The sequence below is a fragment of the Peromyscus californicus genome, unplaced genomic scaffold (assembly GCF_007827085.1).
Source record: "Peromyscus californicus insignis strain IS unplaced genomic scaffold, ASM782708v3 Scaffold_23__1_contigs__length_62951481, whole genome shotgun sequence".
NCBI lineage: Eukaryota > Metazoa > Chordata > Mammalia > Rodentia > Cricetidae > Peromyscus > Peromyscus californicus.
In genome coordinates this window covers 60,926,456-61,170,973 of record NW_026294534.1, presented here as the reverse complement: position 1 = coordinate 61,170,973, position 244,518 = coordinate 60,926,456, and the positions used below count along the sequence as shown (strand labels likewise).

General features: G+C 60.7%; 18 protein-coding genes and 1 non-coding gene across 50 annotated transcripts in view; 7 read left to right on the top strand and 12 right to left on the bottom strand.

The window, feature by feature from the left end:
* Nucleotides 1–3,611: 3,611 nt before the first annotated feature.
* On the top strand, nucleotides 3,612–14,522 carry Pde4c (phosphodiesterase 4C). Its single transcript, XM_052752756.1, is given in 18 exon segments — nucleotides 3,612–5,110; nucleotides 5,113–5,155; nucleotides 6,869–6,893; nucleotides 6,895–6,987; nucleotides 6,990–7,045; nucleotides 7,286–7,322; nucleotides 7,397–7,456; nucleotides 7,768–7,935; nucleotides 8,905–8,998; nucleotides 9,156–9,222; nucleotides 9,224–9,299; nucleotides 9,403–9,486; nucleotides 9,797–9,961; nucleotides 10,041–10,140; nucleotides 10,348–10,502; nucleotides 10,981–11,103; nucleotides 11,229–11,414; nucleotides 11,855–14,522. Coding segments are annotated over 18 exon segments (1,845 nt in total). The 5' UTR covers nucleotides 3,612–5,028; the 3' UTR covers nucleotides 12,086–14,522.
* Nucleotides 14,523–17,246: 2,724 nt separating this feature from the next.
* Nucleotides 17,247–21,381, top strand: Rab3a (RAB3A, member RAS oncogene family). Of its 2 annotated transcripts, none has more exons than XM_052752603.1 (5): nucleotides 17,247–17,387; nucleotides 18,394–18,644; nucleotides 19,205–19,323; nucleotides 19,971–20,095; nucleotides 20,697–21,381. In XM_052752603.1, exons 2-5 carry the CDS (start codon nucleotides 18,417–18,419, stop codon nucleotides 20,885–20,887), a joined length of 663 nt encoding a protein of 220 aa, XP_052608563.1. In that variant the 5' UTR covers nucleotides 17,247–17,387; nucleotides 18,394–18,416; the 3' UTR covers nucleotides 20,888–21,381. The 2 variants fall into 2 exon arrangements, with proteins under 2 accessions (XP_052608563.1, XP_052608561.1); XM_052752601.1 differs by having other exon boundaries at nucleotides 17,253–17,387; nucleotides 18,417–18,644.
* Nucleotides 21,382–21,438: 57 nt separating this feature from the next.
* On the bottom strand, nucleotides 21,439–24,083 carry Mpv17l2 (MPV17 mitochondrial inner membrane protein like 2). The gene is made up of 5 exons (XM_052752600.1): nucleotides 23,861–24,083; nucleotides 23,463–23,633; nucleotides 22,208–22,284; nucleotides 21,983–22,111; nucleotides 21,439–21,880 (listed from the first exon to the last, which is right to left on the bottom strand). Exons 1-5 carry the CDS (start codon nucleotides 24,045–24,047, stop codon nucleotides 21,839–21,841), a joined length of 606 nt encoding a protein of 201 aa, XP_052608560.1. The 5' UTR covers nucleotides 24,048–24,083; the 3' UTR covers nucleotides 21,439–21,838.
* Nucleotides 24,084–25,063: 980 nt separating this feature from the next.
* Ifi30 (IFI30 lysosomal thiol reductase) lies at nucleotides 25,064–30,548 on the bottom strand. The gene is made up of 7 exons (XM_052752604.1): nucleotides 30,162–30,548; nucleotides 28,778–28,960; nucleotides 28,616–28,690; nucleotides 28,440–28,532; nucleotides 26,154–26,306; nucleotides 25,406–25,459; nucleotides 25,064–25,318 (listed from the first exon to the last, which is right to left on the bottom strand). The coding sequence occupies exons 1-7, from the start codon at nucleotides 30,285–30,287 to the stop codon at nucleotides 25,253–25,255; spliced, it is 750 nt and encodes a 249-aa protein (XP_052608564.1). The 5' UTR covers nucleotides 30,288–30,548; the 3' UTR covers nucleotides 25,064–25,252.
* Nucleotides 30,549–31,974: 1,426 nt separating this feature from the next.
* On the bottom strand, nucleotides 31,975–40,291 carry Pik3r2 (phosphoinositide-3-kinase regulatory subunit 2). Its single transcript, XM_052752605.1, has 16 exons — nucleotides 40,197–40,291; nucleotides 38,174–38,887; nucleotides 36,115–36,207; nucleotides 35,889–35,939; nucleotides 35,674–35,805; nucleotides 35,379–35,577; nucleotides 34,787–34,872; nucleotides 34,540–34,648; nucleotides 34,351–34,454; nucleotides 34,093–34,277; nucleotides 33,882–34,007; nucleotides 33,489–33,631; nucleotides 33,227–33,403; nucleotides 32,966–33,037; nucleotides 32,704–32,874; nucleotides 31,975–32,621 (listed from the first exon to the last, which is right to left on the bottom strand). Exons 2-16 carry the CDS (start codon nucleotides 38,493–38,495, stop codon nucleotides 32,417–32,419), a joined length of 2,175 nt encoding a protein of 724 aa, XP_052608565.1. The 5' UTR covers nucleotides 38,496–38,887; nucleotides 40,197–40,291; the 3' UTR covers nucleotides 31,975–32,416.
* LOC128119345 (uncharacterized) lies at nucleotides 39,167–41,438 on the top strand. The gene is made up of 3 exons (XM_052752755.1): nucleotides 39,167–39,194; nucleotides 40,113–40,875; nucleotides 41,001–41,438. The coding sequence occupies exons 1-3, from the start codon at nucleotides 39,167–39,169 to the stop codon at nucleotides 41,140–41,142; spliced, it is 933 nt and encodes a 310-aa protein (XP_052608715.1). The 3' UTR covers nucleotides 41,143–41,438.
* Nucleotides 41,439–41,929: 491 nt separating this feature from the next.
* On the bottom strand, nucleotides 41,930–68,943 carry Mast3 (microtubule associated serine/threonine kinase 3). Of its 11 annotated transcripts, none has more exons than XM_052752591.1 (28): nucleotides 68,868–68,943; nucleotides 64,037–64,068; nucleotides 52,886–52,974; nucleotides 52,748–52,820; nucleotides 52,597–52,617; nucleotides 52,305–52,383; nucleotides 52,031–52,188; nucleotides 51,887–51,962; nucleotides 50,957–51,166; nucleotides 50,670–50,771; nucleotides 50,465–50,597; nucleotides 50,105–50,163; nucleotides 49,637–49,722; nucleotides 49,351–49,559; nucleotides 48,968–49,106; nucleotides 47,957–48,089; nucleotides 47,708–47,873; nucleotides 47,485–47,586; nucleotides 47,118–47,240; nucleotides 46,526–46,638; nucleotides 46,222–46,358; nucleotides 45,697–45,938; nucleotides 45,295–45,510; nucleotides 44,909–45,135; nucleotides 44,635–44,757; nucleotides 44,411–44,547; nucleotides 44,143–44,324; nucleotides 41,930–43,625 (listed from the first exon to the last, which is right to left on the bottom strand). In XM_052752591.1, exons 1-28 carry the CDS (start codon nucleotides 68,904–68,906, stop codon nucleotides 43,102–43,104), a joined length of 3,930 nt encoding a protein of 1,309 aa, XP_052608551.1. In that variant the 5' UTR covers nucleotides 68,907–68,943; the 3' UTR covers nucleotides 41,930–43,101. The 11 variants fall into 11 exon arrangements, with proteins under 11 accessions (XP_052608551.1, XP_052608545.1, XP_052608546.1 ...); XM_052752585.1 differs by lacking the exon at nucleotides 68,868–68,943 and adding an exon at nucleotides 67,856–67,972; XM_052752586.1 differs by lacking the exon at nucleotides 68,868–68,943 and adding an exon at nucleotides 67,856–67,972 and having other exon boundaries at nucleotides 52,748–52,817.
* Nucleotides 59,255–84,134, top strand: Il12rb1 (interleukin 12 receptor subunit beta 1). Of its 6 annotated transcripts, XM_052752598.1 has the most exons (19): nucleotides 61,827–62,474; nucleotides 63,044–63,339; nucleotides 71,595–72,429; nucleotides 72,544–72,692; nucleotides 74,288–74,350; nucleotides 74,946–75,060; nucleotides 75,518–75,687; nucleotides 76,730–76,866; nucleotides 77,740–77,806; nucleotides 78,060–78,185; nucleotides 78,442–78,524; nucleotides 78,798–79,035; nucleotides 80,098–80,277; nucleotides 80,579–80,713; nucleotides 81,467–81,622; nucleotides 82,095–82,229; nucleotides 82,417–82,513; nucleotides 82,611–82,692; nucleotides 83,652–84,134. In XM_052752598.1, the coding sequence occupies exons 4-19, from the start codon at nucleotides 72,632–72,634 to the stop codon at nucleotides 83,847–83,849; spliced, it is 2,043 nt and encodes a 680-aa protein (XP_052608558.1). In that variant the 5' UTR covers nucleotides 61,827–62,474; nucleotides 63,044–63,339; nucleotides 71,595–72,429; nucleotides 72,544–72,631; the 3' UTR covers nucleotides 83,850–84,134. The 6 variants fall into 6 exon arrangements, with proteins under 6 accessions (XP_052608555.1, XP_052608559.1, XP_052608554.1 ...); XM_052752595.1 differs by lacking the exon at nucleotides 61,827–62,474 and adding an exon at nucleotides 59,255–60,253 and having other exon boundaries at nucleotides 78,442–79,035; XM_052752594.1 differs by having other exon boundaries at nucleotides 61,823–62,474; nucleotides 78,442–79,035.
* Nucleotides 84,135–95,404: 11,270 nt separating this feature from the next.
* Nucleotides 95,405–98,982, bottom strand: Arrdc2 (arrestin domain containing 2). The gene is made up of 8 exons (XM_052752578.1): nucleotides 98,582–98,982; nucleotides 98,410–98,476; nucleotides 98,169–98,316; nucleotides 97,633–97,735; nucleotides 97,299–97,555; nucleotides 97,048–97,213; nucleotides 96,421–96,578; nucleotides 95,405–96,124 (listed from the first exon to the last, which is right to left on the bottom strand). The coding sequence occupies exons 1-8, from the start codon at nucleotides 98,853–98,855 to the stop codon at nucleotides 96,071–96,073; spliced, it is 1,227 nt and encodes a 408-aa protein (XP_052608538.1). The 5' UTR covers nucleotides 98,856–98,982; the 3' UTR covers nucleotides 95,405–96,070.
* Nucleotides 98,983–100,995: 2,013 nt separating this feature from the next.
* Nucleotides 100,996–125,223, bottom strand: Kcnn1 (potassium calcium-activated channel subfamily N member 1). 6 transcript variants are annotated; one of them, XM_052752571.1, is made up of 11 exons: nucleotides 123,981–125,223; nucleotides 123,105–123,564; nucleotides 121,586–121,665; nucleotides 112,664–113,136; nucleotides 112,195–112,290; nucleotides 110,979–111,397; nucleotides 108,957–109,098; nucleotides 107,359–107,469; nucleotides 105,730–105,857; nucleotides 104,041–104,110; nucleotides 100,996–102,173 (listed from the first exon to the last, which is right to left on the bottom strand). In XM_052752571.1, the coding sequence occupies exons 4-11, from the start codon at nucleotides 113,054–113,056 to the stop codon at nucleotides 101,928–101,930; spliced, it is 1,605 nt and encodes a 534-aa protein (XP_052608531.1). In that variant the 5' UTR covers nucleotides 113,057–113,136; nucleotides 121,586–121,665; nucleotides 123,105–123,564; nucleotides 123,981–125,223; the 3' UTR covers nucleotides 100,996–101,927. The 6 variants fall into 6 exon arrangements, with proteins under 6 accessions (XP_052608531.1, XP_052608533.1, XP_052608532.1 ...); XM_052752573.1 differs by lacking the exon at nucleotides 123,105–123,564; XM_052752572.1 differs by lacking the exons at nucleotides 121,586–121,665; nucleotides 123,105–123,564; nucleotides 123,981–125,223 and adding an exon at nucleotides 118,876–118,975.
* A 3,467-nt stretch (nucleotides 125,224–128,690) lies between these two features.
* On the bottom strand, nucleotides 128,691–133,765 carry Ccdc124 (coiled-coil domain containing 124). 4 transcript variants are annotated; one of them, XM_052752580.1, is made up of 5 exons: nucleotides 133,652–133,765; nucleotides 130,467–130,636; nucleotides 129,422–129,596; nucleotides 129,229–129,343; nucleotides 128,691–129,128 (listed from the first exon to the last, which is right to left on the bottom strand). In XM_052752580.1, the coding sequence occupies exons 2-5, from the start codon at nucleotides 130,623–130,625 to the stop codon at nucleotides 128,924–128,926; spliced, it is 654 nt and encodes a 217-aa protein (XP_052608540.1). In that variant the 5' UTR covers nucleotides 130,626–130,636; nucleotides 133,652–133,765; the 3' UTR covers nucleotides 128,691–128,923. The 4 variants fall into 4 exon arrangements, with proteins under 4 accessions (XP_052608540.1, XP_052608541.1, XP_052608542.1 ...); XM_052752581.1 differs by lacking the exon at nucleotides 133,652–133,765 and adding an exon at nucleotides 133,373–133,469; XM_052752582.1 differs by lacking the exon at nucleotides 133,652–133,765 and adding an exon at nucleotides 132,705–132,948.
* Nucleotides 133,766–140,983: 7,218 nt separating this feature from the next.
* Slc5a5 (solute carrier family 5 member 5) lies at nucleotides 140,984–149,559 on the bottom strand. Its single transcript, XM_052752570.1, has 15 exons — nucleotides 148,989–149,559; nucleotides 148,329–148,394; nucleotides 148,174–148,225; nucleotides 148,002–148,069; nucleotides 147,144–147,298; nucleotides 146,750–146,890; nucleotides 146,542–146,671; nucleotides 145,641–145,729; nucleotides 145,332–145,444; nucleotides 145,192–145,262; nucleotides 144,804–144,890; nucleotides 144,529–144,710; nucleotides 143,105–143,229; nucleotides 142,048–142,163; nucleotides 140,984–141,207 (listed from the first exon to the last, which is right to left on the bottom strand). Exons 1-15 carry the CDS (start codon nucleotides 149,343–149,345, stop codon nucleotides 141,103–141,105), a joined length of 1,857 nt encoding a protein of 618 aa, XP_052608530.1. The 5' UTR covers nucleotides 149,346–149,559; the 3' UTR covers nucleotides 140,984–141,102.
* A 2,445-nt stretch (nucleotides 149,560–152,004) lies between these two features.
* Rpl18a (ribosomal protein L18a) lies at nucleotides 152,005–153,991 on the bottom strand. Its single transcript, XM_052752824.1, has 5 exons — nucleotides 153,858–153,991; nucleotides 152,758–152,937; nucleotides 152,545–152,674; nucleotides 152,227–152,336; nucleotides 152,005–152,136 (listed from the first exon to the last, which is right to left on the bottom strand). The coding sequence occupies exons 1-5, from the start codon at nucleotides 153,873–153,875 to the stop codon at nucleotides 152,044–152,046; spliced, it is 531 nt and encodes a 176-aa protein (XP_052608784.1). The 5' UTR covers nucleotides 153,876–153,991; the 3' UTR covers nucleotides 152,005–152,043.
* LOC128119530 (small nucleolar RNA SNORA68) lies at nucleotides 152,393–152,523 on the bottom strand. Its single transcript, XR_008221560.1, has one exon. It is a non-coding gene; the product is annotated as a small nucleolar RNA SNORA68 (small nucleolar RNA).
* Nucleotides 153,992–161,042: 7,051 nt separating the features above from the next.
* Nucleotides 161,043–170,496, top strand: Map1s (microtubule associated protein 1S). 2 transcript variants are annotated; one of them, XM_052752568.1, is made up of 7 exons: nucleotides 161,043–161,495; nucleotides 163,207–163,311; nucleotides 164,120–164,202; nucleotides 164,834–164,974; nucleotides 165,178–167,287; nucleotides 168,753–168,976; nucleotides 169,430–170,496. In XM_052752568.1, exons 1-7 carry the CDS (start codon nucleotides 161,372–161,374, stop codon nucleotides 169,583–169,585), a joined length of 2,943 nt encoding a protein of 980 aa, XP_052608528.1. In that variant the 5' UTR covers nucleotides 161,043–161,371; the 3' UTR covers nucleotides 169,586–170,496. The 2 variants fall into 2 exon arrangements, with proteins under 2 accessions (XP_052608528.1, XP_052608529.1); XM_052752569.1 differs by lacking the exon at nucleotides 161,043–161,495 and adding an exon at nucleotides 161,696–162,966.
* Nucleotides 170,497–176,148: 5,652 nt separating this feature from the next.
* Fcho1 (FCH and mu domain containing endocytic adaptor 1) lies at nucleotides 176,149–196,755 on the top strand. Of its 7 annotated transcripts, XR_008221495.1 has the most exons (31): nucleotides 178,576–178,649; nucleotides 180,171–180,210; nucleotides 180,736–180,809; nucleotides 181,807–182,021; nucleotides 182,734–183,217; nucleotides 183,743–183,834; nucleotides 184,722–184,796; nucleotides 184,907–185,048; nucleotides 186,165–186,317; nucleotides 186,480–186,584; nucleotides 188,453–188,551; nucleotides 188,626–188,722; nucleotides 189,255–189,299; nucleotides 189,411–189,483; nucleotides 189,885–189,909; nucleotides 190,132–190,189; nucleotides 190,630–190,808; nucleotides 190,898–190,922; nucleotides 191,184–191,235; nucleotides 191,556–191,659; nucleotides 191,821–192,063; nucleotides 192,482–192,591; nucleotides 192,690–192,777; nucleotides 192,881–192,989; nucleotides 193,902–194,057; nucleotides 194,251–194,383; nucleotides 194,590–194,789; nucleotides 194,973–195,028; nucleotides 195,212–195,376; nucleotides 195,708–196,183; nucleotides 196,471–196,755. XR_008221495.1 is itself a non-coding variant. In XM_052752562.1 (30 exons), exons 3-30 carry the CDS (start codon nucleotides 180,783–180,785, stop codon nucleotides 195,728–195,730), a joined length of 3,333 nt encoding a protein of 1,110 aa, XP_052608522.1. In that variant the 5' UTR covers nucleotides 176,149–176,218; nucleotides 180,171–180,210; nucleotides 180,736–180,782; the 3' UTR covers nucleotides 195,731–196,755. The 7 variants fall into 7 exon arrangements, 6 of the variants coding, with proteins under 6 accessions (XP_052608522.1, XP_052608523.1, XP_052608521.1 ...); XM_052752562.1 differs by lacking the exon at nucleotides 178,576–178,649 and adding an exon at nucleotides 176,149–176,218 and having other exon boundaries at nucleotides 195,708–196,755; XM_052752563.1 differs by having other exon boundaries at nucleotides 178,573–178,649; nucleotides 191,556–191,650; nucleotides 195,708–196,755.
* Nucleotides 196,756–228,123: 31,368 nt separating this feature from the next.
* Nucleotides 228,124–229,506, top strand: B3gnt3 (UDP-GlcNAc:betaGal beta-1,3-N-acetylglucosaminyltransferase 3). The gene is made up of 2 exons (XM_052752823.1): nucleotides 228,124–228,684; nucleotides 228,787–229,506. The coding sequence occupies exons 1-2, from the start codon at nucleotides 228,124–228,126 to the stop codon at nucleotides 229,336–229,338; spliced, it is 1,113 nt and encodes a 370-aa protein (XP_052608783.1). The 3' UTR covers nucleotides 229,339–229,506.
* Nucleotides 229,507–231,201: 1,695 nt separating this feature from the next.
* On the bottom strand, nucleotides 231,202–232,275 carry Insl3 (insulin like 3). The gene is made up of 2 exons (XM_052752754.1): nucleotides 232,077–232,275; nucleotides 231,202–231,407 (listed from the first exon to the last, which is right to left on the bottom strand). The coding sequence occupies exons 1-2, from the start codon at nucleotides 232,273–232,275 to the stop codon at nucleotides 231,202–231,204; spliced, it is 405 nt and encodes a 134-aa protein (XP_052608714.1).
* Nucleotides 232,276–232,918: 643 nt separating this feature from the next.
* Jak3 (Janus kinase 3) overlaps nucleotides 232,919–244,518 on the bottom strand; it is an 18,415-nt gene continuing 6,815 nt past the window's right edge. The window contains 19 exon segments of the mRNA XM_052752560.1: nucleotides 232,919–233,345; nucleotides 234,219–234,329; nucleotides 237,605–237,722; nucleotides 238,259–238,431; nucleotides 238,545–238,649; nucleotides 238,651–238,676; nucleotides 238,828–238,978; nucleotides 238,980–239,018; nucleotides 239,404–239,543; nucleotides 240,249–240,399; nucleotides 240,846–240,902; nucleotides 240,904–240,998; nucleotides 241,100–241,172; nucleotides 241,174–241,233; nucleotides 241,718–241,845; nucleotides 242,158–242,230; nucleotides 242,232–242,243; nucleotides 242,440–242,571; nucleotides 244,194–244,318. Coding sequence (XP_052608520.1) covers nucleotides 233,238–233,345; nucleotides 234,219–234,329; nucleotides 237,605–237,722; nucleotides 238,259–238,431; nucleotides 238,545–238,649; nucleotides 238,651–238,676; nucleotides 238,828–238,978; nucleotides 238,980–239,018; nucleotides 239,404–239,543; nucleotides 240,249–240,399; nucleotides 240,846–240,902; nucleotides 240,904–240,998; nucleotides 241,100–241,172; nucleotides 241,174–241,233; nucleotides 241,718–241,845; nucleotides 242,158–242,230; nucleotides 242,232–242,243; nucleotides 242,440–242,571; nucleotides 244,194–244,318 — 1,877 coding nt within the window. The 3' untranslated portion in view covers nucleotides 232,919–233,237.

The following is a 244,518-nucleotide window of genomic DNA, read 5'->3' as shown; positions in this document are numbered from 1 at the left end:
TGCTGGCGGCCCGGAGCTCACAGGCAAGGTGGGTCTTCACTCCAGCTCTTTAACCCCGAGGGGTGGGGACGCAATGAGGTCTTAGCACAGCAGCGATGCTCCAGAGAAGTGACTGGCTTCCCCTCTGTCCCCTGCTTTTATCTCTTGGGATCTCTGGCCTGTGACTTTGTGTGCACGTGTCTGGGCGGGGGGGTACTCTCAATTTCGCCGTGTCTCTGGGACCCCTCCTCTGCCGGCTGGGCCTAGACCTCGAGCCTGCATCTCTGAGCGTGCTGAAAAGCCTGCCGTGCGTGCGTGACTGGGAACCAGACCCTGAATCTAGGCTTCTCGCTCAAGTACCAGGGAGCGTCGGTGACCAGTGGGCACAGCCTCAGGTCTGAGTCTCGCGATCTTCCCCGCCTGGCTTCAGCACCGCAGAGAGGAGCTCCGTGGGGTGGACCCCGGCTCTGTGGCACAGCCCCTCCCGGGGCCGCGCATGGAGACCCCGGGTGTCAGCCGCGCAGGGGCTCCCCGGCCCCCGAAGCACCTGTGGGGGCAGCCACGGCGCCCCATCCGCATCCAGCGGCGCTTCCACTCGGACCCGGAGCCCAGCGAGCGGCCTGCGCTCGGGAAGTCCCGGCGTTCGTGGCCCGGACGGTAGGTGGTGGGGCGGGGCCTGGCTGAGAAGGCGGGGCATGGGCGGGGCCTGTTCGAGGAGACGACGTCTATCGAGGGGCCTGGCGAGGGGGCGAGACTTACCGGTGGGTATGGGTCGCCTTTTGCAGGAGGACGGGGAGCAGCCTAGCTGCCCACAGAAAGCAGGCGGAGGGGGTGGGTGGGGCCTGCCTGGAGTGGGCGTGGCCGGTGGTGGCGGGTCAAGGTGTCAGTTGGGGAGGGACACTTGGTGAGGGAAGGTGCTGGCCTTTAGGAAGGCAGGGTCGGTGGGGACCGGGAAGAGATGGGGCGGCGCATAAGTGGGCGTTGTCTGCAGAGGGCCGAGGGCTTGAGCAATGAGCGGGTGCAGGGAGGTCGGGTGCGGTGAAATCCTGATCTCTCCAGGGGTGCAGGGGGCGGGGCCTGAGGTTTGTGGGCGGGGTCTGAGGTGAGCGGAGCACAGAGTGTGGAGTGTCAGGGCTCCTCGGCCGGGGCAGGGAAGGGGGGGAGCGGGGACGTGACCTGGAGGTGGCGGAGCCACGTCTGGAGGGCTGTGCGGACCAGGTCTTCTGGGGCTGAGCACCCGGGTGCTGGGCTGGCGGGGTGCAGAGGAGTCGGGGCTGCTCCCGGGGCTACATCGGAGCCTTGGTATGAGGAGTGGCGCCTCGGAGGAAAAGCTGAGGACAGGTGAAGTGGCCTTGGTTTAGTGGATCTGGGCGACTCAGGGTTGCGTCTGTGGCACCTGCAGGTGCCAGCCTGCACAGTGCCCCACCGCAGGGTACAGCCCGCCGCCACTCTTCCGGTCATGTGTGTCTCTGCGGGTCCCCACTCCAGTGTGTCACACGCAGCTGTGTACGGGCTGAGTTTCCTTTTGGGTGGCCATGGGGTGTGTTGGCAGCTGGGTGGGACTGTCCTTGCCAGTCCTCCGCTGGGTTTCAGAGGGGAGGGCTGCTCTGGAGTGTTCGCAGGTGTTCAGGAGGCCTTAACAACCCCCTCCCAGCATCCAGGTGGCCCTTAGGATACTAAGGAAGGGCGGGACCCACAGCTATGGTGCTGGGAAGCAGTTCATCCACGGCCCGCCGCTTGCCCCGGTCCTTGAGGGCCAGAACACAGGTCTGTTCTTGCACTTAAGGACTGGGGAGCCGGGCGGTGGTGGCGCTCGCCTTTAATCCCAGCACTTGGGCCAGAGGCAGGTGCATCTCTGAGTTCGAGGTCAGCCTGGTCTACAGAGAGAGCTCCAGGACAGTCAGGGATACACAGAAACCCTGTTTTGAAAAACAAAACAAAACAAGAATATATTATAAACAAGAAAGGAGAGGAGCTGGGGCTGTGCCTGTGTGGGCACATCACTACCGTGCTCCCAGCCCTCAGTTCCACACACCGGTCCTCCCCGCACCCTGGGGCTGGAGGACCATCATGGCCATCCGCAGCTGCATAGCCAGTTTGAGGCCGGCTTGGGGGTGTGTGAAACCCTGTCTAAGAAGGAAGAAGGAAGGAGTGGGGCTCCCGAGCTCTCTAGAACAGGCACACGGGATAAGAGATGCAGAGACTCCACTGGGGTGAGGCAGTGTCCGTGGAGGACAGTGTGGTGGGGGTGGGGTCTCCAGCTGTGTCTGCAGGGCCAGGCACAGACACCTGGGAGCCACAGGAGTCCTTGGTGGGTCTGAGAAGAAGCCCTGGGACAGAACAAGCTCCCAGGGTGAAGTCCAGCCTAGGGGGTCTAGACCTCATTACTTCCCTCTCTGAGCACGGTTGTACTCATGAACCACCCAGCACCACAGCCTCAAACCCTGCTTCCAGCACCCTGGAGAGCCCCGGGCACAGATGGGTTCCCTCAGCCCAGAGGACCGGGTCTGCATTCCCAGGTGACCCAGTAGGGTCTGCCCCACCCTTTCTAATGACTCATGATTTTCCATTTTCAAGAAAGAACAAACACACTTCCTTTGGGCCTCTCTGGTGGGGGGAGGGGAGATCCCACATGGCTGGGCCGCTAATGTGCTTCACAGAGCCGCGTGGGAGGGGCGGGGCTCACCCCCGGGGAAGTCAAGGCTGGGGGATGGATGCTCTGGTTCCTAGTCTGAGCCTCCTCATCCAAGCAGTGGATGGCACGCATTTATGAAGCACCTACTGTTTACCAGGTGTGGATTGAGACCTACAAAGAGGGGCTCAGGTTGCTTGGGGCGAGTCCTAGGGTGGGAGTCAGGCAGGCCCAGCTGGAAGACGGTCAAGCCGGTTCACGGCCTGGGCGTGGCTGGGAGGGACCTGGCCCTGCCCTGGTCCGACTGCGGGCTGGATCCTGGAACAGTAGGTGGAGAGCCTGGAGCCCAGGCGGCTGGGGACCGGCAGAGGCAGGTTACATAGGTGTGAGTCCAAGCTGAGCTGGACGGAGAGCCATAGCAGGGCCTGGAGGAGGGCGGCTCCGCGCTGCGGCTTTCTGTCTCTGGGCGCTCCCGGAGGTCACACAGCAAGCAGTCCAGGCCAGGATGAGGCCGTCCAGTGTGGCCTAGCCTAGCGGGACTGTGGCCCTGGAAGCTCACGGGGGCCAGACTTTGAATGTCCGGTCCAGGTTTTGTGGCTTCTACTCTGTATTAAAAGCTACTAACAACACGTGACTGCTGGAGCCATTAATAAAACACAGATTTAACTCTGAATGAAGCCGTTATAGTACAGCCATTAATAAAATGTTAATGCTAGGCTGGTGCTGGGACTGCAGAGGGATGGATAATTAACGAATTAAGTGGAGAGGCTCAGACATGGGAGTTCACTGACCTGGGATCCTGTGAACTCACTCTGTCATGCAGCTGTGTGACCTCAGGCAAGTGGACCAACCTCTCTGTTCCTGCTAGCGTTTTCTTGCACTAGACAGATCTCATGGTTGTCTTCACTTTCTATTTTCCATGATTTCGAGGGTGGAACTAAATACCCCTGGGACCACAGTGATTTTCCCTCAGGCCTGGAGTGCTGTCAGGACTCCTGGACCCTGGCTGGACCTCTGCTCCCTGGGGAATGGCTATAGTTAGCTGCGGCCCAGCAGCCACAGATGGTATTTTCATCTCGGGCTCAGCGAAGTCTGTTCCAGCAGGTGTGAGATTGGGTTGGAGGGGCTTCCTGGCCGGTCCGAGCCTCCCCACCGTCTGCACAGAGGACGTAACCCCACCACAGCTGCACCGTCACTCAGGTCCCCACTGAAGCTCCACAGCCACGGATCCCCAGGGCGACTGGAGACCTGGTGTCGCCCTCCTGGGGACATGCAGGGAGGAGCTGGGCTGCAGGGGTGTGTGCTGTCTCCCCCCACCCCCCCCCCTGTACCGCCTCAGCCTGTCCAGTGGGCATTCTGGGTCTTTCCTTTTGCCTGTGACCTGTGAGCCTCAGTTTCCACTTTTGTCAAGTGTGACTAGATCCTTTGACTCCTGGAGACCTCACAGACCCTATCTCCCAAGCCGTGGGGCCCCGCTGGCGGGGTGGGGACAGCTGGAGCAGCCCAGCGGGAGGCTTTTGCAGGCCGGTGTTTGTGGGGGAGACGCAGCCTGGCTGTTGGAACGGTCCAGATGCAGGGCCTGGGGAATGTCAGCGCATGGGGTCATGCGGGGGACCTGGGGGCTGGAGCTGGGCTGCAGCGCGGCGCCCGAGCCCCGTGCCTTGCGTGGAGCCTCGGTTTCCCCTACCTGGCAAGGGTTTGTCGTCGCTGGCCCGATCTCGGTAGCGTCCTCACTGAGAGCGGATCGGAATCACCGTGGGCTGCCCCCACCTCAGGGACTCCTCTCCCTGTGGGGGACATCCATCCTTCCCCGACTCCCACATGCCTTTTTGTTTGGTTAGTTTTGGTTTTTTGAGACAGGGTTTTTCTCTATAGTTTTGGAGCCTCTCTGGATCTCGCTCTGTAGACCAGGCTGGCCTCGAACTCACAGAGATCCGCCTGGCTCTGCCTCCCGAGTGCTGGGACTAAAGGCGTGCGCCACCACCGCCCAGCCCACATGCCTCTTCTTGAGGGCACTTTGAAGTCGGGGTGTCCTTGGATTCCGCAGGTGCCCCAGAGATGGAATGGCAGGTGTGACCGAGGCAGTTCTCAGCCCAGACACCGGCACCAACCCTTAACCAGGGCTCGGGGCAAACATCTATCTTTCCAGCACTTGGGAGGCTGAAGCAGGAGGATTACCATGAGTTTGCAGTCAGCCTGGGCTACCTGAGGCCGTCTTAAAAGTAAATCAGCAAATAAATATATAATTAGAAATAGAGTTAGAGAACAGAGCGGTAGGTGTGCGGTGCCTCAGTTTCCCCCAGGCGCCAGGGCGGGAGAAGCCTAGCGATGGGCGGAGCCTGGCCCTCCTCTCCGACCTCGGCTCCGCCCCGGGGCGTCTAAAAGGCCCCGATTCGCGATCCGGCCTCAGCCCAGCCATGCAGGGCCCCGCGGCGCCCGGCTCCCCTCGGGGGTCCCCGCGCGGCTCCCCCGCGCTCTTCAGGAAGCGGCTGGTGAACAGGGCCTCCGCCTGCAGCGCCGCTTCACCGTGGCCCATCCGCTTTGGTGAGGCGAGCGGGGCCGGGCCAGGGAGCTGGGGGCGGGCGGGGGGCGGGCGGGGCCCCGTGCGCGGTGCAGCTCTGCGCGTCCCGTCCTGACCCGGCCAACCCAGGGCGCGCGCGGGCGGTGTGTGGTGGGCGCCCGACGGGGCTGTGCGGTCGGATGGGGCTTTCGGGGTTCGGAATCCCCGGCCTGCGCTTGGTGACCTCGTGGGCTGGGCCTTGACGCGGTCAGGGGGCCTTGTGGGCGCACTGTGGCGGGCCGCGGGCAGCACCGGAGACGGCCGGTCCTGCTCCGGACGGAGTGCCCCACCTGGAACCCAAGAGCGAGCCTGAAGACGACGGCAGGTCCTCAGCAGGTTGGACCTGGACGCGGAGTCCGAGTCCCTCTGTGGGCTCGGTGCCTCAGTTTACCCCGTCTGGCCCGCGCCGTTCCCACAGCCGGAACGCGGACCTCGCCCGCTGCTGTTCGCGTCATGGAACGGCCGCCTGACCCCGGCTAAGTTTAGAGCAGAGAGGAAAAGCAGCTTCCTGGACCCTCCGCGCCGAGGGCGGAATTCGAACCCAGCACCCTGCAGTTGCCCCCGCCTCAGTATTTCAGTCGTCTCAAGGGGCACGGCAAGGGGACCGCCACCCGCAGGCACTGGCATGGCGAGGTTTGGGGGTTCACGGGAACCCCCGGCGCCCCGGGGCCTGAGCACAGACGGCACGACGCCTGTCTGTAAGGTTGCCCGCAACCGGGCTGAGGCACGCACGAGCACGGCCGTCTGCCCCAGGGCCCGGACCCGGGCGCACGGTCACGGGACCGCGTCTCCTCCCTTTAGAAGTGTGTCTGCTCGCCGGGCTGGTGGTGGCGCACGCCTTTAATCCCAGCACTCGGGAGGCAGAGCCAGGCGGATCTCTGTGAGTTCGAGGGCCAGCCTGGGCTACCAAGTGAGTCCCAGGAAAGGCGCAAAGCTACACAGAGAAACCCTGTCTCGAAAAACCAAAAAAAAAAAAAAAAAAGAAAAAAAGAAAAGAAGCGTGTCTGCTCTGGGTGTGAGTGTTTCGGCTGCGCGTGTGCGAGCACGCGTGCGTGGGCCCCGGGGAGTGGAGTCACAGTTGCGCGCCCCTCGTGGGGGAGCGCACCCCAGTCCTGGGAGGAGCGGCCGGTGTTCTCAGCGGCGGAGCCGCGCCCCGAACCCTTACACGGACGCTGGCCGCGGTCAGCGCGGGGGCTCGCAGGAGCCGGCGCCGTGGGGGGCGGCGCCTGGGGGCGGGCTTTGTGTGGGGGGCGGGGCTTTGTGTGGGCGGGGCCTCGGGGTCGGACGCGGCTTTGTGTGGGGGCGGGGGCCTAGTGGGGCAGGCCCTCAGACTGGGGCTTTGTGGGGGGCGGGGGCTTTGTGGGGGCGGGGCCCCCTCGTGGGCGAGGCTTGTGGGGGGCGGGCCCTCATGGGCGAGGCTGTGTGGGGCGGGGCCTCGTGGGCGAGGCTTGTGGGGGCGGGGCCTCGTGGGCGAGGCTCTGTGTGGGGGGCGGGGCCTCGTGGGCGAGGCTCTGTGTGGGGCGGGGGCCTCGGACCGGGGCTTTGTGTGGGGCGGGCCCTTGTGGGCGGGGGCTTTGTGTGGGGCGGGGCCAGTCGTCCGGCTGTGCCAGGCCCCGCGGCGGTGGCCCGCTGTCACTGCAGACGCACCGGTGCCTCTGCCCCCTGACGCTGCTCGCCCCTCTGGTCCTGGCCCTCAGCTTTGACCTGGAGAATGGGTTCGCCGGGCGGCAGGGGCCCCCTGGACCCGCAGTCCGGCCGCGCCCTGCATCCCCCGGGCCCGCACGGCCAGCGGCGCGAGTCCTTCCTGTACCGCTCGGGCACAGCGACCACGAGCCGTCGCCCGTGTCCCGGACCTCCTCGGTGGCCAGCGAACTGTGAGCCCTTCCTCCTCTTCCGGAGCCGTAGCAAGCCCATGGTGCTGGGGACAGGTGGCCAATCAGTGAGCAGGAAGCCCGTCCTTTCGTCTGAGCTCCCCAGTGGCTGTGGTGAAAAGGGAAACAATTGCTTCTGTCCTGACTCAAGACCCCGCTGTCCCTTAGGACTCAGTTTCCCATTTAGACGAGGGAGGGCTCCCTGAGGCGGGCAGACGCCCTCAGTGGTGGCCTCCCCCGCAGACATGGAGAAGACCTGATCGTCACGCCCTTCGCCCAGGTGGGTGCCCCGCCGCCCGGACGCGGACGCGGAGGGAGCGGCCCCCGGTGACCGCTCCGGGCATCTCCCCGCAGGTCCTGGCCAGCCTCAGGGCCGTCCGCGGCAGCGTGGCCGCCCTCGCCCACGGCAGCGCCGCCAGGTACGGGAGGGAGGGCGGGCGGGGCGGGGAGGGGGAGGGCGGGCGGCCGGGGCGGGGGTCGGGCCGGGGCGGGGCGGGGAGGGCGGGGGAGGGCGGGGCGGGGCCGGGGAGGGCGGGGGAGGGGAGGGGCGGGCGGGCCCGGGGGCGGGGGGCGGGCCGGGGCGGGGCGGGGAGGGCGGGGCGGGGGGTCGGGGCGGGGCGGGGGGTCGGGCCGGGGAGGGCGGCCGGGCGGGGGCGGGGCGGGGTCGGTCCCCGCTGACGCCCCGCGCCCGCACGCGGCCGCTCCCTGGGGACCCCTCGGCGCAGCAGCCGGCCCGCCCGCACAGGTACGCGCCCCTGCCCGCCCCCCGCCGGCCCCCCCCTGACCCGCCCCCCTGCAGAGGTCACGGGGCGCAGCAGCTGGCGCAGGAGACACTGGAGGAGCTGGAGACTCTGCACGCTCGGCGCTCGGCGGGCGAGATGGCGTCCAACAAGGCGAGGACCCCGCTCCCCGCTCCCCTCCCTCCCCGCTCCCCCTCCTGCCCGCTTCCCCTCCTGCCCCGCTTCCCCTCCTGCCCGCTCCCCTCCTGCCCGCTCCCCCTCCTCCCCCTCCTCCCCGCCTCCCCGCTCCCCCCTCCTCGCCCGCTCCCCTCCTCCCCGCTCCCCTCCTCCCCGCTCCCCCCTCCTCCCCCGCTCCCCTCCTGCCCGCTCCCCTCCTCCCCGCTCTCCCTCCTCACCCTCCTCCCCGTCCTCACCCTCCTCCCCCGCTCCCCTCCTCCCCGCTCACCCTCCTCCCCGCCTCACCCTCCTCCCCGCCACCTCCTCCCCGCTCCCTCCACCCGATCCCTCCTCCCCCGCTCCCCTCCTCCCCCCTCCCTCCCCCTCCTCCCCGCTCTCCCTCCTCCCCCTCCTCCCCGCTCCCCCTCCTCCCCCTCCTCCCCTCCTCCCCCTCCTCCCCGCTCCCCTCCTCCCCCTCCTCCCCGCTCTCCCTCCTCCCCCCTCCTCCCCGCTCCCCCTCCTCCCCGCTCCCCTCCTCCCCGCTCTCCCTCCTCCCCCTCCTCCCCGCTCCCCCTCCTCCCCGCTCCCCTCCTCCCCGCTCCCCCTCCTCCCCGCTCCCCTCCTGCCGCTCCCCTCCTCCCCGCTCTCCCTCCTCACCGCTCCCCCTCCTCCCCCTCCTCCCCGCTCCCCTCCTCCCCGCTCCCCTCCTCCCCGCTCCCCGCCTCCTCCCCGCTCTCCCTCCTCACCCTCCTCCCCGCTCCCCCTCCTCCCCGCCCTCCCCCTCCTCCCCGCTCTCCCTCCTCACCCTCCTCCCCGCTCACCCTCCTCCCCCGCTCCCCCTCCTCCCCGCTCTCCCTCCTCCCCCTCCTCCCCGCATCTCCCTCCTCACCCTCCTCCCCGCTCCCCCTCCTCCCCGCTCTCCCTCCTCCCCCTCCTCCCCGCTCCCCCCTCCTCCCCGCCCCACAGTTCAAGCGCATGCTCAACCGCGAGCTGACCCATCTGTCGGAAACGGGCCGCTCGGGGAACCAGGTGTCCGAGGACATCGCGCAGACCTTCCTGGGTGAGCGGCTGGCGACCTCCGCGGTGGTGGGAGGACAGGCCCGCGTGGGGGAGTCGGGGTCCCCCCGGCCCTGCTGGCCGGGCCCCCGGGAGGGGAACCGCGGGCCGGGGTGCGCAGGCTCCCGCGGGTGGGCTGCAGTGCGAGCCCCGCCCCGCAGACCAGCCGGCCGAGGTGGAGCTGCCCCCGCCGCCCACGGAGGAGCACCCCGCGTCCCGGGCCAGCGCGCGCCCCCGCCAGCCTGCCCGCCGGCGCCGTGCCCCGCTTCGGGGTCCACACAGACCAGGAGGGGCAGCTGGCCAAGGTGGGTCTCCCCGAGCGGCGGGCCTCAGCAGCGGCGGGCCTCAGTTTTCCCTCGCGGCGCCGGCGGCCGCTGACGCTGGCTGCTCGCTTGCAGGAACTTGAAGGACAAGTGGGGCCTGGACGTGTTCCGAGTGGCCGCGCTGAGCGGGAGCCGGCCGCTCACAGCCGTGGTCTTCAGCGTCCTCCAGGTGCCTCCCCCTCCTCCCCGCGGTCGCGTCCCCTGAAACCGGGGTACAGACCGTTGCGAGCTGCCCGGTGGGTGCCGGGAACCGAACCCAGGCCCTCGGGCCGGGCAGTCAGGGCTCGTGGCCGCCGGCATCTCCCCAGCCCTCAAGGCCCAGCGCCTGTGCCCTTGAGAGGCCCGGATTGGGACAGCGGGTCCCCAACGGGGAGGCCACGGCACCGGGGCGTCCGGGGAGGGCCCTGGCGGACGGACAGGAGCTGGGTGAGGCGAGCTGGAGCAGAGCCGAGGCCTGAGCCGGGTCTGTGGCACGCCAGGAGCGCGCCCTGCTCCAGACGTTCCGGATCCCCGCGGACGCGCTGCGGGCGTACCTGCTGACGCTGGAGGGTCACTACCGCGCCGACGTGGCGTACCACAACAGTGTGCACGCCGCGGACGTGGTGCAGTCTGCGCATGTGCTGCTGGGCGCCCCCGCCCTGCAGGTGCCACGCCCAGCCGAGGGCCGTGGGCGGGCGCGGGGTGGAGTGGGCAGCCCGGGCCTGACGCGCAGGGCCCACCCAGGCCGTGTTCACAGACCTGGAAGTCTTGGCCGCTGTCTTTGCGTGCGCTATCCACGACGTGGACCACCCGGGGGTCTCCAATCAGTTTCTCATCAACACCCGTGAGTGAGGGGACCCTAGACCGCTGCCGGCGTGTCTCGAATCACCCTAGCGCGCAGACTCAGAGGCGCGCCCGGGGCGTGGATGCTTTCTGCATGAAGGGGCCTTAGAGCTTGGGCTTCGACGCATAGGTAGGAGTTGGCCAGTGACGCCCCCCTGCCCAGCTGTCTTTGGGAGGAGTGGGGTCGAGGCCCCGGCTGTCCCCACAGACTCGGAGCTGGCGCTGATGTACAATGACCTGTCGGTGTTGGAGAACCATCACCTCGCGGTGGGCTTCAAGCTCCTGCAGGCAGAAAACTGCGACTTCCTCCGGAACCTCAGCGCCAAGCAGAGACTGAGTCTGCGCAGGATGGTCATCGACATGGTGATGTCACGGCGGCGGGGCGGGGCCCCTTCACCCTGGCGGACGACCCTGCTGGCGGGGGGCCGGGTTCGGGCTCTCCTCTATTGGGCGCCCGTCGTGTACTTAGCCCGGGCCCTTTGGCTTTCCTCGGTTGTTATGTGTACTTGGGAACTCGCCGTCCCCTGCCTCCACGTCCGCGCCCCCAGGCGGGCGGCTCCAGCTGGCAGCTGTGCCAGGGCGAGGGGGCCCCCGGGCCCGATGGCTCCGGGGCGAGGTGTCCCCGGGCGGGGCGACACCCCCGCGTGCGTCCGTGGGCACACCCGGGTGGCCCCGGAGTGTCCGAGCTCCGGATTGGATCCTGCCTCGGCCCTAGCCTGCCTTGGCTCCCTGTGCTCGGCTGTGCCCCGGGCTTTGCCCTTTAGCCCTCCCTCCTCACGCTGGGGACACTGAGGCACAGGAGGTCTCAGAGTGCAGCATCCGCGACTCCGTGCCGCCCCAGGTGCTGGCCACAGACATGTCTAAACACATGAGCCTCCTGGCCGATCTCAAGACCATGGTGGAGACGAAGAGGGTGACCAGCCTCGGGGTCCTGCTGCTCGACAATTACTCTGACCGCATCCAGGTGCGCCGGCGGGCCCGGAGCCTCAGTTTCCCCACCTGGAGGATGAGGGGGCCCTGGGCACTGAGCTTTTTGGGGGTGTGGTGAGGTGTGGCCGGGCCCTCCTGAGGCCGCACCCCGCCCCGCAGGTCCTACAGAGCCTGGTGCACTGCGCTGACCTCAGCAACCCCACCAAGCCGCTGCCGCTCTACACCCGCCAGTGGACCGACCGCGTCATGGCCGAGTTCTTCCAGCAGGGTGACCGCGAGCGGGCGCTGGGCCTGGATATCAGCCCCATGTGTGACAAGCACACGGCCTCGGTGGAGAAATCCCAGGTGTGTGCCGGGGCCGCGCCCTGCTGGGCGTGGGAGGTGGGGACCCGTGTGACCCCGTGACTGCCCCTGCCGGGATGCCCCGGAACTCACTCTGTAGCCCAGGCTGGCCTCGAACTCACAGAGATCCGCCTGCCTCCGCCTCCCGAGTGCTGGGATAAGGGGTGCGCCACCACCGCCCTGCTAGTGCAGGTTCTTGATTTGTTGTTTTGAAGACGTCTCATTTTGTCTGAGGTCTGGTATAGAACTCACTGGCTTGAGATCAGCCTGCTTCCGTTTCCTGAATGTTGGACCAGGATGAGTTCTTTCAAGAGGGTTTTGAAGGTTGAATAGGAGTTGAGAAATGAGCATTCCAGGCGTAGGACACCATGCAGGTGACCTTGAGATTGGGCTGATTCTAGGCTTCACTGTGACTTACTTGCCCCTTCTGCGGTCACCCTAAGGTGGGATTCATTGACTACATCGCCCACCCACTGTGGGAAACGTGGGCCGACCTGGTGCACCCCGACGCTCAGGAGCTGCTGGATACCTTGGAAGACAACCGGGAGTGGTATCGGAGCAGAATACCCTGCAGCCCCACCCACACCGCGGCCCGCGAGCGCCCAGGCCCTGGCAGCTTCCAGTTCGACCTAACCCTGGAGGAGGCAGAGGAGAAGGAGGAGGACGGACAATGAAGGACAGGCTGGGCACTGGACATCCGGTCCTCAGAGTCACCCGGCGCCTGTCCGCCAGCACCAGCCCAGAGTGCAAGGGCTGCCTTACCCAACGACAAGATTTTGGGCCAGCCTCGCATGGACCGTGAAGTCACCGTCAGGCTCTGGGCACCTGGGCGCTGGTGACGCCTGGAGATTCCCGTGGTACCAGCTTCCCTTCCCACCCGTCAAGGTGGGCAGCCGAGGTTTACGCGTAGACAAGGCTTGGGAGCCTTGGAAGCCTGCGGCCGGGGTCCGCTCTGACCACAGCTTGGCTGGAAAGGCGGCTCCGCTCCTGCCCGCTCCCGGGCTGGGGCTCTCCGCCTTTCCTTCGTTCGTTCGGATTCTTTTCGATGGAAGATGGAAGCCCGGTTCCCACGCCCTGTGAGCAGAGATGTCCTGCCTTCAACCGTCCAGCCACAGACCTTTGCTGAGTCCCCAGGGAGAATCCCTTTTGTAAATAGAGGCAGGGACCCCCCCCCAGGTCTAGTGTCTCCTGACACCAGAGGCTGCAGGTGACCCTCCTAGAAGGCCCCACACGCCTCTGTCTCCCTGCCACCTGCTCACACGTTCACTAAACACGGCTGGCGGGACCCATGCAGAGTCTCCCTGTAGTAACCTGGAGATGCAGTGCCAGTCAGTCCTGCAGTACGGCTTCATGGATGAGATCAAACCAGTGTGTCGGGCCTCAGCAAACTCAGCTGTGGGCCCCCAGACTCAGGAGGAGGAGGGGGTGAGGGGCTATGCAGGCACCAGAGAGGCTGGGGCGTGGCTCAGGGGTGGAGCCCCCGCCTAGAATCCCCCAGTGAGGGGCTGGGGGTGTGGCTCAGGGGTGGAGCCCCGCCTAGAATCCCCAGTGAGGGGGCTGGGGGCGTGGCTCAGGGGTGGAGCCCCCGCCTAGAATCCCCCAGTGAGGGGCTGGGGGCGTGGCTCAGGGGTGGAGCCCTTGTCTAGAATCCCCAGTGAGGGGCTGGGGGCGTGGCTCAGGGTGGAGCCCCGCCTAGAATCCCCAGTGAGGGGCTGGGGGCGTGGTCAGGGTGGAGCCCCGCCTAGAATCCCCAGTGAGGGGCTGGGGGCGTGGCTCAGGGGTGGAGCCCTGCCTAGAATCCCCAGTGAGGGGCTGGGGGCGTGGCTCAGGGGTGGAGCTCCGCCTAGAATCCCCCAGTGAGGGGCTGGGGGCGTGGCTCAGGGGTGGAGCCCCGCCTAGAATCCCCAGTGAGGGGCTGGGGGCGTGGTCAGGGTGGAGCCCCGCCTAGAATCCCCCAGTGAGGGGCTGGGGGCGTGGCTCAGGGGTGGAGCCCCGCCTAGAATCCCCAGTGAGGGGCTGGGGGCGTGGCTCAGGGTGGAGCCCTGCCTAGAATCCCCCAGTGAAGGGCTGGGGGCGTGGTCAGGGTGGAGCCCCGCCTAGAATCCCCAGTGAGGGGCTGGGGGCGTGGCTCAGGGTGGAGCCCTGCCTAGAATCCCCCAGTGAAGGGCTGGGGGCGTGGTCAGGGTGGAGCCCCGCCTAGAATCCCCAGTGAGGGGCTGGGGGCGTGGTCAGGGTGGAGCCCCGCCTAGGATCCTCAGTGAGGGGCTGGGGGCGTGGCTCAGGGGTGGAGCCCTGCCTAGAATCCCCCAGTGAGAGGCTGGGGGCGTGGCTCAGGGGTGGAGCCCCGCCTAGAATCCCCAGTGAGGGGCTGGGGGCGTGGCTCAGGGGTGGAGCCCCGCCTAGAATCCCCAGTGAGGGGCTGGGGGCGTGGCTCAGGGGTGGAGCCCCGCCTAGAATCCCCAGTGTGGGGCTGGGGGGCGTGGCTCAGGGGTGGAGCTTTAGCATGTGGGAAGTCCTTAATTCCTTTTCCAGCACTGCAAAAATAGAATAGACCTTGTCAGGCCCATCATTCACTTGTGGGGAAACTGTGGCACAAGCCGTCCCTCGTGCCTTCTGAAAACTTCCACGCAGACAGTGGGCCCTGGGTTCTGGTGACCTCTGATACCAGATGACTGATCCCCTGTCCATCATTATCTTCTGGCTTTTTGAGACAAGTTCTGTTGCCTGTCACTGTGCAGCAGAGGGTCACACAGGACTGATTTCCTCGCCCCCACCTCCCAAGTGCTTGGCTGTGGTGACAGGCACGCGTCATAAGGCCTTTCCCCTCCCCTTTCCTGTTCCCTCTGGGTCTGTAACTCAGCAGAGCAGCGCAGGGTGGCAGGCGACTTCCTCTTTAAATATTATGGTTCCAGATATTTGTTCCCGGGAGGCACAAAAGCCGTCTGGGGTCACGCATGGAATGTTCCTTCTTCCTTCCAGATGTTTTAGGGACAACCTTAGAGATTTCCTGTTAAAAAAAGTAATATGTGCTCACTGCGGGAGAATTTGGAAGTCACACAAAAGTATAAAGAAAATAAACTACTGGGCCAGCAAGATGGCTCAGCAAGCCAAGGCGCTTGCCCCAAGCTTGACGACATGAGTTCACTCCCTGGGACTCTTGGAAGGAGAGAACCGACTCCCACGGGCTGTCCTCTGACCCCATCTCTCACACAAATAAATGAATATAACTTAAAAAATGTGACAGGCTGGGCAGTGGGGTGCACGTCTTTAATCCCAGCACCCTGGAGGCAGAGGCAGCAGAGCGAGTTCCAGGACAGCCAGGGCTACACAGAGAAACCCTGTCTCAAAAACAAAAAAGATGTGACAAATGCTCGTGCTGTTTCCCTCTGCCTGTCCTTTCATCCTCCCAGGCTTTACACACACGCACACACGCACACACGCACACACACACGCACACACACACGCACACACACACGCACACGCACACACGCACACTTAGTTTCTGAGACGGGGTCTCTGCGGAGTCCTGGCTGTCCTGGAGCTCACAACGTAACCTCCACCTCAGAGATCTGCCTCCCAAGCGCTGCTGGGGTTTAAGGTTTCTGCCACCATGCCTGCCTGTGTTGAATATATTTATATTCTGAGACAGTCTCACTCAGTGGTCCAGGGTGATGAACTCACGGTCCTCAGCCTACCAAGTGCGCAGATGGCGAACCGTGTCGCCTTCCCTCCGACTGAGCGACACCCGCTACTCGCCTCAGCCCCTATTTTTATTTTGAAATAAAAAGGCACCGGAGGCGGCCCACGGCTCCTCCCCAGAGTTTATCCCTTGGGAATAAATCCAAGCCGGGCTAGGGGCGCCTCAGGCTCCTTCCTGCACCCCTCTGTCCTCAGACGCGTTCCCGGTCCCCACCCTAGCCTCCGCGTGGGCGGGGCGCTCGCGACCGAACGCATTGATGGTCACTTCGTGTCTGTGGCTCTGCGTTCCCCTGCTCCCTGGTGCGGGTGGGGGAGCAGATAAACAAGCTTCCCGTGGCCCCGGAGCGGGCGCAGCATCGCAGGCTCCCCGCGGGGGCGGCCGAGCATCCAGGCGACAAGTTATTCTGGTCCCTCGGCGCCTCCGCAACCGGCGGTGTGGTCTATAAACGGGGCCAGTTCTGCCTCCTTGCGGGACGGAGGCCCAACGCGGAGGGACAGGTCACCCAGGCTGGGTCCGCTGCTTCTCCGCCCCAGATCCCACCTTGGCGGGAAGATGTGCAGGAGTGCGTTGTGTTAGATCAGAGTCCGGAAGTCTGCATTTCTGCGCACAGCTTCCGGGGACACAGGGTCGCCTGGGCCCCAGTGTCCACACCGTGAAGGGCGTGGGGCGGCCTCTCTGAACTGCCTTTGCTTCCTGGGTCTTTCATTGCAATTTTGGGACTCAGTGGTCAGGACTCAGTTTCTGAGCCCTAAATGCACAGAGAAGCCGGGGCACGCATCAGTCCCTTTTTTCTTTGCGCAGACCCACTCTTCCTTTGAGACAGGGTTTTATGTAGCCCAGGCTGGCCTCAAGACACTATGTAGCTGAGGATGACCTTGGAAATCTGTTCCTCCTGCCTCTGTCTTCCCAGTGTGAGACAACAGGCGGACACCACTCTGTCATGCTGCGCTAGGTCTCGAACCCAGGGCTTTATGCAGTTATGCAGGCTCCTCACCAAACTGAGAAAGATCCTAGGCCCATTAGAAAGACCTACGCCGGGCGGTGGCGGCACACACCTTTAATCCCAGCAAGCGGGAGGCAGAGGAGGCCAGCCTGGTCTACAGAGAGAGTTCCACAACAGCCAGAGCTACAGAGAGACCCTGTCTTGAAAATCCAGAGAGAGAGAGGGATTTTTTACGTGTATGGGTGTTTGGCTTGCATGTATGTGTGTGCACATATGCACACCTGAAACCGTCTCTCCAGCCCCCTCAGCCCTGTCTTTTTTTAAAATTTTTTTAATCTACAGAGGATCTTGTGTAGCCCAGGTTGGCCTGGAACTCATTATAACCGAGGATGACTGTAAATTCCTAATTCTCACTTCTGGACCTGCCAAGCAGGCATGTGACGGGAATCGCCACCAGCCCTTGTTTGGCGGCTTCCCTCTTGACCGCTATTCTTTATTACAACTGCGACCCTGAGGATGGGGGGGCCTCCAATGCAGAGGGCTCCTGCACACCGAAGTGGACAGACGTTTCTCACCCCTGTCCTCCACTCCCCCTGCTCTGTTTTGTTTTGTTTTCGAGACAAGGTCTGACTGTGAATCCCTGGCTGGCCGGGAACTCCAAAGGTTGGCCTGCCTCTGCCTTATGAGAACTGGGATTAAAATCCCTGTCTTTTCTTCTTCAATGGGTCTTTTGAGCCCTGAACTGTGGTAAGCGAGGTGCAGAAGTTCAAGGTCAGCCTCTGCTACTTGGCGATTTCGATGCCAGCCTGCTACACGAGACCCTTTCTCAAAACAAAACCAAGCTCCTCGGTGCCTCCTGGAAGGGGTCCCGCACGTTTCTAAAGAGTTGGGGGAGGGGGCTAGGGACAAGTTCGCGACCGGGGCTGGATCCCGGCCTCGGCCTCTCCGCCCTTCAAACACCTGGCGGTCACCATTGGGCCGCCCAAGACGTCAGAGAATGCTGATTGGATGTGGAGTCCGTCGCTCGAGGGCGGCCGTCAATAAGACCTTCCTGTCTCCTCAGAGCCCCGCCCCCAGCGGCTCACCATGCCCCGCCCCTCCCGGGCCGCGCTGGCCAGTGGGGCCCCGCGGCTGCCTGCTGGCCCCGCCTTCTGACGTCACGGCTCGTTTGCATAGACAGTGCCGCCCCTGGCTTTGCAGGACGTCAGCGAAGACTGCAGGGGCCTGAGCCTCCGCCGCCGCCTGCAGCCCCGCCGCCGCTCCTGGGGCCCGGTCGCCGGAGCAGTCGCCAGGGTCGCCGCCGTCAGCGTCGTCTCAGCTCGGAGCGGGCAAGGTGAGCGCTGCCCGGGGCCACACACCGCGGGCCCGCGTTTGATTGACAGCTGGGAAGAAGGGGGGCGCGCGGCTCGGGCGTGGTGGCTCTGGGTCTCCGTTCGGCATCCCGCACCCCGCAGTCTTCACCCTTTGCCCGGCACTGGGTCCCGGGCTCTGCGACAGAGGGGGAGGGGAAGGCCAGGCCTTGCGGGAGGCTGATGCGTGCGCGTGCTCGTGGGGTGAACACGCGTGTGCGCGCTCGCTGGTCATGGATAGGCTCGCGTGACCTCAGGACGCGCACCGTGCACGGTTGTGGAACCTTGTGCATGCATGGTGCGCGTGCGTGGTGTGCGTGGGTCCGAGTTCAAGTATGCGCTGACACGCGTGTGGAGCCATGCGCGTGTGCGGTATGTCCTCGTCAATGGCCAGGTGCACACGCATACACTGGCTGATGTAGGGGAGTCTGCGTGTGCAATCGTGCATGGGTGCAGGGAGCCGTGCACATGCATGGGCTTGCAAACGTCATGTGTTTGCTTTTTTCTCCTGCTAGCCCCACTCTTTCGCACGCAGGGCAGGAGTTTGGGTCAGCCTGCCTTGGATGCTTCATTGTGTGTGCATGCGCGCGAGCGATTTGTGCATGTCAGCCTGTGTTCACCCCGTCTCTGTCACGTGATACGGCTACCTCAGGGTCCCAGTTCTTCCAGGAGAGGAATAAGGATGAGGGAGGACTGGGGCTCCTCAGGTACTCATGCTGTGGTGCTCCCGCGTGAGTCTCTTTAGGGTAATGAAAGACTGATGGGAAGGTGGGGCCCGCCTCAGTGTCCTCTCAGGGTGCAGGGAGATTTGGGGTGCCAGGGACCTGCAGAGGTGTTCCCTTCACAGCCTCCTTGGAGTGTTGGGCCTGCCAAGGTCACAGCCCGGCCTGTGCTGTGGGGCCCATGTGACACTGGGGGTCCTGGTGGAAAGAGAGTGTCTGGCACCCTTGTGCATGCCCATCCCGTGCCGTGTCCTGCTGCACCCCTCAGGCCCTCTGCGCCCCGCCCTGCAGATGGCATCGGCCACAGACTCGCGCTATGGGCAGAAGGAGTCCTCCGACCAGAACTTCGACTATATGTTCAAGATCCTGATCATCGGGAACAGCAGCGTGGGTAAAACCTCCTTCCTCTTCCGCTACGCGGAAGACTCCTTCACGCCGGCCTTCGTCAGCACGGTCGGCATAGACTTCAAGGTCAAGACAATCTACCGCAACGACAAGAGGATCAAACTGCAGATCTGGGTGCGTGGGGCCAGGGTGGAAGTGCCCCGCCTGCAGCTGGCGGGCTCACACACCTGGGTGTTCTCAAGTCCTGCTCTGTGGTCCGGTGAGAGCAGGCAGCTGGGTAGTCGAGGATGCCCGAGAACTCCAGATCCTCCTGCTGCCACCTCCCCAGTGCCAGGAGGACGGGGCTTCACATCAAGGTTTAATTTTTTGACGTTTTTGACTATTTTGTTTCTTTGAGACAAGGTCTCTGTATCCCTGGAACTCACTCTGTAGACCAGGCTGGCCTCGAACTCAGAGATCCACCTGCCTCTGCCTCCCGGGTGCTGGGATCAAAGGCGTGCGCTGCCACTACCTGGCATGAGTGTTTTTTAACAGTGCCGTGAGTCCCCATTTCTGGCATAGGGTGTGGCACAGGGCATTGGGCAGCACCTGGCATGTTTGCTGAATGAATGAGAGATTTTACAGCGGCCCATCTGGGCACAAAGGCCACCCGCCCACTCTTCTCACCCACTGTCCCTGGACCTCAGAGGGGCTGCCGTGAGGTCCCTTCTGATCACCATCTCTTCTTTCCTCAGGACACAGCAGGGCAAGAGCGGTACCGCACCATCACCACAGCCTATTACCGGGGCGCCATGGGTTTCATCCTAATGTATGACATCACCAACGAGGAATCCTTCAATGCGGTGCAGGACTGGTGAGCAGCTCACTCAGAAAATCAAAGGATCTCAGATAGAACAGTGGAATAGGAGGTAGCTAGAGCAGTGGCTCAGTGGGTAGGGTGCTTGTGGCTCAGTGGGTAGGGTGCTTGTAGCTCAGTTGGTAGAGTACTCCTAGCTCAGTTGAGAGTGCCTGCCTGGCTTGGAGAAAGCCTTGAGTTCCATCCCCAGCACGTCTGAAAACAAAGAACAGGAGTCGGGTGGGACAAACCACAAGGGCTGTTCCCAAGGCTTGGGGTTGTGGAAGGAACACGGGGTGACCAATAAGCCAGACAAGGGCTCCCACTGATCTGTAGTATTTAAATGTTCTGTTCACCAGGGACGGGTAGGTGGGGTCTGTGGTCCCAGCTACTTGGGAAGCAGAGGCAGGAGCACTGAGCTCACTTGCCCCTGGCTGAGCACTTGGCTAGCATGTGTGAGAACCTGGATTCCAGTTGTCACGTCTCTGCATTTGAAGTAGAGCAGCAGGCATCATCCCAGCATGTGGGAGGCCGAGGCAGGGGGATGGAGAGGTCCAGGACAACCTGAGCTCAGGAGGAAAGCCTACCTCAGTCACCACGGGGCAAGGGACTTAGGGCAGGGCAGGCTCCTCTGGCTTCCCCTCAGCCCCCGGCTGCCCCCGCAGGTCGACTCAGATTAAAACGTACTCCTGGGACAACGCCCAGGTACTGCTGGTGGGGAACAAGTGTGACATGGAGGACGAGCGGGTGGTGTCGTCGGAACGTGGTCGGCAGCTCGCCGACCACCTGGGTGAGTACCCACAGGACTGCAGCCCTCAGGCTGGACTGGGACCCTGACCCCGACACCCACACACCCTGGAGATCGGGGCATGAGCGTGAACCCAGGTGGTTCACACTTGTGAAAACTAGCCACTCACTCCCCAGGAGGCTTTGGCAGTGGTTCTGATGGGCTGGTACTGGTGGGCCTCAGAAGAGTCTAAGTTTTTGGACTGGAAAGCGAAACCTGGGCAGAGGAGTGCATGCTGGAAGCCTCGCCACGCTTCCCGAGCAGGCACAGCATGCGGGTGTGGAAGGATGGTGTAGGCAGAGCAAAGTGCTCTAGGTGCAGACTAAGGGACAGCCAGCCTGTGCAGCTGTGACAGTGGCACCCGACTGCCCCCTAGAGGAAATGTGCCCCAGCTACCAAGGAACAGGGTCGTGGATGCTGAGGGAGACAGGTCTGAGGGCTGGAGGCCTCTGGGATGGGACTGTAGAGCCCAGCTGGGCGGCAGGTGGAAGGGAGGGGTGTCTGCAGGGTGGCCCATCTTCTCCAGAGGGCAGGGTCACAGCAGACTCACCCTCACACGGCCGCCCTTGGGCTTTGCTGTCACTTCTACATTCTCCCAATGCAGGGTTTGAGTTCTTTGAGGCTAGCGCCAAGGACAACATTAATGTCAAGCAGACCTTTGAACGTCTGGTGGATGTGATCTGTGAGAAGATGTCGGAGTCGCTGGATACTGCTGACCCCGCGGTCACAGGCGCCAAGCAGGGCCCGCAGCTCACCGACCAACAGGCACCTCCTCACCAGGATTGTGCCTGCTGAGCACCCCCACACCAGGGGCAAGTCCCCCATCCCATCACCCTATTTATTATCGTAGCTATTTATTTATTTATTGAGGATGCTCCCTGGGCGCGTCCCCACCCCCGCTCTGCTGTGGTGTGCTGTATAGCCCCTGCTCCCCACCCCTTAAGACACCCCCCTTTTTGGTTTCGTAAGCCACCCATCCACAGTTGTCGGTCATGAAGAGGGACCAGATATCACTGCAAAGCAGGCTGGTAGGCTCATGGGAGATGACGGGGCCTGCCAGCTCCGAGGCGGGGGGACTGCCATGTGGACCACTGGGTCGACAGGCTGGCATCCTGCTGGCCTGGGCCTTCTGCCCCGGGCTCCTTTATCTTTGGGATGGATAGGATGCGGGGAATATGTTCACTCTCACTCCTTGGGAAATCCCCAACTTGTTCTGACGTCATGAGTGTCCCCCACTCCCCTAGAAGTTATCAACACTACACACCGTTCAATAAAGCGAATGGACCTTGCTGAGTCTCTGCCGGCCCCGCCCCCACCCCACCCCACCCCACCCCTGGCAGTCAGCCTTGTGATTAAAGAGGATTTAATGACATTTCCACACGGCTGCCCAACCTCGCATGAAGTTTTTTGAGGCCAAACCAGACCCCATTCCAAGGCCGTAGGGCACATCTCTGCCTCTGTCACCTGGGGTCCAGGGAACCTCAGGGGACTGCTTGGGCCGCAATCGAGCCAGAGTCACAACTGCAGGCTGACGGGACTGCTTGGTCCGACTGAAAAACCTGGCGACTGACAGCCGGTGCTGGAGGCTGTTCCACGTGGGAACTGTCCACGTGGACTCCGAGGGGCGGCTGGTCCAGGTCAGTCAGCCTGGGCTTTGGACAGGCCCAGAGCTCTGGCCTGCCCCGGAACCTCCTAGGGGAGTGCGGCCATCCACCTACTCATCCACAGCGCTTCCAGCCTTCCAGCTCAGTCCGCTGCGCAGCCTGGAGTCGGAAGGGGTTCAGGGTCCTGTGTGCGGCAGGGGGCGGGTCACAGGTCATGGGTCACGGGTCACGGCGGGCACAGGGCGGAGCCCACCGCCCAGCCCTCCCGCCCAGGGGCTGAGCTCACCCAGTACTTCAGGTAGGAGAGATAGGTGTCCCAGCCCAGCGTCAGCCCGTTGATGTAGGTGACTCGGAAATGTGACGGGACGAACAGGAAGTTCACCAGCTGAGCAGCTGGCCAGACGCACCAGTCAGCCTGCGAAGGCAGGGCCCGTGAGAGCGGGCGGCGGGGAGGGCAGGGCTGGGGGGCCAAAGCCCTGGTGGTCTGGAAGGGAGAACTGGGGGGGCTCACCTTGTAGAAGTCCCAGAACTTGCTCCGCAGCTCCTGGCAGCTCTCCTCCAGCGTCTGGCCCTCCAGGCTGCCAAGGCCTGGGAAGACGACCAAGAGGTGAATGAATGTAAGGGCCGAGGCGGCTGCCGGGCAGCGACCCGGGCCAGGGCGGGTCAGGGGAAGAGTGTGACCGAGTTACGTGTGCTCCAGGAGGTCAGGGCCACTCTTCCCAGAGCCCCGGGGACCATCTCACACATCCCGCAGTCCTCGCCCCCCCAGGTACCCCTTCGCGCCTCCGCAACTCTACACCCAACTCCCCCACAGCCCCTCAGACGCTGTCCTTGCCACTCCAGCTCCGCAGCGGTTCCCCGGCCTCCTTACCCTGCAGAGGGTCTGTCCCACCCCCACGGGACCCTGTCCTGTCCCAGGGACACTCCCCAAGAGGTACACAAAAAATGCACACGGGCCGGGCAGTGGTGGCGCACACCTTTAATCCCAGCACTCGGGAGGCAGAGGCAGGCGGATCTCTGTGAGTTCGAGGCCAGCCTGGGCTACAGAATGAGTTCCAGGAAAGGCGCAAAGCTACACAGAGAAACCCTGTCTCGAAAAACCAAAAAAAAAAAAAAAAAAAAAAAAAAAAAAAAAAAAAAAAAATGCACACGGTTTGTGATGTCAGCCCTTGGGAGGCGGAGGACGATGGTCAAGTCTGAGGCCAGCCAGGGCGACACCGGGAAGGGCTCCCCGTGTAACAGCTCCCTTTAACTGTCACCCTGACTCGGCCTGGACTCAGACGAGCCGCTCGGGGACCATCTAAGGGGCGGCCTGTGGATGTCTGTCTAGACCTAACTAAGTTAACTGATGTGGGAAACCGAGGCGGGGGATCCTGGACTGGAGGAGCGGTGACGCTGAGCAGGCCTCCCTCACTCTGGCTGTGCCAAGTTCTTGCCCTGACCTCCCCACGGCTGTAGCTGAACTCTTCTGCCCCAGGCTCCTTCTGGTCAGGGTGTTTTAAAAAGCTGGGTGAGGTGACTTAGGCCTTTAATCCCAGCCAGCACTTGAGAGGCAGAGGCAGGTGCATCTCTGTGAGTTCGAGGTCAGCCTGGGCTACAGAGTGAGTTCCAGGACAGCCAGGGCGACACAGAGAAACCCTGTCTCGGAAAACTAAAGTAAATAAATAAACAGACGAAACAGAACGTTAAGAGACGCCCCGTCAGCCTTCCTCCGAGCCCCAGGCAGTCTACCCACCGCGAGCTCTGCGGGCCACCGGGCTTCTTACCCAGGAAGTACCAGACGCCCAGAATGGGAGACGCCACCACCTGATCCACCAGGACCTTCTTCATCACGCTCGGGAGGCTGCGCAGGCCGGCGGCGGGGACGAGGCGGTCCAGCCACAGGTACCAGAAGTGCAGGAAGGGGCCCATGCTGCAGCCCACCGCGAACATGCTGGCTGGGGGCGGAGAGAGTCAGCGCACGCCGGCCGGCTGGGCGGCGGGTCCGCGGGGCGGGCGGCGGGTCCCCGGGGCGGGCGGCGGGTCCGCGGGGCGGGCGGCGGGTCCGCGGGGCGGGCGGCGGGTCCCCGGGGCGGGCGGCGGGTCCCCGGGGCGGGCGGCGGGTCCCCGGGTCCCCGGGGCGGGCGGCGGGTCCCCGGGTCCCCGGCGGACCGGCCCCGCTCACCTGAGCGCCGCGCGCTGAAGCTCTGTCCCGGCCGCGCGCGCACCTCCCAGGCCTGCCGCGCGCCGTCGCCCGCGGCCATGAGCGTGCCGCAGCCCAGCGTGTTGGTGACGAGCAGCGCGCGGCCCCGGAACAGCGGCCGCCCGGCAGCCAGCGCCTTCCGAGCCCAGCGCCAGCCGCCGGAAGCCATGGCCGCGGCCCCGCCGAGCCCCGGCCGCCGACGCTCGGGAGCCTCCGCCGCTGGCTCCCGGCCACGCCCTCGGCGCGGGCCAATCATAGGCCTCGGCGCCCGCCCTGCGCGGCGCGGACCAATCGGAAACCAGAAGCCCCGCCTCTCGGGGGCATCAACCAATCGACAGAGAGCGCTGCGCTACGTCACCACGAACACGGAAGCCCTCGGCTTTACCGGTTCTCAGCGGACCAATAGACCGCAGCGTCCCGCCCCCCGAGCCGAACTGACCAATCGTGTGTCTTGCGCCTCCGGCCGCGCAGCTCGCTCCTTATCCACAAAGCCTCCCGGGACGGGGCGGGGCGAGGAGTGTCTGCACAGCTGCGAGCCTGACCTTGGCGCGCCCTCCCCCGTGTGCCGGCCCAGTACATGGACACCGCTCTGACAGCCGGTCCGAGCTGTTGGAGGCCGGTTTTCATGTAGCCCAGGCTGGCCATGAACTACGCCTGCCCCGATCGCCGGGCCACTTGCCTGGGTTGGAAGACTGCCCAGTTCACTAGGCAGTTCATGTATTCTCTGCACAGCAACTTTGTGTCGCTTCAGAAACAAAATCCTGACCTCCTTTATTCTTTGCTTTTAACCGCTCCACAGTCGTACTGTTCTCAGATGCTCAGGCTGGGATTCCAGCTCCCGATTATCCCGCCCGCCTGTACACAGTCGCCTTTCCTGGAACAGTGAACACACACACCCATGGGTTGAGAACCACTCGGCTGCACTGATATTTGAGGTGAAATGATCCCGAGTGTGGGTGGCATCATCCTGCTGGAGTTCTGTAAGAATTAGAAAGGGAGCCAGGCGGTGGTGGCACACACTTTTAATCCCAGCACTCGGGAGGCAGAGCCAGGCGGATCTCTGTGAGTTCGAGGCCAGCCTGGGCTACAGAACTAGTTCCAGGAAAGGCTCAAAGCTACACACATAAACCCTGTCTTGAAACAAAACAACAACAAAAAACAAACTATAACTCCAGGAAAAATGAATCACAGCAATCTAAATTATTTATTCAATGAATTTCAATTTAGCACCATTTGAAAACAAGGCAAGAGTCTTGAGTTTTGAGTCTGTTTTGTGAGACGTGTGCGTTCTCTCGTTGGTGGGTGGCATCTCTTGAGGGCTCTGCATCTGAAAAAGCTGAGAGCTGGCTCTTGTTTTTCCTGTGACAATGACCGTCACTTGTAGCAAACCTCCCTGGGAGGGTCGGCCATGGAGGGGCAGATGTCTGGCTTCTCCAGTCCCTGGAGGGGATGAAAGGCTAGGAGTCGGGACCCTTTGGGGAGACTGCAACCCCCCGGCTGAACCCCACAGATTTATACTAAGCTCACCTGGTACAACAGACAGACAGTGCTCAGGAGCTGGCTGGGGTCCTTCAGAGGTTTCTGTAAGCCACAGAAGATACAGTTAAGCACAGCTGGGGAGGATGCATGAGCCTGGGAACTCAGCACTCGAGTGCTGAGGCAGGAGGATTACTGTTTCAGGACAGTCTCAGCTGTGCTGAACTAGGAAAGGTAGTGATTGGTCACTGGTATCAGGGTATAAAAACCTTGTGTGTGGGCAGAGGCTAGAGCTCAATTGGGGTGTCTTTTTCTTTTTTGGAGTCTTTTTTTAATTAAACCATTATCTTCAGATTTATTTATCATCTTATTTCACGTGTAGGGAGGGATGTTTTGCCTGGAGGTGTCTGTGCAGTACTGATGGAGGCCACAAGAGGGCGCTAGATCCCCCGGAACTGGAGTTACAGAAGTGAGCCTTATGGTGCTGGGAATAAAACCAGCGTCCTCTCCAAGAGCAGCCCCTGCTCTTAACCACTGGGCTGTCTCTCCAGTCCCTCATGTGGTATCTTCCAGTCACTTTCCATCTTGATTTAAAAAAAAACATTTTTAATTGAGGAAGTCTGTATGTGAGTGCAGAAGCTGCTTGATGAACGTGCTGGGAACTGAACTTGGTTCCTCTGGAAGAGCAGCACTCCACGGGGAGCCCCACGCATCCCCTGTGCTGGGATTACACCACCTGCAGCCTGGGGATTTGAACTCAGAGCCTTGAGCTTGTGGGACACTTTACTGAGACTCTTACCTCATTGACCAGGACCCAGGGCACGTACTCATGGGGTGGCTGCAGGGCCTCTGTGAGCTGGGCATTGGCATGCATGAGCTGCGTGCCCCGCTCCCCGGTGGCACACTCCATGATGCTGTCTGGTGACACCTCCGGAGCGTACACCTGCAGGCACTGTGAGGGGGGAGGCTTTGCTCAGTTCCCCTGTTGCTGCGGGCCGCAGGACTATGTCATAAGAACTCAGCTGGTTATGGCAAAGTCACTGCCTGGAGGGATCAGGGAATTCCTCCAGAGGAAGCCAAATCCCAAGGAGCTTTTGGTGTTATTTGGTTTGTTATATATCAGCTGTATTCTGTTATGAAAATCATGTGTGCCTTCATAGTTTTCCCAATTGACTTTTCCCTAAGAAGGGCTGACAGTGTGGACTGATTACTCTCTGGACATACTCATTCAAGGTATTTGGAAAACAGCCTCAGGAAAGGCTTTCTCTGGAATCAGGTATCTCCCTTGGCCACTTACAAGGACTAACAGGAGACACCGCCCAGGTGGGCGCCCAACTTTCAAGGACTAGCAGTAATAACAGTCCACATGCTAGTCTCCTAATTCAAGGTAAATTCCACAAGGAGACACCGCCTAGGTCAGGTGGACGTTTAAGTAATAGTTTTACACAATTTAGCTCGGAGCCTCCTTTCTTACAGCCTTACTAACTTTAGAGACCTTTAACTCCTTACCTAACCACTTCTAGGAATATTTAGATAACCCTCTGCACTGACAGCTATGCTCAGCCCGAACCCCAGTTCAAATCTCCCTGTAATTATCGTCATTGGCTGCATGGCCAGGTCCATCCCCAGATGGAGGAAAGTACCTTATCAGAGATACCTCCGTACTTTCTAAGAACAGATAAGCATCCAGGCTACCAGTTTGAGAAGGCCTGGCAGATGTGCCAATTAAGCTTTACTTCCTCCTTTCCCAAACCTTACCTCTAGTTCCAGATCTCCCTTTAACTATCACCAGAGGCATCCAGCTGTACACAGGTTGCCTAGTGACTGAGCACTTTCCCCCACCCTGCAGAAAAACGGCAGATAGCTTGGACAGATAGGAGCCACAGGAAAAAAGAAGGCAGTTTTATTTTCTCACATTGACCTAGCGACTTATAGATTCTTAACATTTTCTATCAATCATGTTTAAGACTATAGTTGAGCACATGAGTCCTCTTCTTAGACACTACCCGAATTTAGCCTTTAGTTAATTCATTTCCCCATTGGTCACTTCCCTTTCGGGTTGACGGTTACTGCCTCCCTATGTGATTCTTATCACCACTCCGTTTGACCCTGGAAGCCTGGCTTTGCACTGCCAAGGGAATACTTGTAAGTGTATATATACCTGGACCTCCAGGGCACGGAGGGAAGGAGAAGAGAAAAGAGAATGGAAGAACTAGACGGGTAAGAACTTGAGAGGAACAAACTGAGATGGGGGAGAACTAGATTGAAGGGCTAGAAGAGAGGACTAGAGGAACGAGATGGAAGATGAGGAAGAGCCAGATGGGGAAGTACTAGCTGGGTAAGAACAAGATGAAAAGGACCTAGATGAGGCAGAATCAAGACGAGAGAATTAAGATAGAACTTAGAGGGAGCAGTAGATAAATATAGAGAGAAATCAGGCAAGAAAGGAGCTAGGCAGAGAACAGAACTGAAGCTGTGTATGAAGGATGTTATGCCAGAGGAATTAAAGCAAGTGGACTAAGAGCTCGGTGCGCTGAGATTCTGTTTCCCAAAAACAGTCCTCGCCATTAGTAGTTCTCTCTCCTGAGCCCCTGGGATGTTTACCATTAAGGCTGGTCCTGTTATCCCGCCAACAGTCCTAGCGGCCCCAGACAAGCAGTTTCCCCACCGCCCAGAGACGGTTGCACAGGCACTCGCGGTGGCCTGGGTGGGTTCCCGAAGCTGTTCCCTCCGCTGGAGACACCCTACCCACTCCTTCCCACCAACCGCACTGCTCGAAGCTCCAGGAGGCCGGGAAGCTTGGGCCCGTTTGGCCTGAAACACCTCTTTATTTCCCACAATGCCCTGGGAAGTAGGCGCTCATGGCTTCGGCTTCTCTGTTCTTGTTATCTGTGACTGCGTGGGGGAGGTCCCAGGTTCGGTTCACAGACCTAAGCTTGGTCTATTCAGAGATGGGAGCTCCCAGGGCCGGGGTGTGTGTGTACCTGGGGTAGAGGCCCCGCGGCTCGCCTCCCCCCACCCACCCCCTACCCCGGCTCGCCCCTTCCCCCCTGCCCTGCAGCACACCGCCCCCTCCACAGCTCACCGGCCCGAGTTTCTTCTCCATGTCCTCCATCTCCTCCACACAGACGATGGTCAGCAGGGCCGCTGCCTTTTCCAGCTTATCCAGCAGGCAGGCCTGCAGAGGTAGGCCAGGGTGGTCGGGGCAATGTGGCCCCCCGCCCCCCGTTCCCTCCGCGGCCTCACGGAGCGGCAGCTCACCTCCACCTTGTTCAGTCTGCACTCCAGCTCCCCGTGCTGACACGTGAACTCCCACGTGCCGCTGACATTTCTTTCCTGCAAGGCACCGACGGATCTCCGTGAGCTCAGACGTCTCCGCCCCGCGGCACCCCTCCTGCCTCAGTTTCCCCGCTTCCCGCGCACCTGCGCGTTCCCGTAGGGCACCAGGGTGACGTTCATGATTTCCATAACCATCAACCAGGTCGGGAACAGATCTCGGACCAGGAAGTAGCGACAAGCCCCGCACAAGGACTCATAATAGAGGCTGACATTGACTGGCGGTGCGGGGGGCGACGGGCGTGGCCCGAGCAGGCACAGATCGTGGGCCTGGGGGGGGGGGGGGAGAGGCCTCTGGTGAGGTGCAGCCCCCGGGCCCCGTCGCCCCCGCTGAGCCGCTTATGGTTTGTTCAGTCTCGTGGCACTGGACGAGACCAGGGCTGTCTTTGCGAAAGCTCGGCACGCGGTCTCCTGCTGCGCCACGCCCAGGGCCCCTCCGAGGCTTGCTGCAGTCTACATCGCATTCCGCAATCACAGTTCATCTGCAAACCGGAAACTGGCAGGCTCGCAAACAGTAAGCGTTCAGTAAATGCACAGTCCTGACTACATCGGCAAACGCTAAGACATGCATATTTCTAGCCGTGCTTGGTGGTGCACGCCCTTAGTCACAGCACTAGGGAGGCAGAGGCAGGAGTTTGAGGCCAGCCTGGGCTACATAATGAGTTGCAGGACAGCCAGGGCTACACTGTGAAACCGTGGCCCTCCAAAAAAAAACAAAAAGAAGAAGAAACCAAATCAAATCAATAACATAAGAGAAGGAAAGGAAAAGAAAAACAAGACATGCATATTTCTAGTGACTGCTCTCAGTCCTGTTTGGCGGCGCACACCCTGGAGCCAAGTGCATGCTCATTTATTTTCTTTTGTAATTTTGCGCACCAGAGCGGAGCCGAGGCCTTTCACCCACGCAGACTCTATTTATTCTTCCTCTCCAGTGACCCCCGGGAAACTTCACCCTGTCCGACGATCAACTAGACACAGGAGGTGCCTCATGCATGCAGACTTCCGGTTCCCGGGGAGGGCAGGAGGCGAACCGGAGTCTGAGCAAGGCGCTTGGCGCGTGGGGCATGTGTTTGCTCGTGTCAGAAGCACGCCGGCCCTCCCTTCCTCCGTTGGAACGCACACAGTAAGCGACAAGAATTGCGTGAGGGTGGAGACGGCCCGTGGCTCAACAGGTCTGCAGCAGAAACCACCCCCCTCCCGCCTCCCCCTCAGCTCTTGGCTCAGATGTATACCGTAGGTGGCTGATAAATGCTCGGGCAAGGCGGGAAGGGGTAGCTGCGTGTCTCACACCTGCGATGGGGAAGCGAAACGACTGGGACACGGCCAGTCCCGGGCGCGGGGTGGGGACTTCTCCGGGCGCGAGTCCCTTGGGGACCTTGGAGTTCCCCGAATGGGCTCGCGGAGAAGTCTGCGCGGGCGCCTGACGCGCGGCCTCCTGTCCGTCCGTCCGTCCGTCCGTCGCAGGACCTACCTTGCATGTGGCCGCAGCCTTGGAGGACGCTTGCAGTGGAGACGCCCTGGCTGCTCTGGGGGCCTCAAGTGGAAGCAGCAGCAACAGCAGAAAGGACAGCAGTGGCAGGAGCAGAGACCGGGGCATGACGGCGGAGGAAAGTCCGGCAGGACGGCTGGCGGGGCCTCGGAGGCGGGAGACTTTAAGCAGGCGGAGGCCCCGCCCCTGAGACCACGCCCCCAGGCCCCTTCGTCCCCAGGGCCTCTTTTCCTGCAGGCTCCACCCCCGCCAGGTGTCGCGCCCCAGATCACGAGGCCACTCGGTGCTGTCCAGCGTCCCCTCCTCCCGCGGGACACGGCCAGCATGTCCCGTCACGTGAGGCTTTGGATCGGGGACAGGAGGGTCTCCAGAGTGACCGACTCCTCAGGGACAGGAGGCAGTTCCAGCCCCCACCACCCCAGGCCAGGGCAAACCAGCCCCAGCACCCCCCAGCTCTGCTGACTCCGGCTAGACCGCAGCAGAGAAGCCAGCCAGCTCGGGCAGGGCAACTTCCCATCTCCACGGCCCGGGCTCGGGGTAGGAGACACAGCCCGAGTACTTTGCTCCAGTGACTGTGTGGGCCAGATCCCCGGCACTGCGGAGCCTCGCGGGAAAGGAGGGGCGGGGATGCGCCTGACTCTGCCTCGGTCCATCAGCCGCAGTTCCCCACCTGTCAAGTGGCCGCCAGTGCACATGGCTGGCCACAGAGGCACCAGGAAGGCCTGGAGCTCACCAGGTTGGGACCGGAGCCTCTGTAGGCACCACGTCAGGCAGGAGACATTCCGGCCTGGCTGGTCACTCAGCAGGCTGCTGGGAGCACGGCGAGTCCATGGGAGTCCCACAGCTCATGAATCGCTATTTGCTGAGGGGTCTGCTCTAACCAAGCCTGGGCCTTCCGGAACCTCACATAGCCTGGGCAGACTCCACCCCCAGCCACGCCCCAGCCCCTCACCGGGGACCCCAGGCAGGGCTCCACCGGAGCCACACTCTGAGCACAGGTAACATCTGTTTCGTCTTATGCAAGCTTGTGATTCTCCTGCCTCAGCTTCCCTGGCTCTGGCATCACAAGGTGGGGCTTCCCTTTAAGTCGCCCCAGGATGCGGCCTGGGACCATCTCGGGACCTTGAGGCAAAGGAACCCACAGGGGACTGGGTCAGAGATGGACTCTGTCCGTGCATTTGTCCTCCACGAGCCCAAAGGTGCTCTTGGACAGTCGCGTGACAGGCTGGGGCAAGCTGGGGTGGGGGAGCACACAGCAAGGACTCCTGGGCCTAAGTCGTGATGTGTTCCCACCCCAGGGTAGGGCTATTAGGGTTTTATTTTTTGCTAATGAGCACAGGCAAGCCCCGGGGACTTGTTCAGCAGGTGCGCAGGGCGTCAGAGCATGGGCATCAGACACCCTCCTGGATGGCCTGAAAGGTTGCTGACGCCTCTCTTCCCGACAAGGAAGTTGTGGATTGGGTCGTGTGGGCGGGTGTGACCGGCACAGCTGGTGCCTGCCTGAGCCGTCAAACCTCTGGGTGAGGCCAGCAGCCTGGGACGGGGCGCTCAAAGAGGGGCTGTTCTTGGGTCTGGGATCCCCAGACAGGCCAGGGGCTCTGAGTTGCAGTGCTATGCTGTGTGACCCTGGACGAGGTCTTGACCTCTCTGGTGTTGAGGGTTGAAATGGAGAGGAGGGCGCATTGAGTTGTTTGGGCATCAAAATGACAGGTGTGTACGGCGTGACCCCAGGCAGGGCCAGAGGCTGCAGCTCACAGCAGGGCCGAGGATCCCAGTCCCCAAAGACACTCAGCCGACAGGTACAATGTTTCATATTCGTATCAATAAACGTACCGTACAAAACCCGCTGCCCATCGGCCCTAGGCAGGTGTGGGGTCCAAGGGCAGTGACTCCCAGGGTCCTCGTCCCCAAGGGGAGGGGACTGCACAGTCCTGGGCAGGACCAGGCGGTGGCTGGGGTTCTGGTCTGCCTTCTGGAGAGGGGATCGGCACTGCAGGTAACCCCCTGCCGCTGGTTTCACTTCGACCTTTAGAGGGGAAGTTGGGGTCTGCGGGGCGGGTCCCGCCCGGCCCCGAGTGTCCAGGCTAAGTTCCTGGAAACAGCCCAGCGCAGTTCCTTCCTGCCCCGGCCCGGGGCTATGGCTTGGAAATCTGGGGCGCCCAGGCAGACGGCCGCGGCCTCTGTAAACACGGCAGGCCCGGCCGGGAGGGGCAGGGGTGTGGACAGGACAGAGGCGCTCAGCGGGCAGCGGGCGGGCCGGGCCCGGGGGCGCGCACGGGGTGCGCCAGGGTGACGGTGAGTGCGTCGTTGTGCTGCACGAGCGAGGCGTGCTGGTAGTGCAGCACCAGCTCCTTCAGGGACGCGTACAGGTTGTACGGCTCGGCGAAGCCGAAGCCCGTGGCCGTGCGGTAGATGACGCAGTGCTTGGTGTCGCCGTCCACCCTGCGGGTCCAGACCGCGGCTCAGCGGAGGCCGCGGGGCTCTCCGTCCCGCCTCCCCCCGCCTCCCCCCGCCGGGAACTCACACCACGGAGCAGGCGTAGCAGCCGCGCTGGCTGCTCTCCCGGATGAGGAAGGTCCCGTCCCGTTTGCCACTCAGCATCTCCTCCGCCTGCGTGCGGTTGATCTTGCCCACGTACCACGTGCGCTCCTCGTGGTGGGGCAGGGCGTCCTCGTCCTCCATCAGTGAATACTGGCTGTGGGGTGAGGCGGGGAGGGCCTGGTCACGCACCCACCCGCGCGCGCCCTCCCCTCCCAAGCCCCCGGCCGGCCGCAGGGCGCACTCACTCCTCGGTCTCGTTCTTGATTCCCAGCCACTCGTTGATCTTCCGCTGCCGGGCACCCTTCTGGGTGAGCCACCTGACAGGGGAGAAGTGGGTGAGCCTGTGCGCAGGGGAAACTGAGGGAGGCTGGAGTGGGTCGCATGCAGCATCTCCGGCCGCCGCAGGGGGCACCGGGCCCCGCGGCCTGGCCAGCACAGGCGGAGATCAGCAATGGTGCGCGCGGGCGCCCCCTGGTGCGCAGGGGCGGGAGCGCGCCGCCACTCACACGAGGTACTGGTCCCGGATCTTGCGCAGCTGCATGAGGTCGGGTTTGAGGCTGTTCATGCGCTTGTCGATCTCGCGGTTGTCCGAGGCCTGCGCCCGCAGGTCCTGCTCCAGCTTCGTGCGGCTCTCATGGATCTCCGCGATGCGAGACTTGAGCCGCTCAGAGTTCAGCAAGATCCTGCGGGAGGGGCGTGGTAAACGCCGGCTCTCTCCAAAGCCCATTCCCTTCCCACCAAGCTCCTTCCTCTCAGGAGCCCACGCACCTCTGCATCTCCTTCTCGTTGCCCTCTCGCCGGAAGCGCTCCAAATACTCCTTGCTGCACTTTTCCTGCGTCTGCCCCTGCTCTTCGAAGATCTTGATGGTCTCATTGAAGGCCTCTATGGCTGTGCGCTTCATCTGAAGCTCCTGGGGATGGGGTGATCTCAGTAACTCCCAGAACCCCCTGAAAGGCCCTCAGCAGTAGTCTGTCTCCCTCAGGGGACATCCTTCCGCTGGCTACCTGCCTTCAAAGCTCCCCTCTCCAAACCCATCCTTCCTTCAGGCCCTTGCTGGGAACTCTGAGCACCACTGGGAGGGAACAGTGTCTGGCACTGTCAGGAGGACTGCTCTGGGCCACCCCTGTGCACCTCAGGCCCCGTGTGCAGAGCCCAGGTACCTGGGAGGTCCGCGTGTACTCCTCGTATAGCTGGTCATACTCTCGGCTCTTGTCCTGGTACTGCTGGTGGTAAACTTTGAGCTGGGCGCCCACAGCCTCCACGCTGTCCTCCTTTACCACCTGGTCCTGGGACCCACGACACATCATCAGTGTTTTCACTCCAAACCCAGGCCCCGCCCAAAGCGCATGCTGCCCCCGGAGCAGAAGGCACCTGCTGGTACTTGGACACAGGGTAGAGCAGGCGCGTGTCCAGCTTGGCATTATACTGAGCCAGCGACTCATGGCGGTAGTGGGAGATGAGTTCTACCACGGAACAGAAGGTGAGGGGCTCGGAGAAGCCGTAGTGGCCGTCCTGGTGGAAGACTTTGATCAGCTTGTTGTTCCCCCCCGCCTTTCCTGTATTGGGGGGCGGGGTCAGCACTATAGAAGGCCCCAAATCCACAGCCCCCCGCCCTGCCTGGGCATCAGCCCCACCTGAGGGTGAGCGTGTACTCTCCTTGGATCTTGCTGGATGCATCTCGGACCAAGAAGGTCCCATCGGGTGTGTCCCGGAGCCTCTCATTCACCTCTTCCCTGAGGAACACGGGCAAGGAGCCACTGACCGGCCTGTCCACCCCCACCCCCACCCGCAGCCCACCTTCCACCGCAGAAAAACTACCTGGAGATGTCCCCCCAGTACCACTCTGCATCCTGAAGTGAGGGCGGGTTCCCTCCATTGGCCAGGGCTGTGGGGGCCGGCTTTGCCTTAGCGGGCTTGGGTGGAAGTGCTGGAAGACAGGAAAACACGCATGCATTACGCACCAAGTGCATACTGAACCTGCAGAAAACATGCAAGTACTAAGCACTAACTGAATAGGACAGACTGCCCACCCACGGGAACAGCGGTTGGGTGAGAGGGCCGTCACCTGGGGGGGCGGCATCCTGCTCATCCACGTGCTCCTGCAGCAGCCTCTCCAACAGCAGCACGGGGAAGTCGGGTCCAGGCTCACTCCTAGGGGAAAGTGGGGGCGTCAGGGTCTGGGAGTGACAGCTGTGTGCCATGTCCTCCACCCCACGTGTGCACAGACTTGGGGCAGCAGGCGCGGAGGGTAACAGTTGGCAGTGGGAAGACAGGTGTGGCGAGGCACGCGTAATCGGTGCTCCATACATGCTCACCGTGAGAAAAAACGAGGAAGCAACATGGCAGCGGAAGGGCGCAGGCTGGACTTGACGCTCTCTGCTTGCAGCCCCTTCACTCTAGCCCCCAGATACTGGAGGTCTGGTCCCTGCTTCCTCCCCAACCAGCAGGGTCCCACCCCACAGAGAAAGTACCTCCCAGCACCCCTTGTCTGGGACTACTCTGCCTACACAGAGGCCCCAGCCCCCCTTTGGCTCAGCCCCAGCCTTCTGTCCCTACAAAGGGGCTTTTCCCAGCCCTGCCCACCCAATGGAGCCACACCCACGCACCTTTGACCACACCCACCAAGCCCCTTGATGTCAAGGGTCCTGCCTACTCACCCATCAGCGTCACCCCCTGGCGGAGGTGTACGCAGCAGCAGTGGCCCGAAGGCACTGGCCAGCGAGTGGACAGCTGTGGCCTGTGCAGGCGCTCTGCGGGCCACACGGCCCAGGTGCTGCAGCAGGAACCGCAGTGTGAGCGCCTGGTGCAGTGGCAGCGTTGGGGGTTCCAGCACCGGTCCCACGGGTCCCGCAGCCTCTGCAGGCAGAGAGCCGGCCAGGGCCGGTCAGCCAGGCCAGTGACCACCCACCGCCCCACCGCCTGGTTCCCCTACTCATCCCTCCCAGGGTTTACCCCGCAGCGCCCGGTGCGCCTCTGCTGCAGCCTCAGGGGTCACCACGGCTGTAGGTAACGCCAGCAGGAAGCCCTTAACAGCATCGCACAGGGCGGTGTGGTCCCATTGCTCCACGTCACTCAGGGACCAGTCTGCAGGCAAGGACAAGACGTCATAGTCCAGCCTGGTGCACGTGCCCACCCTTCCCATCAGAGGAGAGCAAGCAGAAGCCGACCTGTCCGAGGTGCGGGCAGCTCGGGCCTACTGTAGCATTCACCGTCCAGCCCTGGGAGAGAGAGACCCTTGAGACTGACTAACCAAGTCACACGGGGCCCAGGCCACCTCCCCACTGGGTGTCACCCCTTCCCACAGCATCCAGGCTCAGCCTCCTCCCGTGCAGAGACCAGGATGGCCCTGGGTGGGCATGAGCTTCCACCCCAAGCAGTCAACCGGGACCTCACCTGCCTGCTCAATGACCTCCACCAGCTTCACCAGAATGGGCGGGGCAGGGTCAGGGGGGCAGAACTGCTCCGTCAACTCCGCCAGCGCGAGGCCTGGAAGGACGGGACAGGACGTGAGCCCCCATCCCCTCTATGCCTGCTGGACTCAGCGTGGGTGGCTGCAGGTGGCGGAGGCCTGGCTTGGGAACCTGGGGCCACAAGGAGGCTGAATTAGAGGGAAATGATTTCTCAGGTTACCACAAGGAATCGAGAAGACCAGCAACAGTGGCCCCCCAAGAGATGAGAGCGAGGCGTGGGAGGAGACCTGGAGCTCTCTAGTGCTCGGGTGGAAGGCAGGATGGCCGGTTCCAAACCAGCCTGGGCTACACACAACCTTTCTCCCAAACCAAGAAGGCGGCGTACAGGTTCTGTACTAGGCTGGAACGGCAGAGAACTAAAGCCAGCCTTTGCCACGACTTTCAACGCCTGCTCTCTGAGACCTTGTACGGTTGGACATGCGTGTGGTTTCACAGGGATTTTTTGTGACAGCCACCAAACTCCACTGTGGCCTGCTCTGCAACCCTGAGTGCAGGGCTAACCCTCTCTGGGTTTAAACTTTGGGGGAGGCAGCCAGATGGTACTATCTTTTTTGTTTTAGGTTTTATTTTTGAGACAGGGTCTCAATATACAGACCAGGTTGGCCTGAACTCAGATACGCCCACCCTGCCTCCTACAGTGCTGGGCATAAAGGCCTGGGCCGCCTCCTCTGACTTTCTTTTTTCCCCGTTTTAAAAGAGGGTCCTAATACGTAGCCCACACGGGCCTCAAACCCACAGCAATTCTCTTGCCTGGTCTCCCCAGTGCTGGGATAGCAAGCTCCCCAACCTGGCTTCCCACCCTCCCCCACCCCAACTAAGCTGGGCCCCAGCCCAGCCCCCTCCCAGGAGGGCCTGGCTCCCTGCACGGCCTTTTGTGCACAGGTGTCCCGCCCATCTGGGTTGGCTCTGGCCCTCGGCAGGGACGCCCTGGCACGCAGCAGAGGCAAGCCAGGGCCTGTGGGGCCTCTCTGAGTGGAGCTGGCCCAGCTGCATGGAAAATGAAAGAACAAACCCCCCAAACCAGCAGGCAGGAGGCGAGAGGAGGTGGACAGCACCCTGCCCGTGGGGGAGGAGGGGTACGGCGGCTCAGGACCCCAATGCCAACCGGGTAAAGGCCTCACCCCCTTTGAGAGATGCAGGGGAATGCTGAGCATTTCCAGGTGGTTCTTCAGGGCCTGGAGGTGGGACCTTTGCTGGTAGGGGAAACTGAGGCTGCGGAGAGCAGACCTCAGGCCTGAAGGTTTGAGGGTGAGGCGGGGCATGTGAGGTGGCTGGACGCTGGCCAGCCTGCGGAGGGAGGCGGCTGTTACTGGGGCAGCCACAGGCCCTGGCTGAGAGCCCGGATGGGCTGGGGCCCTGCGGCTCTCAGGGCCAGGCCTGGGCTCTGGGGACACCAGATGCTGCGTGGCCTGAGCCAACCTCCCAGGCCTCAGCTGCACTGCCGATCCACCCCAAGTGAGGGGCTCCTGCCATGCGGTTTGCATTGGACACAAGTTCTTCACAAGTAGCCCCAGGCCGCCCTGTAACCCTCCTGTCTCAGCCTCCCGAAGGCTGGGGTTACTGGCATGTGCCACCCTGTCTGGCAACAGGCTTGTAGGGTCCCTGCTTCCCAATGTGCTGCCTCTGAGGCTGAGTGAAAGCAGGTGAGAGGCTCCCATGAAGAGCACTGTCCGCAGCTGGCAGGAGGCCCGTGTCCACAGAACACACAAGCACTCTTCAAGTTCCCTTTTGCACTCCCTGCTGGCTGCCTCCGGAGCCTGCCTCAGGACCTTTGCACAAGCCGTGCACATTGCCCGAGGGCCTCCACCCTCAGCAACTCACCACACTTGTCACCAGGGTGACACATTCTCACTTCCTGAGCAAGGAGCCTGACCAGGACCTGTCCCCAGGGCTGAACTGACTGACAGCAGAGACCCTCTGCAAACAACCACACAGCCGGAAGGTCCGCAGGGACAGGTCCCTCTTCCAAGGTGTCTGCTCACCTGACTCGGAGGGCCCATCCACGGGCCTGGCAGGCAATGGACGGGGGCCTCGTGGGCGAGGTCCTGGTCGAGCCAGAGCTACGGGCCCTAGGAACTCCACATACGTTCCAGGGAAGTCCCCTCGCTGCCGGGTGCGCTCATTGAAGCCGGGCATCCAGCCCACGTTGTGTGGGCAGCGCTCCCCTCCGTCTGCCACGCCCAGTGCCTGCAGGGCCACCCGGCTCACCACCAGTAGGTCTCCAGGCAGCAGCTCCAGGTCCTCAGGCCGCTCCCGGCGGAATGGATACACAGCCCTGTACTGGAAGCCCTCAGCGCCCGCCATGGCTGGGTCTGGTGGGGTCTGGACAGTCACGTGGCTCCCGGGGGCTCCTGAGGCCCCATGAGCGGGGGCAGCCCGCCTGATAGACTTGCAGAGCTCTACTTCCAGAAGTCACAGGCGACCTCGGGGGCGCTCATGCCTTAGCTGGCCATCACTAAAAGCCACTTGTCACAGAGTCCACCATTTAGTCACCTGTGCGAGGCGGATGTCCCTGGTGTTTCCTTAAATCACTCAGCTTGTGTACCCCATCAGATGGCCAGGCTGCGGCAGGTAGATCACACTGTCATGAGCTGGGCCGTGGGTGCCCAAGCTTGCTGGCTCTTCAGGGTGTGCCTGACACCAGACGAGGAAACCCAGACCACAGGCTGCTACCATGCTCAGCCAGGGACGCCAGCCTAGAGGACATGGACAAGGCAGAGTGAGCCCTGCCAGAATCCCCCAGCAGCCTTGGGGCTGGTCCCTGCCCCATCTAAGAACCAGCTGCCCATATGCAGAGGGCACACTAACAGGCTTCCTTCAGGGTTGCTAGGAGCTAAATGCTTCCCTGTCCCCACCAGGGATGGGGAAACAGGTCTGGAGCGCTCTGGAGGACCCCACTGACTAGAAGGAAGCTAAGGTTCGACCACAGACACACCCAAGCTCAAGATCAAGGTAGGAACAAAGGCAGCGACCGCATGACCTATAAGACTCAGTGCAGGAATGGTGCCCTGGGGACTAATGGGGGAACTGGGGGGACCCCAAGGAGGGGTTGGGCCAGCTGAGCAGTGGACATGGCCTACAGGAGCTGAGGCCTGGGTGGGAATCCAAGGAAGCAGAAGCCTCGGCTCGCTGTAGGGGAGGGATTGCAGGGTGCAGGGGTGTCCCAGCTTGCCTTAGTCTGGGGCCCTCTGGTGATGTGAGAGAGAGGGGAGGTGTCAGGAAGAACCATGGGCACCTTAGTGCCACAGTAGGATGGGGGCAGGAGCTGGACACCACCAGGGCAGGTTGCAAGGTGGTGACGTTCTCCAGCTGTCCTAGCCTGGGTCCCCATTCCAGCCTGCAGTTCGGTCCTCTGTGCATCCTCCTGGGGGACAGAGCAGTACATGGACAGGCAGACTGGTCCTGGAAAAGGCCTGATGGTGGAAGTCGCCCGCCTAGGATGCACAGTGGCTTTCAGAAAAGCGCCATCCAATAGGCGCTTATCGTGCCAAGGGGAGGGTCTAGGCTTCATCCCCAAATCTCGGGACCAGGGGCAGGTGTCCTACTGGGGTTTGGGGCTTCATGGTCCCCGGTACCTGGCGTGATTCACCGTCTGGCCCCTTGTGGCCTGCATGCTGTAGGTAGGGAAACTGAGGACCGGAGGCCTCTCCTAAGGGAGCCTCCTGCCCGCCCCCGCGCCGTGCGCGTCTGCACACGCGGGAGGCGGGGTGTACCGCGGAACCCCCAATGCAAAAGGTGGGGCCCTGGAGACACGCACAGCCTCTGTGCTCACGCACAAGAACGGCTAGACCCTCGTGCACCCCGAAATCACCCCGGACACCGGAAGCGGCCGGACCCGGGTCGTGCCCCGAAGCTCCCCGCTCCCGGCCCCGGGGCGGGCGGGGACCTCCCGGCCTTGGAGACCCCGTCTCCGCTCCGCAGGCTACACCGCTCCGCGCTCGACTCGGAGACGGGTTCCGCGCGCCCCCCACGCTCCTCATGTCCCCGCCGCCGCCATCGACTCACCCAGTCGCGGGCGCCGTCGCCACCGCCGCCGCCGCCGCCGCCGCTGCCGCGGGATCCCTGCGTCAGCCGCCGTCGCCGCGGTTCCGAGCCGCCGGGCCCGCCCCCGGGCGGAAATAGCCGAACGCATTCGGGCCGGGAGGGCGGTCCTTCCCCCGCCCCACACCGAGCTGGAGCTCGGAGACCGAAGCGCGCGGGTTTGCGTCCGGAAACAGCCGAACGTACTCCCGCGGGAATGGTCGGCCGCCGTTTGCCACGAGACAGCCGAGGGTGGCCGGAAACAGCCGAGAGCAACCGAGTCGGGAGAGCGCTGGAGGGGCTGCTGGGCCGGCGGGGAGGGTCGAGAGGATACGGAAACAGTCGAACTGGACTCGGAGAGCGAGCGCCCGCGCCGAAGCTGGAGGGCCGGACCCCGCTGGCCTCCCATCCCGAAGAGCCGAACGGCACCGCGGGTTTGTTTTTACGAAGGTGTGAACCCGCGGCACCGAGGAGCGTGTCTGGGAAGAACCGAACGGTCTCCAATACAGGTCTTGGAGTTGACACTCGGCGGCCGCCGACAGCTTCCGGAACTTGCCGAAGCACGTCCGGTTAGGCGGCCGCAAGAGGCGAAGGCGCTCCCATGGCAACCCTCGGCGTCCGGAAACAGCCGAAGCGTCTCCGGCCCATCGCGTTCGAGAACGAGGTGAACCGAAGCCCGGAAGCACGATTGTTTCCGGAAATAGCGACAGGCGCTGGCAGTGGGTGTGGGGGCCACCGGAAATAGCCGAGCTTGTTCGGCTCATTTCGGAGGTCGTTATTGTTTTCTAGCTCAGCGCACAGACCTGGGTGGAAAACGGAGACGGAGCGGTTGCAGCCGAGGCAGAGGACCGGGCTCAGCTCCCCACCCAACGCGCTCCTCTGGTGTCTCTGGGCCCGGGACTTGCACTCAGGTGGTGCACATACACATTAAGTGTTCTTGAAGAGAAAATACAGGAAGATGAACTGACTTGTTAATTGAAGAGCTAAATGACTTTTTTTTGAGACAGTCTCTCACTGTGTAGACTATGCTGGAGTTAGAGGCAAGTGCTACCACACTCAGCTTTGTAGGGTTTTTTTTTTTATTTATGTTTTGTTTTTCGAGACAGAGTTTCTCTGTTGTAGCCCTGGCTGTCCTGTAGACCAACTTGATCTGTAGCCCAGGCTGGCCTCAAACTCACAGACATCCACCTGCCTCTGCCTCCCGAGTTAAAGGTGTGTGCCACCGCCCACCGCCGCCTGACTTTGTTTTTTTGTTTTGGTTTCTAGTTTGATTTTGTGCCTGGGTGTCTTGCTTGCATGTCTGTCTGCACCATGTGAGTACCTGGTGCCCGGGGAAGTCAGGAACTGGAGCTGCCATGTGGGTGATGGGAATCAACCAGGTCCTCTGGAAAAGCAGCTTTTGAGACAGTCTTCTTATGAGCCCAGGCTGCATGAGCTCATGACTCTCCTGCTTCAGCCACCCAGGGTTAGGATTACGGGTGTATGCAGTCATGCCTGGAAACACTTTATTTTGTTCAGTTTTATTTTAGAGATGTGATTTTTGCCCCATTGCTCTGCCTAGTATGGAACCCAGCCTTTTAGGTAGCTGGAATGCAGCCTGATTGAAGTGCTTAAGCAAGCTCCTTTACAGCCTGCAAAACCCACCTCAGACACTGAGCCCACAGTTGTCCCCTATCCCCTGCCAGCTCCCCAGCCACTCACAAATGTACACACCAGGATTGGATGTCAGCATGGGCTTTTATTCAGTGCCAGCTCCAGGATGGGCGGAGGGCTAGTCATGCACAGCCTTGGTGTCCCTCCAGCAGGCAGTGCTGGCTGGAGTCGGAGGGTGCAGAGCGGGTTCCAGCCTGGAATCCCCTCACCCGACGGGGTGGGCAGTGCTGCATCACTGGCAACCCTGCTAGGTGAACGCTGGATCACACGGCATCATGGGGGATAGCCTGGGCTCCCTCATGACCTGTCTTGACCCTGGACTCTCACTGGGCCGTGGTGGGACCGGCCTCTGGAGCTCATTTGCTTGGATCACACAAAGCGGGGGGATCCGGGAGTGCTCAAGTCACTGGGGTTAGTCTTGTAAACACAGCAGCCCAGGCACAGAATAGGCAAGACATTCCCCCAGAACCACACAGCAAAGCCGAAGTCAAGGAGATCGCATGGTCCTGGCTGGCCGTGGTGGGACTCTGCCCACATGGACGTGGTTTTGGGGTGTGGGCTGTCAGTGCCAGCCCTGCAGGGGACACTTCTCTCCCTGTAATGGTGCCCTCAGGGTTGTCGGCTACTTCCTGTACTGGGTCATGGGCTGTTCCACCCCAGTCTGGAGAACTCCTGTTCACCCAGCCCCTGGCTCCCACACTTCTCTAAGGCGAAGCACGCAGGACCAGAGGCCGAATGTAGGACCAGCCTGAGGAAGGCTGTTGACACAGGGTGCGCCCACCATTGAACTGGTTGCCCCCTCTCCCAGCCTCTCTGGTTCTGGGATCACAAGCATGCGCCAACACACCCAGCTCCCAAACTCTGTCCAAACAGAATTGTGTGCCCTGGTGTGTCTTGGGTTGGAAGTGGGAAGGGGACACACACAGTCCACACACATACGTGGAAAGGACGGAACAAACTAGAAAACACAAGTTGCCCAGAGAACAGGGTCTGAGGGCCAAGACAGACAGACAGACAGCCTCCTCCACCAGGGCGGCCAGCCTGGCTATTGCTTATAAAAAGTAATAAATTAGTCGTGAGGCCTTGCTATTTACAAGTCACAGGCACCCCCATCCCAGTGCTTCCTGGGTGGGGGAGCACCCTCTAGGCGTGTGTCCCAGGCTGATGGCCGAACCCCATCCAGATGTGACCTTGTGGAAATGACAGCTCCGTGAGGAACTGGGGCCAGGGATGGCAGTCAGTCCTTCGCGGCTGGCCCCGGGGTTCCAGGAGGGCCCTCTGCACCCTGCACAGCGATCTTGGGCACTGCCCGAGGCGGTCCAGGCTCCTCATCAAAGCTCACCTCCTGCACCGCCTCCTGCTTTTTGAAGGAGTCCCGGCGCTCAGAGAGGTGCAGCCTCCTCATGACAACCAGCTCGGCCTCCGCTCCCCGGCCACGCCGGCCTCCATCCCCATCCAGCCGCTCACTGGTGCCCAGGCCCAGCTTGTCGGCCGACTGGCCCCGGCGTAGCCTAGGGGACCGCGCGGGTATGGGGATGTGCCCCGGCAGGGGCGATGGCGAGCGTGGCGGGGGCGTGGGCACTGGGGGGCAGGCCAGCGGGGATGGTGGGATACTGCTGGTGGACTTGCGGCGGCCGCTCTTGTGACGAGGTGGCCCAAGCTTGGCCGCCAGGCCGTGCAGTGAGCTGGGACGGGTGTGGCCCGTGGCAGGGGAGGCAGGGCTGCTGGAGCTTGGGGAGACGCTGGGTGGGGACGCGGAGTCTGCGGACAACAGGGACTGGTTAGTGTCCCTCCTGGTGGTGGGGCCTGGACTGGCAACAGCCCATGCCCTCCACTGTTACCACCTACCCTTCATCCCCACAGGGAAGTGCCCTTGGCCTAGATCTAGTGAACTCCTACTCATCCATCAGAACCAGATGTCATTTACCCCCTCCTCCCAGAAGCCTTCCCTGCCTCCTCTTAACCCTGACCCTGTCCCTTCCTCAAAGCTGTGTCTGACCCTTAAACAGTGTGGACAGTCAACATGAGGCCAGTATGCCATCCCCTCAGCTCAAGCACACACCCGGGCTCCCTACTGACTCCTGTCACATACACCACACATGTTCATATTCCCATGCAGGCTCAGGAAGCCGAGGCTAGGCTGAGATCTGCCATGTAGACCTGGAACTCTTCATTTGTCTGCCTGTCCCCCTAAGTGCTGGGATGAAGGGCACCAGCTACCAGGCCACGGTTACCAGTCTGCTGTGTGAACCGCCACCCTGGCTGTGAGCGCACCCACCTGTGGGGGCGTCGGGCGCAGGGCTGCGGCAGGGCGTGGTGGGGCTGGGGGATAGGCTGTGAGTGGGTGATCCAGGGAGGCTCTCGCTGGAGGACAGGGAGTGGTGGAGGCCTGAGGAGAAGCTCCGGCTGGTGTGGAGCACAGAAGACGGCTTGGAGATCCTCTTGAACAGAGACTTCCGCCTGGGGACATGCGTGGAGACCGTGAGGGGGGCTGAGCCGGCGGGGGCCCCACTGCCCGCCGGGGCCTCGCTGCCCGCCCTGCTCACCGATCCTGGGTCTCCCGCCGGCGGCTGCGCTTGCTTCTGCGGGCCATGCGGCCCTTGGCCACGTTCTTCCGCGCGGGCCCCACCTTGATAGAGGTGTTCTCCAGAGCCGTGGTGCGCAAGGAGATCTTGTTACCGCTCTGCGGGAGGGACACCAGTCACCGAGAGCCGCCCTGAGACCCGGGTGCACAGTGCGGGCACGCTGCGGCCGGGTCCCCGGGTCGCACCTTCAGCAGCAGCTCCACCACATCCATGTGCACCAGGCCCAGGACCGACTCCCCGTTGATGTGCGTGATGAGGTCCCCGGCGCGCAGTCCCGCCTCCTGCGCAGGGCTCCCCTCCTCCACGCTCTGCGGGCACAGTCCTGCTGGTCAGAGGCCGAGCCTAGTGCTGCTAAGCCTCAGTTTCCCCTCGCTGTGGAGCAGGGCGGGGTCCCACGCCCGGACCAACCGTGGGGTCCTGGAGGGGTTTGTCAAGGATCAAGCCAGCGGGCGGACTCACCCAGACCACATGGTGCACCGTGTACACGTCGCTGTCGCCCATGTAGACTCGGATGGCGCGCAGGCTGAAGCCATACTTCTTGCCTGAGCTGTGGATAACGATGGGGGGCCGCAGGCTGCCACACACAGGAGATGGGTCCCGGCTGGGGGAGGAGTCTCGGGAGGAGGGGTTGGAGGACAGCGAGCGTGGCGACAGGGGACTCATGAGGGGACCCCCGCTGCCATCGTCTGTGGGGGGAGGACAGCAGGGACATTGCGCGTGGGTCTCTCTCCTTCTCCCACGGTGGCCGCGGGGCCCCACTCAGTGCACTAGGCCAGTTCCCGATCCATCTCCCCGCCCCACCCCGGCGGCAAAGCCAGCTGGAACAGCGTGGGACAGACTGTTACCTGCCGTGATGATGAGGGACAGGGCGGATACCGAGGCCGACTTGGGCACTCGGCCCCCGCCCCCGCCGCCAGGGCAGGCCCGGGGCTTCTCAGGCCCAGGGTCTCTTGGGCCTCCCAGGCGGCGACCTCTGCCAGCATCCAGGGGCCGAGGAGTCGAGTGCCGGGCGCCCGTACTGTTACTTCGAAGGCGAGCGTGGCTGAGGACAGCTGTGTCAGCTGAGGGACAAATGGGCGAGCTTGGCACCTCTCCACCTCACCCCCAACTGTATGAAGTTGGGCTGCGGGTTCTGGGGTGCAGGACCATCTTACTATAAAAGTCTGATTCTGGAGAAACCTCCATTCCTGTTTCAAAACCTATCTCGGACGGCCAACTCTGGAGAACTTTCCCTTAGGCCCACCTACCAGAGAGGATGCAAGGCTTGGGTGTCACTGGGGTGGTTGGGGGCGCAGGGTCAGGTTCCCCCAGGATGAAGACGGGCTTCTTGGGGTCAGCTGGCCCTGAACCTGCTCCCTCATCTTCAGAAGAGAAGGCAAATTTGGGCATCGTGTCCAAGCTGATGGTGCTTAGGAGAGACGGGCTGGGGCCCCGGTCAGGCAGAGAGGAGGAGGGTTGGCAGGAGGCTGCACCTGTCCAGGACCGCAGCCTGTGGGAGGGAGGAGCCATGCCACTCAGCCACATTCGGAGAACTATTTAACCCGAAAATCCCAGTTTCCAATTCCCACTCTCCAGAGACATTGTTTCTCTTGAGTCTGGAACTTGAAGGACCAACGGACTTGGCTGGCCAAGTCCATTCTGGACAGAAGGGGCCGTGGGAGCCACTGTGCCAGAGACCACTTACATTTCACTCTTTTCTACTCGGCCAATGGGAAGCTCCTTCAACATCAGATTGTGTAATCTGACTCTCCCTAACTCCTCGGCCCACCTACCGGAGGTCGGCGCTCAGCCGGCGGCCACGGTCCCCTGCCATGCTCCGCTCCCACCCTTCCTCTCGGTCCTCACTGAAGCTCCTTTCCGCAAAGGTGGGGGTGGGCTGAACGGCCAGGAACTCGGAACTGCTGTAAACCTGTGAGGTGTTTTTAGTGTCAGTAAGAGGACTGTGACACACGCCTGTCATCCCGGCACCAGGGAGGCTGCAGCGGGAGGGTGGACAGCGGAACAAGACCCTGTCTCAGAAACAAACCAAACACACGGGTCAACGGACTCAGGAGCGCAGGCTGCTGGCCAGCCCACCTTGCTGAAGCGGTGGGAACAGGAGGAAAACTGGGGAATCTCTGTAGAAGATTCCTCGTCATTGGTCTCGTCGTCGTCCTCAGAGCCCAAGTGGCGGTAACGTTCAGAGCGAGCTGCGGGGGTGAGGGAGCAGCTGGAGCAGCTGGGGACACCCTGAGGGGCCCAGGCCTGTGCCGTGACGCAGGGACAGGAGCAGATCCCACTGTGTCCCCAAAAGCTGTGTGGCCACAGCTAGGGAGGGCTTCGTGCATCTAAAATGAGGTGTCTCAACGCTGAGCTACATTCCCGTTTTACACAAGAGAAACAGGGAGGGCCCTGACAGGCAGTGAGTCCTGGGGTGGGGGGGTGAGGGGCCGGTCTGCATCCCGAGGGCCCCACTGGGGGGGTGTGAGGGGCCGGTCTGCATCCCGAGGGCCCCACTGGGGGGGTGTGAGGGGCCGGTCTGCATCCCGAGGGCCCCACTGGGGTGGGGGTGAGGCCGGTCTGCATCCCGAGGGCCCCACTGGGGGGGGGGGTGAGGGGCCGGTCTGCATCCCGAGGGCCCCACTGGGGTGGGGGTGAGGCCGGTCTGCATCCCGAGGGACCCACTTACTGTCAAAGTAGCTGGTGTCATCTTCAGCTTCGAGTTGTGGGACAAACTCCGCCTTGTGTCTGAGAAGCCCCGCCCAGTCCAGGGCCAAGAAGAAGGGGTGCTGCTTCACCTCGTGGGTGCCCCCTGTAGACATGCAGGCTGAGCCCTGTGTGACCCCCACTGGCTGCCTCCCTCTCCACCGGATGGGGCCAGAACAGACCCAGGAATGTGGTCAAGAAAGCAGTGAGCACCAGACCCAGCTACTGTCTTCAAAGTCTTAGACAGTTTCTAGTTAACTCCTACCTACTCTTCAAAACCCTACTCCAAGCTCCCTCCTCCACACAGCCTGGTTAACAGGGCCATGAGTGAAGCCACCCCACTGACTTACCAGTTCCCAGCCTGTCCATTGGGCTCTGGCGCAGAAGCCTAGTGATGAGATCCTGGGCATCAGCGGGAAGTGCCTCGTCTCCCTCTGGCCACATGATCTCATCTGAGAAGTGTGGGAAGAGGAACAGGATGCCCTTTCTAGCACCTTCCAACAAGTCCCTCCAAGTGCTTTAGCGCTGTGGCCAGCCCGCCTAGAAGTGTCACAGCCTTTGCGTAAGACGTACCACTGACCACCTGTCCGAACAGTTCCTCAGGCGTGTCCCCGAAAAACGGCACACAGCCCACCAGGAATTCATACAGGATGACACCCATGGCCCACCAGTCCACCGGCTTCCCATAGCCCTGGCGGAAGATCACCTCGGGAGCAATGTACTCGGGCGTCCCACACACCTGTACGGAACAGGGAAATGAGGTCGGCCTGGGGGAAACTGGCGAGGTAGGCTTTTCAGTCTTGCCCCTGGGTTGGATCGCACCTGCTTGTCCACAAACTCTCGGGCATCCTTCTCGATGTGACCCTCGTACAGGTTGGTGGCCATGCTCATGAGGCCGATCTTGGACAGGCCGAAGTCCGTCAGCTTGATGTGGCCAAGGGAGGTGATGAGCAGGCTGTGGGCAAGGCCAGGACACTCAGGCTGGAGGGGAGGCCGCAGCCCTGCATGGTGGCCAAGACTGAAGCCCCCACTGGACGTATTGCTCTTGTTTTGTTTTGAGACCAGTTCTCACTAGGTAGGTAGCCCATGTCGGCATGCATGTCCTTTTTTAAAAAAATCTTTTTTTCTCCCATGTGGCCCAGGGTGGCCTCAAACTCACTATAAGTAGTTCAGGCTAGCCTTAAACTCCTGAACCCCTGCCTCAGTCTTCTGGGTACAAGGATAACAGATGTGTGCCACCATGTCCTGCTATGACCTTATATTTCTATGCACCTTGTAAATACATCTATTGCTTAAAAATAAACCCCCCGAAGCTCACTTTCTGTATGCATAGCTTTTCATTCATGTGGCTCCTCCTGTATGTCTGGGCTATGTGAAAAAGCATGGATTTGTGACTACTGTGTATGTGCATTGTTTCAGCTGAGATAAACAGCAGGTGCCAAACATATCAGCTGAGCCGAGTGCAAATAGCACAAGGTTCTGAACGCTTCTGCCCACATCTCCATGTAGCAAATAGCTGAGACACCAGCAATTCCTGCTTCACATACAGATGGCACTAAACAAATGAGCGACCCTTACCCCTGCAGAGTAGGTGCTCAATGTGTGCATCTGCCCTGCCTTTTTGTCTGCAGGGTCTCTGTGATGCTAAAGCAGTTAAACTGGGATATTCAGGCAGCCCTTGAGGCCCCCCAGACCCTCCCCCGCCCCAACTCAGCTCAGAGCTCCACCCCGCCCCAGGCTGCTCAGAGCCCCGCCCCAGCAGCACCCAGCCCCGCCCCCCAGGCTGCTCAGAGCCCCGCCCCAGCAGCCCCCAGCCCGGCTCTGGCCGCTCACTTGTCAGGCTTGAGGTCGCGGTGCACGATACCGTAGTTGTGCAGATATTCCAGCGCCAGCACCGTCTCTGCGAAGTACATGCGCGCCATGTCCACAGGCAGCGGGCCCATGTTCTTCAGTAGTGTCGCACAGTCGCCTCCTGCACGGGGACGGGTCAGGCTTGGGCTCCGCCCAGCGAGGCTGAGCTCTAACATGGCCCTCTGCACACAGGGGGCGCCTACTGCTTGCGGGCTCTCCCCCTGGCCCAGCGGCCTTCTTACCCGCTGAGGCGCCCCTCCCGGCCTGGCCACCATCCTGAGCTCTCCAGGGACCACACTCCTTACTCTGAACCTCCAGCTGTGCCCGGGTGGGAATGTGGGGGGCATGGCAGCCTGGGGCCGCACCTTCCACATACTCCATGACCATGCAGAGGTGGCGGCGGGTCTCGAAGGAGCAGAACATGCCGACCACGAAGGGGTTCTCGGCGAAGGTGAGGATGTCGCGCTCCACGAACACCTGCTGGATCTGGTTGCGCAGGATCAGATTTTGTTTGTTGATCTTCTTGATGGCGAAGCGCTGCCGCGTTTCCCGGTGGCGCACCAGGTAGACGGCCCTGGGCACAGGAATGGAGAGCTGACGGGACCGGCCCCGGTACCGCGCCCAGGCCGCCCCAGCGGGACCGGGACTCACCCATAGGCTCCATTGCTGATAAGCTTGATGGTCTCAAAGTCGCTCTCACACGGCTTCCTCCGGGACGGACCGCCCAGGCCTTGGCTCTACACATAAGAGGGGGGCTCAGGGTCCCCCACTGCAAGGCTTTCCCAAGTCAAGCTGCCATCTCACTGGCCAGGCTACTTCCTCTCTGTCCAAGCTTGTCAACCAGTATGCAAGTTTCTTAGGGGTTTTGGGTTTTTTTTGGTGGTTGTTGTTGTTTTTAACAAAGCCTGCTTCCTGGTAAACTCCTATACATCCTTCAAGACCCACATTTCAGTGCCCTTTCCAGCTGAGCCCATGCGTGGGAGACCTCTATGAAGGGGCAGTCACACTGCAGCTACACCCCCAAAAATCACACCTGTTTAAGCATCTACTTCAGTACTTACCCCCTCTTCCAGCCACTCAGGAAAGGACAAAACATCCCTGCCTCAGCTTTTAACTCACCTCAGGGTGTCCAGGAGCTGGGGACTGGTCTTCATCTAGGTCATTCAGAGGCTGGATCTCTGTCAAACGAGGTTATATTTCTTTTTTCATTTTAAATGGGATTTCACTGTACAGTCCAATAGCAAGAACTAGAGTCTTCTAGAAAAGCCACGACTTGGGACCTTAGTGCTCCAGATGTCCCCAACTAGAGTAGACCCCAGTACTTCCCTGCGCCAGGGACTGACGGACAGCAGCTCTAGTGAGTCTCAGTGAGCGCTACCCCATGGTGGCGGGGAAGCAGAATGAGGCTGAGCGAGACCCGGAGGCACAGGGAGCCGTGGGTTCGAATCCAGATCCTGTGCTCTGGGCGCCGCCGCTCACCTTCCAGCGGGTCCTTGGCCAGGCCCAGCTGGCGGATGATGTAGCGCGGCAGATCAGTCTTCACGCCCTGGTCCTCGCGGGCCTGGCCCTCCGCAGCCTCCAGCAGGTGGTAGAACTCCTCAGGGTCGAACTCCTGCGCAGGAGAGGCCGTGAGCCCCCGACCTCGCCGGGCGCCCGAGCCCCAGGACCCCCGGGGGCGGCTCACCAGGCACTCGAGCAGCCGCGCGGGCCTCGAGATGATGATGAGCAGCTTGCGGACCAGCTGCACGATGAAGCCCACCTCGGCGCTGTCGGACCGCTCGTGAGCCTGCGGGCGGGCGGGGGCGGGGCACCGGTGAGCCCCGCCCACAGACGAGGCCCCGCCCACAAGCGGACGGAGCCCCGCCCACACCCATGGGGAGCCTCTGGGGCCCTGCAACTCCGCCCAAGAAGGCGTTACCCAAACACACCCACCCGTGGGCGTGGCCACCCGCCGGCCCCGCCCCCACGCACATCCTGCAGCAGCCGCTCCAGCTTGTCCTGCATCTCCAGGAAATAGCGGGAGGTGACCAGGGCCTCGCCCGACTTGGCTAGGCAGTCCCGTGCCAGCTCCACAATCTGGTGGTGGATGAAGCCCAGGACTCCGTCAGCCAGGGCCAGGCGGTCGCCGGGGGCGAATGCTGCCAGGAAGTCCTGCAGCCGGCCCTCCATCTGCGCAGTGGCCTGTGGGAGGGCGGGGGTGAGCGGCAGGGGCGGGCCGAGGGGAAGGACCGGAGGAGCGGGCCGCACGGGGGCGGGCCAGGCACCGGTGACACGGGTAAAAAGTGTGCCCATGCGGGGCTGGCGGGGCCCGGGTTGGGGGACCCACAGGAGAAGAGGCCTTGCCTCACCAGAGGGCGGGGCTCTGGTGACTGACGGGGGCGGGCCTGCCTGGGGGCGGGGCTCTGGTGACTGACAGGGGCGGGCCTGCCTCAGGGCGGGGCTCTGGTGACTGACAGAGGGCGGGGTTCTGGTGACTGACGGGGGCGGGCCTGCCTGGGGGCGGGGCTCTGGTGACTGACAGGGGCGGGCCTGGCCGGGGGCGGGGCTCTGGTGACTGACAGGGGCGGGCCTGGCCGGGGGCGGGGCTCTGGTGACTGACAGAGGGCGGGGTTCTGGTGACTGACGGGGGCGGGCCTGTCTCAGGGCGGGACTCTGGTGACTGACGGGGGCGGGGCTCTGGTGACTGACAGGGGTGGGCCTGGCCGGGGGCGGGCCTGGCCGGGGGCGGGGCTCTGGTGACTGACAGGGGCGGGCCTGGCCGGGGGCGGGGCTCTGGTGACTGACGGGGCGGGCCCGGCCGGGGGCGGGGCTCTGGTGACTGACGGGGGCGGGGCTCTGGTGACTGACGGGGCGGGCCCGGCCCGGCCCAGGCTGGCCGAGAGTGGCTGGCGTGCCGCACACCTTGGGGAAGCGCTCCCGGTACACGTGGTTCATCATCACAATCTCGTTGTCGAAGGTCCCCGACGTGCGTCCAGGGCTGAAACGCGACAGGTGGGTGAGGGGCGCCGAAGGCCGACAGGGTGCGGAGGTCCCGCCCAGGCCTACCTGAGGCTGCGCGAGCGGGGCCGCAGCCGCGGGGAGCGGCCGCCGTCCTCGTCCACCACGCTCTCGGAGCTGCGGAAGTGCTTGGACAGGAAGCGCAGCTCGTCCGCAGTGGGCTGGAAGGGAAGCTGGTGTAGACGTTCCCGGGAAGAGGAGCTTGACTGGTCAGGGAGAAGGCCGGGGTCACCGCGGACTGCGCACCCCGGCATCGCTCCCCGCCCAGGCCGCCGAGGGCCTCCCGGAGCCCCATCCACCCGCCCCGGGCAGCCGTCAGTACCGACACGGTGGAGCTGGGAGTGTTGGTCCCATAGCCGGAGGACGGGAGAGACGCAAGCGACCATCTTCTGCCGTCAGCCCTGGGGAGGGGCAGATGATCAGGGACCCGCAGGCAGCCGGCCCGGTGCGCGTGCCACACAGGCTTTGACCTGTCAGCTGTTTCGGGGGGTCACAGCCCCCGACAACCCAAGGGCACTGAAGGCCCTGGGCACACCATGTCAGGTCTTGGTTAGTGGGTGAGTGATTCTGAGTGCAGCCGCAGCCCCCGCTTCCTTCACGGGACTCCGAATTACCTGTCACCATGGGAGAGGTGGCTGTGCAGGGTGACGCGTTTACCAGGGACCACCAGAGCCAGGCAGGAAGGGGACAAGGGAGGGAAAATCAGTGAGGGCCAGCTCTGGCCCTGTGAGGGGCGCTAGCCCTGTATCGAGGCAGGACACCCACCTCCGGGCAAAGGGGAAGTTGAGGGCCGCTGCAGCAGAGAAGTTCCGAGGACTGTCCAAGGGGCTGTTACCTGCTGAGGACGGGGGTGAGTCAGGGTGGAGCTCGGACCCAGCCACCCGCCTGGATCTCCCCACTCACCGGTTGGGACAGAGAGTGGTGACAGCGGCCTGGAGATGGTGGGCGAGGGCGTCCCCACAACCAAGCTCTTTCGGTTACCGCTGCGGCAGCTGTGAGGGAAGGACAGGGTTAGATGGCGAGCTTGAGGGACCAGGGGACCATGCGCCCAGCATGGAGTGCACTCAGGCTGGCTGCAGGCCGCCTTAGACCAACCACTACCTCCTTCGGTTTAGCAGGAGGTTCTGAGACCCACTGGGGTTACCAAACATCTCTTTTGGTTTTTCTTTTTCTTTTTCTTTTTTTTCGAGACAGGGTTTCTCTGTGTAGTTTTGGAGTCTGTCCTGGATCTCACTCTGTAGCCCAGGCTGGCCTCGAACTCACAGAGATCCACCTGTCTCTGTCTCCCTAGTGCTGGGATTAAAGGTGTGTGCCACCACCACCTGGCTGGTTTTTTGTTTTTCAAAACGGAGTTTCTCTGTGTAGTCTTGGCTGTCCTGGATCTCGCTCTCTAGACCAGGTTGGCCTTGAACTCACAGAGATCCTCCTGCCTCTGCCTCCCAAGTGCAGAGATTAAAGGCGTGCGCCACCACCGCCCAGCTCAAACAGCTCTTCTTATTTTTGAGCCAGAGTCTCATATAGCACAGGCTGGCCTTGGGATTCTGGAGGGCGCTCTCAATGCCTGCTCTCCTGAGATGGCCTGTTTCAATCTTCCCTTCCCAGCCTCGATCCACTGAGAACACAGTTGGAGGAAGCCCGTCCAGCCTCATGGGGACACTGGCACATGACCAGGACACACTGACAGACTTTCCAGCCTTCCTCCTTCCCAGCCCCTGGCCCTTCACCTTACACCATGACCCCTGCCAGGCACACTGAAGTCAGCGGGGGAGACAGGTGATGGCCCTGAGCCCATGGCTGTGGGAAGCAGGTACTCCTGTCCCTGAAGCTGCTGCCCCCACCTTCCCAAGATCCCAAAGAGCTAACTACTTCCTGGTGTGGTGGCACACTCCTTTAATAACAAATCCTCTGTGCGTTGGAGGCCAGCCTGGGCTACATACAGACAACAAAAAGCTAGTCTGACCCAACGAAAATACCCAAAGTCAGCATGGTGACTCTGAGGTAGGACTGTCCATGTTCTAACTTCCCGCCCTTCCCTCCCCTGATCCCATGTCCCTTTTGGCCACTTGCCCTGAGCCCCTGCCCAGGCCTCTGGCCCCTTCTGCCCACTGGGCCGAGTCTCGCCTCCCCCTTGGCAGAGCTGAAGCCATTAGGTTCCTGCCCCCCTCCCGGCCCCTCCAGTCACCCAGCAACAGTGGCTCTGACAGACAAGGAGAGCGGCCCACACAGCCCCCGCCAACGCAGCTCTGCAGAAGTGTCAGGGAGGGAGCGACAGGCAGGGCCTGGAGGAGGCAGGGAGGCTTTGGGTGATGAGGGGCACAGCTTGCAGGCCAAAAAGGGAGGCATCACAGCCGCAAAGGGCACAGGCAGGAGAGCGGCCGGGAGCCAGGCTCAGCTCGGGGGCTGAAGCGGAGCCTCTGCCGCCCCATCCGGACACCCAGAAGGTCCACGAAACCAGCACACCCTGCGGAAATGGACTTGGGGGACGCAGGCTCAGAGCCTGGCTGCGGGAGGCCACGCCCCAGAGCCGCTGAGCCACAGGTGTGGAACGCAGTAGTAACCAGCCCCGGGTTCGGGGACTCTGCCTGCTCCCCACACAGGGAAGTCGGGGCTGCGGAGATCGAGAGTGGAGGAATTGCCCCCTAGGCTGAGGTGTGGGTGCAGAAGCGGAACCCAAAGGTCCCTGCAGGACTTCCTGCGCCCCCCCCTCTGCACACGACACACACACACAGGCAGCCACACCCTCTCCCTGCCCCCGGCTGCCCCCACGTCCTGCAACGGTGGCCAATGAGATTGGCTGGTTCCTCTCCCTCATGCTCACAGGCCAGGCCTTGAAAACAACCATATTGGACACCTCGGAGAACCTGGAACCATCCCACCTGAGCACACAGTAAACGCCGACTGCTTACACAGCTCCTTGTATGCAAGCTCTAATGGGCCTGTAAGCCATGCAGGGCACCATAGTACCTTGGGCACAAACGAAGCTTTGGATTCAGCACTCATGGTCCTTGCAACTCACACTGTGCCTATCTAGACAAACCTAAACCCCGAGAAACCCAAGCACAGAGAGGTTGGGGAACTCCCTGGGGTCACACAGCACGGTAGTACTACACTGTAACTTGAACCTGGGTCTAGTGGAGGCACCAGCTCTCACTCGGCCTTGCACCTTGCAGAGAAGGGCCTGGGCCGAGGAGAAGCCAGGCACGCCTTGGCTGCAGACCTACCACCCACTCGTCAGCCTGGGCCATGAGTATTTGCTTCTGCGCCAACGTTTCCGCTGAGCGCCCAGCACAGACCGCTTCATTCTTCCCACATTCCTCGCTTTGCGCAGCCCGAGTCCCAGGTTCGAATCCCGGGGGTCCCCAGCTCGACCCCGCATTCCAAGCCGCCCCTACCTTTTGGAACGCTGTAGCAGCGCACCCTTGGCCAAGCGGCTGCGGTGTCCGGGAGCCGCCACTGCCGTCCAGTAGCTGGGGTCCGACATGCTGCCTCCCCCCGCGCGCCGGGGCCCCGGCCGGACCGCCCGGATTCAGCCTGAGCCCCGTGGAGCGGCCCGGCGGCCGCGGGCTACCCGAGCGCGCCGGGCGGCAAGGAGGAAGCTCGGCGGGAGCCCCGCCCAGCCGAGGGGCGGAGCAAGGGGCGTGGCGTCGCTATGGAGGAGGGCGGCGGGGCGGGGCGTTGCCAGGGCCTGCCGCTAGGGAGCCTTCGTGACTATGGCTCTGCCGGAAGCGCTGAGAGAGAGCGCGGTTAGAACCCGCCTGGCGCCCGGCGTCGCGAGGGCCTTGACGGACGGCGCCGGGCGTTGCTAGGGCTCCGGAGCGAACGTGGACGTTGCTATGGACCCCAGCATCACAGGCAGGACTTTGCTAGGAGTCTGAGCGGAGGGGGCGTGGTTACCTGGCCGTTGCTAGGACTCTGCACAGCGAGGGCGGGGCGTTGCCATGGGCCTCAGCAACAGGCAGGCTGTTGCTAGGGCTGTAGCCACAGGGAGAGGGGCTCTAGGATGAGGGTGGGACGTTGCTATGGACCTCAGCAGCATGGGCAGGGCGTTGCTAGGGTTCTGAGCAGAATGGGCGGGGTTACCTGGCCGTTGCTAGGGCCCTGTGCAGTGAGGGCGGGGCGTCGCTAGGGCCTGGGCGGCGGGGTCGGGAGTTGGCCGCGCTGTCCCTGGGTATCAGCCTGCCCCGCGGGCGCTGCCCCTTCCTTCCCATCTGTAACCTGGCGCGGCGGCAACACAGGCCCCGCGTGCGCCGCCACAAAAGCCGTTTCCAAAGGCGATAAGCCGCACACACTTAGTTACCAAAGGAGTACGTCCTTCTCCCGCAGGTCCTAGGCAGCCAGTGGGGCTCATTCTGACCATAGGACATTCTATCCCTGCCTTGCTGGGATTTGAAGCCAAGGCCCCATACCCGGGACAAGAAAGCCAAGGAAACCGGGGCACAGGAGCCCAGCGTGTCCCCAGTCCATCCCTCTTCGCAAGGCACACCCAGACACTCCACTTCTGGTACCCCCCACCCGTGCTGGCTGGAGCACAAACCCACACCCACTCATTCATTCACTCGATAAACATTTACTGAACATCTTCAGTTTGCCTGCCTCTGGGACACCTAGGGGTGACCTGGGGGAGGGGTCTGTGGTCCTTGGTCTCAGATGGGAGAGAGAATAAACAGGAAACAATGAAGAAATCCAAAGAGTAATTTCAAAGAAAGAGGGGATGTAGCCCAGCTGGGAGAGTGCTTGCCTAGCATGAGGAGGCCCTGGGTTCCATCCCCAGCACCTTATCACTCTTGGGATTGGTGGCATACACCTGTCATGACAGGACATAAGAGGGAAGACCAGGAACTCAAGGCCTGACTGGATTATATTTCTCAAGAACTAGAACAGAAGGCAGACAGGCACATGATGACCTCTGTCCTGAGAAAGAGGAGAACGAGGATAAGGGGATCACAGACTGGGGTGCTGCTCACAGAGCTGTCCACACAGGCTGCATTAAGGATTCAGTTTTATTGAAAGAGCAACAGGGTGCTGTGGATGGTGCTTGAGATCCCCGTGTCTGTCCTGGAAAGCAAAGACCTTTAGAAGTTGGATGGAGGATGAGGACTCCAGCGAGAAGCTGGGTGCCTTCCAGGGACAAAAGCTGAGGACCACATCATGGCAGCCCTGGAGAGAAGTGGGTGGGCTAGAGCACATGTTGTGAGTCCCGAGGATGGGGCCTGTAGGGGCCAGATGTGACAAAGAGGATTACAATGTCTACTGTGACTCTGGGTGTCAGGTCTTAATCCCCTACAAAAGGCTCAGAGCCTCCTGACTCTGGGAGCCCAAATGGGGATGGCCCTGGGTTTCATAGGCCTCCCCTGCAGGAAGAGCCATCCACATACCCTTGTGCCTGGGGGCTCACCTCCACACACACCCCTGACCTTTGTCCCAAAGCCTTGCCCACTCCACGCCCCCACTGCCCTGGCAGCCCCATCTCCCAGCCCCCTGGCCTCAGTTTCCAGCTCTGGAGAACTTGACTATGCTAGTCCAGAGTGACTGCCTAGAGTGAGCTGAGCGGCTGAGTGCACATCTTGCTCACACTTGCTCCACAGCTCCCTACTACTTTTCCAGCAAGGCCCCAGCCCTGGAGGAAACATTCTTGGGGCAGGGTCCAATACCACCCGTGACCAGCTCTGGACCTTTGGCATTGCCTCTCTGCTGGGGCTGCAGCTTAAACGGCAAAAGCCTAGGTGTATCTTACTCTGACCAACCCATCCTGTCACCTCTTCCCACAGGCCACAGGGCACGGCCACTGTCCCCCAGCCCCATATTCTGGCTCCACAGGTAAATCTACTTTCCATCAGGGCTTGTCCTCCAAGGCCCTCGGGCAGTCTCTGTGTCCTAGAGGGCCAACTCGAGATGGCCTTCCACCCCGAAGGACAGCAGAGTTCCTCTGCCTGCTTCCCATTCATCCACACCAGAGCATCGTGTAAGCACCTGCTGCATACCTGCCGGAGCATACAGTGTGAGCAGAAAGATTCAGGCCAAGCCTTTGAGGGTCTCAAAGTTCTGAAGGAAACGAGCACTCAGAATCACACAGGAAGATGAGAGCACTCAGCAGGGCGCACTCCTTCCACCAACACTACTGAGGCTGAGGCAGGAGGATCACGGAAAGTCTGAGGCCAGGCTGGCTGGCCTACAACCTAAGCTGTCCAAAAATCTGCTCTCTCACCAGGCAGTGTTGGCACACACCTTTGATCTCAGCACTCGGGAGGCAGATGCAGGGAGATCTCCGAGCTCCAGGCCAGCCTGGGCTACAGAGTGAATTCCAGGACAGCCTGGGCTACACAGAGAAACCCTGTCTTGAGTTAAAAGTCTAAAAAACAAACAAACAAAGCAATAGACGAAACAAAACAAACCGTCTGTCTCAAAAAACCAAGGATCAGGGCTGGAGAGATGGCTCAGCGGTTAAGAGCATTGGCTGCTCTTCCAGAGGTCCTGCGTTCAATTCCCAGCAACCACATGGTGGCTCACAGCCATCTGTAATGAGATCTGGTGCCCTCTTCTGGGCTGCAGGCACACATGCAGACAGACTACTGTATACATAATAAATAAATCAATCTTAAAAAAAAAAAAAAAAAAAAAAACAAACCAAGGATCAGAGGTGTGGCTCAGGGGTGGAGCCCCGCCTAGGATCCCCCAGTGAGGGGCTGGGGGCGTGGCTCAGGGGTGGAACCCCGCCTAGAATCCCCCAGTGAGGGGCTGGGGGCGTGGTCAGGGTGGAGCCCCGCCTAGAATCCCCAGTGAGGGGCTGGGGGCGTGGCTCAGGGGTGGAGCCCCGCCTAGGATCCCCCAGTGAGGGGCTGGGGGCGTGGCTCAGGGGTGGAGCCCCGCCTAGGATCCCCCAGTGAGGGGCTGGGGGCGTGGCTCAGGGGTGGAGCCTCTGCCTAGAATCCCCAGTGAGGGGCTGGGGGCGTGGTCAGGGTGGAGCCCCGCCTAGAATCCCCAGTGAGGGGCTGGGGGCGTGGCTCAGGGGTGGAGCTCCTTCCTAGAATCCCCCAGTGAGGGGCTGGGGGCGTGGCTCAGGGTGGAGCCCCGCCTAGAATCCCCCAGTGAGGGGCTGGGGGCGTGGCTCAGGGGTGGAGCCCCTGCCTAGAATCCCCCAGTGAGGGGCTGGGGGCGTGGCTCAGGGTGGAGCCCCTGCCTAGAATCCCCAGTTAGGGGCTGGGGGCGTGGCTCAGGGGTGGAGCCCCTGCCTAGAATCCCCCAGTGAGGGGCTGGGGGCGTGGCTCAAGGGTGGAACCCCGCCTAGAATTCCCCAATGAGGGGCTGGGGGCGTGGCTCAGGGGTGGAGCCCCGCCTAGAATCCCCCAGTGAGGGGCTGGGGGCGTGGCTCAGGGGTGGAGCCCCGCCTAGAATCCCCAGTGAGGGGCTGGGGGCGTGGCTCAGGGTGGAGCTCTGCCTAGAATCCCCAATGAGGGGCTGGGGCGTGGTTCAGGGGTGGAGCCCCGCCTAGAATCCCCCAGTGAGGGGCTGGGGGCGTGGCTCAGGGGTGGAGCCCCGCCTAGAATCCCCAGTGAGGGGCTGGGGGCGTGGTCAGGGGTGGAGCCCCGCCTAGAATCCCCCAGTGAGGGGCTGGGGGCGTGGCTCAAGGGTTGAGCCCCGCCTAGAATCCCCAGTGAGGGGCTGGGGGCGTGGCTCAGGGGTGGAGCCCTGCCTAGAATCCCCCAGTGAGGGGCTAGGGGCGTGGCTCAGGGGTGGAGCCCCGCCTAGGATCCCCCAGTGAGGGGCTGGGGGCGTGGTCAGGGTGGAGCCCCTGCCTAGAATCCCCAGTGAGGGGCTGGGGGCGTGGCTGAAATGCAGATCCTTTGCCTAGCATCTAAAAAATCAAAAAACAAAAAGCCCAAGGAAATCAGCCCTGAGTGGTTTCAGTTGAGTGAGCTGGTGTATGGAAGGATAGAGCGCTCGTGCAAGCTTCCATTCTGCGGACTTGGTGAGGCCTTCAAACGTGAAAAGAAGGGAGCAGACTCTGAGCAGAGCAGTGGCAAGTGCGGAGATGGAGATGGAGAGGCGGGTGGGCTGCACAAGATCTGGGGCCTTAGGGGTTGTGGGACACAGGAGCATCTTCTTCCTACAGCACCTGGACCAGAGTGCCGCTAAACAAATCAGATCCATCCTGTTCCAGTGCAGGGGCGAGAAGCTGAGGCCTGTGTGGCCGCCGGCGCAGTGGTTCTGCTGCCCTCTGGTGGGGACTGCAACTACCTGGTTCCGCAACAGTGCCTCCTCCATTTCCTTCAGGTAAAACCTGTTCAGTCGCAGGCATCCCCAACCCAGGTCCCTCCCTCTGGTCTGCCCTCGCATGGGTTGGAGCCAAGGGCTCCGAGATGCATCTGTTCTCGCACTACCTCCCAGGGTGCTCCTGGGCCTCTTCACCTGCTCCTCAAGAAGTGTGGCGACAGCAGGTTCTGGCTATCACTGGGCAAACCCAGCCAGCTCCAGGCACTCCAGCTTTCCCCCAGACGTCCCAGTCCCCACAAGGCCTGTATTCCCCTCGAAAGGCGGGTTAAAGAAAAACCCCACCCTGCCCCAAGACCACCGCACACTCAGTCCTGGGGCTATTCTTCACCTAAATCCGCTCACATCTCCGGTCACCTCCCCAAGAGGTCAGCACTGAACATATTCATTAGTCATCCTGTTCCCCGGCCCCACCTCCTCCAGCCGACTGAGAACGCTCTGGGGTCTCACTTATTCTTGTTCTCCACTCTGGACTTTTTACCTGGAATGCTGGTAGGTGCCTAGAAAGTGTTTCCTGAGTGAATGAAGGGAATCATGGTCTAGAATTCAGTGTGGACCCCATGGTGCTATGTGTCTTCTCCATTTAAAATCCGTACAATGTGCGGCGCAGCTCATACATCCTAAGGTGTAAATGGCTCTCAGGTAAGTCAAGACTCTCGACTTTCCGACTTTCCGGGCGGTAAGCCTCTGAAAGCGGCCCAGCAGTCACCGAGGTGGTGCTGACTCTCAGGAGGGTGTGGTGGCCACGCTGGCCCCCGGACTTGTGGAATCACAACAGGCCTGCCTCTGAGGCTCAGTTTCCCCCGCTGGGAAACCCGGCCCGGGCAGAGCGGCCCTCGGGAAGCTGGCTGCTTTCGGACTAGCGCAGCCTGGTTGAGCTTGCGTGTGAGTTTCCGGCGGGTCCTCGAGGTCACAACCTGGCAGGGCCCTGGGAACCGGGCACCTGTCTCGGGAAGTCGTTGGGCTCAAGTTCTGGCGTCGCCTGGACACCTGCCCCGCGCCCAGCCTGCAGCTGGGAGCTCCCGCGGGTCGGGAGCCGAGAAGGGGGTGACGCCGAGGCCTGGGGCGGCCAGGGGGTGTGAAAGGCCCGAGCGGAGGGCGGGCGGGCGGGCGGCGCGTGCGGGGCGGCGCCACTCACCTCCAGGGCTGCAGGCCCAGCGACGGGCTGCACGGGCTGCACGGGCTGCCGGGGCTCAGCAGGCAGGGGCTCTGGCTGCTCGGCGACAGACTGCAAGACAGAGGCGGCGGTGACCCCGCGGCGACCTGGCGTGACCCCCGCGGGCTCCCGCGGGCCGCACCGCGGGGCTCGGGCCTCGGTACTCACTCGAGCGTCAGCGCGGGGATCAGCAATTTCTCCCTGCGGGACTTCATGGCGGCGCCGAGGGAACCGACGCCCGGTGGCACCGGGCGCGAGCAGAAGCGCTGGGACTATGGACAGAGGGACGCGCGCGCCGGAGGCTGGCGGGGGCGGGGCCACGGGGCGGGGCCGCAGGCGTGGGGGCGGGGCGGTGGGCGGGGCAGCAGGTGGACCGAGGGGCGGGACTAAAGGCCCGGGAGGGGCTACATGTGTGGGTGGGGCTATGGCTTGGGGGCGGGGTTGTGGGCAGGGCTATGGGTGCGGAGCCCGGCTTCTGGGGTCTGGGGCATGGGAGCGGGGCGGAGCTATGGGATGCGGGGCGGGGCTATGGGGTGCGGGGCGGAGCTATGGGGTGCGGGGCGGGGCTTCCGAGGAGAAAAGCGTACTCTAAAGAGGGCGGAGCCTAGCGTCGCCTAGCTGAGTACGGCTTGTGGCCGGTGGGGCGTGGCCTCACAGTGTGTTCGATGGGCGGGGCGCATGATCGCAGTTTGCAGGACTCGAGGCAGGGGCCTCAGAGTAGGCTCGGCCTCTGGACCGGCTCTTGGGACCCGGAAGAACTGTGTTGGGGGTGGGGACAGAGGCGGGGCCTCTCGCGGTGCGGCGGGGCTGAGCGCCAAGCGACGGAGCGCGTGCGCAGTCAGGCTAGCGCCCCGCTCGCTGTGGAGGCGGCTGCAGACTGGCCCTCCTGACCCGGGCCCTGGGACACTCAGCTCGCCCAGCCACGCGTCGGAAGGAAAGGCGACCGGGGCCCTGCGATCGCCGCTGCCCACACACCTGGTCCCTGCCAGCCCAGGGCCGAGCCACGCACAGCACGGGTGGCGGGGTTGGCAGCTTCCCGAGGGCTCTGGCCCTCACTTTACCCTCGAGGTCGGTGCACTGCGCTCCTCCGCCCCCGGTCCCTTACGGTGCGCTCAGGGCAAGGTCCGGCCCCACCCCATCCCAGCCACAGTGCGCATGACTGGGGGCCACAGAGACCCCACTTTCAGAACCCATGTCTCTTCTCTACCCCACCCAGCTCTTCCTCCACTGCCAGGTAACACCCTTTGCCACGCCGGTCCCTCTGGAACGCTATTGTCCCTACAGCGCCCCATCCCGCTGCTCGTCCTCTCCAAGATCAAACCTCACCTCCTCCAAGTGACCCCCAGAGCCTCTCTGTCTCTCTGTTTAATTTCCCCTGAACACACACATTTCACCGTTTGTGTCCCCATTAAGAACCGGAGAGCAGGCCGGGCGGTGGTGGCACAGGCCTTTTAATCCCAGCACTCAGGAGGCAGAGCCAGGCGGATCTCTGTGAGTTCGAGGCCAGCCTGGGCTACAGAGTGAGATCCAGGAAAGGCACCAAAACTACACAGAGAAACCCTGTCTCGAAAAACAAACAAACAAAAGAACCCGAGAGCCAGAGGGGCTGAATCGTCTCCTTCCCTGTTTCTCCACAGGGAGGGCCCAGCACAAGATAAAAAAACATGGAGCGCCTCAGTCCCCAACTGAGGCTCACGCAGCCTGTGAAGGTGGGGTATCCCGGGCTGTTTGCTCTCAGTGAACAGGAGGCGAGCCCCACCCCCCGGGCTTTGTTTATCCATCTGTAAATCCGGGACGCACAGAACAAAATGTTCTTTGAGCTCCGAATCTCCCCAGATGATGCCAGCCTCATGGATTCTGTTGGCGGGCGCCGAAAGGAAGCGAGTCCCTGTCACGGGTACGCAAGCCCACTCCAATGTACTCGGGTTAGAAGGTAATATTTCATAACTTTTCCTCCCTAGAGCTGAGGATCAAATCTTTTTCTTTCTGTACATTTATTTATTTAGTGAAAGGGAGTTCCTCTCTGCACACACCCGGAGGTCGGAGGACAACTTGTGGGGCCGCCTTGGGCGCCGAGAACAACGGCAGTTTCCTCCCGCACTGAGCAATCTCAAGAGCCTTTGGCTTTCGAATCTGCTACAGTGGAGTTAAACCCTGCAGACGGTGGCTTTTTCATTTTTATTTATTTTTTAAGGCAGGGTCTCATGTAGCTCAGGCTGGCTTGGAACTGTCAATTTTCCTTTCTCAGCCGCCAGGGTGCTGCTGGGATCACAGGCAGGTGCCACCAACTATGCTTGGGCCGGATCCCAAGCTAGGAACATTCTTTCAAAAGAAAAAAGGAGGGGACAGGCTCAGTGGTTAAAGTGATCGCTGTGCACGGTGGGGACCAGAGTTCGGTCCCTGGAACCCACGGGGCTGGCGGCCCACCTGTAGTCCCAGCCTGGGAAGGCGGACATCACAGATCGGGTTTGATTGAGAGACCCTGCCTCAAAGAGTCAGGTGGAGGACGGTTTTTGTTTGTTTGGTTTTAGTTTTGTGAGCACACACACACACACACACACACACACACACACACACGGCAAAAGAAAGGCAATGTTGTAGTTGTATTAATCATTGAATAAATTACTCACCCGCGCCCCCGGCGTGGAAGACTCAGCTCTTTCTGAAACGAGACAGAGAAAGTGGGGTCAGCCCGGGAAGTCTCCCACCCACTACACCCCACATCAGCCTCTCGTGGCCCAGCCATGTCAAGACCTGCTCACACCCGTCCCTTGCCTAGGGTGGCCTGCGGCTCTCACCTGAGTATTTCTGGCCCGCTCCCAAGCCGCCCGAAGCCCAGTGCTTGACCCTGCCAGCGGGGGCAGGCCAGCGGACTATTTAAAATACAAATGGGGTCAGCAAGACGACTCAGTGGGTAGGTGGTGCTTGCTGCCAAACCTGACCACCCGGGACCCACACAGTGGAAGGAGAGAACCGACCCCTGGAGGTTGTCCTCGTTCACAAGTGTTTGTGCGTGCACGTGCCCACACATGATGAATGAATGAATGTAATAAAAAGAATGAAAAGAGCTGAGCGGTGGTGGCGCACGCCTTTAATCCCAGCACTCGGGAGGCAGAGGCAGGTGGATCTCTGTGAGTTCGAGGCCAGCCTGATCTACAGAGTGAGTTCCAGGACAGCCAGGGCCACACAGAGAAAACCATGTCTCAAAAAAAACAAAAACAAAAAAAAAAACAACAACAAAGAAGAGTTCAAGGTCATCTACACAGCAAATTCAAGGAGACCAACCTAGACTCCGAGAGACATTTGTGTCATATGTGTTCATGCCTGATTCTTGCATTTGGGAGGATGAGGCAGGAGAACATAGAGTTCAAGACTGGCCAGGTGTGCCTTTAATCCCAGCACTCAGGAGGCAGAGGCAGGCGGATCCCTGAGTTCGAGGCCAGCCTGGGCTACAGAGCGAGTGCCAGGACAACCTGGGTGACACAGAGAAACCCTGTCTCGAAAAACAAACAAATTGGTTACACCAACCCTGGCTTCGGTCCTGTACACAACAAGGCGAAAGAGAACCCTGGCCTCGCGGTCCACTGGGACTGCAGAGTCCTTTTTGGGCACACACATATGGAAAATCTGTGGTGTGTGTGTGTGCGTGTGTGTGTGTGTGTGTGTGTGTGTGACGGACATGTGTGACAACTTGCAAGACTGGGTTTCCCTTTTTCACTGTGGATCCCAGGGAAGGAGACAGGCTGCCACCTTCGTGACAGGTGGTTTGACTGTAGCTGACCCCGGCTTTGTGTTGGAGACAGACCCTCTGTATGTAGCCCAGGGTGGCTTGGAACTCACTGTGATTCTCCTGCCTCAGCTTCTCAGCTGCTGCTAGGACAGACTTGTGCCACCACCTGCGTCAGGGAGGTTTTTTCAAATTTTGAGAAAGCTCTGTTAGAATCTCCTAACTCCCAGACCTGCGTGCGGCCTTGCGAAGGCTTTAGAGAAGCCATGCCTCGGTTTCCCCGGCTGTGAGGTGGCCTTGATATCAGGAAGGCTGCACTCCTAACCAGGGGACTCCCGCTGGTTCAGTCCAGCACCGGCCTAAGCAGAATCAACTGCACAGGTTGAGAAACTGAGGCACGGACGCAGAGCGGGAGAGCTGGGAAACGACTCTCCAGACACCCCAGCCCCACAGACCAACTCATGGGGCGGCCGCTCTGGGGACACGACTATTTTTACAGTGGTGGGCTCCGGGCTGCCCACGTCCCTGGGCGGGTGTTTGCCATGGCAACCAGTGACGTCACCGCCCCACAGCCAATTGGAGGGGGCGGAAACCGCCCGGCGCTGGACTCCGGGGCGGCCAGGGCTTGCCCGGTCTCCTGTCCCGTCCACTCACGGAGGAGTGTGTCCTACTCCGGCTCCCCCCAATACCACGCCGGAAACAGGGCTCGGGGGTCCAGCCTGGCACCCCAGTCGTGGCCGTCGTCTTCGGATCTGGGGAAGCTGCTGTGTGGCGTCCGTCAACCGCCCAGCCTCTCTGTGCCCGTTAACGCGCTTAGAAAACAGCGGGTCCCCCAGAACCCGGCGTCGGCATCTTCACCGCCCCCCAGGGTGGACTTGGCGGGGGGTGCCGGGCCGGAAAGCTCCCGGAAGTGGGCCCGCCGCGTCCCGCGCCATCTGCTTCCCGGCCCGCTCGCCAGCTGCTCCCGCGGCAGCTCCCACACGGACGCCCCGCTCCCGGCTGTTGTTTACTTGGGGCCTCCCTCCCAGCGCAGGCCGACGGCCTGGAACGCGCTATCCTCCTGCCTCAGCCTCCAGAGTGCTGGGACCGCGGCAGGTGTCGCCTTGGCCCTCTGACGGCTGCTTTTGTTGTTGAGACGGAATCCCTCTCTCGCAGTCCGGGCTGGCCTCGAACCCCTGAGGCTCCTGTCTCCACCTCCTGAATGCTAGGGTGGCACACTCAGTGTAAGCAGTGCTGGGGCCAAAGGGCTTCATGCGTGCTAGGCAAGCTCTCTACCCACTGAGCAACAAGCTCTCTACCCACTGAGCCACAAGCACTCCACCAACTGAGTAACAAGCACTCTACCCACTGAGCCACAAGCACTCTACCCACTGAGCCACAAGCACTCTACCCACTGAGCAACAAGCACTCTACCCACTGAGCTACAAGCACTCTACCCACTGAGCTACAAGCACTCTACCTACTGAGTCACAAGCACCCTACCAACTGAGCCACCGACTTGGTGTGCCCTTTAGCTGTTGTATTTCGTGGCTCCCCGAGGGCTGCAGTGCTGTCCCCCAAGTGTGGCCCAGCCTAGGGATCACACAGTGGAGGAGCCAGGGCCACGGTGGGCTGCCCATTTTATGACGGAGGAAACTGACCACGGGGGGCAGGGCGGCACCCGATTCCACCCTCGGGAGTTACCGGACTGGTGGCGATGTGTAGCCCCGGCAGGCCTCAGAACTCGACACTATCCTCCTGCCTCAGCTTCCCAGCTCCCGGGATGAGAGGCATGCACCATCGCCGTGAGCACAGGGCTATCCTGTGGCACGGGAGAGCATCGCCTGTCTTCCAGCCACCCCGGAGGCTGCGGCGGGCCAGCCTGGGCTCCGTCCCCAGCGCCATCAACCAGGCCTGGCGGTGCCCACTGGGGAGGTGGGAACAAGACGGTTAGGCGTCAGGGCCAGCCCTGGCTGCCAGAGGGCTTTCCTCCGGCACTTAGGAGCGGAGCCTTGGCCCTGCAGTCCCAAGCGCTGGACTGGCTGTGACGGGCAGCTGTGGCTCCAGAGGCCCGGGTTTCCGACTGCAGGCGCGCACCCCCTGCCTGTTTCCTGACTCACAGACGATGTTTACAAAGGTGGCCGCGAGCCCACTCTAGCCCAGGCTGTCCCTTGGGGTCCTGCAGCAGCTTTGTTGGTAGCATCCCACTCGGCCTGACTCCGGTGTCCTCGAAGTCCTCTGTCCCCGTCCCGGCACCTGCCGTGGCTCCACATTGTCTTGGCACCGAAGTTTAGCTTGTCTGTTCGTTTTTACCCTACACGTGTGTTTGTGTGTGCGCCGGCTGCCTCGGCGCATGCGTGGACATCGGAGGACACACTGGAGATTGTCCATTGTTCAATCTCCATGTCCATTCTGGGGACTGAACCCAGGTCTTCAGGCTTGGTCGCACGCGCCTTTACCCTGGGAGCCTTCTCGCCGCCCGCTCACCCCTATCCTTCGCGCCCAGCTCTGAGAAATGGGTTTTTCGGGATTGTTTGGCAGTTTGGTTTCCCAGGCTGTCCCTGAACCCCGGGACCCTGCTGGGATTGAAGGTGTGCGCCACCACGCCCGGCTGCAGACCTGCCAGCCGCCCTCCGGTCCTCCCTGCGCTCCCCTCCACCCCCTGACCCTGAGGAGCGCCATACAGCTCCGGGCCTCGGTTTTCCCGTGTGTAACGTGGGCCCTGTCATCCGAAAATATTTACCCCCCACGTGGAACAGGTCCCGCTTGTTGACGTCAGCCGCGCCCCCATTTGCTCACCCGGAGGCGGCGTCTCTATTTTAAGAGGCCGAGGGCGGGCTCGCATCTACCCGGGGCCCGGGCGACACCCGCCGCGCGCCAGCCCCGCCCCCACTCCGGCCTCCCCGGTCTCCGCTCCTGGGCTCCCGGGGGCCCGCCCCACTGCCCCGCTGCGCCGCTTTACTTAATCTTTACTTCCCCAAACTGCCCGCTCTGTGCCCGGCCCTCCCCGGCCCTCCCCGCCCTCCCCGCCCGGGGCTAGGGCAGCTGGGGCTCCGCACACAGCAGGCGCTCAATAGACGCAGGCGACCGGCGGCGCGCGGGTCCCCACCGCACACCCGTCGGCCGCGCAGCCGTGTGGTCCCGGCCGCAGAACCACCAGGCAAGCCTCCTGAGCTTTGCAGATGTTACAGATGGGGAAACTGAGGCCCAGGGAGGCCAGCGGCCTCGTCTCCCGGAGTCCCACACCGGAGCGCCCTGGACTTCCTTCTTACTTCCCGGGGGCGCGAACGCGGTAAACCGGGAAACGGGGCTCGGAGAAGCCACCGCACTCCCACCCTGCAGGTCCTTGTCAGACAGATCTGTGACCCGGAGAGACGGAATCCCAGCCAGGCAGCCTCGGGGGTGCGGGGCCTTCCCCAGCAGAGCCTCGGTTTCCACCTCTGTGGAAGGGGCCGGAGGCAGGGCGCTGGCTGCCAGCAGCGACCCTGGCCGGCGGCGGGCTCTGTCCACGCTGGAGCCCGGCGCCTCCGGCGGATGTGGTGTGGGGACCCTGGAGCTCCTTCTCCCCACGACAGAGGCCCAGCCTCAGTTTCCCCATCCGTCTAACGGAGACCCCTCCCTTCCCATCGCGCGCAAAACGCTCTGGGCAGCAGGTGGGCAGAGGCGCCGTCGGACGCTCCCGGCCTTCCCCGCTCCCTGCCTCAGTTTCCCCGCCCCGAAGGCACTGTCCGGCTTCCGCCCGCGCCCGGACTCACCTGGAGCCCGCGGCGCCGCAGGAGGCTCGGCTCGTCCATCGCGGAGTGTCCCGCGGCCGGCCCCGCCCCCGGCCCCGCCCCGACCTGGCCCCGCCCCAGCCCGCCGGCCCCGCCCCGGCCTGGCCCCGCCCCAGTCCGCAGGCCCCGCCCCGGACTGGCCCCGCCCCAGCCCGCCGGCCCCGGCCCCGCCCCCGAGCGTCATTGGCCCTGCGGGTCAGCTGACCCGGGCTGCCCCGCCCCCGGGCCCGCCCCACCCCAGCCCGCCGGCCCCGCCCCCGAGCGTCATTGGCCCTGCGGGTCAGCTGACCCGGGATGCCCCGCCCCCGGGCCCGGAGCTGGCGCCGCGGCTGGGCGGACCGCGAGGCCACGCCCCCGGCGTGAGGCTGCCGCCCGCCGCCGCCTCCGCGCGGCGACGCCCCACGACGCCGCCTTCAAGGAAAAGTTGGTTTTTAAACCTGTTTGTTTTTAGAATTTCCTGCACAGGGTCCCGGGTAGCCCAGGCTGGCTTCCCTGGGTAGCTGCCGGTGATCCCCCTGCCTCCGAAGCGCTGGGCTGGCAGGCGCTGGGCTCGAACCCGGGGCGCCGCATGCCCGGCCCGCGTGCGTCACCTCCCGGGCGCTCCCCCTCCTCCCAGCACCGGGGGTCATCTCCGGCTGCACAGGCCGGCCTGGGCTACCTGAGCCTGCCCCAAACCAACACGGCCCTCAGTGCGTTCGTCACCCCCACCCGCCACCGTCGGACCCGGCGGCCCCTCCCCTGGGGGCTGTCACTCCGTTTCACGCTTTTCAGACCCCACCTACCTCGTAGCGCTGTCGGGTGCGCCCTCCCTTTTGAGGGCTGAGTAGTATTCCGGGGCTGTGCTGCTCCCTGGCTTACCCCTCAGGGCCACTGGCCCCCGACAGCTCCCGGGGCCGCGACGGCTGTTGTGGCGAACGTGCTCCCTTCTCGGGTGCGCACCTGCGGGCGGGCTCCCCAGGGCCGTGTGGCCTCGCCAGGCGCCCGCCAAGCAGTGACTACGTCCGCGGGCCCCACGCAGGGCAGTCGGGCCGCTCGTGGACAGGGCCCGCGTCCCCAGGAGCGGGTCGCGGGTTCGAGGACAGCCCGAGCCGTGACACGGACGCCCCGGAGCGCCGTGGGCTGCGGGCGAGAGGACCCAGCGCCAGCACCGCCTCCCGGTGCGCACGCCTTTGACGGCCCTGTCGCAGAGGACGGCGGCCCGGCCCCCGCGAGCTCACCCCCCGCGAACTCCCCCCGGCCCCCGCGAGCTCCCCCCGGCCCCCGCGAGCTCCCCCCCGCCCCCCCCGGCCCCCGCGAGCTCCCCCCGGCCCCCGCGAACTCCCCCCGGCCCCCGCGAACTCCCCCCGGCCCCCGCGAGCTCCCCCCCGGCCCCCCCCGGCCCCCGCGAACTCCCCCCGGCCCCCGCGAGCTCCCCCCCGGCCCCCGCGAGCTCTCCCCCGGCCCCCCCCGGCCCCCGCGAGCTCCCCCCGGCCCCCGCGAGCTCCCCCCGGCCCCCGCGAACTCCCCCCGGCCCCCGCGAACTCCCCCCCGGCCCCCGCGAACTCCCCCCGGCCCCCGCGAGCTCCCCCCCCGGCCCCCGCGAGCTCCCCCCCGGCCCCCGCGAGCTTCCCCCCGGCCCCCGCGAACTCCCCCACCAGCCCCCGCGAACTGCCCCCCCGGCCCCCGCGAACTCCCCCCGCCCCCCCCCCCCCCCGGGACCGGGGCTCGGGCAGCGGTGTCACCGGCGCGGCCTGTCTCTTCCCGCTGGCCGCTCCCGGAAGTGGGGCGCCCGGGCGGTTAGTCCCGCTGGGGGGGGGGGAGACACACGCGGGGCCATGACCTCGCCCCGACCCCCCTCCTCACACCCTCCAGGCTCAGTGTGACCAGGCCCACGAGGCCGTGCACACCCAGCCCTCACCACGCAGCCTGGCCTGCCTTCCTATGCAGCTTGTTGGGGAAACTGAGGCAGGTGTGTGTGCGTGCGTGCGCGTGTGTGCCAGTGTGTGTGCGTGTGTGCTTACGTGCGCGTGTGCGTGCGTGTGACGGCAACGTTGGCGGACACGGGGAAGGCCAAAAGAGCCAAGGCTGGCCCCGCGGAGCTCCTTGAATCCACCTCCTTGCTTCCAGCTGGGCCTTCCGGACTCAGTTTCCCCGCTACGGCGTGGAGCCGCGGCAGCCTCCCCGAGTCAGGGCTGTGCTGGAACACCGGAGGGCGAAGCCCACGCTACAGTCTCCCTCGAGCTTCCTCCCTCCCTGGCAATCCTCCTGCCTCAGCCAGCCGAGCGTGCCCCTGCCCCCGCCCTCCCTCCCAGGCCGTTGGAGTCGGTCTGCTGGGGTCACAGGGCCCAGGCGGCCCCGCGCCAGGGCCGAGACACAGCTGCATTGTCCCGGAGGCTCTGACCTCAGCCTGCAGGACGCTTGACCCTGGGCCAACCGGCCAGCTGTGCTGGGGACGCAGCTCCTCCCCAAGGGGCCTCCCAAAGCACCATGAGCTCATCCACATGGCCTCAGTTTCCCCAAAAGATTATTATCTGTGTCCCTTGTCGGAGCCCTGGAAATCTGGAGACTTTTTAACTCTGTGTAGCCCAGGCTGTCCTGGAACTCAGAGATCTGCTGCCTCCGCCTCCCGAGGGCTGGGGCTAAAGGCGTGCGCCATGTGCCTGGCTCTGAGAACATCTCCAGAGAAAAGTCATGCCACTTAAAATTCTTTCTTTCTTTCCTTTGAGACAGTCTATAGAGAGCAGGATGCCCACAGATCCACGCCCAGGCTGCCCACAGATCCACAGCCAGGCTGCCCACAGATCCACGCCCAGGCTGCCCACAGATCCACGGCCAGGCTGCCCACAGATCCACACCCACGATGCCCACAGATCCACGGCCAGGATGCCCACAGATCCACGGCCAGGCTGCCCACAGATCCACGGCCAGGCTGCCCACAGATCCACACCCACGATGCCCACAGATCCACGGCCAGGATGCCCACAGATCCACGGCCAGGATGCCCACAGATCCACACCCACGATGCCCACAGATCCACGCCCACGATGCCCACAGATCCACGCCCAGGATGCCCACAGATCCACGCCCAGGATGCCCACAGATCCACACCCACGATGCCCACAGATCCACGGCCAGGATGCCCACAGATCCACGCCCAGGATGCCCACAGATCCACACCCAGGATGCCCACAGATCCACACCCAGGATGCCCACAGATCCACGCCCAGGCTGCCCACAGATCCACGGCCAGGATGCCCACAGATCCACGGCCAGGATACCCACAGATCCACGGCCAGGCTGCCCACAGATCCACGGCCAGGCTGCCCACAGATCCACACCCAGGATGCCCACAGATCCCCCGCCAGGCTGCCCACAGATCCACGCCCACGATGCCCACAGATCCACGGCCAGGATGCCCACAGATCCACGGCCAGCCCCTGTCTCAGCCTCCCAGGCACTGGGAAAAGGACTTTAAAATGTAACCCACAGGCTGGGCCTCAGTTTCTAGGCCTCTGCCTAGCTTGCAGGAAGGCCTGGGCTCCATGCCTAGCTCCCCATAAACCAGGTATGGGGGTAACACCTGGGGGGGGCGGGCGGTTGTCTTCCTGGCTTTCACTTTCCCTTTGACTGGCAGGGGAAACAGTGGGTTTTTCTTTCTTTTCTTTTCCCCCCTTCTCAGCGTCAGCGTGTTCCGGGGCGGGGACAGGGTGGCTGGCCCCTTTGGCAGTGCAGAAGCTCCTGGAGCCCCACGGCTCCCCGTGGACCTGATGGGGCTGCGGGGGACCAGCCTGCACATCCTCATCTTCCTCCCGCTTTGCCGGCTGAGTGGTGAGTCCTGCCTCCCCAGTGCTCTTCCCACATCTCCCGGGTAGGCAGGGGGTCTGAGGAGAGCTGCAGGCCCAGGTCCAGGGCGAGCGCCGTCTGTCAGACGGGGTCTCCTTGGCCATGGTCGCAGGGGGGGGTCTGACTGGTCTGATTTTTCTCCTCTGCTGAGGGGCCTGGCCGTTCCCATTTCCCATCTTTTTAAATAAGAACAGCTTAAGGCCTCGCAGGCAGGCACATGTGAGGTCGCATGCTCTACCCACAGCCCACGGCACACGCACAGCCCACAGCACGCGCACAGCCCACAGCACACCCACAGCACACAGCACACAGCACACGCACAGCCCACGGCACGCGCACAGCCCACAGCACACCCACAGCCCACAGCACACAGCACACGCACAGCCCACAGCACGCGCACAGCCCACGGCACGCGCACAGCCCACAGCACACCCACAGCCCACAGCACACAGCACACGCACAGCACACAGCACACGCACAGCCCACAGCACGCGCACAGCCCACAGCACGCGCACAGCCCACAGCACACAGCACACGCACAGCCCACAGCACACAGCACACGCACAGCCCACAGCACGCGCACAGCCCACAGCACGCGCACAGCCCACGGCACGCGCACAGCCCACGGCACGCGCACAGCCCACAGCCCACAGCACGCGCACAGCCCACAGCACGCGCACAGCCCACAGCACACACACTTACATGGGGTCTGTACAGGCAGGCTCTCAGGACACCTGTCATGGCTGCTGTGTGACTCTGGGCACATTCTATGCCTCTCTGTGCCTCTGCATTCCTTAGGCCAGAGATCTGCAGCTTGTTGGTCCTCCATTTCAGCTTGATGGAGGGAACAACGGGTGACGGTGGTCAGAACTTCACACCAAAGGGCCGCAGGCCTTCGGGGACCCCATGTGCTGAGACTCACAGCGAGAGGCAGGGACCCCAGATTCCTATGGGGACAGCATGGCCGGGAAGGATGGCTTCAGCTGCAGGGCTGGGGTCACCAGAGAGAACAGGACGGATGAGGAGCGTGCCCGTCACCTCAGAATGCAGGAGGCTCCCAGGGTGGGGCAGATCCTCGCCTGTCGTGTCCTACACTCTCACGCAGGGCAGACCCCGGGGCCCAAGCACCACAGTGAATCTGCTCACAGGGCAGCACCATCTCGGGGGGGGGGGGGACTGTCCCCAGTCCCCACTGCCAGCAGCCAGGTGCACTCACCGGGTGCCCCAACCTCCCCTGCCACCGGGTGCTCTAGGGCAGCACTGTCCCGTCTGTCCCCGTCCCATGCTGTGCGCCCTGGAGCCACAGGGACCCGAGGGGCTTAGAATCTGCGGTAGTGAGAGGGGTGAGGGCCGAGGAGCGGACAGACAGACGGCCCCACGGACGGGTGGATAGATGTGTGCTGGGTGGGTGGGGAGATGGAGGGCGGGGTGGGCTGGGGGGGTAAGGGTGCGTGGGGGTTGGCGAGTTGGGGGTCTGCGACTGGAAAGGAGGTAGGCAGGCTGCTGCCCACCCCGCGCCCTCCCCAGGCTCACACGTCCGGCTGTGCTGTGACACCCCGTCGTTTTCTCTTGTCTTTCAGCCTCCTGCAGAGCTGGCAGCTGCTGCTTTGAGAAGCTGCCGCTGCCCCCAGATGGAGCCTCAGGTCTGGCACAGCCCCGCCAGGCTGAGAGCCACACCAGGCTCTGCCCATCTTGTCCCCACGTGTATTTCCATGTCCTGCTGCCAGGCAGTCCCCAGGCCCCGCACAGCCGCCCCTGCCTGTCCCTTCCAGGCACTGCCCTGAGCACAGGTCCCCTCAACCCCTCTCCTTTGGGCCTGGCCACAGGGTTTAAGTCCCTGTTATTCACGTGGCCCAGCGTTTGGGAAATCACCTGCTATGCGTTCTCACTCTGTGGGACATTTTTATTTATTAACAAATTTCACAAAAGGAACCAAATAGAGACGCTCCAAATCCACTGCTTAAAAAAATTCCAGGGCGCCGGGTGGTGGTGGCGCACGCCTTTAATCCCAGCACTCGGGAGGCAGAGGCAGTCGGATCTCTGTGAGTTTGAGGCCAGCCTGGTCTACAGAGTGAGTTCCAGGAAAGCCGCAAAGCTACACAGAGAAACCCTGTCTCAGGAAAAAAAAAAAAAATCCAGGGCAAACAGGGAGGCAGGACGAGGGCAAGGGATGCTGGGCATGCGGGGTGCTGTCTGCTGGGAGAACCCCACTTCTCAGACTTCCATAATCTCTCTCAGGCTCCTTGTCAGGACCCAGGAACTTGAGCTGCTACAGGGTTTCCGGAGCCGAGTATGAATGCTCCTGGCAGTATGACGGCTCTGAGGACAATGTCACTCACTTCCTGAGGTGCTGGTGAGGACCCATCCCCCCAACCTCACATGTCCCCCAGATCCCCACAGCCAAGATCTGCATGTGAGCTCATGATTAACGTGATTCCTGCCAATCTTTGTCATGTAAGATGGTTAGAGAAACAGCGTGTCACTACAAGGGGTGGAGAGAGAGAGCATGTCACTACAAGGGGTGGAGAGAGAGCATGTTGTTTTCTAGTCTTTTTTTTTTCCCCTTTTGGTTTTTAGAGACAGGCTTTCTCTGTGTACCCCTGGCTGTCCTGGATCTCACTCTGTAGATCACGCTGGCCTGGAACTCACAGAGATCCACCTGCCTCTGCCTCCCGGGTGCTGAGATTAAGCAATGCCCGACTCATTTTCTGGTCTTTCTTCATTCTCACACTCCCTTTACGGTTCTCTTGCCATCCCCTCACCCCCACCCGCCCACCCACTCCTCTGACTCATCACTGACTCTCCTGCAGCTTTGGAAGTGGGCGATGCTGCTACTTCCCTGCAGGCCGGTCCAGGGCTGTGCAGTTCTCCGAGCAGGCTGGTGTCCCTGTGCTGTCCAATGTCACGTTCTGGGTGGAGTCTCGGCTCGGCAACCGGACCCTGAAGTCTCTGGCGATATCCCTGTACCTGTTCCACTGGAGTGAGCTCTCTGTCTTACCTGTCCCTCCGTCACCCCAGGTCTAGGACATAGCCCTGTGACACAAGGTGCTCCAGGCAGCACTGTGTCTTGCTGCGTGGGAATACCCCGGCGCTGGGCTCCTCTGCTCCCCACAGTCCTGTGAGCCCCCCTGGGAACCGTGTTTTCATGACTCAGCGTATCTCTGACAGAGTCCTGTACTGGGTGTTCGTGCGTGTGTGAGGATGTGGGTTGTGGGCAGGTTCAGGGACGGATGTGGGCAGGCTAGTGAGGGGGGACTGAGCACCCTTCCACTGGAGTGAACTCCCAGATGCAGACAATTAACCAGGGCAGAAAGAGGTTCACTTGTCAGTGGGAACATATTCCAGCAAGATGTTTGTTTCAGGGGGATGGATAAGGCTGAGGATGGGACCGGGATTTTCCTCATACTCTACCTGGAGCCACACCCCAGCCCCTCACTGGGGGATTTTAGGCAGGGCCTCCACCTCTTATCATGCCCCCAGTGTTTTGTTCTCTGAGGCTTATTTATTTATTTTTTACATGTGTGTATGTTTTGCCTGCATGTCTGGTGCCCAGCGAGGTCAGAAGAGGGTGCTGGATCCTCTGGAGCTGCAGTTACAGACAGTTGTGAGCTGCCATGTGGGTGCTGGGAACCGAAGCTGGGTTCTCCCAGGTGCTCTTAAGCTCCGAGTCATCTCTCCAGCCCCTTAATACAATACATAAGTCAGCAGGAAGACAAGAGCCTAGCATGCGCGGAGCCCTAAGATTTTGTCCCATCACCCCATAAATCAGTCATGGGGGTGCTCGCTTGTCACGCCTGCTCTTGGGAGGCAGGAGGATCATGAGCTCAAGGCCAGCCTCAGCTACAAGAGACCCTGACTGGATAAACAAAAACAAAAGCTGAGACAAGACCCCTGTCCCCTAACTCGGTACAGAATGCCGGCCTCAGCTAGGTGTGCAGGGTCCCTCAGCAGGGCACCGCCACGGCTGGTACCGGGCAAACTTTCTGATTTGCGCTCAAGTCAGGGGCATGTCTCCCCCCCAGCCAAGGTCAGCCCTCCCCTGGGAGACATCAAAGTGTCTCGTTCAGACGGCCAGTTACGCCTGGATTGGAATGTTTCCGATGAGGTCCAGGCTGAGGTGCAGTTCAGACGCCGGACGCCCACCACAAATTGGACATTGGTGAGTGTGTTGCCCAGGTCAAAGGTCACCTTAGCACCATCAATATCACCCAGCTGGGGTCTGCATCCCCAGAGCTGGTGGTTCTGCCTTCCCACTCCCTTCCAGTCCTGGGATCTGGCGGTGGCCTCCCTGCTGGAGCACCCCCCCCCCCACAGTCCTGGGATCTGGTGGTGGCCTCCCTGCTGGAGCACCCCCCCCCCCCACAGTCCTGGGATCTGGTGGTGGCCTCCCTGCTGGAGCATCCCCCCCACAGTCCTGGGATCTGGTGGTGGCCTCCCTGCTGGAGCACACCCCCCCCCACAGTCCTGGGATCTGGTGGTGGCCTCCCTGCTGGAGCACCCCCCCCACAGTCCTGGGATCTGGCGGTGGCCTCCCTGCTGGAGCACACCCCCCAGTCCTGGGATCTGGCGGTGGCCTCCCTGCTGGAGCACACCCCCCAGTCCTGGGATCTGGTGGTGGCCTCCCTGCTGGAGCACCCCCCCCACAGTCCTGGGATCTGACGGTGGCCTCCCTGCTGGAGCACACCCCCCAGTCCTGGGATCTGGTGGTGGCCTCCCTGCTGGAGCACACCCCCCAGTCCTGGGATCTGGCGGTGGCCTCCCTGCTGGAGCACACCCCCCACAGTCCTCAGATCTGGTGGTGGCCTCCCTGCTGGAGCACACCCCCCCAGTCCTGGGATCTGGTGGTGGCCTCCCTGCTGGAGCACCCCCCCCCAGTCCTGGGATCTGGTGGTGGCCTCCCTGCTGGAGCACCCCCCACACACACACAGTCCTCAGATCTGATGGTGGCCTCCCTGCTGGAGCACCCCTCCCCAGCTCATTTCTGGGTCACAAAGTTAAAACCAGTCATACACCCAATCTCTTTCTCTTTTAGGGTGACTGTGGACCCCAGAATAACTCTGGCTTAGGTGTGATTGAGGACATTCATGGCAGCAGTTCTGGTAAGCATTAATGAATCTCCTACTGTATGCAGGGCTCATAGCCTGCCCTGTGGCTCATTGTGGGTTTATTCCTATTCTGTAATCCACAGAGTGAGGTGTAAAAGAACCAGGGTCGTGGTGGGGGTGGGGGTGGGGGTGGGGGCAGGGCTCCAGCAAAGGAGCAGAGGCGGCCAGAGGGGCCGGGGACAGTGGAGCACGCAGTTGGTCAGCCCCAGTTTGCCCACGCTGTGACCCATACCCTGCCTCTCCCCAGAGTCCTGCCTCTGCCCTTCGGAGAGCATGGCCCAGGAATTCCAGATACGGCGGCGGCAGCGGCTCTCCTCGGGGGCCCCTGGGGGTCCCTGGAGCAGCTGGAGCAGCTCTGTGTGTGTTCCACCTGGTGAGAGGCCCTGGGTTACAAGCACCAGGAAAGGGTCCACAGAGCCATGTGGGACGGTACATGTCAATCATCCCAACGCCAGGAAAGCTGAGGCAGGAGGATTGTGGTTTTGAGGTCAGCCTGGGCTCCATAGCCCGACCCTCTCAAAAGGAACAAAGGATGTGGAAGCAAGTTTCAGACTTCAGGCACAGGAGGGCGGGAGGAGGGCGGCCACCCCGTCCTTCCTGTTTCTGGGACTGTCTCCCTCTCCTTGCAGAACCCTTTCCCCAGCCTGAGGTCAAGTTCCTGGTGGAGCCCCTGGGCCAAGGTGGAAGGCGGAATCTGACCATGCAGGCGCAGGTGACCGGGCCAGCCTGGGCTGTGGTTGGCCGGGGCAGAGGAGAGCGGGCGTGGCAGAGGCCACAGGTTTTGGGGTCAACTCGAGGTTGGCTGGGCATGGTGGCCAGCAGCTGTCACCACAGCACAGGGGAGGTGGCCGCAGGAGGGGGAGGCATTCAAGGTCTCTGTCAGTACGGGAGCTGTGGAGGCGGTGTGAGCGGGGAGGGCGCGCCCCTGGCGTCCCGGGCTCTCCAGGCTGAGTCCCGGTCCCCATGCCCGTCTCCTGCTCTGCAGGCCGCGCAGCCCGCTGTCCCCGAGGGTTGCCGGGGAGTCGGGCCTGGTGCGCAGGCGCAGCACTTGGTGCGCGTGCACATGCTGTCTTGCACGTGTCAGAGGAAGACCTCGAAGACCGTGTCCCTGGGCAAGCCGCTGAAGCTCTCCGGGGCCGCCTACGACCTGGTAGTGGTCACCAAGACTCGCTTCGGCCTCAGCCCCAGCCAGACGTGGCACCTTCCTGCCCAAAATGTCTCAGGTGCCAGGGCCCGGGGGCGGGGGCACGGGTTCGATCCTGCACACCCAGCACGTGCGAGGCCCCGCTCCTCACACACACACAGTGAGGCTAAGACGGCGTCGGAGAATTCAGTCGTCGGTGCATCTTAATCTGACTGGGCGCAGAGCCGGCCCCAGCCCCGGGGTCCGACGGCCTCCGGGCCCCGTGGGAGCTGCAGGTGCCTGGCCGTGTCCCCCACCCCCCACCCCCCACCCCCCACCGCAGGAGGATGGGAAGTGTTACTGTGCCCTTTGAGGCTGGCCTGGAGTCAGGCTGCTGCCTCGGCCTCCCAGGTGCCGCGGTGACAGGTTCGTGTTGCACGGTCCCCTGTGCAGTTTCCCGAGTTTCTTTCCCGAGAAAGCTCACCGTTTGGTGCGGGCACAGTTGCCGGGGTGTGTGCGTGGAGGACAGGGCCCGGGGATCGAACCCAGGCTGCCAGGCCGGCAGCCGTGGCCATCACCTGCTTTGCCATCTTGGCAGCCCCTGAAGTATTATCTACCGAAAGGGAGACCCACGGCTGGGCACAGTGGCGCGTAACCGTGACCCCAGCACTCAGGAGCAGAGGCAGGGGGATTCCAAGCTCCGGGTCTCACAGCAGCACCTTCGGCCTCGCACCCGGCGCCCTGGCCAAGGAGCCCGCGGCCGGGCTGGAGCGCACAGGCCTGTTGGTGCTGGCCTGGCCGAGTCCGGGCGTTGGTGGGGACACACGGCCGGCCACGGGCCTCAGCCCAGTGTGTGAAACAGGGCGGCGGCGGCGCTCGCCTTTAGTTCCAGCACTCGGTGGGCAGAGGCAGGGGGATCTCTGTGAGTTCAAGGCCAGCCTGGGCTACAGAGCAGTTCCAGGACAGCCAGGGCGACAGAGAGACCCTGTCTCGAAACAAAAGCAAGAGCGAAGAGCAGAGCCCCATTTGTAAACAGGGGCTCCTGCAAGTACCGGCCTGGCATACAGCTGGCGCTCAGTAAATGCCGGGGACTCCTCGGAGCTGGAGGCCGAGTGTGGGTGTGCGTTGTCGCTGACGCGCCGGCGGCCCTTGTCACACTCAGAGCTCCCCCCCGGGATGAGGACCCCGAATGTCAGCGTGGGAGACGACGGGACATCCGTGCACTGGGCGGCCCAGGCCCCCGGCACCGCCTACTGCGTGGAGCGGCAGGCCCTGGGCCCGGGCAGGAGCCACGCCCACTGCGCCCTGATTGGGCCGGCCGCCGGGGGCCCGGCCGCCACGGGTAGGTCACTCCGCAGACTGGCGGTCACGCCCGGGGTCAAGAGTCTCACGTCCTGCGGAGATTTAAACACCCGCTCGCCAGGGAGGGTGGCGAGTCCATGGGGTCGGAGAAGGAGCGGATGATCCCGTCTTATCCTGAGACCTCCGCCCCGAGCTGAACTCCTCCGCAGTGCAGAGGCTGGAGGGACGGGATGAGGGGTCCAGGAGAAGAGGCTGAGGCTTTGAGGCATGAGTAGGAGCTTTCTAGGCACACTGACAGTGCAGGGCGGTGGACTCAGCGCCCGCTCTGCTGGTCCCTCCAGTGACGCACAGCTGGAGCTCAGGGCCCGGCCTGCACCAGGAGGGCTGTTACCACGTCGCTGTCTTCGCCTCCAAGAACCCAGAGAAGCCGTTGCTGTGGTCCACGGTGCTGTCCGGTTACTACTTCGGGGGTAACAGTGAGTAACTGGTCTGTGGGTTTGAGTGTCTGTCACCTGACACGCGGGCAGAGTCAGGGCTGTGGGCGGGGCCGGGGCTGTGGGCGGGGCCGGGGCTGTGGGCAGAATCAGGGCTGTGGGCGGGGCCGGGGCTGTGGGCGGAGCCGGGGCTGTGGGCAAAATCAGGGCTGTGGGCGGGGCTGTGGGCAGAATCAGGGCTGTGGGCGGGGCCGGGGCTGTGGGCGGAGTCGGGGCTGTGGGCGGGGCCGGAACTGTGGGCGGGGCCCGGGCTGTGGGCGGAATCAGGGTTGTGGGCGGAGCCAGAGCTGTGGTCAGAGCCGAGGCTGTGGGCGGAACTGGGACTGTGGGCGGAGCCGAGGCTGTGGGTGGAGCTGGGGCTGTGGGCGGAGCCGGGGCTGTGGGAGGAGCTGGGGCTGTGGGCGGAGCCGGGGCTGTGGGAGGACCAGGGCTGTGGGCGGAGCCGTGACTGTGGGCGGAATCAGGTCTGTGGGCGGAGCCAGGGCTGTGGGCGGAATTGGGGGCTGTGGGCGGTCAAAATGCTTGTGCTATGGTTGGAGCTAGGTCAGTGGGTGTGGCCTAGGCTATATGGAGAACCCAGTGCGGGCGTTAGGAAGGTGGGCGGAGCCCGGGCAGTGGGTGGGGCCTGGACGGTGGCTATCGTGGTAGGCGTGTCTATGTGTGGTCGTGGTGGGCGGGGCCGCGGTGGGCGGGGCCTTCCCGCCAGCAGCCCCGCAGCTGACGGGTTTTGTGCAGCTTCGGTGGCCGGGACCCCGCGCCAAGTGTCGGTGAGGAAGCGCAGCGGGGACTCGGTGTCCGTGGAGTGGACGCCGTCCCCGCTGGGCGGCTGCCCGGGGGTCCTGACTGGATACGTCGTGCGCTGCGAGGCTGAGGACGGCGAGTGGGCGTCAGGTGCGGCGGGGCCGTGGGCGGGGCCGCGGGGCGGTGGGCGGGGCAGCGGCCGGTGAGGGCGGTTCATCCACGCGCTCCCGTGGTTTGCACGCTGTAGTCACGCACTGACTGGGTACTGTGTGTGAGGGCGTGGTGTCCGCACGCGTGGGCCAGGGCACAGCTGGCGGGCGGGCCCTGGGGTCGAACTCCCGTCCCGGAGGACCACCGCCTGCCTGGCGCTCGACTTCCTGAGTCTCACTCCGTAGTCCAGGCTGTCCTCAGACTTGGAGCAATCCTCCTGTCTCGGCCTCCCGAGGACCTGCATCCTGTGCTTGCCTCTTTCTGCCTCTCACATCCCGTCATGAGTGTCCGCGCACGGGTGTGCCCGACACAGGGCCGGGGGCTGGAGCCCTGAGCTGCCCGGGGGTGCCGGGAACCGACCCGGGGCTGAGCCCACGGTCCCGGGACGACCCTAACCCACGTCCCCCCGCAGAGTGGCTCGTGCCGCCCGCGGAGACGCGAGTGACCCTCCGGGGACTGCGCGGCGGCGGCGCGTACAGGGTGCAGGTGCGGGCGGACACGGCGCGGCTCCCGGGCGCCTGGAGCCCCGCGCAGCGCTTCCCGCTCGGTGAGTGCGGCCGAGGTGCTCCCGCCCGCCTCCCCGCCCGAAAATTGGGCCCCACGTGTCAAACTCCTATTCATCCTGCAAAACCAAGCGTACAGTCCCTTCCCAGGCGCTGTCCCCGCTGACCCCAGGGACCCCGCGGGGTGGGGAGGAGGGCGGGCGCCGCTCAACCCGAGCCGTCCGCCCGCAGAGGCGCGGATGTCCCGGCTGGCCATCGTTTTTGCGTCCCTGGGGAGCTTCGCCAGTGTCCTCCTCGTGGGCGGCCTCGGATACGTGGGCTTGAACAGGTACGCTCGCCCTCCCCCGCCGTGACCGGCCCCGCGGGCGGGCACCGGCTGGAAGGGCGGGAGGACCCCGGCCCTGACCTGCCGCCTTCGCTCCCAGGGCCGCCTGGCGCTTGTGCCCACCCCTGCCCACGCCCTGTGCCAGCACGGCCGTGGAGCTCCCGGGCAGCCAGGGCAAGCAGGTAAAGGATCCTCCCCGCCTCGGACTGGAGGGTGCGGACGGCGGTGGCCGTCCAGCTCGGCCCGCCCGGCCCGGGGGCTCCGGCCTCCGCACCGGCCGACGCCCAGGTCCGGGCCAGCTCCGACTGGTCCGTCCAAAGATGGTCACGCGGGCTGGGGACAGGGACGACTCCTGAGAACCCGACCATCTGGCCAGGGGCGAGGCTCTGCCCACCTACCCGCGTCACTCACGCCTGGCCCCGCCCACACAGTCACCCTGTCCTGGCCCCGCCCACACAAGTCGCCCTGTCCTGACCCCGCCCACACAGGTCACCCTGTCCTGGCCCCGCCCACACAGTCACCCTGTCCTGGCCCCGCCCACACAAGTCGCCCTGTCCTGACCCCGCCCACACAGTCACCCTGTCCTGGCCCCGCCCACACAAGTCGCCCTGTCCTGACCCCGCCCACACAAGTCACCCTGTCCTGGCCCCGCCCACACAGTCACCCTGTCCTGGCCCCGCCCACACAGTCACCCTGTCCTGGCCCCGCCCACACAAGTCGCCCTGTCCTGACCCCGCCCACACAAGTCACCCTGTCCTGGCCCCGCCCACACAAGTCGCCCTGTCCTGGCCCCGCCCACACAGTCACCCTGTCCTGGCCCCGCCCACACAAGTCATCCTGTCCCGGAACCGCCCACACAGTCACCCTGTCCTGGCCCCGCCCACACATCCGGATTTATTCTGTCCTGCTCCCTCACTCTGTCCTGGCCCCGCCCACACGTCCAGCTTCGCTGTCCTGGCCCCGCCCACGCCCGGCTTCACTCTGTCCTGCCCCCTCAGTGTCCTGGCCCCGCCCACACGTCCAGCTTCGCTGTCCTGGCCCCGCCCACGTCCGGCTTCACTCTGCCCTGCCCCCTCAGTGTCCTGGCCCCGCCCACAGCCCGACCCGACCCCGCCCACAGCCTGGCTGTGCCCCTTTCCAGGCCTGGCAGTGGCGCGGCCCCGCGGACTTCCCGGAGGTGGTGTGCCCGCGAGAGACGCTGGTGGTGGAGGAGGCCCGGGACTCGGACGACGCCGCTGCCGTCCCGGAGGCCGGGGGGCCGGGACTGCCGAGGCCGCAGAGGGCGAGCGGCTCACCGGAGGCCGCCCGGCGCCCGCAGGGTGCGACCCAGGCTGCGTGACGGCGCCCTCCCACCAGCCGCAGGCCTCTCCGGGGAGCCCCGAAACCGCCCACGGGGGGACACCGGGCTGAGGGGGCCTAGAAACCGCCCACGGGGGCCGTCAGGCGGAGAGGCGCGCTCGGGGCCGGGGCGCTGGACGGCGTCTGTGTCTAGAGCCCCGACGCAGGCGCCCGGGGCGGCAGGCCCAGGTCGGGGCGGTCGCACAGCCGGGCGGCGCGGAGCACTGACACTGAATAAACGCGACCGACAGCCGGACGGGCCTGTGACCGCCGGCGCGCACGGTGACCCAGACGTCCGTCCAGTTCCGGGTCGGGGAGAAGCCGCGGCGTCCAACACGCTTCTGACGGCCTCGGACCCCGGGGAGGGCCGGGGCGTGGCCCAGGGGCAGAGTGACAGCCTCGGACCCACCAATGAGGGGCGGGGGCGTGGCCCAGGGGCAGAGTGACAGCCTCGGACCCACCAATGAGAGGCTGGGGGCGTGGCTCCAGGTTAGAGGGTGGAGGAAGACCCTGGGTTCCATCTACAACAGGACAAGAAGGGTGAAGGGAAGGAGAGCCGAGAAGTGAACAAAGGGAGGAAGGGGAGCGAACGGCTGTCATCACCACAGGTCCGAGCAGCGGGGTCGCAGGGACCAGGAAGGCACGTGTGCAGAGAAATAAAATGCGCTCTAGGCGCACAGCGGAGTATTACTCAGCAGTGAAAAGGGAAGAGGCACTGGCATAGGTTGGAAAACCTCAAAAGCACAGTGCAGGTGATTGACAGCAGCAGCGCAGAGACCCAGGTGAGTGACCCGTGGATCTCAAGTGTCCCGACGGTCACGGCCTGCGCTGGGAGAGGAGCGCTCTGGAATTAGTGCCGTGTGCACACCGAGTGGACGTGCTGAATGCCGCCGGACTGTGCACTCTAAGTGAGCAAGTGCGGTGTGTGGACGCCCAGAGCCCGCGACGGTCCGCGCGGGAGGTGTCGGGGGGGAACTGAGGCAGCGCGTGCCCTGCTTTTCACAGGCTCCACACCTGCCTCCGGTAGGTGGGGACAGTAAGAGGGACGAGGGGGGACACACCAGTCAGCGCCCACGGGGAAGGAGGCTCTGGGCCGGCCTCAGTGTCCCCACCCGCACGGCTCCGCCCAGACCACGCCCCCACCCCTGAGCCACGCCCCCAGCCCCTCACTGGGGGATTCTAGGCGGGGCCCCACCCCTGAGCCACGCCCCCAGCCCCTCACTGGGGGATTCTAGGCGGGGCTCCACCCTGACCACGCCCCCAGCCCCTCACTGGGGGATTCTAGGCGGGGCTCCACCCTGACCACGCCCCCAGCCCCTCACTGGGGGATTCTAGGCAGGGCTCCACCCTGACCACGCCCCCAACCCCTCACTGGGGATTCTAGGCGGGGCTCCACCCTGACCACGCCCCCAGCCCCTCACTGGGGGTTCTAGGTGGGGCTCCACCCTGACCACGCCCCCAGCCCCTCACTGGGGATTCTAGGCGGGGCTCCACCCTGACCACGCCCCCAGACCCTCACTGGGGATTCTAGGCAGGGCTCCACCCTGAGCCACGCCCCCAGCCCCTCACTGGGGGATTCTAGGCGGGGCTCCACCCTGACCACGCCCCCAGCCCCTCACTGGGGATTCTAGGCGGGGCTCCACCCCTGAGCCACGCCCCCAGCCCCTCACTGGGGGATTCTAGGCAGGGCTCCACCCTGAGCCACGCCCCCAGCCCCTCACTGGGGGATTCTAGGCAGGGCTCCACCCTGACCACGCCCCCAACCCCTCACTGGGGATTCTAGGCGGGGCTCCACCCTGACCACGCCCCCAGCCCTCACTGGGGGTTCTAGGTGGGGCTCCACCCTGACCACGCCCCCAGCCCCTCACTGGGGATTCTAGGCGGGGCTCCACCCTGACCACGCCCCCAGACCCTCACTGGGGATTCTAGGCGGGGCTCCACCCCTGAGCCACGCCCCCAGCCCCTCACTGGGGGATTCTGGGCAGGGCTCCACCCCTGACCACGCCCCCAGCCCCTCACTGGGGATTCTAGGCGGGGCTCCACCCTGACCACGCCCCCAGCCCCTCACTGGGGGTTCTAGGTGGGGCTCCACCCTGACCACGCCCCCAGCCCCTCACTGGGGGTTCTAGGCGGGGCTCCACCCTGACCACGCCCCCAGCCCCTCACTGGGGGTTCTAGGCCGGACTGGGGTGGCAGTGGTCCCACCCCACATGTCTCCGCGTCTCTCTGCCCCCCTCCTCCCCCTCCTCCCCCTCCTCCCCACCCCACGCGTCTCCCCCGAGTCATCAAAGTCTTCAGCAATCCTCACTCAGCCCCTCAGTGCGCGGGCCCAGGCGGGGAACTGAGGCAGGGGTGGGGAGGAGGCCTGGTCCCCACCTGCTCCGTCCTGCCCCGCCGGCTGCTGTGCCGCCCTGGGCTGACCCGCCCTGGCCCTTCCTGTGAAAGCAAAGCAGCAGGTTCCCCCACAGAGACGCTTGCCAACTGGGGCCTGAGGAGCGGTCGTGCAGTCGTCAACAAACACCCCAGCGGCTCAGGCCGTGTCGTGGCTTCTCTCGGCCTCAGTTTCCCTTGTACGGGAACAGGGACATCAACACACTTGGGGTCCGTGAAAGGGGCCGCGCAGAGGAAGCCCCACTCACTGCCGCTGTCACTGTCCTCGTGCGGGGAAGTGGGCTCCTGCAGCTGTCACCGCACACCCGGCCTGTCTGTCCGTCTGCCTGTCTGTCCGTCTGCCTGTCTGTCCGTCTGCCTGTCTGTCCGTCTGCCTGTCTGTCTGTCTGTCTGCCTGTCTGTCCGCCTGCCTGTCCGGGTCACGCACGAACCCCAGTGCAGGGAGTGGAATCCGCCCGCGGTGCACGCGGTACCGCGCAGTCCGCGTTTGCACGGTGCGGGCTGAAGTCGGGGGCTTCTGTGCCACCCGCCCTCACATCCGGCCCGGGGCCGAGGCTGCACGCGTGGGGGGTCGCGGCCCCTCCCGGAGAGCACGCCCCGCCAGGGTCTGCAGAGCCCAAGGATTATGAGAGCTTCGCAGACTTGACGGGTAGAGAAACTGAGGCACGGAGCCGGCCACTCCGGCTAGCCCACTCACCCGCCATCCCCGCACAGCCTGCCTGGGGACTTCCCACGGGCGGAAACCGTGGCGGCCGGTTTCACAAGAGGCTGCAGGCCGGTATCGGTTTGCAGATGGCACGCCAGGTCACAGCGCCTGGGGCGGCCGGAGCGTGGCTGCCGTGCGCGCGGGGACCAGGCCCTGGGCCAGAGCTCAGCGACAGGGACCCAGCGTGGCCCGGGGTCCCCGGCGGCGGCACCCACCTCTAGACCGTCCGCCGTGGCTGAGGTCCCGGCGGGCTCGGTGCGGGGTGCAGGGCCGGGGGGGCGGAGCAGGCAGGGTGGCTCCCGCTTTCCGCGGGGACTCGCAGTGGCCTTGGAGCCGCAGAGCTCAGGTCCCACCTTGCAGGCTGTGCGGCGTCCCGGGTGGGTCCGTGAGGACGCCGAGCAGCGGTGGGAGCTGGCCGGGTCTCCTCCGCAGATGCTCGGCCCGCGGCCATCTCCACTCGGGTCCCTTCCTGACCGAAGACCGAGTCCTGGATGCCCCCGTGTTGCTGGGATGAACACCGTGACCAAAAGCAGCTTGGGGAGGAAAGGGTTTATGTCACTGTCCATCACTGGGGAGTCGGGCAGGAGCGCGCAGGGCAGGGCCTGGAGGAGGAGCCGCTCACTGGCTCGCTCAGCCGCTTTCTTAGGGAACCCGGGACCACAACGGGCTGGGCCCTCCCCGCCGTCCGTCAAGAACATGCCCTGCAGCCAACCTGGTGGTGGCATTTCCTCAGTTGAGGTCCCTCTTCCCAAACTTGTGTCAAGTTGACAAAAGCCAACGCACCAACAGACGTCCTCTGGCTTACGGTGAGGCCATCCTCACAAAACCATCTTAAGTAGAAAATACCAAAAGTGTTCACAAAGCCTGGCTTGTCAGGATCCTGCAGCCAGGGGTGGGGTGTGTGTGTGTTCAGATTTCATTCCTCGGGGCTCAGTGGTTAGAGCACCGGCTGCTCTTGCCCAGGACCCAGGTCAGCTCCCAGCACTCACACGGCAGCTCACAAGCATCTGTGACTCTGGGTACAGGGATCCCAGCGCCCTCTTCTGGCCTCTTTGTGCAGTGAACTCGTGTGCGCACACACAGTTGTGAAAAAACGGAAGACCCTCAGCCAGAGCAATTTTCTTCAAGGCACCCTGTGATGAGCAAAAAGGCCCGAATTTTTTAAAAATTATTTATGTATGTTAGCGTGTGTGCGTGTGTGTGTGCATGCGTGCCTGTGTGTTTGCATGCGTGCGTGTGTGTGTGTGCCCATGTGTGTGTGTGCGTGTGCGTGCATGTGTGTGTGCGTGCGTGCATGTGTGTGTGTGCGTGTGTGCATGCATGTGTGTGCGTGTGTGTGTGTGTGTGTGTGCGTGCGTGTGTGTGCGTGCATGCGTGTGTGTGTGTGTGCGTGCATGTGTGTGTGCGTGCGTGCGTGTGTGTGTGCGTGCATGTGTGTGTGCGTGTGTGCGTGCGTGTGTGTGCGTGCGTGTGTGCCTGTGTGTGTGTGTGTGTGTGCGTGCATGCGTGTGTGTGTGTGTGTGTGCATGCGTGTGCGTGTGTGTGTGCGTGCGTGTGTGTGTGCCCGTGTGTGTGTGCGTGCGTGTATGTGTGTGTGCGTGTGTGCGTGCGTGTGTGTGTGCCCATGCGTGCGTGTGTGTGCGTGCATGTGTGTGCGTGCGTGCGTGTGTGTGTGTGCGTGCATGTGTGTGCGTGTGTGTGCGCGTGCATGTGTGTGCGTGTGTGCGTGTGTGTGCGTGTGCGCGTGCATGCGTGCATGTGTGTGCGTGCGTGCGTGTGTGTGTACTTGCACTCACGCCTGTGCACATGTGGAAGCTGGGGTGGGAAGGGGGTCAGCGCCTCGTGTCTTTCCTGGGGCCACGGCCTCCCTTCTCATGGCGGTCAGGTGTGGCAGCGCCTTTGCCCTGGAGCCTGCTGCCAGCCCCACCTGTTCCCCGGGACTGTGCCTCTCACAGCACTGACCTCTGTGGCCCTCCTGGGTCTGCTCCCAGCTTTTATTTATTTATTATGTATTTATCTATTTATTGTTGGGGGTCTTTCAAGACAGGGTTTCTCTGTGTAGCCCTGGCTGTCCTGGAACTCCTATGTAGACCAGGCTGGCCTCGAACTCACAGAGATCCTCCTGTGTGCCACCACGGCCCGGCTTGCACCCAGCTTTTAAGTGTATATTAGGGGTTTGAACTTAGATCCTGACACTTGCACAGCACGGATTTTTCTCCCTTGCTATCCTGATTTAAATTTGTATACATTACTCTTTATTTTCTTTCTTCAGTGTTTTTGAGAAAGCGTTTCCCTCTAATAGCCCAGGCTGGTCTCAAACTCACCATCCTCCTGCCTCTACTGAGTCCTAGGACTGTGAGCACGCGCCCTCGCCCCTGGCCAAAGTCACTCTGGATGCTGGTGCCCCTCCCCACCAGGACAGAAAGTCTCCACCGTGGGGTAGAAAGTCTCCACCGTGGGGTAGGAAGTCTCCACCGTGGGGTAGGAAGTCTCCACCGTGGGGTAGGAAGTCTCCACCGTGGGGTAGAAAGTCTCCACCGTGGGGTAGGAAGTCTCCACCGTGGGGTAGGAAGTCTCCACCGTGGGGTAGGAAGTCTCCACCGTGGGGTAGGAAGTCTCCACCGTGGGGTAGAGCTCCTGAGCTCCGGAGGGCCCCGGATTCCAGCACGCTGGCCAGTGCGCCCCTCCCTGTGGCAATCTCCCTGACGTAACCATGGCTGTGGAACTGCTCCCAGGGTCCAGTAGGACCAGTCTTGCCACCTCAGTCTTCCCCCGAGTGCTGGGCCCTGTGCCGCCCTCTGCTCCCTATGTAGCCCAGGCTGGCCTCAAACTCACTGTGTAGCCCAGGATGACCTTGACTGCTCCCAGCTGTTTGAATGCAGACCACACCAATTCTTTGATGTTGTTGTCTGAGACAAGGTCTCACTCTGTAGTTCTCTGGGTGGTCTGGAACTCACAGCCATCCCCCTGCCTCAGTCTCCCATATGTCAGGATGACAGGCCTATGCCTCCATGCCTGAGTAGAGAGTGGAATTTTTCCTGGTTTGATGATGGACTTCTCTGGTGATGGAATAAAAAGCAAGTCCCAGACTGGCAATATGGCTGAATGGGTAAAGCTGCCTCGTGCCAAGCCTGAGGACCTGAGTTCGATCCCTGGGACCCGCATGGAGGAGGACAAGAGCTGACTCTAGTGAGCGGTCCCTGACCTCAGCAGTGTGGTCTGGTACTTCACCTCACAAGTAAATAAGTAAAATTAAAGTGTAATTCAAACACTCAATAGTTCAAATAGTCAAGTCCCTTCTTCCTCCTCTTCTTTCTCACTCACGAGCATCCTGAAGGCCCCAAGGCCCTCAGCTTCCACCTCTCGGCAACCACCAAAGCCTTCACCCCCACCTCCCCCGAGCATGGCCACACAGGCCCCGGCCTCCACGTGGGCAGGAGCAGGGCCCTCCCGGCACATAGTGTCCACCTGGACGGCCCACCGTGCCCGCACTGTGCTCCTGGTGTCTCTGGGACAGACTTGGGATCTCCCTGGGCCCCAGCCTAGCTGGATCCTCAAGGTCATTCTGAACCTTTCAGTGTCACAGAAAATTCCAGGCATGTCCAGAAGCCAGGAACGCGCCCTGATCCACGGGCCAGCCCCAGATCTACGACAACCCGGCCGTAGTGCTCACCCATGCCCCAGCCCGCCGCCCCCCACCGCCAGGTCACATGCAGACCTGCCCCAGCTGTCAACATATCCCTCAAACCCTGCACCCCACGGCGGGGCCCTGGGCTCAGTGGAGCACACATCATCCCAGCACCGGGAGGTGGAGGCAGGAGTTCAAGGTCATCCTCAGCTACATTGAGAGTTCCGGGGCAGCCTGGGCCACAAGAAACAAAGCTGGCGAAGTGGCTCAGGGTTGAAGGTTTGCTGTGGGAGAGCTGAGTTCGTATCCCCTGGCACGGGTGTGAAAGGTGGGTGCTCACCCGTCACCCCAGCACCAGGGCCCGAGGCAGGAGAACACCTTGGGTTCGGTGAGAGATCCTGCTTCAGGAAACACAACAGAGGGCGACTGAGAGACACAATGTGTCCATCCATCCTCCACAGAAGCTGCACCCAGTGTTCCGGTGCAGGGACCCAGGCAGCACCTGGCATCGGGGGCCCCAGGTTCCCCATGTTCTTGGGGGTTGCTCAGGGGCCCTGACACAGACCCCGAGGCTTGCATGGCCCGGGTATGGCTGTCCTCATCACCTTCCTTGCTGGTAGCTCTGGTCACCATGTCGCCCTCATCCCTGCGTCTCCCGGGACCTGAGTCTCCAGATGGTCATGGTGGAGGATGCTGGGCACCCCCACAGCCTGGCCTGGGGTTTGCTCTGCTCCAATACTGTTCTAGAACATCGGCAGTCCCGAAGCTGACCTTGGGCGGCCTTGCTGGGACATGGCTGTCCCTGCTGCCCTGATGTGCTCAGAGCCCCAGTCTCCCAGCAGAAACCGTAGACACGGACTCTCTGGTACCCAGATCAGATTAAAATAGACTCCGACGGCAGGAAAACACGCTCAGTCCATCTCCAGGCTTACTTGTCACAGCCTGAAGCATGGCAACTGCACCTGGGTCTGAAAACTTGGGAGGCTGAGGCAGGGGGATTGCCATGAATTAGAAGCCAACCTGGGTTGCATAGTGAGACTCTGTTGCAATAGTAATGATAATAACTATCATTATTTGATCCCATTAATAAATTATTTCTTAATCCCAGCACCCTGGAGGCAGAGGCAGATGGATCTCTGGGAGTTTGAGGCCAGCCTGGGCTGCATGAGACGCTGTCTCAAAACAAACAAAAAAAGTAACAAAACCCTAAACAAACAAACAAAAGAGAGAACAAGTGTGTTTCCCCCCAACTTTGTCACCCACCCCACCCCAGGCCAGAGAGCTCATTGCCCCCACGGAGGGGGAAGGAAACTGAGGCATGCCTGGGTTTGCACCCTCAGTCTGTTACAGGCCAGTCCGGTTGCTGGGCAGCTCTGTGCCCCGCCCCACAGGCACCGGTTGCTATGGGGAAGGAGAACCGAAACTGTGACCTCCAGCTTGAGTTTCCAAACCAGGAGGGTTTTCTTCTTTATTTATTCATTTTTGGCTCAGTGGATGGAAGGCAGGTCTCTGCCCCTGAGCACCACTGAGGCTGGAACAGCCCCCCAAGCCATCCTGGCCTCTACAACCCCAGGACCTGCCTGGGGCCCTGGGGCCTCTGGAAGGGTCCGTACCCAGGTGTGTCCCTCTGGCAGGACTTGACTAAGTTGTGTGTGAGCGTTTATACTGCTTCTGAATATGTTTCTAAAATTATTTTATTATTTATTTATTTTGTCTAGGGGGTAGGGACTATGCATGCCTTGCTGCTCATGTGCAGGTCAGAGGACAGCTTATGGGATTCAGTTCCCTCCTTCTGCCGCGGGGGTCCCAGGGATCGAACTCAGGTCCTCAGGCTTGGCTGCTGAACCATTTCACGGCCCTTCTTGCCTGTTGATGGGAAGCACTCAGAGCATGCAAATGTCCTGGGAGTGCAGAGGCTGTGATGCCCCAGCCAGGCCATCTCCCCCAGGCACGTTCTCTGCAAGCTCACACCTTGATCCAACAAGGCTGAGGCAGGAGGATTGGGAGTTTCAGGCCACCCTCAGTCACACAGTGAAACACTGTCCCAAACAGGAGAAAAAAAGAAGGAAAAGAAAGTCTCGGGTTCATCTAAACGGAGTCAGCTGCAAGCCTGCCTTTTGTGGTAGACACTTCTACACTTGGAAAGCCAAGGCCCCGAGAGGCTGAGGAACTGCCCACGGTGGCACAGCCAGATGGCAGACAAGGCTGGATCCAAGCAGAGCTCCATCAGCTCGTCATCTGCACCCGGACTCGGGCATCTGGCAGCCAAGCTGGCCGGGCCGGGCCAGCAGCGGCTGGGTTTCACCGTCAGCACAGGCGTCCGCTGGCACTACCACGCTGCCCGACTCCAGCGTCACTCCTGTGACCCAGTCAGTCTCAGCTGCCGCTGTCACTTGATACTTGGTAAACACTGTCCCCACGGGGCGCTGCAGGTTCAAGGTGGGACAGGGCTTCCGCCAGGGCCAGCGCTGGCCCCCTGCCGCGATGCCGGTGGAAGCGCTGAATTCAGACACTTGGTGATGTCTCTCAAGATCAACAAGTTCCCACACTGGCCCCAGAGCCCAGCTCTCCGCAGGCTGAGGCAGGAGAATAACCATGAGCTCCAGGCAAGCCTCAACAAATAAACAAAACAGCTAATTATGCGGAGGCCTGTGCGGCCAGTGAGTGCGTCTAAGGACCCAGGAGGTGGGCGTGCTTGAGAAACCTGGCCCTATGGTCCTTCCTCTGTCGTGTGGTCCCCTGACCCGCCTCAGCCTTATCAGGATGGAGGAACAGTGACCCCTACAAGACACAAACACCCTGAGGCGGTGGGGGTCAGAGCCAGGCTGGGCAGAGGTGGGGCTGGGAGAGGCAGGGAGGAAGCCAAGCCCAGTGCGGTAGAGAAAAGGGTATACGTGGGATTTTCAAGGGTGAGTAGAAGTGTGCCAGCAAGAATGAGCATCCTGGCAGGCTGTGGTGGTGGCGCAGGCCTTTAATCCCAGCACTCAGGAGGCAGAGTCAGGCGGATCCCTGAGTTCGAGGCCAGCCTGGGCTACAGAGTGAGATCCAGGACAGCCAGGGCTACACAGAGAAACCCTGTCTCAAAAATCAGGAAAAGAAAAGACTAAGGCGGCCCTGGAAAGGGGCGTGGCCAAACTGGATCTGGGTCTGTGTTTAGGGGTCCCGGGGCCCCGGGGTCCCCGTCCACCAGGAACCGGCAGGGCCGCGGGAGCACAGACCTGGGACAGCCTCCCGCCCCTGTGCGCTGACCCGCCCCACCCGTCGCTTTCTGCTTTGCCCACGCAGGGAACAGCCTGTTCCTGGGAGGGCTCTGCACTCCTCAGGCAGTGCTGTGCCCGCGGCACCCCTGCCCCGACCACAGTGCCCGGTGCAGAGCCCGCAGGGGCCGCCCGCTTGGTCACGGCTGAGGAAACGCCGGCCCTTCCGGCCTGCGGCTGCAGCCCTAGGGCCTCCTCGGGCCACCCGCTCAGCCCCGGTCCTGTCCACCCCCAGGGCTGTCCCCAGCATCGGTGACTGCTGTTCCGTGTGGCTGGGACGCCCTTCCCCGGCAAACTCCTCTTCATCCCTCCAAACCCCAACTCCAGACACAGCTCCTCCCAGGCTCCGTCTGTGTGGCCGGGACCCCGCCCCACCGACTTAGTCACCGCGGCAGTGGGCTTCGGCCCGGGACGGCCTCTGCGGCGCCCCCGGTCTAACTGGCACCGTGGGGTCGGGTGAGCCAACCCGAGGCTCGGCCAGCCCGTGGTCACGTGAGCCCGGAAGTGGGCGGGGCTGGCCGTGAGGAGCCGCGGCTCCTGCAGGGGGATTGCTCTCCTGAGGCCCTTCCCGGGCTGCCTCCCTCCCCCACTGGCACCGGCGGCCCGGGCCGGTCACCGCTTCCTCCTCAGCTGTTCTGGGACTTTCTCAGGGCTGGGACGCAGAGGGCAGAGCGCCGGCCTAGCACCCAGGAACACATAAACCATGCAGCCTGGCACGCAGGTGGAGGCAGGGGGATCAGGAGGTCAAGGCCAGCCTGGGCTACACGAGACTGTCTCAAAAGCAAACAAAAACAAAAACAAACGGGGTCTGGGGCCTCCGAGCAGCTGCGGCGGCGGGGCAGGTGCAAAGGCCCTGGGGTTGGGGGCCTCTGCCTCCCCAGGAAAATGGAGCCGGAGCTGGGAGGGGACCCTGGAGGCTGCGCGGGCGCGCGGTGGGGACAGGGTGTCCTGTAACCAGAGCCCGGCAGGACAGCAGCCCCCTCCCCGGCACCCCAGGGCTTCCTGCTGCGGACAGAATGTGCCGGGAGACGCGGCCGACGCGGCCAGGGCGGCCGGGCTGTGGGCAGATTCCTGAACGGCCGCCAGGCCGGGCCGCCGCCAGCGCGGGGCGAGTGTCTGCGCCCTGCGTGCCTGTCACCCCGGGCCGGGCAGAGGGGCCCCGACCCCGCGGTGGGGACCCTGCGCGGCTGCAGACCAACCACGGCCTAGACCCACCTGCTCCCCGGGGCCGGGTTAAGTAATAACGGATGGCATCGACGTTATTACGGCTACAGTCTCACCAGGCAGCCTCCTGCCTCAGCTTCCTCAGTGCTCAACCTGGTTTTAACTGTTCACAGGCTGCGGTGCAGACACTCTGGAAACCTTAGAAACGCCGATCTCGGAGGCCCGTGGGCCCCGGCACCCGCCCCGGCTCACAACTGTGCTGGGGTTCCAGGGCCCTGAGGCCCCTTCCCGCCCCTGTGAGCACCGCGCAGTGAAACAAATGCGTCTTAGAGATCAAGTAGCAGCCGGAACTGGTCCAGACCGGGGTGGGGGGGGGCGGGTCAGGTCCTGACAGGACAGGAGACTCAGTCTCTCCCACTTCTGTGTATCCATTTTTAATGTACAAAAGGTGGTGGATTCCTCAGGCGGGGGGCGGCAGGTCCTGGCGGGCTGTGACGCGGGCCCAGCTGCCCAGTCCCCCTTTGGTCTCGATCCCGGCCCTGAGCAAAGCCTCTCCTGGCAGATCACACACAGCTCTGGACTCACCCCAGTCCTCAAAAGCTGGAACCCCGGACCTCACTGACTTCCCCTACACGTCTGTCCCTGGGCCTCTGTCCTGCTCACCTTACAGTGTGGCCATGTTTAAGCCCTGCACACCTGGGCCCCCCACCCTAAGATGGAGGCGGTGGGCGCTCTGAGCTCCAGCCACTTCCTGTCTTGTCTGCTTGCCGAGCTCCTGTTCAAACGCCAAAGCCTCAGCTGAGATGCCCTCTGGAAGCCTTCTGCCTCCCCTCTGGTTCTGGTTCCACCGGACAAAGTATTACCCCTCTCTCCCACACTACAGTCCTCCAGGGAAGTCTAGCTGGTCAGATGCAGAGAACTGGAAGGCTCAGGGGACGCCGTCCACAGAGGTCATGTGCTGCTCCTCAGTGCTGTGCGAGGTCGGAAGACACTCGCCTCACTGTGTTCCACAAAACCGACCGCCGACGCCAGTGGCCGAGAATCTTGAACCTGGTACCGAGGTGTCGATTCACACTTCAGCAGGTCATGCAGCGCGGCCTCGCGGCCTCTGAGAGTGGGTTAGGATCCTCCTGACAGACAGAGTTCCCAGTGAGCCAAGCTGCCCACCTGCCAGCCCAACCCCGTGCCAGCTCGGAACAGCCGTCAGCGGTCACCAGGAGGGGTGAGGCCCCAACACAAGCGTAGGAATTCGTTTTCTATCTGAGACAAGCCCCGCCGTGTAGCCCAGGCTGGCCCGATCTTGTGATCCTCCTGCCTCAGCCTCCCCAGGGCTGGAGGGACAGGCCCGGTCGTCACACCCTGCTGGCTTACCAGCTTTCTGACCCACCAGGCACCCCACGGAAGCTCGAGGGTGCAGGCAGCGTACCTCAGAGTACAGCGGAGGCGGGCGGTAGCGGAACTCCTGGAGACAGGCGAAGTAGGGCCCCTCCAGGGTCGCCCCCGGGTCGCACAGGGCGGGGCAGGGGCCCTGGGAGGCGGCTGGCGCCTGGCTCCCCCTCACCACCTCTGAGTACTCAGGAGGCGCTGGAAGGGAGACCAGACGGTGAGGCCCTGCGGCTGGCTTCTGGGGGACCCCGGCGGTGACGTGATTATACTAGGGACAGTGTCACTGTTGCCCAGGCTGACCCCCAACTTGCAGCAATCCTCCTGCCTCAGCTGGGATCTTGGACCCACTGTGGTTTTGACTATTGCTTCCTTTTGTTTTTGAGACAGGGTCTCATGCAGAGTGGTGCACAGTGGCAGGTCCACACTGTGTGCCTCAGTGACTGCCTGGCTTCAAGGGTCTGTCGCCATGGCGCCCAGCTGTGGCTTGGTGTTAGAGGCCGGGTCTCCTCAGCCCTGCCCGGCTTCTGAATGACTAAGTAGTGGACGTTGGCCTCGGTGTGCAGGGTGCTGGGATCGGACCCTGCTCACACAGGGACCCCAGGACTGGAGGGGCGGGGCCCGGGGCGTGCCTCTGCCCCCCTCGTCCTTGGCGGCTGGCTGAGCTCACCCTCTGGCCGCTCCATCCGGGGGCACAGGCCCCAGTTTTGCAGGAAGCTGGCGGAGCGGCTGCCCACGCTGGCCGAGCGGCTGCCCAGGGGGTGCAGGGGGACAGTGCCGATCACCAGCGGCAGCTCCAGCAGCAGCTTCGAGGAGCCTGGGATGTCCACGCAGACCTGAGGGAGCAGCAGCATGCGGACTGCCCACCTGTGCCCCCGCCCGGCCGGAACGGGAGGGGGGTAGGGCGGCTTGCTGGGGTACCTTGAGCGAGTAGTCCACAGTGAGCACGCGGCAGTGCAGGATGGACGGGCCCACGGGGGGGATGCGCAGCTCACGGCCGGGCCACAGCGCGCGGTGACCAGGGCCCACGGGCTCCCCGTCCACACTGGCCACCACAGCGCGTTTCTGCTTGCATGCCCCCCGGGCCATGAAGGTCTGCGTCTGCACCAGGGCGGCGCGGGGCTGCACGGCTCTGGTGGAGCCGTTGTCAATCTCCGCGAAGATGGGGATGGCCTCACCTGCAGCACGGGGCGGCTTGCCTCAGTTTCCCCACGGCTCACTTCCCGCTCCAGCAGCAGCCAGCCCCACCTGTTACCTGGAGTGTAGCCCTTGCGGTCGATCTTGGCTGACAGGGACACGAGGCCACGGGTGCAGTACCAGGACCGCGCCACCTTCTCCCGGGCCCCAGCCTGGGGCTCCTGTGGGGACATGAGGGTCACTCTGGGCGCCTGGACACTTGGCGCTTCTATGTCAAAGCGACCCCAGTCTCAGGAAGAAGCTGAGGCAGGGGGATTGGCGCCCGTCCTAGGTTGAATAAAAGATTAAGAACAGGAACAGGCGTGGCGGCGCACACCTCTCCTCCCGCAGCGGAGGCCGGAGCCCGCGGGTTACAGGGAGACCTCCAAAACTAAGAAGGAAAGGAACAAAAACAAACCGCGGAACCACACCACAAGGCCCTGCAAGCCCGTGGCGCCCCCCGGGCATCTGAGGCCGAGGGAGGGCAAGACGCGGGCGCAGAGCGCCCCGACAGGGGGATGCCCTCAGGGTGTGCACCCGGCCGCGGCAGGGTCCAGCGCCACCGACCATCAGAGGCGGGCGGACCGCAGCCCGGCCCCGGGGGCAGCCACGTACCAGCAGGGCGGGCGCGTTGATGTCCACGGGCTCGATGACGGTGAACACCTTCCGGGCGCGGCGCGCGGGGGCCCAGGGCCGGTGCAGGGTGGCCTTGATGGAGTAGCGGACGCTGCCGTGCTTGCCCTCGAAGGAGGTCACCAGGGAGCTGGGGTGGCGAGAGGGGGGCTCAGGGTGGGGGCCGGGGCACGCGAGTCCCGGGGTGTCCCGGGGGGCCGGCCGGGGCGACCGCGGGGCTTACGCGGGCAGCTGGAAGCTGAAGGGAAACTCGTGCCGTCCGGCGGGCAGCGTGGCGACGTCCCCGGAGTCTAGGGCGAGACACTGGCTCAGCGGCGGCGGCGGCGGCCGGGGGCTGCCCGCGAGCGGGGGCTGCTCCCCGCGGCCCGCCCCGGGCTGCTCCCCGCGGCCCGTACCTGGCGCGAGCAGCGTGGCGCGGTGGCTCACGACCTCCACGCGCTCGCTGTAACTCTGCGTGTACGCGGTGCTGGAGCCCGCGCTGCGCGACTCCGTCCAGTGCGCGCGCGCGCGGCCCCGGGCGCGCAGCCTGAGCGCGCCCACGCGCGCCGCGCCCGCCAGCTCCAGCAGAACCCGGCCCGCCACGGCCTGGCCCCCGCGGAACACGGGCTCGGCGCCCGCGCGCGCCCCGTCCAGCTGCACCGCGAAGGCCTTCACCTTGTCGAACAGCATCGCGCTGGCCGGCGCCGACCCCAAGGCGGGCCGACGCGGGGCTCGATCCCGCGACGCGGACCACCGCGAGCCCGGGAGCGCCGCGGGTTCGAACTACGCGGGCGAAGACGCCGGCGGCCCGCAGCACCCGAGGACCGTCAGGACCCGCGGCTGCGGCGCTTATATGGCGGGGCGGGGGCGGGGCCTGAGGGAAAGGCCGCGCCTACCGGAAGAGGCTCCGCCAAAAACGCCACTAGGGGCGGGTCCCGAGAGAGAAAGCCGCGCCCCCTCGGACAGACTGGGCCAATAGCGCGGCGAAGGAATGGCCTGAGGAGAAAGCCGCGCCTCCCGGAACAGACTCCACCAATAGCGCGGCGAGGAGGCGGGGCCTGGAAAGCCCGGCTTGGCTGAACTAGGCCAAAGGCTCCTCGAGGGCCGTGGCCTGAGGAAGCCGCGGCCTCTAGCAGGGATTCCGCCAATAGCGTGTGAGGGGCGGGGCCTAAGGAGACCCGCCCCTCCGGCCTGTACAATCGAGGGGGCGTGGCCTTGAGGAAGCCTCGCCTACCGGAACAATGTTCACCAATAGCACGGAGGGGGGCGTGGCCTCGCCGGGCTGGGTTCTTAGAAGAGCCGCCGTGGGCGCGAGGGTCTCGCAGAGCCGGGGTCGGCAGGGAAACTGAGGCCCGGAAGTGGGCCAGGGCCGAGCACACAGCGTGCTTTTGTTTTGGGGACAGCCCGCGTCAGCCTCCGGCGTGCGCGGCTGGCGGCGGTTTTCACTCCGTCGGGTCGTTTCGGGGCGGGACCTGAGCCCGGCCCGGGAGCCCCGTCTCCGCCGCGGGCCGGAAGTGACGCCTTCCCCAGCTGCGCACCCGTCGGCCAGGGGACCCCGTCTAAGGACAGCGTCTCCGGGCTCGATCCCACCCGGCTCGAATCCAGCAGACGCTCTGACACCGCGAGTTCGGGGCTGCACTGCGCCGGGGCGGCCTGACCCGTCCCGGGGCCCCGGTTTCCCCGAGGAGCGAGCCGCGGAGCGTGGCTCGGGAGTGCTGCGGCGTCGGCGGGCCGCGCGCGCCCCCCGGTGGACGGGGCGTGCACTGCGGCCCGATCCGCTCGGGCCTCGGGTCTCCCGGGTCCCCGGGGAAGGGGTCGGCCGGGCGGGCCGGGCGGGGGCGGGGGCAAGCCCTCCCGCAGCACGCCGGTCGCCGCCACCTCCCCCAGGTGCCGTCAGGGCTGCCCTGGGTCCCCGCAGATCTACCCGCTCCGCCGGGATGAAGGCGCAGCCTCCGCTTCTGCTCCGCCCACGTCACGGTCGGGTACACCGAGGCCTGGAGCCCGGACGCACGCAGCAGGCGCTGCGGTGGGAACTCCATCGGGGTACCCCAGGCTGGCTCATCGCCGGCCGTACGAACCCCCGCGGTCTCCTCTCAGTGGGAGACATTCCCATCCTACCCACAAACACCACCAGACCCTCCCCAACTCCAGGGAAGGACCCAGAGCAGCAGACGCGGCGAGGTAAACTGAGGCAGGGTTCTGGGTGCGGAGATAAGAATTGGGCCCCCGCCCCTGGAGGTCCTGGACAGGAGGCTCCGTAGCCCACCCGCGGTTCCCAGCGCCTGCACGGGGCCGGAATCCCCGCTTTAATCGAGGGGTCCCCCTGCGTGACCTCTACGTCCGGGTCGTCACAGGCCTGCACTGGGACATCCGGCCGCTGGCAGCCCTGATGTTTTCTGTGACCGTCCACTGTAGCCCAGGCTACCCTCCAACTCCTGCCTCAGGCTCCCCGGTGCTGGGGTGACAGGCGTGTGCAACCACACCTAACTTTTGAGTGTTGAAACAGGGTCCCGCGGTGGAACTCTAGATGGCCTTGAGCTCCGGGCAATCCTCCTGCCTCAGCTGCCTGAGTGTCTGCTGCATAGGGCGCCCCCCGCCTCTGCCAGCTCGCCTTTGGCGAAGCCGCTGCCCACGGCGCCCACGCTGCCCACGGCGCCCACGCTGCACGGCCCGTCCCCGGTTCCTGCCCCAGCTCGCTCGCTTGCACTCAGGCCCGGGCGGGGCCGACCCTGCGGACTCACGCCGCCCCGCCCCGCCTCCCCGCAGCGCACCCACCTCGGATCCTGCCCCAGCCTCTGTATGTGCGGAGTCTGAGAACTGTTGTCAAATGTCGCCACCGAGGGGCCCAGGTCACCTCCAGGCTTGTTTATTTCTGCCCCCCGAGTGTTGGGATTAGAGGGCTGCCACCGCCGGCCCTGTTTATTTCTCCCGGTTCTGTTTGACCCCAGTGGCCTCCTACAGGGCACAGGGTGAGCCCGGGTTCCCCAGGCCCTCGTGGGCAGTCTCGGGAGGGGCTGCTGGGCCTGCCTCTCCCTGGGACAGACGCCCGCTGCGGCAGGGGAGTGGAGCCCAGTTCCACCCACAGCTCCTCCCCACAAGCCGGGCCTCCAGGCAGCCGGCGCGGGGCCACTGTCTCCCGAGACCAGGGGGCTTGTCAGGCCCCACACCGGGTCCCGACTGGCCACCCATCCCTGTCAGGATCCCAGTGTTCCCCAAGTGCCCAAGGCCTGGAAGGACCCCGGCCATTCTGCGAGCCTGTAGCCCTGGCCTCCACCACCTCCAAGTCTGACCCTCCCACATGCCCTCACTTTGACCTCAGGACCAGCGAGTGGAATCTGTCCGCCCTTTGCGGTGTGTCTGCGGGAAAGTGGCCTCACCCCTCTGATCAGATCCTGAAGAAGAGGCATTGTACAGAGCAGGGACTCCATGAACCGGCAGTGGCCCACCGCTCAGGAACCCTCAGGCTGGGGCATCCACCTCCTCTGCGGAGGTGCTCGCGGGCCCCTCCGCCATGTGAACAGACGGCGGGTAGGTAGCTCCCGATTTACTTAGAAATGCCGCTACTCCTTGCCCTCCGGGGGCTTGGGACAGCCAGGGGGCCAGCAGGATCCCACGGTCCAGCCTCGGGGAAGAATGCCAGTTCTCTCTGCTCAGCTCCTCCTGGGCTTACAAATCCAGGGGCCTGGTGGTCAGAACGGCGAGGAGCCAGCCGCGGCCACACGATGGCCAAGATCTAGCAGTCCGGTGACCGGCAGCCGGCAGTCACCTGCAGTCCGACCCCACGGTGGGCAGACAGCGGCCTAATGGGCTCTGGGTGGCCGGCGCCGGGTGGCCGGGCCCCGGCCAGGGCGGTGGCAGAGGGCATATGGCTTGGGCGATGAGGCCCGGCAGCGCCTGCAGAGAGGCGCCCAGGGCGTCCAGGCGACTCTCCAGGGAGGCCAGGCGCGCCTCCAGCTCCTCCTGCTGGGCCTGCAGCTCGGACACGACTTCATACGCGATGCTCTGCGCCTGCGGAGACGGAGACAGACCGAGTGAGGGCTGAGGACATCCGGGGCCACCATGGGGTCCAAAGAGCAGGGACAGGGGCAGTTTCTGTTAAAGCAGCCGGCCGCTGTGACCGTGGCCAGCAGGGGGCGCGCGAGCACCGCCGCAGGGCACTGGGGCCACCCGGACAGATCCTGAGGCTCAAGACACGCTGACCCCGCCCGCCACCGTCCTCTGGGCGGCCACATCCTCGCCCAGGCTGGACCTCGCCTGTCCCCACTGTTAAAGAAACCAGGGTGTGACATTTGGAGAGACCCATGGCTGCAGCCGACCTTCAGAGGGGTCGGAGCCTTCCCTGCTCTTTTAGTTACTGGGACGGCATCGCCACGTAGCCCTGGCTGCCCTGGACTCGCTGTGTAGCCCAGACGGGCCTCACACCGGCAAACCTCTGCCTCCCAAGGGCTGGATTTAAAGGTTTACACCAGACCCAGCTTGACTTTTTATTTACTTAGTTTCGGTTTTCTGAGACGAGTTTCTCTGAGTCGCCCTGGCTGTCCTGGATCTCGCTCTGTAGACCAGGCTGGCCTCGAACTCACAGAGATCCGCCTGGCTCTGCTGGGATTGAAGGTGTGTGCCACCATGCCTGGTTTGACTTTTATTTTTATTTATTTATTTGTGTGTATATTTTCAGACGTGGTATGTAGTCTTGCGTAAATGCATAGTCCTTGAATGCAAAGCAATCATCCTACCGCACCTTCTGAGTACTAGAATAAACAATGTGAAATGAACCACTATGACCTTTCACTAACATCCCTGAACTCCAGAAACTGAGGCAGGAGGACCAGGAGTTCCAAGCTGTCCTTGGCTACAAAGTGAATTCCAGGCCATAATGGGCTACATGACACCCTGTCTCAAAAAACAACAAAAATAATTTAACAACTTCAGAAAATATTACTGAGGAGAACAGGGCTGTGAGGTGGAGCCCCACCTAGAATCCCCCAGTGAGGGGCTGGGGGCGTGGCTCAGGGTGGAGCCCCGCCTAGAATCCCCAGTGAGGGGCTGGGGGCGTGGCTCAGGGTGGAGCCCCGCCTAGAATCCCCCAGTGAGGGGCTGGGGGCGTGGCTCAGGGGTGGAGCCCTGCCTAGAATCCCCCAGTGAGGGGCTGGGGGCGTGGTCAGGGTGGAGCCCCGCCTAGAATTCCCAGTGAGGGGCTGGGGGCGTGGTCAGGGTGGAGCCCCGCCTAGAATCCCCCAGTGAGGGGCTGGGGGCGTGGTCAGGGTGGAGCCCCGCCTAGAATCCCCAGTGAGGGGCTGGGGGCGTGGCTCAGGGGTGGAGCCCCGCCTAGAATCCCCCAGTGAGGGGCTGGGGGCGTGGTCAGGGTGGAGCCCCGCCTAGAATCCCCAGTGAGGGGCTGGGGGCGTGGCTCAGGGGTGGAGCCCCGCCTAGAATCCCCAGTGAGGGGCTGGGGGCGTGGCTCAGGGTGGAGCCCCGCCTAGGATCCCCAGTGAGGGGCTGGGGGCGTGGCTCAGGGGTGGAGCCTAGAATCCCCAGTGAGGGGCTGGGGGCGTGGTCGGGGGCGTGGTCAGGGCTGGGGGCGTGGTCAGGGTGGAGCGCTGACAGAATCCTGGGCTGTACATACATATTCAACACTGGGTCTCTATGTAGCCTAAGCTATTCCTGACCTCCTGGCCTTAAGGATCCTCCTGCCTCAGTCTCTGGAGAAGCCAGGAGTCCCTGGTTTGTGGACTCGTGCCTGGAATATTAACCGTGAACTTAAACTGTAGAGCCAAGTTGAACAGAAACACTTGATGCGGCGTTGTGGGTTCCCAGCCCCCGGTGACGGGACACCCGACCTCTGGGTGCCCGCTGCTCCTCTCCCCGTCCTGCTCACCTTGGCCAGGTCGGCCAGCGTGTTGGCCTGGTCGTTCACCTTCCCCTGTTCAATCTTCACGCTCCGCAGCCTGGGGAGACAGGGTGAGGGCAGGTCGTTACAGCAGGCTGCAGGGCTGAGGCTGGGATGCATCTCCGAGTCTAGATCAGGCCCAAGGACCTGTTCACACCCCACCCTTGGGACGGACATATTCTCTGCCCACTGGGGACACACCTGTGGTGTGCCCCTCCCCATGTGTCCCCCGTCTCCCAATCAGCCCAAGACTTACTTCTGAGCCCTGGCAGGAGCCGGCAGAGCAGAGAAAAAGGAAAAGAGAGAAGCACAAGGCAGTTTTAATCCCATGTAGCAGCATGCTGCGTGCCCACCAGCACCCGTCCCCGGGCGACTCCCCAGCGCGGGCGGGGGTCCTGGGCTGCCTCATAAGGTGAGAGGCCAGGCCCTAGGGACACGTCTGCGCCATCACCCGGTGATTTCAGGCAGCCCTGGTGAGCTGCCCATCATTCATCCCGCGGCCTGGGAGGGGCGCCTGCCGGGCACCTTGCCTCCCAGGGCAGCGTGTTCAGGAAATACCCTGACAAGGAAACAGGCTGGCCAGGGCAGCACCACAGGGGTCAGGACACGGACGGGACTTGACCCCTTGGCTGCTGGTCAGGCATGGTGCCCTTTGACCCCTGGAGTGCTGTTCCCCACGGAGGGGGCTGCTGTGGACGGATTCCCCCAGAGGGCGTGACCCTGGCACCCGCTGAGCATCATAGCATCGCAGGCAAAAACAAAATGCAAAAGGACAGAGGGGCAGACAGACACACAGAACACATCCACAGAGGGGCAGACAGACACACAGAACACATCCACAGAGGGGCAGACAGACACACAGAACACATCCACAGAGGGGCAGACAGACACACAGAACACATCCACAGAGGTGCAGACAGACACACAGAACACATCCACAGAGGGGCAGACAGACACACAGAACACATCCACAGAGGGGCAGACAGACACACAGAACACATCCACAGAGGTGCAGACAGACACACAGAACACATCCACAGAGGGGCAGACAGACACACAGAACACATCCACAGAGGGGCAGACAGACACACAGAACACATCCACAGAGGGGCAGACAGACACACAGAACACATCCACATCCAGCACAGGAGCCCTGAGGATGGAGGGCCGGGTGCAGCCTTCAGAGGACCACCAGGACTGGAAAGACTCAGACCCACCCAAATGGCACGTGCCCTCAGGGTATTTTCCCAGGACTGTTCATTTTTTGGTTGTATTTATTTGATTTCCCAGGAGCTCAAACTCTAGTTGGGTTGTGGGGCTCTCTTACCGAGCCCCCCACCTCCCTGCCTCAGCCTGGGCTCTGCACCCTCCTGGAGCGGCCTCCCCCACCCAGCCCCTCCCCGCTCTGGGCCCTGATCCAATCTTGTTTGGCTTCAATGACTACTGTAGCACTTGGGGGAGGGGGTGGAGGGCAGGGCGACCCACACCGTCCCTGAGGGCACAGGTGACTCACGCAGGGACGTCCACCTGGACAGACTACCTCTCAGCCCCGCCCCTTTCCTCTTCCGGAATCTTTTCTAACATTCTCCAACATTGCTGGGGTCAGCTCTAGGGCACAGCCGAGTGTGGCTGAGGGCCGGGAGCGCAGGAAAAGGAGCTGCGAAGGTGCCGACTTACTGATGGATGGCTTGGAGGAACTTACGCTGGTGTTTCCGCACCCGGCCGTGGTCTGGCTTCCTCACCAGCCTGCTGTGTTTGTAGATGAGCCACGTCTCCCTGAGAACGTTTGCAGCGGCGTTTTTGACCTGGGGAGCAGAAGAGAACAGTTCCTTAGGGTCGTAATCAGGTGGCCTCAAACTTCTACAAACTTCTAGAAACCTCTGGAAATCCCAGAACCACCCGTCGGGGTTCTGCACTGTGAGCCAGGGGCGCGTGCCCGCATCTCATGTAGCCCGGGGGTCCGACTCTCAAATACTGGAAATGGGAATTTAGCTGCTCCGCATATGCTAGCTTCTTTTTGTTTGTGTTTGTTTTTGGTTTTTTGTTTTTCTGAGACAGGGTTTCTCTGTGTAGCCCTGGCTGTCCTGGAACTCACAGAGATCCGCCTGACTCTGCCTCCCGAGTGCTGGGATTAAAGGAGTGTGCCGCCACCACCCAGCACAGCAGTGGTTCTTAATCTGTGGGTTGTGGCCTAAGACCATCGGAAAACACAGATATTTACTTTATGATTCATATTTACTTTATGATTCAATAGCAAAATTATAGTTATGAAGTAGCAACAAAAATAATTGTATGGTTGGGGTCACCACAACATAAGGAACTGTATTAAAGGATCGCAGCATTAGGAAAATTGAGAACCACTGTTTTACAGGGTCTCATGTAGCCCAGGCTAGCCTGAAACTCACTATGTATCTGAGACTGGCCTTGATCGCCTGCCTCTGGCTCGTGAGTGCCGGGATGGCAGGCCTGGACTACCATGCCTGGTCCATGTGGAGCTGGGTGGGACCCAGTGCTCTGTGCATATAAAGCAAGCACTCTGCCAACTGGGCTCCAGCCCCTCGCTCATTTTATACATGGGGAAACTGAGGCATGTACACAAAGGGTGATGTGCAAATGCTGAAAAGTTCACGCCATGCACTTAGCAGCTTGTACAAAGCTGGTAGCACTGTGTTCTCCTCGGCTGCCGGCCCTTGTGTAGTGGCGTCTGGTAGAGTCATTGTATCTAGGGGACACTGGAGTGATACAGTTGTTTCCACTGTATCTCACTGCACTAGGGTAACGGGAGAATGTGCCGTTTGCTGAAGGTGCCTGGACCCTGAAGAAGTCCTAGTAGAGAACAGGGATTGTTGTCTGATTTACGGAGCGTTTTTCTGAAGGGATTTTTCCATCCCTTACAGGACTTTGGTCACAAGACTACCAGGCACACTTGAGGCCTTACTATTGGGTACTGCAGACCAGGCACGATAGGGACTGTTGTGGGGGGGGTGAGGACTCCTTCCCAGAACATAGAGTAGATCAAGGGGCTTTGGTATGAGGAACTTGTACACCAAACACAACCTTTGTGTACAATCAACAAATATGCTCCTGAACAGAGGCTCAACGTTCAGGTCACAGAAATGTTCCTCCCTACTGCCAGAGAGCCCAAGGTCACACTCGGGAGTGACTCTCCTTTGAACAGTCAACAGGTGTGCGACACCAACACAAGTGGACACGGGGCTGAGCCTGGCGCAGCTCTGCCATAGCCGCTGCGGTGACCCACAGACAGGCGTGCTGGCCCCCATGCCGAGGCCTGCAGGGGGGGCTCACCCGCTTGGTGAGCTGTGTGTCCATCATGAAGTTGTGCACGTGTTTCTCGGCCTTGGTGAGCTCCAATTTCCTGGCCACGACGGCCACCACGAGGGCAGTGCAGCCAGCTCCCTGTGTGGGACGAGGACATGTCAGTCCCAGCGCCAGGCACACCCTCCTCCGAGAAGCCCTCGGGGCCTGCCCCTCCGCCACAGTGAAACAGGGCACTGCCAATACCCAAGGGGTGCCCTCCACCCAGGGAGGGAGGAGGCAGCTGCTGGGCTCAGGCATAGTGCAGAGACCACCCTGATGTCTCATTCCTGGTCAGGTTAGTCTTTGAAGGACCCAGAAACTTCCTTTTGGGAAAAGTCATATTGACAAGGTCAAAGCAAGTAGCTGGAAAATTCTGTGAGGAATACTACAGAGTCAGGATAAAGGAGAGAGGGAGGGAGCCACAGGCAGTGCAAAGGAACACACAGCTGTGGGTTCTCTCCTAGGAGAAAGTGATGGAGGCCGGATATGAGAGAGACCGAAGTGTGAGCGTCTGCGCCCCAAAGGCAAAAGTAAGACTGTCAAAATAAGGGTCTGGGGTGTGGCTCACGCTGCTGGCTAGAGCTTTCTGGAAGGAGTCATACTTTTTTGTTTGTTTGTTTTTTGAGACAGAACCCAGAGATCCTCCTGCCTCTGCCTCCCAAGTGCTGGGGCTAAAGACGTGCACCACCACGCCTCGCAGGAGTCAAGCTTTTAAAGCTGTGTCCATTAAGGAATTGTGGTTAACTACAGAACTTTCTGGAAGGGGGCTGGCCCATTAGGGAATGCAGTTTTGCATTCCCCGCAGGCCTCTCTGGGATGGAAGGCTTCTGCTCCGGGTCTCGCAGTGGGCGGGCGGGCCCATGCTCATTTTCCCCTTTCTCCTTCTGGGTGGAACTCGGCCAGTGAATTAGCAAAGACGCCATGAAGCCTTTTCGGGAGAAAGGGGCACACGAGCTGGGCCTGGCAAGACCCAGCTGAGGTCTACGTGAATTAGAACTTTTTAATTTTAGTTTAATTTTGTTTTGAGACAGCATCTCACAAGGTGGGTCATCCTCCTGTCTGAGCTCCCCAAATGCTGGGATGACAGGCGTGTGCCGCCATGCCTGGCTCATGATCCTATTTTTGCAAGAATACATCACTGTGCCTCAACAGGAATGGTGGCCTGGGGGTCCAGACAGTTGTGTGGCCCAGAAAACTTGTTTAGCCTGTGGGAGTAGCGCTCACCTCTAGTCCCAGCACTTGGGAGGCGGACACAGGCGGGTCTCTCCGAGTCTGAGGCCAGCCAGAATTACAGTGAGACCTTGTCTCAAACAAAGACAAGAAAACCCTTGCTGAAAACAGGGGAAATCCGATGTCCCAAGTGGACCACACCTACCAAAGGTGAGAGCTTTTCCTTCCCGGGCTTCTAGAGTTGCTAGAGACAAACTTCTAGAGGTGCTCTCTGAGATCAGATGTGGGGTCAGCTGGGTTCTCTAGGCATGGTGAGGTGGCCCCAGAACTCACTAAACAAAACCTTGCAACACACAGAGCAGGTAGGGGGTGAGGTCCCTGTCTCCAGGGTGTGCGCAGGCAGGGGCCGCACTCACCATGATGCCGGTGAGCAGACACACGCCCTTCCCACAGTAGGTGTGCGGCACCATGTCTCCATAGCCGATGGACAAGAAGGTGATGGAGATGAGCCACATGGCCCCCAGGAAGTTGCTGGTCACTTCCTGCTTGTCATGGTACCTGGGGTTGGGGATAGACAGGGCTTCCATCACATGCCTAGCATGGGGACTGTTTCCCTGGGTGCTCACGGACTGGGGTGGGGGCACCACGCTCGCCCCCCCCCCGTGGTCCTTCCAGCCTCTCCCTTCCCTGACACTCACCTTGCAACCCGCCATGTCTGCCCTCCCTAACCCCATGACAGTACCAAGGATGGCCCAAAGGCACAGCCACATAGGGAAGACAAGCATTCAGGTTAGACACTGGGAAGCACTTCCCACACCACAGCCAGCGAGGCCTGAGGAACAGGACTGGGGAGACAGAAAGCCAGCAGGTGGCTGTAACGTGAGGAGAGAGGACCATGCTGAGGGACGTGCTGTCCCCAGCCTGAGGCCTTGGGTGTGGGAGGGACACCGGACAGCAGAGCTCTGCTGGAAAGGCATCCTGACATCTCACCTACTAGAGCTGTGGAGACTGGGTACCCGGCCTGGGGCTGGGACGGCAGGAAGTGGCTCTGGGGGTGGTGGTGAGGGACTTACCACGATCCTGAGTTTTCCAGAGATCATTCTGGTTTTTTGTTTGTTTGTTTGCTTTTGTTTTTCGAGACAGGGTTTCTCTGTGTAGCTTTGGAGTCTATCCTAGAACTCACTCTGTAGACCAGGCTGACCTCCAACTCAGAGATCCGCCTGCCTCTGCCTCCTGTGTGCTGGGATTAAAGGCGTGCGCCACCCCGCCTGGCCAGAGATCATTCTGTAGTTATGTTTTTTTTTCTTTTTGGGACTGGGCATCATGTAGCCCAAGCTGGCCCCAAGCTTGCTATGTAGTCAAGGATAACCTTGAACCCCTGATCTTCCTGCTTCCATCTCCCCAGTGCTGGGATGACAGTCTCCATTCCAGACTGCAGCTATGGGGATGCTCCATGGGACCCAGGTGTGGGGAGAGGACTTGCAGGGACAGGGCTGTGGGGTCACAGCAGGGTGAGGTGGCAAGCGGCAGAGGTATTTAAGAGGCTGCGTGCTCCCTCTCCTGGGCTCCCAGCTCGGGGGGTGGCCTGAGGAGAGCCCTGAGGTCCCACTCTGATGAGTGGGTCTGGGTGACAGGGACAGCAGTGGGCACATCAGACTCCCTGGGAACCAGTCTGATGCCTCGAGGACAGGAAGACAGAGTGAGCGTGGGCAGCTGAGCATGGGTCTCGCACCAAGGCCTTTCCCGACTAGCCATCGGGCGGATGGGCCTCATAGCCACCGAGGCACTCCTGTGCCAGTGAGGCTGCACCTGTCTCTGGTCAGGTGGGTAGGGGACCCCAGCACATCCCGTGACCCCTGAGGACCTCAGTCTCCTCCTCTGTATTTTCCCTCCCTCGCAGCTAATCTTAAACTCTTGGCTGGTGGAGTAACACTGGTGGCTGGGTGGCTGGGGTCACGGGGGGGGGGGGGTGCTTGCAGGGTGGAGGGGCCAGAGGTGGCTCAGATGAGGGTGGGACCCACATGCTCCCCCTGGGGTCCAGAAGGCCAGAGATAGGGAGGGGAAGTTAACATTAAACTTGAGCCTGTACCCGGTGGCCACAGCCCCGCGTCCTACCCCAGATCCCCAGAAATAAGAGTGGGGTGTCAGCACAGGGACCAAGGGTGGGGACAGCTCTGAGCCTGTGGCCCCTTCTGCTGGGCTGATTTCAGAGGCCAGCGTGGGATGCCTGGAGAAGGCTGGGGACAGAGTGATGGGTCTTCGTGGGAAAACAGAGGCCACAGGCAGGGGCAGACACAGTCCTCAGCCAGTGATGTCTACCCTGCAGGTCACAGGACGGAGGCAGAGGCTTTGCATCAGGGTTGGAGGATGGGAGGGCTGTCTGGAGTGAGGTGGGGACTTGGGGTCTGGGTTCAAGGAGGTGGCCCGCGGTCAGTCACCTCTCACACACGCGCACTGTCCAGGCAGCGACAATCCAGGAGGAGATGCTGAAGACCAAGAGCACGGTGCCAGGGCAGATGGTCATGAGTGTCTTGGTGACGAAGCGCGTGTTGAAGGTGACGCGGTTGAGGGCCCCGATGCTGCGGCTGGACGCGTCGGTGAAGATGCGACTGTGCAGAAGCATGACCCGAGCCAGCAGGTAGAGGCGCAGGAACATGGGGATGGACAGGAGCACATCCAGGTCGGCTTCAGCAGCCGAGGGCACCAGGGAGAAGGCCAGCCGCGCTGTCCACGTGAAGCGGTAGTGGCCGGGCACCGGGTGGATGGCGCACACGGCCAGCTCCAGCGAGATCAAGGTCACTCGCTCCCATGTCATGGCGATGCGCCAGTCATCAGCACCATTGTCCACCAGGAACAGCTGGAGGGAGGGAGGGGATGGCGGGGTGGCCCCCTGAGCATGGGGCCACCCCTCAGTGGGAGTGCTGGCCGAGGCCTCCGCCTCACCCAGCTCAGGATTTTGGACAAAGATTTTTGTTTGTGTATTTTTGAGAGAGGGTCTCATGTAGCCCAGGCTGGCTCTGAACGCCTGTGTTAGCCAAGGATGACCCTGAAGTCCTAATCCTCACACATCAGTGGGCCAAATGCTGGGATGACAGGTGCAGACGCCCCGTCTGGCTCGCTTGTTTGGCCATCTGGAGTCACGGTCTTTTCTTGGGCTGGCCTTGGACCATCAGCAATCCTCCTGCCTCAGCCTCCAAAGTGCTAGGATGATGGGGCATGTTGGTTTCTGAGTTCCAGTCCTAACTGAAAGCCAACCAAAGGTGCTCACTGGCAAGCCTGAGGACCCGGGTTCAAGTCCCGGGACCCAAAGAAATGGCGGCCACGTGCACACACGCACAATGAAAGGGAAAAGGAGGGAGGCTGGGCTCGGTGGAGAGTGCTCGCCTAGGTGCCCCGGTCTGACCGCCGGGACCACAGAGAATGCCCTTTTCAATTCCATCTTGCCCTGACCCCTCTGCTGGCGCCCGCTGTCACCCCAGCACCCGAGACGGTGACAGGAAAATCAGTAGTTTCCAGCCTGGGCTATGCGAGACCCTGACTCAAAAAACAGCAAACAACGCCCTGGAAAACAGACAGGTGTGGGGACTGGGGGTCGAGGGTGGGGCGCTATCCCCGAGGCCCACCCTGTGCCGGGCGCTGCCTCCCTGTACCAACCTGGATCTCTCGGGCGTGGTAGAGGATGACAAGGCCGAGCAAGATGAGGGTGGACAGGCTGATCAGGCATTTCAGGGCGAACGAGTACAGGGACTCCTGCACACAGAGAGGATGCTGCGGACTGCACGGCACCCTCCCAGGTACCGCCACCCAGGCACCGACACCCAGGCACCGCCACCCAGGCACCGCCACCCAGGCACCCGTTAAGTGGGGACAACTGCTGCCCAGATGGGGTCTGTCCCTGTGGCTTCCTGCTCTTCAAGTCTCGCTATCCCCAGAGCTCCTCGGGCACCACGTAAGGGACTTGGCAGTGGCCAGAGAACGGCCCAGTGTCACACACCCCTGCAGCTCCTGGCGACTTGTGCGTGCAGCCACACCAGCATCTCCCTCCTGCACCCCTCGTCCTTGGTCGTGGGGCCCAGTTAAGGCCCCCAACCCCAGGCTGAGCAGATGTGGGGACAGGGCCTACCTTGGTGTACACACCCCAGGACAGCTCTGTTTCTGTCACCATGACGACAATCCCAAACATGCCAAAGATAAGGGCGTAGTCACTGAGGCGTCTGCGCTTCTCAAAGAGGGCCCTGCGGTGTCCCAGGCGGTGGCTGACCGTCGGGGGCTTCCCAGATCCCGGCCGGGCCTCCTCGTCTTCCTCCTCCTCTTCTTCCTCCTGCTCCTGGAGATGGCCCCTGGGGCCACCAGGTGACAACCGAGCAGGCTGGCCCTTGGCCACCATCTGCAGGCCTGGGCCTTGGGCAGGCTGCGGGGGGCGGCCTGCCTCAGGGTCCACAGGCTCCCAGCCCAGGAATCCAGGCCCGCTGCCCAGAGGCCGCCCCACACTGCCATTGTGGCTGCGGCTACTCATGGCCACCTGCTCCCCGGGCTGGACTTGTGGCCGGCCTGTGGGGGCCCGGCATGGCTCAGTGGCGGGGCTCCCAAACAGACCTGTGGAGACAGAAGACAGTGAAGGTCACCATGCTCATTCCAGAACATTCCAAGGCCCGGGAGAATCCAGAGCACACGAGCATCTGCGAAGGGCTGGTCAGTGTACGCCTTCTGCTCAGAAGCCTTCTGTGGTCCCCGGTACCCCAGCCTCTCAGACCCCAGCATGCCCTGTATCCACCCCTTCCCCTCAAGAGGCTGAAGCGGCTGCGGGTGAGGTGGTGGCCTGTGGGTCCGAAAGGCCCGTTGCGTACCACTCTCCACGCCCCACGGATGAAGAAGCAGTTTGGGGCTGTGACTCAGCTGCCCAACACACGTGCCAAGCGCAGCCCAGGAGGGGCCATTGGTTCCCTGGAGACAGCCTCCTCCTGGACACAGGATGGCGGCTCCACAGAGGGAATTCACCTGCGTGACCAGACCTGCACTCACTCTGCGTTTTGAGCCTCCAGTCAGAAGGGCTGTCTGTTGCCCCAGCACAGGGCAAATCCTGGCCCCACTTCATAAAGAGAATCAAGCTGAGGGAGGCCGGGCAGCCGGCGGGGCGACACAGCCCGCAGTGTTGGAGCTGGTGAGCACCCGCCCGCGGCGTGGGGCCACAGGCAGAACCCAGGCTGCGAGAGGGAGCCAGCCTGGTCCTGGCGGGCTGTGAGCTGGGGACACCAGGCCGGTGACTAACCAGTGCCCTTCTTTCACCTGGCCCGAAACACCAGCCCTGCCCATTCCCTCCTCCTCGCTCTCCCCCGTCCCTCTGTGATTTCATTTATTCATTTATTTACTTTAAAAATAGGCTGGCCAGCCCAGGACGGCCTTGAGGCACGCACCAAGCGCTGGGGTGGCAGGTGTGAGTCGCTGTGCCCAGTACGGTGCCACGTACCCCGCCTAAGCAACTGGGGAGGCCGAGGCAGGAAGCTCTGGACTTCAAGGACAGCCTGTGCTACATGAGACCGTCTCAAAATAAAGTACAATAAAATCGGACCAATAGGTGTCCCTTGCTGTGAGTCCCAAGCAGGGCCCCACCTCCCCGCACCCCTTCACAGGAACCACAGTGAGAACGGCCCACGAGGAAAATTCCCAGAGCGCTAGACCGTGCGGGGTGGCCTCCCCAGCGGCCGGAGGACGCACGAGGCGAGGAAGGACCCCAGGGCCCTCCTCAGCAGGCTCCCAGGCTCCCCGGGGTGACCCGCTCTGCTTGCCCTTTGCCCATCGGCTGCCAGGGAGCTTACTGGGCCCAGGCTGGCAGCCCGGGCGCTGTCACTGAGCCCCCCGACCCCGGTTCAGCGTGGCCCGCGAGCACGTGCTCAGGCTGCACCACATCCACTCTGTGCACGGACTTCGTGGACTCAGCGTCCCCCGCTCGCAACCTCCCCTCCCCGGGGGACACGCGCACCCGCTCTCCCGTGTCCCTGACCCTGATCCCGCGGCCACACCACCCGCAGCTGCGTCCCCAGCCGCGTGGCCCGGGGACTCGATTACCGACCTCCCGCTCCCTCGCGCCAGTACCTGCGGGCGACGGCGGGGACCTGGACCCGCGTGCCAGCGCGTCCCCGCCGCGGCCGGCCGGGGTGGGGGACAGCGCCCGCCCCTGGTGAGCGGCGCCTCGGATTGGCTGAGCGCGCCAGGCCCCGCCCCCGTGACCCCGCAGGCCCCGCCCACGCGTAAAGCTCCCTCCTGGGCGCTCGGCAGGAAGGGGGCCAGGTGACCGGCCGGCGCCGCGGGGTCCCGCACGCCGGGGACCGCGCCGCTGGGGACAGGCCGGCGGCCCTGAACCCCACAGCCTCGCGGGCAGGAGAGCTCCGGGGATCTGCAGCCATGGGGCTGGGGAGACCCCACACCTGCCGTCTGCCCCCTCCCCAGCCAGCCCTGCCGGGCTCCCACGTCCAAGTTTGTTTTGAATTAGGGTCTCATGTAGCCTAGGCTGGCCTCAAACTCCTCCTGCAGCCCAGGCTGCCCAGAACTTACCGGACAGCCCAGGTTAGCTTTAACTGGCCTTGTAGCCAAGGATGACCTAGAACTCCTGCGCCTTCCCTCCTGCGCGCCCGTGGGACAGGCTTGGGCCACCCCACCCAGCCAAGGCTGATCTCGAACTCACTCACTGAAATCCTCCTGCCTCGGCCTTCTCGCTAGGGTGCTGAGGTGTCAGGTGTCTCCTAAGGGGTGGCCCCGTTCTTCCCCCTGCCCCAAACCATGCGCGCCCGGGGCAAGGCTTCCCTCCAGGCCTCTCAGCTCCCCAGGGAGGACTGCGGGGGTGGGGGGGGTGGGGGGGTGGGGGGAGGGGGGTGGGGAGGGAGGGGGCGGCAGGTCTGTGCCCAGGAGCTGGGGGCGGCGCTGAGCCACAGCAGAGCCACCCACAGCTCAGATCCAGAATCAGCCACAGTGACCGTCAGCCCAGGGGTCACTGCCACATCTGCACGACCCACACAGGTGGACCCAGACGGGGCTAGCCTGGGGTGACAGGCCTTGGCGACCCGCTGGGGCAGGCAGCACCGTGCTCTGTCTCCAGCCCCTGAACCTCCTGCCCCCGGGCCACCTCACCCTCGTGTGACTGCGACCTCCTTGGACCACCCAGGAATCTTTATTTTTTTCCTTGAGAAAGGGTCTCGTGTGTGGGAGGCTAAGTCGCTGTAGCTGAGGATGACCTTGAACTTCTGATCCTCCTGTCTTTACCTCTTGGGTGCTGGGATGACAGGCAGGTGCTACCAAGCCCTATCTGAGCAATGATGGAATTAGGGATTCACAACACCAGGAAGCCCTCCACCAGCTGAGCCAGAAGCACTCTACAAACTAAGCTATAAGCACTCTACCAACCGAGCTATAAGCACTGTACAAACCAAGCTACAAGCACTCTACCAACCGAGCTATAAGCACTCTACAAACCAAGCTATAAGCACTCTACCAACCGAGCTATAAGGACTCTACAAACCAAGCTACAAGCACTCTACCAACCGAGCTATAAGCACTCTACCAACCAAGCTATAAGCACTCAACCAACCGAGCCGCATCTTCAGCCTCTTTGATGAACATTGACCAAGCTACCTACAGTTCCCGGGGACTGGGGTCACGCCCTCGTTTGCCCTCCTTCGGTCCCTAACTCACCACGCACCCCCCTGGTGCCCAGGGCCGACTGTGGCCTCCCACGCTGACCACGTTCACCATCGAGTCCCCCGAGGACTTCACTGCCTCGGCAGCCGCGTGTCTGAGCTGTTTCCTCTCGGGGCCACCTTGCCTTCCAGGAGGCCTCCGAGGTCGCCCAGCAGCCAGCTGGGACCCGTGAGGCCGGCGGTGGCCATGGGGCAGGGGGTGAACGGCTGCACCTTCGTCCTAGGCCCGCTCGGGCCGTGGGGCGGGGACCTGCGGAGCCTCGGGCACACACGACGGCACCCGAGACGCCGTGGGACGCCTGTGACAGGAACTGTCCTCCGGACACCGCCGGGCAGGAGGCCCTCGGGGCGCTGGGCAGCCCTGGGGGACCCGGTCACTCCTCCTGCCGCCGTTTCCCACCAGCCAAGCCACACGCAGGCTCTGAAGTCAGCTGGTCTCGGGGTCACAGCCGTCACCCAGACCGCAGGGTCCGGAGTACAGGCCAGCCCTCCCTACGCAGACAGGAGGCCAGCCTGGCCACAGCCCGGGCTCAAAACCAAAAACACCGTGAGAGGGACCGGGTCACGACTGCCTTGGCGCAGAGTGTGCGAAGGCCCTGGGGCAGGAGGGGAGAAGCACATCACAGGGGGGAGAAGCACATCACAGGGGAGAAGCACATCACAGGAGAGGAGAAGCACATCACAGGGGAGAAGCACATCACAGTGGGGAGAAGCACATCACAGTGGGGAGAAGCACATCACAGGGGGGAGAAGCACATCACAGGGGAGAAGCACATCACAGGGGAGAAGCACATCACAGGGGAGAAGCACATCACAGTGGGGAGAAGCACATCACAGGGGAGAAGCACATCACAGGGGGGAGAAGCACATCACAGGGGAGAAGCACATCACAGGGGGGAGAAGCACATCACAGGGGAGAAGCACATCACAGGGGAGAAGAAGCACATCACAGGGGAGAAGCACATCACAGGGGGGAGAAGCACATCACAGGGGAGAAGCACATCACAGGGGAGGAGAAGCACATCACAGGGGAGAAGCACATCACAGGGGAGAAGCACATCACGGGGGAGAAGCACATCACAGGGGAGAAGCACATCACGGGGGAGAAGCACATCACAGGGGAGAAGCACATCACAGGGGAGAAGCACATCACAGGGGAGAAGCACATCACAGGGGAGAAGCACATCACAGGGGGAGAAGCACATCACAGGGGAGGAGAAGCACATCACAGGGGGAGAAGCACATCACAGGGGAGAAGCACATCACAGGAGAGAAGCACATCACAGGGGGGAGAAGCACATCACAGGGGAGAAGCACATCACAGGGGAGAAGCACATCACAGGGGGGAGAAGCACATCACAGGGGAGAAGCACATCACAGGGGAGAAGCACATCACAGGGGAGAAGCACATCACGGGGGAGAAGCACATCACGGGGGAGAAGCACATCACAGGGGGGAGAAGCACATCACAGGGGAGAAGCACATCACAGGGGAGGAGAAGCACATCACAGGGGAGAAGCACATCACAGGGGAGAAGAAGCACATCACAGGGGAGAAGCACATCACAGGGGAGAAGCACATCACAGGGGGGAGAAGCACATCACAGGAGAGGAGAAGCACATCACAGGGGGGAGAAGCACATCACAGGGGAGAAGCACATCACAGGGGGGAGAAGCACATCACAGGGGAGAAGCACATCACAGGGGAGAAGCACATCACAGGGGAGAAGCACATCACAGGGGAGAAGCACATCACAGGGGAGAAGAAGCACATCACAGGGGAGAAGCACATCACAGGGGGGAGAAGCACATCACAGGGGAGAAGCACATCACAGGGGAGAAGCACATCACAGGGGGGAGAAGCACATCACAGGGGAGAAGCACATCACAGGAGAGGAGAAGCACATCAGAGTGGGGAGAAGCACATCACAGGGGAGAAGCACATCACAGGGGAGAAGCACATCACAGGGGGAGAAGCACATCACAGGGGAGAAGCACATCACAGGAGAGGAGAAGCACATCACAGTGGGGAGAAGCACATCACAGGAGAGGAGAAGCACATCACAGTGGGGAGAAGCACATCACAGGGGGGGAGAAGCACATCACAGGGGAGAAGCACATCACAGGGGAGAAGCACATCACAGGGGAGAAGCACATCACAGGGGAGAAGCACATCACAGGGGGAGAAGCACATCACAGGGGGAGAAGCACATCACAGGGGAGAAGCACATCACAGGGGAGAAGCACATCACAGGGGAGAAGCACATCACAGGAGAGGAGAAGCACATCACAGGGGAGAAGCACATCACAGTGGGGAGAAGCACATCACAGGGGAGAAGCACATCACAGGGGAGAAGCACATCACAGGGGAGAAGCACATCACAGGAGAGGAGAGGCACATCACAGGGGAGAAGCACATCACAGTGGGGAGAAGCACATCACAGGGGAGAAGCACATCACAGGGGAGAAGCACATCACTGGGGGAGAAGCACATCACAGGGGAGAAGCACATCACAGGGGAGAAGCACATCACAGGGGAGAAGCACATCACTGGGGGAGAAGCACATCACAGTGGGGAGAAGCACATCACAGGGGAGAAGCACATCACAGGGGAGAAGCACATCACAGGAGTGGGAGGCACACACCTCGGGGAGCTGATTCTGGGCTCTCTGGGGCTCAGAGGTCTGGAATTACCCATCAGCGTCCTTGGGCCTCCTGCATACAGAGCTTGTACCCTCGGGGACAACGCAGACCCCCAACCAGCCCTGGGAAGGGACAGGAGGCCAGTGACAGGGAGCCCTGGTGGCCCTCACGCCCAGGCCGCTCCAGGAAGGTACCCCCACCCCAGCGAGCAAAGCATCGCCATCAGGCACAGGGGGCGGTTGAATCCCTGCCCCCTCGCCCTGCATGCAGCAGGCACCCCTCTGTCCCCACACTCAGAGCCGGGCCACCGACGGCTTCCCACAGCGTCACTCAGACGCCCAGCTACAGTTTCAGCAGCAACCCTGTGCACACCCGCATTTCTGCCCCCAAACTCCGGTGTGACCGTCCTCAGAACCGACACTGAGGTTTTTGGTTTTTTTTTTTTTTTTTTTTTTTTTTTTTTTTTTTTTTTTTTTTTTTTTTTTTGGTTTTTCGAGACAGGGTTTCTCTGTGTAGCTTTGCGCCTTTCCTGGGACTCACTTGGTAGCCCAGGCTGGCCTCGAACTCACAGAGATCCGCCTGGCTCTGCCTCCCGAGTGCTGGGATTAAAGGCGTGCGCCACCACACTGAGGTTTTTAAGGTGAGGTCTCCGTCTGTACCGTGCACACAGTGCCGCCGTGGACCTCACATGTCTGCTGACTGGCTAACAGAGCCGACGCCAGCTCAGGGCTGACCTTAGACGTCGGTCAGGAGTGGAGGCTGAGGGGCCGCAGGCTGTGTGCCACTGAGCAGGTCACCGACCTCTCTGAACGGCTTTCCACGGCTGCGGAGAGGACAGAGCGCTACCCACCGCAGAGAGGGCATCCCCGCGTCTGCTGGTGTCCTCCGGAGCCGTCACTGCTCCAGGCCTTTCCCTAACCACAGGAGCTTCGCCATTGTTTCTGTAGGTCTTTAAATTTTTTATTTTGCTTTTCCTTTGTTTTCTCTTTTGTTTGATTGGTTTTTTTTGTTTGTTTGTTTTTGTTTTTTTGAAACAGGATCTCACCATGTAGCCCTGGCTGTCCTGGATCTCACTCTGTAGACCAGGCTGGCCTCAAACTCACAGAGATCCACCTGCCTCTGCCTCCCGAGTGCTGGGATCAAAGGCGTGCGCCACCACCGCCCGGCCCTTGCTTTCATGTTTCAAGACAGGGTCTTATATGGTCCAGGCTGGCCTCAACTTCACTATGTAGCCAAGGATAACCTTCAACCTCAAATCTTCCTGGTTCCGTCTCCCATGTGACTAGTTTTCGCAGTCTGGAAGTGGAAGCCAGGGTTTGGTGTAGACCAGGCAAGAGCCCTACCAAGTGAGCAGCAGCCCCAGACCTTTTAAAATATCTAATTGAGAGGGCTGATGACCACAGGGCACCTCACTAGCAGCTGCAACTCCAATTCCAGGGGATCCAACACCCTCTTGGCCTCCGAGGGCAGCATTGCATGTGATGCACAGATATACGTGCCCAAAATGCTCATGAAAAGAAATAAACTCTTAAAGTTTTGTTGTTGTTGATTTTCAAGACAGGGTTTCTCTGTCGCCCTGGCTGTCCTGGAGCTCCCTCTGTAGACCAGGCTGGCCTCAAACCCACAGAGATCCACCTGCCTCGGCCTCCTGAGCCTGGGATTAAAGGTGTGCACCACCGAGCCTAAAGTGGTCTTTTGTTTTTGTTTTTTTAATTAAGGACTAGCAAGACGGCTCAGCAAGAGCACCAGCTGCTCCCCCAGGGTCCCCAGCACCCACATCGAGAGGCTACCTCCCATAATGCCACCTGCACCACACAGACACACGGATGCCCACACAGACACACGGATGCCCACACAGACACACGGATGCCCACACAGACACACGGATGCCCACACAGACACACGGATGCCCACACAGACACACGGATGCTCACACAGACACACGGATGCTCACACAGACACATGCTTTAAAAGAATCAAAATTAATTCTTTAAAATGTTTTAATTGAATTTAAGTTTTGGTGTGTGTGTGTGTGTGTGTGTGTGTGTGTGTGTGTGTGTGTGTGTGTGTTGTCTATAGGGACAAGGTTCATGTCACCCTGGTCTCAAACTCACTAGAGTCAAGGCTAGCCTCAGACTTCAGAGCCTTCAGTATCCAACTGCCAGTGTTGAGACTTCCCGCAGCAGAAAGGGCCCGGCCTGCTGGCTTTATTTATATTTTGTGTGTGTGAGGGGGTGTGTCTCTGTGTGTGTTGTGTCTCTCTGCCTGTGTGTGGGGTGTCTCTGAGTAGGCCAGAGTGTCAGGTGTCTGTCATCACTCTTAGCTTTATTCCCCTGAGGCAGGGTCTGTCACCGAGCCTGGAGCTGGGCTGATAGCCAGCGAGCTGGCCATCCTCCTGGTCACACCCTGCTCTTCCGGTGTGTGCTGCAGATCCACACCCGGGTCCTACGCACTCCCTCTCACCAGTTAGCGGCCTCCGGTCGGTCTACCTTTCTTTTCTGTTGCTGTTTTTTTGAGACAAAGTATCAATCCATAGCCCAGGCTGGTCCCCCACCTAAAATCCTCCTGACTCTGCCTCCCAAGCGCTGGAACGAAAGGCCCCAACCATAGACCTGGCAGTCACCAACTTTCCTGCCCCCAAAGGTGACCAGGGCTAGGAAATGCACCCTGGGGGTCAAGGGGTGAATTCCAAGGGCTCTGGAAGGCACTCACCTGAGGCCCGTGTTCTTCAGTCCCTCCAAGTTGCCCCTCAGCAGCGGAACAGCTCCGTCTGTGTTTTTCCTTCTCTGCACCTGTGAGGATCAGACGTGGGTACCAGATGGGACAGGACCACAGCATTCCTCTTTTGCTTTGTTTTTCGAGACAGGGTTTCTCTGTGTAGCCCTGGCTGTCCTGGATCTCGCTCTGTAGACCAGGCTGGCCTCGAACTCACAGAGATCCGCCTGGCTCTGCCTCCCTAGTGCAGGGATTAGAGGTGTGCGCCATCCAGCTAAAGATCGATTGATCCCTAAGCGTGGAGACCCCCAGCTTGAGCCCATTGAGGCGGGAAGATCTCAGGTTCCAGAACAGCCTGAGCGGCCAAGTAAGATACTGTATTTAATAAGCCAAAGAAACAAACAAACAAAAAATCAAAACAAAAACCCAAGTTGGACAAGGTGGCCCACGCTTTTAATCCCAGCACTCAGGGTGCAGAGAAAGGCCAACCTTTGAGTTCAAAGCCAGCCAGGGCTTCGTTGGTGAGGCTTTCTCCCAAAATACGATGAAATGCTTCATTTGTCAATGACGCCTTGGGGGTCCTCAGAGCTCCCCCAGGCCCATGCCAGAGGCCTCACCCCCCCGAGCCTTGGGCCTGCATACTGCCTGTTCCCAGCACCCTCCTTTCCCTCCACCTCCTGGTCCCCCCTCCCAGTCCCCCCTCCTTCGGTGCTGTGAACTTGAACGTGACACATTTCTCTTCCTAGGACGTGGGCAGGGGGCAGTGGCCACGGGGTAGGTGGCTCAGGTTTCAGTTCCTTGGGGCTGAGGGTGGCTGGAGAGGGCAGGGGCTGCCAAGGTCACTCTGCCCGCCCCTCTAGACACCCGCCCCCTGGGCTTTTCTCTGCTAAGGTTTCCGGCAGCCTCCAAGCTCCTTCGTGGCCAGGTCTCTCGTGAGCCCTGGGGACCCTAACTTAATCCCCCTAATTGCTGGAAACCAGGTGGAGGGGCCTCACACCCCACGCTCAAGGATAAAGCAGGATGGGAAAAACCCAGCTAGGACCCCCTCTGTGGGAGCTAGGCTCGTGACTGCTCTGCCCCCCCCCCTTGCTGGGTGACCTTGGGTGAGTACTAACCCTCTCTGGACCTCCCAGCTACCCACCACAGGGGGCTGACTCCGAGAAAGTGAGAGGAAAATCCTGTGGGTCATCTCCGAGGCTCCCACCCGCCACAGCTGGGGGAATCCCCACCAAACGCAGGAGCCCATGCCCGAGGAAGGGGCTACGGGGGTCTCGAGGACTGCCACGCTGGGTGACTGGCAGTCCCCAGCCTCACCCTGGAGCTCAGCCCCTTTCCTCGGGGACTCAGGGTTTGTTCTGGGGCAGTCTCAGCTCCCGGTGGTCTGGGGAAACGAAGGGACACCCCGTGGTTCCCCCAGGTCTCCGGAGCGCCGGCCGACTTAGGGAAACCCGGTAAAGAGACACCCCCACCTCATCACCCTGTCATCCCGCTCCCCCCATTTCGGTCTGTAACTCACCAGCAGTCTCCGGCCTCAGCTGCTGGAGCCCCTGCGTCCCGGGCCAAGAGCAAAACCAAGTGAACAGGCGGCCAGGCAAGGGCGTGAGAACCGAGGTGTGCGCGCCGCCGCAGCGCGGACCCCGGCCCCCGGCCGCTGGGGACGGTCAGGATTCCCCTCCGGCTCCCGGCGCGCTCCTCGCCGAGGCCCAAGACAGCGACCCAGGACACTCCAAGGGCTGGGGCCACCGCGGTGGCCGCTGGCTTAAAGCGCTCAGTTTGCAGACGGGGGAAACTGAGGCTACGACAGGGAATCCCGGCCCCTCACCCCAGCTAGGCGCAGCAGCGTGGCCTCCCCCAGGGGACTGCGCTTCAGGAGGAAGCTGAGCCCCGGAGGCCGCCGGGGACGAGTCTGGGGCAGGGGAGGGTCAAGGGGAGGGACGCCTGGAGACTCCCGCAGCTGGTGACGCGGCTGGAAGGTCCTGGTTAGGAGGGGAGGGGGGTCTAAGTGACCGGAGAGGCAGGCAGAGAAACTTCTCCGTCCCCGTGTCTGACTGGGAGGCGCCGCCCACGCAGCCGGGGTCCCCCCTGCGCCCCTAACGGCGGAGGCCGGGGTGGCGGGACCGTGAAGGTCAAACCACGCAGACAGAACAATGCGCCTCGGGGGGTCTGGAGTGCTGAAGGCGCGGGCAAGCAGAGCCTGGGCTGGGGAGAGGCCGGAGACCCCTCTGGTGATCTTGACCAGACCCAAGCCTCAGTTTCCCCAGCCCTCCTCTGGGGTGGCTCTCTAAATTGAGATGTGGGCCGCTGACTATGCCTCGCTTTGTCTTCTCAGTGGCGTCCCCCCGCCCCCCTCGTAGCCGCTCCCTCTAGGCCACACCCTGGAGCACCCACCCACCTTCTGCCACGCGCTGAGGCAGGGGTATTTCCTCCTGGGAGCGCCGAGGCCTCTAAGAGCCTCCATCAGTTTTCATTGTTGTTGTTATTTTGGTGTTTGTATTTTTTCCTCCCCCTTTTCTTCCATTTGTTCTAAAAATAGCCGTCCCCTCTGGCCGCCGCCGGTCCCCCGGCCCCGCAGCGTGTCGTGAGCTGCGCCGCGCTCCGCGGCGGCCGGGGATTCCGCGGACGGGCGGGGCTGGGATGCGCCGGCGACACGCGCGGGCCGTGAGCGCCCCTCCCACCGCGGAGCCGCGGGAAGGCCGGGGGAGGACAGGAGGGGACTTCGGGGTCCAGGGCCCGGGAGGGCCGCGGATGCGTGCTGCCCCCGACACCTCCCTACGCCGTCCCGAGGCAGAAAGTCGGGAAGCGGTGGGGACAAAGGACTCCCATCGTTGTGGGACCCTGAACCTTACGTCGACCTGAGCGGAGTCCCCGAGCCGCGGTTCACGGACCATCTGCCTGGTGACACGCCTTGCTGGCCCGGCGACAGGTCACATCCCGGGCCGCACACCCCCCCACTCCCTGCAAGCGAGAAGACCAGCCTGAGTTCTCCCAAGCCCCATAGTCTTTCCCAGACCCCTGGGTGACCCCTGGCTAACCCCGGCGTCCCTCGGAACCGGTCCAGCCTGGAGACCACAGCACTTGGACCCTTTGGCCAGCTCCGTCCTGTGACAACTGCTCCCACCCCTCTTCACAGCCTCGAGGTGACCGCCCCCTCCCGGCGATCGTACGGGCCACCTCGCCAGGGCTTCAGGTCCCCGAGGCTCTCCGTTCCCGGTGCATCCATCCTCCTCCCCAGGAGAAAGAGGAGCCAAAGGCCACTTGGGGGGCGGGAGCTGCACCTGGGGTGACCTAGCCTCAAGGAAGGGGCGCTGCGCAGAAGCGCCTGGGCCCGGAAGGTCCTTCCTGCCCTCCGCAGGGCGTCCCCGAAACTTCAGTAACAGCGGGGCCGCCCCGCCCGGGGGACCGAGTTCAGGGTGTCGCCGGCCGACCCTCCTGCGGTTCACAAAGGAGGGAAGGAAGGAAGCTTTGTGCTGAGTACAAAGGCGCGAGGCAGTCTCGTCCCTAGAGGTAGCCTCGCGGCGGCCCACGACAGGAGACTGCCCCTCGGCGCACGGCCAGCGCAGATGCATCTGCGTGATGCGTCGGGAAGGGCGCAGCCAGGTCGGGTCCTGGCGGACACCAGAGGCGCAGCCCCAGGGCCGGAATCCCGGGAGGGGCGCGGAGCTCCGTGCACACGGCACGTTCTAGTACTCTGCTGGAGTTCACGGCCGGGGGATGGGCACGCGAGGAAGTGGAGGGGTCTGGGGGGTCCGGGGAGATGGTGGAGGATGAGAAGGCACAGAGGGATGGGGGTGGGGGGGGTGAGGAGCCGAACGACGGCTGCAGGCTCTGCGCCCTGCATTCTATTTTCATCTTTAGACGAGGCCTCACGGGGCCCGCGCTGGCCTCGAACAGGGGTGCCCCGCGGTGCAGGGCCGTGCAGGGCCGTGCAGGGCGGTGCAGGGCGGTGCAGGGCCGTGCAGCCGTGCAGGGCGGTGCAGGGCCGTGCAGGGCCGTGCAGCGCGGTGCAGGGCCGTGCAGGGCGGTGCAGGGCCGTGCAGGGCCGTGCAGGGCGGTGCAGGGCCGTGCAGGGCGGTGCAGGGCCGTGCAGCCGTGCAGGGCCGTGCAGGGCCGTGCAGGGCGGTGCAGGGCGGTGCAGGGCCGTGCAGGGCCGCGAGCTCCGCAGCTCCCGGGGCGGGCGGGCCCGGGACGCCGGCTCTGTTCACAGCCCCGCGGGTCCCTTTGTCCCCTTTGGTCTCCGCCGCGTCGGCGCGGAGGGGGAAATCCCTGCTTCGGCGGCGCATGCGCACACCCGCCCGGCTTCCCCGTCGCCCTGACTCGCAGCCCCCGCGCGGTTGCCATGGCGACCGCGGGCGGGAACGTGGGGAAGACCCCGCTGGCAGCCCGCCCCCGCCGCCCTCGCGGGAAGCTCCACTCTGGTTCGAGCCGGTTTCCCCGGACCGCGTGGGCGCTGGGGTGGAGGATTCCCCAGTCCCCGGGGACGAGCAGCGGCTGGCGCATGCGCGCGGGGCATCCCCCCCACCCCACACACACAGGGGGAAAGCCCAGGTGAGGGAACGGACCCCTCCGCGCATGCGCGGTGCGTGGTTGCTAGGGCGAGCTGGTCTCCTTGGTAACTACTCGGAACTCCCCTTTCACAGCACCCCAGCCGGGGATTTCCCCGCTGCTAGTGCGCATGCGCGCAGGCCGGGATTCCGGGAGATGCAGTTTTTCTGCAGAACAAAGGCTGCCGCCTGGTCTTTCCGCTCCTGTCTGCGTCGTTTTTTATTTTGACACAGTGTCTGTGTATGTGGCTCAGCCTGGCTTTGAACTTACAGCAGTCTCCTGCCTCAGACTGGCTTTGGTCGTTGGTCTCCTCTGCAGGAACTGGCTCTGCAGTGGGCCCCACGCCCTTGCCCCCCCTGCTGGCGTCCTCCTTTGTCACCAGGGGAGCCCGCGGTCCGTGGGACGCCTTCCGCAGGGTGTGTGCCCTCCCCAGCGAGGAGAATCAGTTTACGGTCAACCTTGGTTAACCAGACCTTGCCTCTGATTTCCAACGTCGATGTGTGCAGTGTTTTGTCTGGACGCACGTGTCTGTGCATACACATGTGTGCGCGCCACGCGTGGATCTGGTGCCCTTGCAGAGCTCAGAAGAGGTCATCGGAGCCCCGGGCACTGTAGTTACAGTTGTGAGCTGCCATGTGGGTGCTGGAATCGAACCCGGGTGGAATCTTACCTACCGAGTCAACTCTAACTTCCTGAATATTTTTTTTAGAGGTCTCCATAGCCCAGGTTGACCTTGAACTCCAGGAAATCCTACTCCAGCCTCCCAAGAGCACAGCCAGAATAACCTTGCCTAAGATCTTAGTCGCAGCCAGGGTGGAGGTGAACACCATTTTATGGGGAGCTACCAAGGTCCGTTCTGTAGCTGAGGCTCCTTGGCCTCGCGTTCGTGACCCAGCAGCCTGCCCCTGTGAGTAAGCGGTGTATGCCGCTCAGGGGTGCAGGGCACACAGCCAGCTGTGTGAACGCCAGGCTGCTACGTCGCCGCCACGCCCCCTCATGGCGCCTTCCTGTTCCCTCCCTTAACCCTCACCGAGCCTCGCCCAGGGCTTCTCCAAGATGCCAGGGACCCTCAGTCCTGTTCCCGGGGTGCCCCTGGTGAACCACCATCCCAAGGCCTTGCTTAGTCGTTGTCTCTCCCCACAACCCATTTAGAATCCTGCAGCCCAAACTGGCCACTTCATCACCATAGGGCCAAGACGACCATGAACTGAGTGCCTCGAGTGCTGGGGTGGCAGGCGTGCGCCCCCGAGTGCTGGGGTGGCAGGCGTGCGCCCCGAGAGCTGGGGTGGCAGGCGTGCGCCCCCGAGTGCTGGGGTGGCAGGCGTGCGCCCCCGAGTGCTGGGGTGGCAGGCGTGCGCCCCCGAGTGCTGGGGTGGCAGGCGTGCGCCCCCGAGTGCTGGGGTGGCAGGCATGTGCCCCGAGTGCTGGGGTGGCAGGCGTGTACCCCGAGTGCTGGGGTGGCAGGCCTGCGCCCCCATGCCTAGTTTAGGATTTCTTTACTTTCCAGTCCGGGGCTGAGCCCAGGGTCTCACACATGCAGCCAAGTGCTGGTGCTCGGCCATGCCCCCGACCCATCCTGCCACACTGGTTTCCCACGGTCTACTACCCTAGACCATTTTCCAGCCATGTCCATTCACCAACACTCTCCCTTTAACGGCAGGCTAGGCCTTTGTCAGTGGGACCTCCTCTCTTGATGGGGTGTAGAACTCTTTCACACTCTTCAAAGCCCCACTTCATGAGATTTACATTTGATCAAAACCAACGCCCTTCACTGCAGTCCTGGCCCTTTGGAAGCTGGGGACACCTGCAGGGACCCGCATCTTTCTTGGTACAAGAAACAGATAGATCACCGGTCTTGAGGGTGACACAGTTGCTGTGTAGGGTGAGAAGGGAGCAAGTGGCAGGTAACAACTTCGTGTATGTGAGGTGTCACCACGGTAGGACCTGATAAGTCTCTCCACCCACCCCACCCATGCGCTGTTATCTCCTCATGATGGGTCATCTTGATGCCCTAGGACCACTGGGCAGGCGTCGAGCAGGAGTCAGTGCCACTTCTGTGGGCCGGAGGCTCCAGTTCTTCAGTAAGAGCTGCTGATTGCCATGCCCCGCCCACCACACGTCCTATCCAGCCGACAGGGATGTGGCCAGGGTATAGGGCAGCCTTCCACATACTGGCATGCAGTTTTCACTGCCTAAGGAGGCTGGTGGGTCTCCTCCAGACTCCCTCTCTGCTCTTCAGGGTTGACGCAGCTAGAGAAGGCAGTTCTGGGTTCAAATCCTATGCTCTTCCCTCTCATGGCCAATGGCCTCCACCTGTCAGCTCCAGCCAGCCCAGCACCTCATGCCTCACACCTCAGAATCCTGCCTCACACCTCAGGCTCGGGAGTAGTCTGCAGCTCCCCCTGCTGCTGTGTGGTCTCAAGCCTCAGCCACTTCCCAATCACCTTGCCCTGCTGTCCAGGCGGGGCCGGCAGGTCTGGACAGTGGTTCGATCATGGGCACCACACAGTCCCTCCCTTCACCAGAGGTCTCCACCACACAAGTGGACATGGGCCTCGGGCAGCCTCACCACAGCCTTTATTGGGCGGGGTGCTCAGCCGGGCTCCATAGGGCGCACAGGGGCTAGGTGTTGCTCAGAGCGGGGACCCTCTGGGTTGTTGAGGGTGACTGATGGCGCAGCCGGGAGTGCCCCCGGCTCGGAACTCCCTGGGTCCCCAGGCAGGCCTGGCTGGAGGGGGACGCCTGGACTCCGATGAGCTGGACCTGGACAAGCTGGACTCGAGCCTGGTTCCGTCACTTAGGCGCATTGAAGGGCAGCGCACGCTGGTTCATGGGGTTGTCGGGGGAGCGCAACCACTCCTTCTTCAGCAGCTGCTTCAGCTGCGACAGCCGCATGTTGGGGTTCTCCTGCTTCAGTCGTGGCAGCTGCACCTCCTCGAATGCGGTGAAGGCCGCGCGCATGCGGCGCTCGGGGTGCCGGTCGGCGTCCTCTGCCACACTGTGGGGCCTGGAGTCAGCGCCCCGCCCGGGTCCAGGCCCCGCCCCGCCCCGCCAGGCCCCGCCCCGGTCCAGGCCCCGCCCCCGCGGGCCCCGCCCACCTGAGCACGGCTATGGCGTCCTCCACGGTGCGAGCTTCCACGCTGCCCTCGTCCAGCACGCGCCGGTTCAGGTTCTCCTCCAGCGGCAGCTCCAGGTGGCTCTTGGCCTTCTCCACTGTGGGCACAGGGGCGGGATGTGAGCATGCGGCCTGGGCCAAGTCCTTAGCGACGCACCGCCCTGGCCCGTGCCTACCTGGCTCCGCGCGCTGCTCTCGGCGCAGGGAGTCCTCGATCTGCGCGCGCGTGACCTTGGCGGGCACCGCGCGAGGGGCCTTGCCGCCCTTGAGCCGAGAGTCCTCCTCCTCCAGCAGCCGCTGCGTCTCCTTCTTGCGCTCCAGCTGCTCCAGGCGTCTCTTCTCCTTCTCCTCCTGTGACAGCAACAGCGTCACCACGGGAGGCCCCAAGGGTGGAACCCAAACGGGTGCTGATCCTTCTTCTCCACCCCCGCCCGGGCACCCTTGTGCAGATGGGCCTGGGCAGCGAAAATGATTCACGAGGGTACTCCGTGAGCCTCCGCCCCAAACGCGGGGCAAGAAAGCCTGTCTGGGTTCGCAGTCAAAGGTATTTGAGGGCAGCTACTGGAGTCTGCCTCAGTTTCTCCCTAAGCCAGAGGCAGTATCCTCCTGAGGCTCCTCTGCCCTCAGCCAGGCCCTGCCACAGTGCCTTTGCACAGCAGCTGCCCTCAGGGAGTCCCCACAGCTTCTGAAGACCCCACTCCTGGTCTTGGGACCTCTTCTGTCGCGAGGGCAGAGGGCCTGGACCGGGTTGTGTGCCGGTAGATCCTGCCCCCAAAGAAGGAACAGTTTCCGGAAAGTTCCAAGAGCCCAGGACCAAGTAGTCATCAGTATCGAGTGGGAGACACAAAGAACTTCTGATCATGGTGTGAGCCTGGAGTACCCCGAGCTGCGGGAGAAGCTGAGGCAGGAGTGGCCGAGCGTAGGCATCCCAGGCCAGCCTGCGTCACGGAGACCCGGTCCACAAACCCTAAAGGCCAAGGAAGCCGATGCGGGCATCTCACCAGGCAGCGGAGGCTGCGACTCTGCTGCCACCTGGTGGAAGACCTGTCAGCACGGCCCCGAACACTCAGGCCGCGAGTTGGGGGACCCGGGGCTCAGAGGTAGACCCTGGTCGGACCGGGGTCACAAGGCCGGGGACAAAGGCAGGCCACTTCAGCTGGCCGACAGGTCCGCATCCCTCCACGGCTACCTAGAGCCGGTCCCAGGACCCACCCCACCCACCTTGCGTTGCTCCTTCCGCATCACGTGTTTGTCCTCATCCTTCCAGTAAGCATCTTCCAGCTCCTTCTGTTTCTTGGCATCAGCTGCCGCCTTGGCTTCAGCCCTCCGTGCTCGGGCAGCTGCCGACTTGCTGTTCTCGCCCTGGAACTTCTTGGGCATCCCTCAGCAGGCTGCAGGGAGGACACGGGAAGGAGGGGCTGGTCAGACCCACCCCATGACTTACAGACCATATACAAAAGCGATTTTTCAAAGGCAAGGTCTCAATATGTAGCCTAGGTTGACTGGACAACACAATCCTCTCTTACCCTTGAGTTTCTCTGGGTAGCTTTGGGCCTGTCCTGGATCTCGCTCTGTAGCCCAGGCTGGCCTCGTGAAATATTTTTTTAACTACAATTACATTGTTGTACAAAGACTACCAATGCCTCGTCCAGAAGACCCCATCTGTCTCAGCAGCCACTCCTGTCCCCTGTCCCCTGCCCCCGCCCTACTTCCCCTCTCTGACTTTGTCCATGGAGACATTTCCCATCAACAGATTATACACCACGTGGCCTCTCTGGCTGCTGTCGATCAGCATGGAGTGCGGAGTGGTAGTCTATGGTAGCATATGCTGTACTGAGTGTATCTGATCACCGCCGGTGTCCATCCTTGGCTTTTACAAGTCACACTGTAGTGGAGCCCTGCACAGCACCTCCCACTGCCATCTGGGAACCCTATTTTAAATTGCAAATTTGAGTTCCCTCACTCAGAATCTGTGCAGATGGGGGACACCCTACAGAACCTCACACTGGATCCCACCGGAGGGAAAGACACACAGGGTGCCTTGGGGAGGCACTGTGTGGTGACTGACTCAACTCTAAGCCCCCAGAACCTTAATTGTGGGGATGGTTCAGTCACCCCAGTGTAAGGGGACAAGCTGAGGAGTCTGGCCTTCAGGTGAGGGGGAGGCTACGCTGCTGGGGTATCAGGTGTGGTGGGGTATCCCTGTGATCCAAACACTTGAGAGGCTGTGGCATGAGGATCACCCATTTCAGGCCATCTTGGCTATACAATGAGTCCATATCAAAAAGCAACCACAGCCGAAATACACCCACCGCAGAACCCCCCTGCCCAGGGCCTGCAGCAGCATGCCGGGCCTGAGATTTCCAGACTGCCTAAGGCTCTATTCTGGAACATTCTCTGCCTCCCCCACATCTCCAGCTCAGTGCAGCAGCAAAATGAGAGTACTCAGTGGCCCAGGACCACCAGGATATCATCACCCTCAAGTCCTCTGTGTGTGAAGTCCCCTCCCTCTGACCCTGCTGGAAACCCTGTGCATCCATAGCTGTGTATCCTATCAGCAGAGGATTCCCGGCAGATAGCTCAGAGAGTGCAAAGGTCCTGCGGCAGGATGAGGCTGTATGTTTACAGGGGTCCTCGGAGGCTCCAGTGGTGAGTGAGGAGTAGGAAAGAGAAGGGTGGCAGGACTCAGGACACACTCCTATCTGGCTTACAAAGCCCTGTTCAGCTGCTGTGGGTGAGTGAGGGCTGGGCTAGGCACTGTGGGCACAGCTGGGTGTGGTCACCATGTGGGCAGGGGTCCTGAGAGCTGGCTACAGGGTCAAAACCATTCCATTCCTATCAGTAGTAAGGGCCCTGCCCTACTCGCCAGAGGTGGCCCGAAACAGGGGTGTGTGTGTGTGTGTGTGTGTGTGTGTGTGTGTGTGAGAGAGAGAGAGAGAGAGAGAGAGAGAGAGAGAGAGAGAGAGACGGACAGACAGACCGACATGAGGCTAGCTCGTGCTGGGGCGGCAGGCCCTGACCTGGCTCCTGAGACCTGTCCTGCTTCAGACAGTCCATCAGACAGGGACGGAGCACAGTGGGGACCAGAGCAGCTTGGGCCCTCGTTGGCTCTGTCCTGTGGCCAAGACGCTCCCGCGTGCCGCGGTTCCCTCACCAGGGACACTGCAGAATCGACACACCCCCGCCATGGGGACCAGAACCCCTGCCTGCCCGCGGGACCCCAAACAGATCCTGAGTCCCACTGGCCCCTCTCTGGGGCTCCCAGGAACACGTTCAGAAGCGAGGCCAGTCTCCCGGACACTGGGGAAACTGAGGTACCCAACTCCACTCCAAGGAGTCTCTGAACCTTCTCCCCGTGGCAGCCGCACCGGCCTCCACTTGAGTCTTCAGACACCAATCACCCCGGGCCCGGAACTGTCCAGCCCCCTGCCCCAGCAGCGCTGGGGTGGCGCCACGCACCACGCACGCCGCCCGGGACTGCAGGGCCAGGGTGGGCGTGGCGGCCCGTGCAGAGGCAGTCCAGCCTGGGCGCACAGCGAGAGCCTGCTCGGGCAGGTGTGCGCAGTGAGAATGACGGCCGGGGAGTGAGTTCTACGACACCTGTGGGGCGGTAGTTCCCTCCAGAGCCCGCAATCTCGCCCAGGCTGGCCTGGGACTCAGCCTGAGTGACAGAGGCGGCCGTGCGCAAAGGGCGCTCACCACCACCTCGGTTCCCGACCTGGGACATGACCACCACGGGAAAGACGCTGCCAGGCCGGGCATCGCGGCGCACGCCGGGTATCCCACCACTTGGCAAAGCTGAGGCAGGAGGACTGCACCGAGCTCGAGGCAGCCTCGGCTGTTACAAAATGAGCCCGGGGGTCCAAATAATCCCGCTCAAAAAGTGCCCACGTGGCTCTCCGTGGCCGCCGGGCCGCGCGGCGGGACCAAAGTCGCGGGAACGCCTCCGCCTCCTCCAGGAAGCCCTCCGGGCGCCGGCTGGGCCCGGGAACGGGCTCCGCTCGCTGCGATCCGCCGCGCCTGCGCCGGGAGCGCCCCCCGCCGGGCGCCCCACCGCCGGTCCCGCCTGCCCGCGGGGAGGACCCCCAGGCCGAGCCCGGCTCCGCCCGCGCTGCAGCCGCTCCTACCTCTTCCCCCGGCACCGGCCCGGTCGCGTGTCGGCGACGTCACGGAGCCTGCGCACTCGCCTGTCGGTGGCGCGCCGCTCATGACGTCCTCCGGTGCCGCCATCTTGGTAGAGGCAATACCGACCAGTTTTCCGCTAACCCAACGTTCTCACCCAATGTTGCCAGATTTTCTTCTTTTTTCTAAGCAAAAAACGTCTCAAAATATCATTTTATAGCCTCGTTTCAGATACCGGTGAACAAAGACGGAAGATAAAGCTACAATATAAACAATGACCTTACCAAGCTGGTCGCTGCCCGGAGAAAAGATGGCAGCGCCGGCGTCACATAGGATCTGTGGGTGGCGGCCCGCACTTGGTTGCCCGGCCGCCAGGGGGCGACCGTGGCCCACGCGGGGATGCGGCCCGGCCTTTCCTGGCACTTCGGCAGGCGGATGGCTACCCCAGCTCAGGGCAAAAGCGAGAAACGTATTCTTTGCTCCGCCCTAGGGAAGGGCAGGCTGGGCTTGAGTGACAGGGCTCCGGTGAGTGACAGCTGCGCTTGGTGCCTCCAGAGAAACGCCAACGTTTGTCCCGATAAAGCCAGTGTTTGCTGTTAAACTTCTTAACTCTATTGAGTGGCGAAGTCCCCACGTGGCTGCTTCGACACGACGGTGATCACCGTGTGTTTGGGGACAGGCCTCGAGCGGCGCGGTGACCTGTGCAGGTGGGGACAGGGGTCTCCGTGGAGGGCAGGCTGGCCGCAGCCTGCTGCGCACCGGGTGGAGGTGGGCACCTTGGGGATGAAACCCAGTGCTTCATGCATGCTAGGTAAGCACTCCGCCAACCAACCGAGCTCAAGCACTGTGCGCACTGAGCCTCCACCGCCGCTGTCCTGTCTTTTTTTTTTTTTTCCGAGACAGGGTTTCTCTGTGTAGCTTTGCGCCTTTCCTGGAACTCACTTGGTAGTCCAGGCTGGCCTCGAACTCAGGGATCCTCCTGGCTCTGCCTCCCGAGTGCTGGGATTAAAGGCGTGCGCCACCACCGCCCGGTGACCACCACTTTCTGTGAAGTTGGTTTTGCTGTGGAGGTTAGGCTGTCCCCAAACCCTGGTGTCCACGCTGCCCACGTAGCCAGTGACAGGAGTGGGGGCTTCATACCCAGCTCAAGTCGTGCATTTTCAGTTAAGCACAGGCTGACCAGGCAGCCAGCAGACTCAAGTTCCCGCCAAACACTGAGGCCCCTTGGCATAGCATGGCTTTGAACACCAATTAACAGTGGGAACCGTTGCACACGGTTCCCCTAGGTCACAGCAGGGCTGCTGAGATGCTGCCCTCACAGCCACATCCTGGGAACAGACCCAGTTCACTATACCCCAGAGGTGCCGTGCTGGCCAAGCATGATGACAGCCTGGACTGGGGGACCACAGCACCTCCAAAACTAGGAGTAGGGAGAAGAGGCGGGGGGGGGGGGGGTCCTAATGTCCCTGCTTGAAGCCACCGCCCCAGAGGGCACCTTGGGAAACACCTTGAAGAACCTTCTGTATGCTCCTCCCAAAAGGCACATTTTTCACACGCTTGCGAAATTGTCTGCTCAGAATCGGGCCTTAATCTTCTGCACGTGAGGTGCTCCGCGGTCGGCTACCCGGTCCGCAAGCCCAGCCATCCACAGCCAGAGCAAACTGGGCTATCTCACACTGCAGGGAGGCGGGGTGGCCTGGGCCCGCCTAGGATCCCCGGAGGCTGGGCCGAGCTTCATCCCCTACGGAAAAAAGAGGAGAGAATGGAGTCAGTTCCGCTAATAGGAACCAGACATCCAAATGAGTCTCTGGTAAAGGCAGAGAGACTCCGGGTGACTGTCACCACCGGCTCACCGTGCCAGAGGGACCCTCCCGACCTCCCCACGGCCGGGGTGGGTCAGGGACCCTCCCGACCTCCCCACGGCCGGGGTGGGTCAGGGACCCTCCGGACCTCCCCACGGGCCGGGGTGGGTCAGGGACCCTCCCGACCTCCCCACGGCCGGGGTGGGTCAGGGACCCTCCCGACCTCCCCACGGCCGGGGGTGGGTCTCGCCCCACGTGCTGAGGTGTGAAGGAAGCGACTTCCATTTCTTTCTTTTTTTGTTGGAATTCAGATAAAACCTAACAGGATTAATCTGGTTTGCTGCTTCATTTGTTTAGAGGCGGGGTCTCTCCCTGCAGCCCACGCTGGCCTGGAACTTGTGGCAATCCTTCTGCCTCAACTTCTCCAGTGCTGAGATGACTGTGCACCAAGCCTGGCTTTGATTTTATTTTTGTTGCTATAGTTTTCTTGGTTTTTGTTTGTTTGTTTGTTTTGGTTTTTTTTGGTTTTGTTTTTTTTGAGACAGGTTTTCTCTGTGTAGCTTTGCGCCTTTCCTGGATCTCACTCTGTAGACCAGGCTGGCCTCGAACTCACAGAGATCCGCCTGCCTCTGCCTCCTGAGTGCTGGGATTAAAGGCGTGCGCCACCACCGCCCGGCTTATTTTTGTTTTTGATCTTTCGAGACAGGGTTTCTCTGTGTGGCCCTGGCTGGCCTGGAACTCACAGAGATCCGCCTGCCTCTGCCTTTGCTGGGATTAAAGGTGTGTGCCACCAACACCTGACTGTTATTGTTTTCTATTGTGTTTCTAAGTTATTTGTTTGTTCGGTGTGTGAGGAGCCCAGAGGCTGGCGCTGGGCAGCTTCCTTCCACCTCTGCCTCCCCCCTTTGAGGCTCTCACTGCGCCTGGGGGTCCCCGGCGTAGCTAGACTGGTCAGCAAGTCCCAGAGGGGCTTCGGTCTCTATGTCCCTGTGGGGGACGGCAGTGGCATGCCTGGTGTGTCTTGTTTTTTAAATGTTGTGTGTGTGACTTTTTGTCTGCGTGTCTGTTGTGTGCCACGTGCATTCGGTGCCCACCGAGGTGAGAGGAGGGCGTCAGATCCCCTCAACTGGAGTCACAGACAGTCGTGAGCCTCCACGTGGTGCTGGGCTCCAAGCTCTGGTCCTCTGCAAGAGCAGCCAGTGCTCTTGGCCGCTGAGCTGTCTCTCCAGCCCCTATGCCTGGTTTATTCGATCAAAGTTGATGAAAAATGTAAAATGAAACTTACCATGGTGTCCAGTCTACAGGGACTTGACATTTTCTTTTCTAGGGACCTGTCACCTCTGCCAAGTCCCAGAACGTTCCACCGCCGACTGTTGGCAGTCACCCTGGCCCTGGCCTGTTCTGGACTTTTCAGGAGTCTTTTGCTCTGGGGACTTCTGTGCCTGTGGCTGTCACCCAGGGGAGTGTATGTCAGGTTCCCCCCGGAGCCCAGGATGGGAATCCTTGAGGATTTCTGGCCCCCTGACCTAACACAGCCTTGTGCTGGTCCCTCCTCAGTGACCCCAGATTCTCATCTGGCCCTGGGGCCTGTGCAGCTGCGGCCCTGCCAGGGCCCTCTCCCCTCAGCTGCCCTGGCCGTGACTCACCTGCAGGCATCTTGTCTCAAAACAAATGTTTGAGAAAGGACCAGATCCAGCAGCCGCCCTGGAGCCTGATGCGAGGTGGGCTGGATGGGCACGAAGCCCAGCATGTGACAGGGCCCCTGGGGACACAGAGCAGAGGCCAAGGGCCTGTTTGCTTTCTGGGGTTGACCCCTCTTCTCCTCCCCAGCTGCAATCTACTGCCCTGGATAACGTGGGCTGTGTGCTTGCTGATATGGAGGCAACCCGCAGACTCGCTGCCGGCATCACACACCCTGTGGGTCTCTCTCGACAAGCACAGCTCCAGTGGCGGAACCTGAGGAGCCCCAAAACAACCCCACACTCTTCCTTCCTTTTCTTTTCTTCCCCACCTCCCTTTCTTTCTTTCCTTTTTGTTTGTTTGTTTGTTTGTTTCAAGACAGGGTTTCTCTGTGTCGCCCTGGCTGTTCTGGAACTCACTCTGTAGACCAGGCTGGCCTCGAACTCACAGAGATCTGCCTGCCTCTGCCTCCTGAGTCCTGGCATTAAAAGTGTGCACCACCTTGTCCAGCTCAATAAATGTTAATCTTATTCATTTTGAAAGTTTTTTTCTTTTAAAACATATTTATTTTGTTATTTTTAATTACGTGCACATGTGTACTTGGTGCCTGCAGAGGTCAGAAATGGCATCGGATCCCCTGGAGCTATGAGGCAGCTGGGAACCGAACCTGGGTCCTCTGCAAGAGCAGCCAGTGTTCTTAGCCACTGAGTTGTCTCTCCAGCCCTTAGAATTTGTCTTTTTATTTTTGTTACAGAAGAAATGGTGGGGGCGTGGTTGTTCTTGAAGCTTGTTAAAAGTCCTGATGGTCCAGGCTCACCCACCCATGATGGATGAATTCGAGAAAACCATCCACCCCATCAAGGAGCAGACGGCATTTTGTGTCCACCACTGGGCTTCAGGCTCGGGGACGGGGCCTTTGAACTCAAGGCCAACACCTTGGCCACCCACTGTAACCAGATCAGCTCAGGTCATCCCTTCTACTCACACATGCTGAGCCATGCTCCCCACTCTGGATGCTGGGTTTTTAGTAAAGCACAGAGCAGGGTCTGGCCAGGCTTTGTGTTCCCAGGGCAACTGATTTCAACTCCATGGCCTCGGCAGGTCTTGGTAAAAACAGTATGGAGAGCCAGAGATTCTAGTGGATGATGTTGTGTGTGTGGAGCCCCAGTTCTGAGGAAGCCCCAATACTTCCTCCATTGTGAGGCCTGACTGTGGGCAGGTCTTGAATCTTGAATTTGCCTAGGACTTGAGACAGTCTCAGGTAGCCCAGGCTGGCTTGATACTCTCCATGAAGCCATGGATGACACCCTCAGCTTCTGGTCCTCCTACCCCTGCCTCCCATGTGCCGGGAAGACAGGTGTGGACCACTCAGCCGGGTGGTGCTTGCGTTTCTGCATCGCAGGTATCCTGCAGCCAGCCAAGCCTGGAGCCGATGCTGCCAAGGAACTTAACTGCTTCCTGTCTGCTGTGGCCCGGGCCCTCCTGGCTTCCTGACAGCGCCCCTGCTGCCCCAGAGCTAACAGGAATGTCAGCAGGCCCTTGGCCTCAGCCAAGGATGCCAGATCAGCAGGGGAGCCCTGGAGGGGAGGGCCCCCCTGGCTCTTTGGGCAGTCAACAGGAGCGGGGACAGGAGAGGGAGGCCAGGGCTCTGTGCTCTGTCCCGGAGGGCAGCAGGCAGTTCTTGAAGGGGTCGCCAGAGTCTGGTGAGTCAGCAGGTGGAGCTTCAACCAAGCTTCTAGAATTCCTGCTCAGAAGAGCCCCACCACAGGAGAGAGCCTCACAGAACAGCCAGGGGCCTGTGCGTGCAAAAATGCTAAAAACAATATTAGGAGATTGAAGCCAGCTGTGAAGGACACCGGACGGAGGCGTGTGGGGTTTTATCCCACGGACCAGGGGGACCCTGGAGCTCCGAGGCCTGGGTCATTCAAACCCAAGAGGAGGAAAAATTCCCCAAGAGCAGCTCCCCGTGCTGAGGAGCAGATAACATCCCACAGCCCTTCAGAGACGTAAAGCCTTTGTGCTAAATGAGGAACCGGGGAAATCAGGCTGACGGGAGCTGGGGAGTGGATCCGGCTGCCAGCCTTGTGTCAGGTGACTGAAGGACAGACATGATATAGATTCCAGGTGCGGCAGGGCTGCCACCACCCTGGCTGTCAGTTAATGCTGCGCTGGGGATGTTTGCCATTGAGATAAGAAAAATAATCGAGGCCAGGGTGAATCAGAAGAGAGGGCCGTTGAGAGGGCGCAGTAGGTAAAGGAGCTTGCTGCCAAGCTTGAGAACCTGGGTTCGATCCTCCAGTCTCACATGGTGGAAGGAGAGAGCCAACTCCTGCAAGCTGTCCTCTGGCTTGCGTATACCCGGCCTTGGTGTGTGTTTCCACACACAAAATAAAGGCATCAACCTTTTTAAAAACATAAGGAAGCGATGGCTGGGCACAGGGCCTCGCACTTTTAACCCCAGCACTCTGAAGGCAGAGGCAGGCAGGTCTCTGTGAGTTCGAGACCAGCCTGGGTTAAACAGAGAGACTTTGTCTCAGAAAACCAACAAATAAATAAATAGATAAAATAAGGGAATGGTGGGGTCCTGGGGGAGAGGATGTGGGAGGGCTTCTGGGCTTCCTGCTGGACAAAGTGAACACTGAGGAGGTGGAGGCAGGAAGATCAGGCACTCAAGGTCATCCTGAGCTATAGAGCAGTTGAGAGGCCAGCCTACATGTGCCTTTACCTCAGTCCTGCCTCCCAAAATAAACATCCACCGCCATAGGAGTCAGCCAGGCCACGGCCACCAACTAAACGAGTTCCTCAGGAGAAACTGAGGTGCGGTGGCCTGAGGGGTGTGGCTTCCAGGACATGGTGCCTGCTCAGGGCGCCCAACATCCTGTTTGCACAGAGCCCCCCCTCGTACACAGTCTTCTAGACTTTCTTGTGCTGGGGACAGAGCCTTTGGCACGGCGACAAATCTTCACCAGGTCACAACACCAGCTGTCCCTCTGTCCGCCTGTTTGCCTGTTGTTGAGACAGGAAAACACTCCGTAGCCCATACGAGCCTGGATCTCAAGCATCTCTCCTGCCTCAGCTTTCTGAAGGCTGGGATCCCGGGTGTGTACCACCATAGCTGGCTTGCTCCTGTAGATGCCCTAACTTAGAGTGGATTTGTCTCTCTGTAGATATTTCTTACACTACTTGCCTAGGGAACCAGGACCCCAAAATACGTTCAATGATAAATTTTTTTCAAATATTTTCCATCTATGGGTTCATGGACTGCACAGATGTGGAGCCCAGATACTGATAGCTGATTGATTGTCACACGCCATTGCACAGGAACACCCACAGCAATTTTTATTCATTGTAGACAAAAGCTGGAAACTAGCTTTCCACCTGCTGGGAATGAGTGACACATTGTGGTATGTCCATACAATGGAATACTACTTGGCATTGAAAAAGAGTGAAATATTGATATACACAAAAGTGTGGAGAGATCAGTAGACAGCAGCCAGACTTCCTTAAGACCCTGTGTCCAAAACAAAAACGAAAAAATATGGAGGTCTAAGTGCAGTTCAGTGGTAGAGCGCTTGCCTAGCACGTACCCAGACGTGAAGGGTGGGAAGCGTGGGAGCTGTGAGGAATTAGCAGAGGCTGGGTGGCTGATCACAAAACAAGCACGTTCTCTGATAGTTCTGCAAACCACAAGTCCGCACTCAAGGTGTCACCATGTCCGTGTGTCTCGTGGGGCTCTGAGAATCGAACCCGTGGCAGTCCCCGGCCGCTCCGGCACCCTGGGGGCTCTGTGGAGACACCTCACTCTCTCTCTGCCTCGGTTTCCCTGTGTCTGCGTCCCTTCACTATTTTAAAAAACTCCTTCGCGGTGGTGGGGCTGGGACCCTGGGCCTACTGCGTGCTGAGCAAGCCTTTCCCTGTTGATCAAGGTGCAGGCCAGGTAACCTACATGTGTTTGTTTGGGGGCAGGGTCTCCTGTAGCCCAGGCTGGCCTCAAATGCACTATGTAGCCGAGGATGCCCCTGAACTCTGAACCTGCCCGGTGTCGGGTTGACAGCCCTCAGTTTCTCTGCCTGTGGAATGGGCCCTGGCGGCTCAGCCGGCAAGGCTGTCAGGAGCAGCGGGGCTCTCCCGGCGGATGCAGAGCGGGTGGGACCCGGGGACCGGGAGGGGCGAGCCAGTGCCAGCCAGGCCTCGGGGCACGCTCCCGTCCAGCCGATCCGAGAGGCCCGCGGCCGCGCCTGGCGTCCTGGGCCTCAGAGGTTGGTCTCGAGATCGCGGCCCGGGGACAGCGGGTGGGCCTCGTCGCCTGGCAGCAGGCCAGGCGTCCCTTTGGTCGCAGCGGGGATGTCTTCCGGACCCTGGGAGAAAGCGGAGGACATCACAGGCCCGCCCCAGAGCGGTCCCCCAGGGCCAGCCGCCGCCACCCGGTGGTGCGCATGCGCTCCACCCAGCCTGCTCCGTCTCAGGCTGTTAGAGTCAAGGTCTCTGTATCAGTGGAGCCTCGAACTTGCAGTGATCCTCCTGCCTCAGTGCTGAGATCTCCACCAGGCCCGCACCCAGGTTCATAACATTATTATTATATTATTTTATATTATGGATATGGGTGTTTGGCTAGCATGTGTGTGCGGGCCCAGTGCCTGCGGAGGCCAGAAGGGGACCCCTGGAGCTACAGACACAGGTGCTGGGCAGGGACCGGGTCCTCTGCGGCCACTGCCCCCCTCACTGTCACTTGAGACAGGCTCTCACGGGCCCTGGAGGCCTTAGGCCTGCTGAGGTTGGCCTTGCACTTTGCATTCCTGTCTCTGGTGTCACCTGCTGGAAAGCCTCTTTCTTTGTGTCACTCTGGTCTCTCAGGAGGTGACAGCGTCTCCCACTTTCGGGGCATGGGCTCTGCAGTCCCCGGGCTCGGCTCCAGCCCCGCCCCCCCCACCCCGCTTCTTATGTAATTCTGAATTAAGTAATGTTATCTTAAGAATATTCTTCAGAAGTGTCTCTCGAGTGGAAACCAGTTTCCCCCGGCACAGGCAGGAAATAATTGTTTAAAAAAAACAGATATGGTAAAAATAGACAGTGCTCATCTGTGTCGGCCCCTGGGAAAGGGAGAGCTGTAACCGCGGAGAGGAATCTGCCCGGCCCCTGAGGCTGCACCCGCCGGGTCCCCACGGCCCTGGTGCCCAGCCGCCCGAGCTGGATCTGACCTTCACCAGGCTGTCCTCCAGGGTGGCGGCGTCCTCCTTCGGGGCCACGGACGCCGTCTGCCTGGCGAGGTCCCACCACAGCAGTCCGGGGCTCAGGGAGCTGCGCTTGGTGGGGCCTGAGGGGCAGGAGCACAGGGACTCAGGTCGGGCTCGTCCAGCCCCGAGGCCACCCAACGGCTGCCCACTCCTGAGGAGGCGGGTTGGCTTTATTCTGGGTTGTTTTTCTCTTTTTGAGACAGGGTCTGTCCTGGAACTCATGGCAATCCTCCTGCCTCTGCCTCCAGAGTGTTGGTACCACCTCTCAGCAAGCTGGGAGTGTCCAGCGTTCAGTCCACAAACTGTTTCAACCCTAGTGTCTAGAAGTTCAGCAAACCCGAGGGCGTCAACTCGCTCCGTCAGAGCGGGACCCAGGCTGGGGCTGTGGCCGCTTATCAACGGATCCGCAGCTCGGTGGTAGGGGGCTTACTCGGCACACACGGAGCCCTGGCTTCCGTCCCCAGAACACGTAACCCAGGCACGGCAGTGCACGCTCTCATGAGCATCCGAAGGTCAAGGTCTGTCTCGGCTACATAATGAATTTGAGGCTAGCCTGGGCTACATGAGACCCTGTCTCAAAAGGAAATAAGTGAATCAAGAGAAGTAAGCATGGCATGGGTTGCGTGCACACATGCCATGCAAGCATTGAGGAAGTTGAGGCAGGAGGATTGTCACGCGTGTGAGGGTCAGCCTGAGCTACAGAATGAGGACCCCACTCCCCATCTCAAACCCAAGCAAACAGAAATCTGTGGGGCCCAGGAGCCTCCCCCACGCAGATTTGGTTTCAGGACCGCGGACAGCGCCCCACATCCCGGGGCCTTGGCTGGGACTCTCCTGGAGGAACCTGCCTCAGTTCCCAGGTCTGCAAAACAGAACCGGCCTCTGGGGCGCAGGGTGCCTCGGGGATGACGCGAAGGTGCCAGCTCACAGCCGATGGGGACCCCTTCCAGCTCTCCTTTTGGGGAGTCGGGGTGGAGGCAGGAGGATGAACGGCTGGCCTCGATGGAGGCCCCGCACTCACCCGTCAGATAACTGATGAGGACGCCACACAGCACGGTGGTCAGCGTGCCCAGAGCCCCGTAGTAGAGATAAGAGATGGCATAGAGGGTGTCGGCCAGGGCAGGGCGGCCTGCGTCCACTCCAGAGCTGGGTGGGAGAGGACGTACGGACACATCTGTCCACAGCACACACTCCGCCCACCCTGTCCGCTCAGGCGTCACTCAGGCCTGTGCAGAAGCCCGTTCTCCCCACCCACCATGGCTCCCCATTAATCTTGGAACTAAATGAACCCGATTGCTTAGGAGAAAAGCCCTTCTGGTCAACCTCCACAGACGCACCCTCTGAAGAGAGGCAGGCACAGAGAAACACCCCGGGACCTGACCAAGCCTGGGAGGTTTCAGATGGCCATGGAGCATTTTCTCTTCTTATTTTTCTAGAAGGAACCCAGGTCCTCTCCCATGCTAGGAAAGTGCTCAACCACTGAACTCATCCCAGCCCAGGCCTCCTTTTGAGACAAGGCCTAGCTAAGGTGTCCAAGAAGGCCTTGAAGTCACAGCTTCCTGAGTGCTGGGAGGAGAAGCTTATGCACACTTGGCTTTGTGCACAAAGGTTTGTTGAAATTCTGTTCACAGCAGCCCAACCAGCACACCAGCCACATGTCCTTAACTGATGAGCAGTTACACACATGTGGTATATCCATTCAGTGGAATATTACTCAACCACAAAAAGGGAAAAAACAATGGTATATCCTGCACTCACAGATAACCATGGATGAACTTTCTGAACAAGTCAAGACTCAAAAGCCCATATATTCTAAGATTTTGTTCATTCGAAAAGCCCAGAAGAGATAAATCCACAGACTCAAAACATGGATCCTCCCAGAAGCTGGGAGGATTAAAAATTTTAATTTATTAATGTAGCCCAAATTGTCTTCAAACTAACTCTGCAGCAAGGGTGATCTATGATCGCACCTGCTGCCTCCATCTTGAGACAGGCTTCTGCCACCACACCCAGCTAAACCTACGTTTTTATGGCTAGTTGTGTAGGATGTTAATTACATCCCAATAAAAAACATAATATTGAAAAAGAAAGAAAGAAAAAGTAGCCAAACATGTTGGGCCACACCCACCATCCCAGCATGCAGCAGGTGGAGACAGGAGGATCATGGGCTTCTTCAGAGAGTTCTGGGGCCAGCCTGGGCTACACGAGACTCTGTCTCCAACTATTAAAATAAAATTAAATGAATAAAGCCAAAAGCCTGATGATCCTTTGCCTTCGGCCCCACCGTCCTTCTGTTAAACTCAGCTCACACGCCCGAGCCTCCGGAATCTGAGCGTGGCCCGGGGCCTTTGCACAGACCGTGTTTTCCCCCTAGGGATGCTCTTCCCCGGCTCCCAGCCCTGCCTGCTGACATCACACCCTGGACCCCGACCCGGGGCTGCTCACCTGGGGACCCTGCTGGAGGCGTTGGCAGCTCCGGGTGGGCCCATGAGGACTGAGGCATTGGTGCAGCCGGCGGCCGAGGTGGGCAGCACCCCCATGGTTTGCTCCCCGGGTGGATACAGTGTGGCCCCCACGGCCACCCACAGGGATACAGCCAAGCCTGCAGCCAGCCCAGACAGGACGCCCTGGGGGCGGGGTCATCGTGAGGGGCGGCGCTTCCGGACCACGCCCCCGAAGACCACGCCCCCGAAGACCACGCCCCCGCCCTCCCCACTCACCGGCGTGTTGCAGGCTGGGAGCACCATCCCCAGCGTGAAGGCGCCTAGCAGAGGCCCACTGATGACGCCCATCACTGTGAAGGAGCCCTGTGAGGCAGGTGGAGGAAGGCTGGGCTTAGCTACCACCTCCCAGGACTCAGTTTCCCCAATCCTCTTTGTCCCCGAAGGCTGGTAGACAACGACAGCGACAGGGCTCAGGTATGCCCTGGACCTCTCTATGTAGCTAAGGCTAGCCTTGAGCTCCTCACCTTCCTGCATCAGCCTCTGGCATGACAGGCGCTCACCACGCCAAGCCCCACCCCTCTGGTGTCCCCAGCGGCCTGGGCATCTCCCTGAGCCTCGGCTGGGACTATGTTGGGGGTGCAGGGCAGGTGGGGTTGGGTCTCACCTGGAGGACACCGCCTCCCAGCAGCGAGGACAGAGCGGCCACCGTGAGGCAAGCCGAGCCGTAGATGAGGGCTGTGGGGAGGGGCGGCGAGTCAGTGCGGAGCACCTCCCTGGCCCCACACCCCGGCCCCCCAAACTCACAGAGCCCTTTAGAGATGAGGACGAGCTTCCGAGGGGCCAGGCTAGGCATCCGCGGCTTGATGAGGTCTTCCACAGTGACGGCTGCCATGGCGTTGATACTGGTGGATGCTGTGCTGCGGGCGGAGGAGGAGGACAAGGGCGCAGCCTCAGGGCACAGGGCAGCTGCCTGGGTACCGGCCATCAGACACTGTCCTGCTGCAGGCCCTCTGCCTAATGGACAGAACTTTGCATCCTTGGGGAGATGGCCAGTCAGTGTGGATCAGAGCCCCCCAAGGCTGAGTCACAGCTGGGGACGAGCAGGGCACTCACCTGAGGGTGCCACTGTAGGCACAGGCCAGGAAGAGCCCGGGGACTCCGGGCAGGTCCTCAAAAATGTCCAACACGAGCAGTGGCATGTACTGTGGGGGACAGGGGCCCCGGCAGTCACACACGGGGCGTGGGGACAGGGGCCGTCACGCACGGGGCGTGGGGACAGGGGCCCCGGCCGTCACGCACGGGGCGTGGGGACAGGGGCCCGGCCGTCACACACGGGGCGTGGGGACAGGGGCCCCGGCCGTCACGCACGGGGCGTGGGGACAGGGGCCGTCACGCACGGGGCGTGGGGACAGGGGCCGTCACGCACGGGGCGTGGGGACAGGGGCCGTCACGCACGGGGCGTGGGGACAGGGGCCGTCACGCACGGGGCGTGGGGACAGGGGCCGTCACGCACGGGGCGTGGGGACAGGGGCCGTCACGCACGGGGCGTGGGGACAGGGGCCGTCACGCACGGGGCGTGGGGACAGGGGCCGTCACGCACGGGGCGTGGGGACAGGGGCCGTCACGCACGGGGCGTGGGGACAGGGGCCCTGGCTGTCACACACGGGGCGTGGGGACAGGGCCCCTGGCCGTCACGCACGGGGCGTGGGTGGGTGGTTTCTCTCTTTGTTTCTGGTGTCCGTCCTGGGCAGGCCAGCCTTGGCTCCATAGTGAGTTCGGCCAGCCTGAGCTACCCAGCCCCTGTCTCGGCGGTCGGCTGCTATCATGCTGGCCCGGGGTCTCCCCCGGCCTTGCTGTGCTCAGGGGCATCTTTGTGACTCTGGGTTGGCTGGCGTCCCTCGGGCCTGGAGGGACCCTGCTGCCCCCAGGCTCCCCGCTCCTCCCGGGTCCTCCTCTGCGCCCTGTCCCGGTGGGGAAGGGCCACCGGGGACCTGACGAGGGTGAGCTCGCTCACCTGGTCTGGCGCCGAGATGCGTCCCCGGAGCAGGGGGTCGCAGTCTTTGTAGACGACGAACATGACGACGCCACAGCAAGCCGCGCTGACCACGATCAGGAAGAGGCCCAGCTGGTTGACGAGCAGGGCCCTGGGGGCGGGGAGGTCTGAGAGTGTGGCCGGGCAGCCGGTCCCGAGCTCCGCGTGGGCCCCGCTCCGGCATACTCACAGCTTGGCCTTGCCCTCGGTGCGGCACGCCACGTAGCGCTGTACCTGCGCCTGGTTCACGCCGTACATGGAGAGCCACACCAGCGTGCCGCCCACTACGAACGTCCAGAAGGTATAGCGGCTCCGGGGATCAGGGTCAAAGCTGGGTAGGGAAGGAGGCAGGTTAGCGCCGCGTGAGGATGTCTCCTCCCCGATCACCCACGGCGGTTCAGGATCCTAAGGGGACATTGGCAGTGGGTTTTGAAGTGTGAGTACGGGTTTTCCGTGTTGAGCTTTGCTCCCTTCTGAGACGTGGGAGGTATTCAAAGACTATCCTCCCATCATCACAGTGCTGGGGAGGCTGAGGCATCGATGTGAGGCTAGCCTGGGCTACACAGTGGGGCCCCGTCTCTCACTCCATCAGGTTGATCCGGGAATGGTTCTGGGCGAGACGGAGCACGTTCCAGGGCCCCCCCATGAGCATGGCGCCTCGGGCCAGGATCACCCAGAAGCCGCTGAGCATCACCACCACCTGGAACACGTCTGTCCAGACCACGGCCTTCATACCGCCCTGTGCACGAGAGGGGAGAGGGGACGCGGTCACGCCGGTCCCGAGCTGCGGGCGGCACTGAGTCAGGAGCAGGCCGCGACTCCTCCTCGCCTGGCTTGTGGGAACCGGGCCCCCGGGTCCCCACCTGTAAAGGGAGGGCAGTGTACCTCCCCGCGGACGATTAAATAAGATAATGAATGCCGAAGATGCGATCGCCCGGCCGTCCCGGCGACGTCCCAATATCTGTCCTCAGCACCCTTCCTCTTTCCTAAGGCGTGTGCAGCCAAGGCTGGCCTAGAACCTGCAAGCCTGCAACCTCAGCCTCCCCAGGGCCGCGGTGACAGCAGCCGGCAGCTGCATCTGTTCTCTCACGGGTAATCTCTGCCTCTCCAGGAAGAGGCGCCAGAGCAGGCCGGGCCCCCAGGTGGCACAGCCGCAGCGCGGGACCCCGAGAAGAGCAGGCCGGAGCGTCGCCAGCTCCAGCTAAATCCAGCTCACTCTGGAGAGACGGAGGCTGCAGCTCGGGGACCGGGGAGCCCAGCGCAAGGCAAAGCCCCCAGGGCTGCGCGATCCAGCTGCACCTGACGCGCCTGCCCATGAGCCTCAGGTAGGGGAGGCGGTGGGGGCCCCGGCAGGCAGGGGCTCCCTGGGGCGCGGGGAGTTGGGATGGTGCTGCCCGTCTGGGGTCGCCCACAAGACCGCGCAGCGGCCACGGCCCACTCACCACGGTCGTGTACAAGGTGCAGATTACTCCCGTGGACAGGAGCGACGCCCAGATGTCCAACCCGGTCACTGCAAAACACACCTCCTGTCAGGCCTCCGGCTTTCCGCCTGCTCCTGCGAGGTCCAGCCTGGGCTCCTGGGCTCCCGGCCCCTCCCCCGCCCGCCAGTCAGACCTTGGTTCAGGATGAGCGCGGGCGCGTAGATCACGATGCCTGTGTACAGCATCTGCGGGTGGGGAGGGCCGTGAGGCGGGGGCGGGGCCGGGGAAGGGGCGGGCCCGGACGGGTGGGGGCGTGGCTGGCGGGGGCGTGGCGCGCAGCTCGCTCACCGTGGCCACCAGGTACTGCAGCGTCCCGCAGAGCCGCACTGCTCGGCTGAAGCGAAGCTCCAGGTACTGCGGAGGGAGCCAGGGCTGGGGGTCACCGGCCACGACCCCCGGCCCCTCACCGTCCGTTCTCACCCTCCTCTCCCTGCGCTCACGGAGTTCTTTTGAGTCAGGGTCTCTCTGTGTAAACCAAGCTGGCTTGGAACTCGAGGCAATCCTCCTGCCTGAGCTACACGAGTACTGGGATATCAGCCTTCAGAGTGTCCCTACTCTTGCTGGACGGTTGCAGGGTGCCCAACTCCTCCCGCAGATTTGAGATTGGGGTTTCCCTAACGAGTCCAGGCTGGCTTGGAACTCATGGCAATCCTCCTGCCTCAGCCTCCCCAGTGCTGAGACTACAGGTCGGCGCCATCCTGCTTTCACCACGCGTTGAACGGTTGGGAAATACTGCGGGACCCTGGCCTCGCAGCAGGCGTTTGATCCGTGTGCGGGCGCGGGTGGGGGGCCCGGGCGCACGCGGGAACCGGCGTCGCCGGGCGGGCGGGCGGCCGCCGCCCCGAGGCTGTCCGGGCTGTGGGGCCCAGACTGGCGCTTCCTCCTTCCCGGCCCTGCCCAGCGCCCGCGGCATCTTCCCGGAACCTTCCCGCGGGCCCGGTCCCCTACCTGGTAGGTGCTGGTGAGGCCCAGGCGGTAGAAAACGGGCAGGAAGAGCAGGGCGGTGAGCAGCGAGTTGAGCACCTGGCCCGCGCACATCCACAGGAACTTGAGGCCGTAGCGCGCCGCCTCGGCGGGGACCCCGAGCACCTGCACGGCCGACATGAAGCTGGCGGCCAGCGACAGCCCCACGGGCACGGCCGCCAGCTGCCGGCCCCCGGTGAAGAAGTCGTCGGCGCTGCGCTGGCCGCCGCGGGCCAGGCCGACCCACAGCCCGATGCCCGTGGACACCAGCAGCATCGCCGCGAACACGCCGTAGTCCCAGGGCCCGAAGGCGGCCCGCGCCCCGGCCTCGGCGCCCTCCATGGGGACAGGTGACTGGGTGCGGGGAGGATGCGGAGACGTCCGGGACCCTCGGCCAGTGCGTGCGCGCCCCGGTCCTGCCGTCGGTGCCCGGCTGCGCGCCGCGGATTTATTGGGCTCCAAGGTCAGCGCGGCTCCGCCCCCGCCTGGGAGGCGGGCGCGACCCGCACCCTTTCCGGCCTGGGGCTGGCGGGCCTGCAGGGGTGCGGGCGGCGGGGGTGGGGGCTGCTCCGCGACACTGGTCTCCTGACACTCTCCCACGTCCAGGGCTGCGGGCAGACGGGCCAACGGAGGCTCAGGCCCGCGCTCGCGCAGCCTGCCCGGCTGGTACCCGGCGCTGGGGTTCCCTCTCGGGGGTTCCGGGCTCCCTAAGGCAAAGCGCTCGACCGAGTCCCTCCCCCAGCGGGCATCTGCCTTTTTTCCGCAGTGTGGGGCAGGGAACTGTCCAACCTCGCCCTCCAGCCAAGCCCGGTGGGAGGCGCTCGGACCCATTTGGAGAATTTCTCCCTTCTGTTTAGGTCTCAGTTTCTCCCCATCTGTACAAGGGCAGTCTGGACCTATCTCCGCGCGTGTGTGTGTGTGTGTGTGTGTGTGTGTGTGTGTGTGTGTGTGTGTGTGTGTGTGAGTTCCGGCCGGGATGACAGGAGTATGCTCCACACCTGGCCTGGCCCCCTCTTCTTCCTGCCTTTTCCTCCTTCCTTCCCACAGGTTGGCCTCGAAACCGTGGCAATCCTCCTGCCTCGGCTTCCCTAGTGCTGGGATGACAAGTGTGGACCACCCTGCCTCCACAAACTCATTTGCTCGCTCTTTGGGCGCCCGTCTTCTCCCTCAATTGCTGGTCCTCTGGCGAAGAACTGGGTCCTAAGAGTTTTCGTAGCTTTAAGAGACAGAGGACTTCACTGGCTTGGGACGAGGCAGCCTGCGGCTCAGGAGCTGTCACCGTGGGACCCCTCCTGGATGAGCTGGTGGGGAACCTGGGGTGTCCAGGGTTGGTTCCCTGTCGAGCCCCCCACGTTTCGGGTGACCTAGCAAGTGGAGGGAGCCCCTGCCACAGGCTATAGACCGGCTCGGAGGGCCCTGCTCCCCATTGTGGGACGGGTGCTGTCCCCGTCTGAGGCGGATCAGGGCCCACAGCAGCAAAGGGTCTGGGACAGGAAGGAGCCTGAGGGGCTGCTGGGACCACCGGCTAGAGCCATCTCCTAAGCCTTGGTGTGGAGGGCGCGGGAGGGTGGGTGTCTGAGGACGTTGAACTGAGAACTTTCAGGTCTTCACAATGCTTGAGAATGGGTACTGGAGGGAAGCAGTGAGGTGGGGGTGGGAAGCTTCCCGAACCAGGACTGTTCTGCAGAGGCAGGCAGGCTTCAAGTGTCGACTGACACGTGGGGACCCAACACTAGTCACAGTGAGCAGCAGACTTGTGCCCAATGTTCTAGCATCACTCAGAGCTGTGGCTGAAGTCCAGCCCAGGGCTCGCACAGCTCTGTGCAGTTTGCTTGTTTTTTCCAGACTGGCCTGGAACTGGAGAACCGCCTGCCTCTGCCTGCCGAGTGCTGGAATTTCAGGGATGAGCCACCACGCACCACCAGGAAGGTGTCTCTTTAAAGCCCATTCAGGAGAATCTGAGGCCAGGCAGGCCCATGCTACCAGTAACAAACCCTAAAACTGTGTGTATACGGGTGACCCGGTGGGTGCACGTGAATGCGGGTGCCTGTAGGTTAGAGGCACTGGAGTCACAGATGTGGGCCTAACACAGGTGCTGGAGACCAACTCAGGTCCCCTGCAAGAGCTGCAGAGCACTGGGTGTGGCCAGAATTCCCTTGTCCAGAGAACTGTGAACCATGACAGCACTCCTGAGCTGGAGACGGCAGCTCATCCTTGCCGACCGGGGTGAGTGGAGGACGAGGGAACTAAGGTCTTTACTCCTTTTGGTTGGTGAGATGAGATGGCTCATGACCACTGAAAACTGGCTGCTCTTAGGGAAGGGGCCCACCAATTTGTAACTTCATCTCCAGGAGAGCAGACGCCATCTTCTGGCCTCCTAAGTTAAGGACTCGTTGTTAAACACCTACAGACCTCAAGTCAAATTTGGTTTGTTGACAGGGTCTCACAAAGCACCCCAGAGAGCATTTCCTTTAATTAGCTGTCACCCGGCAGGAGGCCTGTGAGGACAGCAGCCTTAAGTCAGTGTGGCTAGAAGGATCGGTCAGAATCCAGCCAGGACAAGATGTGCTGGCCACACGTGACCAAAAGGAACCTACTGCTCCCTCCATGCTCCAACCCCACCTGCCTAGTCAACGGCTCCCCAGCGCATCACCTAGCACCGCATTGGTACTTGACAAAGTGCAACTCTCCGGTCAGTCCTCTAGGGCAGCCTGGAGGTGCAGCCTGCCGGGGCTTGGCTGGCCTCATTCCCATCGGTAGAGGTTTACCGCCAGGAGGATAAGGGGCTTTCAACCAGGTGGATTAAGTTCATGCTTGGAATTCTCAGGCCGAGCCAGCACCCTGGAGACCGCAGAAACAGCCACCTCTCAATGTCCCACACAGCCTGCGCCTAGCATGGGGCTGCTGCTGGGTGCACAGCTACAGAAAGGGGCCTGCAGGGACAGCAGGTGTTCAGGCACGCGCCCCTCCCCCTTTCAGGGACACAGAAACAAGGCGCCAGGCAGGACTCTCTGAAGTTTTATTCAGTGGGTCTCTGGGTCTAGAAGAAGGTGTTGGGCCTCTTGGTGGTGAAGCGAGGCTTGTGCTGGCGCCGCAACACACGATGTGGCAGCGGGAACTTGATCTTGGAGTCCTGTGGAGAGGGAGGGGATGAATGTCCAGGGCTCAGCCAGGCGGAACACCCCCCACAGCCCTGCGTCAGCCTCCACTCGGGGTCACTCACGTGGAACTGCTTGACAGCCGGCCGGCGGCATTTGCCCGCAGCAATCTCCTCCACCTTCATGATCTGGATGGAGTGCGCGCGGGCACGGTGCCGGGCACCCATGTCCCGGTCTGCGGAGGAAAGAAGTCAGCCCCAGGCACCCATGCGGGTCGGCACCTGCCCCCAGGACTGTAGAACCTCCTGATTCACTCTGGGGGGCACCGCACAGCCCCCCAAAGGCGACGAAGCCTCTTTGCTGTGCGCACCACTGTTTAAACAGCCGCTACAGGCAGCGGCAGTCCTTGGGTTGGGTGCCAGGGGGCTGGGGTGAGGACTCACAGCACTGTGTGACGGCTCCAGCGGTGGTCAGGTCCCGGTACTCGCGGTACATGTTGTGTGTGCCGCTGCGGGAGTCATAGCGCAGCCAGATGCCGAAGTTCTTCACACGCAGCGGTGATTTCTCGAACACCTGCGGGAGAGGAGGACAGGGAGTGTGCCGCCCTGGCTCTGGGGGGGCTAAAGGGCTGCACACCGTGGGGCCCCAGGCCGCACCTGCCCGCAGTACACGATCTCTCCCGACGACTTCTTCATCTTCTTCAGCTGCGACACGAAATACCAGAAGCGGGACTTGGCCACCACATGGTTGGGGGCGAAGATGCGCATTCGGTACAGGGGTGGCGTGTGGCACTTCGGGGTAGGCAGACAGCGCCCCACCACCTTGTACTCCCGGAGCTGAAAGACAGGGGATTGAGTGGAGGCTGCTGGGGACACGGAGCCTGCCTCTCACCCCACAGGCTGGGACCTTTCCTAAATACACTTCAGAACGCATGGGCCCCGCTATGGAACTGCCTCGGTTTCTCCAGCGCCCGAGCCCGGCTCCGATGCAGGTGGCAGGCCCGTGCCCACTTTTTCACCAGGAGGCCCGCTCCATCCGCCCCGGACCCGAGCTCAGCCTGCGCCTGCAGCAGCCCTGCTCATCGAGTGAGACACCACACCCTCGAAGTTTACTTTTTGTCCTTCCCGAGCATCAGCCGGGCGAATCCGGCCTCCAATTTGGAAATGGCCAAGGATGACTCCACCTGACCTGGGTGCCCGCACCTCCCGAGAGCGGCGATAACACGCGTGCAGCACCAACCCCGCGGAACCGGGGCCGGAGGGGCCGCAGTGCATGCCGCCAGCAACTGAGGCCGAGGTCCGCCTCCGAGCGCCGCTAAGTGCCCCGGGCTAGCTCTGAAATTCGGGGTGCCCTGTCTCGCCCCCCGGGACGCTAACAATCAGACTGAACAACCACACGTGATTTTTCTTTTTATGGGGGGGGCAGCGTCTTTTTCTACACTGGAACTCGCGACAATCCTCCTGCCCCCGCTTCCCAGGTTCTGCCCTCACGGGCGAGCGCCGCGGTGCCCGGCCACCCTCCGCACCGGCTCGCCCGGCGGGGCACGCTTCCGCTCAGGCCCCTGCACCCGCTCCCCGCGCGGCGGCCGAGCACGCGGCGGCCGCCATGTTGCCGCGACGAGCCCGCGGCTCGTGGTGAGCGGCCTGTGACCGGCAAGCGGGCCCCGGCGGCCACGCACGCGCCATCCCGGCGCACCGTCACTCCGCGCGCTCCCGCCGCCGCCGCCGTGCCCCTGGCCGCACCGCGGCCTCCTTACCGTGCCCGAGGCCTTCATGGCGGTCCGTCCTCGTCCGCCGCCTGTCACAAAAGGAAGTGTTTCTTTCCGCGCAGGCTCTCACCATGGAGTCCCTGGCGGAAGTCCCGCCCTTCCGGATGCCGTGCGTCCATTGGATACCTATACTAGCGCTCTAAGAGCTCAGCTTCTTTATTGGCTACAGGTCAGTCTGTATACGCCCCACCTCTCTCACGCAGAGACTACAATTCCCAGGAGGCAGCGCGACGAGCTTTTACAAGTTCCTCCGGAGCTACTACAGAGCTTCTGAGCGCGGGGGACGCTGGTAGTGGTAGGCGTAGTGGGAATCCAGCGATCTTCCTTCCTTCTTTCCTTCCTTCCTTCCTTCCTACCTTTCTTTCTTTTCTTTTCTTTTTTTTTTTTTTTTGGTTTTTCGAGACAGGGTTTCTCTGTGTAGCTTTGCGCCTTTCCTGGATCTCGCTCTGTAGTCCAGGCTGGCCTCGAACTCACAGAGACCCGCCTGGCTCTGCCTCCCGAGTGCTGGGATTAAAGGCGTGCGCCACCACCGCCCGGCTCCAGCGATCTTTCTTTTCTTCCTTTCTCATTTTACATCATGTATCTGTGTATCTACACCATCTATTCATCCCTTAAAAAACTGTTGTATTAGTTCTTCCTTTAGGTGTGTGGGTGTTTTACCTGCAGGTGTGCGTGCCTGCGGAGGCCAGAAGAGAGCGTCGGGTCCCTGGGACTGGGGTTAAATGGTCGTGAGCCTTCCTGTGGGTGCTGGGAATCGAACTCCAGGCAGCGCGCTTAGTTGCTGAGCTATCTCTCCAGCTCCATCGATTTTTTAAAATCTGTAATCAATTTATTTTACTGTTTGTTGAGACAGGGTTTGTGTAGCCAAGGCCAGCCTCTTAACTCGCTGTAATTCTCCTGCCTCAGGCTCCTGATTCTTGGGATGCAGGAGTGTGCCACCCGCCGGCCCACGTAGCTGTTTCTTCAAAGAATGGTGTCCCTGGGTCTCTTCCTGGAGACAGGCGACACTCTCGGCTGTGTGTCCGCTAGCGGCCACGAGGCGGCGCGAGCCTCCCTTCGCTCCGCTGCAGGGCAGAGCTGGCCCTGTCTGCACTGCATGCTGGTCGGCCTCCCGCTCCCATTGATCTCAGTGGACTAGTGTGGGGCCTCAGTTTCCCCAAACGTCGGACGAAACCACTAACACTCCACAGGATAGTTCTAAGATTTAGAAGTTGGGCGTGGTGGCACATGCCCGTGGTAATACAAATGAGAAACTGAGGCAGGAGGATGCTGGCTGCTTAGCGAGGTTTCATCGTACAGCCTCCCGAGATAAACATCCTAGAGCATGGCTGTGTGCAATGGGCAGGCTGGGACACAACGCCTCCCTCTGCTGGAACACGCTACTCCGTCCTGCGTTCTGCAGGCTGCTGAAGTGGGCGGGTGGGGCAGGACAGATCCTGGGGTGCAGCGTATACTCTGAGAGGGCACCGGGTAGGAAATGGAGATGCAGAGGAATGAGGAAGAAGTCGGTACCCACAGGCCTTAACCTTGGGGCTGGCCTTGGCGTGAATTCCAAGTCTACAAGGCCCAGGACCCACAGGGTGCTGGGAATGTCTGTTCTGCAGATGTCCCCTTTGGCCTCTCCTGAGTGGCAACAGGCTCCGGTTTTTTTTTTTTTTTTTTAAGATTTATTTATTTGTTATGTGTACAGTGTTCTGCCTGCATATATACCTGCAGGCCAGAAGAGGGCACCAGATCTCATTACAGATGGCTGTGAGCCACCATGTGGGTGCTGGGAATTGAACTCAGGACCTCTGGAAGAGCAGTCAGTGCTCTTCACCGATGAGCCATCTCTCCAGGCCCCAGGCTCCAGTCTAACACACCTCCTGCTCCGATGGGCTCTACTCTTGGGGATTGTGACGAATCCCATCAGGGCTGCCTGTTGGTCGGACCTCAGGCTTCGTCATCGAAGGCTGTCAGGGTTCTGGATTGCTAGGCTGCTGACTCCGCCTCTGTCCTTCCGCCATGCGCCTGGTTAATCTGGGGTCTCAGACCACCTTGCTTTGGTCCCTCAGTCACCAGGCAGAGCTGTCCCCTCCCTACTCACTCCAGTCCCTGCACCTTTCAGAGCTGGGGAGGATTCTGCACGCGGCCCTCAGACCCCAAGATGCCCTCGGGCATGCCGTCTGGTCCCCGGGTTTCTCTTGCCTGCAGAAGACCTTTCAAGGACGGGGCACAGGGCCATGTGTGAAGGCGCCTGGAGTTGGCACAGAACACACCAGACACCGTATTCTCGACCCAAAGGAGATTTATTACCCCAGAGGGACAAGTGACGCTTGGGGTGCCCCCGATCCCACAAAGACAGCAGCAGGAGTCTCTGCAGATGCGGCTTTTTAGGGAGAAAAAGGGGAAGTCTGTGCTGGCGTGAGTCAGTAAATCCTGACTGGACAGGTTAGCCAGTGTAGCCAAATAAGGAATTTCAATTGCTGCACCTTGGTGTTTTGATAGTTGGACCTTGAGTTTTAGTCAGGCATAAGCAAGTGGCCACATAAGGGAATGGACGTGGGGGCCAGCAAGTGCACACGCACGCGCGCGCGCGCACACACACACACACACACACACACACACACACACACACACACACGGTCTGTTCACTCAATGTGGACATCCACACGACATCCCAGCCACCCTGGAGACTGAGACATGAGGACTGCAAATCTGACATGTCAGTGTCATGAGTCATGACATCACAGAATCTGAGATGTCACCAAGTTTACTCCTACAAAAAAATCCTAAATAGAGGCTGGAGAGATGGCTCAGAGGTAGGAGCACTGGCCGCTCTTCCACAGGACCCAGGTTCAATCCCCAGCACTGACATGAGCTCACAACTGTCCGACTACAGTTCCAGGGGACCTACTCGGGCACCAGGCACACACACAGACATACTTGTAGACAAAACACCCTTACACATATAATGTAATTAAAATTGAGGAAGGTGCACGTGGCGGGGCTGGCAAGATGGCTCCGTGGAGAAGTGTTTGTTGCCAAGGCTGGCAGCCTGTGTTCCATCCCCAGGACTCGCTTTTGAAAGGAGAGAAGACTCGTGAAAGTCTTCCTGGCCTCCGCTTGCCCAGCTGTGGCAGATGTGGCCTGTGGCCCCTGCTCTTCTCCCCCAATTTTTTTAAAACTCCATCCTGGCCAGGTGGTGGTGTCGCACGTTTTTAATCCCAGCACTTGGGAGGCCGAGGCAGGCGGATCTCTGACTTCCAGGCCAGCCTGGGCTACAGAGCGAGTTCTGGGACAGCATTCCTGGACAGTTGCAGTTTCTAGTCAGAGAAATCCTGTCTCGTACCCCCCCCAAACAAAACGACGGTCCCTTGACTGTTCCTCATAGGTGGGTCACTGTACCCTCTCCTGAGATTCAGACTCTCTCTGGTGCCTGCGTATGTTATTCGATCACTTAACACTACCTGGGTCTGAATCCACACCAGGAGGAGCAATCAACCATTACAGTGGGGGGGGGGGGCACAAAAGGGAGCAGGGAGGATGGGGAAGAAGATCCGACCGCGCTGTGGGAAAGCTGGAGCTGGTCGCCCTCAGGAGGGCTGGAAGGAGCTCCCGAGGGCGCAGGCCGGCCCGGCCTGTTAGGGAGAGAGGCACCCTGTAAGGCCCGCACTTACGGACTAAGGCCCCAGGCCGGTTGGAGGGGCCACAGCAAGACTGAGCCTGTGACAGTTTTACCGAGAGCAGTCAGACTGTTTGTACCTTTATCAGGAGCGAACTGCAGTGCCAGTTGCCGGGAACTGTTTGCAAACCTTACAGGATATACAAGACGAATGTTCAAGACCCAGGGCCCTGCCAAGCCCCCTGGACGTCCAGGGGAACACGGAGAGCCTCGCTGCCTGAGGGAGTGCGCGGGTCCGTCGGGAACTGACAGGCACACGGGGCCCCAGGAGCCAGGGGACCTGCGGGCAGCCAGGCCGGGCCAGGGTCCTGAGTTCCCGCAACGCGCGATTGGTGCAGACTGGAGGGGCGTGGCCGGGTGCTAGGCCACGCCCCCAGCGGACGGCGGCAGGGGCGGCAGGAGGCTGGCGGTGACCGGACGGAAAGCCCAGCGTGGGGTGTGGGGACCGCAGAGCTGTTGGGGGATGCGGAAAACCGTGGTCGCTGTCAAAGGGCGATGGCCGAGCTTGGGGTCCCACATCTGCCAGGAAGACGGAGGCGGGAAGAGCGTATTCCCGGGGACCTGGTCTATGTACGCCTAAAACCGTCCGGGGAGGCGCTGGGGGCGTGGCTCAGGGGTGGAGTGACAGCCTGGGTCCCGGAGGACGGCGCTGGGGGCGTGGCTCAGGGGTGGAGTGACAGCCTGGGTCCCCGAGGACCGCGCTGGGGGCGTGGCTCAGGGGTGGAGTGACAGCCTGGGGTCCCGCAGGGAGGGGCTGGGGGCGTGGCTCAGGGGTGGAGTGACAGCCTGGGTCCCCGAGGACCGCGCTGGGGGCGTGGCTCAGGGGTGGAGCCCCGCCTAGAATCCCCAGTGAGGGGCTGGGGGCGTGGTCAGGGTGGAGCCCCGCCTAGAATCCCCAGTGAGGGTCTGGGGGCGTGGTCAGGGTGGAGCCCCGCCTAGAATCCCCAGTGAGGGGCTGGGGGCGTGGCTCAGGGGTGGAGCCCCGCCTAGAATCCCCAGTGAGGGGCTGGGGGCGTGGCTCAGGGGTGGAGTGACAGCCTGGGGTCCCGCAGGGAGGGGCTGGGGGCGTGGCTCAGGGGTGGAGTGACAGCCTGGGGTCCCCGAGGGCAGTGCTGGGGCCGTGGCTCAGGGGGGGAGTGACAGCCTGGGGTCCCCGAGGGCGGTGCTGGGGGCGTGGCTCAGGGAGCGTGGCTCAAGGGTGGAGTGACAGCCTGGGGTCCCTGAGGACGGCGCTGGGGCCGTGGTTCTGGGGGCGTGGCTCAAGGATGGAGTGACAGCCTGGGGTCCCTGAGGACGGCGCTGGGGGCGTGGCTCAAGGGTAGAGTGACAGCCTGGGGTCCCCGAGGACGGCGCTGGGGGCGTGGCGCTGGGGGCGTGGCTCAAGGGTAGAGTGACAGTCTGAGATCCCCGCAGGGAGGAGCAGGGGGCGTGGTTCAAGGGTAGAGTGACAGCCTGAGATCCCCGCAGGGAGGGGGCAGGGGGCGTGGCTAAAGGGTAGAGTGACAGTCTGAGATCCCGCAGGGAGGGGCAGGGGGCGTGGCTCAAGGGTAGAGTGACAGCGTGGGGTCCCGCAGGGAGGGGCAGGGGGCGTGGCTCAAGGGTAGAGTGACAGCCTGGGGTCCCCGAGGACGGCGCTGGGGGCGTGGCTCAAGGGTAGAGTGACAGTCTGAGATCCCGCAGGGAGGGGCTGGGGCCGTGGCTCAGGGGTGGAGTGACAGCCTGGGGTCCCCGGAACGGCGCAGGGGGCGTGGCTCAGGGCGGCGCCGTCTAGAATCCCCGGTGAGAAGCTGGGTCGTGGGTAGGGGTGGCTGGTCACGTGGAGGCCGAGACCTGTCCCCAGCAGTGGGAAGGAGGTCCGACTGAACCCCCTGAGAGTGTTGCAGGCAGAATGTCTGCCCTGAGGGCTCTCGGGTTCCTCCGTGGCACGCGCACACGCGCATGTACACACACGCGCACACACACACGCGCGCGTACTCACACACGCATGCACACACTCACGCGCAATGCGCCTGCGCACGCACGCATGCACACACACGCGCATACGCACACACGCGCATATGCACACGCGCATGTACACACACACGGGCGCACACGTGCACATACGCGCCACACACAGCACGCGCACGCACACACGCACACACACGTACACACACGCACGCACGCACACGCACACCGTTTCCACGGGGACAAGATGGCTGACCCCTAGCTGGCTGGATCTATGTGGACAGAGGTGAGGACGTGACCCGAGTCTGACCTTCTGTGCGGAGCCTTGCACTCCCCAGGCCGGGACCCCAACCGCGGACAGAAACTTGGGGTTTTGCGGCTCAGCCCGGTGGGGAGGCTTCCCGTGCGCTGAGACCCGGCTGTGACACCAGCACTCACTGCGGGTGCCCAGAGCCGGGAAGTGAGGCAGGAGAATGGACAGGTTGAGGCCGCTTGAAACAGCGATGGAAAGAAGACGACGGAGGACCTCAGGCCTCTGGAGTGCAGACTGCAGCTCCTGGGTTCGAATCCCAGGGAGGCCGAACCAACGGCCTGGGCCGTGGGGCCTCCGCTCAGCCGCCCGGGTGTGTGCGTGTGTGTGGGGTTTTCTATGTAGTCCGGGCTGACCGCACACTCACAGAGATGCCCCTGCCTCTGCCCCGTGGGCTGGGGCTAAAGGCGTGCCCGATCTGTTTAGACGTCCTGGTGTTTCTGTGTGAGCGTGTGCAGGCGCCCGTGTGTGTGTGTGTGTGTGTGCGCGCGCGTGTGCAGGCGCCCGTGTGTGTGCGCGCGCGCGTGTGCAGGCGCCCGTGTGTGTGTGCGTGCGCGCGCGTGTGCAGGCGCCCGTGTGTGTGTGCGTGCGCGCGTGTGTGCAGGCGCCCGTGTGTGTGTGTGTGCGTGCGCGCGTGTGCAGGCACCCGTGTGTGTGTGTGTGTGTGTGTGCGCGTGTGTGCAGGCGCCCGTGTGTGTGTGTGTGTGCGCGCGTGTGCAGGCGCCCGTGTGTGTGTGTGTGTGTGTGCGCGCGTGTGCAGGCGCCCGTGTGTGTGTGTGTGTGTGTGTGTGTGTGTGTGCGTGCGCAGGCGCCCTGCGCCCCAGAAGCGGGCGTCCGGCGGGGGACCCGGGCAGGCCGAGCCGTCCCGCGCGTGTGAGCCGGCCCGGCCGGGCGTGGCCGCCCCGCTTCCGTTACTGCAGCAGGAAACGCTCGCTAGTGCAGGCCGGCCTCCTCGTGCCCGGTGGTTGAGGCCGACTGTGAACTTCTGATCCCCCGGCCGCAGCCTCCCTGGGGATGCCGGAGCCCTGGCGTTGGTGAACGGGACCGGGGCGCCCCAGGCACCCCAGTGAACGCCAGGCTTTTGGTCCGTCCCCGGTGTGGGAGCGGTGGAGGCAGGGGGACCGCTGGTTTGAGGTCGCCAGGGCGCCGACTTGCCTGGAGCCAGACGGGCCTGCTGATGCCCCTCCAAAACGCCCTGTGCTCGCGGACGACAGCGACCCTGCCCGCCGGACCAGTGCCTCCACCCTCCCGGCCCGCCACACCCCTACAAACCCCGACACATCCCTCAAAGCCCCACCTGTCGGAATCCTAACTCAGGAAGCCGCACTGCCTATCAGACCCCGGTTCCGCGTGGAACAACTGAGATGGGAAAAGTGTCGATGAATGAGTGAATGAGTGAATGAGTGAATGAATGAAATTTTGGCAGGGACATCCCAGCTCTATGGTCTCCCAAGGCCTAGAGGGCGTTGATAGGGTGGGGAGGAGGGGGCGCTTCCGGCCAGGGTCTCCGGTGCTTCCGGTGCGCTCCTTGAAGGGGCGTGGCCAGCGGGGGCGGGGCGCTGGGAGCGTCGGGGCGGCGCGAAGATGGCGGCGGTGATGGCGGCGCCCGAGGCTGTGGCGGCGCCGAGCTCGCTGCTGCTGCTGGTGGTGGGCGGCGAGTGCGGCTGCCCGGGGCTGCTGGCCTACGTCCTGGAGGAGCTGGAACGAGGTCGGGTCCGCGGGGCCCGGGGGGAGGCCGTCCGGGGGGGCCGCGGGGTTCCGGCGCGCTGGGCCGGGGTCCGGGTGGGCGCGGGGTCCCCGGACGCAACGTTCCGGGCGCGGCCTGGGGTCCGGGCGGGCGGTGGGGTCCGCGCGTGCCCGGTGGTCGCTTGGGCTCAGCGTGACGGCGCGGGTCACCGGGTCCGGGCGGGGCGCGGCGTCCTGGGCTCCGCGTGGGGCATGGTAGAGGGGGCGTCTGATTCGGGGGGTACCGGGCTCCGGGGGCGGCCTGGGGCCCGGGTGGGCGCCGCGTCCCCGGCTCCGGGGTTCCGGCGGGGTGCGGCCTTCCTCTTCTGGCTCCGCCCCTCGCCGGGCTCGCCCGTTCCCGCGGCGCCCCGGGGCCTGCTTTCCCCGCTGCTAATTGACGCGTGGGTGGCGCGGCCGCCCCGGGGTGGCTTGGCACGAGGGGGGCTGACTCAGGCGCACCTGTCACACGGGCACCGGGCGGGGCTGCATCTGCTGTAACGGGGCAGCGAGTGCGATGCCCGCGCCGGTCACCCATGCACTCTGGAGCTGAGGCCGGAGGAGCACTGCAAGTTCCAGGCCAGCCTGGGCTACAGGACAGCGTTCCCAAAAACAAGTGCTGGGGTTCAGTGGGTAGCGTGTTTCCTGGCTTGCTTGAGATCCAGCTTCATCCCCAGCATCCTGTCTGAGATGGAGGCCGGATAAGGGGTTTTTCCTCAGCTAGAAGCATCATAGGGAATTTACGCCCATCCTGAACTACATGAGATCCTGTCTCAAAAAAACAAAATCCCCAGAAGGACGTAGAACGCCCATCTGAATGCGTGGTCTGAAAAGTGTCCCTAGGTGTGATCGCTCATCACAGGCCGGGCCTGGATGACAAGCAAGAGACACTCCCAACATGTTGGTCCTCAACTTGTGGGTCTCGACTCCTTTGGGGGTCGATGAACCCTTTCATGGGGCCCCATATCAGATTTTTACCATTCATAACAGTAGCAAAACTACTGTTGTGAAGTAGCAACAAAATAATTTTATGGTTGGGCGCCACCACACCCTGTATTAAAGGGTCGCAGGATTAGGAAGGTTGAGAACCTCTGGCTTAGAGGAAGGCCTGTCTGAAGGGAGGGGTCATAGTGACAGACCCAGCCCATCAGGGAAAAGTGGGAGCTTTCCAGGAGAGCCAGGTGTGTGCGGACTGTGCTCGCATCCCCTGTAGTCAGGCAGGAGAACTGTTTGGAGTGACATCCAGCTTTTCCTTGTGGGAGACTGCTGCCCCAAATCCAGTGCTGAGTGGGTAAGGTGCTGAGAACCTGAGACGCCGTCAAAGCTGGGCTTGGCCTGTAATCCCAGCTCTGGAGAGGCACAGGGCAGTCCTGCGCGCGCTCACTGCCAGTTAGCCTCACCAGGTGATGACCTGAAGATTCAGTGAGGGACTCTGTCCCCAACATAAGATGCAGAAGGTGAGGATGGCACCCAGTGTTGACCTCTGGCCTCCACATGTGCACACACAAAATCCCCAAAGTTCAGGATCCTAGCAGGAAAGCAGGGAAGCTACAGCAGATGACCAGCCAGGCCTCCAGTCAGTGAAAGGCTGAGGCCTGCCTGAGTCCCTTGGCTCTGCCTGCCCAGGATCCAAGCTGTGGGAGCCAGAGCAGGCTGGCAGCAGGGCACTGGAGCTGAGCTCTGTCTCCTGCCTGCAGGTGTTCGCTCCTGGGAGGATGTGGATCCCACCATCTGCAGCCTGGATGAGCAGCTCAAGGCCTTTGTGTCCCGGCACTCGGCCACATTCTCCAGCATTGTGAAAGGTGACCTGCCCTGTCTGCCTCCCCAGTATTCCTTCTGCCCACTCACTGGATGCCAAGGTGCTGAATGACAGCTGTATGCCGGGCATGGGTCGGGGTATCACCGAGGCCTGTGTAGTGCTGCCCTAACCTGGAGATCTGCCTCAGCTTGGGACAGTAGGAGCAGGGCCTATGCACGAAAGTGTGCAGCAACTCTAGGGAGGGGCCCTTGGGGCCGAGAACCTACAGGGTGCTCTCAGTCGATAGGGAAGCAGAGATGGGGTGCAGGGCAAGCTCCCCAGGGGATCCCAGGGTGGCCAGAGCAGCCACTGGCCACTTTGTGGGTATTACTTGTAGCTCAGCTCCTGGCCAGTAGGTTGAGTCACCACCTACAGCTGCTGAGGGAAGGAAGTGTCCATCTAATTGTCCCTGAGTCACAGTGGCTTCCTGACCCCTGGTGGGGTGGAGGGAGCTAGAAATGCCTGTGCTGTGTGACCTACTGTGCGCCACAGCCCCTGGGAAAGCCCCTCTGGGCAGTGACACCTTCTCCTGCTGAGTCCCCGCGTGGGTTGGACTGAAGCCGGTCTGCCTGTTCTTCTGAGCCTTATGGAGCCTCCTGGGCTGAGCTGTGAGGGTGGCAGGGCAGCTTGACTCTTGTCCCTGTCGAGGCCCCAGGCGTCCTTGGGTCTCCATGTGCCCTCGTCTTGGCTCACAGCTCTATCGGGGGCTTGTAGCCCCCTGTGTGGGTCCTGGGGCTTGAGTCCCTCGGTGGCAGGATTTGGCATCAGGCCGGCCTGATACTGAGCCAGGGCCTGGACCTGTCATCCCACAGGCCAGCGGAGCCTGCACCACCGTGGAGAGACCCTGGAGACGCTGGTCCTGCTGAACCCTTCAGACAAGTCCCTGTGTGATGAGGTAGGAGGGAGGGGCGGGTGACCTGTGGATCTGCCTTGTCTACCCTCACACCGGCCCCAGCTTCCTCTCTCTGGGGGTGGACAGGAAGGCTGGAGCCTTGGGGGAGGGGATGTGCTGTGTCTAGCTGGAGGCCCTTTGTGTGTGTGTGTGGGGGGGGGGGGGGGCTGCAGCCTGACCCAGGAGCTGTCCGAGGTGCCCAGGAACCTTGACTTGGGCCAGCCTGCACCTTCCTCCCAGTTACAAGTCAGTAGATGCCACGCAGCTCTGGGATCTGCTGGCCACAAGGGATCCTTTCAGCATTTTTCATCCGGGAATGTTGTCGCAGGCCTCTTTTCCCATCGCGGGAGGCTGACTTGTACTTTCATAGAGGAACCTTGCCTTTACAATAATACCTAGGTGGGTCTGCCGCAAGCAGTCCCCTGCTGGAGGAGCCAGAGCACTGCTAGGCAGGAGATGTGAGCTGGAGCAGGGGAGGGGGCTGCGGGCGCGGCGGCTGTGCCCACACCCCCCAGGCTCTGCTTACCCTGCAGCCTCTCAGTTGCCTCCACAGCTGCAGTCAGACTCGGGTGTGAGTTCAGAGTTGAGGCCTGGCCTGGGCGCTGCTCACCAGGCTCTTCACCCTCACCCACAGCTCCGGAACCTCCTGATGGACCCCGCCCCTCACAAACTGCTGGTGCTGGCCGGCCCCTGCCTGGAGGAGACCGGGGAGCTGCTGCTGCAGACCGGGGGGTTCTCAGCGCAGCATTTCCTGCAGGTGCTGGAGGACAAAGAGGTGAGCCGAGCCCTGGCACCGCTCTGGGGTGGGGAGAGGGCCCCAGAGCTGCTCCTCAGCTGCGCAGTGCAGTGCGGGGAGCGTGAGCAGAACGGCGGGACCTGGGGGCGAGCCGGGTGGGTGTGGGCTGCCTTGTGGCGGGTTGGGGATGGGTGGGGGTGCACGAGTCCTCGGGTCCAGGCGGCCCTGTGCTGGTCCTACAGGTCCAGGACGCGCTGGCCTCGGCCCCCACGGCCCCCCCGGCCCTCACCGTGTCCTGCCCGACTTTCGGGGACTGGGCGCAGTTGGGCCCCTTGCCCGGGCTGCGGCTGCGACTGAACCCACCCGCGCGGCTGCCGCCGTCCGAGGGTCTGCGGGCCTTTCTGGAGTATGTGGCCGAGTCGCTGGAGCTGCCGTCCCCCTTCGAGCTGCTGGAGCCGCCGGCCGCTGGTGGCTTCCTGCGCCTGGCGCGGCCCTGCTGCTACGTGTTCCCGGGCGGCCTGGGCGACGCCGCCTTCTTCGCGGTCAACGGCTTCACCGTGCTGGTAAACGGCGGCTCCAACCCCAAGTCGAGCTTCTGGAAGCTGGTGCGGCACCTGGACCGCGTGGACGCCGTGCTAGTGACCCACGCAGGTGCCGACAGCCTGCCTGGCCTCAACAGCCTGCTGCGCCGCAAATTGGCCGAGCGAGAGGCGGCCGCGGGGCCACAGGGAGAGCGCGAGGAACGGCTGCGTCGCCTGCTGTCGCCCGCCCTGGGTGTCGTGTTCCTGAACGCACGCGAAGCGGCCTCGCGACTGCGCGGTGGCGAGGATGAGGCGGTGTGCGCCCGGGGCCTGCTGCGGAGCCTGGGCATTGCGCCCCTGCCCCTGCAGCGAGGCTCGCAGCCCGCGCAGCCCACCGTCCTGTTTGAGAAGCTGGGGGTCGGCCGCCTGGAGCTCTTCGTGCTGCATCCGCCACCCGGGGACCCCGCAGCGCCCGCCTGCGCGCTGCTGGTGTGGCAGCCTGCGGCACCCAGCGACAAGGTGGTGCGCGTGCTGTTCCCAGGCCGCACACCGCCCGCACGCCTGCTCGACGGGCTGCAGCGGCTGCAGCACCTGCCGTGCCTGCGGCGGCCCGTGGTCACCGCGCGCGACTTGGATGCGCCCGCCAGGGCTGACAGTCAGGACAGCCTGGCCTCACGGGACAGCTCTCGCAAAGAGCAGCTCCGCAGCGCCGCCGCCGGCAGCTCGGCCAGCAGGAGCACGGTGCGGAAGGAGCCTGCTGCGCCCGTGCGGGACCTGAAGAAAGACCCACGGCCCGGGCCCGCACGGCCGGCCGGCCGCGACACGCGCCGCTCCGGGCCTGCTGCTGCCAACGCGAAGCCTCGCACGGCGCAGAACGGGCCTCGAGCCCCGGTTCCGGCGGGGCCGCCTGCAGCCTACGTGCCCAAGTGCCCAGGAGAAGCAGGGAGCAGCATGGAGCCCGAGCGGCCACCTGCCCCCTCCCCACCTCGGTCTCCAGCTCCGTCCCCACCTCCTCCCGCACCCGGCAGTAGCCCTGAGCGCCTGTCTCTCAGCCCCCTGCGCCCTGAGCCGGCCCCGGACGCGTCCCCCTCGGCCACCACGCCCACGGCCACCACGCCCACGCTGACCACGCCCTCACTGCCCGCCGAGTTGGGCTCGCCGCACTCCACCGAGGTGGACGAGTCGCTTTCTGTGTCCTTCGAGCAGGTGCTGCCGGCCGGCGACGCGGGCCTTAGCCTGCCCCTGCGCCTGGCGCGCCGCTCCACGTCCCCCCACGACGTGGACCTGTGCCTCGTGTCACCCTGTGAGTTTGCGCACCGCAAGCCGCCCCCTCCCGCTTCTCCCGGCAGCTCAGACAGCAGCGCCCGTTCTCAGGAGCGGCCGCCCGAGACGCCGCCCACGTCGGTGAGCGGGTCGCTGCCCACGCTGTCTGACTCTGACCCGGTGCCGGTCGCGGACTCCGACGACGAGGCGGGCAGCGAGAGTGCAGCCAGGGACCCGCTGCCCACACCCCGTGTGCCGCCACCGCTGCCCGACGCGCCCGGCATCTGCATGGTGGACCCCGAAGCGCTGCCCCCCCGTGCCAGGCAGCCCCCCAACCCTGCCAGTGCTAGTCGCGGCCGCAAGGCCCCTGTGAGGCCGAGCTCCGCCTCTGCCACCCCCAGAGCCGCATCCTTAGCTGTAAAAACCAAGGGCCCTGCAGGGGACCGGGCCCGGCCACTCAGCGCCCGCAGTGAGCCCGCAGACAAGCCAGGCCGTGTGCCCCTCACCAGGAAGCCCTCGGTGCCCAAGACCGTCTCCAAAGTGGCCCCTGCCACGAGGCTCTCCTCGGGTGAGTCCCCCTCATCCCACCTTTCCACTCAACGCTTTCTGGACCTCACTCCTGTTCGGGGGCTGGCCTGTGGCCCGGTGCGAGCTGAGCTATGACACTCAGTCCTGCCCCTGCCTCTTAGAGCTTTCTAGGAAGTCCAGCCAGGTCCTGGGCAGGCGTGGGCTTTCTTGTTTGTCCATGTTTGGTCTTTTTGTGTTCTGAGATGGCCTCATGCCGGTACCTTCTCCCTGCAGAGGCTGAGAGGCCCGGGGTGTCTGTCCTCTTAGCTTCTGTGGTGTTTTGAGAGGATTTTGTCAGACGGTGGTGGTGGTGCAGCCTTTAACCCCAGCACTCAGGAGGCAGAGACAGGAGGATCCTTAGGAGTTTGAAACCAGCCTGGGATATGTATCGAGAAAGACCCTATCTCAGAGACAAAATGAGAGGGTTTTGGACTGTAGCCTAGGCTGACCTAGAACTGGAAGCGATCCCCCTGCCTCAGTCTCCTGAATGCTGATCTGACAGGTAAACTCCTGGGCTTGGCTTTGCATGTGGATTCCAAGGGTGACACCTGGGCCACGAGACCTGCCCTGAAAGTAGGAAGTGGCTCCCTGCCCACCTCCAGGCCAGGTGGCCTCGAGACCACTCTCGGGGCCTGTCCCCAGCAGGGTTCTGGCCTCAGGCGGTGCTGCAGCTGATGGCTGCTTCGGCCCAGTTTCTGTGTTTGGCACAGGTTACAGCTGGGTCCTGGAACCCTGTAGCAGAAGTCACCACACTGACAGGTACCCGCAGGAAAGATTAAGTGACCAAGGGGACTTGATAGCTCTGTCCACCCAGGTGACACCCAGTGACGCACCTCCCATCACCCTCCTGTGTGACCCCACTGGAGACAGGCCCACACCCCTGAGGGACAATGTACAGCTAACCATGGCGCCAGCTCTGTTTATACCAGAGCCAGGCAGGGATGGCATTTGTAGGTTCTCGTGTCTCCTGCTGCCCCGTGAGGCCCTCTGCAAACCTCAGCTCCGTGCCGTATCCCCAGTGTCCCCACCAGGTCAGCTGGCCCGAAGTCCCAGCTTTCATTGGCTGTGCCGATGCCAAGCCGGGCTGGACTTGTCCTACACTTGCTTACCTTGTTCTCCATGGTTCTCACTGAGGCTGCTGTGGGTCTTGTTGTCCTGGGGCCCCCAGTTCCCCTGCTGCCCTGGCTCCCTCTCACCTGGGAGCGGGGGCAGGGCTTTGAGTCCAGCACTTGCCGCGGGACCACTTTTGTGAGCACTCTTGGTTCCGCACACCCAGGTTCTTGCGGGCTGTAGGCTGAGCCTGCTCCCTGAGCACTCATCTCTGTGGCCCAGGAGGTGTGGCTGACACTGTGAACACCGGGTGCAGGGACCTGGGGTGTCTGCCCCTGGTGGGAGGCGATGGCGGTCTACCACAGAGATGCCCTGAGCTGCCGCATCACCACCACCAACCTATGCATTCCCCACAGGGCCTAACAGCCGCCTTGTGCCCCCTGCTGCTGGCTCCCCTGTCTACCTGGACCTGGCTTACCTGCCAGGCGGTGGCGCAGGCCGCCTGGACCAGGACTTCTTCCTGCGGGTGCGTGCACTCTGTTACGTCATCAGTGGGCAGGGCCAGCGCCAGGAGGAGGGCCTGCGCGCCGTGTTGGATGCACTGCTGGCTGGCAAGCAGCGGTGGGACCTTGACCTGCAGGTGGGTGGACGCAGGGACCCCAGTGCACGGGGCTGAGATGCTGTGTCCACTGCAGGACAGCTCTAGGGACAGCTGGTGTCCTGCAGCTGAGAAGTGTCACCAAAGGGGTGGGTGCTCCCAGATCTGTGGGGCCGGGACCCGGAGGCTGAGGCTGTGCTCACACCACATGCTGAGCAGATGGCCAGGCCGCCCTGTGTATGCACTGTCAGCTGTGGGGACAGTGGGGACAGAGGCCCCATGGCAGAGTTGTGCCAGTGCAGAGGAGGCTGCAGCCCAAGGGGTATGTGGCGCTATAGCCTGGCAACAGCACTGCCCTGTCACAGTGGCGTGTGGGGAGTGGCAGGCCAGCCCTGGGCCGTGTGGCAGTACCTGGTTATGAAGAAGGTCCTTGGGTGCTGGAGGGGAGACAGGCCATCAGAGGGGTCGCCACCTGTCTGCCTGCTCTACCCCCAGGTCACACTGATCCCCACCTTCGACTCGGCGGTGATGCACAGGTGGTATGAAGAGACGCATGAGCAGCACCAGGCGCTGGGCATCAGGGTGCTGGGCAGCGGCAGCATGGTGTCCATGCAGGACGAGGCCTTCCCTGCCTGCAAGGTGGAGTTCTAGCCCCATGCCGCAGTGCACCCTGGGGACAACAGTTCCTCGCTGTGTGCTCCATGCTGAGAGCTGGACACCGCACCTGAGTGAGCCGCTGCCACCCCAGCTTCCGTCCCCACCACCGCAGATGGGAGCCATGCTTCTGTTGTAACTTGTTTGTGCTGGTCACAGGGCTGGCACAGCAACCCACCCACCCCCTTCCCAGCACTCAGGTTGCAGAGACAGGAGGATCAATGTGGGTTCCAGGCCAGCCTGGGCTGGATAGTGAATCCTTGTCTCAAAACCTGAAGAAAATAAAGCAGATGGGTCAGATTTTGGTTTTGACGACTTAGTTAGGGTTTCTAGTGCTATGTAAACACCTTGGCCATAAACAGCCTGAGAAAGGGGTTTGTTTACTCAAGGCAGGAAGGAGCCTGGAGGCCAAGGAGGGGTGCTCCCTCCTTGCTCCCCATGGCTTGCTCGGCTGCCATCTTACCAGGCCAATCCGGTATGGGCACCTTCTTAATTTATGTTCCCTCTTCTCAAATGCTCTAGCCACCTCACTTGGAGAGAATTTAACATGAAAAAAAGGCTGAGGTGTGCTGGGTAGTTTTATGTCAACTTGACAGAAGATTTGGAGTCATCTGAGGAGGAGGGAGCCTGAGTTGAGAAGATGCCTCCACAAGATCTGACTGTAGGCAAGCCTATGGGGCATTTTCTTAATGGGGGAGGGCCCAGCAAATTGTGGGTGGTGCCATCCCTGGGCAGGTGGTCCTGGGTTCCATAAGAAAGCAGCTGAGCAAGCCAGTGAGCAGCACCCGCCATGATTTCTGCATCAGCTCCTCCTCCAGGTCCTGCCCTGTGTGAGCTCCTGTCCTGGTTTCCTTCAGTGATGGGCAACAATATGGAAGTGTGAGCCAAATAAACCCTTTCCTCCCCAAGTTGCTGTGGTCATAGTGTTTCATCACAGCAATGGCACCCTGACGTAAGACTGGGGTGGGACACCGGTGCCATGGCTTTGTACCAAGTGCTGCCCACGTCACAGGCAGTGAGACCGGCACCAGCTTTGTAGAGCAAAGTTGGTTCTGGCCTCACATCTCTAGAACAGGCCTGTTTGAAGCAGCGTGGGCAAGGCTCTGTCACCAGCCAGGCGGTCTGCAGTGGAGGCTCTGGGGATGGGTGCTAGGTAGGGGACAGCGCTGGTGGTACAGGCCATCTGGAATCCAAGAGCAAGGCTGCCACTGCATGGCCTCCACAGGTGCCTTCCGTAGGGTAGGTCACATGGACCACAAGAATAAGCCAAGAGCCACAGCCCCATGAAGACCAGCTGCTTCTGACGTGTCTCTGCAGCCTTAGTCCTTCCAAGGCAGACGACCCGCATTGCTCCCACAGCCTCCAGTGATGACGGGGGCCACCGTCTCAGCCACACAGGATGGCACTCTGGGCTGGGGCTCTGTATTATTGCGTGTGTTGCACTCAGAGAGCATCTTGGAGGAATGACTTTCCTCCTCCACCAGTGAGTCCAGAGATTGAACTCAGGTTTTCTGACTTGGTTGTGAGCACCTTTTTCTGTGGCCGTGAACTTAACAGCAGTTCTGCGTTTAGCATCCTGGGTGCTGGTGACGGGCGTAAGCCACCGCACCCTGGGTGCTGGAGTGACGGGCGTAAGCCACCATACCCTGGGCGCTGGAGTGACGGGCACATGCCACCACACCCTGGGTGTAGTCTCAGGTCTTTAGAATTTATTCTTTTAGTTTTTTTTTTTTTTTTTTTAAAATTTTTATGTGTATTAGTGTTTGCCTGCATGTCTCTCTGGGCACCACGTACCTGCTGTGCCCACGGGCCAGAAAGGAGCGTCAGATCCTCTGGAACTGGAGTCCTGGAAGGGTAGTGGTGAGTGGATCCGGTCCTCTCCAAGAGCACCCAGTTCTCTTAGCCTCAAAGCCTCTCCAGCCCTGGGTTTTCTTTTCCCCCTAAGGTGCCTTCTTCTGGGCACCCTGTGGGTGGTCACAGCGTGAAGTCTGGGGCTGGACGACCCAGCTATGGTGGAGCAGAAACAGCCTCTTTTGGGGGCTGGGCTAGAGCAGGCTGTGTGTCAGCAGCAGGAACTCAGGAATCAAAGGCAGCTCTGCTGGCCACCTGCCTGGGGGATGACCAGGAGACAGACTGGCCCGTTACCACAGAGTCCAGGGCCTACCTGGTCCCACAGGCAGCAGCCCTCGGGAGAGGCTGCAGCTCTGGAGCACTGTGGCCTTAAGTTCACCTCCCACAACTCTAACCCTAGCCAGGAGAAACCACAGAGGGGAGTCCTGAACCCTAAGAACCGGTGCAGCCCCAGTGTCCAGCACCCTGAACTTAGACCTGAACCCCTAGAGTCCAGGGCCTGGGCCTCCCCAGTCCAGCCCTCAGCACTTGGTCAGGCCCGCTGGCAAACCCCTGATCCACCTGCCTCCACCTCCCAGCTGCTGGGTGACAGGCGTGTACCACTCAAGTAGTACTGGGGCTTCAATCCTGCGTCCTGTGCATGTGGGCCACAGTTTTCCAACCGAGCTATGAGCACTACCAACTGAGTGCCACCCCTAGTCGAAGGGAGGGGCTGGTCTGTTCAGGCTTCCACTGTTGAGGTCGCTCTAGGCAGAGCAACTCAGGTCATGGCTGCCCAGAAAGGTGAGCAGCAGGAGCAGAGATGAGACGCACCCAGACCCCACGCCTCCAACTGGGTTTCCATAGAGCCTCTCAAAGTAACGCCACAGCTGGGAACCAAGCATGGGAAACAGCCACCTCTGAGGTGGCCTTGGTGACCTCACCGGAGACCAGGAGTGAGCCGATTAGAACCCAGAGGCCGCCACAGCAGCTGTGCACTTGCGGACACCTCTGATACAGAAGGCCACCAGGGCACATGGGGAATGCGCTTTCTCTGTGTAGCCCTGGCTGTCCTGGAACTCGCTCTGTAGACCAGGCTGGCCTCGAACTCACAGAGACCCGCCAGGCTCAGCCTCCCGAGTGCTGGGATTAAAGGTGTGCGCCACCAGGCCTAGTTCAAGTTCACTCTGAGCAGAGGCCAGCCAGGCCTGCACAGAGCACCTGCCTCAAAATAAAAAAAGAAGATATTGTTACTTCAGTGTGCTCTGGGTGGTGGGGCCGAGCCCTGGGCTGCAGGCTAGGTGCCCTCCCCTGACCACACTTCTCTGCTGACATGGACTCACTTGCTGTGTTGTCTGCATTGTCCTCAAACCGATCATCCTCCTGCCTCAGGCTCCCAGGTAGCTGGGTGTCTATTTTCTCTTAGGCTTTGTGGTCAAAGGCCGGCAGCCTTTGTCTAAAAGGCCAGAGACCCCGCAGACCCTGGGAGCCCAGGAGACACGGCTGCTGCGCAGGGACAGACGGGAGGCTGGGTCGGCCGGTGGGTGTTTTGTCAGACCCAGGCCAAGGCCTGGCTTGCTAGGCTGGTGGGCTGGGTGTCCATCCCTCCGTGGGTCTTCCTCCCTCCCAGCAGGCCCTCCCCTTCGACCCGCCCCCCCACCTGCCGTCTCCGCAGCTGTCTGCGGTCCTCCCCGTCACCACGCGCGACCCCAGCCGGGCCCCAGGACCCCGAGTGGACGCCAGGGGGCGCGAGGCCAGGCTGACAGCTCAGGGCGCCAGGGAATGGGGGCTGGGCCCGGGAGGGGTGCTGGGGAGGGGAGGAGAGGGTGGGAAAGGAAGGAAGGAGAAGGTGCAGAGTCTTAGCCAGGCGCGCGGCCAGATGCCTTCACAGTGCCCGGGAAGCTGAGGCAGGAGGACGTTGACATTAAGGCCAGCCTGGGCTACCTGGTGGGATTGTCTGAAATGAATAAAAAACAAACAAACAAACAAAAAAAAACCCAGCAGGAGCGAAATAGCTCAGTGGAAAACTGCTTGTCTCACAAGCCTGAATTCCTGAGTCTGAGTCCCAGATCCCTGATAAAAAGATGCTCTGTAATCCCAACACGGGGTGCCGAGGCAGGAGGATGGCCCAGGTCCTGTGTGCGTGTGTGTGTGTGTGTGTGTGTGTGTGTGTGTGTGTGTGTGTGTGTGTGTGACTCGGTTGTGCCTTCCCCGCGGTGAGCGTTCCCCAGGCTGCAGCGTCCCCTCCCTGGGTCTTCGCCGCAGCCCCTCGGCCTCACTTCCCCGCCCCTCGCTCGCCCCGGCCCAGGTTTGCAGGGAGGGGTGGACGTGTCAACGCGGTCACACCTTGCGGGGCAGTTGTGTGAGGCGCCAGATCCGCTGGGCCGGAGAAAAGCCTCCCCAGGCGGCTTTGGAGCGGGAAGAGCTAACGGCAAGAAAATGGCCAATCAGAGGGACGTGGCGGGTAGGGCGTGGCTCAGTGTGCGCGGACGCCCCCAATCCCACCTTATCTCCAAAAACAATGAGAGAACAGCCCCGGTGCTGGAGGCCCCTGCAAGAGCAGCCACCCCGAGGCGGATGGGACACGCGCGGCGCTGCACAGGCCCACGGCTTGGCGTCTCGGGCCAGGCCAGGGTCACCTAGGTCACAGATTGCCAGCATGTCGTGGCAGAGCATCACGGGAGAGCACAGCTGCTGACTTCGCGGAGGCCGGGAAGGGAAGCTGGGGCGACCCCTCCCTCCAACTAAAGTCCGCCTCCTAATGTGTCAATCTTCTCCCAGCCCCTTAAACTGGGAGTTATTGGTAGACTCACCCACTGGTGATGGCCAAATTCTCCGTTTTCAACATGGGAGCCCAGGCTAGCCTCTGAAGTGCTGGATCCCGGCGGGAAGCACTCTTTTACATTGCTGCATACTATACCCTTTGGGGGAACATTCTGGATCTAACTCATTCCCATTCAATCTGATTCAGGCTTTGGGCTCTATTAAACTATTTTATTGTGATGAACACCCTGATATAAAGCAGTGGGGGCGCGTGAAGGGAACTTAGGCCAGTAGTTCAAGCAAGGACCTGGAGGCAGGAACTGAAGCGGAGGCCACAGGGAGTGCCGCTTCCTGCTCGGCTCTCTCTGCAGCTCAGGACCACGTGCCCGGGGTGGACTTGCCCACAGTGAGCTGGGTTGTCCCACGCCAGTCATCAACCAAGAAAATGCCCACAGACACGTCCACGGGACGGCCCGTGGAGTCTCTTCTTTAAGATCATTGAGGTCACGTCCTAGGTTTGTGTCAAGCAGACAAAAAGCTAACCAGCATGGTCACACATTGAGAGGTGTGTATAAATGGTATACACACACGCACGCACGCACGCACGCACGCACGCACGCACGCACAGTTTTCCTCCTGATAGTCCACACTTGTCTCCCATGACTTCATAGATGGGAGTATGACTGAGTCATGTAGAGAATTCAGACCACTGTGGGGCACACACACACACACGTGTGTGTGTGTGTGTGTGTGTGTGTGTGTGTGTGTTTAAATGTCTGATGCTTTTGTTACCATTCTCAAACTCCAGAACCTGAAGGTGACTCAGGACCAAATGTCACATGGGCTCCTGGGGCAGAACAAGGACACTGGGAACGTGCATGTCCCTGCGGGTTGCACGTGGAGATGCAGGCCATTCTACCTCGAGGTCATGAACCAAGCGGGGTGTGGCATCTATAAGGATTCCCATGACCACCCTGCTGCTAGCGAACTCACAGGTTTGATCTTTATTGTTTTAATTGGTAACAGTAGGTTAGCGTGGGCATGCCTCAGCAAACTCAAGGAGGTCAGAGGACACCCTACAGGGGTCCCTTCCCTCCCACCATGTGGATCAAACCTAGGCTTCGCTACAGGCATCTTTGCCGGCGTAAGCCCTCTCACTGGCCCTAAAGCTGGTGTTTAAATGTGCATGCCATCGGAACTCAGCATCATTTGGGGACAGAGCTGCGGAAGATGTGTCCAAGTGAGAGGTGGGGCAGCGGCAGGCTGGGGCTGACCTGGCCTGACCCCCAGCCACAGGAAAATGCGGTGTCTGAGGTCCAAAGGCTCCAGGGCTATGCACTGAGGACGAAAGGGCACTTAGCCTCCACAGTGTCCCCAGGCTGGTGGTCCCAGTTCCTTGGAGGTGCTTCAGGGGTAGGAGAGGCTGGTGGCCTGGGGTTAATTAGGCAGGTTGTGTCCCCGAATAAAAGTTTAAAACAGAGCCCAGGCCAGGGAGTTGTAAGTCTAAAAATTGTCATGTGAGGATGGGGTAGATATGTAGCTCTTTCGTAGTGCTGGATTTCGTCATCAGAACAGCCTGAATAAGTTAATGAGTGACGCGTAGTGTGAATGGGTGGACCAGAGTTGCTGTGTGAGGTCCAAAGCAACTCCAAGCCCTCTCAGCGCCTTTGTTTGTAAAATGAGGCTCAATATCAAATATTACCTCACTCACAGCCTCGGAGGGGTTCTCCAATAAGCCATGCACACAGTAGGTACTCAATAAATGCTGCTCCTCCCTCCCTCCCTCCCTCCCTCCCTCCCTCCCTCCAGCGGGACGCACAGGTGCAGGGAACAAGGAGCGGCTCCTATCCCTTTAAACTATGCAAATAGCCTGCGGGTGAGTGGCGCGGCTCAGCCAACCAGCGTAGGGATTGTGAAGCTCCGTGGGGCGGGGGCTCCTTCAGACCACACCCCGTGGGCGGGGCCAGCGGCGCGCTCCGCAGCGCGCGGGGAGGGGCGGGGCGCGGGTCCGGAGCGCGCAGGTGGTGGCGGCGCGGGGGTGAGTGTCCCCGGGCGCGGGGGCGCGGGGCGCGGGGCGCGGGGCGCGGGGCGCGGGGTGCGGGGCGGGGGCGCGGGCGGGCACAGCCTTCATCCGGACCCGGCCCGGGCGCAGGTGCCGCCTGCAGAAGGCGGGGCGCCGCTCCACTGCTGCTCCCCCTCAATCCCGGGCTGGGAAGCGGGGACCCCAGGACCTCCAAATCCCTCCCCTGGGTCTTCAGCCCTCATCTCCCAGGCCCTAAGGTGGGGGGCCGCCTCCCCCGCTACCCATGTGGCCCCCATCCTCGCCTGCCAGTCGGGGTCCCCTCCCTTCCATTGCACCGGCCCCGGGCTTGGCAGGCAGGTGGGGGCTCTGCAGGGCGAGTGCGGTGGGGCAGCGGGGGAACTGGGGTCCCCTCCCTGGCGAGCGGGGCCTGGAGAGGCCTGGAGCCCGCACCGGGGACTCCCGCGCTCTGTGGGGGGGGGCGGCCCGCATCTGCTCCCAGGGACAGAATTAGTCGAGGTGACTGAGGATGGGGTGCGGAGGAGGTCGGGGGTGGAAGCCCCTCCGCTCGCCCGCAGCATCGCGGGACCTGCTTCATGGTGACCTTGGGCAGGTGACAGTACCTCCCTCACTCTCAGTCTCCTCTTTGGAATACAGAGGCTGAAGAGGCCAGACTGTCTGTCTCAGATTCCCAATATGCACACACCATTTTCGCCAGATGGGGATGCCAGTCTTTGGCCAAAGGTTAGGGGAGACTCAGTTTTCGGCCCTTTAAAATGGGTTGAGCCTGGCAGGGTCATTCCTGTCCTGGGGAGGCTGAGCCGGAAGGAAGGTCTGCAGCTTGTAGCCAGCCTGGGCTACATAGCCAGACTCTGCCTCGTAAAAAAGCATAAACAAAACCAAACCATGACACTGATGGATGGGTACAGTCTGGCCTTCCTGGAGGGACCTAGGGCCAGGAGAGGACAGTTCCCACGTGACCCTAAGACGGGACCCGCCTGCAATCAAGACCCGGTCTCAGTCACCCCGGTCCCACCGGTGCGGCTGCCCGGGTCACACCCTGACCCACATACCATCACCTACGCCAGGGCCCTGCCGGCTCCTGGGCGGGGTCCCAGGTGGGAGGTCAGGCGCTTAGCCCCTGCCCCTTGCAGGGCAGTGGGGTGCGTCCTAGGGCAGGAAGCCTGACACCCCAAACTGGTGTGCTCAGACTGGCTGAGCCTTCTGTGAAATGGGCCGAAACCCCGTGGGAAGATGAGAGGGGGCAGTGGAGTGAGCGCGGCTGTAAACACCCTCCTTGTGATATTAATTATGATATTGCGCTCATTAAATGGGGTCAGAGCCAACGAGAAAATGGATGTCTTTGAAGGGTGTGACCAGAGTCACCGGCGTCCCATGGGCTGGGGTACACAGTGGTGCTCAATGTGTGTGCATTGAATGAAATGACTCAGCTGGAGGCTGGCACAGGGGCCTCAGTTTCCGCATGGGGTGCTGGCTGAAGTCTGGGGCAGCATGAGCTCGGAGTGACAGGCATGTTGAAGGTCACATGGCAAAGGGTCAAGGGCTGCGGGCACACCTGCGGGCAGCATCCAGAGTGCCCGCTGGGTGTGGTGTACCTGACCCCCTGGTGCCTGTCCTCTGCACCCAGACGCTGTTCACACACCCAGGCCCCGGTTTTGGGGAATTGGTGGGGAAAGTGGGGGGTGCTGTGTGATGCTGATCAAGTGTCTGTCAGTCTCTGGGCCTCATGTTGCAGAGGCCAGGAAGCCTTGAGTTACATTAGGAAAACTGCCTTAGTCCTACGATATTTTTAGGGGCCTCGGTGGTGTTTTAACTTCTTTTCAGATCACATGGGTAACAAGCAAACAACAAAGAAAAAACTCCAAGAGCACGGGGACGAGGGACACGTTATAGATTTCAGTTTCTACATTTCGAAGCCGGGCGTGGTGGTGCGCCCTGTCACCCCAGCGCCTGGGATGGGGGCGGGAGGGTCAGGAGTTTGAGGCCAGCCTGGGCTACATGAGACCTTGTCTAAAACAAGCTTTAATCTGTTGGTCCTGAAGGAGTTGTAAAGAATATCCGAGTTTCCCTTTTCTGAGGGGGAGGCTTCACACATCTTCAAGCCTCAGTTTCCCCTCTTGGTCATCCTGGACTAGCTTGGGCCAAGGTAGAGGCTCCGTGGGTGGTCACACTCATTTTAATTAGTGGGTCTCTGGTGGTGATCACGTCGCTCCCACCTGCTCCCTCAGCCCACTTCCCCTCCCACATGCCGCCCTGTGGCTGTGGGGAGGTCCCAGGGGTGCTGGGCGGGGAGGTGACGGTTGGGTGGCAGGCAGGGCGGGCCAGGCTTCCTGTCCTCCAGACAGGGCTGGCGGAAGTGTCAGGGGCCTGTGGACTCCCGGTGTTCACTGCGTCTCCAGGGGCCCCAGCCCCCCTCGCTGCCCTTCGGTGAGTCTCACCCCAGCACCTATCTTTGTCACCTCCGAACAGGATGGTGTCCCACGGGTGTGGGCTCCGGTCTGGGGTCAGCTGTCACTTCCTGGGCCAGGTGGCAACACCAGGGCCCATCCTTGGCGCCGCCTCTTGCCACCCGAGGTTGTGGACCTTCAAGGGCCACTGGGTGGAGTTCTGGGCAGCCGGGCGGGCAGCTGCGGTTGTGAGAGATGATGTCTAGGTGTCTAGTGTAGATGGGATGGCCGGTGGGGTGAGTGGATGCGCGTGGGGCTGGGGACGGCATGTGTGCCTACTTGCATGTGGCCGCGGGGGAAGGGGGGGAGCTCTGGGGATATTGATGACTTCCGGGACCAGCACCCGCGGCCCAAGAGCCTCTTCAACCTGGCAGAAGTTTATCTGGTCTGTCACAGATGGCTGCCACCTCCCCAGCGTGGCTCCCGGGCTTGTGCATGTGAGGGCCCGACCCCGGGGGATGGATTTTACTTCATATAAGATGAAGTTGTCGCCGGGCGGTGGTGGCGCACGCCTTTAATCCCAGCACTCGGGCAGAGCCAGGCGGATCTCTGTGAGTTCGAGGCCAGCCTGGGCTACCAAGTGAGTCCCAGGAAAGGCGCAAAACTACACAGAGAAACCCTGTCTCGGAAAAAAAAAAACCAAAAAAAAAAAAAAAAAAAAAAAAAAAGATGAAGTTGTCACATGGGTGTAGGGGCATCGGGTCTGCTGCCCTCAGCACATTTTAGGGGATTCAGATAGGCCGGCTGGGTCCCAGCCAGGCACCAGGGTACAGGAGGAAGGTGGTGTAGTGGCTCCAGGCTGTCGCCACAGTACTTAGGAGACTGAGGCAGGAGGATGGACATGAGTTAGAGATCAGCCTGGGATGCAAAGTGAGATCCTGCTTCAAAAATCAAGGGAAACCAAGAAAAGCCACAATGTGGACATTTGGGGCTTTCCTGCCTGTCTCACAACAAAGGAGCTTCTAGAAGCATTGCCCAACCCAGGGAGGGAGGGCAGACATGGAAATGAAGTCATTATTTCCCTGGTGAACTCCTATGCCTGCTCCAGGGCCTCAGCTGCCAGATCCCTCTCACTGGACCTGGCTTCCACAGCGTTCTCCTTACATCTGGGACACACTGCCTCTCATGCCGGGCATGACGTGCAGTTTGAGTCCCTGAACTCTGGAGGCTGAGGCAGGAGGATCCAGGCCAGGTTGGGCTAAGGAGCAACAAACAAAGGAAAGCTAAGTTCAGTGTTTGGTAAACTGAGGCTCAGAGCTAAGTGGGTCCTCTCCCAGTGGGGCCAGGCCCTGCGGTCAGCTGTCCGCATCTAGTCTGTCGCTGGGTCCCCTGGGCTCCAGCTGTCACCATGCAGCCCAGCAGCTCATGAACTATGGATGAGGACGCCGGCTCCTGTGACAGCCAGCCTTGGTGTGTGAGGATTCTGCACACCCCTCCATGTCACGTGGCCCCACCCTATGCAAAGTCTCCAAAACTTTTCTGGGTTTTCTGTCTCCTACAGATGGAGAAACTGAGGCACAGAGCGGAGTGACTTGGAACAGGTGAATAGTGGCTCCCGAGGGGTGGTTGGGACTCATGGAGCCCCCGACACTGGAGGGGCCCCTGTACATCATGCCCAAACTTCCCACAGAAACCACCCCGCTGTTCAGACACAAAATCCACGTCCCTTCCTGACATTTGACCTTGGCAAGTAGCTTCCCCTCTTGGGAAATGACTCAGTTTCCCTACATCTGAAATGGCCTAGAACCATTCTGTCTAGAATTCAGTTGATTCAATACCACTCTAGCCCTTACCCACAAACTCCTATCATGCTTAAAACCCCCTCCCATTATGGCCTCCTCCATCCTAGCCCCTGTCCCCAAGCCCACGCTCAGCCCCATGAGACTGAGACATGTGTCCTGTTACCTGGGGCCACAGGGCCAAGCCTGAGGAATCTCTGGGGCCTGACCTGCTCGGGCCTTGGGCTGCACTTCCTTAGCCCTCCCTGCAGCAGGGAGGGGGTGGGATTTCCCTCTTCAGGCCCTTGCTGGTTATGACTCAGCCCCCAAACTTACCTCTCTTTTCAGACGGATACTGGACAGAGGCCAGCAGGGTCTCCTCAGAGGCCACCAGGATGTCATATTTTGGGGAACATTTCTGGGTAAGACCTGCTGCTCCTTCTGTTCCCTTTTTGTTCATCCTTCGCTGCTCTTATTATGGTGGAGGCTCACAGAGGGCTGTAGGGACTTTTATGGTCAAGGGGGAACTGGGCAGATAGAAGGTAGAGTCTAAAACATGGAGACACAGGTTGCCTTGACCTAGGGCAAGGAACACAAATTATAGCACTGAGAATCAGGCCTGGAGCAGCATGTGTATCTGAGAATCGCTCAGCAGAACAGCATGAAGTTGGGCGTGGGAGCATACACCTGGGATCCTAGACCTAGGGATGCTGAGGCAGGAGAATGGCAGGTCCTAGCCAGCCTGTGGTAGACAGTAACCTGTTTCCACAAGTGACAGAACAGCACGGCCTCACACCTGGGCCAAACAAGCCCACCAGAGAAATTCTATGCTTTTTTTTTTTTTTTTTTAACATCTTGGGAAATTTGTTCTTTGGGGAGGATTCACGCCCCCCCCCCCCCATGCCCCTCTTGGCCACCTAGGCCTGCTGAAAACCAGGTCTGGGGATGGGGAAGAGAGACTCTCATAAAGCCACATCTGTGCCCTGAGAGAGGAGCTGCCATTCTTGGGGACATGGAGCGAGCCAGATCCTGCAGCTCAGCCCACCTCCCCACAGCCCAGAGTGCTGTGGCCCTGGAGGCGGGTTTTCCAGGATGAGCAAAAGCCATCACAACCACAGGAAACACCCCGAGTCCATCTCGGAGGTGTGGCGCTGGGTGGCACTCAAGGACCGGGGTCCCCTCCCCGGTGGTTGGGCCAGGGAACTGGGGAGCCACCAAGGACGCGGAAGCAGCCCCAGAATGGGAGCCTGGAGTCTGAGAGGCGTCAGGCTGAAAGGCCCCTTCCTCCCCAGCAGGCCCACAGCTTGCAAAGTGGTAGCTGGTTGCTAAGCAACCAGTTGCCCCTAGCAACAAGCCCCACTCCTTCCCATTCTCCCTCCCCAGCTGGGGCTCCTCTTTCTTGCCTCTATTTTCTTAAAGGGCCCGCTGTCCCTTGCCACCTGCAGGGCTCAGATTCTCGCATGGCCTCTGAATGACCGTGTGATGGCCGGGAGGTGGTGTCCTCTGGCTGTTATCGGAACCGCTGTCCTGCAGCGCTGTCCTGCAGCGCTGTCCTGCAGCGCTGTCCTGCAGCGGCAGCCTAGGAGACGCCCATCGCGGGGGTGGTGGCAGTTGCTCCTGCAGGATTCCACGAGGTGTGAAAACGGGGGAAGTCAATGAGCAGAGAGAATAGAAGCCACCCCAACTTCCCTCCCATGCACACCCCAAGATAGCGCAGCTGCGAGGGCTCAGACCTTTGAGTCAGGATCCCACTGGCTCAGAGGTTCTCCCCCGGAAGGGCTGGCCAACCAGCCTCAGTTTCCCCGGGAGGTACAGAAAATGAATGAGAGTTTTGTCTTCTGAGACATGGATCTATGGTTAAGACATCAGACTCCTTTTCTGTTAATTCCCTGCTGGGGATGAAGGCCAGTGCCTCAAATGTAATAGGCGGGGGCTCCACCCCTGAGCCACGCCCCCAGCCCCTCACTGGGGATTCTAGGCGGGGCTCCACCCTGACCACGCCCCCAGCCCCTCACTGAGGGATTCTAGGCGGGGCTCCACCCTGACCACGCCCCCAGCCCCTCACTGGGGACTCTAGGCGGGGCTCCACCCTGACCACGCCCCCAGCCCCTCACTGGGGACTCTAGGCAGGGGCTCCACCCCTGAGCCACGCCCCCAGCCCCTCACTGGGGACTCTAGGCGGGGCTCCACCCTGAGCCACGCCCCAATGCTGACTGGTATTTGGGGTGCCCCAGCTCCTTTGAGACAAGTCAGGGTCAGAAGCCTAGAGAGCACTGGGGAGCCATGGCGGATGGGAGCGCACTAGGGGTATGAAACCACGTTAAGATGTCCTTTGGCTGTCACCAGAGGTTCTGATCGGACACAGGCCCTGGACGCCTCTCCGCAGACCCTCGGCTGTCCGCCCACTTCTCGGAGGCAGACAGCACTGAGGACTTGCCAGGTCCGGGAAACGGGCCAGTGGCTGGCTCTGTTCGCCCCAGATAACGGCCTGGGCGGCCGTGCCCGGTGCAGCCTCACCCGAGGATCCCCAGCAGCGGCAGGTGGGCTCAGTGGGAGCTGTGTCATTACCCAGAGGGCCTTTGTGTCCAGCAGAGTACCAGACACGTCTCACCCACAAAGCCGTCGTGTGGCAGTCGCTACCATCGCCACCATTTTCCATAGGCGAGAACTAGGGCTGGGGGTGCAGCCGCCACCCCAAAGTCGACCAGCGCACTCCAGTTGGTGGGGTGGAGGGCCGGGCTGTGACCCTGAGGGGAGGCCGGAGCTCTGCAGCCATGGGGCCGTGGGATGGGTGGAAGCCGGCGGGTCCAGGAGGAAGCTAAGAGCTGAGGTGAGGAAACAGGAACACACTGAGGACTTTTGGGGTGTTGGCCGCTGATCTGGGTCCAGGGTGGGAGATGGTGATGGTAGCGGGGACGTGTGGACACGAGGCTGACCTGGGTTTGTTCCACTCTTGGCTTTGGTTGGAGAAACGCTTGCATTGCGAGCATCGGGATCTGAGTTCAAGGCCCCAGCGGCCATGTGAAAAGCTGGCATGTTAGGACAGGTGGGTAACCCAGCACAGGGGAGGCAGAGGCAGGAGGATCCCTGAGGCTCTAGTCACGGGCTTCGGGTTCAGGAAGACTCTGACTCCGAAAACGAGGTGGAGGAGGATAGAGGAAGACATGGGATGTCGACCTCTGGCCACGGGACACCCGGGAGGAGATGGTGGAAGTCCCCGGCTTCCCGCTGGCCGGTGGGAGAGTGCAGCCTGCTGATCCAGTGAGGTCTCTCCCGTCTCAGCAGACCTTTCAGGGCTCCCAAGCCTGCCTCTGTTGCTCGGCAACCGGATGCCCTTCTCTCTCATCCCTCACAGGGTGACAAGAACCACGGCTTTGAGGTCCTCTACCATTGTGTGAAGCAGGGCCCTGTGGCCACCAAGGAGCTGGCTGACTTCATCAGGGAGAGGTGAGGCGCGGGGCACGCCCACCCCGGGGCACGCCCACCCGGGACACGCCCACCAGGGCTCTGGCTCACCGCCTCTTTACTGGGATCAAGGGTGCAGATCTCCTGGGGTTCCCGGAATCAAACGACTTAGTCCTCCGACCCCACGGGTCCCTTTCTGCCTCAAGCCACCTCCTGTTTTATTTCCTATTTTGAACTGTGTGGAGGGGGTGGTGCTCATGCCCTGGCATATATGTGAAGGGCAGAGGGCCTTAGTCGAGTTGACTGTCTCCTTCCACCCGTGGATTTTGGAGATTGAGCTCAGGTCGTCGGGCTTGGCTGCCAGCCCTTTACGCACTGGGCCATCTCACTCACTACCATCGCCACCATTTTCCATAGGCGAGAACTAGGGCTGGGGGTACAGCCGCCACCCCAAAGTCGCCCAGCGCACTCCAGTTGGTGGGGTGGAGGGCCGGGCTGTGACCCTGAGGGGAGGCCGGAGCTCTGCAGCCATGGGGCCGTGGCTGCATGCACCTTTTAAACCAGTCCCGGGGGTCTGGTGCCTCCGCTACTGAAAATAAGATCATGTACTCACAGGAGGGAGTTAAAACCCTGAGTGCTAGCATCAGAAGTGCAAACATGTATGATGCAGGCATGATGGTGTGCCCCATAACCCCAGGGGGAAAGTGGAGGCTAAAGAATTACCGCGAATTTGAGGCCCGTCTAGACCACTTATCTAGACCTTGTTTAAAAAAAAACTAAAAAAGGTTACTTAAGGAAAAATAAAATTATCCAGTCAGTTTCCAAAACTCTGTTTTGAGAACGAGGTGTAGAGATGGGGAAACTGAGGCAGAGAAAGACCTGTCTCGGGGTACCTGAATCTGCCTATCTTTGCCCCTTCTCCGATCCAGGGCCAGCATCGAAGAGACATACTCGAAGGCCATGGCCAAGCTGTCCAAGCTGGCCAGCAATGGGACCCCCATGGGGTGAGTGCAGCTGGATGGGGGGGCCTGGTGACCTCGGGCCCTGGGGGACCCGACTTCCGCCAAGTCCCACGTCAGCACCGTCAGCTGCGCTGGACTCTGCCTGTCCCCAGGACCTTCGCCCCGCTCTGGGAGGTCTTCCGCGTGTCCTCCGACAAGCTGGCGCTCTGCCACCTGGAGCTGACGAGGAAGCTTCACGACCTCCTCAAGGACGTGCTGCGATACGGGGAGGAGCAGCTCAAGGCCCACAAAAAGGTAGCGGGCCGCCCTGGCAGGCGTGCAGGGGGCTGGGGCACCCACGACCCCAGACGGGCCTGCGCACCCACTTACAAGCCCGCACCCCAGCCCCTCACTGGCGGATTCCTGGCTGCCACTCCACCCCTGAGCCACGCCCCCAGCCCCTCACTGGGGGATTCTAGGCGGGGCTCCACCCCTGAGCCACGCCCCCAGCCCCTCACTGGGGATTCTAGGCGGGGCTCCACCCTGAGCCACGCCCCCAGCCCCTCACTGGGGATTCTAGGCGGGGCTCCACACTGACCACGCCCCCAGCCCCTCACTGGGGGATTCTAGGCGGGGCTCCACCCTGAGCCACGCCCCAGCCCCTCACTGGGGGATTCTAGGCGGGGCTCCAACCCTGACCACGCCCCCAGCCCCTCACTGGGGGATTATAGACAGGAGCTCCACTCCTGAGCCACGCCCCCAGCCTCTCACTGGGGATTCTAGGCGGGGCTCCACCCCTGAGCCACGCCCCCATCCCCTCACTGGGGATTCTAGGCGGGGCTCCACCCTGAGCCACGCCCCCAGCTCCTCACTGGGGATTCTAGGCGGGGCTCCACCCCTGAGCCACGCCCCCAGCCCCTCACTGGGGATTCTAGGCAGGGCTCCACACTGACCACGCCCCCAGCCCCTCACTGGGGGAGTCTAGGCGGGGCTCCACCCTGAGCCACGCCCCCAGCCCCTCACTGGGGATTCTAGGCGGGGCTCCACACTGACCACGCCCCCAGCCCCTCACTGGGGGAGTCTAGGCGGGGCTCCACCCTGACCACGCCCCCAGCTCCTCACTGGAGGATTCTAGGCAGGGCTCCACCCTGACCACGCCCCCAGTCCCTCACTGGGGATTCTAGGCGGGGCTCCACCCTGACCACGCCCCCAGTCCCTCACTGGGGATTCTAGGCGGGGCTCCACCCCTGACCACGCCCCCAGCCCCTCACTGGGGATTCTAGGCGGGGCTCCACCCTGACCACGCCCCCAGCCCCTCACTGGGGATTCTAGGCGGGGCTCCACCCTGACCACGCCCCCAGCCCCTCACTGGGGGATTCTAGGCGGGGCTCCACCCCTGACCACGCCCCTCCCCTCCTTTTCCTACCGCAGTGCAAGGAGGAGGTTCTGGGCACTGTGGATGCGGTGCAGGTGCTGGCCAGCGTGGGTCAGCTCCTGCCAAAGTCTCGGGAGAATTACCTGAGCCGCTGCATGGACCTGGAGCGGATGCGCAGAGAGAACACCAGCCAGAAGGAGATGGACAAGGTTTGTCGGCCTCCTGACCAGAGAGAGACAGCATGCCACACAGCCCTGGGCACTCAGCCGTGCGGCCACCTCCCTTGGCTTTCAGAAGATGGGTTGGCAGGGTGGTAAAGCCACCCGACTGTGCCCATGACGACTCACACAGACCCTGTCTATGATTCCCAGGCAGAATCCAAAAGCAAGAAGGCGGCCGACAGCCTGAGGCGCTCTGTGGATAAGTACAACTCCGCCCGGGCGGACTTCGAGACCAAGATGCTAGAGTCCGCCCTGGTGAGAACCTCGCCCCGTGGCGGCTGGTCCCCACGCTCCCCGCGGGAGTGCCCTGTCCTCAGCTGCAGCCTCAGTCTCCCAGCTCCAGGGACCCGAGACAGGAGGATCAGGAATTCAAGGTCCTTCTGGGCTACCTGTCAATATAAGGCCAGCCTTGGCATTCTGAGAAGTAGAAACCTTCATTAAACAGACCCACCTAGGGATTTGTAGCTGGAATTGAAGTTAAAACAGCCTTAAAATATATGGGCTGGTTTTATTTAGCAGTTTTTTCTGCAATCCAATGTCTCTTAGCAGTGTTTACCCTTGGCTCATCAGCATTCAAATAATTCAAAGTCAGCAGAACACCATGCAGGATCCAGACACCTGTGTGTTTTCCATCCTTACGTGGCTTGTTCTTTTTAAGTTACTTTACTCTCTCTTTAAAGACTTTATTATTTAAACTTTTTTTTCTATGACTGCCTTTTTTTTTTTTTTTTAACTTTCTTTCCTCAGCATCTAAGCACATTTTCAAGCATACTGTGCCTGTCTGTTCAGAGGTGTTTTTGGTCTGGCCCTGGCCTTTCGTGTGGCTCTCTGGCTGCATGAACGAAGCCTTAAACAGCCAGGCTACCTGCCGCGGGGCTCCGCTTGGCACATGGCGCTGGCAGCTGTCTCCACCCCTACAGTACGTCCAGCAGGCTGCCACACTGGGCAGAAGAAGCTGATGTTTGCCTCTCCATGACAGCCTCATGCCCAAGGGCTTCTTCCAAGAGCAGCGTTACTGCCCCAGTTCTAGGAAGTTGGTGGGCCCGCGCTATGACAGGTTTTTTTTTGGGGGGGGTTAGTGTTTCCAGACAGGGTTTCTCTGTGTAGCAGCCCTAGCTGTCCTGGGACTCGCTTTGTAGACCAGGCTGGCCTTGAACTCACAGAGATCCGCCTGCCTCTGCCTCCTGAGTGCTGGGATTAAAGGTGTGCGCCACCACCGCCCGGCCCATGGTTTCTAGTCTCCCTCCAGGTAGCTCACCAGCTTCTCTATGCATGAATATACATGCCCGATGTTGGACCCCAAATATAGCAGATCTTTCTTGTTGGACTTTCTTTGGACCGCCAGCCCCCAAATAATGACATGTAGACTTATTATTAGTTATGAAAGCTTGGCCTTAGCTTAGGTGTTCCCAGCTAGCTCTTCTAACTTAAATTAACCTGTTTCTATTAATGTACATTCTGCCACGTGGCTTTTTAACTCTCCTCCACTCTGTACATCAGACTTCCTCCGTGTCTTGCTGCCAATCCTGCCTTTATTCTTCCCACAGTTCCGCTCTCTTCCAGGAGGCCCGCCTATCCTCTCCTGCCTAGCTATTGGCCATTCTGCTCTTTATTAAATCATCAGGTGCCTTAGGCAGATGAGGCAAAACACAGACACATCCTCATGCAGTGAGCGAATGTCCCGGAACATGGTTTTGCTGCCGTGATGATGCCTTTGTTTGGTGGGTGTGGGGGCGTCAGGCATGGCTGGATCCAGGTGTTCCAATGGCGTCACTGGGATGTCCTCTCTCTGCGGTTGGTTGTTGGTTTCTAAGGACTTCGCTGACAGGGGACACGGTGGGGCGCGTGTGTGGAAAGAGTAGCTGTGTCTCTAAGCCAGCAGGGCCATTTTCCTTTATGTAGACCAGGCTGGTCTCGAACTCACAGAGATCCTCCTGCCTCTGCCAGTACTGGGATCAAAGGCCAGCACATGGGAGGGCAGGGAGGTTGGGGACAGCAATGTCCTTTTGACTGGTAGCTAAAATCTGAACGCAGAACCTCCTTGGTGTGTCCCTAAGCCGGGCAGAGCGGGAGCTGGGCTGATCTGATTGGTCAGCCCGGGTCACGCGCCCCTCCCATCGCAGCGCTTCCAGGCCATGGAGGAGGCGCACCTGCAGCACATGAAGGCCTTGCTGGGCTCCTATGCGCACTCGGTGGAGGACACCCACGTGCAGATCGGGCAGGTGAGGAGGGGCCCCGCTGCCCTGGCCCGCCCCACGGAGGCCCGCCCCCTCACGCCCTGCCCCCGCCCACCCAGGTGCATGAGGAATTCAAGCAGAACGTGGAGAATGTGACGGTGGACATGCTCCTCCGGAAGTTTGCCGAGAGCAAGGGCACCGGCCGCGAGAAGCCCGGTGGGTGACAGCGGGCTCCCTGGCCCTCGGGTTCCTCTTGGGCAGTTCTGTCCCCAGCACGTAGGGGAGGCGTCTGATGGCTGATCTCACACAGTCCTGGCCTAGACCCGAACCCCCAAGGGGTCATGAAAGCTCGCCTCGGAAGCTCGGCTGTTTCTCACTGTCTCTAGAGCCTAAGGAAGCCATGGAGGGTGTTGAGCGCAAGATGCCCTTGTCGAGAGCAAGTTTGATAGCCAGGCTGGGGTTGGGTCCTTTTTTCATTTCTTGCTGTGTGACCCTGGTCACAAGTCTTGACTTCTCTGAGCCTGCTTCCTCATCGCTAAAGTGGTGATCACAATCCCCTAACTGCTGGCATGCTGTGTCCCCGGACCCAGGTGACAGGAAAGCTGTCCTTCCTGCTGTCTCTATGTCCAGTCAGCCGGGTCTACCAGCCTCGGTCCCCTTCTCACGCCCTCCACGGCGTCCATTGCGGAGCTGTGTCGGGGCGGGCCTGCTTCCGCCCCCCAGACTTACTTCCTCTTTGTTGACCCAGGGCCTCTGGACTTCGATGCCTACAGCACAGCTGCCCTGCAGGAAGGCAAGTACGTCTGGGCCTGGATGCCCAGGCTAGACCAGGAGTGTGGGAGGGGGTTCTGAACAAAAAGAGGGAGAGCCTTCCAGAGGTTAGCTGCCCTCCCTCTGTCCACAGCAATGAAGCGTCTCCGAGGAGCCAAGGCCTTCCGCCTTCCGGGACTGAGCCGGCGGGAGCCCCGTGCATCTGTGTGAGGAAGTGCCCCATGCTGGCCCAGGCTAGCCCAAAACCCTTCCACTTGCTCCAGCTAGCACAGAAGTCCCTATCTCAGACCAGCCCAGGATCACTTCTGCCTGGGCTAGCCCAGAAAGACCTCTGTCCTAGGCTAGCCCAAGAGAGCCACTCCCCAAACTCGTCTGGAATCCCTCCTTTCACCCAGGCTGGGCCAGAACGTGCTTGGCCCATCGTAGCCTAGGCTGGCCATGATCCCTCCAAGGCTAGCTCATTTGCCAAGGCTAGCTCCTTATCTGCTCTGCTGTTTGAAGCTATCTCTGAAGCCCAAGGGTCCCGGCCAATGGGCTAGCTTGGGGTAACATGGTGGGCATCCCTTCTGGGGGCTCTGGGCACTCACCCCTGTTCCTCTGTCCCCAGTGACTTCCTGGAGTCTGATTCAGGGGTGAGTACTGTGGGGGAGGGGCGGCGGGCAGGCGGGGCTGGACAGTCAAGCCTGAGAGGTGGAGGCCAGAGGGGCCCAGGGGGCTCAGAATCAAGTCCCTTGTGAGGGACTGAAACTTGACTCAGTTTCCCCTTGGTTTGCCTACGTCCCTGGAATACCTTCTGGTGGGGCCCGGGTGGGCAGGATGACGGGTCACCGGAGGGAACCTGGCCATGTCCCCAGGTGCCTCCAGAGGTGGATGACGAAGGCTTCACTGTGCGCCCCGATGTGTCTCAAAGCAATATCCTTTCGGTGCTCTGTGTCCCCGGGGAGGGTCCTCCTGTGCACCAGGGAGGGCCAGGCGCAGGCCTTGTCCTCTGTGCTTCCCGAAGGTAGAGAGGGGGAAGGGTGAGGGCCAGGCCGTGGTTGCCCACCTCTTTAGTGCAGCACGGGAGGCAGAGGCAGGCGGACCTTGGAGTGTGAGCCCAGCCTGTGAGTTCCAGGCCAACCAGGGCTATGCAGAGAGATCCTGTCTCAAAATAAATACGGACAGACAAGACAGGTGGACTTTTATGGGGGACATCCAGGAGGGCTTCCTGGAGGAAGGGCACCAGTGTTGGGCTGTAGTGGCTGAATAGAAGCCCCCTGAGCTTCCTGAGCATGAGGGTCAAAACTAACTGTGCAGGACCTCTGGGTGGGGAGTGTGGTCCATTCAGGATTGGCTCCTTGACAGAGGCCCACGCACGGCCGAGCCCCCGCGACTCTCCTCTAGTGACTCTGATTTTGACGACGAGGAGCCTAGGAAGTTCTACGTTCACATCAAGCCAGCCCCCACCCGCACTGTGGCCTGCAGCTCCGAGGCCGCCGCTGCCCAGCTCAGGGCCACAGCTGGCAGCCTCATCCTCCCGCCAGGCCCAGGGGTGAGCCGGACGACCGGAACCGTGAGGGGCACGGGGGCCAGCGGGCTGCAGCTGAGCTCCTGTTGCTTGAATTTTCGCTTTTTCCGCAGGGCACCATGAAACGTCACTCGTCACGTGAGTAGCCCGGCCTGTCTGGGGTGAGAAGGTGCCGGTGGAGGGGAGCGGGCTGGACGGCCGGGAGTGGGTGGGTTGGAGAGCGGCGGACCGGCGCTCACCCTCGGGCTCGGGAGCTGGGCGGGCAGCCGGGGACAGGACTCGAGCCCCGGGCCTCCCTCCGTCCCCTCTGTCCGCTCTACTGGTCACCTTGGGCCTCCGGCTGACAAATGCCAGCCGAGGTCCTGCTGGGACAGAAGCTCAAGGCTCTGTCTGTCCTAGGGGACACTTCTGGGAAGCCACAGAGACCTCGGTCGGCCCCACGGACCGGCAGGTGGGTCTCGCGGGGATGTGACGGAGCAGGCAGATGGGTCCCCTGTCCCTGCCTCGGGCTTCCTCACCCCGGCCGATTGAGGACACTTAGGAGGCGTCTGTGCTGCGCTGGGTCCGGGAGGCCTGTGGCTTTAACTGTGGGTGAGGCTGGCGTGTCACCCAGGAGCCTGGGCAGCGGGAGACCTTGCCTGGTCTCAGTGTGGTGACGCAGATGCTGGGGGGCATGGCTGCGCTGGGTGGGCGGCAGAAACCTCGAGCCCTGGAAGGCTCTGGGAAAGCCTCAGGTGCGAGGCTCGGACCCGTCCCTGTCGCCGTCCCCAGCTGTGCCGAGAAGCCGCTGGCGTCGGAGGAGCCGCTGTCTAAGAGCCTCTTCGGGCCGCCGCTGGAGTCCGCCTTCGACCATGAGGACTTCACGGGTAGAGGGGGTGTGCGCGGCAGGGAGAGCGGGTCGGGCCCCCCAGTGGGTGGGGACTGGCTGGAGGGGGTGGCTGGGAGCGTGGTCCCGTCGAGGGCCTACTGATGCGGGAGGTGAGGGCCGGGCGGGCGCGGACTGTGCTGACCACGCCCTGGCCGTGCTCCCTCGTAGGCTCCAGCAGCCTGGGCTTCACGTCCAGCCCGTCCCCGTTCTCTTCCTCGTCCCCCGAGAACGTGGAGGACTCGGGCCTAGACTCCCCATCGCACGCTGCCCCCGGCCCGTCCCCTGAGTCCTGGGTCCCCCGGCCAGGCACCCCGCAGAGCCCACCCACCTGCAGGACGCAGCACCCTGAGGCCAGGGGCCCGATGCCCCGTGCACCCTCGCCAGGCCCCTGGGGGCCAGAGGCAGGCGCAGGTGAGCTGGAGCCCAGCGGGCGTCCCTGGCAGGCTGGGCGCCAGGTGGAGGCCCTCCTAGGTGGGACCATGCGATGGTCAAGCAAAGGCCCTGGGGCAGGAGGGCAGGAGTTGACTTGGCCACGTGGTGCTGGAGTCTCCTCTGGGCCAAGAGGCTGGCAGCGAGCTGCAGGAGCTGGGGCGCCTGGAAGGACGGATGGGCCTAAGACAGCTGTGGGACTCGGACTTTGAAGGAGGCGTGGCTGCACCCTGTGGCCACCGCTGGATGGAGATGTCATCTAAACGGTCGAAATGGGCATCCACCAACCCAGGCTGCAGGGAAAGCAGCTGGCCCGGAGCCTAAGCGGCTGGAGGGTGGGACGGGGAGAGAGCACTCTGCCACCTGAGGGTCTGGTCAGCCCAGCCTTGTTCTCATCTAGACTCCACGATGCCTGCTGAGTCCACCACCCGGGAGGGTCTGGCTGCGCCACCCAGGAGACCTCGGTCCAGGAAAGTGTCCTGCCCACTCACCAGGAGCAACGGTGACCTGGTGGGTGACACGGCAGTGAGGCCGTTCCCGTGGGGAAGGGGCCGCCCCTGCAGGCAGCCCAGGGCAGTTCACAGCCCTGATTCTCTCCTGCCCTGCAGTGCCGGTCCCTCAGCCCCTCCCCGCTGGGATCCTCTGCCCCGAGCATCGCCCCGGATCGGCCCAACTTCTCCACCCAGATGGGACATGGTTTGTGGGGACAGCTCCCCTTGGGGCCTTGGGGGCCTTCTCTGTCGGGGACGGTGGCTGAGTGGGTGGGGCCTGCCCCGCCTCTGACCCCGTCCCCCCACAGGTATCTCACGTGGCCCCAGCCCTGTGGTCCTGGGATCCCAGGACACCCTGCCTGTGGCCACGGCCTTCACTGAGTACGTCCACGCCTATTTCCGTGGTCACAGCCCCAGGTAGGCGATGCCAAGTGCAGGGTCAACCTGAGGGCGCGTGACTGAGGCTAGGGAACCCTGAGGCTCCTCTGAGGAGGCTGTGGTATTGAGCCGAAGGGAAGTGGGGTGCGGACATGGCCGTGGTGAACTGGGGACCCTGGCTTGCCATCCCCGGGGTTGACAGAAGACCTTAACATTAAGCCACAGAGAAGAGGGGATCTTTAGACCCTGAACCCAAGCTGGAGGTGCTCACACCAGCAGTGATTCCTGGTGGGCCAGGAGAAAAGGGACCTAGGAGAGATACGTTCCTTAGCCCAAGCTTCGTGTGTGTGTGTGTGTGTGTGTGTGTGTGTGTGTGTGTGTGTGTGTTTCACCCCACCCACCAGGCAGGTGTGTGTGTGTGTGTGTGTGTTTCACCCCGCCAGGCAGGTGTGTGTGTGTGTGTGTGTGTCACCCCGCCAGGCAGGTGTGTATGTGTGTGTGTGTGTGTTTCACCCCGCCAGGCAGGTGTGTGTGTGTGTGTTTCACCCCGCCAGGCAGGTGTGTGTGTGTGTGTGTGTTTCACCCCGCCAGGCAGGTGTGTGTGTGTGTGTGTGTGTGTGTTTCACCCCGCCAGGCAGGTGTGTGTGTGTGTGTGTGTGTGTGTGTGTGTGTGTGTGTGTTTCACCCCGCCAGGCAGGTGTGTGTGTGTGTGTGTGTGTGTGTGTGTCAGTGTCACCCCGCCAGGCAGGTGTGTGTGTGTGTGTGTGTTTCACCCCGCCAGGCAGGTGTGTGTGTGTGTGTCACCCCGCCAGGCAGGGATGGAAGAGAAAGAAGTCGGGGAGTCGGTGTTGGAGACAGTCAGAGCCTCCCAGGAGCGTTGGTGGCAGCGGAACCGGGAGGGTGGGAACGCGGAGCCCCGATCCCACACCCAGTGCTTCCCTGGCTCCCCAGCTGCCTGGCTCGAATCACCGGGGAGCTGACCATGACCTTCCCCGCTGGCATCGTGCGAGTGTTCAGTGGGACCCCACCCCCACCCGTCCTCAGCTTCCGGCTCGTGCACACGGCCCCCGTAGAACACTTTCAGCCCAACGCGGACTTGATCTTCAGGTGCCTTTCACGGGCCGTGGGAGAGGGTCTCAGATGCCCCCGGGGCCAGGGGCTCAGGGCCTGAAGGGCCTGCAGCGCCTCCCGCCTGTTGCTGTGTGACGTGAGGCGGGTGGCTTCCCCTCTCTGGACCTACCTCTCCCACCCACGGCATCTCAGGCTGGAGATGAGGATGTTCTGTCCCCCGTCTCCGCAGTGACCCCTCCCAGAGCGACCCGGAGACCAAAGACTTCTGGCTGAACATGGCGGCGCTGACGGAGGCCCTGCAGCACCAGGCGGAGCAGAACCCCACGGCCTCCTACTACAACCTGGTGCTGCTGCGCTACCAGGTGGGGAGCTGGAGGGCGGGCGCAGAGTGCCGCAGACGGGGCGTGGAGCCCGGCCCCGCTCCCTCCTGCCCCCTGCCGGCCGCGCGCGGCACTGCGTGCGGGCGCCGCTGGCTGCCGCGGCGTGGACCGGCTAGGTGGGGTGGTGCTCACCCGGGGTGGGGGACGCGGCGATGTCGCCCAGCCACCCGCGTCTTCTCGTCCCCAAGTTCTCCCGCCCTGGGCCCGAGTCGGTGCCCCTGCAGATGAGCGCCCACTGGCAGTGCGGGCCCACGCTCACGCGGGTCACGGTGGAGTACAGCTACCGAGCGGGCGCCACCGCCGTGTCCACGCCGCTCACTAACGTCCAAATCCTGCTGCCCGTGGGAGAACCGGTGGCCAGCGTGCGTCTGCAGCCTGCCGCCAGCTGGTGAGCCCCCCAGGGCCCGTGAACACACAGGCCAACAAACAAGGGCTTTCGGGGTCCCGGGGCGGCTGTGCCACGCCGCAACTCCTGCACGGGTCGGGAAACTGAGGCTCCGCTGCGCCGTGGGTTTGCAGGGGCCACACAGGTCACTCAGCTGCTGACCCATCTTCCCTTGCTTGCCACCAGGAGCACGGAGGAAAAGAGGTTCACGTGGAAGCTTCCAGACGTGTGTGAGGCAGGGGGTGAGTCACGGCTGTGATGAGGTCCGCTGCGTGGGAAAACCCGGGGTGGTCAGCACTTGTGAAAACCGGGGGTACTCCGGCCCGTGGCACCTGCGGAATCCCAGAGTGGGGTTCTCAGGGGCCAGGCCAGGCCTGTGCAAAGGGCCTGCGGCAGGAGCACTCCCCTGACCGCACGCCCCGCAGGCTCGGGACGCCTGTCGGCCAGCTGGCAGCCGCAGTCGGGGCCCAGCACCCCCAGCCCCGTGGCCGCGCAGTTCACCAGCGAGGGCGCCACGCTGTCCGGCCTGGACCTGGAGCTGCTGGGCGGCGGCTACCGCATGTCCCTGGTCAAGCGGAGATTCGCCACAGGTAGCTGCGGGGCCGGGGCCGGGGCTCGCGGGGCTGGGCTCGCCGGGCTGGGCTCGCGGGGCTGGGCTCGCGGGGCCGGGGCTCGCGGGGCTGGGCTCGCCGGGCCGGGGCTCGCGGGGCTGGGCTCGCCGGGCTGGGCTCGCCGGGCTGGGCTCGCCGGGCTGGGCTCGCGGGGCTGGGCTCGCCGGGCCGGGGCTCGCCGGGCTGGGCTCGCGGGGCCGGGGCTCGCCGGGCTGGGCTCGCGGGGCTGGGCTCGCCGGGCTGGGCTCGCGGGCCGGCACGGGGGAGCCCGCGCGAGCGAGCGAGCGAGGCCCCTGCTCTCTCCCCGCAGGGATGTACCTCGCCAGCTGCTGAGGAGACGGTGCTCCCGGACCTCTGCCCTCCCACCCGCCACAGCTCCCTGAGCTCCCGGGCTGGACTCCTTGGAGAGCAGCCGCCGTCCCAGCCCGGCTGAGCCAAGACTCCTCCGTCCTCCCTCGCAAGCAGGCCCGGGCCTTTTCGTATTCTTTAAATAATAAACACTTTTCTAACAAAATAAGGAATCCACGTTCCCATTCTGTCTTCCAAAGCCAGCCCAGGAAGGGAGCGGGGTGGGGTTGGGGGGAAGTGGGGGGAGGTGCTGGTGCCCATAATGCATTTCATCTCCAGGGCTACCCTCTACCCTCTGTCCCCCGACTCACCTGACTCACAGCTTGGCTAAATGGAGGACGATTTCCTAAAGCAGCTGTTCTCAACCCTCCTAAGGCTGCGCCCCTTTGATGCAGTTCCTCCGAGATGATGCCAGGGTTGCAGCCATCTTAGCGAAGGGTCAGTCGGGGGCAGCAGGCCCTCGGACAAATTGTTCTGAAAACAAACAAACAAACAAAAAACACCAGAGGGTGTGCTGCTCCTCGGCCCCTAGACCCAGACAATTAGGAGCTGCACAAAAACAAGTTCCATGGGTTGGGGATTTAGCTCAGCGGTAGAGCGCGCTTGCAAGGCCCTGGGTTCGGTCCTCAGACATTTCTGCCACAACCTAAAGGCTATGACACAACACGACTGGCATAGTAACAGAGCACCAGCTGTGTCCTGCGGGGTGTTTTCTGCTGTTGTAGATTGTATGCCACAGCTGTCGCAGGGAAGGAGTTTCCTGCAGATAAAGATGGGAAGTCTGACTGTCAGAGGAAACGGTCCGCCGGTGTGGTAGGTGACATAAACTGCTACAGGAGATGGCGATTTCCTGCAGCTGCAACTCTCCCGTCAGCTCAGACCAAGCGTCTCTGACCTGAAGTGAGCACCGTCCTGAGCTTGTATACAGAGTTGGAATTCCCCTAGATCTCCGGCCCTAACCACTGTAAAACCCGGCCCCACTACAATAAAAGGACTGTTTTTGCATTGGATTTGGTCTCTTGGTGGTCTTTGGGGGACTCTGGGTACAACATCTCATGTTGTGGTGACCCCCCCCACCATAAAATTACTTAGTGTCTACTTCGTAACTATAATTTTGCTACTGTTGTAAATCGTAATGCAAATATCTGATGTGTGACCCCTGTGAACGGGTCGTTCAACCCCGTCCCCCAAAGAAGCTGCGGTCCACTAGTTGAGTACCGCTGCTCTAGAGAGTTCTGAGGTGTCCACGGGAGTTTATAAGCTAGAGAAGGACGACACCCCAGGGAGATGCGGGCTTGGTGAGGGATCCATCAGTCAACCCAGGCTGACTCAGGGCTGGGAGCTGGGGCTGGAGAGGAGGCTCAGCGCCTAAAACCAAGGACTAGGGTGTGTTTCCAGCGCCCCTGCGCCACCTTCTGGCCTCCGAGGGCACTGCACTCATGTGCATGTAGGCACACAGATACACAAATTAAAATAGAATTATTCTTTGCTGTAGGAATTTAGCAGAGTCACTGTTCTGGGGTAGATATTAGAATGAACAGCTGTTTTCTAGAAGTACTTTGACCTTGAAGAATCCTTGTGGACAACAGTGATTGTTTCCAGTGATTTGTAGAATTGTTTGGCTGATGGAGCTTTGCAGCCATCCCATGACTTTGGTCAAAAGACGCTTCAGGCACACCTGAGGCTCTTGTAGTATTGTGTATTGCACATGATACATAACAAGGACTAGAGTCATGGAGGCATGTGATACTCTCCTTCAGAAAGACATGTGAATTAAGGTTAGGGACCTTAGTATGAGGAAATACTTTGTGTAACTTTCAATAAATATGCCTTTGTATGGCTGTTCAGATTCAGTCCATCAGAAGAGGCTGGAACTTCCTGCTGCCACATAGGCCTTAAAATTTCATCTTGGGGTGCTGCTATGGGATGTCTGTATGTTGTGAATATGTGTTGTTCTGATTGGTTGATAAATAAAGCTTCATTGGCCTATGGCAAGGCATTTTAGAGGCAGGTGGGAAATCCAAGGAGAGAGACAGGAAGAAGAAAAGCAGAGGCAGAGGAGATGCCATCCCACTGTCCAGGGAGCAGCATGTAATGACACACAGGTAAAGCCATAGAACACGTGGAGACATATAGATTGATAGACATGGGCTAATTTAGGATGAAAGAGCTAGATAGCAAGAGGCATGCCATAGGCCACACAGTGTGTAGTTAATATAAGCCTCTGAATGATTATTTTATAAGCAGCTGTGGGACTGCGGGGCCTGGCGGGACTAGAGGAACCTTCCTACTACAGAGCGTCTTCTTATGTAATGGAGTGGGTACTGCACAGTGCACCCTGACATTTGGTGCCCAGTGTGGGGTGAGGAAATAGGGTACAGACACCCCAGGACTGGAGGTAATGTATGCCATAATAGTAGGTGAGACTCCAGGATAGGTCAGGAACACGGAGAATTTAAATTCTTCATCTCAGAAACAGCAACAAGTAAAATAGTTCCTGGGACAAAGGATAAATCAAGGAAGAAGAATCTTCCTAGTAAAGAAAGGAAGTTTAAAAAGGTATCTTCAAAGGCTGGAGAGACGGCTCAGAGGTTAAAAACACTCGCTGTTCTTCCAGAGGTCCTGAGTTCAATTCCCAGCACCCACATGGTGGCTCACAACCATTCATAATGAGATCTGGCGCCCTCTTCTGGCCTGCGGGATACATGCAAACAGAACACTGTATACGTAATAAATAAATAAATCTTAAAAAAAAAAAAAGTATCTTCAAGCCGGGTGGTGGTGGTGGCACACACCTTTAATCCCAGCACTCAGGAGGCAAAGACATGCAGATGGATCTCTGTGAGTTCGAGGCCAGCCTGGGCTACAGAGTGAGTTCCAGGACAGGCTCCAAAGCTACACAGAGAAACCCTGTCCTGGAAAAAAAAAGGTATAGTCACAGTAGAGAAAGGCAAAGGAAAGGACATTAAAAAAAGAAAATTTCTTGATGGAAAAAGGAGAAAAGTTTAATCAGTAAAAAAGGATTTTCCTGGTAGAAGAAGGGGAAAATGATGAATCAGTGCCCAGAAATAAAAAGGCCCCAGAAATGAAAAATAAAGGAAAGAAAAAGCCTCTTCCCAGAAGCAACAGAAAAAAGGCTCTTTCTGATAACAGAAAGAGATTAAGGATTCCTGGAACTCACAGCTTTCTGACTGCTAGCTCTTTTAGAGATCAGCCTGAATAGTGTAGTGGGATCTGGGTTACAAAGAATCACAGCGGGGGACTCACCTCTGCAGCCTGGAAAAGCACAGCACGGAGCTTGGATTTTCTTTTTTTGTTGGTTTAAATGTCCTCCCCCCCCTCCCCAGAGTGGGAATAACTCAATATTAAAGGTCCCTTTGTGGGAAATTTTTTTTCCCTAATAATGGTAATAACTCATCAATGGTCCCTTCAAGGGAGAAAGAAAAAAATGTGGTGATATATTGTGTACCCTAATAAACTTGCCTGAGCATCAGAGGATGGAGCCAGCCACTAGGTTAGACACAGAGGCCAGGCAGTGGCAGCACACACCTTTAATCCTAGCACTTGAGATCTCATGCCTTTGCTTGGGAAGCACACATGCCTTTAATCCCAGGAAGTGATGTGGCAGGGCAGAGAAAGGTATATAAGATGTGAGGAAACAGGAACTCACTCTCTTTAGGTTGAGGATTTCATAGAGGTAAGAACTAGTGGCTGGCTGTTCTGCTTCTCTGATCTTTCACCTTTCACCCTGATTTCTGGCTCTGGGTTTTGTATTAAAAGACTATCAAAGATTGAACAACATTTGGCACCCAACACGGGGCATAAATTCACAAACAAGTTGCTTGCCTGTGTCTTTGCAGGTGCTGGCACAGGCTCCAAACTGTACACAACTGGAGTCTCCAACCCAAACGGGCAGGAGTCCCTAACCCACTGGCTAAGTTTTTGTTGCAGCCTCTCTGCAGCAAACTCCATAGGTTTTTGGGGGGCTCCAAAAACCATAGGAGTTAGCTGCTTTCTCTCGTTCCCTCATGCAGATGGCTAGCTCTTTGGCTTCTTCTCTCCTGGTGGGATGTGGGCTCTTCCTGGATCCTAATCTTGAGCTGCTACCACACTAGGTAGCTGCCTTGAAACCCACTCGGGCTTTTACTGTTCTACGCAGAAGTGGTCAGACTCACATCTGAATCATTGTCAGCAGATTTGGTGAGAGATTTCTTAAAGGAAGAAATTAGTTAAAAAAGTATTTTTTCCCACATTAAAAAATGGGAAACATTTTTACAATGTAGGAAATTTGGTCTCTGTTTGACAGTCTGAAAATGGAAAAATTAAATGAGAGGATAATTAATGTAGATGGGATTTATGTAATGTCAATTACAAAAATAATTTGATCATTTCTGTTTTATCATTAAAAACGTTGGTTAATAAGATAAAATAAAAGATAAGATAAAATTTTAGAAAAACTTGTTAAAATAGATCATAGAGAAATTCAGACCCAGATAGAGGAATTCAAAGGTGAACCAATCTCAACATTGCATTATGTGGTTACAGAGAAACAGCCTAAGGCTTTCAAACAGCCAACCTTAATTTATCCAGTAACCTTACAGGAATTGTCAAATGCTCAAGGCTGTGTACAAGCTTATTGGACTCCTGTGCAAATGTTAGATTTGAGGAGATTCAAAGAAGCAATAGTGTCATATGGTATGCATTCCCTGTTTGGGAAGCAGATGTCAAACTGGTGGTCAACTTGTAATAGAATTATCCCGCAAGACTGGAGAGATTTGGTTATGGTTGTCTTAGAAGCTGGTCCCCAATTACAATGGAAGATCTAGTGGAAGGATGAGGCTAAGACCATTGAACAATGAAGTAGGGCTAGAGGTATGGAAATCTCCCAAGATCAACTTCTTAGAGAGGGAGATTATGCTAATGTAGAAAGGCAATCTCAGTATAATGACCACACCCTGACTTTATGCCAAATGGCAGCCTTGAATGCTTGGGACAGAATTGAAGAAGTGGGAAAGAAAATTGAGTGATTTACAAGCATTATACAAGGCCCAAAAGAATCCTTCACTGATTTCTTACAAAGATTGATTTCAGCAGTAAATAGAATGATACCAAATTCAGAAGCTAGACAGATAATAATTGAATCTCTGGCCTTTGAAAATGCTAATGCACAATGCAAAAGGGTAATTAGGCCATTAAAGGCAAGATTAGTACCCTTGGCAGAATGGATCTGAGATACAACAAATATTGAATCTCATGACCATGATGATGCTTGTATAAGAGAGGTGATTTCCAGAGGTTTGAAGAAAAATAGTAACATCACATGTTCCAATTGCGGTAAACAAGGTCACCTAAAAAGGGATTGTAAACAGGGCATTCCTAGAAACAATGTTTCTTCAAGGAACAATGGCAACAGAACGCCTCTGGATTATGCAGAAGGTGTGGTAAAAGCAGACATTGAACTAAGGAAGGTAGATCAACAAGGGACAGACAAGGTAATCTTTTGCCTTTGCTGGCGGGAAATGCCATAAAGGATCTCTCGTAAGCCCTTATGTCAAATTCCATTCAGTCCTTTCCTGTCATCATGGAGGAAACTCCTTCCCAGAGCAATTAAAGAACCTAATACCTATTGTAAAAAACCATACTGCTCTGGATGATAGAACACCTATAGAAGAGAGAACAAAAAATTCAGGAGAAACCATAAATCAAAACTGATACAGCTTAGATCGGGAAAATCCCCAAAGTTAGGCTTGGGGAAGGGTTTTGTTTTTGTCTTTCAGGAGAATGAAGGCTAAGAAATCTGAAGAACACTGGACAAATGAAACATCTAAAGAAAGAGGACAAATCACCTAGAAAAAATGTCCCAAGAAAAAGATTTTCTGCAGTGAATCATGACCACATCCAAAAAGATGATGGGATTCCACAACAATAACTCCATGTAGACAGTGATATCTGGCTCTGGATTTTTTCTTGGAAGACCATCTAAGATTCAAACAACAATAAAACAAGCTGGTCATCTAGTAAAAAAAAAAAGTCAAGACATAAAGTACTAAGTCAATGCTGTCCGAATTTCCAGAGGTATTAGTCACTCATTGGATGAAGGATGTTCTCTTGATTGTCTGTTGGATCCGGGGTCTCACAATAATGGGGAACAGACCACCAAAGTCTATTAAACCAGATGCAAATTTTATTCCAGAAAAATAAAAAATAAAAAATTAGAAAAAAAAAAACCACCACAGGGCACAAAAGCTTATCAGCTAGCTGAGACCACAGCCAATGTTGGAATTCTGGGGCTGCGGCACAGGAGGCAGGGACTGGCCCCCTTTCATAGTGTCAGGCATGGGGTGCATGCTAGGAGTCACGTAGAAACAACTATTAAAAGTTAACTTTGGTCCAGGCAGTTGTTGGCTCTAAGGGGCAAGGGGGTTAAAAGCTAACCCCTGGCTGTTGACAGAGGAGCTGCTGTAAAGCAGACAGCCATTGTTAGCAGTTAATCTTTAGAGCTGATGACTGTCTGTTTTTATCTCTTAAGCTTATAGTTTTATATTTCTATATTCCTAGACCCTTCATGTCTAATTAATGTTTAAATGAATGTTTATTTTTCATAGTAAATAAACTAAAAATAAAATTCATGATTTTAAACTATATTTCTGGGTATGCTGTTGTCTGTTTATCTTTATTGAAAAATTGGCTGTTGTATATTGGGTGTGGGTTCATGTGGGTTTATGGAAAGAAGACACAGAGGCGCCCTAAGGATGATTTTTAGCCTTTCCAGCTGCAGGGGGATCAGCCTCTGGTGGACTGACTCACTGTCGCTGAGCAAAGGGCCTTTTTATTGTTATACAATTCACACCTTTAGCAAGTCAATTCCTATACCAAAAAGGGACAATGACAAATGCAAGTTCTCAGTTAAGGAGTACCACAGTTTTCCGGGTTGTCCTTCAACCAAGTTTGCATAGGCTTTGAACCCCTAGGAAACTCTCAGACAAGACTTCAAGCAGAAGGTATGGAGACAGGGGTGGGGTGTGGGGCTGTGTGGGGGGTGGGGTGGGGTATCAGTTACAAAAGGCAAATCAAAGCCAGGTGCCAACAATCCAGAATGAAACCAGCTGCAGCTCTGGAGGAATTTCCCCAACATATCCCCATTTTTTACATTAAACAATTATTTTTGAAATTATGTAGTTTTACAGCAAATACAGCCTTTTTTCTCTTTTTGTTTTTTTCTTTTTTCAATCTATTAGTGTTTTTTATTTATTTATTTATTTTTATTTTTATTTTTTATGCCGAATGCCGTTTATTGAAGGAGGGAGGAGGTCTTAAATACAGGCTTACAGCACAATGGGAGAACCCCGGAGGGCAGAAGTTCATTACCCATGTTTTACAATGTTGCATCTAAGCTGTTAACGCCCATTATGCAGGATACACAGACAAGGAACTTCCTTTAAGCATTTTTCTGTTTTACCAGTAAGTAAGCCAAAGAAACAAACTAACCCAGGAGGAATAGACACCAGGAAATAATCAAATTGAGGACTGAAATCAATGAAATAGAAACAAAGAGAACAATATAAAGAATCAATGAAACAAAGAGTTGGTTCTTTGAAAAAAATCAACAAGATAGACAAACCCCTATCCAAACTGACCAAAAGGCAGAGAGAGAGCATCCAAAACGCATTTTATTTTATTTATTTATTTTTTTAATTTTATTTATTTATTTATTTATTTATTTATTTTTTTGGTTTTTCAAGACAGGGTTTCTCTGTGTAGCTTTGAGCCTTTCCTGGAACTCACTCTGTAGACCAGGCTGGCCTCGAACTCACAAAGATCCGCCTGGCTCTGCCTCCCGAGTGCTGGGATTAAAGGCATGCGCCACCACCGCCCGGCCTCCAAAACGCATTTTAAAACCAATAAGGTTACTGTTGCTAGCACAAGAGTAACACTTGCTAAAACCAGAAATCTGTTAAAGTGATCCACAGGGTTAATGAGGCTATTGTATCTGTAAGGTTTTCCACAATATCCATTTCTGTCATATCAGGTAACTTTTTTGTAAAAGTTTCTTCAATCTCTTGCTGTAAATCATAAATCATTTGAGAAGAATTAGGGTGACCTAGCAAATGCATCTTAACCTTTTCCCAGTCATACTTGCTATTATTGAAACTTAAAGGCGTAGGATGTAACATTCCAATCATTTTGATTTTACCTGTTCCCTTAATATTTCACAAAAGTGTAACAGCTTGTCTCAAATCAGCTAATTCACTGACTATTTCATTATCTATTTTATTTTGTTCAGTCCAAGGTTCTGTAGAACGCTTATGCCAGTCTGTAAGGAACTCAGCATTTCTTCATGAAGAGACGTTACAGCTGCTGCTGCTGTAGCAGTCAAGGCAACGATTCCCACAGTAACAGCAATAATCCAATAGTCCAACCATTCAACTCTTCTTCCTAGGATTCTTTCAGCGAGCTTCTGACCAGCATCATCACAGGAGTCTTGCCATGGACTCGGTTGCTGGGGATGATAGTTTAAATAATATAAGCATTTGTGTGTTTATTTGGGTCTGAGTGGCTGCAGGTCTGAGTGGGACTGGAGAAAACTCCACTTACACTTGGTAACTTCATGGGTATCCAGATTGCTGGCCTTGTTCTAAGAATGTATAAACTTTCAGTGGTTAAATTTAAAGACATACTAGAATAAATACAGGTATGAAGGATACAGAGTTCACAAGTGATGCTGTAGTCATTAGAGTGCCATTGTACCGGCCCCTTTAGTAGCAAGTAAGATAATGGTACACATCCCATAAAAGGATTGCTTTGATTTAGTCTAAAAGACAGACTGTACTTATCATTCTTAATGTTTAATTTTCCTTCCCATGCTTTAAGAGGGTGGAAGGCACTTGCCAATTTCCACAAGTTAGTCTGGATTGAATCACCAAATTTCAGAAGAGGACTTGCCATTCCCACTCCATGCCACTGGGTAGGTTCATTAACAGTAGCACTAGATTCCACAGTTCCATTCAAACTATACCACTTCCATCTTCACTCTGAGTGAGAATATTTTCCTTGAGGAGGGCCATAAGGGCTCCTGTCAATGACTTCTCCATGGGAGCTATTAATTAACACTCAAGTTTTCTCAACATTGTTGCCAATGTACCCCATCAGATTCCTTGTTGGTAACCCTCACCTCACAGAATGGTAGATTTATGGAACTAGTAGCATTAATCTCCTGTCCTTTAAAACCAGATGCATAAAGCATATAAAACTTACTCTGATAATCTTGGGTAGTATTGACTATGAATAGCCATACTTGAAAGGTTATATTTAGACATTGAATTTGATTTCCCATAAAAATAGGAATTCCTCTTACTTTCACAGTAAAATAATAATAATAATAATAATAATAATATTATTATTATTATTATTATTATTATTATTATTTCCCAAACAGGATTTCTCTGTGGAGCTTTGGAGCCTGTTCTGGAACTCACTCTGTAGACCAGGCTGGCCTTGAACTCACAGAGATCCTCCTGCCTCTGCCTCCCAAGTGCTGGGATTAAAGGCATGCACCATTACTGTCTGCCCTATAATTTTTAATCTCTTTACCCTTCTTCATTGGCTAACAGGACCTTGGTTGTCATTAGGACCAGGTATCCAACAAGATTCATTAACCACCACAGCAGTATCTGTATCTCCCCGATTTACTGCTAAGTTAATTGGAAGATTAGGAATAAAGGCCAAGTAATTATGATCACTCCCAGTTACCTGCCAAGTTACCACAGATAGCACAGCAAGGAACAGATTTGTAGTACTCAGAGGTTTCTGAGTCAAAGGAACTATCACCTCCCCTCTGAGGCACATTCCTAAGCTGTGCCCAGAATCTGAGGACAGCTGTCTGCTTCAAAGGCCTCCTGTGTTGTTCCTTTCAAGAGGTGTCTCAGCATCTGAAGCATCCAAAAGATTCCTGTTGCTCATGCCGGGTTTTTATCAGTTTTGATGGGATTCACAATTTCCTATCTCCTGTGGAAACATATGCATACCCTGAATCCTAACTTAACACGTTCCCTGGAATATTTTGATGTTAAAACATGTGTAATACATGGGCTAACTCAATTCAGCACTGATTTCCATAACCCAATGTCTTTCAGCAGCTGTTGTCTCTGTTTCATTAGCATTAGTAAAGCATTATGCAGTCTATCCCTGGAGGTCCTCATATCCCCCTTCTGTTTAACAAGCATCTCCTTTAGAGTGCAATTAGATCTTTCAACAATTGTTTGTCCTGTAAGATTATATGGTATCTCTGCAATGGGTTTATGTTGTAATGTGCAAAAAATTATTTCATCTTACTGGAAACATTAGCTAGGGCATAGTCAGTTTTAATTTGTATCAGTATGCCCATTACAGCCATTGTCTCTAATAAATGTGTACTTATAGAATCTGCATTTTCAGAACTTAAGTAGAAGCCCATTGAAATCCAGACTATGTATCAATGGTATGATGAATATGTTTTAATCTTCCAAATTCGGCTAAATGAAATACATCCATTTGCTAAATTTCATTTGTTTGTGTAACTTTAGGATTAGTTCCTGAAGGTAAAGGAACTTGATTATAACAGGAACAAGCAAGACAGTTTTTTTATAATTTCCTTAGCTTGTTGCCAAGTATTTCACCTTTTTAAACAAATATTTATAATCATTATTTTATGCAGATATAGATAAGTAAATACAACATCAAGTTCAGTGGTCCTTCAGCATTTTCCACTTAAATGTTTTTTTTTTTCAAATATAAAAACAGGTTATAATTTCAAAGTCTAGAGTTATTTGAAGCTGGAAAATATTTACTCTGTAGAAAATAGTAAAAATGATAACATTTCCCAATAAGCCCTTTTAAGCCACATATTAGCTGAATTATACATATAAATATTGATTAGATTCTGGGATACAGAAGAAACCTATCTTCTTTTTTTTTCAATTTTATTTATTTATTTATTTTTCTATTATCAGCTTGATACAGTACAAATTCTTTTTTTTTTTTTTTATGTGTACAGCATATGTGACTGCAGGCCAGAAGAGGGCACCAGATCTCATTACAGGTGGTTGTGAGCCACCATGTGGTTGCTGGGAATTGAACTCAGGACCTCTGAAAGAGCAGCCAGTGCTCTTAACCTCTGAGCCATCTCTCCAGCCCCCACAGTACAAATTCTTATCCTAATAGTGAAATGTTTCACTGAGGCTTGCCCAGTGATTGAGTAAAACCAAAACTTATTATAAGCCACAGTCATCCTAGGGTCCCCCCTGCTATGTAGCCTCCTTGGTTCTGTGGGTTGCAGTCTGATTGTTCTTTGCTTTATATCTAGTGTCCACTTATGAGTGAGTACATACCATGTTTGTCTTTCTGGGTTTGGGTTACCTCACTCAGGATGGTATTTTTTAGTTCCATCAATTTGCCTGCAAATTTCATGCTGTCATTGTTTTTCTCTGCTGAGTAGTACTCCATTGTGTATATGTACCACATTTTCTTTATCCATTCTTCAATTGAGGGGCATATAGGTTGTTTCCAGGTTCTGGCTATTATGAATAATGCTGCTATGAACATAGTTGAGCATGTATCTTTGTGGTATGATTGAGCATTCCTTGGGTATATGCCCAAGAGTGGTATGGTCTTGAGGAAGATTGATTCCCAATTTTCTGAGAAACCGCCATACTGATTTCCAGAGTGGTTGTACAAGTTTGCACTCCCACCAACAGTGGAGGAGTGTTCCCTTTGCTCCACATCCTCTCCAACATAAGCTGTCATCAGTGTTTTTGATTATAGCCATTCTGACAGGTGTAAGGTGGTATCTTGGAGTCATTTTGGTTAGCATTTCCTTGATGACTAAGGATGTTGAGCAATTCCTTAAATGCCTTTCAGTCATTTGAGATTCTTCTGTTGAGAATTCTGTTTAGTTCTGTAGCCAATTTTTCAATTGGACTGTTAGGTATTTTGATATCTAGTTTCTTGAGTTCTTTATATATTCTGGAGATCAGGCCTCTGTCAGTTGTGGGGTTGGTGAAGATCTTTTCCCATTCTGTAGGCTGTTGTTCTGTCTTGTTGACCATGTCCTTTGCCCTACAAAAGCTTCTCAGTTTCAAGAGATCCCATTTATTAATTGTTTCTCTCAGGGTCTGTGCTACTGGTGTTATATTTAGGACGTGATCTCCTAGGAAGATCACTATTAAGAAGTGCCAATGTGTTAAGACTACTTCCTACTTTCTCTTCTATCAGGTTCAGAGTAGCTGGATTTTTGTTGAGGTCTTTGATCCACTTGGACTTAAGTTTTGTCAACGGTGACAGATATGAATCTATTTGCAGCCTTCTACACGTTGATATCCAGTTATGCCAGCACCATTTGCTTAAGATGCTTTCTTTTTTCCATTGTACAGTTTTGGCTTCTTTGTCAAAAATCAAATGTTCATAGGTGTATGAATTAATGTCAGGGTCTTCAATTTGATTCCATTGGTCCATATGTCGGTTTTTATGCCAGTACCAAGCTGTTTTTATTACTGTAGCTCTATGGTAGAGCTTGATGTCAGGGATGGTGATGCCTCCAGGGGTTGCTTTATTGTACAGGATTCTTTTAGCTATTCTGGGTTTTTTGTTTTTCCATATGAAGTTGAGTATTGTTCTTTCCAAGTCTGTGAAAAATTGTCTTGGGATTTTGATGGGGATTGCATTGAATCTGTAGATTGCTTTTGGTAAGATTGCCAGTTTTACTATGTTAATCCTTCCTATCCATGAGCATGGGAGATCTTTCCATTTTCTGATATCTTCCTCAATTTCTTTCTTCAGAGACTTAAAGTTCTTTTTTTTTTTTTTTTTTAAGATTTATTTATTATGTATACAGTGTTCTGCCTGCATGTATACCTGCAGGTCAGAAGAGGGCGCCAGATCTCATTACAGGTGGTTGTGAGCCACCATGTGGTTGCTAGGAATTGAACTCAGGACCTCTGTGAGAGCAGTCAGTGCTCTTAACCTCTGAGCCATCTCTCCAGCCCAGACTTAAAGTTCTTATCATACAAGTCCTTCACTTGCTTAGTTAGAGTTACCCCAAGGTATTTTATACTATTTGTGGTTATTGTAAAGGGTGATGTTTCTCTGATTTCTTTCTCAGCCCTTTTATTATTTGTATATAGGAGGGCTACTGATTTTTTTTTTAGTTAATCTTGTATCCTGCCACATTACTGAAGGAGTCTATTAGCTATAGGAGTTCCCTGGTAGACTTTTTGGGGTCACTTATGTATACTATTGTATCATCTGCAAATAGTGGAAGTTTGACTTCTTCCTTTCCAATTTCTATCCCTTTGATCTCCTTTTGTTGTCTTATTGCTCTAGCTAGAACTTCAAGTACTATATTGAATAAATGTGGGGAGAGTGGACAGCCTTGTCTTGTTCCTGATTTTAGTGGAATCACTTTGAGTTTCTCTCCATTTAATTTGATGATGGCTGTTGACTTGCTGTAAATTGCCTTTATTATGTTTAGGTATGTTCCCTGTATTCCTGATCTCTCCAAGACCTTTATCATGAAGGGATTTTGGATTTTGTGAAAGGCCTTTTCAACATCTAATGAGATGATCATGTGGTTTTTTCTTTCAGTTTGTTTATATAGTGTATTACATTGACAGATTTTCCTATGTTGAACCATCCTTGCATCCCTGGGATGAAACCTACTTGGTCATGGTGTATAATTTTTTTTTTGATGTGTTCTTGGATTTGGTTTGCCAATATTTTGTTGAGTGTGTTTGCATCAGTGTTCATGAGGGAGATTGGTCTGTAGTTCTCTTTCTTTGTTGCATTTTTGTGTGGTTTGGGTATCAGGGTAACTGTAGCCTCATAAAAAGAGTTTGGTAGTGTTCCTTCTGTTTCTATTGTGTGGAACAATTTGAAGAGTATTGGAATTAGCTCTTTTTTGAAAATCTGGTAGAATTCTGCACTGAAACCATTTGGTCATGGGCTTTTTTTGTTGGGAGACTTTTAATGACTGTTTCTATTTCCTTAGGTGTTATTGGTCTATTTAAATAGTTTGCAATTTTGTGGAGTACAGGTTTTTGAAGTATGGCCTGATGATTCTCTGGATTTCCTCATTGTCTGCTGTTATGTCTCCCTTTTCATTTCTGATTGTGTTAATTTGGGTGCTCTCTCCCTGCCTTTTGGTTAATTTGGCTAGGGGTTTGTCTATCTTGTTGAGTTTATCAAAGAACCAACTCTTTGTTTCATTGATTCTTTGTATTGTTCTCTTTGTTTCTATTTCATTGATATCAGCCCTCGATTTGATTATTTCTCGGCATCTGTTCCTCCTGGGTGAGTTTGTTTCTTTTTGTTCTAGAGCTTTTCAGTGTGCTGTTAAGTCATTAGTGTAAGATTACTCCAACTTCTTTATGTGGGCACTTAGTGCTGTGAATTTTCCTCTTAGCACTGCTTTCACAGTGTCCCATAAGCTTGGGTATATTGTACTTTCATTTTCATTGAATTCTAGGAAATCTTTAATTTCTTTATTTCTTTCTTGAGTCATTGATGCCTCAGTTGGTCATTAGTCAGTTTCAGCAATTGTAGGCTTTCTATAAATTTTGTTGTTGAAATCTAAGTTTAAACCATGGTGGTCTGATAAAATACAGGAGGTTATTCCAATGTTTTTGTATCTGTTGAGATTTGCTTTGTGACCAAGTATGTGGCCAATTTTTGAGAAGGTTCCATGGGGTGGTGAGAAGAAGGTATAGTCTTTTGTGTTAGGGTGGAATGTTCTGTAGATATCTATTAAGTACATTTGAGGCATAACATCTGTTAGGTCCTTTATTTCTCGTTTAGTTTCACTCTGGTAGATCTGTCCATTGGTGAGAGTGGGGTGTTGAAATCTCCCACGACTAGTGTGTGTGGTTTGATGTGTGATTTAAGTTTTAGTAATGTTTCTTTTACAAATATGGGTGCCTTTGTATTTGGGGCATAAATGTGCAGAATTGAGACTTTATCTTGGTGGGTTTTCCCTGTGATAAATATGTAATGTCCGTCCTGATCTCTTTTGATTGATTTTAGTTTGAAGTCTATTTTATTAGATATTAGGATAGCTACACCAGCTTGCTTCTTAAGTCCATTTGATTGGAAAGCTTTTTCCCAGCCTTTTACTCTGAGGTTGTGTGTGTCTTTGAAGTTGAGGTGTGTTTCTTGTATGCAGAAGGATGGATCCTGTTTCTGCATCCATTCTGTTAGCCTGTGTATTTTTACAGGTAAGTTGAGTCTGTTGATATTGATGGATATTAATGACCAGTGATTGTTAAATCCTGTTATTTTTTTGTGGTAGTGCTGTGTTTCCCTTTTGGTATTCGTTGGTGTGGGATTATCTATTGCCTGAGTTTTCGTGGGTGTGTCTAATTTCTTTAGGTTGGATTTTTCCTTCTAGTGCTTTCTGTAGGGCTGGATTTGTGGATAGATTTTATTATGGAATATTTTGTTTATCATGGAATATTTTGTTTACTCCATCTATGGTGATTGAGAGTTTTGCTGGGTATAATAGTCTGGGTTGGCATCCATGGTCTCTTAGTATCTGTATAACATTACCAGGACCTTCTAGCTTTCATAGTCTCCATTGAGAAGTCTGGTGTTATTCTGATGGGTCTGCCTTTATATGTTACTTGGTCTTTTTCCTTTGCTGCTCTTAATATTTTTCTTTATTCTGTATGTTTAGTGGTTTGATTATTATTTGGTGAGGGTAATTTTTCTTTGGACCCAGTCTATTTGGTGTTCTGTAAGCTTCTTGTATCTTTATAGGCATTTCTTTCTTTATGTTGGGAAAGTTTTCTTCTATGATTTTGTTGAATATATTTTCTGTGCCTTTGAGTTGGTATTCTTCTCCTTCTTCTATCCCTATTATTGTTAGGTTTGGTCTTTTCATGGTGTCCCAAATTTTCTGGACGTTTTGTGTTATGACTTTTTTTTCTTTAGTGTTTTCTTTGACTGATGAATCTATTTTTTTTCTAGTGTGTCTTCAACTTCAGAGATTCTCTGTTCCAGCTCTTGCATTCTGTTGGTTATGCTTGCATCTGTAGTTCCTGTTCATTTAGTCAGATTTTCTATTTCCAACATTCCCTGAGTTTGTGTTTTCTTTATTGTCTGGATTTCAACTTTTTAAATCTTGAATTGTTTCCTTCATCTGTTTAATTGCTTTTTTTGGGGGGGGGCTTTCTTTGATTTCTTCCAATTTTTTTTTTCCATTTCTCATTTTCATTTTTTATTTCCTCTTTAAGGGGAATTTTTCATTTCCTCTTTAAGGGCCTCTATCATCTTCTTAAAGTCATTTTTAGGATTGATTTCCTCTGTTTCTTCTATCTTGGTATGTTCAGGTCTTGCAGGTGTAGAATCACTAGGTTCTGATGTTGTCATATAGGTCTTTATGTTGTTGCCTCTATTTTTGCACTGGTGTCTACTCATCTCTTCCTCTGCTTGGTGCAGGTGGTGTCTGTGTCTGAGGGTGCCTCTCTTGTTCTAATTGTTAGTCTTGGTCCACTGGGAGTTCTTGGTCAAATTGATGCTGATGGGCTCTGTTTCTCCAGGAGCAGCTTAGTCCAATTGGTGTTAGTGGGTTCTGTCTCAGGGAGCAGCTGTTCCTAATCAGTGCGGGGTGGGCTTATGGCTCCGGTGGTTGTTGGTGTCACATGGGATGGTTTTCTTGGTGAGGGGCCAGGGAAAGAGGCCACTGTCTGGTCCCTGGTGCTCCAATGGCTGGGGGAGAGAGGCACATAATGTGCCCCTTGGGCCTAGGGGTTCGAGACCTGGTCTGCTGGTCCAGAGATGGGGCCTTAGCTGTTCCTGGTCAGTGTAGGGTGGGCTTATGACTCTGGTGACCTGGTTTGGTGGCTGAATGACTCCTTTTTTTTGCATTCTTGGGGCGAGCTCTGCTTGCTGTCCAACTCCTCAGCTGATCTTGTTTCCTCAGACTGCAGGCTTCTGAGATGTCTCCCGAATGGGGCTCCCTGAACAGGTTGATCAGTAGGGCAATCTCACCAACGCCTCCAAGCAGTTGGTCTTGGCATGATCAGCTGGGCCCCAGGCCGGCCTCGGGCAGAATGCTGGGGTCTGGTTGTGTCCCAGGGCAATGGCTCCTTCCCCGAGTGCAAAAAGGGATAGGGTAGGGCCCTGGGACTCAGTGGAAGGAAGCGATGTGTTGTAGTCTCAGGTGATGTTGGTCCACAATGCTCAGTACCAGGAGGCAGAGCTAACAGCATACAGGCAGGAAGTAGAAGTCAGAGCAGAATGTTAAACAGAAGAACCTCACCACGCCTCAGCTTCCAAAGTCAAGCCCCTACTATTAACATGGTGTTTCTTGTGAAATTCTGAGGCTTCCAACACATTTCCTATCAATAATTGATCAATCTCTTCATTTCTTTTTGCTAAAGGCCAGACAACCCAGTATGAGGTCAAATATGGGTAATATAAAGTGGGCAGTTCCCTTCTCAGATTGCCTGTTGTTATTATTGTACAAATAATAAAGTTAATTCTGAATTATCAGAAATAAGTTCAGCAACTTCTATACGCAATACAACCCTTTCTGCATATCGAGAATCAGTAGTTATATTAAGAGATTCACTGAAGTCTAATAAAACCAGCAGAATGGCATACAACTCTGATTTCTGAACCAAATCATATGGTCTTTGAACAACCTTACTGATAAGTCCTGCTTTATAACCAGCCATTCCTAATTTGTTTGCCTCAGTATAAAACGTAGGAGTCCCAGAAACAGGTGCTCTCTTCACTATGCTGGGAAAAATTCCACTGGGTTCTTTTTCAATTTGAAGTTGCTTCTTTTCAGATATCTGTTGTTAATTTCTCCTAAGAAATTACTACCAGCTCTCTGCCAATCATCATTAATCACCCACAACCGCACAATTTCAGCGTTGGTATAGGACACTACAATCTCAGCTGGATCCATTCCTGAGAATTGACGAAGTCTTATTCTTCCTTTTATGACTACTTCAGAAACCTTTTCTGTATAGGTCTTTAACTTTTTACTCTGTGAGCTAAAAATATCCATTCTAAAATATTATCCTCCCTGAGCATAATGAGTCCAGCAGGGGAATGATTGGAAGGTACAATTGCTAAAATACATTTAGTTGTGAGATCTAATCAATCCACATAGGCATTTTGTAGCTTTGTTCCACTTGAGATAATTCCCTTTTGGCCTCAGCTGTTAATTGTCTTAGACTGTTTAAATCTGAGTCATCTTGCAAAATTTGAAACAAATTACTTACTTCTTGAGTAGACAATCTAATGATAGGCTATAACCAGTTAATATCACCTTATAAGTTTTGAAAATCATTAAGAGTTTGTAACTGATCTCTCCCCATCTGTACTTTTTGTGGCTGAATTCTCTGTTTACTTAATTTATAACTAAATAACTAAGAGAATCTCCTCTTTGTATTTTTCAGGAGAAATTTGTAATCCCAAACAAAGTAAAATTTTCTGTACCACATTAAACATTTTTTCCTAAGGTATCTGTATCAAAAGCAGCCAATAAAATATTACCTATATAATGATAAATAACAGACTGAGGAAATTGTTTACATATCACTTCCAGTGGTTGATTTACAAATATTGACACAATGTTGGGCTATTTAACAAACCCTGAGGAGGACATTTCGGTGACATCTCCTTACTGGTTCAGTGTTATTGTAAGTAGGCACTGGAAAAGCAAATTTTTCTCTGTCTTATCTTGTAAGGGAATAGTAAAGAAGCAAACTTGTAAATCAACAATGATAATAGGTCAATCTTTAGAAAATAAAGAAGATAATGGAATTTTCCTGGACAATTCTTGTTTGTTTGATTGATTGTTTGTTTTGTTTTTTTTTCTTTGAGACAATGTTTCTCTCTGGTTTTGGTGCCTGTCCTGGATCTTGCTCTGTAGCCCAGGCTGGCCTCGAACTCACAGAGATCCGCCTGCCTCTGCCTCTCGAGTGCTGGGATTAAAGGCGTGTGCCATCGCCACCTAGGGACAATTTTTTTTCAATATCTTTTTCAGAAACCCCATTTGTAACATTATTTTACGAGCTGTTTCTGAAATTGTAGGAATATTAATTGAGCTCCTCATTGTTGTGATAAATCTCTCCCCCATAAATTCATGGCTGTGTCAGCTACATAAGGCTTTAACATCCCTGTTTGTCTTATACATTCAATCCATTCTGCACTCTGTTTTACCTGAGACAGGGTTCCAGTGCCTACAGATTGAGTGGAGACTTCTTGTCATGGTCAATTGAGATTTGAAGATTTTTTTTTTTTTTTTTTTTTTTTTTTTTGGTTTTTCGAGACAGGGTTTCTCTGTGTAGTTTTGCACCTTTCCTGGAACTTGCTCTGTAGCCCAGGCTGACCTGGAACTCATAGAGATCCAGCAGGTTCTCCCTCCTGAGTGCTGGGACTAAAGGCGTGCGCCACCGCTGCCCAGCTGAGATTTGAAGATTTTTGAAAATGTATGAATACATTAGCATTAGTGTCTAGTAGGCCTGAAATTTCAATGCCATTTACTTGTAATTTTAGTTTTGGCCTCTTATCATTAATAATAGTTTGTCAGCCGGCAGTGGTGGTGCACGCCTTTAATCCCAGCACTCGGGAGGCAGAACCAGCCGGATCTCTGTGAGTTCAAGGCCAGCCTGGGCTACAGAGCGAGATCCAGGACAGGCACCAAAACTACATAGAGAAACCCTGTTTCAAAAAACAAACAAACAAACAAAAAGCATTAAAAACAATCTCTATAGGATTTTAATAGGTAACTTTAGGCAATATTATGGAGTATTTTTATAAAATCTTAAAAAGATTGTTTTTTATAGATCTCAAGTAACATGTTAATTCAATTTGCTTATTATTAACAGTGTGGATCAAACAATTTTCCTGTAATTTATTTAGTGAAAAAATAATTTTTGTGGGCATTCTGGTAATACCCTTGTCTGTTTATCAATGCTGAAAATGTAGATCTGATCTTTAAGTTGCTTCCTAGAAATTCTTGGTTAAATTCTATAAAAATGTAACACCTGAAACAGAGCAGGTTGTTAGCTTATTAGATAACGTGGTTACTAAGGTAAAAGTTCAAAAAAAAGCCGGGTGGTGGTGGCGCACGCCTTTAATCCCAGTACTCGGGAGGCAGAGCCAGGCGGATCTCTGTGAGTTCGAGGCCAGCCTGGGCTACCAAGCGAGTCCCAGGAAAGGCGCAAAGCTACACAGAGAAACCCTGTCTCAAAAAACCAAAAAAAAAAAAAAAAAAAAAAAAAAAAAAAGTTCAAAAAAAAAATCTGTTACTGATAAAAAGCACCTATTTCTGGGGCCCTTACATTCCATACTGATGCAAGTAAGTTAGGAACAGTGGTCATAAAACAGGAAACATAAGTAGAGTACTTCAAAGTCCATATGCTTCAGTTCAAAACCAAGAATTTTATGCCACTTCCAGTGAGGGGCTGGGGGCGTGGTCAGGGGTGGAGCCCCGCCTAGAATCCCCAGTGAGGGGCTGGGGGCGTGGCTCAGGGGTGGAGCCCCGCCTAGAATCCCTCAGTGAGGGGCTGGGGGCGTGGCTCAGGGGTGGAGCCCCGCCTAGAATCCCCAGTGAGGGGCTGGGGGCGTGGTCAGGGGTGGAGCCCCGCCTAGAATCCCCCAGTGAGGGGCTGGGGGCGTGGCTCAGGGGTGGAGCCCCGCCTAGAATCCCCCAGTGAGGGGCTGGGGGCGTGGCTCAGGGATGGAGCCCCTGCCTAGTGTTATAAAGGTGAAGAAGGAAGGCTTTGGTTTGAAACTCTGATTCTCTGACCTTCCCATCCTGTTCTGTTGAGAGGGATCTGGGTTTCCGTGGTCTGTCTTGTAAATTGTTGCTCATCTCTGAGAATCTCGTTTGTCCTGCCCCATCCCCTGCCTCTGGAACATGGGATTCCAGCAGGTGCCATCAGGCGTGGCCGTCCTCCCTTCTAGCGTGTGCATGCAGACTGGTGGCTGGTCCCTGTTCCGACCTCTGCAGTCGCTACGTGGCAGGTTACCACCAGCGTCCCATGCCTGGGGTCACCGTCACCACCCAAGCATGTGGTTTATCTGTCCTTGCCTCCCTGCCCATCTGATAAGCGCTGAGAACTCGGTACCTCCTGGTGGCTTGAATTTGCTTTCCTTGGGGTACAGGAAGGCAGGGCACCTTTAAAAACACAAGAGGCCTTTTTCTCAGGTCTGGTTTCCCTCACCCGGCCTCCCAGAGCCCGGGGGAGACAGGCACTTATCTCACCAGGGTGAGTCCCAGTATCAGGGCAGGACCTGGGTGGGGTGTCATTACCTGTTTATGATGTCGTGGTCATTTGCACTCAGTGATTCCAAAACCTCAGCTGTGCAGTGGAGTGGACATTGGGCAGTCAGCTGCCGGCTGAGTCCCTGGCACTGTGACCAGGTGCCACGGGAGGTGTTTTCAATTGCTTGGCACTGACGTGACCCAAGGAAATGATGCAGTGGCACTTAGCCCGGTCCCCTCGGCAGCCTCAGCCTCACCTCGTGTATTTCCAGAACATCAGGTCCAAAAACAAAACAAAACAAAACAACAAAACCCCACCCCTCCCCAGCCCCGGCAGCCCGCGATCTATGCTCCTTGTCTGTGGATTTCCTTGCCCGTGAATTTCTCACGAGCCCATTAGACACAGCTAGGACATTTGTGTTGGCCGCTGTCAGTTCTTTCCATTTTCGTGGTTGACTAATATCCCAGCACCTGGGCAGACCACAGCATGTGAGTAGGGCCGCTGGGACCTCGGGATGCAAGGGCCCTCTTGTTTTGAGTTCTGTGGGTATTGCCACTCAGGGAGGGATTAGTGTGTCATGTGACATTCAGTTCTACAGCTCTGTCCACTCTGTACCGGTCCAGGGAGCCAGCCTCAGGAGGACTCAGTTTCCAGTTTCAGGACTTACTCCCTCTCAGCAGTCTACTAGGACCCCAAACTCAAGAGGTAGGACCTACAGGGTTTAGGGGTAACTCCGCAAGTGGGGGACAGGTGATGTGATCCTGGTATTTTCAAAGGGGCACTTGGGAGGCAGAGGCAGGTGGATCTCTGTGAGTTCAAGGCCAGCCTGGTCTACAGAGTGAGTTCCAGGACAGCCAGGGATACACAGAGAAACCCTGCCTCAAAAAACCAAAAAAAAAAAAAAAAAAAAAAAAAAAAAAGGCAGAGGGCAGAGGGCAGAGGGCAGAGGGCCGAGGGCCTACCAACAGGTTTTAAAGTTCTGGAATTTAAGTCTCTGGGTTCTCTTTCCTCCCAGCGGAATGTTTCTTCATGCAGCCTTGGCTGAGCTGGGGAGGGGGGGCTGCAGCGGGGGCTGAGCTGAGGGGGGCTGCAGCGCGGGCTGAGCTGAGGGGGGCTGCAGCGGGGGCTGAGCTGAGGGGGGCTGCAGCGGGGGCTGAGCTGAGGGGGGCTGCAGCGGGGATTGAGCTGAGGGGGGCTGCAGCGGGGGCTGAGCTGAGGGGGGCTGCAGCGGGGATTGAGCTGAGGGGAGGCTGCAGCGGGGGCTGAGCTGAGGGGGGCTGCAGCGCGGGCTGAGCTGAGGGGGGCTGCAGCGGGGGCTGAGCTGAGGTGGGCTGCAGCGGGGGCTGAGCTGAGGGGGGCTGCAGCGGGGGCTGAGCTGAGGGGGGCTGCAGCGGGGACTGAGCTGAGGGGGGCTGCAGCGGGGATTGAGCTGAGGGGGGCTGCAGCGGGGGCTGAGCTGAGGGGGGCTGCAGCGGGGGCTGAGCTGAGGGGGGCTGCAGCGGGGGCTGAGCTGAGGGGGGCTGCAGCGCGGGCTGAGCTGAGGGGGGCTGCAGCGCGGGCTGAGCTGAGGGGGGCTGCAGCGCGGGCTGAGCTGGGGAGGGGGGCTGCAGCGCGGGCTGAGCTGAGGGGGGCTGCAGCGGGGATTGAGCTGAGGGGGGCTGCAGCGGGGGCTGAGCTGAGGGGGGCTGCAGCGCGGGACTGCAAGACAAACGTGGCCTGCACAGCTCAGCCCTGGGGAGCCCCTGCTCCCTCACAGTGCGGTGGGAGGAGGGAAAAGGAGGCTTTAAGTGAGGGAGGGGAGGGAGGAGCTAGACCCTGCCAGGAGTGGAGCAGGACCGGAGTGGGGAGAGGTCAGGGTGGGGTGGAGGTGTCCACTGGAAGTAGGGGTGGGGTCAAGGTGAATAGGCATGGCCAGGAAAGGGGGAGGTAGGGGTGGAGATGTGGACCCTTGAGATGTGAAATCTGGAAGGAGGGCGTGGCCTAGAAGGATGGGTGGGGCCAAAGATCAGGTGGGAGGATAGACTGGGAAGGAAAAGGCCAAGGTGAAGTACAGGATGGAGAGGGGCGGGTCAAGGAGGCAGAGTGGGGAGGCGGGAACGGCGTGAGGGGGACTTTCTCCTTGGCCACTGGGAAGTTCGCCTGGCTGGAGGAAGGAGCCCGTAGGGAGGGCGGGAAGGAGGCGGAAGAAGGCAAGAAGCCAAGAACCGGGGCGGGACGGTCAACCAGGTGGAAACCCTTCTTCCTCCCGGGCTGTCCAGAGCTGGCGCCCGCGGTGAGTGCCGGGGTCCCGGGGGCCGGGGGTTGGGATCTGGGGCGGCCCTGGGGCCTGGACTCCCTGCGCGTCCTCGACCGCGGGGCACGGGCTGCAGCGGCCCGGGGGCCCCGGGTCTCGGTCACATTCCGGGGTCAGGAGCCCGCACTTCTCGCCAGTTCGTGTCGGCATAGCCCAGTGGATCTGACCCTGACTCGGTTTCCCCTGTTTGTGTTTGTGATGTTTCCGGACACTCGGAATCTGTCTCACGCTGACACTGGGGAAGCTCGGAGGAGAAGCCTTAGTTCTCCAGCCCTCAGTTTCCCTATTGGCATGAGGCTGCGGTGAAGGTGAATGGCGAGGCGGGGTGGCCACTCAGCGCGTGGTCATCTATCACCGTAGTTAAGAGAGTTTGTGTTGCTAGCCAAGGTTCTGACGCTTTGGGGTAATTTACCTTCTTTTTTTCCTCCCTTTTCTGGGACTGGCTTTGAAGGTTCTACTTTCCTCCCTCGGCCTCCCGAGGGCTGGGTCTGCATGCCCAGTTTCTGCACCCCGGTTTCTGCACCCCGGTTTCTGCACCCCCAGTTTCTGCACCCCGGTTTCTGCACCCCCAGTTTCTGCACCCCGGTTTCTGCACCCCCAGCTTCACTTCCTCACCTTGGCCTGTCATTGTCGGGAGAGGAAGGTGTGGTAGCATGGAACACTAACTGGTCCATCTGGCTTCAGTGTTTGCGCAGCCGGGCCCAGCTCTCCTCCTTCAGGCGTGACGCTTTCCTCCCTGGCTCAGGCTGGGAGGATCTTGGGGGGCAGGGGGACTTCTCTGTGACCCCAGAGGTCCGCAGCCCTCTGCTGGGCGTCCAGCTCCGCTTCCCCTCCGCGCGGGAAACTGACTCGGGTCCCGGGGCTGACCGACTCCCTGCCTAGACCCCCAGGCCTCTGAGTGGGGTGGAGCAGGGGTGGATGTGTTTGCTTTAATCTTGATTACTCGGGCCATTTGTCTGTGACATTTGTATCTGAGAAAATTAAAGTGAGTATTGTAATCCTGACATAAATGACACCGGAAGAGGTCAATTGGATGGATGGGACCGGCCTGGAGGGGTGGGGACTCGGGGTGACCCCAGAGGCCAGTCCAGCACAGCCCTGCTGACTGGGAAGGGAGAGGGTCCGGGCCTCACCTCCGCAGCCTCAGTTTCCCCGTCTGGGCTAATGGTCCGGGATCCTGGCTCCTTCCTTCCCGGTTCCCGGAGAGGGGAAGGGCCCCCTTCCGTGAATCACGCGGGTGGCTCGACGCCTCACGCCCGGAAGCTGGGATGCACAGGCGGGGCCAGAGCAGCCTGGTCACCACGAAGACCTGGGGCGAGGCTTCCCATAGCGTTATCTTTATAGGAATTCTCTTTCTGTACATAAAAGTAAGTCCCGGCTCCTTGTAAAGAGAAACTTGCCAACATTAAGGGAAGGCAATCTGGAACAATCCGGAGAGGAACCACCTGGGGTCAGGGCTGGTGTGCAGTTCGTCCCGCCCAGCCTGGCCCTGGGTGGCCCCGGGCATGTGTGTGTCTGTGACCTGCTTGCCATCTGGGAACTGAGGCTGACCTGTGGACCCAGATGGGGCCCTTCCAGCAGCTCCTCTACACCCTGCAGTCTGGGAGGATGTCCCAGAGCGTTCTGAGAGTGTCCCCAGAGGTCCAGACACCCATCCTAAAGCCTCTCCGTGAGCTCCGCTCTCGTGCAGCTCCCACAGCCTCACAGGCACCTGGAGGGGGACCAGGCGGAGCCAGGGACTCATGAATATTCATGACTTAATAGCCCATCACATCATTAAGACACTGAATCACACATAGTAGATACCACCTCATGAGTATGCAACAAGTCATTAATATTAAGATGCACTCATTAATATTCACATCATCCCTATACAGCACGGATCCTTTTAATACCTTGTTTGGGTCGTTAATATAAAGTGTGGGCTGTTTAGTAATCAGGTCATTGGGTTTGTCCTGCGCATGCTCAGTAGGTGGGGCGTCGATCTTAAGCGTGGTGCTTTTATTAGCCAGTGCCTTGTGAGTATTCAGTGTCCTTGGTATCCAGTGGCACATTAATATGCACTGGATAATTAATATCTGGTGACTCATTAATATGTAGCGTCTCATTAACAAGCAGCATTTTTTTTGTGTTCACTGGCTCGTTTGTAGCCAGGAGCTGGTTGATATTCAGTAGCTCTTTAACTCTGGTTCCTCATTTGTAATTACGGTCTGTTAATATTCAGTGAGTCCTTGGTGTCTCTGGTCATGGAAGTTCCCAGGCGGTGAGGGCCCGGAGTCTGCGAATTGTGCACGATTCGCAGACGGTTTATTTCTTTAATTTTTGCACCTATTTCTGGCGCAGCGGCTGCGAGTTGCTGGGCCTCGGGGACGCAGAGACCAGGAGTGCAACATTCGACTCAGCACCTGCAGGCCCAGCGCTCACTGGCGCCGCTGTCCAGGAATATTCAAACATTCAGGAATTTGTCTCCAGCACATACCCGCAGCTTCTTATGTTTTTGAGTTTTGGTTTGGTTTTGTTTGTTTCCTGTTTTTAAAGATTTATTTATTATGTATACAGTGTCCTGTCTGCATGTATGCTTGCATGTCAGAAGAGGGCACCAGATCTCATTACAGATGGGTGTGAGCCACCATGTGGTTGCTGGGAATTGAACTCAGGACCTCTGGAAGGACAGTCAGTACTCTACAGCCCCGTTTCTTGGTTTCTTGAGCTAGGGTTTCTCTGTGTAGCCCAGGTTGTCCTAGAACTTGCTCTGTAGACCAGGCTGGTGTCGAACTCATAAAGATCCACTTGCCTTTGCCTCCTGAGTGCTGGGATTAAAGGTAAAGGCGTGTGCCACCAATGCTGTGGGGGAGGAACAGTGAGCCCTGTGCCTAGCAGGTGCTACTCGGGTGCTCCACCCTTGAGCCACGCCCCCAGCCCCTCACTGGGGATTCTAGGCGGGGCTCCACCCCTGTGCCACGCCCCCAGCCCCTCACTGGGGGATTCTAGGCAGGGGCTCCACCCTTGAGCCACGCCCCCAGCCCCTCACTGGGGGAATTCTAGGCGGGGCTCCACCCTGAGCCACGCCCCCAGCCCCTCACTGGGGATTCTAGGCAGGGGCTCCACCCCTGAGCCACGCCCCCAGCCCCTCACTGGGATTCTAGGCGGGGCTCCACCCCTGACCACGCCCCCAGCCCCTCACTGGGGATTCTAGGCGGGGCTCCACCCCTGAGCCACGCCCCCAGCCCCTCACTGGGGAGTCTAGGCAGGGCTCCACCCCTGACCACGCCCCCAGCCCCTCACTGGGGATTCTAGGCGGGGCTCCACCCCTGAGCCACGCCCCCAGCCCCTCACTGGGGATTCTAGGCGGGGCTCCACCCTGAGCCACGCCCCCAGCCCCTCACTGGGGAGTCTAGGCAGGGCTCCACCCCTGACCACGCCCCCAGCCCCTCACTGGGGGATTCTAGGCAGGAGCTCCACCCCTGACCACGCCCCCAGCCCCTCACTGGGATTCTAGGCGGGGCTCCACCCCTGAGCCACGCCCCCAGCCCCTCACTGGGGATTCTAGGCGGGGCTCCACCCCTGAGCCACGCCCCCAGCCCCTCACTGGGGGATTCTAGGCGGGGCCTCCACCCCTGAGCCACGCCCCCAGCCCCTCACTGGAGGATCCTAGGCAGGAGCTCCACCCCTGAGCCACGCCCCCAGCCCCTCACTGGGGATTCTAGGCGGGGCTCCACCCTGACCACGCTCCCAGCTCCTCTCTGGGATTCTAGGCGGGGCTCCACCCCTGAGCCACGCCCCCAGTCCCTCACTGGGGATTCTAGGCAGGGCTCCACCCCTGAGCCACGCCCCCAGCCCCTCACTGGGGATTCTAGGCGGGGCTCCACCCTGACCACGCCCCCAGCCCCTCACTGGGGATTCTAGGCGGGGCTCCACCCCTGTGCCACGCCCCCAGCCCCTCACTGGGGGATTCTAGGCGGGGCTCCACCCCTGAGCCACGCCCCCAGTCCCTCACTGGGGATTCTAGGCAGGGCTCCACCCCTGAGCCACGCCCCCAGCCCCTCACTGGGGATTCTAGGCGGGGCTCCACCCTGACCACGCCCCCAGCCCCTCACTGGGGATTCTAGGCGGGGCTCCACCCCTGAGCCACGCCCCCAGCCCCTCACTGGGGATTCTAGGCGGGGCTCCACCCCGAGCCACGCCCCCAGCCCCTCACTGGGATTTTAGGCGGGGCTCCACCCCTGAGCCACGCCCCCAGCCCCTCACTGGGGATTCTAGGCGGGGCTCCACCCCGAGCCACGCCCCCAGCCCCTCACTGGGGATTCTAGGCGGGGCTCCACCCCTGACCACGCCCCCAGCCCCTCACTGGGGGATTCTAGGCGGGACTCCACCCCTGAGCCACGCCCCCAGCCCCTCACTGGGGATTCTAGGCGGGGCTCCACCCCGAGCCACGCCCCCAGCCCCTCACTGGGGATTCTAGGCGGGGCTCCACCCCTGACCACGCCCCCAGCCCCTCACTGGGGGATTCTAGGCGGGACTCCACCCCTGAGCCACACCCCCAGCCCCTCACTGGGGATTCTAGGCGGGACTCCACCCCTGAGCCACGCCCCCAGCCCCTCACTGGGGATTCTAGGCGGGGCTCCACCCCTGAGCCACGCCCCCAGCCCCTCACTGGGGATTCTAGGCGGGGCTCCACCCCTGAGCCACGCCCCCAGCCCCTCACTGGGGATTCTAGGCGGGGCTCCACCCCTGAGCCACGCCCCCAGTCCCTCACTGGGGGATTCTAGGCGGGGCTCCACCCCTGACCACGCCCCTAGCCCCTCACTGGGGGATTCTAGGCGGGACTCCACCCCTGAGCCACGCCCCCAGCCCCTCACTGGGGATTCTAGGCGGGGCTCCACCCTGAGCCACGCCCCCAGCCCCTCACTGGGGATTCTAGGCGGGGCTCCACCCTGACCACGCCCCCAGCCCCTCACTGGGGATTCTAGGCGGGGCTCCACCCCTGAGCCACGCCCCCAGCCCCTCACTGGGGATTCTAGGCGGGGCTCCACCCTGACCACGCCCCCAGCCCCTCACTGGGGTTCCCAGGCTGTCATTCTCCCCAGCCTGCTGGGCCTTTCCCTCTTGTTCTCCCCGGCCCCTCTTCTGCGGACACTTGGTGCTGTTTCTGTTTCCGGGTGGATGTGGCAGCCACCACAGGGAAGGCTTGGTCCTCAGTCCGTGTTTGTGTCCGCCCCCCTCCCCCGTTTCTGTTGGGAACAGCACACGACGCTCCTCTAGGCTCCCGGGATGGAGGGTCCCTCGGAGCTCGGGGTCCCCACAGTCGCCCCCCGTCCTGGGCCCTCCCCGCCACCTTCTGTGACCCCGGGCTCCTGACACGGAGCCCCACCTCCCCCCTTGCTGGTGGTGGGCAGCAGCACGCATGCGCAGTGCACCCCCCCCCCCCCCGTGCCCAGGTCCCCTCCCGGGGTTTGTGTCCACAGGGTCCTTCAAGCCCTCTCTCTTCCCACCGAGGGTCGGGGTCCTTTTCAGGCACTCAGACTCGGTGACAAGCCCCTTTGCCCGCTGAGCCTCCCCAGGCCGCTCTCAGTCCTCACAGGTTCAACCCCAGGCCCAGGAGTTCAAGGCTAGCCTGGGCTACGCTGGCGGTGACAGGCGGCCCGCTTCTGTTCCCAGTGCGCTCACATGGCACTGCCTAGATCTCTCTCTCTTCCCCTAACCCCTCTGTTTTCCACTCTTTGCGAGGCCCCGGCTAGCTCTCCCGCCCCCTGCCCCCTGTGTCTGCCCAGGCACTCCCTGTGCCCTCAACACCCGGAGCTGTGTCAGCCTCAAGTGGGTGCTGTGTGGCCTCACCTCACCCTCCGCCCTCAGCTCAGTGTTCCTGCTACTCCAACCCTGGCCCCACTTTTCAGCCAGGCCTTCAGCGTCTTAGAGGGCTAACCCCCACGCTCAGGCATCCAGCTCACCCCACTTCTCCAGTGCAGTTAACTCAGCTGCCAGGGCCTCTTAGGGAACCAGTCCTTTCCCTCTGTGGTTCGCCCTGACACCCGAAGGGCCTTTGCTGAACTCCTGTGCACCCTTCAAAGCCTCAGCCTCAGTATCCCAGTCCCATTTCCTTGGTTGCCTCCTTCTCTCTTTAGGAGCCTGGCTTTCAGGGTCTTGTCCACGGTCAAGGTGCCTCAGGCTTCCGGGCACTCACACGCAGAGTTGTTGACGGGATGAAGAAAATTCTCTCTCTCTCTCTCTCTCTCTCTCTCTCTCTCTCTCTCTCTCTTTCTTTTATTTATTTTGAGACAGGGGCTCAGTTTGTAGCCCAGACTGTCCTGGAACTCACTCTAGATCAGGCTGGCTTCAAACTCACAAAGATCCTCCTGCCCCTGCCTCTGAGTGCTGGGATTAAAGTTGTGGCCACCATGCTCACCTGGCATGTTTGAGGTTTGAACAGGAGTTTGGGTGGCTTGGCAAAATCTGAAGATCTTGGCCACATTAACAGAGGTCTAGCCTAGGCATTGATAGAGGTCTAACCTAGGCAGGAGGAGTCTCGTCCCTGACTCTGACTGAAGCTGCTCAAACTTCAGGAAAAGCCAGAGAGCCCCATGTGTACCCATTAGATGAATGAATGAAGGAACTAATGATGCATTTCGAACCCACAGGAGCCATGGGGCAGGGTTTGGCTGCTGTGCAGGGACCTGTCCCTCAGGAGGAGCTGAAGGACAGAGCAGCTAATGTCACAGCTGGGTGTGTGGGCGCCCGCGGGACCAGACCTGTTGAGTGAAGACTCGGAGTCCACTTTCGCGCTGCAGGGGTCCAGTCTCCACGGACTGAAACGCTTCCCCTTCGTCCAGGACCATTTGTTTTTCTCAGTATTTACACTTCAGCCAGTTGATTTCCACATGCTCAAAACAACCCGAAAGAAGCCCCCAAAACACGAGGCCAAGTGTAAATCCCCCATTTCTCAGGCACCTCGGCTTTCCGGGTCCCCTGAACCAGGTTTTGCATAGGCCTGAATCCTTGGGACTCTGAGGCAGGATTCACTTAGGGCGACAAGAGGAAGGAAAGGTGTCGACGGCTTAGGGCTCGGGGCTGCTCTCTGGAGCAGGGCGGGGTGTAGCCCAGGGGCCGCCACAAGCTAACAAAACCTCTCCCACAGCAGGTTCCTACAAATGGATCACAGTACGGTCTGGAGGGCGTGCTGGAGGCAGGACATCCGGCACTTTCCCCGGGGCCCATCTTGTTTTACTTGGACGTTCAGAGAGGTCAAACCACTGTGTCAAGGTCACACAACAGAACCCACGCCGCAGAGCCAGGGCCCGAGCACTAGCAGGTGGGGTTGCCTGGGGCCTGCAGTTTCAAGGACACTTGTTAACCACCTCACATTGTTCCAGGAGCCATTGGGGAGACCCAGGACAGCCTAGCTCAGCGCAGATACCCCAAGACAGACCGAGGTAAGTGTCAAGGTTCAACAGTCATTCAACAAACGCTTGTTGCTGGAAATGCTTTGTGTGCTGTGACATGGGGCGACAGGGGTGTCCCCTGTAAACCTGCAGACACCAAGGTCAGGGCATGAGGCACACAGCCAGGGTGTGTGGGGCCAGCACCAGACTCCAGGCATGAAGGCATGCTTCTGAGTGCCAAGAAGTGTTCAGTGAAGGAGGAAGTCCTTCCCTGAGTCTGACCTAGCACTTGCATGCTGCAGCAACACTGTGTTGTACTAGAAATCAACATAGACAGCAGAGAACATGCACAGAATCCTCAGTCACCAGGGGAGGGGGCTGCAGGGAGGGTGAGGCTGAACTGAGGTCAGGAAGGAGAGCCAGGCCTGGTGACACCATCACCCCAGTGCTGTTGATGGTTTACTCTCCGGGCTCCTTTGGGGGGCCCGCCACCCAGCTCCCAAATGAATCCCACATGAAGGCTCGTTCTCGGGTATAAATGCTCGGCCTTGACTTGTTTCTTGCCACCTTTACTTAAATTATTCCATCTGTCTTTTGCCTCTGGGCTTTTGCCTTTCTCCGTTCCTGTATACCTTTCATTATTTCCTACTCTGTGGTTGGCTGTGTAGCTGGGTGGCTGGCCCCTGATGTCCTCTTCCTTCTCTTGCTCCTTCTTCTCCCTCCTCCCGGATTTCTTCTCTTCATTCTCTCTGCCTGCCAGCCCCGCCTATCCTTTCTCCTGCCTTGCTGTTGGCCGTTCAGCTCTTTATTAGACCATCAGGTGCTTTAGACAGACACAGTAACACAGCTTCACAGAGTTAAACAAAGGCAACATAAACAAAAGTAACACCTTAAAATAATAGTCTACAACAACCCAGACCGTGAGGACAGGAGGATGGGCAGCTCAAGGCCATCCTCAGCTACACAGCAAGTTTGTGGCCAGCCTGGGCTACATGACCCTATGTCAATGGGGAATAAAAGTTTCCTGAAAGCGAGATCATTCAGGCTGGGGTTCTGGCGGATTTATAAGAGTTTATCATAAACATCAAATGGTTTCTGCCTCCGCCTTTCACCCACCTCCATGCTGGGCAGGGCTGGGACCCAGAGCAGCCGGACAAGACACAGAATAAGTTTGCAGTCACAAAGGGACGCGGACCGGAAGTGCCAGGGGACCGGAGGGCCAATAAAGGATGCCTGGAAAATGGACCATCCAAAATGGGTTTTGAGGGAGGATTGGAGTTTGCCAAAGGAGACAGCTGGGGGTTCAAGGGTCTGTGAGAAGCAGGTCTGGGTTCAAGTCCAGCGAGAGTCAATTGGGGGGAGGGGACGTGAGCGCACGTGTGTGTGTCCACCAGCGCGTGCGCTGGGTGTTGGGGTGCACAGCTCCGGTGACCTCGCTCTAGGACCCCCGACGCCATGCGGCTGTCCCGGCTGCGCCCGGATGTGAGCCTGGTCCTGGCCATGGCTGCCGTCGCGCTGCTGCTCCTGTATCACATGTCGCCGCCTGGCTGCCCTGCTCCCGAGAGGCCCTCGGAGCCCCAGGAGGTCCCCACGTGGCCCCCGGGACCCCCGCGCGCGGCCCCCACCCCGTGCCGGGCCAACCTGTCGGTGGCGGCGCACCCGGACTTCGCGGCGCTGCCCGCGCACGTGCGCGACTTCCTGCTGTACCGGCACTGCCGGGACTTCGCGCTGCTGCGGGAGCCGCCGGCCGCCAAGTGCGCGCAGCCCGTGTTCCTGCTGCTCGCCATCAAGTCGTCGCCCGCCAACTACGGGCGCCGGCAGGTGCTGCGCCGCACGTGGGCGCGCGAGCGGCAGGTCCGGGGGGCGGCGCTGCGCCTCCTCTTCCTCGTGGGCAGCGACCGGGACCCGCACCAGGCGCACAAGCTCAACCGGCTGCTGCAGCTGGAGGCGCGCGCGCACGGCGACATCCTGCAGTGGGACTTCCAGGACTCCTTCTTCAACCTCACGCTTAAGCAGGTGGGCGAGGGAAGCGGGGTTCTGCGGTATGCCTAGGAGACCCAGGCAGGGGGCGGGCCTGTGGGACCCCGCCAGCCCGCGCGTCCCCCACTCCACCCACAGGTCCTCTTCCTGGAGTGGCAGCGGACTCGCTGCCCCAACGTCAGCTTCGTGCTCAATGGAGACGACGATGTCTTCGCGCACACGGACAACATGGTCACCTACCTGCAGAGCCGCGACCCGGACCGCCACCTCTTCGTGGGGCACCTGATTCAGAACGTGGGTCCCATCCGCTCGCCCGGGAGTAAGTACTTCGTGCCCACGCTGGTGACCGAGGACGAGCACTACCCGCCCTACTGTGGCGGCGGCGGCTTCCTGCTGTCGCGTTTCACGGCGGCCGCGCTGCGTCGCGCCGCGAGTGTCCTCCCAGTCTTCCCCATCGACGACGTGTTCCTGGGCATGTGTCTGCAGCAGCAGGGTCTGGCGCCCGCCTCGCACAACGGGGTGCGCACGGCAGGGGTGCACGCCCCCAGCCCCCGCCTGTCGTCCTTCGACCCCTGCTTCTACCGGGGGCTGCTGCTCGTGCACCGCTTCCTGCCCTTCGAGACCCTGCTGATGTGGGACGCGCTGAGCCAGCCCCAGCTGGACTGCGGCCAGCGCGGCCTGGTCTACTGAGCCGCTGAAAAGCTCTTGGTACTGCTCACCGCAGGCGCTCTGGATCGAACCAAACGCCAGCGGGACTTTGGATGGCTGCTAACAAGTGCCGCGGTCAGGCCCAGCTCAGGGGCCCCGGTGTCAGGCTCCCTCAGGCCCCGAGGAAGTGGGGCAGGGGAGCGAGGCGGATCTTGACTTGGCCCCAGTGGTGTCCCTCAAGGACTCAGGGAACAGCGTAGGGGTGGGAGGGGTCTGTGTCCCACAGACAGGGGTGGCGGGAAATGAAGCCCGTGGAAGGCTGAACCCCGGGCTCGGCCTCTTTTCATTTTATTGATTTAGAATTATTGTTTCGGGCTGCAGAGATGGCTCAGCGGTTAAGAGCGCTGGCTGCTTTTCCAGAGGTTCAATTCCCAGCACCCACATGGCAGCTCACAACTGTGTGTGACTCCAGCTCCAGGGGATCTGATACCTTCACACCAATGCAGATAAAATAAAGTTAAATAAATCGTTAAAATAATAATAATTGTTTCATTGGGTATGCCACACCGTGGGGGGGAAGGTTCCCCCCTTCCTCCGTGTAGCTCCTGGGGCTTGAACTCAGATCCTCAGGCTTGGCGGCAAACTGAGCCCTCTTGCCAGTGCCCTTTTAATTTTTTTTCAGCACCATTCACGTTCTAATGCCATCTGCTCTATTCTGCCCTCTCTTTTACCTTTAATATTTTATTAACTTACAAAATCGAGCGTCCCAAGTCCCCCTTGCTCCCCTCCTCCGTTCATACTCCGAGTTTTGTTTTTTCCAAGGGTCTGGGTGGACGCGGCCCATGAAGCGGTCTCCTCCCAGCCGGGCTCTCACACCCTCCATAGCTCCCCCGGCCCTCGGCCTGTGGACCCAGCCAGGCCTGTGCGGTCTCCCCAGCGGTTCGACCCTACGCTACCTGCCCTGTGGGTTTTTGTTTGTTTTTCTCTAGAGACAAGGTCTCATGTAGCCCAGGCTGGCCTCGAATTCCCCTTATAGCCAAGGATGACTGTGATCGTCCGTGATGAACTCCTGATCCTCCGGCCTCCACCTCCCGGCGCTGGCGGCCACTGCCTCAGCCCCGCCCCCTCCGTCTGCTGTACACCTACTGTGTTCCTCTCTGCCTGGGGAAGGCCCCTGAGGTGTCAGCGGAAGGTGAAGGGCTGAGGGGGGAGGGTAATCTGTCCTCCACGGGACAGCCTGTGCAAACGCCCTGAGGCGGGTCCCTGCTCATTCCGGGCTGTAAGTGAGAGGGTGCGGGGAAGGGGGAGCCACAGACGCCGGGGTAGGACGACGGGTTCAGGGGTCACATTGGGGCGCTTGGCAGAGGCTCCCTACTGTCCCAGCCCCCAGCCGAGGCACACCTGCGGGGGACCTCAGTGTGCCCAGGAACAGCCGTGCTGCTCCGGGAATGACGCTGGCACAGCCCGGGGCCTGCGTCACCTCAGGACACAGAGCTCTGCACATGACCTCTGTCCTGAGCCCTAGTCCAGGGCTTGCGGTTTAGGATCCCCATGCGGGGGCTCAAACCCGCTTGACTTTTCCAAGCAGCAAACCCCCAGCCTCAGTTTCCCCCGTGGATCCTGGTCTCGCCTCAGGTCCGTGTGTGACCGGAGGAGGAGAGTCGCTGCCCCCCACCCACGTGTGGCTTTTCCCAGACAAAACGTATGAAGTTGCTTTTTTATTTAGACTGTTGGGGACACAGGCCATGTTGGAGGGTCCTCCCGGGGCAGGACACGTGACCGTCTTTTTCTGAGATCTATGAATGACTGGGGCTTCTCCGAGGCAAACGAGTGTTGCATTCACACGGGCGGTGTCAGCATCCTGTCCTGGACGACCAGGACCCACCGCCTGAGCCCAGGGCCCCTTCAGTGGGGACAGAGGTGCAGCAGGTCTTGCTGGGTGCAGCCAGTGAGACAGCAACGGTGCACAGGGTTGGTGGCCCCGCTGCTGCGGCGGCGGCGGCGCTTAGGAGCCTGGGGAGGAAGCTGCAGGCCGGGGTCCGGAGCGGGGTCCGTGTCAGCCGCAAGTGCATGCAGGAGCTGCCGCTGCTCCAGCCACCGCAGCAGCTCTCCTGCAGGCAGAGCAGGAGTCAGCTTAAGGCCCTCCCAGACACTCGGCACGCGTCTATTTTTGTGCCCAGTGAAAGAGGAGCATTTACACAGTGCCTGCCGAGCACTACATAACTCTCAGCGGCCGCCCACCCTGTGTGTGTCTCCGTACACCTCCTGTGCTCCCCAGTTTCTGCGCATGGAAAGCTGGGGTCCCTAGGACTGCAGTAAGGACGGGAACCCCCCTGTGGCTCTCTGCACTGGAAGGAACTCTGTGCCCTGGAGCTGAAGGTGGAGTCCCCGCCCCGAGCCCCCCAGGGAGAGCCATAAGCCAGTGATTCCAGCCCTGGGGCCAAGGCAGGAGGATTCCTGTGAGTCTGGGGTCACTTTATGTTGCATGGTGAGAATCTGCCTTTGAAAAAAAATAAGCTGGTTGGTGACGACTATGCCAGCCACCCAAGCTCAGCAAGCCTAAGGTGAGGAGTTCAAGGTCATCCTCGGCTACATTGTGAGTCCAGCCTGGGCTATGTGAGATCCCGTCCCCAAAATCTGAAGTGGGGAAAGTTAAAAAAAAAAAAAAATCCATGACCTCCAGTCTGCTGTTATGGGGGAGGGGGGCCGCGACACCATGCCGGGTCTGCCCCTCTCGGTGGACCGCGCGTGTCCACTCCGCCCCGCCCGTCCCCACTCACGGTCGCGGGCGTCCACGGGCTGCGTGGCCTCGGGGGACCAGCGTGGGCCCCCGCACACCCTCACCAGCGCTCGCACCAGGTGGTGGCCGCAGAGCTTGGCGCGCGCCTCGGGGGGCTGCGGGGATGGCAGGGCGAGCTCCAGGGCCGGCAGCAGCAGCAGCGGCAGCAGCAGCAGCGGCGGCGGCCGCAGCGCGCGCATGGTGGCTGGAGGCGGCCCGCGCCGACGCCGTTTATAGTCGCCTGGCGCCGCCCACGGGCCTTGGCGGGGGACACCGCGTGCAGCACCCAGAAGGTCGGGGCTCGGGTCACGGCCGGGCTGTGTGTCCAGCAGGGACCCTGAAGTCCCAGGTGCCAGGACATCCCGACACTTTAAAACAAGCCAAGTGCCCCTCCTGTTGTGAGGGCGGTGCCCACAGGTTTTGCTGGCACTGGGAAAGCTGAGACAGGAGGATTGCTGAGTTGGAAGCAGTTTGAACTGTGAAGGAGATGGGAGGGGGTTTTTATGTCTTGGTTTTGTCAAAGAGGGAAACTGAGGCTGGGAGAGGGGAGGAGAGAACCCGAACGACCCCCTCCCCTGTTCCTCTACGTGGGGGGCTAGTCCCTTGTTGGGGGCCGCGGCATCTTCCTGGGGTGCGCAGTTCTGGCCCTGCCCAGCTCGGGCCTTGGCCTCCGACTGCCCCAGCCCGGAACCAGCCCCCCCCGCCCCCCAGCGAGCCAAGGACCACAGCTGGGCAGGAGGGAGGGGGTGTCCTTGGGTTTAGCCAAGGCCTCTCCTTCCAGCTGTCTCTCCTCAGAACCCCACACTTGGCCCCCAAGCCTGAACCACACTCTCCATCTTTTCTATTGAATTCATTTATTCACTCAACAAACACTCCCAGAGCCAACCTGTAAGGAGGCTGGGCTGAGGTTTCACTGCCCCAGGAGCCCTCGGGGTGGGGAGGTGGGGACTGACACAGACACCGTCAGCTTCAGGAGCAAGGGTGGCCGAGGTGGAGCGGTGTTGGGAGGCGGCTGTGCCAGGGAAGCAGAGCCTGGGTCACATTTAAGATCCCCTCCTGGAAGGAGGGGTGGGAAGGGTGGGCGGGGGGCGGGGATGAGGGCCTGTGGGGGTGGGGCCCAGAGGCGGACAGCTCCCCGCTGAGGTCGGCGCTCCCCGCACTGCTATCCCGGGTTTCCACGCCACAGCGCGTCCAGCTGCGGGCTCAGGGCGCTGAAGGCCGGCCGGTCCTGCGGGCTGGGCGCCCAGCACAGCTGCATGAGCTCCTGAACCTGAGGGCGGGGAGACCAGTGAGCAGGGCCTGAGCTGACGGACCGGGCTCCACTCGGCCCCACAACTCTCCATGATGACAGAAACTAAGTCCGACTGCTGTGTCTCGACAACCCCCGCTTCCGTCTGGAGACAGGGTCTCACACTGCCACACCTCGCCCCACATTTGCTTTTCCTACCACTCAAAGGCACCCCACCCCACCCATGGCCATGTCTCTGGGAATGACTTCTCCCAGCTACTCCAATTGGTGCCGTTCGCGCCTGGGAGAGGCCTGGCAAATCCCTGAATTTTTATTTTTTTCCGAGACAGGGTTTCTCTGTGTAGCTTTGCGCCGTTCCTGGATCTCGCTCTGTAGACCAGGCTGGCCTCGAACTCACAGAGATCCACCTGCCTCTGCCTCCCGAGTGCTGGGATTAAAGGTGTGCCACCACCGCCGGCTCCCCTGAATCATCTTTTAATGCGCCTTAGAAACTGTAGCTCAGTGGTGGGCTCTAGCATGTGTGAGGCCCTGGGTTCAGTTGTCATCCTTACAAAAAAAAAGTAAATAATAAAAGAAAAATTTAAATATGGATTCGGGTTGTGGTGGGGCACCATTTGTCTTCCCTGTCACGGGAGACTGAGGCAGGAAGACGTCTGGTTCCAGGCACCCAGGCTGCACAGCAAGACCTCGTCTCAACAAAGGTAAAATGTCATTTCTACCCTCGCCACACAGCCTCCTTCCTCCTGTTAAGCAGGGTCATTCCCATTCTGCATACAGGTAAACGGGATTTGCAAGACGCCTGTCACTAGCCACACTGTGGGGGGGGCAACTTGGGGCCAGGACCCCCGCTGTCAATCAAGAATGGAACCTGGGAAACTAGTCTGCCTCCCTCACCTCGATGGGGCAGGAGGGAGGTGGCGGGAGGCGGCGGCCCTCGGCCAGCAGCTCCAGAAGGCGGCAGAGGGCTGGCCCTTCACGCTCCGGCCCCATCATGCGCAGGAACTCCTGCAGGAAGGAGGGCTGGGGTCAGGAGGAGGGCTGGGGTCAGGAGGAGGGCTGGGGTCAGGGGGAGGGAGGGCTGGGGTCAGGGGGAGGGCTGGGGTCAGGAGGAGGGAGGGCTGGGGTCAGGGGGAGGATGGGGTCAGGGGGAGGATGGGGTCAGGAGGAGGATGGGGTCAGGAGGAGGATGGGGTCAGGAGGAGGAGGATGGGGTCAGGAGGAGGAGGATGGGGTCAGGGGGAGGATGGGGTCAGGAGGAGGATGGGGTCAGAAGGAGGATGGGGTCAGGAGGAGGAGGATGGGGTCAGGGGGAGGAGGATGGGGTCAGGGGGATGATGGGGTCAGGAGGAGGATGGGGTCAGGAGGAGGAGGATGGGGTCAGGAGGAGGAGGATGGGGTCAGGAGGAGGAGGATGGGGTCAGGAGGAGGATGGGGTCAGGAGGAGGATGGGGTCAGGGGGAGGATGGGGTCAGGAGGAGGAGGATGGGGTCAGGAGGAGGATGGGGTCAGGAGGAGGATGGGGTCAGGAGGAGGAGGATGGGGTCAGGAGGAGGATGGGGTCAGGAGGAGGATGGGGTCAGGAGGAGGATGGGGTCAGGAGGAGGATGGGGTCAGGAGGAGGATGGGGTCAGGAGGAGGATGGGGTCAGGGGGAGGAGGCTGGGGTCAGGAGGAGGATGGGGTCAGGAGGAGGAGGATGGGGTCAGGAGGAGGAGGATGGGGTCAGGAGGAGGAGGATGGGGTCAGGAGGAGGATGGGGTCAGGAGGAGGAGGATGGGGTCAGGAGGAGGATGGGGTCAGGAGGAGGAGGATGGGGTCAGGAGGAGGATGGGGTCAGGAGGAGGAGGATGGGGTCAGGAGGAGGAGGAGGGGTCGGGAGGAGGCTGGGGTCGGGAGGAGGAGGGGTCAGGAGGAGGATGGGGTCAGGAGGAGGCTGGGGTCAGGAGGAGGATGGGGTCAGGGGGAGGATGGGGTCAGAAGGAGGATGGGGTCAGGAGGAGGAGCATGGGGTCAGGGGGAGGAGGATGGGGTCAGGAGGAGGATGGGGTCAGGAGGAGGATGGGGTCAGGAGGAGGAGGATGGGGTCAGGAGGAGGAGGATGGGGTCAGGAGGAGGAGGATGGGGTCAGGAGGAGGAGGATGGGGTCAGGGGGAGGATGGGGTCAGGAGGAGGAGGATGGGGGTCAGGAGGAGGATGGGGTCAGGAGGAGGAGGATGGGGTCAGGAGGAGGATGGGGTCAGGAGGAGGATGGGGTCAGGAGGAGGAGGATGGGGTCAGGAGGAGGAGGATGGGGTCAGGAGGAGGAGGATGGGGTCAGGAGGAGGAGGATGGGGTCAGGAGGAGGATGGGGTCAGGAGGAGGAGGATGGGGTCAGGAGGAGGAGGATGGGGTCAGTAGGAGGAGGATGGGGTCAGGGGGAGGAGGATGGGGTCAGGAGGAGGATGGGGTCAGGAGGAGGAGGATGGGGTCAGGAGGAGGAGGATGGGGTCAGGAGGAGGAGGATGGGGTCAGGAGGAGGAGGATGGGGTCAGGGGGAGGATGGGGTCAGGAGGAGGAGGATGGGGTCAGGAGGAGGATGGGGTCAGGAGGAGGATGGGGTCAGGAGGAGGATGGGGTCAGGGGGAGGATGGGGTCAGGAGGAGGAGGATGGGGTCAGGAGGAGGAGGGCTGGGGTCAGGAGGAGGATGGGGTCAGGAGGAGGAGGATGGGGTCAGGAGGAGGAGGATGGGGTCAGGAGGAGGAGGGCTGGGGTCAGGAGGAGGATGGGGTCAGGAGGAGGAGGATGGGGTCAGGAGGAGGAGGATGGGGTCAGGAGGAGGAGGATGGGGTCAGGAGGAGGATGGGGTCAGGAGGAGGAGGATGGGGTCAGGGGGAGGATGGGGTCAGGAGGAGGATGGGGTCAGGAGGAGGATGGGGTCAGGAGGAGGAGGATGGGGTCAGGGGGAGGATGGGGTCAGGAGGAGGATGGGGTCAGGAGGAGGAGGATGGGGTCAGGAGGAGGATGGGGTCAGGAGGAGGATGGGGTCAGGAGGAGGCTGGGGTCAGGAGGAGGATGGGGTCAGGAGGAGGATGGGGTCAGGAGGAGGAGGATGGGGTCAGGAGGAGGAGGATGGGGTCAGGGGGAGGATGGGGTCAGGAGGAGGAGGATGGGGTCAGGAGGAGGATGGGGTCAGGAGGAGGATGGGGTCAGGAGGAGGAGGAGGATGGGGTCAGGAGGAGGATGGGGTCAGGGGGAGGATGGGGTCAGGAGGAGGAGGATGGGGTGGGGAGGAGGAGGATGGGGTCAGGAGGAGGCTGGGGTCAGGGGGAGGATGGGGTCAGGAGGAGGAGGCTGGGGGTCAGGAGGAGGATGGGGTCAGGAGGAGGAGGATGGGGTCAGGGGGAGGAGGATGGGGTCAGGGGGAGGATGGGGTCAGGAGGAGGATGGGGTCAGGAGGAGGAGGATGGGGTCAGGAGGAGGATGGGGTCAGGAGGAGGATGGGGTCAGGAGGAGGAGGATGGGGTCAGGAGGAGGATGGGGTCAGGAGGAGGAGGATGGGGTCAGGGGGAGGAGGATGGGGTCAGGGGGAGGATGGGGTCAGGAGGAGGAGGATGGGGTCAGGAGGAGGATGGGGTCAGGAGGAGGAGGAGGGGTCGGGAGGAGGCTGGGGTCAGGAGGAGGAGGATGGGGTCAGGAGGAGGATGGGGTCAGGAGGAGTATGGGGTCGGGAGGAGGAGGATGGGGTCAGGAGGAGGAGGATGGGGTGGGGAGGAGGAGTATGGGGTCGGGAGGAGGCTGGGGTCAGGAGGAGGATGGGGTCAGGAGGAGGAGGAGGGGTCGGGAGGAGGCTGGGGTCAGGAGGAGTATGGGGTCAGGAGGAGGCTGGGGTCAGGAGGAGGAGGATGGGGTCGGGAGGAGGATGGGGTCAGGAGGAGGATGGGGTCAGGAGGAGGAGGCTGGGGTCAGGAGGAGGATGGGGTCAGGAGGAGGATGGGGTCAGGAGGAGGATGGGGTCAGGAGGAGGAGGCTGGGGTCAGGAGGAGGATGGGGTCAGGAGGAGGATGGGGTCAGGAGGAGGAGGGGTCGGGAGGAGGCTGGGGTCAGGAGGAGGATGGGGTCAGGAGGAGGATGGGGTCAGGAGGAGGAGGCTGGGGTCAGGAGGAGGAGGATGGGGTCAGGAGGAGGATGGGGTCAGGAGGAGGAGGCTGGGGTCAGGAGGAGGATGGGGTCAGGAGGAGGATGGGGTCAGGAGGAGGAGGGGTCGGGAGGAGGCTGGGGTCAGGAGGAGGCTGGCGACGCACGGCCGAGGGGCTGCAGCTCTTTTCGCTGTAGGTGAAGAGCTCGTACAGCACCACGCCGAAGCTCCACACGTCAGACTGGCGGGAGAAGATGTTGTCGGACAGGGATTCTGGGGCGTACCTGCGGGCGGGCGGGACGGGGCGTGGTCGGAGCAGGTGTGGGCGTGGTCAGGGCAGGGAGGGGCGGGGCGGGGCGGGGCCTGGCGCCTACAAGGCGGCGCAGAGGCTCCCCGGCACTAAGGGATAGAGGGGCGCCCGTGGGCGGGGCCAGACTGGGGCGGGACGCTAAGCGGATAGGGCGGGGCTCGGGCCCGTCAGCTTTGGATGATGGGCAGCCAGACGTAAGTTACAGGAGCCAGAGTCGGGAGGGCAGAGTAAGACGGAGTGCAGATGGATGCCGCCATGGGACGGGTGGGCCCGAGGGACATGGAGGGCGGGGCCATGGAGAGGCGGGGCCAGGGAAGAGAAGGCCGGGGGCGGGGCCTGGGCGGGGCCTGGGGGCGAGGGTGTGGTCACCAGAGAACGGGGGGAGAACGGAGAGGGGCGTGGCTACGTTGGCCGTAGCGCCCCTCTGTGGAGGGCATCGATGGGGCGGGGCCTCGCTGCTGTGGGCGCGGGGTCCCAGTGGGCGTGGCGTCTGGGGCCTGGGCCTCGCACCAGAAGATGGGGCTCTGGCCCGGCTCGCGGACCACGTAGTAGTCCTTCCCGAGCGGCAGCAGCTTGGCGAGGCCGAAGTCGGCGATCTTCACATGCGCCTCGCTCTCCACCAGGATGTTTCGCGCAGCCAGGTCGCGGTGCACGCAGCGGCGCGCGCCCAGGTACTCCATGCCCTGCAAGGGGCCGTGAGAAGCGCGTGGGCCCGTGATCCCGGGGCGCGGAGAACTCCCGACCCGCAACGCCAGGGTCTCCGGGCCCAGGTCCCCGGCCTCCGCGCTGGCCGCACCTTGCAGATCTGCCAGGGCGAACAGCAGCAGGCGGCCGGTGTGCAGGCTGCGCGCGGTGGGTGGCGCTGCAGGAAGTCCCGCAGGCAGCCGCTGGGCAGGTACTCCCATCACCAGCCGCAGGCTCTGGCGACCTGCGGACAGCCACAGCAGTTCTTGCGCACCTTCTACCGGGTGCGTTGGTTCGTGCAAGACCCAACTATGGAAGCTGAGTCGCATGGCCCCTGCTCAACCGGGCCCGACTGGGGTTTCGAACCCGCTCCGAATCCCCTGCGGGCCGCTCACCCGGCCCGTAGCTAACTCCCCGGTACTTGACGATGAAGTCACTGTGCAGCGCCTTGAGGATCTGAATCTCGCGCTGGAAGTCCCTCTGCTGGTCTGGCCCGCTGTGCTGTAGCTGCTTCACTGCCACTAGCGGTCCTGTATTGTCCCCCAGGCGGGTCATAGCGGCACAGCTCCACACTGCCGAAGTTGCCCTGGGGGAGGGGGAGGGTCGGCGGGCGCATCTGGGGCCCAGGGCTGCGGGCTGCAGGGCCGCCTGCCCCGCCCACTCGCGCGGCCTGCCCCGCCCACTGGTACCTGCTGCCCCCGCCCACTCGCGCCGCCTGCCCCGCCCACCTGTGCATGCTGCCCCGCCCACTCGCGCCTGCCGCCCCTCCCACTGGTACCTGCCGCCCCTCCCACTCGCGCCGGCTGCCCCGCCCACTCGCGCCCGCCGCCCCGCCCACCCACGCCCCGCCCACTCGCGCCGCCTGCCCCGCCCACCTGTGCCTGCTGCCCCCGCCCACCCGCGCCCACGCCCCGCCCCCACCCGCGCCCGCCCACCCCGCCCACCCCGCGCCCGCCGCCCCGCCCACTCACCTTGCCCAGCAGCGAGATGTACTTCAGGTGCCTCTCCTCGAAGATGGTGGGGTCCTGGCAGGCGTGGAGCTGGACGCCACTGCACAGCTCCTCTCGGGGACTCAGGCTGCCGGGCGTCGGGTCCGAGAGGAGCTCATAATCTGGGGGTCACATGTGTGAGTGGGGTGACTTGGGGCGTGACCCTCCAGCTGGACACTGTCCTCTCTGTGCGCTACAGCCAGCCCGTGGGCACCGCGGGAAGCGGAAACCGCCACCGTCCCGCAAAGGCGCCGGCTGTGGGATCCCAGTGGCACTCACGCAGGGGCGGGGGGGCACGGAGTGACGACAGCCTGGGACCCCCTCAGATGAGGACATCGTGCCACAGAAACTTAAGATTAATAAAACACAGTCCCAGCACGCCGAGAGGCCGAGGCCGGAGTCCAGTTCGCGGCCAGCCTGGGCTACAAACAAATGCCTATGGAGTCCTGAGGCCCGTTCGCCGCTGCAGGGGTCTTAGACTGTCGGAATCCGCAACCTCCCCGGGACACGCCCCCTCCCGGGACACGCCCCCCTCACAACGCCCGGACCCGCCCTCTCCCCGGACACGCCCTTCCCTGGGGGCCTTCCTCCGCCCCGCCCTGGGAACCGCCCCCTTCCCACCCCGAGACCCGCCCCTCTCCCGACCCCGGAACACGCCCCCCTCCCCACCCGAGGATACTCCCCCTCACGCCCCGGGACCCGCCCCCGCCCCGCCCAGGGACCCGCCCCTTCCCCGGCCCCACCCCACCCCGAGACCCTCCCGCCCCCCCGGCCCCCGAGACCCTCCCGCCCCCGGCCCCCGAGACCCTCCCGGCCCCGGCCCGCACCTGACGTAATGAGGCCGTTGAGGTCCCTGAGCACGGCGCGGAAGGAGGGCCGCCGGCCCGGGTCGTAGGCCATGCACTGCGCGATGAGCGCCGCCAGCTCCGTCCACTTGGGGGCCGGCAGCTGCCCGCGGTCCTCGTAGAACTTCAGCTTCTGGGGGTGGCGGAGAACGCGCGTCACGTGGGCCCCGCCCCGGCCCCGCCACCGCCCCCGGCCCCGGCCCCGCCTCCGCTCCCGCCCCCGCTCGGCCCCCGGCCCCCGTCCCCCGCTCAGCTGCCGCCCCGGCCCCGCCCCGCCCCCCGCTCGGCCCCGGCCCCGCCCCCCCGCTCAGCCACCGCCCCCGGCCCTGGCCCGCCTCCGCTCCGCCCCCCGCTCGGCCCCGGCCCCGCCCCCCGCCCCCCGCCCCCCCCCGCTCAGTCCCCGCCCAGCCCGCGCCCCCGCCCCCCGCTCAGCCACCGCCCCCGGCCCTGGCCCCGCCTCCGCTCCGCCCCCGCCCAGCCCGCGGCCCCGCCCCCTCAGTCGCCCCGCCCCCCTCAGCCGCTCCGCCCCCGCCCCCGCTCAGTCCCTGGCCCGCCCCCGCTCCGGCCCCGCGCCCCCACCTTGGCCGGCTCCAGCGAGGTGATGTGCACGGGTCCCCCGCTGAACACCTCCCACGCGGGTGGCGCCGAAGCCCCACTTGTCGGCCTCCAGGCCGAGCGCGCGGGCTTCCTGCAGACACTCGGGGGCCACCCAGGGGATCCTGTCGGTGAGCACTGGGGGACGGGCGCCGGCGGTCACCTTCCGAGCACGCCCCGCGCGACTCGGAGGGAGGACGCGGTGCCGACGGGGGTGGGGCGGGCTAGCCTGCACTCACTCTCCAGGCTCAGCACCGTGGGGCTGACACCAGGGTCACTCAGCTTGATGAAGGGAGGACTCCCGTCAGCCCCCCTCGCGGGCCAAGAGCACCTTCCGCGCCGAGACGTTGCCGTGAGGGAGGCCTTTGTCCTCCTAAGGGCGCGGGGACACCGGCGGGTCAGCCGTGGACGCGGGGCGCGGCTGCGCGGCGCCTGGGCATCCTCCAAGCCCGCCGAGGCCGCCCGGGTAGAGGCCCGCGGGCCCTGGCGGGTCCCCGCTTCTCGCTCCCGTCCGGCTTGCCCTGAAGTCTCTTATTTTGGTTTTTCTCTGTGCAGCCCTGGCTGTCCTGGATCTCGCTCTAGACCAGGCTGGCCTCGAACTCAGGGACCCCGCCTGCCTCCGGCCTCCCAGGGCTGGGATCAGTGCGCCAGCGCCGCCTGCCTTCCTGATGAACTCAGCCCTCAAGACCCCAAGCCCGAGGTTCCCTCTTTTGGAAAAGGCTTCCCCGCAGCCTGCCCCATCCCTCCCTCTGAAATACCCGCTCTCTCATCCTTACAGGCTCCTAGCCACACTGCAGAGCCCCTTTTCACTCCCCGCCCTCTGCGGAAGGCCCCCTCTGGACGCAGGGGACTCTCACCAAATAGTTGAGGGCGTAGGCCAGCTGCTTGATGACCTGCAGCTTCCAGCTGGCCGGCACCAGGCGGCCGCGCTTGCGCAGGTACGTGTCAATCGCTCCCAGGTAGACAAATTCCTGCACCATGATGCCTGGGGACGGGGAGCACGGGGTCGGTGGACACCGCCCTCGGCAGCCCCCGCCCCCCCGTCTGCCCTTTGCCCTTAGCACAGGCGGAACTTTCGTTTACTATCAGCTCAACTGACTCAGCTCAATACAAGAGAGGCTCAGAGAGGGGTGTGCAAGAGGTGCAGTGCTGCACAGCAATTAGCCAGCAAGGAAATGGAACCGTGGGTCTGGGCGTGGGTCTGGGGGTGTGAGGTGGGTGAGTGTGGGGGGGTGTCAGAGGCACCATGCAGGTCGGGTGGGGGCGGGGCGGGGCTGGGATGCAGGACGGGGCTCACTGTCTCCAGCCATGCAGACGCCATGCAGCAGCACCAGGTGCGGGTAGGATACTTGGCTCATCAAGCTCGCGGCCCTCCAGAAAGGACTGGGGGAGGGGAGAGCAGAGGATGCGTGGACTCCTCCCGCCCGTCCCCAGGGTGTCCCCGGACCCCCGTCCGTGGGTGCCGCCCCCCCGCCGCTCTCCGCCGCCAGGCCTTGAACTTCTAGGTCCCAGTGATCCTCCTGCCTCAGCACCCCCGACTGCGGGGACCACGGTCCGCTCCGTGTCCGTTCCGCCTCACCTCCATGCAGTTCCGGTGCCTGGCGTCCATGACCTTCAGCAGGACTTCCGTGTCGTGTGTCTCCCCGTCCACGGCCTCCCGCCGGCGTCCCCGGTAGATCTTGGTGAAGGAGCCGTGGCCCAGGTTCTCGTGCTGGGGGGGACACCGAGGCGGCCACGGTTGACAGCGGCCCCCATGTCCCCAGAAGGGTCCCGGGGGCCCTCACCCCTGTCCTCACCCCTGTCCCTCACCCCTGTCCTCACCCCTGTCCTCACCCCTGTCCCGGGGACCCTCACCCCTGTCCTCACCCCTGTCCTCACCCCTGTCCCGGGGACCCTCACACCCCTGTCCTCACCCCTGTCCTCACCCGTCCCGGGGACCCTCACCCCTGTCCTCACCCCCGTCCCCGGCGACCCTCACCCCTGTCCTCACCCCTGTCCCTCACCCCTGTCCCTCACCCCTGTCCTCACCCCGTCCCCGGCGACCCTCACCCCCTGTCCTCACCCCGTCCCCGGCGACCCTCACCCCTGTCCTCACCCCTGTCCCGGGGACCCTCACCCTTGTCCCCGGCGACCCTCTCCCCCCGTCCCCGGCGACCCTCACCCCCGTCCCCGGTGACCCTCTCCCCCCGTCCCCCGGCGACCCTCACCCCGTCCCCGGCGACCCTCACCCCCGTCCCCGGCGACCCTCACCCCCGTCCCCCGGCGACCCTCACCCCGTCCCCGGTGACCCTCTCCCCCGTCCCCGGGGACCCTCCCCCCGTCCCCGGCGACCCTCACCCCCTGTCCCCGGCGACCCTCACCCCGTCCCCGGGGACCCTCACCACCCCCGTCCCCGGCGACCCTCACCCCTGTCCCGGCGACCCTCCCCCCCGTCCCCGGGGACCCTCACCCCCTGTCCCGGCGACCCTCACCCCCGTCCCCCGACGACCCTCCCCCCGTCCCCCGGGGACCCTCCCCCCCGTCCCCGACGACCCCCCTCCCTCCCCCCGTCCCCGGGGACCCTCCCCCCCGTCCCCGACGACCCTCCCCCCCCGTCCCCGGCGACCCTCACCCCTGTCCCGGCGACCCTCACCCCCCGTCCCCGGGGACCCTCACCCCGTCCCCGGCGACCCTCACCCCCCGTCCCCGACGACCCTCCCCCCCGTCCCCGGGGACCCTCACCCCCGTCCCCGGGGACCCTCACCCCCGTCCCCGGCGACCCTCCCCCCCGTCCCCGGCGACCCTCACCCCTGTCCCGGGGACCCTCTCCCCCGTCCCCGACGACCCTCCCCCCGTCCCCGGGGACCCTCACCCCCGTCCCCGGCGACCCTCACCCCTGTCCCGGCGACCCTCACCCCGTCCCCGGGGACCCTCACCCCGTCCCCGGGGACCCTCACCCCTGTCCCGGGGACCCTCCCCCCCGTCCCCGGCGACCCTCACCCCTGTCCCGGGGACCCTCACCCCGTCCCCGGGGACCCTCACCCCTGTCCCGGGGGACCCTCACCCCGTCCCCGGGGACCCTCTCCCCGTCCCCGGCGACCCTCACCCCCCGTCCCCGGGGACCCTCCCCCCGTCCCCGGCGACCCTCACCCCTGTCCCGGGGACCCTCACCCCTGTCCCGGGGACCCTCACCCCTGTCCTCACCCCTGTCCCGGGGACCCTCCCCCCGTCCCCGGCGACCCTCACCCCTGTCCCGGGGACCCTCACCCCCGTCCCCGGGGACCCTCCCCCCCGTCCCCGGCGACCCTCACCCCTGTCCCGGGGACCCTCACCCCCGTCCCCGGCGACCCTCACCCACTCCAGGCTGTCCGCAGGGATTGTGTGGAAGCTCAGCTGCGTTAGCGCGCAGCAGGACGGGGCGCGGCCGGGGGCCGGGGCAGGGGTGCAGCTGGTTCTCACCACGATCAAATTGGACTTTTCTAGGGGGCAGAAGCAGGAAAACAGAGGTCAGAGGTCAGGGGCAAGGGATCCCAAGAGCCCCCTCCCCGCACTAAGCCGGGAACGCCCGGAATTCGCTCCTGAGGAACGATTTGAGAGCGCTGGGCTCTGAGCGGGAGGGTCCCGGTCACAGCTGTCCTGTGCCAACCAGGGCGCACTGTGGGGTGGGGGCGTCCCGGCG

Excerpts from the sequence above, each read along its gene's own strand:
- Mast3 (XM_052752583.1), bottom strand. The coding sequence starts at position 61,621 with ATGAAGTCCCGCAGGGAGAAATTGCTGATCCCCGCGCTGACGCTCGA. Across the intron at positions 47,241-47,484 it reads AATGGACAGGCTGGGAACTG|GGGGCACCCACGAGGTGAAG; the intron begins GTAAGTCAGTGG and ends GCATGTCTACAG. Across the intron at positions 45,939-46,221 it reads CGGCTGAGCGCCGACCTCCG|GCTGCGGTCCTGGACAGGTG; the intron begins GTAGGTGGGCCG and ends TCCCTCCCACAG.
- Slc5a5 (XM_052752570.1), bottom strand. The coding sequence starts at position 149,345 with ATGGAGGGCGCCGAGGCCGGGGCGCGGGCCGCCTTCGGGCCCTGGGAC. Across the intron at positions 148,226-148,328 it reads TGCAGTACCTGGTGGCCACG|ATGCTGTACACAGGCATCGT; the intron begins GTGAGCGAGCTG and ends CCCCACCCGCAG. Across the intron at positions 145,730-146,541 it reads GCATCTCGGCGCCAGACCAG|TACATGCCACTGCTCGTGTT; the intron begins GTGAGCGAGCTC and ends TGTCCCCCACAG.
- B3gnt3 (XM_052752823.1), top strand. The coding sequence starts at position 228,124 with ATGCGGCTGTCCCGGCTGCGCCCGGATGTGAGCCTGGTCCTGGCCATG. Across the intron at positions 228,685-228,786 it reads TCAACCTCACGCTTAAGCAG|GTCCTCTTCCTGGAGTGGCA; the intron begins GTGGGCGAGGGA and ends CTCCACCCACAG.
- LOC128119345 (XM_052752755.1), top strand. The coding sequence starts at position 39,167 with ATGACCTATAAGACTCAGTGCAGGAATG. Across the intron at positions 39,195-40,112 it reads TAAGACTCAGTGCAGGAATG|GCTACACCGCTCCGCGCTCG; the intron begins GTGCCCTGGGGA and ends TCCGCTCCGCAG. Across the intron at positions 40,876-41,000 it reads CCATCGCGTTCGAGAACGAG|CTCAGCGCACAGACCTGGGT; the intron begins GTGAACCGAAGC and ends ATTGTTTTCTAG.
- Ccdc124 (XM_052752580.1), bottom strand. The coding sequence starts at position 130,625 with ATGCCCAAGAAGTTCCAGGGCGAGAACAGCAAGTCGGCAGCTGCCCGA. Across the intron at positions 129,597-130,466 it reads TGCGGAAGGAGCAACGCAAG|GAGGAGAAGGAGAAGAGACG; the intron begins GTGGGTGGGGTG and ends TTGCTGTCACAG. Across the intron at positions 129,129-129,228 it reads GACGCCATAGCCGTGCTCAG|TGTGGCAGAGGACGCCGACC; the intron begins GTGGGCGGGGCC and ends CAGGCCCCACAG.
- Mpv17l2 (XM_052752600.1), bottom strand. The coding sequence starts at position 24,047 with ATGGCTTCCGGCGGCTGGCGCTGGGCTCGGAAGGCGCTGGCTGCCGGG. Across the intron at positions 22,285-23,462 it reads GGGCGTCTGGTACTTCCTGG|GCCTTGGCAGCCTGGAGGGC; the intron begins GTAAGAAGCCCG and ends TCGTCTTCCCAG. Across the intron at positions 22,112-22,207 it reads AGTTCTGGGACTTCTACAAG|GCTGACTGGTGCGTCTGGCC; the intron begins GTGAGCCCCCCC and ends CTGCCTTCGCAG.
- Kcnn1 (XM_052752577.1), bottom strand. The coding sequence starts at position 113,056 with ATGAGTAGCCGCAGCCACAATGGCAGTGTGGGGCGGCCTCTGGGCAGC. Across the intron at positions 107,470-108,956 it reads GTCTGCTCACCGGCATCATG|GGAGCTGGCTGCACTGCCCT; the intron begins GTGAGTGCGGCC and ends CGTCCCACACAG. Across the intron at positions 105,858-107,358 it reads ACACACAGCTCACCAAGCGG|GTCAAAAACGCCGCTGCAAA; the intron begins GTGAGCCCCCCC and ends TCTGCTCCCCAG.
- Arrdc2 (XM_052752578.1), bottom strand. The coding sequence starts at position 98,855 with ATGCTGTTCGACAAGGTGAAGGCCTTCGCGGTGCAGCTGGACGGGGCG. Across the intron at positions 98,477-98,581 it reads CGCCACGCTGCTCGCGCCAG|ACTCCGGGGACGTCGCCACG; the intron begins GTACGGGCCGCG and ends GTCTCGCCCTAG. Across the intron at positions 97,214-97,298 it reads CTGTGGACTACTCGCTCAAG|GTCTGCGTGGACATCCCAGG; the intron begins GTACCCCAGCAA and ends CTGCTCCCTCAG.
- Il12rb1 (XM_052752595.1), top strand. The coding sequence starts at position 72,632 with ATGGGGCTGCGGGGGACCAGCCTGCACATCCTCATCTTCCTCCCGCTT. Across the intron at positions 74,351-74,945 it reads GCCCCCAGATGGAGCCTCAG|GCTCCTTGTCAGGACCCAGG; the intron begins GTCTGGCACAGC and ends AATCTCTCTCAG. Across the intron at positions 82,230-82,416 it reads CGCGCAGCGCTTCCCGCTCG|AGGCGCGGATGTCCCGGCTG; the intron begins GTGAGTGCGGCC and ends GTCCGCCCGCAG.
- Insl3 (XM_052752754.1), bottom strand. The coding sequence starts at position 232,275 with ATGCGCGCGCTGCGGCCGCCGCCGCTGCTGCTGCTGCCGCTGCTGCTG. Across the intron at positions 231,408-232,076 it reads GCCCGTGGACGCCCGCGACC|GAGAGCTGCTGCGGTGGCTG; the intron begins GTGAGTGGGGAC and ends CTCTGCCTGCAG.
- Rpl18a (XM_052752824.1), bottom strand. Across the intron at positions 152,337-152,544 it reads TGGAGCCGTCACACAGTGCT|ACCGGGACATGGGTGCCCGG; the intron begins GTGAGTCCTCAC and ends TTTCCTCCGCAG. Across the intron at positions 152,137-152,226 it reads CGGCTGTCAAGCAGTTCCAC|GACTCCAAGATCAAGTTCCC; the intron begins GTGAGTGACCCC and ends CCCTCTCCACAG.
- Ifi30 (XM_052752604.1), bottom strand. The coding sequence starts at position 30,287 with ATGCCCCGGTCTCTGCTCCTGCCACTGCTGTCCTTTCTGCTGTTGCTG. Across the intron at positions 28,533-28,615 it reads GCAGACTGAACAAGGTGGAG|GCCTGCCTGCTGGATAAGCT; the intron begins GTGAGCTGCCGC and ends CTACCTCTGCAG. Across the intron at positions 25,460-26,153 it reads CCTGGGTCCTGGTCAATGAG|AAACCTCTGAAGGACCCCAG; the intron begins GTAAGAGTCTCA and ends TGTGGCTTACAG.
- Pik3r2 (XM_052752605.1), bottom strand. The coding sequence starts at position 38,495 with ATGGCGGGCGCTGAGGGCTTCCAGTACAGGGCTGTGTATCCATTCCGC. Across the intron at positions 34,649-34,786 it reads GCAGGATGCCGCCCCCCCAG|CACTTCCACCCAAGCCCGCT; the intron begins GTGACGGCCCTC and ends CCTGTCTTCCAG. Across the intron at positions 33,038-33,226 it reads ATCCGGGACCAGTACCTCGT|GTGGCTCACCCAGAAGGGTG; the intron begins GTGAGTGGCGGC and ends CTCCCCTGTCAG.
- Map1s (XM_052752568.1), top strand. The coding sequence starts at position 161,372 with ATGGCGGCGGTGATGGCGGCGCCCGAGGCTGTGGCGGCGCCGAGCTCG. Across the intron at positions 163,312-164,119 it reads ATTCTCCAGCATTGTGAAAG|GCCAGCGGAGCCTGCACCAC; the intron begins GTGACCTGCCCT and ends GTCATCCCACAG. Across the intron at positions 167,288-168,752 it reads TGCCACGAGGCTCTCCTCGG|GGCCTAACAGCCGCCTTGTG; the intron begins GTGAGTCCCCCT and ends CATTCCCCACAG.
- Fcho1 (XM_052752562.1), top strand. The coding sequence starts at position 180,783 with ATGTCATATTTTGGGGAACATTTCTGG. Across the intron at positions 184,797-184,906 it reads AGCAATGGGACCCCCATGGG|GACCTTCGCCCCGCTCTGGG; the intron begins GTGAGTGCAGCT and ends GCCTGTCCCCAG. Across the intron at positions 190,190-190,629 it reads CCCCGATGTGTCTCAAAGCA|GCACGGCCGAGCCCCCGCGA; the intron begins ATATCCTTTCGG and ends ACAGAGGCCCAC.
- Rab3a (XM_052752603.1), top strand. The coding sequence starts at position 18,417 with ATGGCATCGGCCACAGACTCGCGCTATGGGCAGAAGGAGTCCTCCGAC. Across the intron at positions 19,324-19,970 it reads TTCAATGCGGTGCAGGACTG|GTCGACTCAGATTAAAACGT; the intron begins GTGAGCAGCTCA and ends CTGCCCCCGCAG. Across the intron at positions 20,096-20,696 it reads GCAGCTCGCCGACCACCTGG|GGTTTGAGTTCTTTGAGGCT; the intron begins GTGAGTACCCAC and ends CTCCCAATGCAG.